This window comes from Salvelinus namaycush, chromosome 12 (assembly GCF_016432855.1).
Source record: "Salvelinus namaycush isolate Seneca chromosome 12, SaNama_1.0, whole genome shotgun sequence".
Lineage (NCBI taxonomy): Eukaryota > Metazoa > Chordata > Actinopteri > Salmoniformes > Salmonidae > Salvelinus > Salvelinus namaycush.
The window spans coordinates 10,233,014-10,494,967 of record NC_052318.1 but is presented as its reverse complement, the minus strand read 5'-3'; the positions used below and the strand labels follow the sequence as shown (position 1 = coordinate 10,494,967).

Here is a 261,954-nt window from a genome sequence, read left to right as displayed (position 1 = left end):
GTCATGTTAATATTCCAGATGCTACTGAATGGTGAATCGCTCAGCGGATATCTATCAGATCAGCAGCATATCTCCAGCTTGCCACCAGATCCCTGTGGTGGGTCAGTCAGCCAGTCTCTCTCTGTTTGTTTAGCCTAGTCCCTGGTGGATAGGCTTTTATATGGAGCACTAGTTCGTAATGCTCCAGTCCAAAAGAGGGTCCATCCCTCCCTACTCCTCAGCAGCACTTGGCCAGTTAGCCTCCCCACTGGCAGTCTGTCTCCAGTCTACTCACTCAGACACACTCCCAGAGTTCACAGGCTCCAGGAGTAAACTTAGGGCAGCATGCCCCACTGAAAGCACTGAGCCCAAGGAAGGGGAGAGGAGAGGAGAGGAGAGGAGAGGAGAGGAGAGGAGAGGAGAGGAGAGGAGAGGAGAGGAGAGGAGAGGAGAGGAGAACACAAATTAGCTCTGACCATGGTTTGGAAATGTCAACGACAAGAAATGTGTAATGACTAGGCTATTGGGCTAGGGGTCTTTCCTGATTACGTGACTGACCGTCACAGGAAAAACTCCAGTGGCCTGGCTTATACCCTATAACTAGGACCCCAGAGTTGTTCCTGGTCAGGTCACACATGGTCAGGAAAAAACTCCTGGCCCTCCAATGACAGCCCAGGATTCGATCACGGATATGAGTCTCAGGTCATCTAAGGTTGTAGAAAAAGCCACACCTTCAGATTTAGTATTTCCCTATGCACCCCTAGTTTGTTCCTTTAGTTAGAATGTCCGACAGCTCATCATTCAATCACCTCTAACTTTTAATCCAATCAGAGACAATCTATTTAGCCTGCTTGTTGTAAGTCCCGCCTCCAGCCTGTGAGTTTCGGTGAAGACAGAGAACAGACAGTTTGTGATTAACCACAGAAGTAACAAGAAGAGAAGTTGCAGCATGTTTAACTGTATTTGTGTGTGCATCTAAAAGTAAGTAAGAATATGTCATGTTTCTCATACTGTATGATTGGGTGGCGCAGTGGTCTAGGGCACTGCATCGCAGTGCTAGCTGCGCCACCAGAGTCTCTGGGTTCGCGCCCAGGCTGGGCTGGGTTCGCGCCCAGGCTCTGTCGCAGCCGGCCGCAACCAGGAGGTCCGTGGGGCGACGCACAATTGGCATAGCGTCGTCCGGGTTAGGGAGGGTTTGGCCGGTAGGGATATCCTTGTCTCAGTATGTAAAATGTAATAAAATGTATGCACAATACTGTAAGTCGCTCTGGATAAGAGCGTCTGCTAAATGACTAAAAAATGTTAAAAAAAAAATGTAAATTGCTGTTAGGGGGTGATGAAGTAATCTGGTTTATTATAAAGTTGTAATTTGTAATTGCTTATGCATCGTCATTGCTAGCAACTACGTTAGCTACGTAGCCAGGCTAACTGTTTTCTATGTGTTTTCTGTCTTCTATTTCTCATCGTGCTCTAGTGAGACCAGGCGCCTGCAAGCTGACTTCGGTCGTCAGTTGGACTGTGTTTCCACCGACACATTGGTGCGGTTGGCTTCCGGGTTAAGAGAGCAGTGTGTCAAGAAGCAGTGGCCTCTCCCGAGTCCATAGGGGAGTTGCAGCGATGAGACAAGACTGTGACAATTGGATACCACAAGAAAAAAAAGAAAAAGAGTACCAGTGTTTGGTTGATGGTGGTGAGGTGACAGGCCAGTTAAGACACCATCCATACTGCTCTAGCCTGCAGCCTTATAGTGATTCAATATCCAACCAAACAACCTAGCTTAGCTATCAGACACAGGTTTAACCCTGCCCTATTTTACAAAGACCATTATCATGAACATACTGTTGAGCTCCCTCTAATGAACCCATCTCTCCTAGTCCCCTTAAAGCTTGATTTTCCACTGCACCGCAGGTGGCGGCCATCATCTGCCACAGTGAGGCAGACAGACGTCTACACAGACTTTAACTACCAGCAGTTGCTTTAAGAGGTTCACCCAGCTTGAACATTAGCAACCTTTCCCACCTCTCCCGTCCCCGTCCTTGCCGCTGGCGGCCTAACCTAGGCAGCAGCGGGTAGCCTAGCTGCCGTGACCCTGGCCTGTTGCCGTGGGATATGAGCTGGAGCCAGCCAGGCTTGTTTATGGCCTCTGAGCGGCAGGAAGTGCCGTGAGGGATTCCAGTTGGACCTGTCTCGTAGTTCATTTTACTGCCACTTTTTTATTTACTTGTCATTCAGAGGAAAACAAGCAAGGGTTGAGCTTGTTACCGTTCTCAAACCCACCACATTTGAACCCCCCTCCTCTTTCCTCCCTCACCCATCCTCTGTGGAGGATGAGAGTGAAAACGCAGGTCGGGTCAAAGGGAGATGCTGATATCATTCCTTTCAATCAGCGGGGCTTGTCCTGGGAGTTATCCCCGGGCATCGGAGCTCTCTGTTTATTCCTCTCATATGTTTAACTCATTGGAGGACATCTTGATTAGACAAGAGGTCTGTTTTTCATTCAAGATGTAAGATGGGAAAGAGAATAGGTTAACCACAGAAATCATGTTGTATACACTTCTGTAATGTCTGTTAAGGCCCGAAAATAAAACTTGACTGATCAAAGTCACATTAAGCTATTGACTAAAGGTTGAATTAGAGCTCACATCTACCTAGTTCGAAGCTGCTGTAACAACAAGAATCATTTAAATCAATGACACAGTGGCTTACTTTATTTCCTCTCAGAATACAGATGTTGATTTGGACATGAACAGCACTGTTTGTGTTTTTGCCCTGGGAAGGACACGTGTATAATGTAAGAGGCAAGCGACACGGTCCAAGAGGCTTTACAGAGAGCATATCTCCAGTGTTCACGTGGCATCCGCCGCTATCCCAGGGTGCTCCACTCTAGGGCAATGTTTATGTGACCGGGCCGCACTCATGTGACAGATAAAGACTGGCAGAGTAAACAGGACTGTGCGATACTGTGCTGATAGAGTGTTCCCATGCTTCCGCTACCTTCTATTTACCATCTGATGGAGTGGCCAATAAGCCATGTCGAGCTGTGTGCTGTGTGGGGGTTGCGTGTGTGCTCGTGTGCACGTGTGCATGTGTGTGTGCGTGCATGCCTTTATATGTGTATACATGTGTGTGTATGTCTGTGTGTGTGTGTCTGTGCGTGGGCCTGTATTTGTGTGCAGTGTTGTGCACACTGGCCAATTGGAGCAAAAAGCCTGCTGCAACTGGGTCCCATTTCCACCTGGAGTGCAGATATTGTCAGATGGACATCAAAGTTAGGGGCAGGGTCAGACGGTGGTGCTCGTAAGGCTTCTCCTCTCCTCTCTTCTCCTCTCCTCTCCTCTCCTCTCCTCTCCTCTCTTCTCTTCTCTTCTCTTCTCTTCTCTTCTCTTCTCTTCTCTTCTCTTCTCTTCTCTTCTCTTCTCTTCTCTTCTCCTCTCCTCTCCTCTCTTCTCTTCTCCTCTCCTCTCTTCTCCTCTCCTCTCTTCTCCTCTCCTCTCCTCTCTTCTCCTCTCCTCTCCTCTCCTCTCTTCTCCTCTCCTCTCTTCTCCCCTCCTCTCTTCTCTTCTCCCCTCCTCTCTTCTCTTCTCCCCTCCTCTCCTTAGGTTGAACACGTGGCCCAGGGAGACAGACGTGGATCCTCGTCCCACAAGGTAATCAGTCGTAATGAAAGCACAACCAAGCTGAGCCCAGAACATCTATTCTCATGTATAAAGAAAATAGCAATTAACATCCCAGAGTTGAACTGTGGGAAAATATCCAGTAGCACCTCTGTCCTCCAACCACACACACTTTAATAATCACCGGAGAGCTGCTGCTGCAGAGGCACGTGGAGGGCAGGAGACAGACAGTAGTCCCAAACACTCAAACTTATTAAAGGCTAATGTTAATTCATCCACAGTGTCTCTGGCTTTGGGCTTGTAGAGGTCTTGACTTGTATGACGCCTGAGGGATCTGAACATAGATAATTCCAGTATGCTCATACTTCAGATTTCTGATATTTCCCCCATTGGCTACAGCAACATTAATGGAGACCGATCTGCATCCAAAATGGCACCCCATTTCCTATATTGTGCACTACTTTTGACCAAGGCCCATAGGATAAGTATTGCACTATATAGAATGTAAGGTGCCATTCGGGATGCACTCTGATAGGAAGAGGACTTGCACCACGATCCCAGCAGCCAGCGTCTCCATCATCGCAGCACTCGGTGTCGCCACATTCCATCCCCAGGCACCGGTGAATAAAGAGCCATGGCGTGAAGGAGAAGGGCTACCAGACAAAAGCTCTCACGCTTCAGTGCCAGGGACACCCTGTCATGCTCTTGACCAAAGAACCATTGTGTTCTATCGGACCATGGGAATAAAGTCGATATGCATAGGGACTTCTATGGGGGTTGTGATAAGCAGAGAACACGTCTTCTACTTGTTTTTGTCAGTTCTGCAGCAGGAACATAGAATAATAGACTGTAGAATTACACATTATAAAAGCTCTATTCAAACAGACAGACAGAGACAGACCGACAGACTACTAGTAGATGGAAGTGTACAGCCTCAGGGGGAAAAGAGAAATTCCTCATGTTGAGGGAGGACTATGGGAGGCCTCACCATGGCCGGCTATATATGAGCATGCAGGGAGGGAGGGAGGCAGGCCCTGAGGCCCTGACCATGGCAGCAGCATCACACAGTGGGGAAAAGTCACAGATCAGTGTAGGAAATTGGGAATGTGAGGCATGCCAGATTAGAGGAAATTTGTGCCCCTGTAGATGAACACAGTCCTCTTCCCTGGGAAAACAACTAGCCCTGCTCCAGGGGAAAGGCTCTCTCCGGCCCCAGGAGACAGCGGAGACTGTGGCCACTTTAGTCGTGTTTGTTTGTTTGTTTGCTTATCCTTTATTTAACTAGGCAAGTCAGTTAAGAACAAATTCTTATTTACAATGACAGCCTAGGAACAGTGGGTTAACTGCCTTGTTCAGGGGCAGAACGACAGATTTTACCTTGTCAGCTCAGGGAATCGATCCAGTGAGTGGGGTCATTACCAACACTCAACTACAGGCAAGTACAAGGACAATAACAAAAAGTATCAATATACTTTAGACTACATTCAGTATCTTGTTTGAAAGTTAAGAGTGTTAAAAGTTTGTTTATAAAAAATTACAATACTTTAGTTAATGCATCTCCATTAAACAAAGCACTTATTTTTTACTTATCTATTTTTTACTTAACACCTATTTTTCTTAAAACTGCATTGTTGGTTAAGGGCTTGTAAGTAAGTATTTCACTGTAAGGTCTACACCTGTTGTATTCGTCGCATGTGACAAATAAAGTTTGCTTTGATTTTGACTTCACAGTCCTCCAAAGCTGAAACTGTTGATAACAACACAGGTTAGAGAGGAGACAGACACACTGTGGCTGAAGTAGGGTTGGTGTGTGGGGTTTAAAGGCCTTGTTCTGTCCTGTCCAAAAAGGAGGGAGAAAACAAGACAGACAAAAGTCTGCCCAACCCAGCCACCTGCCACATTCCCCGACAAGGACAGAGCCAGCGGAAGGACTATTATTCAGGAAGCCCGGGTGGCTCAGCAGAGCCTCTTAAACCCATTACCAGTGAGAGAGCCAGCACGCTTGACTTGAGCGTTTCAAAGCAGGAAGGAGCTAGCCGCCACCGTGCACATTTAGGAGGAAGTGGGGGGGTAGGAGGGGGGGTGGGGGAGGGGCGGGGGGGGACACACGAAAGGATTAAAAACAAGCATTAAACTCGCCGGCAAGCTACCACACCTGCCTCACCTCAGAGGTAGTGGGCGGGCGGTTTGGGTTTGGGCAGATTTCCTATGGCTTACGGAATGGGATATCAGTATTACCATGGATGCAGAGCCCCCTGATTTATTAACAAGGATTTCCACTGCCTATACATTTAGAAAGTTACAAAAATACACAGCCTTTCTCTGTGTAGCATATAGTAATGCCTTTCCTGAAACTAAATGCACAGCTAAACAAAAGCACTATCATTCCACAGGCCAAGGAAGGCAGCAGGAACATGTGAAAACAAGTGTCTGTGTATTTAATAACGCTCTCTTTTGTCCATGTTTTCTCAGTCATCTGTGCTCATTTAAGACCATTAAAGGCCACTCAAAGACTCCAGCTTAACCACTTAAGATTAGGACCTCTCCCATTTCCCATCTTTATCCCCCACATCAAAGATCAGAAGAGGACAGCCGGCACACCACCTCATAACCATCCATGCGAGAGGGGATCCGCAAAAATCGCCCTTTTTTCAAGTGAGGTCACTGCCAATTAGGGCTCAGCCCTGGGCCTCAATACACACAATCAACCCAGGAGGGTCTCAGCAATAAAGAGGAACCACAGCCCAAATTCTCTCACTGACAAAACCTCTCTGCTCTCTCTATACACACCCAGCCTGCATGGAGTGGATCTCCAGCCTCGCCGACAGGTTCTCCCTTTGTCCCTTCACTACACACTGACATGCTCAGCTCCAGCTCAACCTCAGCCCTCGTACCCCGGGTGCACCTACCCGGCATCCAGCACCTGTGCCCCTCCGCAGGGGGAGTTCCGGAGAGGAACCCCTTCAGGCACCTCACAGATGGTTCCCAAATTACACCTTCATTACCCTTCCTGGACCTTAGCCTCACTCTCCTCCTCCGGCCAGCACTTCCTCTCAACGATGCAACACGTCACAATGACTGGCTGTTTCTCCAACACCTCAGCTGCTGACAGCTTCCTGGGAGCCCAGAGTAGGCCTCGGTGAACAGGCTCCCATCCACCACACCACCTCTCTTCCTGCACCAAGCACAGCACATGTCAACTGTCATCTGTCAATCACATTATTTTATAGGCTCACTAGAACTCTACTTCCTTGGGTTTGTTTCCTCATGCCTCTTTAGTGGAGATATCAAGAGGACACAACCTCCCTGAGCATGATGTCATGGGAGTGGAATGTGTGTACAGAGAACTAAAACAACCCCTATGGCTTTTCACTGTGTCCCACTGTAAATGTTGATCTGAGGCCAATGGAAGAATCCCAGCGGAGCCTTGATTGATAATGACCATGAATTAGCTGCTCGTTACAGAGTCTGTGTCTCATTTTCCAACCTTTTAAATGGGCCAAAGTGAAATCATTAGTTCTGATAGGAAGGCAGAAAATAGATGCACCTAACATGCATGAGCAAGGGCCATTTGTATTATGCATTTGTTTTTATGGATCCCCATTGGCTGTTGCCAAGGCAGCAGCTACTCTTCCTGGGGGCCAGAAAAATGAAGTCGGTTATACATTTTTTAAAACATTATAATACATTCACAACAGATTTCACAACACATTAAGTGTGTTCCCTCAGGCCCCTACTCTACTACCACATATCCACAACACAAAATCCATTTGTACGTGTGTGGATAATGCATATGTTATCGTGTGTTTGTATGCATGTGTGTATGCATGTGTCTGTGCCTATGTTTGTGTTGCTTCACAGTTCCCGCTGTTCCATAAGGTGTTTTTTTTAATCTGTTTTTTAAATCTAATTTTACTGCTTGCATGGGTTACTTGATGTGGAATAGAGTTCCATGTAGTCATGGCTCTATGGAGTACTGTGCGCCTCCCATAGTGTGTTCTGGACTTGGGGATTGTGAAGAGACCTCTTGTGACATGTCTTGTGGGGTATGCATGGGTGTCCGAGCTGTGTGCCAGTAGTTCAAACAGACACCTCGGTGCATTCAACATGTCAATACCTTTCACAACAATACCTCTCACAAATACAGGTAGTGATGAAGTCACTCTCTCCTCCAGTGATACAGCTGGACTTTCAGAAGGAGTGTGGGGTGCTAAAAGGTATCTCAAAAACAAACATGTCCATAAGGAGCATTACATTACTTTTTAGGTGTCCACAAGTCTGTGCCTATACTTGCAGTAACTGGGGACGTGGACTGGGAACCCTGTGCGGTGAGATGGAAGGCATGTATGGTGAGACTTTGGAATAGACTGTTGGATATGCCAACTGCCAGAATAGCTAGTAAAGTTTTTCAATGGGATCTATCCATAGGAGAGCCTGGGCAATGGAAATGTCTGACGTTTTTCAACAGTCTGACTATTTTTCAACAGTCTGACTGTGAACATCTGTACGAAAAACCAAATTAAGGGAAACAGATTTTTATATGTATGTATGTATGTATGTATGTATGTATGTATGTATGTATGTATGTTTTTTACTGCTCTAAGGATATAAGTATTGTTTGGATAACCTTATTTACTTTTATGTATTGATTTTGATCTTTAATTTTTTTCACTTTTTATGGGATGCACACTGCAGAGAACACCAGAAGAAGAGTTATAACACTCAAGTATTGTAATTATTCATTCATTCATTGAGCCAGGAGAGATTGACATGCATATTATTAATGTTCATCAAAATGTCATTTCAGTCGCTGTGGTAGCTGACGTGTATAGTGTTGAGTCATCCACATACATAGACACACTGGCTTTACTCAAAGTAAAGTAAAGGGGCCTATACAGCTGCCCTGGGGAATTCCTGATTCTACCTGGATTTTGTTGGAGAGGCTTCCATTAAAGAACACCCTCTGTGTTCTGTTAGGCAGGTAACTTTTAAACACAATATAGCAGGGGGTGTAAAGCCATAACACATACACTACCGTTCAAAAGTTTGGGGTCACTTAGAAATGTCCTTGTTCTTGAAAGAAAAGCACATTTTTTGTCCATTAAAATAACATCAAATTGATCAAAAATACAGTGCTTGGCATCTGCTCGGCATCTGACTGTAAGGCACTACAAAGGGTAGTGCGTACGGCCCAGTACATCACTGGGGCCAAGCTTCCTGACATCCAGGACCTATATACTAGGCCAGAGTGTCAGAGGTTGGCACCAAAATTTGTCAGACTCCAGTCACCCAAGTCATAGACTGTTCTCTGCTACCGCACGGCAAGCGGTACCAGAGTGCCAAGTAAAGGACCAAAAGGCTCCTTAACCTCTTGACGCTAGGGGTCATATATATATATTTTTAAGAACGTTCCCAAGGTAAACAGACGATTTCTCAGGTCCAGATCGTAGAATATGCATATAATTTACAGATTATGATAGAAAACACTCCAAGGTTTCCAAAACTGTCAAAATATTGTCTGTGAGTATGACAAAACTGATTCTGCAGGCAAAAACCTGAGAAAATATAACCCGGAAGTGATGTTTTTTATTTTATTCTGTGTTCCCTGGCCAGTCTTTCTTCCATTTAAAGGGGTATCAACCAGATTCCTTTTCCAATGGTTTCCTCAGGCTGTGACCAGGCTTTAGACATAGTTTCAGGCTTTTATTTTGAAAAATGAACGAGATCTTTCAAAAGTAGTCAGGTGTCCTCTGAATAGTGCCTGCGCGCCAGAGGGGAGCTCCCCATTTTGCTTTTCTCTCTTATTGAATAGGTTATGGTTCGGTTGAAATATTATCGATTATGTTTGTTAAAAACAACCTGAGGATTGATTATAAAAAACATTTGACATGTTTCTACGACCATTACGGATACTTTTTGGAATTTGTCGAACGGAACAAGGCTTTGGTTTTCTGAACATAACGCGCAACCCAAATGGCGTTTTTTTGTGATAAAAGTAATATTTATCGAACAAAAAGAACATTTGTTGTGTAACTGGGAGTCTCGTGAGTGCAAACATCCGAAGATTATCTAAGGTAAGCGATTAATTTTATTGCTTTTCTGACTTTCGTGACCAAGCTAACCAAGCTAATATAAGGCTAACTGTTCTAGCATTGATTGCTACACTCACAAAAGCTTGGATTTCTTTCGCTGTAAAGTATATTTTCAAAATCTGACACGATAGGTGGATTAACAACAAGCTAAGCTGTGTTTTGGTATATTTCACTTGTGATTGCATGATTATAAATATTTTTAGTAATATTTTTTAATCTGATACGTTTGGGAATTTCTTCTTCCTTTCAGGACTGGAACGAGGGTGTAGTTTTCTCAACATAACGCGCAACCCAAATGGCATTTTTTTGTTATGAAAGTAATGTTTATCGAACAAAAATAACATTTATTGTGTAACTGGGAGTCTCGTGAGTGCAAACATCCGAAGATTATCTAAGGTAAGCGATTAATTTGATTGCTTTTCTGACTTTCGTGACCATGCTAATTTGGGGCTAGCTGTTGTAGCATTGATTGCTACACTCACAAAAGCTTGGATTTCTTTCGCTGTAAAGTATATTTTCAAAATCTGACACGATAGGTGGATTAACAACAAGCTAAGCTGTGTTTTGGTATATTTCACTTGTGATTGCATGATTATAAATATTTTTAGTAATATTTTTGCATTTGGCGCCCTGCAATTCTAGCGGTTGTTTAGGAAAATGATCCCGTAAAAGGGATCCGTAGCGCAGAGAAGCTAACAGCTTCTACCCCCAAGCCATAAGACTGCAGAACAATTAATTAAATGGACACCCGGACTATTTACATTGACCCCCCCCCCCCCCCCCCTTTTTATTTTTACACTGCTGCTACTCGCTGTTTGTTATCTACGCAAAGTCACTTTACAAATGACCTGGACTAATCTGTACCCCCGCACATTAACTCGGTACCGGTACCCCTGTAAATAGACTTGTTATTGTTATGTCATTTTCTGGTGTTGCTTTTAGATTCTTAGATTCTTTAGTTTATTTACTAAATATTTTCTTAACTCTATTTATTGAGCTGCATTGTTGGTTAAGGGCTTGTAAGTAAGCATTTCACGGTAAGGTCTACTACACCTGTTGTATTCGGCGCATGTGACAAATAACATTTGATTTGATTTTGAAGTCTAACAAAACAGCCCCCACAATCTTTTTATCATCAATTTCTCTCAACTAATCATCAGTCATTTGTGTAAGTGATGTGCTTGTTGAATGGCCTTCCCTATAAGTGTGCTGAAAGTCTGCTGTCAATTTGTTTACTGAAAAATAACATAGTATCTGGTCAAGCACAATTTTCCCCAAACATTTTCAAAGAGTTGGTAACAGGCTGATTGGTTGGCTATTTGAGCCAGTAAAGGGGAAGAAAGGCAAGCAGTAGGGAGGCAGGCAGCAGGGAAGGATGCTGTAGGGAAGGGCAGGCAGGGAGACAGGCAAGCAGTAGGGGGGCAGCCAGGCAGGCAGTAGGGAGGGAGGCAGGCAGGCAGTAGGGGGGCAGGCAGGATGGCAGTGACTGACTGATGACTGACCACTTCTGCAGTGGGATGACAATGGGAGGAAAATGGGATGACAGTGGGAGTGGATGGATGAGTCATAGCCAAGGCTCTCTTATGGAGAGTGCTTATAAGTGTTTCTCTGTACAGTGTACAAGAGGTGTTAAGGACATCCTGTTGTATCCAAATATAACATTGCCTGTCATTGTTAGCATCTATGAAATCATCCTGAAGTCATTACATTGTGGTTGCTGTATTCCATGGGCAGAGGGAGGGAGGGACATGAAGATCAAAGAGCATTGACACAGGACAATAGAGGCACAGTGATAGGATTGTCATTGCTTGTGACATTCCAAACTACAACTGAGCATGCTCTTAAAACACTCCCACCTACAAGCTCTATATCCACCCCGCCTCCCCTCACACACAAACATACACACTCTCTTCCCAGCCTCCTCCATCTCTCTTTCTCTCTTCTCTTCTTCCTCCAGCTCTCTAAGGAGCAGCATCCAAATCCATTCGGTTAGATCATCGCGAAGCTATAAGCTATGCAGGCAGCTAATTATAGGCCACACTTTGGAGCGGAGGGCCGGATGTGACAGCATGCAGCGTTGGTGTGTGTGTGTGTGTGTTTGGCCAGGCTTCCAGCAGGAGATCGAATCCTAGCCCCTCCCACAGAGGACTGCAGCACTGACTCATACACGATCAAGGCAGAGATGGCCAGGGTCTGCTGACTGACAATGAGCACGTGCAAATACATTCCTCTATTAGCATCACGCGCACACCCATCCACACATACACACACAGTCTACAGAGCCCAGCTGGTTATCCAGGGATACATTAACAGAAGTGTATCCACAATTCATTGACGAAGATGCTACATGCTGGGCTCTTTCCATTCTAGAAATCGAGACTCTTTACCTTGACCCACTTCCTTTCAGTCAATGTGGCACTGGAATGCATGCAGGTTGCTCCGGTATTTGACAAAAGACAATTACAGAAATTCACATACATGATACAAGATGGCAAATATCTACAGGCATTTCAGTATGAATGAATAAAGGACAACACCCATTCACAAATACTGTACACATAGAAACAGCCTACGTAGGTGGCAATGGATGAGATCAGCATATAACTCATTTCAGACATATTCAGCCCAGCTGCTTTGGGAGCTCTGGCTTGCCTTCTTTTTTTAGTTGTGAATGTGTGACACTGCTGCTTGGCTCCGTGTGTCCCCCCTCCCTCATTCCCCTCCTCCACCCAGGGAAAGGAGAGAGGTCCATTCATGCATTCAGTCAGCTGGGAGAGAGAGGAAACGGGGGAGGGCTGTGACGAACATATACAGTATATATATAAACATTATATATATATATATATATATATATATATATATATATATATATATATATATATACACACAGTTGAAGTCGGAAATGTACATACACTTCGGTTAGGGTCATTAAAACTCGTTTTTCAACCACTCCACAAATTTATTGTTAACAAACTATAGTTTTGGCAAGTCGGTTAGGACATCTACTTTGTGCATGACACAAGTCATTTTTCCAACAATTGTTTACAGACAGATTATTTCACTTATAATTCACTGTATCACAATTCCAGTGGGTCAGAGGTTAACATACACTAAATTGACTGTGCCTTTAAACAGCTTGGAAAATTCCAGAAAATGATGTCATGGCTTTAGAAACTTCTGATAGGCTAATTGACATCATTTGAGTCAATTGGAGGTGTACCTGTGGATGTATTTCAAGGCCTACCTTCAAACTCAGTGCCTCTTTGCTTGACATCATGGGCAAATCAAAAGAAATCAGCCAAGACCTCAGAAAAAAAAAATCTTGTTCATCCTTGGGAGCAATTTCCAAACGCCTGAAGGTACCTCGTTCATCTGTGCAAACAATAGTATGCAAGTATAAACACCATGGGACCACGCAGCCGTCATACCGCTCAGGAAGGAGAAGCATTCTGTCTCCTAGAGATGAACGTACTTTGGTGCGAAAAGTGCAAATCAATCCCAGAAGAACAGCAAAGGACATTGTGAAGATGCTAGAGGAAACAGGTACAAAAGTATCTATATCTATAGGGTCATTAAATCTATAAGTATCTATATATTTTTTATGCAATATCTACATAGGCGTACAGAAGCCCATTATCAACAACCATCACTCCTGTGTTCCAATGGCACGTTGTGTTAGCTAATCCAAGTTTATCATATTAAAAAGGCTAATTGATCATTAGAAAACCCTTTTGCAATTGTTAGCACAGCTGAAAACTTTTGTGCTGATTAAAGAAGCAATAAAACTGGCCAACTTTGGACTAGTTGAGTATCTGGAGCATCAGCATTTGTGGGATTGATTACAGGCTCAAAATGGCCAGAAACAAAGTACTTTCTTCTGAAACTCGTCAGTCTATTCTTGTTCTGAGAAATGAGGGCTATTCCATGCGAGGAATTGCCAAGAAACTGAAGATCTCATACAACGCTGTGTACTACTCCCTTCACAGAACAGCACAAACTGTCTCTAACCAGAATAGAAAGAGTGGGAGGCCCCGGTGCACAACTGAGTGTCTAGTTTGAAAAACAGACGCCTCACAAGTCCTGAACTGGCTGCTTCATTGAATAGTACCCACAAAACACCAGTATCAACGTCAACAGTGAAGGGGCGACTCCGGGATGCTGGCCTTCTAGGCAGAGTTGCAAAGGAATAGCCAGATCTCAGACTGGCCAATAAAAATAAAAGATTAAGATGGGCAAAAGAACAGACACTGGGCAGAGGAACTCTGCCTAGAAGGCCAGGCCTTTCTACTGACTCTGAAAAACACTAAAAGAAAGATGCCCAGGGTCCCTGCTCATCTGCGTGAACGTGCCTTAGGCATGCTGCAAGGAGGCATGAGGACTGCAGATGTGGCCAGGGCAATAAATTGCAATGTCCTTACTGTGAGACGCCTAAGATAGCGCTACAGGGAGACAGGACAGACAGCTGATGTTCTTGCAGTGGCAGACCATTTGTAACAACACCTGCACAGGATCGGTACATCCAAACATCACACCTGCGGGACAGGTACAGGATGGCAACAACAACTGCCCGAGTTACACCAGGAACACACAATCCCTCCATCAGTGCTCAGACTGTCTGCAATAGGCTGAGAGGGCTTGTAGGCCTATTGTAAGGCAGGTCCTCACCAGACATCACCGACAACAACGTCGCCTATGGGCACAAACCCACCGTCGCTGGACCAGACAGGAATGGCAAAAAGTGCTCTTCACTGACGAGTCGCGGTTTTGTCTCACCAGGGGTGATGGTCGGATTCACGTTTATCGTCGTAGGGATGAGCATTACACCAAGGCCTGTACTCTGGAGCGGGATCGATTTGGAAGTGGAGGGTCCGTCATGGTCTGGGGCGGTGTGTCACAGCATCATCGGACTGAGCTTGTTGTCATTGCAGGCAATCTCAGTGCTGTGCGTTACAGGGAAGACATCCTCCTCCCTCATGTGGTACCCTTCCTGCAGGCTCATCTTGACATGACCCTCCAGCATGACAATGCCACCAGCCATACTGCTCGTTCTGTGCGTGATTTCCTGCAAGACAGGAATATCAGTGTTCTGCCATGGCCAGCGAAGAGCCCGTATCCCATCGGAGGGTGAGGGCTAGGGCTAGGGCCATTCCCCTCAAATGTCCGGGAACTTGCAGGTGCCTTGGTGGAAGAGTGGGGTAACATCTCACAGCAAGAACTGGCAAATCTGGTGCAGTCCATGAGGATGAGATGCACTTCAGTACTTAATGCAGCTGGTGGCCACACCAGATACTGACTGTTACTTTTGATTTTGACCCCCCCCCCCCCCCCCCCCTTTTGTTCAGGGACACATTATTTAATTTATGTTAGTCACATGTCTGTGGAACTTGTTCAGTTTATGTCTCAGTTGTTGAATCTTGTTATGTTCATACAAATATTTACACATCTTAAGTTTGCTGAAAATAAACGCAGTTGAAAGTGACAGGACGTTTCTTTTTTTGCTGTTTATTTATACACACACACACACACACAGTACCAGTCAAAAGTTTGGACACCTAGGCATTCAAGGGTTTTTCCTTGCCTTAATATGGACTTGGTCTTTTACCAAATAGGTCTATCTTCTGTACACCACCCCTACCTTGTCACAATACAACTGATTGGCTCAAACGCATTAAGAATGAAAGAAATTCCACAAATTAACTTTTAACAAGGCACACCTGTTCATTGAAATGGATTCCAGGTGACTACCTCATGAAGCTGGTTGAGGGAATGCCAAGAGTGTGCAAAGCTGTCATCAAGGCAAAGGGTGGCTACTTTGAAGAATCTCAAATATAAAATATATTTTGATTTGTTTAACACTTTTATGGTTACTACATGATTCCATATGTGTTATTTCATAATTTATGTCTTCACTATTATTCTACAATGTAGAAAATAGTCAAAATCAAGAATAACCCTTGAATGAGTAGGTGTGTCCAAACTTTTGACTGGTACTGTATATGAATAATTCACCTGGATTACATCACTGCTAGAGCAGAGGGGGCAGGGATAGGAGAAAAGAGCAGACCCCCTCCCTCACCCTGCTCCTCTAGTATGAGTCAGACAGGCCAGTTCCCTTGATGCACTGCAGAAGCATAGTGTGACGTCTCCCCCCGTCTCCGCCCCCCCGACTGAACCAGCTTTCTGTCTCACACACACACCAACACCACGGAGCAAACACACAATCATCCTCACCAGCGAAATAACAAATGAGATGCGGAAGACAAGGGATGCGACACTCCAAAATAACTTCATTCATGAGCAACATTCAGATGTTTCCTACCAGGTTTAGCACAGAAACAAAAAGGCATGATTCACTTTAACAATGTAAGCCTGTTTTGAAATGATGCCACTGGGGTAGGCGAGGCTGAGGGGGAGTGAGTCAGAGTGGTGAGGATGAGGAGCAGGTGAGGATGAAGATGAAAGCGAAGCTGAGGGGGTGTGCTGAGCGGAGCGCCAAGTCAGCACGTGGGGTGTAGAGCGTCTCTGGACTACCTGCTGTCTTTCCCCCGTGGCAACGGCAGCTCGACAATGAGTCACCGCTGCTCATCCGTAACCCCCGGCGACCAGCCCTCCCTCCTCCCACCAGCCAGTGCTAGCTAGCATCCTCTCCTCTCCTCCCACCAGCCAGTGCTAGCATCCGCTCCTCTCCACCCACCAGCCAGTGCTAGCTAGCATCCTCTCCTCTCCTCCCACTGTCAGGCTGACCTTATCAGTACAGAGTCAGCCCCTTTCACAGCCCCTGCCACCCATCCCCCAACAAATACTCTTTCACACACACACACACACCACAGTACCCATATGAAGGGAGTGAGGGAATGGGAGATGGGGAGGGCCAGGATGACTCACATGTCAGTGGTGACAGGCGACACACCTTCCTCCACACCAACCTGCTTGCTAAACCCCTTCCCCTGAAATGTGTTTATTTTTTACAATGAGGTCATTTGACTGCCTACAATTTACATGACGCTGATGTGGGTTGTAACCAATACCAAGTACTAAGTGCTTCTCCCCAAGGAAGTCACACAGGACAGGGAATGAGGTGATGGCCACTTAGCACCTGGGAGCCAGTACACATGGGCCATAACACTGAAGCAGGAAGAGTAACCCGGCTCATTTCCATCAAATCGAAATGTCCCTTGATACACTATTTATACAAAAGTATGTGGACACCCCTTCAAATGAGTGTATTTGAACATTTCAGCCACACCCGTTGCTGACAGGTGTATAAAAATCAATCACACAGACATGCAATCTCCATAGACAAACATTGACAGTAGAATGACCTTACTGAAGAGCACAGTGACTTTCAAAGTGGCACCGTCATAGGATGCCACCTTTCCAACAAGTCAGTTCGTCAAATTTCTGTCCCGGTCAACTATAAGTGCTGTTATTGTAAAGTGGAAAAGTCCAGGAGGAACAACGGCTCAGCAGCGAAGTGGTAGGCCACGAAAGCTCACAGAACGGGACCGCCGAGTACTGAAGCGTGTAGTGAGTAAAAATCTGTCCTCAGTTGCAACTCACTACAGAGTTCCAATCTGCCTCTGGAAGCAACGTCAGCACAAGAACTGTTAGTCGGGAGCTTCATGAAATGGGTTTCCATGGCCGAGCAGTGGCACACAAGCCTAAGATCACCATGCGCAATGCCAAGTGTCAGCTGGTGGGGTGTAAAGCCGCCATTGGAAATGCCTTCCCTAGAGTGATGAATCACGCTTCACCATCTGTCAGTTGAACAGACTTATCTGGGTTTGGCAGATGCCAGGAGAACGCTACCTGCCCCAATGCATAGTGCCAACTGTAAAGTTTGGTGGAGGAGGAATAATGATCTGGGGCTGTTTTCCATGGTTCGGGATTGGCCCCATAGTTCCAGTGAAGGGAAATCTTAACACTACAGCATACAATGACATTCTATACGATTCTGTGCCTCCAACTTTGTGGCAACATTTTGGGTTCCTGTTTCAGCATGACAATGGCCCTGTGCACAAACAAGGTCCATACAGAAATAGTTTGTCGAGAACGGTGGAAGAACTTGACTGGTCTGCAGAGCCCTGACCTCAACCCCATCGAACACCTTTGGGATGAATTGGAACGCCGACTGCGAATCAGTTCAAATCGCCCAACATCAGTGCCCAACCTCACTAATGTGCTTGTGTCTGAATGGATGTTCCAACATCTAGTGGAAAGCCTTCCCAGAAGAGTGGAGGCTGTTATAGCAGCAAAGAGTGGACCAAGTCCATATTACTGCCCGTGATTTTGGAATGAGATGTTCGACAAGCAGATGTCCACACACTTTGGTCATGTAGTGTATGTTGAGAACAGCGATAGGATAGTCTTGGTACCAGTCAGTTAGGCTATTATTCCACCCCTTACCATGCTAAACATTTATCTTAGGCATATGACACGAAGTACAAGGAGTGGAATGTTAGCTAAATAGACCTTTTTTTTTTTACCCAGGCTAGGTATAGGATACAAGTTGACAGAAGATACTCTTTTAGATGACAAGTAACAAGGAAGCTCCACCCCCTCACCTCTGTCTACTTTATCGCCGACGTGATGCTATGGGGTGTTAACCCAAAATGCAGAAGAGAAGACATCAATGAAAGTGTTCTTATTCAGTTACTTACAGCCAGTGCATTCAACTACGGTAGGTAAAACCACCACATATCAGTCATAAAACTTTCCTCAATAAAACTACGTTGTCAACATATTTTGACAGTGATTTATTTAATGAAATCTAGTACACACAAATGCTCTGAAAAGTGTACATGCAGGCTCACATTATTTAAAGCGTGGGATTTCAACTTGGTGATGCATTATTTCAGTCCCTCAAATGTTTATAAATAAAGGTGTTGAACAAATTGTAGATGTGTACAACAGTTCAGCCATGGCAGGCTAGCTGTTCTTGAAGATTAGCTATTGCAATCTTCAGACTTGAGCAATTTAGGTAAACATTGCAACATCGGGGAAAAGTGCACTTCAAACCATCAAACATTTATTTGGTGAAGGCTCTTTTACTCTACGTACAGCCAAATTAAGAAATCAGGGCATAAACACACCAGCTTCTCCCTCCCACTGTCCTTTGGGTAGTGAAAACACCAGGTAACTCAATTGATCATATGATACATTAAGGAACCACCCAGCACCTATAACTTCATGTGTATTACACCAGATTCACTGACCAATCCCAAACATGGAGGGAACTATTCACTGCAGATGTGTACTCTACTACCCCAACATCCATCTCAACCTACCTCCCCACCTCCCTCATACCCGCAGTAATACAGAAATACATGAAATACCCCAGAACGATTGTTAAAAAACAAAATGCAGTAGACTGTAGAGATAGGTAATTATGGTGATAACAAACCGAATACTGATTTACAAGGGTTGCGTACAAAAACCTGCGCCAATCAAAATCGTCGATGCAAGTTAAGGATTGATGAGTGTCAAATACGATTGGTACATATACCTGAACAGTTCAACCAATTTTTAGTCGTCGTGCAGGCCTCCCTTAAAAGAAAGAAGAGCTTAGTCTCAAGGGGACTCCCTGCTTAAATAAAAAGGTGAAATCAATTCCTCAGATACTCCTTAAATGTCTGAAATGCACTGACAAACCCGAGCAACAAGGTTCCAACACATACCTCGATCACTGTATTGACTGAAAATGACGCTTGAATACAAAATCATTCAGTTTTCTACACATTGAAGGTAACATCTTAAGACAGACTTTAATTTCATTATCATATACACATCAAGAAAAAAGCACTGCTTTTGATAAATTTGACTCAATGCTCCGATCCACAGACAAAACTCAATGGTACTGTCACAGGTTCAGCATACAGCTGAACAGTCTCCATATCAAACACTTTGAAAGAGGACAGAAAAAGACAAGACTGCCCCCTATTGGCTAAAAGGGGCTCAGTACATAACCATTGCTACAAACTGATAATAATATGTAAGGCATTATTTATACATCACAGACTTGATTGCAAATAGCACTTGACAAACCACTAATGATTGAATAGTTACAGAATTGTCAACATCCACCAGTTTACATCAAGAGACCGAAAGTGTATCGTCCGATTCAACGGCAGCAAAACATTTCTCAGCCTCCCGGGATGGAGTTTAGAAGCCAGAGCAAACTTCTCTATAGAAGTCAGATTTCCACTTTTAGTAGATGAAAAGGACTCTGGTTCGCGGGAGAGTAGAAAACGAGTCAGCCATTTTGCGTATCTTGGCGTAGTTGATGAATCCTCTGAGGAAGAGCAGGAATCCTGGAAGACAGAACACAGGAGTCATTTTTCTACAATGTTTTTTTGGGGCAGCAACTCAACTCCCAGCATCAAACAAGGCATTCTTGTTAGTGTGAGTGTTAAATCTTCATGCATACTGTCCATTCAATCGATACTAGAGTTGAATGGCAGGAACACGGTTACCGAGATTTACCTCCCAAAACGACTATTTTTTCCCGGGAAAAATAACTGCAAAAAAAAACGGTAAATTATAATAAATGATTTATATGAACAGCATGGCGTGAACTGGAACTGTTAAATTATATGTGATGTCTAAATCTGTCTTCTCTACAGCCTCTGCATGATGAATCATCAACACTCAGGATGGGCACAGACCCATCTCAGATTGGAGCGCAGTTCACAAATGCATGCAGATCTTATCTCATCATGGTAACTGTTTTTCTTGTGACAGATAGGCCTACATTTGCAGCAGCATAGTCTATAATATAAAGATTGAATGTGCGTCTAATTTACCCATCTCCACCTGGCTTTCAGGGTCACCTTACTTTTTTTAATGTAAAGATTTTTTTTTTTTATTGCAGCTGCAGAGTTTTAAAAACAGCCTATCACTCAAATATCGTTGCTTTAAATCTCTCTCGCTCTCTCATTGCATCCAAAATATATAATCCAGTTCTAGAGTGATATATAGCCCTATATGTTCTGGCCTACCTCTTTCAGGTAATACATTTAATGCAGTATTAGCCTTATTTTTATCATTAATGATGGCTTATGAATAATACGCTTCTAACTTATAGCCTCTGTCTCTTGTGCAATACACAAGCACCTGTGCTCCACTAGCCTCATTTAAAAAAACACTCCTTAGCTCTTGGAGTCCCATGCAGGAAAAGCTAGACTAGAATAGCTTGCTGGACATTTTTTATACCAATAGACTATTCAAAGAGGTAAGCAAGTTCGTATGCTGAAAGTTAAATACAGCAGCCAATAGAAATCACGGGTAGTTTGAAAGAGCAACTGCACGATGGCAGTAGGCTATAGCAGTTATTTATTCAGACCCAAAACTATTCAATTATCTTCGTCAAGAGAAGTGAAATCCTTCTGCATCCGATTCTAGTCCTATAATAATCAAGGATGTCATTAGAATGACAAAACATATTTAATTTAACTGTTGAAAGCGAGGAAGAAATTAAACAATAGAGAGAAAGAGCCTACTAGGCTAATAACATTAGGGGAAATATTATGATAAATATATACACATTCTTCAAAGTAGCCACTCCTTGCCTTGAGAGAATTGCACACTTGGCATTATCTCAACCAGCTTCACCTGGAATGCTTTTCCAACAGTCTTGGAGTTTCCACATATGCTGAGCACTTGTTGGCTGCATTTCCTTCACTCTGCTGTCCAACTCATCCCAAACGATTTAAATTGCGTTGAAGTCAGGTGATTGTGGAGGCCAAGTCATCTGATGTAGCACTCCATCACTCTCATTCTTTGTCAAAAAAACTTATTTAACTAGGCAAGTCAGTTAAGAACAAATTCTTATTTACAATGACGGCCTACACCAGCCAAACCCGGGCGACGCTGGGCCAATTGTGTTCCGCCCTATGGGACTCCCAATCACGGCCAGTTGTGAAACCCTGGTTCGAATCCAGGCTGTGTCTCTAGTCACGCCTCAAGCACTGAGATGCAGTGCCATAGATTGCTGCGCCACTCGGGAGGTGTGTTGGGTCATTGTCCTGTTGAAAATCAAATGAGTGGGACTAAGTGCAAACCAGATGGGATGGCGTATCTCTGCAGAATGCTGTGGTAGCCATGCTGGTTAAGTGTGCATTGAATTCTAAATAAATCACAAGTGTCAACAGCAATGCACCCCCACCTCCATGGTGGGAACCACACATGCGGAGATCACCCATTCACCTGCTCTGTGTCTCAAAGACACGGCAGTTGGAAACAAAAATCTCAAATTTGGACAAATCAGACCAAAACGACAGATTTCCACCAGTCTAATGTCCATTGATTGTGTTTCTTAGCCCAAGCAAGTCTCTTCTTATTATTGGTGTCTTTTAGTAGTGGTTTATTTGCAGCAATTTGACCATGAAGGCCTGATAAACAGTCTCCTCTAAACAGTTGATGTTGAGATGTGTCTGTTACTTGAACTCTGAAGTATTTATTTGGGCTGCCATTATCTGAGGCTGGTAACTCTAATGAACTGATCCTCTGGGTCTTCATTTCCTGTGGCAGTCCTCATGAGAGCCAGTTTCATCATAGCGCTTGATGGTTTTTGCAACTGCACTTGAAGAAACTTTCAAAGTTCATGACATATTTCGGAATGACTGACCTTCATGTCTTAACTTCTTTGGGATAGGGGGCGGTATTTTGACATCCGGATGAAAAGTGTGCCTAAAGTAAACTGCATGCTACTCAGGCCCAGAAGCTAGGATATGCATATAATTGGTAGATTTGGATACAAAACACTAAAGTTTCTAAAACTCTTAAAATAATGTCTGAGTATAACAGAACTGAAATGGCAGGCGAAACCCCGAGAACAAACCATCCCAAAAAAAAAAAAAAAAAATCATCCTACCACTGATTTCAATGGCTGGCACTTATAATAGGGCGAAATCGTGCCCAATTGCAGTTCCTAGGGCTTCCTAGGATGTCAGTCTTTAGAAAGAGTTTCAGGCTTGTTTTTGGAAAAATGAGCCAGAAATTGTAGTTTTTCCTAGGTGGCTCCCATTTTGGCTGTAGTGTTTCCAAGCTTGAATGAGAGTGCGTTCTTTGGTATTTTTCTCCGGTAAAGACAATAATGATTCTCCGTCTTAAATTGTATCATTTATTTGCGTATTAGGGTACCTAAGGTTTGATTATAAACGTTGATTGACTTGTTTGGATAAGTTTATTGGTAACGTATGGGATTCATTTTGAAGGAGGGAAACCGAGTGGATTATTGACTGAAGCGCGCCAGCTAAACTGAGTTATGGATATAAAGAAGGAATTTATCAAACAAAAGGACCATTTGTAATGTAACTGGGACCTTTTGGAGTGCCAACAGAAGAAGATCTTCAAAAGGTAAGGCATATATTATATCGCTATTTCTGACATTCGTGTCGCAACTCCCTGGTTGAAAATGATTTATGCATGTGTGTGCTGGGCGCTGTCCTCAGATAATCGCATGGTTTGCTTTCGCCGTAAAGCCTTTTTGAAATCTGACACAGCGGCTGGATTAACAACAAGTTAAGCTTTATTTTGATGTATTGCACTTGTGATTTCATGAAAGTTTAATATTTATAGTAATTTAATTTGAAGCTCTAATTTCACCGGACGCTAGCATCCCACTAATCCGCAAGAAGCTAAAGTAATGGACTGTCATTTCACTTTGCTTATTTGAGCTGTTCTTGCCTTAATATGGACTTGGTCTTTTACCAAATAGGGCCATCTTCTGTACACCACCCCTACCTTGTCACAACAGCTGATTGGCTCAAATCCAACCTCTTGACGCTAGGGGTCAGAATTGTTTTATTTTCTTAAAATATCGTTCAAGTTAAACGGACATTTTCTCTGGCCCAGATCATAGAATATGCATATAATTTACAGATTAGGATAGAAAACACTCCAAAGTTTCCAAAACTGTAAAAATATTGTCTGTGAGTATAACAAAATGTATTCTGCAGACAAAAACCTGAGAAATTATAACACGGAAGTGATAATAAAAAAATAAATAAAAGAAATGTGTTTCCTGGACCGTCTATCTTCCATTTAAAGGGGTATCAACCAGATTCCTTTTCCAATGGCTTCCTCAGGCTGTGACCAGGCTTTAGACAGTTTCAGGCTTTTATTTTGAAAAATGAGCGAGATGTTTCAAAAGAGGTCAGGTGTCCTCTGAATAGTTCCTGCGCGCGAGAGAGGCGCTCCCCATTTTCCTTTTCTCTCTTAAAGAATAGGTTATGGTCCGGTTGAAATATTATCGATTATGTTTGTTAAAAACAACCTGAGGATTGATTATAAAAAACATTTGACATGTTTCTACGACCATTACGGATACTTTTTGGAATTTGTCGAACGGAACAAGGCTGTAGTTCTCAGCATAACGCGCAACCCAAATGGCGTTTTTTTGTGATAAAAGTAATATTTATCGAACAAAAATAACATTTGTTGTGTAACTGGGAGTCTCGTGAGTGCAAACATCCGAAGATTATCTAAGGTAAGCGATTAATTTTATTGCTTTTCTGACTTTCGTGACCATGCTAATTTGGGGCTAGCTGTTGTAGCATTGATTGCTACACTCACAAAAGCTTGCATTTCTTTCGCTGTAAAGTATATTTTCAAAATCTGACACGATAGGTGGATTAACAACAAGCTAAGCTGTGTTTTGGTATATTTCACTTACGATTGCATGATTATAAATATTTTTAGTAATATTTATGCATTTGGCGCCCTGCAATTCTAGCGGTTGTTTAGGAAAGTGATCCCGTAAAAGGGATCCGTAGCGCAGAGAAGTTAAGGAAAGAAATTCCACAAATTAACTCTTCAAATCAAATTTTATTTGTCACATACACATGGTTAGCAGATGTTAATGCGAGTGTAGCGAAATGCTTCTAGTTCCGACAATGCAGTAATAACCAACGAGTAATCTAACCTAACAATTTCACAACAACTACCTTATACACACAAGTGTAAAGGGATGAAGAATATGTACATAAAAATATATGAATGAGTGATGGTACAGAACAGCATAGGCAAGGTGCAGTAGATGGTAGAGTACAGTATATACATATGAGATGAGTATGGTAGGGTATGTAAACATTATGTGGCATTGTTTAAAGTGGCTAGTGAAAAAAAAAATTGCATACATTTTTCCATTATTAAAGTGGCTGGAGTTGAGTCAGTATGTTGGCAGCAGCCACTCAATGTTAGTGGTGGCTGTTTAACAGTCTGATGGCCTTGAGATATAAGCTGTTTTTCTGTCTCTCGGTCCCTGCTTTGATGCACCTGTACTGACCTCGCCTTCTGGATGATAGCGGGGTGAACAGGCAGTGGCTCGGGTGGTTGTTGTCCTTGATGATCTTTATGGCCTTCCTGTGACATCGGGTGGTGTAGGTGTCCTGGAGGGCAGGTAGTTTGCCCCCGGTGATGCGTTGTGCAGACCTCACTACCCTCTGGAGAGCCTTACGGTTGTGGGCGGAGCAGTTGATACAGGTGATACAGCCCGACAGGATGCTCTCGATTGTGCATCTGTAAAAGTTTGGGAGTGCTTTTGGTGACAAGACTAATTTCTTCAGTCTCCTGAGGTTGAAGAGGCGCTGCTGCGCCTTCTTCACCACGCTGTCTGTGTGGGTGGACCAATTCAGTTTGTCCGTGATGTGTACGCCGAGGAACTTAAAACTTACTACCCTCTCCACTACTGTCCCGTCGATGTGGATAGGGGGGTGCTCCCTCTGCTGTTTCCTGAAGTCCACGATCATCTCCTTTGTTTTGTTGACGTTGAGTGTGAGGTTATTTTCCTGACACCACACTCCGAGGTCCCTCACATCCTCCCTGTAGGCCGTCTCATCGTTGTTGGTAATCAAGCCTACCACTGTAGTGTCGTCTGCAAACTTGATGATTGAATTGGAAGCGTGCATGGCCACGCAGTCGTGGGTGAACAGGGAGTACAGGAGAGGGCACAAAACGCACCCTTGTGGGGCCCCAGTGTTGAGGATCAGCGGGGTGGAGATGTTGTTACCTACCCTCACCACCTGGGGGCGGCCTGTCAGGAAGTCCAGTACCCAGTAGCACCGGGCGGCGTCGAGACCCTTTGTCTCGAGCTTGATGACTAGTTTGGTAGGGTATTATGGTGTTAAAAGTCTACAGCTCAGCATTTAACAAGGCACACATGTTAATTGAAATTCATTCCAGTTGAGAGAATGCCAAGAGTGTGCAAAGCTGTCATCCCGGAGTCACCTCTTCACGGTTGACGTTGAGACTGGTGTTTTGTGGGTACTATTTAATGAAGCTGCCAGTTGAGGACTTGTGAAGCATCGGTTCTCAAAGTAGACACTAATTTACTTGTCCTCCTGCTCAGTTGTGCACCGGGGCCTCCCACTTTATATTCTGGTTAAAACCAGTTTGCACTGTTCTGTGAAGGGAGTAGTACACAGCGTTGTACGAGATCTTCAGTTTCTTGGAAGTTTCTCGCATGGAAGAGCCTTCATTTCTCAGAACAAGAATAGACTGACGAGTTTCAGGAGAAAGTACTTTGTTTCTGGCCATTTTGAGCCTGTAATCAAACCCACAAATGCTGATGCTCCAGATACAACTAGTCTAAAAGGCGGACAGTTTTATTGCTTCTTTAAATCAGGACAACAGTTTTCAGCTGTGCTAACATAATTGCAAAAGGGTTTTCTAATGACCAATTAGCCTTTTAAAATGACAAACTTGGATTAGCTAACACAACGTGCCATTGGAACACAGGAGTGACGGGTGCTGATAATGGGCCTCGGTACGCCTATGTAGATATTCCGTTAAAAATCAGTTGTTTCCAGCTACAATAGTCATTCAGAACATCAACAATGTCTACACTATTTCTGATCAATGTTATTTTAAAAATGGACAAAAAAAATGATTTTCTTTAAAAAACAAGGACATTTAAGTGACCCCACTTTTGAATGGTAGTGTATGTGTCAGCCTACCAATTATACAAATAGGCCCTACTATATTTCAAAATTAAAATCAAATTCGCTAGCCTATACTTGTAACTTTGTAGGCCGCATGTACTGACCCAGAATCGCATGTTCTCTCCCTGCTTTATCATGGTTTGAACCATGTGTTCCAGTCCATATAATGTCATACAGTTCACACTCAAAAAGATTGGCCTACTGAAGCTAGTTTCAATTATTTACCCAAGAGAACATATAAGCTACATATATGGGCTTTTCTGTTGTGCAGTAGCCTACATCATATATGTATTGGATAACACTACAATCATTTGGGCTTATTAAAATGTATTTCATGTATGGCTCAGGTAGCTACAGGCTTGAATTAATCAAATCCAGGCATATACCTATTTATATGCTTTAATGATTATTTAATGCTTTTGAATGACACTTCCGGTTTTAGCGGGAAATACTGGGTTACCCAGGAGAAAAATGATTTATTCTCGGGATGGAACATTTGTAAAATACCCGGAAAATATTCAACCCTAATAGATACCGCTGGTTATTTCTATAAATAAAAATGGGGCCAATGTGGTTTGAAACAAATAAAATGGACTTTCATGCAATTCCATGTGCACTTAGGAATAAAGTGAATATATGCAAATTGGCCCATAACTTCACCTATACACCAACATAGGTCTAGGACTATACATCCTTTAAGCAGGGTTCATACAGACATTGGCAAGTCATTCAAGGACTTTCAGAGACTTTATCAAGCACTTAAATGTAATTTAAGGCCCTCAACATTATACAATTGTATAATTGATATAATTGTACATATAGGGCCTAATATAGTAGCCTGTGTGGCCAACGCAGGCACACAAAGCCATGAATAGCCGTAGCATTAATCTCAACATCTGAAACTCACTAACGCAGTTTTTACAATGAGAGAGTGACCAAAAACCATGTTTATTTTTTAATGAAAGGATTTGTATGGAAAACCAAGTGGATGCCAACAGATGTGGTCCTCATAATAACCACACATGGTTTTACTGCAAGAGTAGCACAACACCCTCCAATCGACGGGAAACAAACGAAAGTGGCCACATCTCTCACAAAAACAAATAAGTATGAGGGACCAGGAGAACTTAGAAACTGGCTACAATAACTTTTTATGCACCAAATTGAGGAAATGTCATTTAAAAAAAAAGGTAGGCTTATTACAGTACTTGAATTTGAGCTCCAAATAGGCTACTTCAAGCCCCTTGTATGGTTTAAAATTGCAGGTCTAACATGGAAAACAAAATGTTGTTATTTCATTACCAGATCATATCATGAATAAGCCCATTGTCATTATATCCAGAATAATTCATAGGAATAGCGTTTGGGTGCTGCGTACTAGTCTATCCTACACAATTGTGCACAGTAGACTCAGCGTCCAATCCGAGGCATAAAAATATTAACTTGCTGCTTTTCTGTTTAATCTAACGAGACCCTGCTGTAAATCAAGCAGACAACAGAGCAACATCAATTCTCTAGGGATGTTAGATCCAACGTGGATCCAGGCACAACTGTCTTCTCCGGCATAACGAATGAAACACCAAAATATTCTGGACGTTCCTCACAAGCACCTTTTTTCCATCACTTGGGCTGTTGTTGCATCGCATGTGCTTCCACAACAGCTGTTCATCACTTGACTGTCATTCGGAAAATTCCTTCCTGTATCACCACGTAACTAATCAGCTGGACACCAAATGCGCATCCAACAAGTATTATGCATAATTATAGAAAAACCACGTTAATGACAGTATCGATTTAGGTTTTAAGCATCAAAGTAAGGTGACTTTCAGTTAGAAGCATTTGATTTTGTAATGCATACATGATTATGTGCCCATGAAAACTGTTTCACCCCGTAACATAAGGAGACACAAAATGTTACGTAGTTACACTGAATTTCTGAGATCTCTATACAAAAAATAAAATAAATAAAAATAAAACTGTCCGACAGTTAAATCTCATTCAGTTAACTGATTATTGCTTAATATATGACATAACTTACATTGCCATAAACGCACAGTTTATGTAATGTTTTATGTAACAATTTGACAAATCTGTCAACATAGGTTTTAAAATCAACTCGTGAATTTTTGTTGAAAATAGCTCTGATCCCCATTTATTTATTAATGTAAATGGGGAAAAAATGAAAAAACTGGCAGATTATTATCAATGACTGAACAGCTGTAACAAGTTGTCCAGTGTAGGAAGTCCTCACTGGTACCCTAATTTATAAAAAAGACCCCTCTACACCAATGCATTTACCTGTCTAGTACTACAATTGAAAACTACAAACAGAGAAATGGTTGTACCTACCCATTACCAGGAACACCCACCACAGCCAGTACTGCCCATCAAAGTACCCAGGGAAGTAGGTGGAGAACTGGGGATAAAACAACCATTAACAGATAAGTGGACCAGTCAGAGTAAACATGGACGTGATCTTGGGCTCTGGAAGAGGGAAACCTACACCAAACTGAAGTGCTTTGCCATCAGATCACTACACCAAGATGCCAACTTTGATTGTTGGGAAAGAGCTCACAAGTTAAGCATTTCACTGCACTGTTTTACACCCGCTGTATCCTGTGCATGTGACAATAAAACTTGAAACTAAAGCTGAGGGTGTTGGTAGTGATATCTTGAGTAAAATAAATAAATATATAGGCACACACTAAATATTGCCTGGCCACGCCCACAGACGTTAGTTTCTCCTCTGCAATGAGTCTGGATCTGAGTACCTCCCTGACCCTTCACCATGGGTTGGGCCATAGCCACGTGGGTAAAGCGGAGGTTTGAAAATGTGTCATTGGCTTTGATGCTCAGATTAGTTAGAGACGATCCAAATCGTGCCCCTCGTCACCACAAACGACTTCAAATGATTGCAGTCTCAGACTAAAGAATGTAGCAATCTACAGAACAGCGGAATCATTTAGTGTGAGTTGTCAGGCTACTGTAAATATGCTCCCAATAGTTGAATGGGTAAACTGAAATGTTAGTGATATGTTACCCGGACGATGAGGATCCACTTGATGAGTGACAGGCCAAAGCCAGAGATGGCTCCGTAGCGGCCAGCTGCTGAGGTGGTCAGACAGAAGGATAGGAAGAAACCGATCCAGTTGAAGAGGAATGCCACTGAAGAGGAGAGAGAAGGGGCTTTAAAACAGACCTGTGCATATGGTCGACTAGGATGGGCTGTTTCTTAACACAAATACTATTCTTAGATCACATCAATAACTTGATCATCAAATAAATACATAACACACCTCGTCATTTTGCTGGGTGTATTATACTAACCACAGTCTTCACCAAGGTGGAGAAGATTCAACTTCAAGATGTGACTTACTAAAAAAGGTCAACATGAAAATCCCATCGTTGCCTATCTGTAGCTGGTCCGCATCCTCAAAGTCATCCCTGGCTGCAAAGTCATCATCCTGCAGAGATAAAGAAATGGTGGAGAATATCGTCAAGTCATTTTTGATGATGGAAACCTCATTGCACTATATCAACCAAGACAGCAAACATTTATTCTACGCACATGTCCTTCTCTTTACATCGCCCTAATGTAATGGATGTACAAGTTATTCAGATGGAGATGTTTCAATTCAAATGTTGTCATTTTAAATGTACCTTTATTTAAACTAGGCAAGTCAATTAAGAACAAATTCTTATTTACAACGACGGCCTACCCCGGCCAAACCCTAACAACGCTGGGCCAACTGTGCGCCACCCTATGGCACTCCTGATCACGGCCGGTTGTGTTACAGCCCAGGATTAAACCAGGGTCTGTAGTGACGCCTCTAGCACTGCCGTAGACCGCTGTACCACTCGGGATTCAATGTAGTTGAAAGAACAACATTTAATGTCCTATCAGGAAATACAGCACTACCGCTCTACAGGCCGACAGATGGGTCTCTGCAAATGGCTGCCACATCCTTTTCTCACGGTACTATTCTATTCCACACAGTTCCACAGCATTACTGTTGAGTTAGTACATCAAAAGTCTCCAGCCGTTCCATGCTGTACACATAGCACGCAGTGTGTGGCAAAAATACAGACCAGTCATTTAGATGGACGACACGTAAGCTGGTAAGGCAAAAACATTTCCCACTAGAGGGCATAGACGAGCCATCGCTCTCAGGGCGTGTCCGACAGTGATTATTAGGGCGTGCCTGCCCACAATGCGTGACCCACCGTTTCAAAACAGACTCGACCTATACCGAGTACAGTATACAGTGCCTTCGGAAAGTATTCAGACCCCTTGACTTATCACACATTACAGCCTTAATCTAAAATGGATTACATCTATACACAATACCCCAAAATAACAAAGCAAAAACAGTTTGACATTTTTGCTAATTTATTAAAAATACTAACCTTAAAAACCTCACATTGATATAAGTATTCAGACCCTTTACTCAGTACTCTGTTGAAGCATATTTGGCAGCAATTACAGCACTGAGTCTTCTTGGATATGACAATACAATCTTGGCACATCTGTAATTGGGGAGTTTCTCCCATTCTTCTCTGCAGATCCTCTCAAGCTCTGTCAGGTTGGATGGGGAGCGTCGCTGCACAGCTATTTTCAGGTCTCTCCAGAGATGCTCGATCTGGTTCAAGTCCAGGCTCTGGCTGGGCCACTCAAGAACATTCAGAGACTTGTCCCAAAGCCACTCTTGCGTTGTCTTGGCTGTGTGCTTAGGGCCGTTGTCCTGTTGGAAGGTGAACCTTCACCCGTGTCTGAGGTCCTGAGCACTCTTGAGCAGATGTCAGGGAGCTCTCTGTACTTTGCTCTGTTTGTCTTTGCCTCAATCCTGACTAGTCTCCCAGTCCCTGCCGCTGAAAAACATCCCCACAGCATGATGCTGCCACCACCATGCATCACTGTAGGGGTGGTGCCAGGTTTCCTTCATGAGACACTTGGCATTCAGGCCAAAGAGTTCAATCTTGGTTTCATCAGACCAGAGAATCTTGTTTCTCATGGTCTGAGAGTCTTTAGGTGGCTTTTGGCAAAGCTCCAAGGAGGCTCTCATGTGGCTTTTACTGAGGAGTGGCTTCCGTCTTGCCAATCTACCATAAAGGCCAGATTGGTAGATTGCTGTGGAGATGGGAGAACCTTCCATCAGGACAACCATCTCCACAGAGGAACTCTAGAGATCTGTCAGAGAGACCATTGTGTTCTAGGTCACCTCCCTGACCATGGACCTTCTCCCCCGATTGCTCAGTTTGGCCGGGAGGCCAGCTCAAGGAGTCTTGGTGGTTCCAAACTTCTTCCATTTAAGAATGATGGAGGCCACTGTGTTCTTGGGGACTTTCAATGCTGCAGGAATGTTTTGGTACCCTTCCCTAGATCTGTGCCTCGACACAATCCTGTCCCGAAGCTCTACAGAGAGTTCCTTCGACCTCATGGCTTGGTTTTTGCTCTGACATGCACTGTCAACTGTGGGACCTTATATAGACAGGTGTGTGCCTTTCCAAATCATGTCCAATCAGTAGAATTTACCACAGGTGGACTCCAATCAAGTTGTTGAAACATCTGAAGTATGAGCAATTGAAACAGGATGCACCTGACCTGAATTTCGAGTCTCATAGCAAAGGGTCTGAATACTTATGTAAATAAGATGTGTTTTTTATTTTTAATACATTTGTAAACATTTCTAAAAACCTGTTGTTGCATAGTCATTATGGGGTATTATGTTTAGATTGATGAGGGTATATATTTTTCATATCCATTTTAGAATAAGGCTGTAACGTATCAAAATGTGGAAAAAGTCTGAATACTTTCCGAAGGCACTGTATACTTACACACACCCATGGTTAAACAGGCGTACTTTTATATTATATGCAATGGGGTTCATGGAGTCACTTTCAGAAACTAGCCTGCATCCAGCTCAATGTAAATTGTACACAAAACTGATGCAAGTTTGGTTACTTGGAACATCAGCCACGCCGTCAAAAAAAGAATGTAGAAAATGTACTCAGGAAGTATTCTGACCGTCAATAGACAGGGACTGAATTCCTTTCTGCCACACCCACAACACTGAGGAACAACACAGAACCTGGATGAACACAAAATAGTCCAGCAAAACCACAAGGGATGGTTACGTGGAGTTTGTAGTGCTGGAAGACTCACCCTTTCAGCAACCAAGGGAACATGGACTTCAGCCTTGGTTCTCTCTGCCTCGTCATAGGAAGGGAGAGTTGTGGCCACGTTGTATGACGGTGGCTTGGGGAACCCCCCGTCCTCTTTGTAGTCAAAATAAGCTACGGGAGGTAAATAAGTGAAATAAGCTGCTGTGTTACACTTGAGTGCCATATATCCCCTTTTGGTAGGCTAAATGCTGTAACACCATAAGTAAACCTAATGCTAGGCTAGCAGGGAAATCTCCTCTGTCATAAGAAAGATACTCGACTTGTCCTAGTTTAGTTCTAGACTGTAAATATCCAATGCCACTCGGGGCAACGGTAAAGACATTGACCCCCAGGCCAAACCATAACACTCCACTGTGATGTGAGTATTTGTGTATGCATTGAACTATTACCTGCATTATCTGCTGCAATGCTGCTGTAAGGGGGTGGGGCTTCAGCTGCCACCTGGAGAACCTCCTCTGGCTCCTCTTCATTGGGCAGCTGAATAGGGGAAGAGTCAATAAACTGGTTATGCCTAGCTGACAGAGAACATCAACATGACCTAGTGAAGAGATCAGTTCAAGCCCTGGAGATAGTGCTCTTGTTTTATTCAGGCTCTAAGCTAAAAGGTCAGGCAGGTACATATTATAGCAGACTTCTGGACAGAACACAAAATAACGAACGCCGGCCGTTCTCAGTAGATCACCTGCTGGGTGACAAACTGTCGCGATTCACCATGTAGAATCATCAGGAAATTAACAGAAAATGAAGGCCGATGTTCTGTAATCAGAAGAGACGAGGCTGTGCACTGTCGACGTTTGCTGTTTCGTTCCCTCTCGTAGAATAAAAAGAAGAAGAAGTGGTCACACTAGGTTTCAGCTTCACGCTTTGACAGGAACTCACATGACCACCTACTTTGACAAAATGGCAAGCAGACAGTTAGCCATTTTGGTTGTTATTTCTTTCATTTTCATAACAGGTCACTGAACGATCTATGTGAACTCCTTCGCCTTCATGCGATATGATTTAAAAATCATAATATCAAAGAAGTTTAGTCACGCCACGCACTTACAGTACCCAGGTGACAATCGCTATAAAAAGAGGTATGGCGCGACTAACTGTTTTCGTCACCATCCCGGAGTGCAATTTCAACTGCCCCAAACAGAACTTGATCATTCCCAAAATTAAAATACAATTTCTTTTATTTTGATGTTTTGATATGCCAACATGGGGCTAGGACTAGGTCATTTGCAGGGCTTTTAAAGTAATTGGTGTATATTTCATAACCTTAATTTGTTAAAAAAAAAACTTTGAGCATCATGTGGTATATTGTTTAATTTCTTTTGTGACATGAGTCTTTTATATCAAAATATCACAGATGAGACAAATGTTCACCTGCCCCTTTAAGGGCTGGAGGTTACCGTAGTAATGTGACTCCAGTCATGTTTGTGCCTCTTGACTAGTATCCGGGGTGCTTCTCTTCCCTAGCAGTTAAAACTAAACATTGAAAAACAACCTAGCTTGTGAACAAAACAATATAAATAGCCAAGGAACACAAGCACAAAGTCTCACTTCTGTAGACTGTATGCATGTGCGCAGCAATTCTAAAAATGAATCTGTCACTCAGCTCTTCAAGTGTGCACACAGTCCCCAGCCAGGCAGTGTTGCAGCGCGAGGCAGAAATGCTTTGTGCATTCGGTTCAGGAGATACAACCATATTCTCTAGAATACCATAGTAGCTAGCCATACAGACAATGCAAATGGCACAGCAACTCCCTGCACGCGAAATATCCGCTCCGGGCTGGCGGGCCCGCAGACGAGCTGGGAGAGTCAAATGTGCATTCTAATAGGCCTATTTGCCCAACATTGGAATGATATTCTATTATACATTTTCATAACCTAAATAATTACATATGCGATGCCTAGCCAGCCATAGCACTGTTTGAAACCTGGACGTTTTACATGGCATATCTTACCTTGCTCTTAATAGACTACATCCAAAATCCGACCATAGAAAAAAAGCAGACTTCCTGATATGCCATTGAAAGCATTCTTCTAATGTCCAAAGTCAGTAACGCAGAATCCTATTGTTGCATCTTCAGATATTCTCTAAGTTTCTACCATTAGTCTGTATATTCATCTCTGTCGCATTATAAAAACTGCTCGCATCAGGTACGTGTTTGAGAATGGTGTTTAAACATTTTAGGACGCCCTAAATTTCGAGCCCTGAGTAGTTGATTTATGTTTTGTTATTAAAGTTGGATTTATTTTTCCCCACACAAATACAAATAAAACATTGTACTGCATAAAAACATTGAGCATGGACATCCAGACATACCCTCCAACATAGCACACATACACAGTCAAATACTATCTCACAAGCTACAACACAGAACTAAATGGGTTCACAAGCACAAGTCATCACCTCCCAGTTCTAGGAATTGTTGATTTTTATCTAATCTAGTCCCCCTCTGTCATTATTGTGCTGGCCCATTCTAGCTAACTTGTATTGCTTTTTGTCAGGCATTTCCATCCTTGTGTGTTCGCTAGCTAGCTAGTTATCGGGATATACTCGAAGCTACCTCAAAAGTTAGCTCGTAGCTAGCTAAATTAGCCACACATAGGTACCGTAGCTAGGTGGTTTGTTGTACCCGTTGTTGTTGGTGGTTGTTGACCCGCCATGTTGGGCCAGTCCCCGCACACTAGCCCATTGATCTAGCATTACCATTCCCTCACTTGGAGTTCTGCTGTGACCACACTGCTCATGTAACAGTATAAATTTAAACCGTCCCCTCGCCCCGACCCGGGCGCGAACCAGGGACCCTCTGCACACATCAACAACGGTCGCCCACGAAGCATCGTTACCCATCGCTCCACAAAGGCCACGGCCCTTGCAGAGCAAGGGGCAACACTACTTGTAGGTTTCAGAGCAAGTGACGTAACTGATTGAAACGCTAGTAGCGCGTACCCGCTAACTAGCTAGCCATTTCACATCCGTTACACTCAGCGGTGCTGTAGGCTACCAGTCCTCACTTAACCAAGTCCACCAACGCTGAGACTGACAGTCCACTCTTAACTGTGCCAGTCAGATGGCTTCATATAGGCGGGAGTTGAGTCGAGACCTTGATACATATTTAGGCGGGAGTCTCGACTCCGAAGCACGAAGGGTCGGAGCCAACGTAGTATTACTTTCTAAGCATCTAAAGCCACTGCCGAGGCAATCGAAGCATACAGAGACTAAAAGCTACTTTGTTACCTTTTTCTTGGAACACACTTCTCTTATGTGAAATCTGTTCTTTCCACACTGATTCAGTGCTGTACACAGGATGTCATTCCACCCATGTCAACAGTGTGAAAAACAACTCCCAGCCTCAGATGAGCACACACACTTCTTTGCTTGGGAGCTGAACATGCTCAAGCGGACAGGGTAGAAGCTCATGCACTCTGTCAGAAATTCAAACCAAGATCATTGAAATCTCGACTTGCGCACTTTGCATCATGAGTCTACCACACCGATCAAACACTCCAGGTCTAATGACGGGTCTCACTCCCCTCGTCATCCACCGCTCAATAAACACCATAGCTCATCCTTGCCAGGGCACAAATTGACAAACAGATGTGCAATGAGATTAAATTCAACCTTTATTTAACTAGGGAAGTCAGTTAAGAACAACTGCTTATTTACAACGACGGCCTATCCCGGGCCAAACCCGGACGAAGCTGGGCCAATTGTGCGCTGCCCTATGGGACTCCCAATCACGGCCGGATGTGATACAGCCTGGATTCGAACCAGGGACTGTAGTGACGCCTCTTGCACTGAGATGCAGTGCCTTACACCACTGCGCCACTCGGAAGCAGCGGTCTAAGGTCTGTCCTTAAGCACATCCTGGCCAGGCTTTCCCTGCCGGTACCAAACCCCTACATCTGAACAGAGCGTGGTTGCTGAATGGATGACACTGACGTACTGTCCAAAAGAGCCTCCTACTCTTATGACAGACTATGAACACTAATGATGATGATGCTGTCATGTACCACAGCTCTAGTATCATCTAAGCCTGCCGGTCTGGCAGTGACGGTCGACCAGAAAATACATTTGTCTGAAATATTTGAGAGGGCAAGCAGGAACTTCAACGTGGAACATGCACCTACTGCCATGGCATCCACATCCAAGTTTGATCAATTAAGTTTTTTAAAAGACAGACATCATCCCGATTTGGCGTGCTCCATGGCACTTGGTTTTGGCCATTTCCCCCATGTGGATAAATCATTTTCTTCACTTGTCCTGCCTGCTTCGCTCTCTTTTCAGACAAAGAGCTGCCTAACAAACAATGCAGGGCATCTGATTGCATCCTACACAGGACACATGACAGCACTGCTTCAGCCCTTCAGTTCTACCCTTCAGCCTTTCACCAAGTGCATTAGGTGAAGCGCTAGCCCCCCAATCGTCAAGCAGGAGTCAGGGTCCTGAACTACTTAGACGATTGGCTAATATGTGCAGGATCACAAAGCCTTGGCACACACATCCATGGTCCCACATCACCTCTGAGTTGGGACTAACAATGAACTTGGAAAATAGTTCTCTGGTACCCACTCAGTGTGTGCACTTCCTGGGCTTGACATCGGACACTCAAATCATGCGAGCAACACTCTCTCCAGAAAGAGTGGTATCTTTGAAAAACACAAAAAGCTGCCCATTTCAATGAATTGCTGGAGGAGAGAAATACAATGGTTGCACCCAACACTTCAAATTCCCAGCGGAGTTCTTCTAACTGCATTTCACAACCGGGTGACTGACCAGATGCCTTCCAAAAGGGATGGGGAGCAGTCTGGAATTCAGTCATGGGTCCATGGTGTATGGTCAGCACCATGGACAAAGGCTCACATCGATGTGCTGGAGCTCAAAGTGGTTCACTTTGCACTTCCTCCCAGTACTGAGAGGACAGCATGTACGGATACGGGACAGAGAACACAACCGGTGGTTGCACACATCAACTGCACCAGGTAACTACTGCTTTGGGCAAACAGACACCTCACATTCTTCAGAGCAATACACCTGCCAGGGATGGAGAATCGGGCAGCAGGCCCTCTCTCCAGAGGAGGTCCTCTTCCTTCAGACTGGAGGATATATCCCACAGTAGTGGCAATGATCTGGGCACGATTCAGAAGGGCCGTTGCCGATCTGTTAGCATCGCAAGACTCAACCCATTGTCCTATGTTGTTCTCCATAAAGGTTCCAGCAGGTGTGTTCTCTGAAGTGATGAATCACACTTCAACATCTGGCAGTCAGACTGACAAATCTGAGTTTGGCGTACGCCAGGAGAACGCTACCTGCCCTAATGCATAATGCCAAATGTAGTTTGGTGGAGGAGGAATAATGGTCTGGGGCTAGGCCCCTTAGTTCCAGTGAAGGGAAATCTTAACACTACAGCATACAATTACATTCTAGACAATTCTGTGCTTCCAAATTTATGGCAAGTTTTGGGACAGCCCTTTCCTGTTTCAGCATGACAATGCACCTGTGCACAAAGCAAGGTCCATAGAGAAATGGTTTGTCGAGATCAGTGTGGAAGAACTTGACTGGCCTGCACAGAGCCCTGACCTCAACCCCATCTTACACCTTTGGGATGAATTGGAGCACCGACTGCGAAACAGGCCTAATCACCTAACATCAAGGCCTGCAGTAATGTTCCAACATATAGTGGAAAGCCTTCCCAGAAAAGTGGAAGCTGTTATAGTAACAAAGGTGGGACCAACTCCATATTAATGCCCATGACTTTAGAATGAGATGTTCGATGAGCAGTTGTCCACATACTTTTGGTCATGTTGAGCGGGGCAGCGGCCTAAGGCACTGCCTCGCAGTGCTAAAGGCGTCGCTACAGACCTGGGTTCAAACCTAGGCTGTGTTGAAGCCAGCTGTGACCGGGAGACCCATGAGGCGGCGCACAATCGGCCCAGTGTCGTCCGGGTTGGGCCGGCCAGGATGTCCTTGTCCCATCACGCTCTAGCCACTCCTTGTGGCGGGCTGGACGCATGCACGCTGACTTCGGTCGACTGTTGTATGGTGTTTCCTCCGACACATGGGTGTGGCTGGCTTCCGGGTTATGCGAGCAAATGCGAGCAGTGTGTCAAGAAGCAGTGCGGCTTCAAGGACGCAAGGCTCTCCGTACGGGAGTTGCAGCGATGGGACTAGACTAACTACTACCAATTGGATATCACGAAATTGGGGAGAAACGGGAGTAAATGTAAAAAATATCAAATAAAATGTAGTGTAGCTTGTTAGCTAGCATTATTAGCTAACGTTAGTTACACTATCAAAACATTACCATTACGAAAGTTGACCAAGTTAGCAAAAATGCATTGCTAACCAACAAAACAATGACTAACATGTTAATGTAGCTACAAAGCATCACGACGTGTTAATATTAATTTGTTAACTGACGTTTCAATCATGGTGTCATTCAAAACAACGAGGCCTAGCTTGAGCCAACCCATCACCAGTGTTTCTTGCAAACCTCTAACGTTTGCTAGCTGTTAGCGAATGCTTACCAACGTTAACTCAAAGACACGACAAACCTTTTACTCACCTGCTGATATCTAGCGCTTGGCTCAGACATCCTGATATGAACAGAGGCAAATCCTTGTATTTAAACAATAAATCAATTAGATCATCGCCAATGTAACGTTATTCAATACAGAAATTATAGCTATAACCGTAATGTAAACTCTTTCCTCCTGACACTGTCTCTGCTCAGGTCCCTCCCCTCGTTGTTTCTTCTTCTTCGTCTTGTTCTTCTTCTTTGGGGTTGGGCTGGCAGATCGCATCCAACTTTTGAGGTGCATACACCGCCACCTACTGTACTGGAGTGTAAGGCCAATCACGGCCTACCTACATTACCTTATCTTCATTAATCCTGTTCCTATTAGAAAGTGAAACAGAGCCCTAGACACCACTTCCCTCCCCCCATTACACCACCCAAACTCCAACCCTTTCACATAATCTCTCCATATCTACTTCATACAGTTCACAAAATATCAACACGTGTAATATTCATGTGTAAACATACTGAATTATAATTGGATGCATTTTACCGCCGTATCATACTGTGCTATGATTGGTTAAGACCACCCAGATGGTTAGGTCATGGGCAGTTGATCATGGTTGGAGATACGTGAACATGCAAGTTATAGCTAGCTAATAAAGAGCTACGTTAAGAAATATCCTGTAGTACTGCATTTTATTATTTTGTACAAAGCGTGCAAAACAAGACAACATGCTCCACCGTTTCCTCCACTAAACACTCATTACACAGACCTGTTTCATGTCTCCTTATAATCCAGAATGTTGCATTCAAACCTGTGTTCCCAAACTGTAGTCTACTCCACACAACTTCCTCTCTCCTACATCCCATACTCCCCACCTCTTCCTTTACTGACTGGTGCGCACGATAAAATTGTCTCCCCTTACTACTAGCATCCCACTCCCTTTGCCAAAGATTGAGCCCTTTTGCCCGGATAAGGACTTGACATCCCTGCGGTCCAGCGGGACCTGAAAATCTACACCCTCTCCTCACAGCACACGTATGCCAAAGATTTTTATATCTAAACCAAGATACACCTCAACCAGTCGTTTCAAACGGGAACAAATGAGCCATAGTGGGCAACACAAGCAATGGGGTTGGCAGAGCCAAGCAGGAGCTAGCGAGATCCTATTAGCGCATTCTAGCATTCATTTGCAAATTTCCGTTGGGGAACGCCTATTAAACAACGCAAATTTTATTTGAATTAGCAGAATTTCAGCCAATATCCACCTCGTTCCATTTTCTCCCACTGCCGGCCCACGTGTTTGGTAGTGAGTGGAAACGCCAACCGGATGCTCACATTTATACATCCGGTGAAATATCTGTCTCATTGTTCTATCTGTGCTTATGCTGCGTTTACATGGTACGAGGTAGATGATAAGCAGCAAACCGGGTGTCATTGTTTTCAATGAGAGCACAACGGTAAATGCCATTGAAGCTGGCGGTGAATGCTGTCAGCTGCCACTAGACAGGACTTGCCGCCGAAGTTCAAATATTTCAACTTTTGCCGTCTGGTCTGCTGTCGAGTTGTTTTCTTTCAGATGTTGATTTGCACGGATTGTTTACTGAAATCACCATAGCAACACATACCGTCGCGATTGCTTTCTTTTGCTGTCACTCTCTTTCTTGATTTCTCATCCCACTATGCTGACAAGTATGACGTTTTTAGCGTCCCTCGTCTAAACGCAGCATTAGTCACCAAATCGGCCTTCTCATTACCCTCCACACCCACATGGACAGGAACCCAGTACACACTTACCACCACTCCTATCCTCTCCAATCCCATTAACAGACTCTGAGTGGTTTCACCACCAACATCAATACACTGACACATAATCAGTTAACCTGCTTACATACTCTAATATTGAAATCGGGGATATACACCCCTGACCCAAGCCTACCACTGACTGTAGCCTTTGAACCATCTGTATATGTCCTTAAAAACAAATAAAGCCGATTATCTTTCCACACACAGTCTCACGTCCTCACCCCATTCTCTCCTGCCTTCAATCATGTCCACATCTACACTTGGTTTCGGAAACAACCACAGAGGAACCTTCCCCAATGCAATTTACGGCCCTATCTCTCTCTCCCCCAGTCCATATTCTACCACCTTCTGCCTGATTGTCCACCCGTACACCTTCTGCTTACCCACTCCTCGCTCTCAGCATTCCCCAGTTGCCGTGACTGTATGATGTCCTTAACTCCCTTTCAACCTCGCCCAGTACGCTAATCCAAGTTTGTCCCATCTTATCCTCAGTGGCAGTTACCCACTATCCACCTGCAATGCCTCAACAGGTATCATTTTGAAGGCACCCACACATAATCTCAGGGCACTTGACTGTATCCTATCCAGGCACTGTAGTACCGTTTTGGCTGCTGATCCATATACAAAGCACCCATAACACACAAAGATGACCTGATCAATGCCTGGTACATATACAACAATGTTTGTCTATACGACCCCCTATCCTGCCACTGCCCTCATGAGGTTCAGCACCTTCATGCACTTAATTTAAATATGCTCAACATGTCTCTTCCACGTAAGCCTTTCATCAAACCACATACCTAAATACTTAAACTCAGACCCCCTACCTATATCCTGACTGTATATTTACAGCCTAACATATTTAACTTTTCTCCTAGAATACACCATAAAGCAGGACTTGGCCACAGACATCCTAAACCCCATGTTAGATACCAATCTTACACAACTCCCACAGCTTCTTGTATCTTCCCCATCATTGAAAATAAGAATTTGTTCTTAACTAACTTGCCTAGTAAAATAAATACAAGGCCACACTCTCTCACTGTCCCTCTCTTGCGAGCTTGTGACGTCAAGACTCCAAAACATGGTAGCATTTGTTCTTTCAGCAGCCTGGTCTCGCTATTTACTCTACTGCCCCAACACACTGGCAAATATATTTGTACAGTGGAGGCTCCTCAGAGGAGGAAGGGAAGGACCATCCTCAGGGAATTTCATAAAAATAAAAATAGTGAAACATTTAAAGTTATCTTTTTTAGATAAAACTATACAAAATATATTCACGTCACCAAATAATTTATTAAAACACACTGTTTGGCAATGAAGGTCTACAGTAGCCTCAGCAGCACTCTATAGGGTAACACCATGGTGTAGCTTATATCCTCCTCTGGGTACATTGACTTCAAAACAAAACCTAGGAGGCTCATGGTTCTCACCCCCTTCCATAGACTTATACAGTAATTATGACAACTTCCGGAAGACATCCTCCAACCTACCAGAGCTCTTGCAGCATGAACTGACGTTGTCCACCCAGTCAAAGGATCAGAGAATTAATCTAGTACTGAAAGCATAAGTTACAGCTAGCTAGCACTGCATAAAATGTGGTGAGTAGTTGACTCAAAGATAGAGAAAGACAACAGACAATTTCTTAAAAAATTAAGGAGCAGAGAGAGAGAGAGAGAAGAAAAAAAAATCCACTTAGCTAGCGAATGCAGCCAGCTAGTTAGCCTACTCAAACACCCGGCTCAAACAGAGGGATGCTATGTTAGCTAGCTGGCTATGATTATCCAACACTGGAACTCTTCCAAGTCAAGGTAAGCTTTTGGTTTTACAAATGTATTGCCACCGGGGCTCATTAGTGTAACTGCTTACTGACTGTACACTGTACTGCATGATTGTAGCTGGTTTACTAACGCATTAATTCTATTAGCTATGTTGACTATGACGTTACTTTAGCTAATGGTGACAATGATGTAGACCGTGTGTAGCGGTTATGGTATGGTTTGGCTTGGAAAGGGTTTTTCACCTGGTCACAGACAGCTGATGTGTTGTGCATGGACTTCAATGCAGGTGAGAGGAAGAGAGCACGTAGATGTGAGAAGGAATATAATGAGCTGTTTGTGTGGCTATGAAAGTTAACTGTTTGCATGTGATCAGGGGTGTATTCATTCCGCCGATACTGTTGAAAAGTGTTTCTTAAACGGAAGCAAATGGAACGACACGGGGATAAACATACCTGAATTTGCCCAATAGAAACTCTTGTTTGCAACTTTTGGACTAATGATTACACCCTAGATCAGCTAGATGCAGGCAAGAGTGTGCAAGGTTGTATTGAATGTGTCACTGTCTGTCACTTCAAATCTTTCTCTCGACCTGTGTGCACCTACATTGTAAACTTTCATTCATAGGCTAGGTTGTAGCAAGCTAATGGTGGGTATTGGGACAATGTGAGTATCATCGATGTTACATTGAACTGGGTGAATGGAATATGAATGACAGTCATCCAACATGCTGTAATAGAAATAAGGCCATGCTCATAAGAACAATAATCGGCTTCCCTCATCGTAAATGGCACCGACCGCCACTGTATTTGTAACTAACACTTCTGTCTGTGACACTGGCATCTACCACTGACAGTTAAATAATAGCCATCCATATTCCAGTTATTGTACATTTTGGCTTAGAATTGAGTGTATTTCACTATTCAGGAACTTGAATAGTGAAATGATACAGAGGTTACCTCTGAAGATTGCATCCTGTGCTGACAGTTCTTCTTGATAGTGTCTTTCACATTCAATATTCAGCTTTTGTGATAGTGCAGCAATAATGAATAAAGCAACAGCACACTTTTACAGATTTATTGCATCTTTATTTAAATGAAAAATATAAAAACAATACTCGTGACACTTGGATGAGAGTGTATTTGATTAGTGTTTTTTCTTCGTTTTGGTACTTCACAAGAACAGGGTAGGTTGTGCCGATATGCTTCTTGTTATAGTGGTGACAGACGACTTCCACCTCATAGATACCGAAGAACACTGACACGCTCATTGGGTGAGACCAGGAAACACAGGGTATAAAGAGCAAACTCAAATTCAGGACTGACGCCAACGAAGGTGCTGCCTTTGGGTTTCATTCCATTCTTCCAACTGAACTGTAGCGCCAGGATGTGCTTGTTCTTGTCAGGCTGGTTTTGACATAAGAGAGAAGAGAATGAAGACATACATCCACGAGAAAGAGTCATTCGTTATGCTTGACATATACACAGAGTATGCAAAACATTAAGGGCATCTGCTCTTACCATGACAGACTGACCACGTGAATCCAGGTGAGAGCTATGATTCCTTATTGATGTGTCACGGCTTTCATATTCCTCCTCCTCGGACGAGGAGAGGCGAGAAGGATCGGACCAATACGCGGAGTGGTTAGTGTCCATAATTTATTAGCATTGAACTGAACACTATATGAAGCAAGATAACAAAATGAAAATCAAACCGACAAACAGTCCCGTGTGGCACAACGACTACACGGAAGACAAACACCCACAAAACACACGTGAAACCCAGGCTGCCTAAGTATGATTCTCAATCAGGGACAACGATTGACAGCTGTCTCTGATTGAGAATCATACCCAGCCGAACACAAACATCCCAACATAGAAAATCAAACATAGACAAACCCACCCAACTCACGCCCTGACCAACTAAATAAATACAAGAAAAAGGAAAACAGGTCAGGAACGTGACATGATGTCACTTGTTAAATCTCCTTCAATCAGTGTAGATGAAGAAGAGGAGACAGGTTAAAGAAGTATTTTTAAGCCTTGAGACAATTGAGACATGGATTGTGTATGTGTGCCATTCAGAGGGTGAATGGGCAAGACAAACTATTTAAGTGCCTTTGAATAGGGTATGTTAGTTTTTATTTTATTTCACCTTTATTTAACCAGGTAGGCTAGTTGAGAACAAGTTCTCATTTGCAACTGCGACCTGGCCAAGACAAAGCATAGCAATTTGACACATACAACGACACAGAGTTACACATGGAATAAACAAAACATACAGTCAATAATACAGTAGAAAAAATAAGTCTATATACAATGTGAGCAAATGAGGTGAGATAAGGGAGGTAAAGGCAAAAAAAGGCCATGGTGGCGAGGTAAATACAATATAGCCAGTAAAACACTGGAATGGTAGATTTGCAGTGGAAGAATGTGCAAAGTAGAAATAGAAATAATGGGGTGCAAAGGAGCTAAATAAATAAATACAGTAGGGGAAGAGGTAGTTGTTTGGGCTATGTACAGGTGCAGTAATCTGTGAGCTGCTCTGACAGCTGGTGCTTAAAGCTAGTGAGGGAGATAAGTGTTTCCAGCTTCAGAGATTTTTGCAGTTCATTCCAGTCATTGGCAGCAGAGAACTGGAAGGAAAGACGACCAAAGGAGGAATTGGCTTTGGGGGTGACCAGTGAAATATACCTGCTGGAGCGCGTGCTACGAGTGGGTGCTGCTATGGTGACCAGTGAGCTGAGATAAGGCAGGGCTTTACCTAGCAGAGACTTGTAGATAACCTATAGCCAGTGGGTTTGGCGACGAGTATGAAGCGAGGGCCAACCAACGAGAGCGTACAGGTCGCAATGGTGGGTAGTGTATGGGGCTTTGGTGACAAAACGGATGGCACTGTGATAGACTGCATCCAGTTTGTTGAGTAGAGTGTTGGAGGTTATTTTATAGATGACATCACCGAAGTTGAGGATCGGTAGGATGGTCAGTTTTACGAGGGTATGTTTGACAGCATGAGTGAAGGATGCTTTGTTGCGATATAGGAAGCCGATTCTAGATTTAATTTTGGATTGGAGATGCTTAATGTGAGTCTGGAAGGAGAGTTTACAGTCTAACCAGACACCTAGGTATTTGTAGTTGTCCACGTATTCTAAGTCAGAGCCGTCCAGAGTAGTGATGCTGGACGGGCGAGCAGGTGCGGGCAGTGATCGATTGAATAGCATGCATTTAGTTTTACTTGCGTTTAAGAGCAGTTGGAGGCCACGGAAGGAGATTTGTATGGCATTGAAGCTTGTCTGGAGGTTAGTTAACACAGTGTCCAAAGAGGGGCCAGAAGTATACAGAATGGTGTCGTCTGTGTAGAGGTGGACCAGAGAATCACCAGCAGCAAGAGCAACATCATTGATGTATACAGAGAAGAGAGTCGGCCCGAGGATTGAACCCTGTGGCACCCCCATAGAGACTGCCAGAGGTCCGGACAACAGGCCCTCCGATTTGACACATTGAACTCTATCAGTGAAGTAGTTGGTAAACCAGGTGAGGCAATGATTTGAGAAACCAAGGCTGTCGAGTCTGCCAATAGGAATGTGGTGATTGACAGAGTCGAAAGCCTTGGCCAGGTCGATGAATACGGCTGCGCAGTAATGTCTCTTATCGATGGCGGTTATGATGTCATTTAGGACCTTGAGCGTGGCTGAGGTGCACCCATGACCAGCTCTGAAACCAGATTGCATAGCGGAGAAGGTACGGTGGGATTCGAAATTGTCGGTAATCTGTTTGTTAACTTGGCTTTCAAAGACCTTAGAAAGGCAAGGCAGGATAGATATAGGTCTATAACAGTTTGGGTCTAGAGTGTGTCTCCCCCTTTGAAAAGGAGGATGACCGCGGCAGCTTTCCAATCTTTGGGAATCTCAGACGATACGAAAGAGAGGTTGAACAGGCTAGTAATAGGGGATGCAACAAATTCGGCAGATAATTTTAGAAAGAGAGGGTCCAGATTGTCTAGCCCGGCTGATTTGTAGGGGTCCAGATTTTGCAGCTCTTTCAGAACATCAGCTATCTGGATTTGGGTGAAGGAGAAATGGTGGGGGCTTTGGCGGGTTGCTGTGGAGTGTGCCGGGCAGTTGACCGGGGTAGGGGTAGCCAGGTGGAAAGCATGGCCAGCCGTAGAGAAATGCTTATTGAAATTCTCAATTATAGTGGATTTATCGGTGGTAACAGTGTTTCCTAGCCTCAGAGCAGTGGGCAGCTGGGAGGAGGTGCTCTTATTCTCCATGGACTTTACAGTGTCCCAAAACTTTTTTGAGTTAGTACAACAGGATGCAAATTTCTGTTTGAAAAAGCTAGCCTTAGCTTTCCTAACTGCCTGTGTATATTTGTTCCTAACTTCCCTGAAAAGTTGCATATCACGGGGGCTATTCGATGCTAATGCAGAACGCCACAGGATGTTTTTGTGCTGGTCAAGGGCAGACAGGTCTGGAGTGAACCAAGGACTATATCTATTCCTAGTTCTACATTTTTTGAATGGGGCATGCTTATTTAAGATGGTGAGGAAGGCACTTTTAAAGAAAAGCCAGGCATCATCTACTGACGGGATGAGGTCAATGTCATTCCAGGATACCCCGGCCTGGTCGATTAGAAAGGCCTGCTCGCAGAAGTATTTTAGGGAGCGTTTGACAGTGATGAGGGGTGGTCATTTGGTCGCAGACCCATTACGGATTCAGGCAATGAGGCAGTGATCGCTGAGATCTTGATTGAAAACAGCAGAGGTGTATTTGGAGGGCGAGTTAGTTAGGATGACATCTATGAGGGTGCCCGTGTTTATGGATTTGGAGTTGTACCTGGTAGGTTCATTGATAATTTGTTTGAGATTGAGGGCATCAAGCTTAGATTGTAGGATGGCCGGGGTGTTAAGCATGTCCCAGTTTAGGTCACCTAGTAGCACGAGCTCAGAAGATAGATGGGGGCAATCAATTCACATATGGTATCGAGGGCACAGCTGGGGGCAGAGGGAGGTCTATAGCACGCGGCAACAGTGAGAGACTTGTTTCTGGAAAGGTGCATTTTTAGAGGTAGAAGCTCGAATTGTTTGGGTACAGACTTGGATAGTAATACAGAACTCTGCAGGCTATCTTTGCAGTAGATTGCAACACCGCCCCCTTTGGCAGTTCTATCTTGGCGGAAAATGTTATAGTTAGCGATGGAGATCTCAGGGTTTTTGGTGGTTTTCCTAAGCCAGGATTCAGACACGGCTAAGACATCTGAGTTGGCAGAGTGTGCTAAAGCAGTGAGTAAAACAAACTTAGGGAGTAGGCTTCTAATGTTAACATGCATGAAACCAAGGCTTTTACGGTTACAGAAGTCAACAAATGAGAGCACCTGGGGAGTGGGAGTGGGGCTAGGCACTGCAGGACCTGGATTAACCTTTACATCACCAGAGGAACAGAGGAGAAGTAGGATAAGGGTACAGCTAATGGCTATAAGAACTGGCCGTCAAGCACGTTCGGAACAAAGAGTAAAAGGAGCAGGTTTCTGGGCTCGATAGCATAGATTCAAGGCATAGTGTACAGACAAGGGTAAGGTAGGATGTGAGTACATTGGAGGTAAACCTAGGCATTGAGTAAAGTAATGATGAGAGAGATATAGTCTCTACAGACGTTTAAACCAGGTGATGTCATCGCATATGTAGGAGGTGGAACAACATGGTTGGTTAAGGCATATTGAGCAGGGCTAGAGGCTCTACAGTGAAATAAGACAGTAATCACTAACCAGGACAGTAATGGACGAGGCATATTGATATTAGAGAGAGGCATGCGTAGCCAAGTGAACATATGGGTCCAGTGAGTGGTTGGGCTGACTGGGGACACGTAGGTGCCAGGTGCACCGGTTTGTGTCAAGAACAGCAACACTGCTGGGTTTTTCACACTCAACAGTTTCCTGTGTGTATCAATGGTCCACCCACCAAAAGGGCATCCAGCCAACCTAACAACTGTGGGAAGCATTGTAGTCAACATGAGCCAGTATCCCTGTGGAACGCTTGACACCTTGTAGAGTCCATGCCCCAACAAATTGATGCAAACGGGGATGGGGGGAGGTACAACTCAATATTAGGAAGGTGTTCCTAATGTTTGGTATACTCAGTAGATATATATATATATATATCTCTATATCTCACGTCATTTCTAAAGAATACTCTGAAATTGTCAACTCATCAAAGTCGCACATCTGATTCAACATGATAATCAAAACATACATTCATCATGTCAGTATTTAAAAAAAAATCAAACCTGGGGAGAATTTGCATTCACACTATAGTGTAGCCTTTAATCAATGTTTCCCAGCTTCACTTGCAAATACAACTGGATCCAGTTATGAAAGCCGATGACTGTGCGGCCCCTTCTGGTCTCTCTCCGACAAAGACATGCTCAAACCCTGAGGAACCCTGGAGGAACATGGGAGAACATTATGAGGCTGGAACATAGAACACCACTGCTTTTCCACCCTCTTCCTGAAGGGATGATATTGAAGAGTAATGGGAGGTCATCCACCACTTAGATTAGCTTGGTGATGCACACGATGATAGCACAATCTGCGGCTTCACATACTGTACAGCATAAGTGAAAATAGACTACTCTACTCCTAGGAATACACAAAAGCTAAGGCTCCAAGTCAAGTCTCAAGTTATTTTCTTTCCTGCCAAGTCAAGTCTCAATTCATCAAATGTGTGCCTTGAGTCAGTCCAAGTCTCGAGTCGTAAGTCCACACTGTATGCCATTTGAAAAGACAGGCATAAAGACTAAATAAATGAGAGACTGAGGTGACAATACAGCCTTCTTTAATTGTGAATGGATTTCACATTGAACAAACATAACCCTAACCAGTGAAGAGAAAACATTTAGCAGCCTAATGAAGAACTATTTTGACATCTGAAAAGTAACAGTTACATAAGAGGAGAGATTTACCCACTTGCTAGTTCCTCGTCTGGCGTACAGCTCAAACCAGATATGGTAGAGTTGCTCCTTGAATTCCGGTAATCCCTCTGGGGAGAGCGATTTCTCTACTAGGTACTTATGTGCGATCTACAAATGAGAGAAACATATGGAGACAATTTCAATCATGGGGTGTTGATTGACTCACTTTAGCTTGTAAAGGTTCCAACTTGGCCATGGTTCTCCCTGTGAATTGATGTGACATTAAAATGGTTTTAACTTTTTCTGCATGCATCTGTGATTTGACTTATGTTCCTACTCACCAGACTAAATAAAGATACAGTATTCTTGTTACCGACCTATCCACCATATGTTTTAACTGATACCTTCATGGTGGGCATTCGAAGCATGCAGTCCAGAAACTTGTGGTTTTCTGCTTCCTCATCTGGGGTTACAGTTATCCAGTAGAGAGATAAAGGCTGGAAGAGGACATGCAGATCGGTTTCGAGGGTAGTATGTGTTCTGATCTTACAAAAGGAATATTTTGTTTTGTCTATCCACTCCTCCTGGATGTCAGTACACATCCTGTTTGTATCATGTTCAATTATACTTGAACTCCTGCTACTCTCTACGTACGTAATACATTGCAGATATGATAGGATTTCCAAAGGAAAATAATGGTAACACACAGGAAACGGTTGAAATCAAAAGTTCATAAAAATGGAAGCGCTAATGCTCACACCTCAAGCGTTTACCCTAAGAAAGACTCCTTTCTGAAAATGCTTTCATCGACAAACGAGAATAGAGGATATCCAGCTCCATCACTGTCATCATTCATGTCAGCATTCAGTCCCGGCTTTCCCCTGCACAAAGCACGGCAGAGGAAGAGGAAATCAGTTACACATTACAAATATGTAAGCATTCCCACCAATGACCTAGGGATGAAGCTGTCCACTTTTGTTTAGAAACATTGTATCCTCTTGAAATAAATGAAGCATGACCCAGTGCTCTTTGAAGCTGCAACTCCACATTTGCCTATGAGTCAGGAGATTCCAACAGCAGCATGTTTTCACTGGACTTGCACTCTTTATCTATCTGTGGCACAGTGTCTAACATGCTATTGTGTCCTTTAGAACAGGGATCATAAACTAGATTCAGTCGGGGGCCATTTTCTTTCTTGAGCGGATGGTCAGGGGGCCGGAACATAATTACAAAATAATTTGTAGACCAAAAAATGTAACGCAAGAAGCCCAAACAGATATATTTGACTAAAACATAATAATTTGAAACCTTGCTTAAATTTGTGTACGATCACATAGAGTATATCTCGCTATTATGCATGGAAATAATTTGAAACAGATTTCCAAAATTGAAATCACTTGGAGCTGATTTGCTGATGTTTTTACAGTCTTATGTCCAACAATGGGAATAAAAATAAAATAAAATAAATAAAAAGTGATTTCTCAACAACAAAAAATGTCTTGCTCAGAAAACTTGGGGGCCCAAATCAAAAGCGGGCTAAATTCCGGCCTATGGGCCGCCAGTTGGGGAACCCTGCTTTAGAAAGACCACAACAGCAACAATATAGAGCATTTTAGGGGTCTGGATTTGTTCAATGTGCTGTGACCTTACAACAACAATGCCTGTGGCCTTACTATTAGCAAAAACATACATAAGTTATTTTTGAGTAAAATATGTTTGCACAATCTGTCACGGAATGCCGTTTTTTATCCACATACAGTAGTCCCTTTTGGGTAGTTTTTCTACCTGCAGAGAGATCCGGTAGTCTGTCCCTGGTTTCAGTCTGTTGACGTCTTTATCCCATATTTCCTGCAGCATGACTGATAGCTCTCGGTCAGCTTCAATCATGACATGACTGGTTGGTCCCTCTGTACTCTGCAGGCTTGTTGGCTGGGTCAGGTTCCTCTGGTGTGAAGATGTGATGTACAGTGGATCCTATGCTTAATTGCGATACATCAACTCTAAATTGTCTTGTCATTCCTGTATTCCAACAACTGTAAATTATTCATCTTCTCAATGTCTTATTTGCACATATTTAAAAAATGTAATACCCTCCATAAAATACACATATTCATTGGTCACTCAAGTTATCACAGATAAACATTCTTCTGTGTTCATCAAGGTAAACACATAGTTTGTGTACAACAATTAACAGACATGATATCACTGAATCATTCAGTGAACTGATCATCACCACCTCTAACAACATTAAAACAAAATCACATTTCTAGATAAAATCATTACGTTTAACAGTTTGAGTTCATTAACATTCAGGTTTTGATTGATACTACCATCCATCCAGTATCTTGCCATCAATGCAAGCTACTTATCAATCCGTCTCAAATTTCACTGACCTTGTTCGGCTTTGGCCTGCTCACTGGCGTATGAAGAAAAGTGGTCAAGTGTGTTTGGGGAAGCCAAGGGGATTCAGTCCTGTGGGAGGATTTGTGCGGGTGAAACTGGCCTGTTGAAAGGAGGTATCTTTATGTATAAAGACAGGGGGCGCTCCAACATCATGAGGCAGGACAGGGGCCATTTTAAAGGTTTAGCCACTGTCAACAACTCTAGCCGAAGGGATTAAACTGTTGTACTGACTGTTTTTGAATAACTTTCTACAATGTCGGTTCCCTTCGTTTCTTTAGTACTGCATTGTTTTTCTCCCGTCTCTGTCTTGTCTCTCCACCACCGTGTCCTCTTCCCAAGTGGAAATACACCACAAGTGTGTGTAGAAATAAGGTTATTGTGTATAATAAATAGGGCCATATGAAAGGCAGTGAGACCAGTCCAGAGGTGTTTATGATGAAGCACAGATTATAGGGGCCGGTTAAATCAAAGACAACAGTTACATTGTACTGTCTGTTGCATCATGACATCGTGACACAGTAAAAACAATGTTCTCAATTCTCTAACATTTTGTAGATGAGTGACAAATCCTGATCTACTAAATTGTTGTACATAACATGTATCATTCATGACAGGAAACAAAATAAATATTTACATTCTAAAATGGAAGGTTCAGACCTGAACATCGATTAAGGCAGACCCCTGCACCTCTCTGATTCAGAGGGGTTGGGTTAAATGACCCCTGCACCTCTCTGATTCAGAGGGGTTGGGTTAAATGACCCCTGCACCTCTCTGATTCAGAGGGGTTGGGTTAAATGACTCCTGCACCTCTCTGATTCAGAGGGGTTGGGTTAAATTACTCCTGCACCTCTCTGATTCAGAGGGGTTGGGTTAAATGACCCCTGCACCTCTCTGATTCAGAGGGGTTGGTTTAAATGACTCCTGCACCTCTCTGATTCAGAGGGGTTGGGTTAAATTACTCCTGCACCTCTCTGATTCAGAGGGGTTGGCGGGTTAAATGCAGAAGACACATTTCGGGTGAATGCACTTCAGTTGTGCAACTGACTAGGTATCCCCCTTTCACTTAATTCCCAATAAAAGCCTGATCTTAAAGGCCAATTCCGCCACATTTCAACATTCATTATCTCCAGCGCCATACCAGTGTCTACAAAAGTATGTGGACACCTGCTCGTCAAACACCTCATTCCAAATTCATGGACATTAATATGGAGTTGGTCCCCCCCTTTGCTGCTATAACAGCCTCCACTCTTCTGGGAAGGCTTTCCACTAGATGTTGGAACATTGCTGCGGGGACTTGCTTCCATTCAGCCACAAGAGCATTAGTGAGGTTGGGCACTGGTGTTGGGTGATTAGGCCTGGCTCGCAGTCTGCGTTCCAATTCATCACAAAGGTGTTCGATGGGGTTGAGGTCAGTGCTCTGTGCAGGCCAGTCAAGTCCTTCCACACTGATCACGACAAACCATTTTGTGCACAGGGGCATTGTCATGCTGAAACAGGAATGGGCCTTCCCCAAACTGTTGCCACAAAGTTGGAAGCACAGAATTGTCTAGAATGTCATTGTATGCTGTAGCATTAAGATTTCCCTTCACTGAAACTAAGGGGCCTAGCCCGAACCATGAAAAACAGCCCCAGACCGTTATTCCTCCTCAACCAAACTTTACAGTTGGCACTATGCATTGGGGCAGGTAGCGTTCTCCTGGCATCCGCCAAACCCAGATTCTTCCGTCACACTGCCAGATGGTGAAGCGTGATTCATCATTCCAGGAACACGTTTACACCACTCCAGCCGACGCTTTGCATTGCGCATGGTGATCTTAGACTTGTGTGCGGCTGCTCGGCCATGGAAATCCATTTCCTGAAGCTCCCGACAAACAGTTATTGTGCTGGCTGACTTTGCCTCCAAAGGCAGTTTGGAACTCTGTAGTTGCAACTGAGGACAGGCAATTTTTGCGTGCTGCGCCTTCAGCGGTCCCATTCTGTGAGCCTGTGTGGCCTACCACTTCGCAGATGAGCTGTTGTTGCTTCTAGAGCACAGGTGTCAAACTCATTCCACGGGGGGCCGAGTGTCTGCGGGTTTTCGCTCCTCCCTTGTACTTGATTGATGAATTAACATCACTAATTAGTTAGGAACTCCCCACACCTGGTTGTCTAGGGCTTTATTGAAAGGAAAAACCAAAAACCTGCAGACACTAGGCCCTCCATGGAATGAGTTTGACACCCCTGTTCTAGAGGTTTCCACTTCACAATAACAGCACTCACCATTAACAGGGGCAGCTCTAGCAGGGCAGAAATTTGAAGAACTGACTTGTTGGAAAGGTGGCATCCTATGATGGTGACATTTTGAAAGTCAATGAGCTTTTCAGTACGGGCCATTCCACTGCTAATGTTTGTCTATGGAGATTGCATGGTCGTGTGCTCGATTGTATACACCTGTCAGTAAGGGGTGTGGCTGAAATAGCCAAATCCCCTCATTTGAAAGGGGTGTCCAATACTTTTGGCCATGTAGCGTATGTGAAAACAGTGTTTCTATGATCTGTGGTTAGAAAGATAAGAAAAAAGGTAATAAAAAAAATGCTTCTCTGTGACATCACAGGATATGATTCAAAGTAAGAAAAACTGATTTTAAAAACCTGCAACAAGTTTCTAGCCAGAGGGAGTGTATTTTCTTACTCCCCAGGTAACCGAGAATGTCAGTGTTTGAAAATCAGTGTTTTTAAAATGTCTTAGAGAGATGTGTCCAAACTTTTGACTGGTACTATAAATATATATATATATATTACATACACAGTTTAAGTCGGAAGTTTACATATACCTTAGCCAAATACATTTAAACTCCCGTTTTTCACAATTCCTGACATTTAATCCTAGTAAAAATTCAATGTCTTAGGTCAGTTAAGATCACCACTTTATTTAAGAATGTGAAATGTCAGAATAATAGTAGAGAGAATGATTTATTTCAGCTTTTATTTATTTCATCACATTCCCAGTGGGTCAAAAGTTTACATACACTCAATTAGTATTTGGTAGCATTGCCTTTAAATAGTTTTACAAGCTTCCCACAATAAGTTGGGTGAATTTTGGCCCATTCCTCCTGACAGAGCTGGTGTAAGTGAGTCAGGTGTGTAGGCCTCCTTGCTCGCACACGCTTTTTCAGTTCTGCCCTCAAATTTTCTATAGGATTGAGGTCAGGGCTTTGTGATGGCCACTCCAATACCTTGACTTTGTTGTCCTAAAGCCATTTTGCCACAACTTTGGAAGTATGCTTGGGGTCATTGTCCATTTGGAAGACCCATTTGTGACCAAGCTTTAACTTCCTGACTGATGTCTTGAGATGTTGCTTCAATATATCCACACAATTTTCCTCCCTCATGATGCCATCTATTTTGTGAAGTGCACCAGTCCCTCCTGCAGCAAAGCACCCCCACAACATGATGCTGCCACCCCCGTGCTTCACGGTTGGGATGGTGTTCTTCGGCTTGCAAGCCTCCACCTTTTTCCTCCAAACATAAAGATGGTCATTATGGCCAAACAGTTCTATTTTTGTTTCATCAGACCAGAGGACATTTCTCCAAAAAATACAATCTTTGTCCCCATGTGCAGTTGCAAACCGTAGTCTGGCTTTTTTATGGCGGTTTTGGAGCAGTGGCATCTTCCTTGCTGAGCGGCCTTTCAGGTTATGTCGATATAGGACTCGTTTTACTTTGGATATAGATACATTTGTACACGTTTCCTCCAGCATCTTCACAAGGTCCTTTGCTGTTGTTCTGGGATTGATGAGCACTTTTCGCACCAAAGTACGTTCATCTCTAGGAGACAGAATGCTTCTCCTTCCTGAGCAGTATGATGGCTGCGTGGTCCCATGGTGTTTATACTTGCGTACGATTGTTTGTACAGATGAACATGGTACCTTCAGGCATTTGAAAATTGCTCCCAAGGATGAACCAGACTTGTGGAGGTCTCCAATTTTTTTTCTGAGGTCTTAGCTGATTTCTTTGGTTATCCCATGATGTCAAGCAAAGATGCACTGAGTTTGAAGGTAGGCCTTGAAATACATCCACAGGTACACCTCCAATAGGCGAATTGACATCATTTGAGTCAATCAGAAGCTTCTAAAGCCATGACATCATTTTCTGGAATTTTCCAAGCTGTTTAAAGGCACAGTCATCTTAGTGTATGTAAACTTCTGACCCACTGGAATTGTGATACAGTGAATTATGAGTGAAATAATCTGTCTGTAAACAATTGTTGGAAAAATTACTTGTGTCATGCACAAAGTAGATGTCCTAGCAGACTTGCCAAAACTATAGTTTGTTGACAAGAAATTTGTGGAGTGGTTAAAAAACTAGTTATAATGACTCCAACCTAAGTGTATGTAAACTTCCGACTTATATATATATATATATATATAGTTTATGATAAGCTTGAAATAAGCATGGTTTGATTGACCTAACAATCGAAAACACATTTTATTTTAGCTTTCCTAATGAACCAGAAAATCTGTAGCTATTTATGTTTGTTTATCAAAGATAGCCAGCTAATTCATTGGTCCTGCTTTGAAGGCTAGTATACCACTCAGGATTTAATTGAAGTCAGAACCTTCCATGTAAGAATGTAAACATAATCAGCAAAATGTCTAAAAACATATCATGTTAGTTCAGTACTTTTGGTCCAACAATGATTTGTGTTTTTAATTCTTTTTGGATTCCTGTATGACTCAGCACTGCCTTCTGTGTTAAAGACAATGACAGCGCAGCCCTTGCACACTCCTGTGGAAGGAAAAGGCATTGTATGTTCTTGCACACTCCTGTGGAAGGAAAAGGCATTGTATGTTCTTGTGAGAAACGTTGAATGCGTTGGAGTCTCATCTCATCACTAGTTCATCAATGTCAGTTTTTCAGCAAATCCAACAATTAATTTACTAGCGGCAATGAAACTAAAGAGTAAGTACCTTTTTTAAAAACAATGCCAAAAACAAAGGAGAATTTCGACCAGCAGATGAGTGCGACTATGGGACAAGATATGGAAGACTGTAGCTGCATGCAACTGTATCATGGTCCAAAAGCACCTTTACAAGCATAGGAATAGACCTGGCTCAGTTTCCCGATAACGATGGAATTTAGGCCCACGAGTGTTTTAACGATGCATCTTTCTTACAACAGCCGAAGATGTAACATGCATTTTCCAAAACAGCACGTAGAGAACAGTTGCTAGTGAGTCGGAGCATCGATACAGATAGGTTCGAAAGACAGTGTTGCTGATCAGATCTCAAATCAAATATTACCTTAACATTATAACTATTTCACATGACAGATCAGCTCCTATAGAGATGAACATTTACGGCTGCAAATATTGACGCGGTTTATTCTAATGCATACTCATAAAAAAATGCACATTAAATCACCAATGTTAGGATACACGTCATAAAATATATTGAGACATTTCAGACAGTAGCCTAAAAGTAGCAAAATAGAAGTCAGTGTATTGAACATGAAAGGTATTTCAATATGAATGAAATAGGCCTATAGCCTACTGTAGGCTATTTATATTTAATGCAGTCATCTCGGTTTTCATTTGAAGCATTATTTTATACTTCACTTGTTTGGTTTATAGGCCTCCTGGGCCATATACAGCGGTCCTCACTGAGTTCCCTGAATTCCTATTGGACCTTGTAATCATGGCAGATAATATTCACATTTTTGGTGACTTTAATATTCATATGGAAAAGTCCACAGAACCACTCCAAAAGGCTTTTGGAGCCATCATTGACTCAGTAGGTTTTGTCCACAGTCATACTCTGGACCTAGTTTTGTCCAGTGGAATAAATATTGTGAATCTTAATGTTTGTCCTCATAATCCTGGACTATCGGACCACCATTTTATTACGTTTGCTATCGCAACAAATAATCTGCTCAGACCCCAACCAAGGATCATCAAAAGCTGTGCTATAAATTCTCGGACAACCCAAAGATTCCTAGATGCCCTTCCAGACTCCCTCCACCTACCCAAGGACGTCAGAGTACAAAAATCAGTTAATCACCTAACTGAGGAACTAAATTTAACCTTGCGTAATACCCTAGATGCAGTCACACCCCTAAAAGCAAAAAACATTTGTCCAAAAAACTAGCTCCCTGGTATACAGAAAATACCCGAGCTCTGAAGCAAGCTTCTAGAAAATTGTATCAGAAATGGCGCTACACCAAACTGGAAGTCTTCCGACTAGCTTGGAAAGACAGTACCGTGCAGTATTGAAGAGCCCTCACTGCTGCTCGATCATCCTATTTTTCCAATTGAGGAGAATAAGAAAAATCCTAAATGTATTTTTTATACTGTCGCAAAGCTAACTAAAAAGTAGCATTCCCAAGATAGATGGCTTTCACTTCAGCAGTGATAAATTAATTAACTTCTTTGACGAAAAGATCATGATCATTAGAAAGCAAATTACGAACTCCTCTTTAAATCTACACAACACTGCCAGGACCTAGGATCAAGGGAGACACAAGTATTTTAATACAATATCTGACACATTGATGAAAATAGTCTTGGCCTCTAAACCTTCAAGCTGCATACTGGACCCTATTCAAACTAAACTACTGAAAGAGCTGCTTCCTGTGCTTGGCCCTCCTATGTTGAATATAATAAATGGCTCCCCATCCACCGGATGTGTACCAAACTCACTAAAAGTGGCAGTAATAAAGCCTCTCTTGAAATAGCCAAACCTTGACCCAGAAAATATTTAAAAAACTAAAATCGTTCTATATCGAATCTCCCCTTCCTCTCAACATTTTTGGAAAAAGCTGTTGCGCAGCAACTCACTGCCTTGCTGAAGAAAAACAATGTATACAAAACAGTTCAGTCTGGTTTTAGACCCCATCATAGCACTGAGACTGCACTCGTGAAGGTGGTAAATTACCTTTTAATGGTGTCAGACCAAGGCTCTGCATTTGTCCTCGTGCTCCTAGACCTTAGTGCTGCTTTTGATACCATCGATTACCATTCTTTTCGAGAGATTGGAAACCCAAATTGTTCTACACGGACAAGTTCTGGCCTGGTTTAGATCTTATCTGTCGGAAAGGTATCAGTTTGTGGATGATTTGTCTTCTGACAAATCAACTGTACATTTCAGTGTTCCTCAAGGTTCCATTTTAGGACCACTATTGTTTTCACCATATATTTTACCTCTTGGTGATGTCATTCGGAAACATGTTAACTTTCACTGCTATGCGGACAATACACAGCTGTACATTTCAATGAAACATAGTGAAGCTCCAAAATTGACCTCCCTGGAAGACTGTATTTCAGACATAAGGAAGTGGATGGCGGCAAATGTTCTACTTTTAAACTCGGACAAAACTGAGACGCTAGTTCTAGGTCCCAAGAAACAAAGAGATCATCTGTGGGATCTGACAATTAATCTTGATGGTTGTACAGTCATCTCAAATAAAACTGATGGACCTCGGCATTACTCTGGACCCTGATCTCTCTTTTGACGAACATATCAAGAATATTTCAAGGACAGATTTTTTCCATCTTCGTAACATTTTAAAAATCAGAAACTTTCCGTCCAAAAATGATGCAGAAAAATGTATACATGCCTTTGTCACTTCTCGATTAGACTACTGCAATACTCTACTTTCCAGCTACCCGGATAAAGCACTAAATAAACTTCAGTTAGTGCTAAACACGACTGCTAGAATCATGACTAGAACCCCAAAATTTGATCATAATACTCCAATGATAGCCTCTCCACTGGCTTCATGTTAAGGCTAGAGCTGATTTCAAGGTTTTACTGCTAACCTATAAAACATTACATGGGCTTGCTCCTACCTATCTTTCCAATTTGGTCCTGTCGTACATACCTACTCGTACGCTACGGTCACAAGACGCAGGCCCCCTTACTGTCCCTAGAATTTCTAAGCAAACAGCTGGAGGCAGGGCTTTCTCCTATAGAGCTCCATTTTTATGGAATGGTTTGCCTATCGATGTGAGATACGCAGACTCGGTCGCAACCTTTAAGTCTTTACTGAAGACTCATCTCTTCAGTAGGTCATATGAGTGAGTGTAGTCTGGTCCAGCGGTGTGAAGGTGAACGGAAAGGAACTGGAGCAACGAACCGCCCTTGGTGTCTCTGCCTGGCCGGTTCCCCTCTCTCCACTGGGATTCTCTGCCTCTAACCCTATTACGGGAGCTGAGTCACTGGCTTACTGGTGCTCTTCCATTCTGTACCTAGGAGGGGTGCATCACTTGAGTGGGTTGAGTCACTGACATGATCTTCCTGTCCGGTTTGGCACCCCCCTTGGGTTCGTGCCGTGGGGGAGGTCTTCGTGGGCTATACTCAGCCTTGTCTCAGGGTAATAGGTTGGTGATTGAAGATATCGGAGTGGGGGCTGTCCCTTGGCAAAGTGGGTGGGGTTATATCCTGCCTGGTTGGCCCTGTCCTTGGGTATCGTCGGATAGAGCCACAGTGTCTCCCGACCCCTTCTGTCTCAGCCACCAGTATTTATGCTGCAATAGTTTGTGTCAGGCTAGGGTCAGTCTGTTATATCTGGAGTATTTCTCCTGTCTTAACCGGTGTCCGTATGCTCCCTCTAATTCTCTCTCTCTCAGGAACTGATCCCTAGGACTATGCATCAGGACTACCTGGCCTGATGACTCCTTGCTGTCCTCAGTCCACCTGGTCATGCTTCTGCTCCAGTTTCCACTGTTCTGCCTGCAGCTATGAAACCCTGTCCTGTTCACCGGACATGCTACCTTGTCCCGACCTGCTGTTTCCGACTCTCCCTCTACCGCACCTGCTGTCTCTAACTCTGAATGATCGGCTATGAAAAGCCAACTGACATTTACTCCTGAGGTGCTGACCTGTTGCACCCTCTACAACCACTGTGATTATTATTATTATTATTATTATTATTTGACCCTGCTGGTCATCTATGAACATCTGAACATCTTGGCCATGTACTGTTATAATCTCCACCCGGCACAGCCAGAAGAGGACTGGCCACCCCTCAGAGCCTGGGTCCTCTAGGTTTCTTCCTAGGTTCTGGCCTTTCTAGGGAGTGTTTCCTAGCCCCCATGCTTCTACATCGCTTGCTGTTTGGGGTTTTAGGCTGGGTTTCTGTACAGCACTTTGTAACATCGGCTGATGTAAAAAGGGCTTTATAAATACATTTGATTGATTGTATCAATTGCAAAGACATTGGGAACGTTGTATTTGTAGTCAACTTTGTTCTGAAGTTCTCGGCAGACATAGAGAGATGGCCATTGGCTGAATGTCACATTTGGCAACGCTTTATTTACCTTTTTCACATCAAGTTGTTAGCTCATGGTTTGGATGGTATCAGGGTATACACACATTCTTCCACAGATTTTAACTCATGATCAAAATAAATAGTAAAAACATACAACAATGTTGTTCTCTGTTCTTGATTGTAAGATTTCACCTCCAGATCCCAGAATTTTCTTTTTAAATTGAGATTGATAAAACATGGCAACATTATCTGTTCAAATCATCTAAACATACAAACTCAGCATTAGAACGCTCTCTTCACAAGCATGCTTTCAGAAAAATACTGGCCCTGAGTATTTGACTTCTGTATGCAGTAAGGTAATGTGCCTGTATAAGCTTGGAATCGCTCTCTGCTAGCCAGTCAACCATGAGAAATGACTGATATATTTTGGCATAGTAAATGCCTGATCAATGATGGTGAGAAATGGTGGTGTTGGCTAAATCCATATGCAGTTGGTGTAGTAAGGGTGAGATAAATTGCAAACAAATGAAGCACACTGAGGTATTGCACACATCAGTCCTCTTCATCACTCAAGGCATCATCTTCATCAATATCCACACCCTGGAACAGCCTAGAAAACACCAAAAGAAACACATAACCAAAATGTCATTTTTACTAATTATGAAGTCAATAAAAGGTTAGATAAACATTCTATGAGCATAATCCTGATTTATCGTACATCTAAATGGCCACACAGAGCCAAACGTCAATGAAGCCTTCCAAAAAAGGAAGGAGGACAATAACAAAGCTACTGACTGGTTGTAGCAAGGCGGGGAGGGGTTATTGAAGTGGCTGTAGGGGTTGACACGTGTGAGCTGGCCCAGACACAGCCAGCAGAAGTACTGCTTACACGAGGTGCAAGTCATCTTATTGCAGCCATCTACCTTCTACACAGAGAAACCAGAGAAGATGATCAATCAAATTAACCTATAGATAGAATCATGGGGGTTAAAACAACCCAAAAAATCCCATGACTGAAACTTGTCAGATCGATTGTCTAGGGCCAAGTTAGTTTTAAGGAAAGAAGATCATTTTGTATCGATTCGAGTCCCCTTGCTTAAGGGGTCTGTGGTCCTCCTTGGGATAAATGTTTATGTAGAAGCTCAGTTCTGGTGACATTCTACTCCAAAATTAATTCAAATAAAATTATGCTAAAATTTAAATTACACTTCCAGAAATTGGCCCAATAACAATTATTTTACCATATTGGACCATGCATATAGCTTATTCATATTCTATATTATCAAATGTGCTATTAACAATAAGAAGGAATACCTGTAGGCCAAATGATGGTTATATCCACGGGGCAGACGGGTTTAGGACCATGAAATATTGTGTGGATGAAGGGTGGGTGGGTGGCATGCGAGTTTAATAAAGAGAAAAGAATACCTTAAAAAAAAAAATCCATAAGTGTATAATTCTTATCTATATGCTACATAGATTTTTTTCTTACATAATTTTCAGCTGTCTGGCAATAGTGCGTAAGCCTAAACTTTAAGGCCTAACTGTACGCGCGCCAAATAGCCTACACGCCAAATGCTTTTGCAGGCGGGCAGAAAAAGTTATTGTCATCCACGGAGGCAAAAAGGAAAATGTCAGAGTTTGTCCTTTTTATATAATGTCAGAGTTTATATAAAAAGGACAATGTCAGAATTGAAAATAAAGAGGGCCAAAAAAGTTAGGTGAAGTTGTAAAAGAGGATGATATCAGTGCTGGTGAGGTTACAGTACGTGATGGTTGTGAGGCGCTATACAAATTCAAATTAATTACTTAAAAATCATACAATGTGATTTTCTGGATTTTTGTTTTAGATTCCGTCTCTCACAGTTGAAGTGTACCTATGATAAGGCCAGAGGTAGCCTGACTGCCATTAGGTACCGAGATGAGATCCTCAGACCCCTTGTGAGACCATATGCTGACACATGCACATTTGTGGCCTGCTGGAGGTCATTTTGCAGGGCTCTGGCAGTGCTCCTCCTTGCACAAAGGCGGAGGTAGCGGTCCTGCTGCTGGGTTGTTGCCCTCCTACGGCCTCCTCCACGTCACCTGATGTACTGGCCTGTCTCCTGGTAGCGCCTCCATGCTCTGGACACTACGCTGACAGACACAGCAAACCTTCTTGCCACAGCTCGCATTGATGTGCCATCCTGGATGAGCTGCACTACCTGAGCCACTTGTGTGGGTTGTAGACTCCGTCTCATGCTACCACTAGAGTGAAAGCACCGCCAGCATTCAAAAGTGACCAAAACATCAGCCAGGAAGCATAGGAACTGAGAAGTGGTCTGTGGTCACCACCTGCAGAATCACTCCTTTTTTGGGGGTGTCTTGCTAATTGCCTATAATTTCCACCTTTTGTCTATTCCATTTGCACAACAGCATGTGAAATTTATTGTCAATCAGTGTTGCTTCCTAAGTGGACAGTTTGATTTCACAGAAGTGTGATTGACTTGGAGTTACATTGTGTTGTTTAAGTGTTCCCTTTATTTTTTTGAGCAGTGTATATAACATAACATATATACACACACACACCTCATTTTCTCCCAAGTCCCTAAAAGTATTTTTCTAAGCTGCATGTATATAATTATAGACAAATTTACTAAAAACAGCCTAATAAAAAAGTCCGAAATTATAAGAGGAAACATATCTAAAGTTAACAACAAATCCTGCAAGCCCGGTGTAAAAATATCTTCCTGCACTTCCTGACTGTAGCCTACCAGACCCTAACCCTTCACTTTATCACATAGAGGCATAGTCTGCATTTACCCCATTGGACACATCCTGATGTATATATTTATAATAAATGAATAACAATCACCATTATTCACTCAGTTTGTTTTTTATTTTTGTTTGTTTCTATTACAAAGTATGTCATTACCTTTAAGAGCTCTGTTGGGCAGCTGAGCCTAAACCACACTGCTGGAAACTCCTAAACCACGCTGCTGGAAACGCCTAAACCACGCTGCTGGAAACTCCGGTTGTAAAACAATGCCAAACATGCAATTGAAGGAGAAGATAAATAAACATGGTAGCAATGGAAAACTAGGACCGTCTTTTTAAAAAAGGCTAAAACTGCTTTCAAAATACATTTCCCAAAACTGCTTTCAAAATACATTTCCCAAAACTGCTTTCAAAAGTGTTTTCCCGCGATTGCATTAAGAATAGTACATCGACTGCTTGTCAGAATAAATATTCCTCTCGAGGCGCATGTATCTCGCATAAAAAGACAACAAGCCGACTAGGTAAATAAGTAAACTATTCTACTATGGGGTTGTCGGATTTTGTTTTAACATTATATGGCAAAAATAGAAGCACTGGAAAGTTCCAGTGATAAAGTAGAGGTTTTTGAATGACTTAGCCAGCAGCTACAGTAGGCTACACACCACAGTCTGAGATGAGCGCTGTGGTGATGTGTATTACAGACTTTCATCTGAACATAAGAGTGTCATCAACAATCATGCATGTCAGTTCATTGCACACAGCATAACAGAGAAAATAAAATATTTGAGAATACATTTATCTGGGAATATATTTCATAGAACAGACATGCTTCTGTCTGTATTAGACTGTGTCACCTCCAATCGGTCTGTATTAGACTGTGTCACCTCCAATCGGTCTGTATTAGACTGTGTCACCTCCAATCGGTCTGTATTAGACTGTGTCACCTCCAATCGGTCTGTATTAGACTGTGTCACCTCCAATCGGTCTGTATTAGACTGTGTCACCTCCAATCGGTCTGTATTAGACTGTGTCACCTCCAATCGGTCTGTATTAGACTGTGTCACCTCCAATCGGTCTGTATTAGACTGTGTCACCTCCAATCGGTCTGTATTAGACTGTGTCACCTCCAATCGGTCTGTATTAGACTGTGTCACCTCCAATCGGTCTGTATTAGACTGTGTCACCTCCAATCTGTCTGTATTAGACTGTGTCACCTCCAATCTGTCTGTATTAGACTGTGTCACCTCCAATCTGTCTGTATTAGACTGTGTCACCTCCAATCTGTCTGTATTAGACTGTGTCACCTCCAATCTGTCTGTATTAGACTGTGTCACCTCCAATCTGTCTGTATTAGACTGTGTCACCTCCAATCTGTCTGTATTAGACTGTGTCACCTCCAATCTGTCTGTATTAGACTGTGTCACCTCCAATCTGTCTGTATTAGACTGTGTCACCTCCAATCTGTCTGTATTAGACTGTGTCACCTCCAATCTGTCTGTATTAGACTGTGTCACCTCCAATCTGTCTGTATTAGACTGTGTCACCTCCAATCTGTCTGTATTAGACTGTGTCACCTCCAATCTGTCTGTATTAGACTGTGTCACCTCCAATCTGTCTGTATTAGACTGTGTCACCTCCAATCTGTCTGTATTAGACTGTGTCACCTCCAATCTGTCTGTATTAGACTGTGTCACCTCCAATCTGTCTGTATTAGACTGTGTCACCTCCAATCTGTCTGTATTAGACTGTGTCACCTCCAATCTGTCTGTATTAGACTGTGTCACCTCCAATCTGTCTGTATTAGACTGTGTCACCTCCAATCTGTCTGTATTAGACTGTGTCACCTCCAATCTGTCTGTATTAGACTGTGTCACCTCCAATCTGTCTGTATTAGACTGTGTCACCTCCAATCGGTCTGTATTAGACTGTGTCACCTCCAATCGGTCTGTATTAGACTGTGTCACCTCCAATCGGTCTGTATTAGACTGTGTCACCTCCAATCGGTCTGTATTAGACTGTGTCACCTCCAATCTGTCTGTATTAGACTGTGTCACCTCCAATCTGTCTGTATTAGACTGTGTCACCTCCAATCTGTCTGTATTAGACTGTGTCACCTCCAATCTGTCTGTATTAGACTGTGTCACCTCCAAGAGTGCAGAGATTTTTATTGGACATCTACAATGATCTCAAAAACGACCTCTTCAGAATCCATATGATGGAAATCTGTCACAACGACAGAACTTTAACCTTTGGGATCAGGTCAAAAAGAGGGTGTTTATCTGTGCTATTTCACGCATGTACACGTGTGGAACCTGTACAGTGTGCGGTGTGAAACGGAAATGTGTTTTTTGCATATCAAACTTCCCTGGAGACACTCAGATAGGGGTCATGGCATGGGATCAGCCATTATTGACGGCAACCTGGGAGAAATTGGGGTTAAGTGCCTTGCTCAATAGCAAATCAACAAATGTGTTTTACTGGGGATTCAAACTAGTTTTTGGTTACTGGCCGAATGCTCTAACCGCTTGGCTACCTGCAACCCCATGTAGGAGCAGCAAAACATATCCAAACTAAATAATACAGTCCTCTTGTGCAGAGCGCAACATACCTGTATGTTCGTGCCACAGCGCGGGCAGCCTTTACAGTTCTCATAGAGCCAGTCCCTGCTGAAGGACTCCTCCACAGCACGCTGGATAACCCGCTTCCCAAAACGCTGCTCCATGAACTTCTTCCCCTCGGCACTGGCAGAGATATACTCATCCCTTAGGCCTCGCAGCTCATCTACATGGCAGGAGAGAGAGTCCCCTCTTAATACCAAAACCATTATTCTAACCTCCATTTAAATTGATCATCTTTAGTGCATAGACTGTGCACAGCATATAACTCATTAAATTGTCAGGTAATATAATATAGACTATGTAATACAATGAACAAGTATTTCCTTTACCTGCTGTGACCTTGCAGTGGGACAGGCCGTGGTATCCACGTTTGCAGAGGGTGCAGAAGGCGTACTGACAGGAAGGGCAGATGCCCATGGTGGTGTCTTGCTCCACCATCACAGCCTGGCAGCATGACTGGCGAGGGCAGTACACCACATCAGCCATCAGGTCCAGGCTGGACTTAAGCAGGAGACGGTCATAACGAGTAAACAACTCCTCCCCGACAAGGAGCTTGACCTGTACAAGGGGCAGTGTATTAGTCAGTGCTCATAAGAGCACCATAAGAGCTCATTTAAGAGTTGAGTCAAAAGTTACCTGTGAGGGCATAGCCAAGGAGGTGCACTTGGGCTCGGGGCAGTTAAGACACTGAACGTTGCCGTCGCGGATCTGAATCCCGAAGTACTCTGTCATGCAAGCCTTGCAATACACGTGCTGGCATCCCTTGAAGCACAGGCAGCTCGAGCCCAGCTTCTCCATGAAGCAGATGCTACAGCAGAACGCCTTGCCGTCAAACTCCTTCTGCCTGTGAGCTTCGTCAAAGTCCAGTAGCTGAGGTAGGATATCAGTACGGGGGTCCACCACCAGCACAGCACGGGGGTCCAGCTCCAGCAGAGACTCCAGTTTGTCTTCCTCCCCGATTATAGTCCCCGCCCGCTTCACGCCAGCCTTGCTTCTCTTCGCGTCAACCGGAACCATGCCTGCCTTAACAACCTCTAGCGGAGACTTGACATCCAGGAAGGCAAACGCCTCCTCCTTGAGGAACTGGATCCATTTGTAGAGGACAACACAGCCCTGGTTCTCCCCCCACAGCTCATCCAGACGCTTGCAGAGAGAAGTCATCTGAGGGGTAGAAAAAAAGGGTTTGTCAGGAAGACAAGGGGAATGTTGTTGAAAGATGTTATTTGATTTCTTACAATGATGCGTCTGCCTCACCTGGTCCCTTGACAGCCATTTGGAACTTAGTGTATAGACCGGAGATGAGGAGGAAGGGTAGTCGGCAGGAAGTTCAAAGTTAAGCACCAGGGGAGGTAGGAAAGATACGTCATATTCTGTCTGCTTGTCTCCTGACAGAAAGAAACACATTCAATTTCATGTTGATTAAAAAAAATATATATTTTTAAAAAGGAACAAGTAGTATTAATGCAGAGGAAACACAGCCTTACCTTTGACTATCAACTTGAAATTAGGAGGAAGTTCAAGGCATAGTTGTATTTCTCCGCCTGGTGCCGATTCAGCTCCGTGAAACTCCTCTTCGTCGTAAATACTCCCTAGAGCAAGCAGCTCATCCTTCTGCGCTGCCTGGTCCTCCGACATTCACATTCCTGTGAGGCAACAACAGTAAAACTAAACCATAGAAAGAAGAATGAATAGAACGTCGCCATTCATGTCTATGATGGTATAATGGGTGGACTGGCGGCCATTGCGAGTGTACCTATAGGAGCAAAGCAGGAAGTTTACCTATCAATCTGTGCTGTGATTTCTTCAGTCAACCACAGATGATCCGTTATATATACACACCTGATACTGTAGTGGCCACTCTACCAATGAAAAGAAATGTCTTCAAAAATGTAAGGCAGTCAGGAGGCAAGATTAGGTGGGACCATTTTAGCCAATGAGAGGGCAAATACGCCAGCAACTTTAATATTCATGTTGACTAAGAGACTGACTCCAAGACCACTGAATTGATAAATCTTTTGAGCTCTATGGACTTTATCCAACATGTTACTGGGCCCACCCATAACCACAGTCATACTCTGGACCTGGTTATTACCAAGAGGCTTTCTACTGGGCCCACACATAACCGCGGCCATACTCTGGACCTGGTTATTACCAAGAGGCTTTCTACTGGGCCCACCCATAACCGCGGCCATACTCAGGACCAGGTTATTACCAAGAGGCTTTCTACTGGGCCCACACATAACCGCGGCCATACTCTGGACCTGGTTATTACCAAGAGGATTTCTACTGGGCCCACCCATAACCGCAGCCATACTCTGGACCTGGTTATTACCAAGAGGCTTTCTACTGGGCCCACACATAACCGCGGCCATACTCTGGACCTGGTTATTACCAAGAGGCTTTCTACTGGGCCCACCCATAACAGCGGCCATACTCAGGACCTGGTTATTACCAAGAGGCTTTCTACTGGGCCCACCCATAACCGCGGCCATACTCTGGACCTGGTTATTACCAAGAGGCTTTCTACTGGGCCCACCCATAACCACAGCCATACTCTGGACCTGGTTATTACCAAGAGGCTTTCTACTGGGCCCATCCATAACCACAGCCATACTCTGGACCTGGTTATTACCAAGAGGCTTTCTACTGGGCCCACACATAACCGCGGCCATACTCTGGACCTGGTTATTACCAAGAGGCTTTCTACTGGGCCCACCCATAACCGCAGCCATACTCTGGACCTGGTTATTACCAAGAGGCTTTCTACTGGGCCCACCCATAACCGCAGCCATACTCTGGACCTGGTTATTACCAAGAGGCTTTCTACTGGGCCCACCCATAACCGCAGCCATACTCTGGACCTGGTTATTACCAAGAGGCTTTCTACTGGGCCCACCCATAACCGCGGCCATACTCTGGACCTGGTTATTACCAAGAGGCTTTCTACTGGGCCCACCCATAACCGCAGCCATACTCTGGACCTGGTTATTACCAAGAGGCTTTCTACTGGGCCCACCCATAACCGCAGCCATACTCTGGACCTGGTTATTACCAAGAGGCTTTCTACTGGGCCCACCCATAACCGCGGCCATACTCTGGACCTGGTTATTACCAAGAGGCTTTCTACTGGGCCCACCCATAACCGCGGCCATACTCTGGACCTGGTTATTACCAAGAGGCTTTCTACTGGGCCCACCCATAACCGCGGCCATACTCTGGACCTGGTTATTACCAAGAGGCTTTCTACTGGGCCCACCCATAACCACAGCCATACTCTGGAGCTGGTTATTACCAAGAGGCTTTCTACTGGGCCCACACATAACCGCGGCCATACTCTGGACCTGGTTATTACCAAGAGGCTTTCTACTGGGCCCACCCATAACCACGGCCATACTCAGGACCTGGTTATTACCAAGAGGCTTTCTACTGGGCCCACACATAACCGCGGCCATACTCTGGACCTGGTTATTACCAAGAGGCTTTCTACTGGGCCCACCCATAACCGCGGCCATACTCAGGACCAGGTTATTACCAAGAGGCTTTCTACTGGGCCCACACATAACCGCGGCCATACTCTGGACCTGGTTATTACCAAGAGGATTTCTACTGGGCCCACCCATAACCGCAGCCATACTCTGGACCTGGTTATTACCAAGAGGCTTTCTACTGGGCCCACCCATAACCACGGCCATACTCAGGACCTGGTTATTACCAAGGGGCTTTCTACTGGGCCCACCCATAACCACAGCCATACTCTGGACCTGGTTATTACCAAGAGGCTTTCTACTGGGTCCACCCATAACCACAGTCATACTCTGGACCTGGTTATTACCAAGAGGCTTTCTACTGGGCCCACCCATAACCACAGTCATACTCTGGACCTGGTTATTACCAAGAGGCTTTCTACTGGGCCCACCCATAACCGCGGCCATACTCTGGACCTGGTTATTACCAAGAGGCTTTCTACTGGGCCCACCCATAACCACAGCCATACTCTGGACCTGGTTATTACCAAGAGGCTTTCTACTGGGCCCACCCATAACCACAGCCATACTCGGGACCTGGTTATTACCAAGAGGCTTTCTACTGGGCCCACCCATAACCACAGCCATACTCGGGACCTGGTTATTACCAAGAGGCTTTCTACTGGGCCCACCCATAACCACAGTCATACTCTGGACCTGGTTATTACCAAGAGGCTTTCTACTGGGCCCACCCATAACCACAGCCATACTCTGGACCTGGTTATTACCAAGAGGCTTTCTACTGGGCCCATCCATAACCACAGCCATACTCTGGACCTGGTTATTACCAAGAGGCTTTCTACTGGGCCCACCCATAACCGCGGCCATACCCTGGACCTGGTTATTACCAAGAGGCTTTCTACTGGGCCCACCCATAACCACAGCCATACTCTGGACCTGGTTATTACCAAGAGGCTTTCTACTGGGCCCACCCATAACCACGGCCATACTCAGGACCTGGTTATTACCAAGGGGCTTTCTACTGGGCCCAGCCATAACCACAGCCATACTCTGGACCTGGTTATTACCAAGAGGCTTTCTACTGGGCCCACCCATAACCACAGCCATACTCTGGACCTGGTTATTACCAAGAGGCTTTCTACTGGGCCCACCCATAACCGCGGCCATACTCAGGACCTGGTTATTACCAAGAGGCTTTCTACTGGGCCCACCCATAACCGCGGCCATACTCTGGACCTGGTTATTACCAAGAGGCTTTCTACTGGGCCCACCCATAACCGCGGCCATACTCTGGACCTGGTTATTACCAAGAGGCTTTCTACTGGGCCCACCCATAACCACGGCCATACTCAGGACCTGGTTATTACCAAGGGGCTTTCTACTGGGCCCACCCATAACCACAGCCATACTCTGGACCTGGTTATTACCAAGAGGCTTTCTACTGGGTCCACCCATAACCACAGTCATACTCTGGACCTGGTTATTACCAAGAGGCTTTCTACTGGGCCCACCCATAACCACAGTCATACTCTGGACCTGGTTATTACCAAGAGGCTTTCTACTGGGCCCACCCATAACCGCGGCCATACTCTGGACCTGGTTATTACCAAGAGGCTTTCTACTGGGCCCACCCATAACCACAGCCATACTCTGGACCTGGTTATTACCAAGAGGCTTTCTACTGGGCCCATCCATAACCACAGCCATACTCTGGACCTGGTTATTACCAAGAGGCTTTCTACTGGGCCCACACATAACCGCGGCCATACTCTGGACCTGGTTATTACCAAGAGGCTTTCTACTGGGCCCACCCATAACCACAGCCATACTCTGGACCTGGTTATTTACAAGAGGCTTTCTACTGGGCCCACCCATAACCGCGGCCATACTCAGGACCTGGTTATTACCAAGAGGCTTTCTACTGGGCCCACCCATAACCGCGGCCATACTCTGGACCTGGTTATTACCAAGAGGCTTTCTACTGGGCCCACCCATAACCACGGCCATACTCAGGACCTGGTTATTACCAAGGGGCTTTCTACTGGGCCCACCCATAACCACAGCCATACTCTGGACCTGGTTATTACCAAGAGGCTTTCTACTGGGCCCACCCATAACCACAGCCATACTCTGGACCTGGTTATTACCAAGAGGCTTTCTACTGGGCCCACCCATAACCGCGGCCATACTCTGGACCTGGTTATTACCAAGAGGCTTTCTACTGGGCCCACCCATAACCACAGCCATACTCTGGACCTGGTTATTACCAAGAGGCTTTCTACTGGGCCCATCCATAACCACAGCCATACTCTGGACCTGGTTATTACCAAGAGGCTTTCTACTGGGCCCACACATAACCACAGCCATACTCTGGACCTGGTTATAACCAAGAGGCTTTCTACTGGGCCCACCCATAACCGCGGCCATACTCAGGACCTGGTTATTACCAAGAGGCTTTCTACTGGGCCCACCCATAACCGCGGCCATACTCTGGACCTGGTTATTACCAAGAGGCTTTCTACTGGGCCCACCCATAACCACAGCCATACCCTGGATCAGGTTATTACCAAGAGGCTTTCTACTGGGCCCACCCATAACCACGGCCATACTCTGGACCTGGTTATTACCAAGAGGCTTTCTACTGGGCCCACACATAACCGCGGCCATACTCTGGACCTGGTTATTACCAAGAGGCTTTCTACTGGGCCCACCCATAACCGCGGCCATACTCTGGACCTGGTTATTACCAAGAGGCTTTCTACTGGGCCCACCCATAACCACAGCCATACTCTGGACCTGGTTATTACCAAGAGGCTTTCTACTGGGCCCACACATAACCGCGGCCATACTCTGGACCTGGTTATTACCAAGAGGCTTTCTACTGGGCCCACCCATAACCGCAGCCATACTCTGGACCTGGTTATTACCAAGAGGCTTTCTACTGGGCCCACCCATAACCACGGCCATACTCAGGACCTGGTTATTACCAAGGGGCTTTCTACTGAGCCCACCCATAACCACAGCCATACTCTGGACCTGGTTATTACCAAGAGGCTTTCTACTGGGCCCACCCATAACCGCAGCCATACTCTGGACCTGGTTATTACCAAGAGGCTTTCTACTGGGCCCACCCATAACCGCAGCCATACTCTGGACCTGGTTATTACCAAGAGGCTTTCTACTGGGCCCACCCATAACCGCGGCCATACTCTGGACCTGGTTATTACCAAGAGGCTTTCTACTGGGCCCACCCATAACCGCGGCCATACTCTGGACCTGGTTATTACCAAGAGGCTTTCTACTGGGCCCACCCATAACCGCGGCCATACTCTGGACCTGGTTATTACCAAGAGGCTTTCTACTGGGCCCACCCATAACCACAGCCATACTCTGGAGCTGGTTATTACCAAGAGGCTTTCTACTGGGCCCACACATAACCGCGGCCATACTCTGGACCTGGTTATTACCAAGAGGCTTTCTACTGGGCCCACCCATAACCACGGCCATACTCAGGACCTGGTTATTACCAAGAGGCTTTCTACTGGGCCCACACATAACCGCGGCCATACTCTGGACCTGGTTATTACCAAGAGGCTTTCTACTGGGCCCACCCATAACCGCGGCCATACTCTGGACCTGGTTATTACCAAGAGGCTTTCTACTGGGCCCACCCATAACCACAGCCATACTCTGGAGCTGGTTATTACCAAGAGGCTTTCTACTGGGCCCACCCATAACCACAGCCATACTCGGGACCTGGTTATTACCAAGAGGCTTTCTACTGGGCCCACCCATAACCACAGTCATACTCTGGACCTGGTTATTACCAAGAGGCTTTCTACTGGGCCCACCCATAACCACAGGCATACTCTGGACCTGGTTATTACCAAGAGGCTTTCTACTGGGCCCATCCATAACCACAGCCATACTCTGGACCTGGTTATTACCAAGAGGCTTTCTACTGGGCCCACCCATAACCGCGGCCATACCCTGGACCTGGTTATTACCAAGAGGCTTTCTACTGGGCCCACCCATAACCACAGCCATACTCTGGACCTGGTTATTACCAAGAGGCTTTCTACTGGGCCCACCCATAACCACGGCCATACTCAGGACCTGGTTATTACCAAGGGGCTTTCTACTGGGCCCAGCCATAACCACAGCCATACTCTGGACCTGGTTATTACCAAGAGGCTTTCTACTGGGCCCACCCATAACCACGGCCATACTCAGGACCTGGTTATTACCAAGGGGCTTTCTACTGAGCCCACCCATAACCACAGCCATACTCTGGACCTGGTTATTACCAAGAGGCTTTCTACTGGGCCCACCCATAACCGCAGCCATACTCTGGACCTGGTTATTACCAAGAGGCTTTCTACTGGGCCCACCCATAACCGCAGCCATACTCTGGACCTGGTTATTACCAAGAGGCTTTCTACTGGGCCCACCCATAACCGCGGCCATACTCTGGACCTGGTTATTACCAAGAGGCTTTCTACTGGGCCCACCCATAACCGCGGCCATACTCTGGACCTGGTTATTACCAAGAGGCTTTCTACTGGGCCCACCCATAACCGCGGCCATACTCTGGACCTGGTTATTACCAAGAGGCTTTCTACTGGGCCCACCCATAACCACAGCCATACTCTGGAGCTGGTTATTACCAAGAGGCTTTTCTACTGGGCCCACACATAACCGCGGCCATACTCTGGACCTGGTTATTACCAAGAGGCTTTCTACTGGGCCCACATACTCTGGACCTGGTTATTACCAAGAGGCTTTCTACTGGGCCCACCCATAACCACGCCATACTCGGACCTGGTTATTACCAAGGGGCTTTCTACTGGGCCCACCCATAACCACAGCCATACTCTGGACCTGGTTATTACCAAGAGGCTTTCTACTGGGCCCACCCATAACCACAGCATACTCTGGACCTGGTTATTACCAAGAGGCTTTCTACTGGGCCCACCCTAACCACAGCATACTCTGGACCTGGTTATACCAAGAGGCTTTCTACTGCCACCCATAACGCGGCCATACTCTGGACCTGGTTATTACCAAGAGGCTTTCTACTGGGCCCACCCATAACCACAGCCATACTCTGGACTGGTTATTACCAAGAGGCTTTCTACTGGGCCCACCATAACCACGCCATACTCTGGACCTGGTTATTACCAAGAGGCTTTCTACTGGGCCCACACATAACCGCGCCATACTCTGGACCTGGTTATTACCAAGAGGCTTTCTACTGCCCACCCATAACCAGCCATACTCTGGACCTGGTTTCTACAAGAGGCTTTCTACTGGGCCCACCCATAACCGCGGCCATACTCGGACCTGGTTATTACCAAGAGGCTTTCTACTGGCCCACCCATAACCGGGCCATACTCTGGACCTGGTTATTACCAAGAGGCTTTCTACTGGGCCACCCATACCCACGGCCATACTCGGACCTGGTTATTACCAAGAGGCTTTCTACTGGGCCCACCCATAACCACAGCCATACTCTGGACCTGGTTATTACCAAGAGGCTTTCTACTGGCCCACCCATAACCACAGCCATACTCTGGACCTGGTTATTACCAAGAGGCTTTCTACTGGGCCCACCCATAACCGCGGCCATACTCTGTGCCCACCCATAACCGCGGCCATACCCCTGGACCCTGGTATTACCAAGAGGCTTTCTACTGGGCCCACCCATAACCACAGCCATACTCTGGACCCTGGTTATTACCAAGAGGCTTTCTACTGGGCCCACCATAACGCGGCCATATCAGGACCTGGTTATTACCCAAGAGGCTTTCTACTGGGCCCCACCATAACCGCGGCCATACTCTGGACCTGGTTATTACCAAGAGGCTTTCTCCTGGGCCCACCCACCATAACCGCAGCCATACTCTGGACCTGGTTATTACCAAGAGGCTTTCTACTGGGCCCACCCATAACCACGGGCCATACTCAGGACCTGGTTATTACCAAGGGGCTTTCTACTGGGCCCACCCATAACCACAGCCATACTCTGGACCTGGTTATACCAAGAGGCTTTCTACTGGGTCCACCCATAACCACAGTCATACTCTGGACCTGGTTATTACCAAGAGGCTTTCTACTGGGCCCACCCATAACCACAGTCATACTCTGGACCTGGTTATTACCAAGAGGCTTTCTACTGGGCCCACCCATAACCGCGGCCATACTCTGGACCTGGTTATTACCAAGAGGCTTTCTACTGGGCCCACCCATAACCACAGCCATACTCTGGACCTGGTTATTACCAAGAGGCTTTCTACTGGGCCCATCCATAACCACAGCCATACTCTGGACCTGGTTATTACCAAGAGGCTTTCTACTGGGCCCACACATAACCACAGCCATACTCTGGACCTGGTTATTACCAAGAGGCTTTCTACTGGGCCCACCCATAACCACAGCCATACTCTGGACCTGGTTATAACCAAGAGGCTTTCTACTGGGCCCACCCATAACCGCGGCCATACTCAGGACCTGGTTATTACCAAGAGGCTTTCTACTGGGCCCACCCATAACCGCGGCCATACTCTGGACCTGGTTATTACCAAGAGGCTTTCTACTGGGCCCACCCATAACCACAGCCATACCCTGGATCAGGTTATTACCAAGAGGCTTTCTACTGGGCCCACCCATAACCACGGCCATACTCTGGACCTGGTTATTACCAAGAGGCTTTCTACTGGGCCCACACATAACCGCGGCCATACTCTGGACCTGGTTATTACCAAGAGGCTTTCTACTGGGCCCACCCATAACCGCGGCCATACTCTGGACCTGGTTATTACCAAGAGGCTTTCTACTGGGCCCACCCATAACCACGGCCATACTCTGGACCTGGTTATTACCAAGAGGCTTTCTACTGGGCCCACACATAACCGCGGCCATACTCTGGACCTGGTTATTACCAAGAGGCTTTCTACTGGGCCCACACATAACCGCGGCCATACCCTGGACCTGGTTATTACCAAGAGGCTTTCTACTGGGCCCACCCATAACCACAGCCATACTCTGGACCTGGTTATTACCAAGAGGCTTTCTACTGGGCCCACCCATAACCACGGCCATACTCAGGACCTGGTTATTACCAAGGGGCTTTCTACTGGGCCCACCCATAACCACAGCCATACTCTGGACCTGGTTATTACCAAGAGGCTTTCTACTGGGCCCACCCATAACCACAGCCATACTCGGGACCTGGTTATTACCAAGAGGCTTTCTACTGGGCCCACACATAACCACAGTCATACTCTGGACCTGGTTATTACCAAGAGGCTTTCTACTGGGCCCACCCATAACCGCGGCCATACTCTGGACCTGGTTATTACCAAGAGGCTTTCTACTGGGCCCACCCATAACCACAGCCATACTCTGGACCTGGTTATTACCAAGAGGCTTTCTACTGGGCCCATCCATAACCACAGCCATACTCTGGACCTGGTTATTACCAAGAGGCTTTCTACTGGGCCCACCCATAACCGCGGCCATACCCTGGACCTGGTTATTACCAAGAGGCTTTCTACTGGGCCCACCCATAACCACAGCCATACTCTGGACCTGGTTATTACCAAGAGGCTTTCTACTGGGCCCACACATAACCGCGGCCATACTCTGGACCTGGTTATTACCAAGAGGCTTTCTACTGGGCCCACCCATAACCACAGCCATACTCTGGACCTGGTTATTACCAAGAGGCTTTCTACTGGGCCCACCCATAACCACGGCCATACCCTGGACCTGGTTATTACCAAGAGGCTTTCTACTGGGCCCACCCATAACCGCGGCCATACCCTGGACCTGGTTATTACCAAAAGGCTTTCTACTGGGCCCACACATAACCACAGTCATACTCTGGACCTGGTTATTACCAAGAGGCTTTCTACTGGGCCCACCCATAACCGCGGCCATACTCTGGACCTGGTTATTACCAAGAGGCTTTCTACTGGGCCCACCCATAACCACAGCCATACTCTGGACCTGGTTATTACCAAGAGGCTTTCTACTGGGCCCATCCATAACCACAGCCATACTCTGGACCTGGTTATTACCAAGAGGCTTTCTACTGGGCCCACCCATAACCGCGGCCATACCCTGGACCTGGTTATTACCAAGAGGCTTTCTACTGGGCCCACCCATAACCACAGCCATACTCTGGACCTGGTTATTACCAAGAGGCTTTCTACTGGGCCCACACATAACCGCGGCCATACTCTGGACCTGGTTATTACCAAGAGGCTTTCTACTGGGCCCACCCATAACCACAGCCATACTCTGGACCTGGTTATTACCAAGAGGCTTTCTACTGGGCCCACCCATAACCACGGCCATACCCTGGACCTGGTTATTACCAAGAGGCTTTCTACTGGGCCCACCCATAACCGCGGCCATACCCTGGACCTGGTTATTACCAAAAGGCATTCTACTGGGACCACCCATAACCGCGGCCATACCCTGGACCTGGTTATTACCAAGAGGCTTTCTACTGGGCCCACACATAACCGCGGCCATACTCTGGACCTGGTTATTACCAATAGGCTTTCTACTGGGCCCACCCATAACCACAGCCATACTCTGGACCTGGTTATTACCAAGAGGCTTTCTACTGGGCCCATCCATAACCACAGCCATACTCTGGACCTGGTTATTACCAAGAGGCTTTCTACTGGGCCCACCCATAACCGCGGGCATACTCTGGACCTGGTTATTACCAAGAGGCTTTCTACTGGGCCCACACATAACCACGGCCATACTCTGGACCTGGTTATTACCAAGAGGCTTTCTACTGGGCCCACCCATAACCGCGGGCATACTCAGGACCTGGTTATTACCAAGAGGCTTTCTACTGGGCCCAACCATAACCACAGCCATACTCTGGACCTGGTTATTACCAAGAGGCTTTCTACTGGGCCCACACATAACCGCGGCCATACTCAGGACCTGGTTATTACCAAGAGGCTTTCTACTGGGCCCACCCATAACCACAGCCATACTCTGGACCTGGTTATTACCAAGGGGCTTTCTACTGGGCCCACCCATAACCACAGCCATACCCTGGACCTGGTTATTACCAAGAGGCTTTCTACTGGGCCCACCCATAACCACGGCCATACTCTGGACCTGGTTATTACCAAGAGGCTTTCTACTGGGCCCACCCATAACCGCGGCCATACTCAGGACCTGGTTATTACCAAGAGGCTTTCTACTGGGCCCACCCATAACCACAGCCATACTCTGGACCTGGTTATTACCAAGAGGCTTTCTACTGGGCCCACCCATAACCACAGCCATACTCTGGACCTGGTTATTACCAAGAGGCTTTCTACTGGGCCCACCCATAACCACAGCCATACTCTGGACCTGGTTATTACCAAGAGGCTTTCTACTGGAACCACCCATAACCGCGGGCATACTCTGGACCTGGTTATTACCAAGAGGCTTTCTACTGGGCCCACACATAACCACGGCCATACTCTGGACCTGGTTATTACCAAGAGGCTTTCTACTGGGCCCACCCATAACCGCGGGCATACTCAGGACCTGGTTATTACCAAGAGGCTTTCTACTGGGCCCACCCATAACCACAGCCATTCTCTGGACCTGGTTATTACCAACAGGCTTTCTACTGGGCCCACACATAACCGCGGCCATACTCAGGACCTGGTTATTACCAAGAGGCTTTCTACTGGGCCCACCCATAACCACAGCCATACTCTGGACCTGGTTATTACCAAGAGGCTTTCTACTGGGCCCACACATAACCGCGGCCATACTCAGGACCTGGTTATTACCAAGAGGCTTTCTACTGGGCCCACCCATAACCACAGCCATACTCTGGACCTGGTTATTACCAAGAGGCTTTCTACTGGGCCCACCCATAACCACAGCCATACCCTGGACCTGGTTATTACCAAGAGGCTTTCTACTGGGCCCACCCATAACCACGGCCATACTCTGGACCTGGTTATTACCAAGAGGCTTTCTACTGGGCCCACCCATAACCGCGGCCATACTCAGGACCTGGTTATTACCAAGAGGCTTTCTACTGGGCCCACCCATAACCACAGCCATACTCTGGACCTGGTTATTACCAAGAGGCTTTCTACTGGGCCCACCCATAACCACAGCCATACTCTGGACCTGGTTATTACCAAGAGGCTTTCTACTGGGCCCACCCATAACCGCGGCCATACTCTGGACCTGGTTATTACCAAGAGGCTTTCTACTGGGCCCACCCATAACCACAGCCATACTCTGGACCTGGTTATTACCAAGAGGCTTTCTACTGGGCCCACCCATAACCGCGGCCATACTCTGGACCTGGTTATTACCAAGAGGCTTTCTACTGGGCCCACCCATAACCACGGCCATACTCTGGACCTGGTTATTACCAAGAGGCTTTCTACTGGGCCCACCCATAACCACAGCCATACTCTGGACCTGGTTATTACCAAGAGGCTTTCTACTGGGCCCACCCATAACCACAGCCATACTCTGGACCTGGTTATTACCAAGAGGCTTTCTACTGGGCCCACCCATAACCGCGGCCATACTCAGGACCTGGTTATTACCAAGAGGCTTTCTACTGGGCCCACCCATAACCGCGGCCATACTCTGGACCTGGTTATTACCAAGAGGCTTTCTACTGGGCCCACCCATAACCGCGGCCATACTCTGGACCTGGTTATTACCAAGAGGCTTTCTACTGGGCCCACCCATAACCGCGGCCATACCCTGGACCTGGTTATTACCAAGAGGCTTTCTACTGGGCCCACCCATAACCACGGCCATACTCTGGACCTGGTTATTACCAAGAGGCTTTCTATTGACATATCCTCTATTGTTGATGTTGCTTTATCTGATCACCACTGTCTTTTTTACTACCTTGGTGCCCATAGCACAGGGTAATACTGAACGCATTATTAAGAAACACTATCTCATCTCTGAAGTTGCTACAGACATCACCTATTATGCCTTCCTCTCGTGATGATTTAGTTGATAACTTTAATAGCAAATTAAGGGCAACCATTGATGCCATAGCTCCAGTACGGTTGAAAAAGGCCACATCCAATCAGAGAGCGCCTTGGATGAGTGAGGAAACAAATGAATTAAGAGAAATTACACAAAGGCAGAGCAGAAGTGGAGAAAGTCATAGTTGCAGGTCCATATGATATTCTGATAGTGCAACTAGGCAAATATAACAAGGCAATTAGAAAAATGTGCACGTCATTTCTAACTTCATCACTATTATTCAGACTAATTAGAGTGTTCTTCTCGACCATTGATGGCATGATAAATTAGGGCTGGGTCATATATTGAATAAATTTGAATGTGTTTTTGCGCGAAATTCCAAAATGCCTGTATTGCAAGAATCAAGGTTTTGTTATTTTTCATTTTTATATCTGCTTGTTCTCATGTTGTATTTTTGGTCTAAACTCCTTTGCTCCTCTGGGCACCTTGCCATTTACACCAGAGATCTGTATAGAATGACGAGATGCATATCTCCGCCCTAACAATGGGAGTCGTTGTCCCAAATGCGGGAAGGCAAGCAATAAGCTTTGGTCCAAAAAAAGCCCCTAAAAATGCATTGGCCTTATTTTAGACAGATTTTAGCAAGAGTGAAACCTCTCGCTGCGCCTCTTCCTCTTTGGTTTACACGCACCAAGCCCCTCCCCCTGCCTCTCACGCCAACAAAGTTGAGAGATCACATCTTCCTCTCTGACAAGCGCTTTCAACTAGGGCTGGGCAATACGGGCTAAAAATTGAATCCATTTTTTTCAAACTTATGGGCGATTCACTATATATATCTCCCTCTTTAAATAAGTTGTTTTACTATTAAACAAATACACTGCATTTCAACAGTCAGCAATAATCTAATGAATGCAGGGCATGTGAAGTTATACCTAGGCTAAATATATAAGCCTTCCACAACCATAAGGCCCAATAATAATTTAATTATTTTATCGAAATAATTTCTCCTGCTTTTTTTGTTTTTGCAATAGACTTGAAAGCCAGATTAGTGACTGTCTCTGAAAATGTCCTTTTTTGCTACAAATTTAACTAGAACCATGCATAATGCACATTCACTAATAATGACTAACTTCTTGTAGCAGCCATTAGGCTATAGAAAATGAACACAGGTCTCATCAACTATTTCTCAAGCCCAAGTGCTAGCGAATCTTTACATTTCAAGTTTAGCCAACTTGGATCTATTTGCTAGCTAACAAGGTTGAACAGTTGAATTGTTATAAAAACACACCCTTCTGTCCGTCTCCAACTGTTTGAAAAGCTTTGAGTACACGTCCAGGTAATCCATCTGGCCCAGCGGCTTTGTGAATGTTGACCTGTTTAAAGGTTTTGTTCACGTCGGCTACCGATAGCGTTCATGTTACCTGATGAAAATGCTGTACAATATGATCTTGTTGCCATCTGATGCACATTCAGATGTCATAAATCAGCCCTGTAGAGCTCTGCCTGTCCTATGCCGTGCCTTGATTGCATTGTTGATGATATCTGGAAATGTGCATGTACACCCTGGCCCATCTACTGTTGCTAGCCCCAATTCTGACTTGTGCTCTGATTTCTGCTCTTGTAAAAGCCTGGGTTTTCTGCACGTTAACACTAGAAGCTTATTACCTAAAATGGATCAATTGAAAGTGTGGGTTATTCTTTGGAGGGAGTTGGAGGGAGTTGAAAGTCCGTATTGCCCAGCAACAGCCCCAAAACATCACTGCTCTAGAGGAGATCTGCATGGAGGAATGGGCCAAAATACCAGCAACAGTGTGTGAAAACCTTGTGAAGACTTACAGAAAACGTTTGACCTCTGTCATTGCCAACAAAGGGTATATAACAAAGTATTGAGATAAACTTTTGTTATTGACAAAATACTTATTTTTCCACCATAATTTGCAAATAAATTCATTAAAAATCCTACAATGTGATTTTCTGGATTATTTTTTCTCATTTTGTCTGTCATGGTTGAAGTGTACCTATGATGAAAATTACAGGCCTCTCATCTTTTTAAGTGGGAGAACTTGCACAATTGGTGGCTGACTAAATACTTTTTTCCCCCACTGTACTGGCACGGTTTTCCTGCCCTCAACTTAGTCTCGGGCCTAACACCCTTGCCAATATTTCCTCCAAACACCGGCTTCTCTGGCATTATTACTGAAATAACTTTGGCTATAATTTTACATGTAGGCTAATTATTTATGTAATTATGCAAAATATATAAAAATATTATTCCAATGTTGGCTTTTTTAGAAGCAATAAATGAAAATGTGAATTTCTGACTCAGTTGACAGCACCATTTATCTGTCAGTAGTAGGCTACTCTTATTTGCCTTTTAAATCACTATGAATGACCTCGGTCCTATGAGTAGACCCATGTTAGCATATCAAAACATATTTTTTAATTTGGGATGGTTCATCTTCAGTTTGGGACGGATTAAAATTGCACTTTGGGACGGTGCCGAAAAACAAGTTAGTCTCGAGCCCTGTATGTAGCAAGCTAGCTAGCTAACATTGGCCATCAAGTTTAAGTCAGGAGAGAGTGGCGCGCAGAGGTGAGGCCAGAGAGGAACCAATTAACTCTATTACTAACAAATTATTGATTGATTAATAGTAAAATAAAAATTAACTCGATGGATCTCCTCTCTCTCCTTCCCAGTGGGATGGATGGCAGTGGAGGCTGCTGAGGGGAGGACGGCTCATAATAACGGTTGGAATGGAGCAAATGGGTTTGATACCATTCCACCAACGCCACTCCAGCCATTACCACGAGCCCATCCTCCCCAATTACGGTGCCACCAAGCTCCTGTGGATGACTCGGACATCAGGCTGCAGGCCCACATTAATTGACATTTTTTTGAAACTGGTTGTCAGTCACAGAGGCTGCGTTTATATACTAATTTTGGGGACTTTAAACCAATTAATTGTTACAAAAGGTAATGAAAGAAAGTCTCTTTGCAATCAGCAAAAAATATGTTGGCGCTTTAAGGGTTAACCAGTGTATCCAGAATAGCACTGTGGTGAAGCTGTCTGTAGGTCATGGTGGTTGGAACAGAGAAAAAAAGAAACCCAGCTAGTGGGGATGAGGGCTCACCCTCTGCACACACCTGTTGGTTTTATGTACTGAGCTGAGGGGGTGATCCAAAAATAATGCCAATTAAGTGGCCTATTTGTTCCTCAAAACCACCACTGGCCATAGAAGGGATTTGCCAATTTGAGATTTAAAGCAGAACATCTAAACATTGCATTTTGTTTATTCCACCTTTGTGAATTTGACAGTATACTAACAGCAAATCAGAACAATGCATGTCAAGGCACTTAGCCAGCTAAAGTTATATCAAATTTTATTGGTCACATACACATGGTTAGCAGATGTTAATGCGAGTGTAGCGAAATGCTTGTGCTTCTAGTTCCGACAGTGCAGTAAATATCTAACAATTCCCCAACAACTACCTAATACACACACATCTAAAGGGATGGAATAAGAATATGTACATATAAATATATGGATAAGCGATGGCCGAGCGGCATAGGCAAGATGCAATAGATGGTATAAGATAGTGTATATTCACTACTCATCTCATATGTAAGATATGTAAACATTATTAAAGTGGCATTGTTTAACGTGACAAGTGAGTCTATGTAGGCAGCAGCCTCTCTGAGCTAGTGATTGATGTTTAGCAGTCTGATGGCCTTGAGATCGAAAAACAGCTTCTATCTCTCAGTCCCAGCTTTGATGCACCTGCACTGACCTTGCCTTCTGGATGATAGCGGGGTTAACAGGCAGTGGCGGTTGTTTTCCTTGATGATCTTTTTGGCCTTCCTGTTACATAGGGTGCCGTAGGTGTCATGGAGAGCAGGTAATTTGCCCCCGGTGATGCGTTGGGCAGACCGCACCACCCTCTGGAGAGCCCTGAGGTTGTGGGTGGTGCAGTTGACGTACCAGGCAGTGATACAGCCCGATAGGATGCTCTCAATTGTGCATCTGTAAGAGATTGTCAGGGTTTTAGGTGACAAGACAAATTTCTTCAGCCTACTGAGTTGAAGAGGCACTGTTGCGCTTTCTTCACCACGCTGTCTGTGTGAGTGAACCATTACAGATTGTCCGTGGTGTACGCCGAGGAAGCTAAAAAATAAAATTACTTTCCACCTTCACTACTGTCCCGTCGATGTGGATGGGGGGGGGGGTACTCCCTCTGCTGTTTCCTGAAGTCCACGATCGTCTGTTTTGTTGACATTGAGTGAGAGGTTGTTTTCCTAACACCGCACTCAGAGTGCCCTCACCGCCTCCCTTTCGGCTGTCTCGTCGTTGTTGGTAATCAAGCCCACTACTGTTGTGTCGTCTGCAAACTTGATGAATGAGTTGGAGGCGTGGCCACGCAGTCATGGGTAAACAGAGAGTACAGGAGGGGGCTGAGCACGCACCCTTGTGGGGCCCCAGTGTTGAGGGTCAGCAAAGTGAAGGTGGGAAATATCTCCACCACCTGGGGGCAGCCCATCAGAAAGTCCAGGACCCAAATGCACAGGGCGAGGTTGAGACCCAGGGCCTCCAGCTTAATGATGAGCTTGGATGGTACTATGGTTTTGAATACTTATGTAAGAATGCTGTACATACAGCTCAGCATTCCTCTTGTCCAGATGGGATAGGGCAGTGTGCAGTCTGATGGTGATTGCGTCTGTGGACCTGTTGGGGCTAGGGTGGCAGGTAAGGTGGAGGTGATATGATCCTTGACTTGTCTCTCAAAGGACTTCATGATGACAAGTGAGTACTACGGGGCAATAGTCATTTAGTTCAGTTATCTTTGCCTTCTTGGGTACAGGAAAAATGGTGGGCATCTTGAAGCATGTGGGGACAGCAAACTGGGATAGGGAGCGATTGAATATGTCCGTAAACACACCAGCCAGCTGGTCTGCTCATGCTAGAGATGCCGTCTGGGCCAGCAGCCTTGTGAGGGTTAACACGTTTAAAGGTCTTACTCACATTGGCCACGGAGAAGGAGCCCGCAGTCCTTGTTAGCGGGCCGTGTCGGTGGCACTGTATTATCCTCAAAGCAGGCAAAGAAGGTGTTTAGTTTGTCTGGAAGCAAGACGTCAGTATCTGTGACATGGCTGGTTTTCTTTTTGTAGTCCGTAATTGCCTGTAGACCCTGCCACATACGTTGTGTCTGAGCCGTTGAATTGCGACTCCACTTTGTCCTTATACAGACATTTCGCTTGTTTGATTGCCTTGCGGAGGGAATAACTACACCGTTTATATTCAGCAATATTCCCAGTCCTCTTCCCATGGTTAAATGTGATGGTTCGCGCTTTCAGTCCATCCATCTATCCATGGTTTTTGTTAGGGTAGGTTTTAATAGTCACAGTGGGTACAACATCTCCAATGCACTTCCATATAAACTCACTCACAGTCAGCATATATATCAATGTTATTCTCTGAGGCTGCCCGGAACATTTCCCAGTCCGCGTGATCAAAACAATCTTGAAGCGTGGATTCCAATTGGTCAGACCAGTGTTGTATGGTTCTAGTCACGGGTATATTCTGTTTGAGTTTCTGCCTATTGGACAGTAGGAGCAAGATGGAGTCGTGGTCGGATTTGCCAAAGGGAGGGCCTTGCATGCATCACGGAAGTTAGAGTAGCAGTGGCCAGTGTATTGCCCACGCGAGTGCTGCAATCAATATGCTGATAGAATTTAGGTAGCCTTGTTCTCAAATTTGCTTTGTTATAATCCCCAACTACAATAAATGCAGCCTCAGGATATATGGTTTCCAGTTTACATAGAGTCCAGTGAAGTTCCTTGAGGGCCGTCATGGTATCTGCTTGAGGGGGTTTATACACAGCTAGGACGATAACTGCCGAGAATTCTCTTGGGAGATAATATGGTCGGCATTTGATTGTAAGGAATTCTAGGTCAGGTGAACAGAAGGACTTGATATGTTGTTATGGTTACACCATGAGTCGTTAATCATGAAGCATACACCCCCGCTCTTCTTCCCAGAGAGATGTATATTTCTGTCAGCGCGACGCATAAAGAAACCCGGTGGCTGTACCGACTCCGACAACATAGCCCTTGAGATCGTGTTAGGGCCTAGGGTTGTTACAGAGCTACTTATGAGCATAGTTCTAGTTGAAACTGTGTAGCTTCCATACTAGTTAGTCAGGTAACGTTAACATTTCTGTTAGATTATAACATTTGAACAGCTTTTCCCCAAACTTGGTCCTGGGGACCCCAAGGTGTGCACGTGTTGGTTTTTTCCCCTAGCACTACACAGCCAATTGAAATTATCAAAGCTTGATGATTAGTTGTTTCTATGAATCAGCTGTGTAGTGTTAGGTGGAAAAACAAAACGTGCACCCCTTGGGGTCCCCGGGACCGCATTTGGGAAACCCTGTGTTAGTTGATTCTCTTTAACAAGGGTGTCAAACTCATTCCATGGGGGGCCATGTCTGCTGTGATAGTTAGGCAGCCCAATTAGGATTTTTTTTTTCATGAATTGATCTTTTTACCAATCAGATCAAAAAAGATCTGATGTGAAAAGATCTGATGTAATGTGTCAAAATATCAATTAGTGGGAGAAAAGAAAAATCAGAATTGGGCTGCCAGTCTAAACCTAACTATCACAGCCAGTGTAACTTTATAGAAAACAAAAACCAGCAGACATGTCCCTCCATGGAATGAGTTTGACACCCTTGTTAAAGAGAATCAACTAACACAGGGTTTCCCAAATGCGGTCCCGGGGACCCCAAGGGGTGCACGTTTTGGTTTTTGCCCTACTGCACAGCTGATTCAAAGGAACAACTAATCATCAAGCTTTGATTATTTGAATCCGATGTCCAGGACTGAGTTTGGGTAGAAACTTATCTAACGTTAACTGACTAACAAGTATGGAAGCTAGCAACCGACACGGCTTCAACTAGAACTATGCTCTAGGGTGGCTCTGTAACAACCCTAGGCCCTAACACGATCGCAAGGGCTAACTGCCTTGACAGCCGTATTGATAGTAGCTAAATTAGCTAACTAATGTTAACAGCATACTAGTAGGTAACTAACTAGCTACCGTTTGTTAGGCTAGAAACGTTGGCCTACACACCTTCATTTGTTAGCTATAGTAGCCATCATAAGTAATCAGTCACTGGTTAAAATATGTAGATTACAAGCATTTTCTTAGATCGTGGTAATGTAACTGTGTTATTTACCTTATATTCCAGCCCCACTAAAGACTTTTGGATGATGACATACTTCTGTTGTGTTACAGACAACGCGGAAACTCCCGACTGGAAACTCGTTGGAAGATGATGCCGCGTTCAAGACAAATCGGACATTTCCGAACTGGAAACAAACTCGTTGGTACGCATATTGGAGCGTCCTTAGATCTGCCAGATAATGGGTGGAGTGAATGGTATCAAACACATGTTCACCATGTATGTGTTAGATACCATTCCATTTATGCCATTACTGTGAGCCGTCTTCCCCGATTAAGGTGCCACCGGTTGCCTGACCCGCAGGATGCCGGTGCGGAGTTACCATGTTGTGAAGTGCAGCCTTTACTCAAGGGTCAATTATGACCCCAAGTGGCCAAACGTCATCATTTCGAACCCCTTTTTTTGATCCTGCAATTCAAGGCCTTTGTCAAAAAACTAGTTACTGACAAAAAAAACATTATTTACAATGATTTCCGTAGTAATATGGCGGAATTAAAATGAATCTATTTTGTATATTAGTGGTGCCACTAAACTGAAAATGTGGACTCAATAGTTAACTGTGTGATAAAAGCACCACATTTCGCACAGATGTAGAAAGAGAGATGGGGGCAGCCACTATAACTAAAAAATAACTCAAAGATGTAAATATATATTTAGCTTCCAGTCAAGGTCTCTATACCGAGTCGAGTCTCATCTTTCAGATGCAATTGGAACTGAGTTGATAGCCCATATCATTCCAAAGTTAGAGCTAAAAGTCATATCGTTGGCCATCTTAGGTCATACCGGTTACATTAGTACATTAGCTCAATAGCCAATTTCTCAGCCTGTTATTCATTCAAAGTGTTGCATTTGTGTGACAGACAAATGTTCATAAGTGGCTAGGGGGAAATTTATCAAAATATCTGTTAAAAACATGAAAAATATACAAAAACATCAAATTTCACTATAAATGTGAACATTTTAAAATATGTGCTAATTTTGGGGACTTTAAACCAATTCATTTTGAAAGTCTTTTTGCAATCAGCAAAAAAATATGTTGGCGCTTTAAGGGTTAACCAGTGTATCCAGAATAGCACTGTGGTGAAGCTGTCTGTAGGTCATGGTGGTTGGAACAGAGAAAAAAAGAAACCCAGCTAGTGGGAATGAGGGCTCACCCTCTGCACACACCTGTTGGTTTTATGTACTGAGCTGAGGGGGTGATCCAAAAATAATGCCAATTAAGTGGCCTATTTGTTCCTCAAAACCACCACTGGCCATAGAAGGGATTTGCCAATTTGAGATTTAAAGCAGAACATCTAAACATTGCATTTTGTTTATTCCACCTTTGTGAATTTGACAGTATACTAACAGCAAATCAGAACTTTGTATAATCCCTTTCTTTTCACGGAATTCAATGTGTTCCACTCCAGGTCCCTTGGAGTATTCTCTCACCCGAATCAACATGTTCCTCATTGCATTTTCAAATAATCTTTCAGGCACTTGAACATAATTCTCATACACCAAAATGTATTTATTTAGCTTTTGGTGAGTGGTAACAGCACCAAATTGGTATTCACCATTCATTCACACCATTCATTGTACAGAGTAGAAAAACAAAACAAGGCTATACCAGAGAGAACAACCCAGACCATTGCCTTTAAATGTGACAGCCTTATATTGAAATATTGCATGACAGTAACTCAAATTTAATTAAACATATAGTAGACAGATAATTGATGCCTCTATCATATCTCTGAATACACTAACCTTTATTCCATCCAATCTCTCCCCCATCAGGGTGTCCTCTACATTTATCCAACAGGGAATAATCATACATTTCAAGCTTGAACCCCCTTCCCCATTCAAACATAAGTTAACATTTCACTAAACTTCTGTACTCGTTTTTTCGCTGCTTACGACCTCTTAATATTTCAATCTCAGTGGAAATAGGCTAAAGAGATGCTGAGAACATTCCTTACTAAATGGCCATTGAAGCAATACACAGAAAGCAAGTTTCCATCCTGCGGCACTCACAATATTTGATGTCAAACAGCTTGAGCAATATGCATTCATTGTATTCAGCAAAAAATAGTGGAACATTCCAAGAAGGCTGATTGACAGTATTTATAGGAATAGTTTGACTGTGTCATCAAAAGAGAGGCTATAATCAATAAGATCTCAGAGAGGTGTGAGGCGGGTGGGGAGAGAAGGCTGGGGCAGCTGTAGCAGTTAGTCAATGTCCATCTCAGGCAGCTTGTTGCCCTCTGCAGATTCAGGCGCCACCGTGCTCTCTGCTGCACCCTTCTCTGGGCTGCCTGGCTGGGCATCTGTGTCCTCCTGTCCATTAATAGGTCCATTCTGCTCTTCCTTCTCATCCTTGGGGATCTCCACTTTGGGTTTGGGTTTTGAGACGATAGGGTTGCAAGCTGAGTAAAGCTCCTAAACAGATGGAAAGAGGATGTTAAATTAACTTTATGAAATATTACCTATAATTAATTACAATATTAGTGAAATGGTCTTCCTTCCAAAACATGGTAATTGTGACAAAACATGCAATGTCTAGTGCAGAGAATCATTGTACCATCTAAACCGCTGTGAAAAATATTTTCAATATCTCCAACTATTGTATTTTCAGCTGTTTGAAGCTGGTGTATAAAACCGAAAGATGCAAATATGAACATGTGGGAACAAAAAGCATAGAAATAGCGCACATAGAAGAGATCTACAACTTCTTAGACTTGCTTTCAATAAGAATGACAGATCTACAACTAACATTTGTGTGTGAACTTGGTCAGGTTCGCCCCCAAAAATGTCGATATTACAGCATTAAGTATATTAAAAAGCAGCTTTGTGTTGGAATGGTGTGGGCATACCCCAACAACAGAAGGATGCCGGTCAAAAATATTCACGAGTAAACCACTGATGGCCAGCTCATCTTCCTCAGGATGACATCATCCTCAATGAGGAAATAGTAAACCTTTTTGAAACTGTCTGTTTGAGGTGGGGTTTTTGAAGTGGTTTTTTTCTTCTCCAATTTATGCTTTGGCCACAAATAGGAGTATACGGTGAGTCCACAACATTATTTGGGTACGAGTTGACAGAATATGAACTTTAAAAAGTGAGCTTTGGGACATTCTGAACTTTGGATGACCATATGCCATATTAGGACCAGGAGTCCCCGACCATGTGACCTGACCAGGCAGAACTGAGTCCTTGACAGACTATACAAACCTATTGTCTGCACTAACCTTTGTTTTTGCCTGAATCTCCTGGACTTTGACGGCAGGCTCCTGGGTAAGATTCTGTTTGCTCTGCGCATTCATTTTGCTGTTCATCCAAATCATGGCGTCGTTCACCTGCTTATCCACCTTCAACATCTCCAACTCGTCCAAATGCTCATACTGCTCCTCCTGGGTGTCAAGACAGACATAAGGAACATTTCAATGCTGGGAGGCATTGAGAGATATCATTACATGTCCAGTGACTCAAGGTTGATGAAACTACATGTGCACAACTATGCAATAACAATATCTTAGAAGTTACCTTTGTTTTGTAAGCTTCTACAATCTTCATGTACTGTTGGATATGCCTTCCAAGTTCATCGAATGCTTTTGGTCTCTCCTCAGCCTCGATGTATCTTTCCTGGATGGGCTGCCCAAATTTCTGTAGAAGGGACATTTGGTTCAGTCACATAACAAAATACATCCTAGAATCAGAGACAGGAATTGACTGACAATGTTACCTTTAATTCAGCCAGTTTGTCGATGTACACTTGTTTCTGTTGGTCCTCGCCATCATCATACAACCAGTTCTCTGTGTCCTCAAGTCTTAATGCAAAGGTGTCTCGGTCCTGCATTTAGTAAAAACAAACTTGTAGTAACTCCACATCATTTGTTTTTAATACATGTAAAGGTTATATATTACACTGGGAATAATACAAATAAAATGTGGCTTAGCCTTGCTGTTAGCTAGTGCTTTTCTACTCAGCCAGCTTAAGGGAATATACTCACAGATTCACTGACAAACTTCTCCAACACTCCGTGCAGTTTGTCCCTCATCTCATAGACGTACTCCTCTACATTGTTCTTGGCATCGTTTCTCTCCTTCTCCAGCTTGTCCTGCATCATCATCTTACCCTGAGGTGGACACAAATATAAATTTGTATGCACTCACTCTGGACAAGAGCACCTGCTAAATTGTAACATTTAATGTAACACTTCCTACCACAACTCTGACACAGATGAACATGCTTAAGCAACCCATTAAACCTAATTTTACAGACAAAAAGGTTGAAAAATTCTTTATACTGTACAATAGTGGTATGATATACAGTGTTGCATGTTAAAATTATGCTTGTAAAACAATAACAGACAATAATACATGGTTTATATAAATACAGGACAGGTTTTCAACTAATGAGGACAAAAGTCAGAAAAATATCCTGTCTCAGTGATGCTAAGCCAATCAGATAATACTGGAAAAAATGAATTAGTGTTGATACTAGTTATGGTGTCCTACAACATTACCTCATTCTCCATGAACAGATTGACCAGGTCATTGGTTAGTTGCCAGTGCAGGCTGTTTTCGATTGGGAGTTCAACAGTCTTCGTTTTCACTTTGGGTTTCTTTGCCGATGGAGCGTGATTCTTCTCCTGTTTTCCATCCTCCGATGTCTGAGATTTTAAAAAACAAACAAAAAAACATATATATATATACTACGTTTTAGGTAAATGTGCATTGGTCCCATACCTTTATCATGAATACGTACACACAAAACACATCCCCTCAGAATGTTGAAAATATGTAGTCAGTCAGTCACCTCCATTTCCTCAGTCTCTGACTTCTTGTCAGCATCGTCTTTCTGTCCATCACCTTTGGCTTTTTGGTCATCTTGTTCGGTCTGCATCTTACTCTGATGAGACAATAAACATTTTATTAGCTCTCCATTCATGTGGCGTTAACACCACAATGCAGAGATGGTCAGATAACACAAGAAAAACAAGCAGGCAAAGAAAAATACAATAATATATTTTCTGAAGCAGGTTTAACTTGTTGAGACATGACAGATGAATTAGTTGCCATTTTACTGAATATGTCTGGGTTGATTAATTGTCCATTAAATTGGGTGTGGGTAGTGTATAGGCATTATTGCCGATGTAGCCTTGGCTTCCAGGCCTCCCTCAAGTTGTTCTCCAGAGCCTGGGGAAGTTCATATCGGAAAAGTGGGTATGAGTGGAGCGCTGATTGCCAGCGGCTGCTGACTGATTGGCTGTGAGTAGATGATTATTCAAAAACAACCACCCCTTCCATTCCTCATGAAAAGTGCTAATTATCCAGATAAGCTAATTAATGGTGCAAGCATACTACATTTTTCCCCATGGATATTTATAATTTGGTTGAAATGACACAACCCCACATGGGCAACAAAGAAAATGATTGGCTTTCGGTTTCCAATCGCTGCCTGTTTGAAAGTGCCTATTCTAATTGTTGGGAGGGGCAAACAACTTGGATACCCTCCACCTTCTTTTGGCCTCTTTCTGACAGGAACTTCCACAGGCTTTTAAACTGAAGGTGAGGTGAAACCCTGGTAGAGGTGAAAGCCTGGTAGAGACCATAGCCTATGTAAGCGCTGTGCGAAAACAGTGCACACAAACCTCCTCTTCCTTCCCGGCTGGGTCTGTCTCCATTGGCTCCTCTCCCTCATTAGGTTTCAGGAGCTCTACTAGAGAGGCACTGGACACGCTGAAGACCCCATGGACATTCACCCTGACCTTCACCTTGACCTTTGAACTCTCACCATTTGCCTGGGGAACCACTTTCTGGACAATGAACTGACCTGATGAGTTCACAAGTGGAGTATTAGAAGACACCCAGTAACCTGGCCTCAGAGACAACCATTAAAAGTACAAAATTAATTGAACAGGTGCAAGCTTATAGCTTATTAGAGGCATTTAAAGTTTCAGGACGGTTTGTTCTGGTACCTATTGTGGGGTCCGGGTACGGCAGCTCTTTGGGGTTGTTGTAGTACGCCTCCAAGGAGAAGGGCTCTCTCCGGTAGAATGTCAACACTTTGGAGAAGGGTGCTGCATGGTTCCTTGGGAATACCTCGCAATCACTGACGGAGGAGAGTAGACCAGAAGATAACGTGAGTCACTGCCAATCAGAGTTCAGTGCAATCGGTGTTAAATAAGCCAATGTCAAATGTGAAGAAGATATCATTACCTTAACCCCTCCTCTGCAGCAGAGTTCCACTTCAAGGATATGGGATAGTGGACGACATCCGTGATGGAAAACTCTCTGACTTTGAAGGCAGGGGACAGGATTGCACACTAAGGAGATAAACCACCTGCATTATAATATGTTTGCTAAGTGTTTAACAACTGTATACAGTACTCAATGTTATGTCAACAGGAAAAGTTATTACCTGCTAATTGTTTGTGCTATTAAGTAAACATCAGGTCAAACAACTACAGCGATACCGACCAGTTCCATGAGTGAGAGACATGGGCGTGCCATTTTTAGCCATTTGCTTAAGACACCATTGGGGACAGTGAGTCATGACATGATACCTGCAGTGCACATCCTCTTGCGACAGCCTCGTCTGCATTTAATGTTGTGCTCAGCTCTTTTCCAAAGAATTTGCTGACTCTTTCTTTGACGGCAGGGATCCTGGAGGCACCGCCCACGATTTCCACAGCATAGATGTCTTCCTTCTTCAGCTCTGGACAATGCATGAAACATATTAGTAGTCAGATTTAAACAGCCAATCCAGGTCTTAGCAAGAACATGAACAGGCTGCGCTTGTGCACGTGGCTCAGGGATATTCCAGCTACTATTACAACAGCTACTCACTGGCTTGTTCCATGACGCTGTGCAGGGGAGATTCCACTTTGGCCAGAAGCCCTGCACACATCTCCTCAAAGTGGCCTCTGGAACAACAGTGGTCATGGGATATTAATAGATACCGTACACACATGCAGCTGCTTGCATCATGATGATACACATGCACCGAATGAAAACACTTCCTGACACATGGCTTTCCCACTGCGGATGGCCAAATGTGTAATGTAGACGTACCGAAATAAATGAGAGGACTTGTTTTATGCTCCACTAACCTGTTGAGTTTCCCAGTCACATCGATGTCATTCATGAAGCACTCAATGTTGAGTGGCAAATCAGAGGAGTTGGCGCTCATCAGCTTCTTGAGCTTCTCACACTCCTGGTAGAGACGAACCAGGGCTCTGGGCTTGGTCTTCACATCCAGCTTGTACTTCTTGCCAAACTCCTCACAGAAATGGTTCACCAACACCTCGTCAAAGTCTTTGCCACCCAATTCTGCATCAAACGCAGAAGCTAGCATCTGAAAGAGAACAAAACAATGTACCTAATGCCTTGTTCTATCTTAATTTTTTTTGTGTTACGTTGTCTTTGAACATATCAAAAACGTACCTTGAGCTTTCCTTTGTTGAATGCACAGACAGAGACCTGATAACCAGAGTGGCCCAAATCTACAAATACCACATTTCTTGGCTTTTCCTCAGGGGCAGGGAGATCCTGTTTATAGATCCCATATGCCAGTGTAACTGGAATAGACAGAGAAATTGGTTCAGACCAAGATTTACATGGGATAACATTGTTCAGTGTTGGCATGGTAATGGAATTACCTGCAGTGGTCTCATTCATGAGTCGTAGGCAGTTGAGCCCTGCAATCTGAGCTGCATCTATAACAGACCTCCTCTCTGCATCAGTGTAGAAGCTGGGGACCTGGAGGACATTAGGAGAAATTATGAGTTGACAAAAACACAGTCCTTGACTGCCTAAACTGTGTGCGCGCACACGTGTAACTGCATATTTTCTATAGGGCATAGGCATCGCTGTAGTCATGAGAGTTTGTTAACCAAAAAAAGAATACTCCATCTTCATGCCTGTCTAAGTAGATGTAAAACTGCTTACAGAGATGACACAGTCAGCCACAGGTTTCTTCATTGCCGTCTCAGCAGTCTCCTTCAGTTTGTTCAGCAGCATGGCAGTGACTTGTTCAATGCTGAAGACTTTCTCCTCCTCCATGTACATCACCTAGTAAAAAATTGAGTAAGGGAGTAAAAATGAATATCTCAAACCAGCTCCCCGTTCAGCCGCATCTTCACTTCTGATCATTTACCTTGATGCCGGTCATCCCAGAAGGCATCTGGGCCAGGTCGTAAACCAAGCTAGATTTTGCTGACTGGACGTAGGGGTCTAAGAACGCCCTGCCATGGAATCGCTTGAACCCTTGAACAGTGTTCTTACAATTTGTTACAACCTTTCAAAAAGAAAAAATAACAAATGCCATGGTCAAATAACATGCTACTTTATTTTCACAAATGACTTATATTAGCGATACGTCTTAAAGCAAGGCTTACCTGGCCTTTCGCTGCCGCTCCTATTGAACGATTCCGTGGTCCAAAGGACACACATGCTCTGAAAAAGGTGAACAAGATAATTGATAAGATCCTTCCTTGTGTGCATGGTGCTTTAGATTCTATGGCATTCCATATCTTAGTGTGAATTAGCCTATGTAAAATTCAGAGACTGAGATGAGATAAGTAAAGTAATCTATAACTTAGCAAGTCATCACATGAAATTGTTTAGCCTACATTATGCTTGGGCGGTTTACCGTATATCGGGGTATTATGAAATACAGACAGTATGACTTTCAACACTGTCAACAAAAAAAGGTGCGTGCTATGCCACTGCTTATAAGTTATGACAAGATTTCTATCGAAGATGTGCCAAATAGATTATCTTCAGCTCAGGGCTCCAACTATGCATTTGGTTTTCTAGCATTACAGCAGACAATCAATCCCCTCCTGGATCAAGATCCCTGCTGCATAAATTTATTTTGCACGTTAAAAAACTTGAACCCAATCGAACATCTCTAGATAAACCTGAAAATAGGTGTGCAGCGACGCTCCCTATCCAACTTGACAGAGCTTGAGAGGATCTGCAGAGAAGAATGGGAGAAACTCCCCAAATACAGGTGTGCCAAGCTTGTAGCATCATACCGAAGAAGACTCAAGGCTGTAATCGCTGCCAAAGATTCTTCAACAAAGTACAGAGTAAAGAATCTGAATACTTACGTAAATGTGATATTTCCCTTTTAAACCCGTTTTTGCTTTCTCATTATGGGGTATTGTGTGTAGATTGATGAGGGGGAAAAAACGATTTAAATAATTTTGTAAGGCTGTAACGTAAAATGTTCTGAAAAAAGTCAAGGGGTCTGAATACTTTACGCATGCACTGTACGTGCTAACAAAGTGATGGAAACACTAAAGTAACTCAGATATTACACATCCAACAAGTACTTGTAAATATAAATTTCAAACTGGGACAGAATCTTGAGCATTTGTTTTTCCAATGTTGGACTTTGGTAAAATATTGGGTAGCGACATCCATCTGCAAGCTTGTGATGTTCTTTTTGTTTTAGATAGTCCAAGATCCTCCACCAACGAAAAGTATGTGATGAATTCAATTATGATTCTTGCTAAATATTAAATCCATAAAATGAATAAAAAATTAAAAACAACCTATTCAATATATTTTAACTTATTACTTTGCCATAATACTATGCTCTGTAAGAATAAGGTAATGAAATCAATTGATACTCTTGTCTTTGAATGTAAAAACCCGGTGTTTCTATTTTTGTGTTACAAAAATCTATACATCCTTGAAAATTGTAAGACATTTAAATTTGTATCTTTCAATATATAGAATTTCTCAAATATATAGCTAAATGCCAACTGCTTGAAAAAAATAATGTAACTAGAAAAATTATGTTATTTGCTGGACAAGGATTGTCCCGACTTTCAAAAGTGCCTGAATTGCTTCGACTTTTATTTCTGATTGACTGGATGCAAGTTTAAACATCCAATTATGTAATATCTATAGGAATGCAAGTTTCACCGGTGTTATGCAATCAATTCTTTCATTCTATCCATGCTGCATGAAGAAGACTCTAGAAGTCGACAAGGTGTGACGTCATGACGTTCAGCTGTTTCTTTTGTTTTTTTCCCCCAATGGCAACGTACCTTACCCCTGGTTTTATGCTGCGTTCACAATCTAGTCGGATCTAGGAAACTCAGAAATGTGCGATTTGCTAATTAATATAACGCGGCACGTGTATAACTACAACCATTTGGCAAGTCAGACATTTCTGAGTTTTTCTAGTTCCAATTGGCGACATATTTTCATTAGAATATTCTAAAATCCGCATAACAACAATTTGCGCATTTTTCCATCAGAGATGTTTCCATCAAATTGACTTCTTGAAAATAAAAATAAAGGTTGTGCGTGTTGACGTGGTGCACATAAAAATACCCTTTGCGGTTCAATTCCCATGTACCAAATAAAAAATACAAGTTACATTTTCAACTCTGATGGTTCTCTCACAAAATATGTTGCATTATATATCCAGTGTGCACTCTGGTATTGGCGCGTGCACTCTAGCTACCTGCGGATGTATCGCCTACATTATGAGATTATCATTATAGACAAAAGAGCGTTATTATTTTTATTTATCAAACGGCAACCAATCACCGATTATCATGTCACCAGAATAAGACCCTCGATATTTATTGGAAAGGCGCATTAAGACATTTTAGTCATTTAGCAGACACTCTTATCCAGAGCGATTTACAGCAGTGAGTGCATACGTTTTTCATACTTTTTTGTACTGGTCCCAAGTGGGAATCGAATATTGCACTTTCACCACCCTGTGAAATTCAGATAAAACCAGTTTTGATTTAGCCTAATAAACTGCATGTTTTCCCCGCGTAGTAGTGGTAGGACCACAAACGTCATCGCGTGACTCCAAGTGTACTTCGATATGATGGCTATGTTAATATTTGCGCATAAAAGCAATTCCACCGTCATTTCTCGCATAATTTTATCGACACTAAAAGATACCAAGTTGTCTAGCGTGTTTTGTTTTGTCGACGTCCGGAAGTTTAACGAACAATTTTCTGTTTCCATCAGGCCGGTCATTACATGTTTTATCCGACATGTACTTTACTTGCATAGGTTTGATGGAACCTGGTTTATGACCGTTTTAAGCAGTTATCGCATGTATTTTCTGTCAACTTTCTTAAATGCTGAAAAAAAATGCCACAAAAAAATAAAAATCCCTGAACTAGTTAATGTTAATATTGACTTAAATCTGACAGTACTGTAAATTAAGTGGCCAGTGGTGCCATAAACTAATAATATGGTATATATTTTTTTATAAATAAAGGTTAAAAAAAAAATCTCATTGCATGGTGTACTTTACCACACAGTTATACGCACTGCAAAATTGCTAGAATATTCCTACCGGCGATTGACGGATGTCGTCATAGCAAGTGAGCCAGTACAGTAAACGGTGAGCTAGCTAACTGGCTAACTATGATAGCAGGCGGACTCATACTCATAAGTAACTGCTAGTTTAATAGCAACCATTAACTAGTTCAATACACATGTGAAATAAATCCATCTGATAAAAGCGGGATGGTGAAATTAGATGGATTAGATGGGCTGCATTACGTTAGCTAGCTCGCTAACGTAATGCAGCTGAATTCACGTGCAGTACCCTGTACACACAACTGTTAACTAACTAGCTACCTAGCAGCTAGTTGTCCAGGCCGCAAAAACAGAAACTGACCACTCTCACTAACCAATTGTATTTGTCTCAAGTGTATGGCTAGTCTAGACTAGAGAAACGAGTTTTAAAATATTTTACTTACGGTGTACTTCGGTCGCTGTATTCGTTAGCCACGGTCTCAATTCCTCCGGCTCGAGCTACAGCAACATAGCAGCTTTGAAAGCCCACATCAATTCCCACCACTGACATCTTCCACGCTAACGTTACCTTGCCTGTATTCTACTATTGTATGAAATGTTGACGTCAATAACTCCTTAAAATAACAGAAACGTGTTTGAATTATTTTTGGAAAGACGTACAAAAGTCAATAGATATTGTTAAATCAGAAGTGTACTTCAATTCATAATCCGCGGCACTGTACTGAATAATCTGATAGCTGTGCACACCGGGCGGTAGATAGCAAGATCTGCTACAACTACAAGGTGGTTTTGTGAGTTCACGCGGAATCTCAATGCAATATCGCGAGAATTGAATAGTTCTCGATGGCTCTGGACCTTTCTATCAGAAAGATGTCGTTCTAAACCATGTGGAATTTTTTAGATTTTCTCCAACTAATGATATGTAGTACTCACATATGTCAGTATCTCAATTGCTGCTAACTCAAAGTTGGCATGTAAAATGCGTATATATATTATATATATTTATACATATATATTATATATATATTGTAGCGACCCGCACAGACAGCTGTGTGTTATGTGTTAGGCTAGTAGGTGGTTGTGTTGTACTTACTAGTACCCAGTGTTCGCGGGGTCCGACATGCCAATCAACCTACTATCTGCCTATCACGGGAATGCCTGGAATGTTCTGATGCCGGGCATCCTGGCGGTTGGCGGAGTGGTGTGGAAGGGGGGTTGGGTAGGGGGATGGAGCATTGGAAGTTAAGACCAGGTTTAGCCTTTGTTCTCTCTCTTATGTCTTGCCTTCACAAGAGAAGGTCATGGTTGGCTTGTGTTTATCTTTCACTTATTTGGCGTGGGTTACGGCCAAACAGTAGCCTGTGTAAAGTTGGTTTAATAAACCGTCAATTCGTAAACTCAAACCTCTGTCTGGACAATTGTTCCTTTATGATCTAGTCAGGTCATTACAATATAACAGAAACGTGGAAACATGGAAACCATGTGTTTGATGTATTTGATACCGTTCCAGCCTTTACCACGAGCCCATCCTCCCCAATTAAGGTGCCACCAACCGCCTGTGAGTCTCTTACCTCTTGCTTACCTTAACTCTTACCTAACTCTAACCTTTACCCTTACCTTAAACATTTTAAATGTCAACTTCAATGGGGTAACGTCAGAGCTGGGCCGTCCCACGGATCCCCAATATCAAGGATCAATTATGGACAGTCATTTTCAGCTACCTACAGTATATAACCTGTGTTTAGTTTTCTGCTCATATTGGAATTCCCTGCTGTTTTGCTCTGGTTGTCTGCGTCTAATAACATCTGTAAATATTTTAAATCGACGCTCAAAAACCTACAGCTTGATATTTATAGTCAGTTTACTCCAATATTTTTCTGTTGTTCAAGGCTCAAACTCCCATGATTCCATTCGGCAAAACCACTCCCACCATTACCAACCGAAATTGCACTCAGGTTTGCGCTTTCCAAATAGCCTATGGTCTTGTTCAACATTGCAGGCGACTGAGAAACCTGCATCATAAATAACTATTCATTATTATTCTAGATCAGTCAGCCATTCACAATTTGCCCATGATGCATTATGTTTTTGATCCTCTCGAACACTGTAAACGTTTTATTAGTTCCAATAGGCCTCCAGTGTTGTTGGTTGTACAGTCACTGAAGGTGTGTTTGTCTGTTATCGTTGAAAACACTATTTTAGATGCCGCAGGTTTAGCTACTTAGTTAGTACCAAAGATACAGGCTAAAGGACTAGGATTCCGTAATGATTTGCCTGTACATTTCATAATAAATGTTGTGTTCTAGCAGGCCTACATGTTTTTTGGACTGTTATTTAAGACAAGATGTTATTGTTGCCCAGGGACATGTCCCCCCCACATTCTGAAACTGCATCATGACCTCCTGATTCCGGCTTACAAGTAAAAACTAAAGCAGGAAGTTGCAGTGACTCGCTCAATACGGAAGTGGTCAGATGATGCTGATGCTAAGCTACAGGACTGTTTTGCTAGCAAAGACTGGAATATGTTCCAGGATTCTTCCGATGGCATTAAGGAGTACACCACATCAGTCACTGGATTCATCAATAAGTGCATTGATGACGTCGCCCCCAAAGTAACGTACGTACATACCCCAACCAGAAGCCATGGATTACAGGCAACATCTGCTTTCAAGGAGCAGGACACTAACCCGAATGCTGATAAGAAATCGTGCTATGCCCTCCGATGAACCATCAAACATGCAAAGCGTCTATACAGACTAAGATTGACACCTACTACACCGGCTCCGACGCTCATTGGATGTGGCAGGGCATGCAAACTATTACGGACTACAAAAGGAAGCACAGATGCGAGCTTCCCAGTGACACCAGCCTACCAGGTGAGCTAAATAACTTCTAAGCACGCTTCGAGGCAAGCAACACTGAAGCATGCATGAAGCATGCTGTTCCTGTAACGATTCTCGTCTGGTGAAGGAGAAGAGGACCAAAATGCAGCGTGGTAAGTGTTCGTCATAATTTAATTGAAAAACTGAACACTAAACAAAATAACAACGAGGAGAAAACGAAACAGTTCTGCAAGGTGAACAGACACTACACAGAAAATAAACACCCACAACCAAAATGGGGAAAACAGACTACCTAAGTATGATTCTCAATCAGAGACAACGATCGACAGCTGCCTCTGATTGAGAACCATACCAGGCCAAACACAGAAATATAACAACATAGAAAAAAGAACATAGACTACCCACCCCAACTCACGCCCTGACCAACCTAACACAAAGACATAAAAAAGGAACTAAGGTCAGAACGTGACAGTACCCCTCCCCCCAAAGGTGCGGACTCCGGCCGCAAAACCTGAACCTATAGGGGAGGGTCTGGGTGGGCGTCTGTCCGCGGTGGCGGCTCTGGCGCGGGACGTGGACCCCACTCCACCATAGTCTTTGCCCGCTTAAGTGGCGCCTTTGGAGCGGCAATCCTCGCCACCGACCTCGGACTGGGAAACCTTGCAGCGGGCCCCGAATAGATGGGAGACTCCGGCAGCACCGTAGTGAAGGGCGACTCCGGCAGCGCCGTAGTGAAGGGCGACTCTGGCAGCTCCTGACTGACGGGCGGCTCCGGCAGCTCCTGACTGACGGGCGGCTCCGGCAGCTCCTGACTGACGGGCGGCTCCGGCAGCTCCTGACTGACGGGCGGCTCCGGCAGCTCCTGACTGACGGGCGGCTCCGGCAGCTCAGGACAGACGGGCGGCTCCGGCAGCTCAGGACAGACGGGCGGCTCCGGCAGCTCAGGACAGACGGGCGGCTCCGGCAGCTCAGGACAGACGGGCGGCTCCGGCAGCTCAGGACAGACGGGCGGCTCTGGCTGCTCCGGACAGACGGGCGGCTCTGGCTGCTCCGGACAGGAGGGAGACTCTGGCTGCTCCGGACCGGAGGGAGTTGCTGGAGGCTCCGGACCGGAGGGAGTCGCTGGAGGCTCCGGACCGGAGGGCGTCGCTGGAGGCTCCGGACTAGAGGGAGACTCTGGCTGCTCCGGACAGGAGGGTTAGTGCTTAGCACAGGCACAGAACTCACCAGGCTGGGGAGACATGCAGGAGGCCTTGTCCTTGGCCGAGGCACCGGATGCACTGGACCGTGGAGGCGCACTGGCGGTCTCGAGTGCAGAACTAGCACCACTCGTCCTGGCTGGATCCCCCCTGTAGCCCGGCAAGTGCGGGGAGTTGGAACAGGCCGCACTGGGCTGTGCTGGCGAACTGGAGACACCGTGCGTAGGGCTGGTGCAGTATACCCCGGGCCGAGGAGACGCACTGGAGACCAGATGCGCTGAGCCGGCATCATCCCTCCTGGCTCGATGCTCATTCTAGCCCGGCCGATTCGAGGAGCTGCGATGTAGCGCACCGGGCTATGCGTGCGCACTGGGGACACCTTGCGCTTCTCCGCATAACACGGTGCCTGCCCAGTCACTCTCTCGCCACGGTAAGCACAGGGAGTTGGCTCAGGTCTCCTACCTGAGTCCGCCAATCTACCCGTGTGCTCCCCCCCCAAAAAATTCTGGGGGCTGCCTCTCGTGCACTTTCCTCGCGCCAATTCCTCATAGCGTCGCCGCTCCGTTTTAGCTGCCTCCAGCTCCTCTTTCGGACAGCGATACTCTCCCGGCTGTGCCCATGGTCCTTTTCCGTCCAAGATTTCCTCCCATGTCCAGGAGTCCATTCCACCACGCTGCTTGGTCCTTTGGTGGTGGGTGTTTCTGTAACGATTCTCGTCTGGTGAAGGAGAAGAGGACCAAAATGCAGCGTGGTAAGTGTTCGTCATAATTTAATTGAAAAACTGAACACTATACAAAATAACAACGAGGAGAAAACGAAACAGTTCTGCAAGGTGAACAGACACTACACAGAAAATAAACACCTACAACCAAAATGGGGGAAACAGGCTACCTAAGTATGATTCTCAATCAGAGACAACGATCGGCAGCTGCCTCTGATTGAGAACCATACCAGGCCAAACACAGAAATATAACAACATAGAAAAAAGAACATAGACTACCCACCCCAACTCACGCCCTGACCAACCTAACACAAAGACATGAAAAAGGAACTAAGGTCAGAACGTGACAGTTCCAGACGACTGTGTGATCACACTCCGTAGCCGATGTGAGGAAGACCTTTAAACAGTTAAACATTCAACAGGCCGCAGGGTCAGACGGATTACCAGGATGTGTACTCTGAGCATGCGTTGACCAAATGTCAGTGAAGTTTCTTCACTGACATTTTCAACCTCTCCTTAACCGAATATGTAATACCAACATGTTTCAAGCAGACCACCAGGGTTCCTGTGCCCAAGAACACCAAGGTTACCAAGCTAACCTGCCTAAATGACTACTGACCCGTAGCACTCTGTAGCCACGTCTTTAGCCATGAAGTGCTTTGAAAGGCTGATCATGGCTCACAACACCATTATCCCAGAAACCCTAGACCCACTCCAATTTGCCTACCGCCTCAACAGATCCACAGATAAGGCAATCTCTATTGCACTCCACACTGCCGTTTCCTACCTGGACAAAAGGAACACCTACGTGAGAATGCTATTAATTGACCACAGCTCAGCGTTCAACACCATAGTACCCTCAAAGCTCATCACTAAGCTAAGGACCCTGGGACTAAACAACTCCCTCTGCAACTGAATCCTGGACTTCCTGAGGGGCCGCCCCCAGGTGTTACGGGTAGGTAACAACACATCTGCCACGCTGATCCTCAACACGGGGGCCCCTCAGGGGTAAGTGCTCAGTCCCCTACTGTACTCCCTGTTCACCCATGACTGCATGGCCAGGCACGACTCCAGCACCATCATTACGTTTGCAGATGACACAACAGTGGTAGGCCTGATCACCGACAACGATGAGACAGCCTATCGGGAGCAGGTGAGACAGCCTATAGGGAGGAGGTCGGAGACCTGGCAGTGTGGTGCCAGGATAACAACCTCTCCCTCAACGTGATCAAGACAAAAGAGATGATCGTGGACTACAGGAAAAGAAGGGCCGAGCATGCCCCCATTCTCACCGACGGGGCTGTAGGGGAGCAGGTTGAGAGCTTCAAGTTCCTTGGTGTCACCAACGAACTATCATGGTCCAAACACACCAAGACAGTCATGAAGAGGGCACGACAATGCCTATTCCCCTTCAGGAGACTGAAAAGATTTGGCATGGGTCCTCAGATCCTCCAAAAGTTCTACAGCTGCACCATCGAGATCATCCTGACTGGTTGCATCACCACCTGGTATGGCAACTTCTCGGCATCTGACCGCAAGGCGCTACAGAGGGTAGTGCGTACGGCCCAGTACATCACTGGGGCCAAGCTTCCTGCCATCCAGGATCTATACCAGACCGTGACAGAGGAAGGCCCTAAAAATTGCCAAAGACTTCAGCCACCCTAGTCATAGATAGTTCTCTCTGTTACCACACAGCAAGCAGTACCGGAGCACCAAGTCTAGGTTGAAAAGGCAGCTTCTACCCCCAAGCCATAAGACTGCTGATCAGCTAGTCAACTGGCTACCCGGACTATTTGCATTGCCTCTGAAGCTTAGCAGCGATGGTCCTGGATGGGAGACCAAATGCTGCTGGAAGTGGTGATGTAAGGCCAGTAGGAGGCACTCTTTCCTCTGGTTTAAGAATAACAATATTCCAGGGCAGTGATCAAGGACATTGCCCTGTGTAGGGTACTATCTTTTGGGTGGGATGTTAACTGGGTGTCCTGACTCTGTGGTCAATAAAGATCCCATGGCACTTATTGTAAGAGTTGGGGTGTTAACATGGCCACATAATCATCCCCAGCTTCCAATTTGCTCAATCATCCCCTCTCCTCTCACCTGTAACTATTGCTCAGGTTGTTGCTATAAAATGAGAATGTGTTCATAGTCAACTTACCTGGTAAAATCTTACCTGGTAAAATAATTATAATAAACCCTGAATTGCTAATGCTGTCTATTGGCCATTGAGTGGCTTTGAAGCCACCGGTCGGGCCATATTGGCACTCCCTAGTAGGAGCAGTTCTCCATAGGAATGAATGGAATTCTACAGTAATTCACTTAAATGTTTCAAGGACAAAGTACATATATTTAAGTATTTTTTTCTGTTGTAGTGGGGACAGTAACAAAGGGTACTCTCTAATAGTTATATATATGTGTGTGTAGCTCACATAATTTAAAGTAAAAGTATGCATTGAGGTGTCTGTAATAGAATAAATAAATGTGTCAAAAATGAATGTAGACATTATTTAATATATTTCTATAGCTTCCAAACTATAGATTCCAAAATATTTTTTACAAATGTGGATTACCAAGATGGTTGCGTGGTGGCTTCAATACAGCTCCCCTGGCAGTCACCCAGGGTTTCTACACATCACTGGCATCAACCATAGGCTTTTGATTGGTTGGCGGTGTCCTCATGTCGCCCAATCGGCATCTTTTTGTTTCGCCATCCCGGAAGTAGCTACATTTCAACCAAATTGCAACATGGCGACACCCATGCACAGAATTATTGCCCGTCGGCAAGCGTAAGTTTGTTTATGACTAAAATTCTTAAGAATTTTGGTGTACTTACTCGATTCAGCGTATATAGTGATCACCGTGTTTACTTAGAGCAATAAGTAATGTGGAGTTGCGAATATTTGGCTAACTAGCTAACAATAGTATTCTTACTAAAGGCTAGTTAGCTAGCTACTGTAACGTTACCTACAACGTTGTTTGAGATGTGGACAATAATGATGTACAAAGTTAACAAATTAAATGGTTATATTTAATAAATAGTATATGTTTATTTGGCTAACAAGCATAGATATCATACTGTCTGCACGTTGGATAGCCGAAACATAAGTTAGCTAGCGCTAACGTTAGCTGGGTAAAAGCGTCCGTATGTTTACCATCCGAAAGGTTCGTGTATTTATGACTAAATTGTGACGTTTTGGTCTTCGGCAAGGTTTTTTTTCTGGCTGTTCGTGGAAGGGTGCAATTGCGGCCTGCAATTTGGGGCGTTCGGAACCCCTACTATATATCTGGGTAAATGTTTAAGCTAGGACAGGTGTGGGTGCTCCAGTACAGTAGGTGGCGTTAATGCACAATAATGTTAGGCAGGACCCATGAAATGTTTAACAATGCTTTTTCTGATTAAAAACTAGTTAATTGCATCTGCTGTGGAGCCCAGTTTCATAATAGTACCATATGGCCCAGCTGCTTGCTGTAGTTTTGAAGTAATCATGAGAAAACAGGCCACATTTTCCACCCTGCCATCTCCTATTAGTTTTATTGAGCACCAACTCGCCTTCCAAACGTTCTATTCCCAGGCTACTGTTCCACGTCACAATGCCTGCTTTGCTATGGTTGGTAGACAGTGTCCTTTGCCCCCCCCCACCTGTTGGGCACAGTTTTCCTGCACTGTGTGTGTGTGTGTGGGGGGGGGGGGTCCATGCAGGAACCAATGGGATGCTCGAGGGGGAGTGTTCATGTGGGAACTAATGGGATGCTTTAGGGGATTTTCACGAAGGAACCATGGGACGCTCGAGGTGGGTGTTCATGAATGCCAGTATGCAGGAATGCCCCAAATTGCGGGCTACAGTTGCACACTATTGGCTGTTTGTGTCAATAATGTCTATCTGCAGACTGCGGCTATTACATATCACGTCCACTACATATCACGCCCACTACCATTGAGGCTGCTAGCGCTGTCTCTGGCCCACACTCCAGCACGGTAGGTGGCGGTAAATGCACCATTGCTGGATGCCAACTGCCCAAAACCCCACCGAAGGAGGCTGCTAGTTAGTTAGTTTAGGTGACACCGGTATACAGTGTCCTTCGACTCCACCTGCCGTGAACTGCTTTCCCGCGGTTCTGTTAGCAACTTCCCTCGCAGTAAGTTTGGTTAGAGCGTTGGGCCGGTAACCGAAATGTTGCTGGATCGAATCCCCGAGCTGACAAGGTAAAAATCTGTCATTCTGCCCCTGAACAAGGCACTGTTCCCCGGTAGACATCATTGTAAATAAGAATGTGTTCTTAACTGACTTGCTTAGTTAAAGGTTAAATACAAAAAATAGAACACTGGTACACAGCAGTGAGGACGACATGTAGTAAGTTATGCGTAGTGGGCGCGGAATGTAATACTTGGTCAGTAGATGGACCCTACTGGTTTGTGCTTTAGGCAAGCCGAAATTTGGTAGCCAAAACCTACGCCCCTTTGTCAGTAATTGGTCAATATTAGGGATTTTTATGCAACTTTTTTTAGCTTGAGAAATACTGCACCAAACAAACATCTTAGATGTAAAATTGTGTGACTAAGAACTGCTCGGCAAAACCATAACTAAAGAAATCTGTAATTTTTTTAATCTTAGATTAATTCATACTATTTAGAGGAAGTGTATACTGGCTACTGCGTCTCAAGAGTGACACAGTAATATTGAAGCTTTTTTCTCGTTTTTCAAGCGAAGGTCTTTAGGGAGTATGCGAGTCAGACGTTCACTTTGCCTAGCCAAGTTCTGCTAGGAGCAAACCGAACGTAGCTAACGTTAGTATGCGGATGCCTTAACTATCTAGCTAACTTGCTTGCTAGGTAATTAAAAGTTTGAGACAAAATATCCACAGGAAAGTATTGTTCACCTGACTATTTTCTCTGATGGAGAACAATCAATTTGAAATCTGAATAAATAAAACAATTCACACAAAGATGTCTATTCTCCATCCTCCCCTGATTTAGGATATAAAATTGTTATGGCATGTTTTGTTCAATAGCAGTTGGCAAGAGAACTGAATATTCAATGTAAAACTAACTTTACTTCAGTACCAAACCATATACGGTGCACCAAACCATATACAGTGCATTCAGAAAGTATTCAGACCCTTTGACTTTTTCCACATGTTGTTACGTTACAGCCGTATTCGAAAATGCATTAAAAATAACATTTTCCTCTGCAATCTACACACAATACATACCCCATAATGACAAAGCGAAAACAGGTTTTTAGAAATTTCTGCAAATGTATTAAAAATAAAACAGAAACCTTATTTACATAGGTATTCAGACTCTGCTATGTGCCTCGAAGTTGAGCTCAGTTGTTCATTTGTTTATTACAGCCTGATTAATCAGACTAGCTAGCTAACAAACTATTCGGGAGAGACTACAAGGACACTGCTGACTTGCAAAACAACTAACCAAAATCTAAAACAGAACCTGACCTTGACTAAACATCAGACTGTTTCCATGGTTACCCCATGGATATTCAGTTTGAAAGAAGTCTACCTTAGAAAGACGTAAGTCTCTACAAACCATTATGTTGAATACAATATTTACATGCTGATTGCTTGGGACAACATTTGGTCTGTAGTTAGGTTAGGCTCGGCCATATTGTTTGTTGCGTGTGAGGAAAAATACAGACCGGCATACTGAAGGTCGGGTCAATAACGCTTCCCTGTGAAAAATAAGTTGAGATCTAGTTAGTTCAACATTGACTTGTAATGGGACTGTTCGTTAAAAATGCTGCGCCTACATGTTAGAGACAAGAGCGTAAGTATTTCACTTTCAAATCCTGAGGCTAACCCTGGTTTGCACGTCAGGAGTGCCCGTATAGCCTTTTCCTAAAAACTAAAGTACAACACTAGCGACTGGGGAACAGGCATAGTGCTTGAGCCAGCAACTACCTGTGCTACATTGGTCTCAAGATCTCTTAACAAAGGCTTTAGATACTCAGATACGGTCAGGGAAGCTACTCAATTCTTCTGAAAAAGTGTCCTGACTCCACTTATCCTGATTTGGCCCAAGAAACAGCAGGGATTATCCAACTATTGCTACCATTGTAGTGAGGGGCTAGGTTCCATTAACATAGGGGGGGGGTACACGATGTTAAAGTCTACCTACAGTTATAAATAACTCTTACTCATGTCTCTCTTTTTCAAACAGGGAGGCAAATAAACAACATGTTCGGTGTCAGAAGTGTTTGGAGTTTGGACACTGGACATATGAGTGTACTGGCAAACGAAAATACCTTCACAGGCCATCAAGGACAACAGAAATGAAAAATAAACTGAAAGAAAATCAAAATAAACAGCTCAATGCCACAGGGTAAGTCAGCCACAAGTATGTATTTGTATTGGGTGACTGCTGTCTTACTATTAAGTCAGCTTGATAGAAGATCACTTTTGAGTTCTGAAGATGTTAACACTGGAAAGTCACCTTGGTCGTGTCTATTAGGGAGACATTTTTTGGAAACGGAGAGGTAGGCCTACTACTTGAGCATTTCCAAAAAGAAACACTGATTTTCAATTTCTATTGCAAAACATTTACCCTAATGAACGTGACCTTGGTGTCTACCATTTGATGTCACTTTTGAATAGGCTGCATAGTCATGATTTTGAACACTTCAAATCAGTATTTTGTGGCTACAGTGTACTGCAATAGCCTGAGTTTACAGAAATGGTTTGCTGTATGGTTACAGCAGTAATTAGTCTGACAGTATTTACAAGGCTAGTACTGTAACCCAACCTCATAACTGTCTAGTACTGCCATCGAGAGGAGATACAGTATAACTATTCATTGGGAGTTAATTTCCTCTGTACAATGATTCATAAGTGTTGCCAAGTTTCTTTTCACTTTTATTTTCCCCTGGTTGGTTTAGAATAATCTTTGGAATTTTTTCAGCCATGGAATGTTGTAACTAACTCAATCTCTATTCACTATTCAGACCAGGAAAGGAAAGCTCCAATGAGAAAAAAACGAAGAAGAAAAGGTAACTGTCACAGCGTCACTTTTTAGCTCTAAACCCCATAAAATTGTTCCAACATTATGACTGTTGCAGATAAACTTAGCAAAAAAAGAAAACGTCCCTTTTTCAGGACCCTGTCTTTCAAAGATAATTTGTAAAAATACAAGTAACTTCACAGCTCTTCATTGTAAAGGGTTTAAACACTGTTTCCCATGCTTGTTCAATGAACCAAACAATTAATGAACATGCACCTGTGGAACGGTCGTTAAGACACTAACAGCTTACAGACGGTAGGCAATTAAGGTCACAGTTGTGAAAATTAGGACATTAAAGAGGCCTTTCTACTGACTCTGAAAAACACCAAAAGAAAGATGCCCAGGGTCCCTGCTCATCTGTGTGAACGTGCCTTAGGCAGGCTGCAAGAAGGCATGAGGACTGCAGATGTGGCCAGGGCAATAAATGTCTATGTCCGTACTGTGAGACACCTATGACAGCGCTACAGGGAGACAGGACGGACAGCTGATCGTCCTCGCAGTGGCAGACCATGTGCAACAACACCTGCACAGGATCGGTACATCTGAACATCATACTTGCGGGTCAGGGACAGGATGGCAACAACAACTGCCCGAGTTACACCAGGGACGCACAATCCTTCCATCAGTGCTCAGACTGTCTGCAATAGGATGAGAGAGGGCTTGTAGGCCTGTTGTAAGGAAGGTCCTCACCAGACATCACCGGCAACAACGTCGCCTATGGGCACAAACCCACTGTCGCTGGACCAGACAGGACTGGCAAAAAGTGCTCTTCACTGACGAGTCGTGGTTTTGTCTCACCAGGGATGATGGTCGGATTTGCGTTTATCATCGAAGGAATGAGCGTTACACCAAGTCCTGTACTCTGGACCGGGATCAATTTGGAGGTGGAGGGTCCGTCATGGTCTGGGGAGGTGTGTCACTGCATCATCGCACTGAGCTTGTTGTCATTGCAGGCAATCGCAACGCTGTGCGGTACAGGGAAGACATCCTCCTCCCTCATGTGGTACCCTTCCTGCAGGCTCATCTTGACATGACCCTCCAGCATGACAATGCCACCAGCCATACTGCTCGTTCTGTGCGTGATTTCCTGCAAGACAGGAATGTCAGTGTTCTGCCATGGCCAGCGAAGAGCCCGGATCTCAATCCCATTGAGCACGTCTGGGACCTGTTGGATCGGAGGGTGAGGGCTAGGACCATTCCCCCCTCCAGAAATGTCCGGGAACTTGCAGGTGCCTTGGTGGAAGAGTGGGGTAACATCTCACAGCAAGAACTGGCAAATCTGGTGCAGTCCATGAGGAGGAGATTCACTGCGGGGTGTCAGGTAGCCTAGTGGTTAGAGCGATGGACTTGTAACCGAAAGGTTGCAAGATCGAATCCCTGAGCTGACAAGGTAAAAATCTGTCGTTCTGCCCCTGAACAAGGCAGTTAACCCACTGTTCCTAGGCCGTCATTGAAAATAAGTATTTGTTCTTAACTGACTTGCCTAGTTAAATAAAGGTTAAAAAAAAAAATGCAGTACTTAATGTAGCTGGTGGCCACACCAGATTCTGACTGTTAATTTTGACCCCCCCCTTGTTCAGGGACACATTATTCCATTTCCGTTAGTCACATGTCTGTGGAACTTGTTCAGTTTGTCTCAGTTGTTGAATCTTGTTATGTTCATACAAATATTTACACATGTTAATTTTGCTGAAAATAAACGCAGTTGACAGTGAGAGGACGTTTCTTTTTTTGCTGAGTTTAGATCTCAAATGGGTAGAGCATAGTCCACTCGACACACTTTTCTGTTATATGCCGTAGAGATCTAGGCTATGCCTGCAATATGCCTTCTGTAATGTACTCACTATTCTGCTTATGTAATAATGGTTTTGTAAATGTGCCACTTGCTTTCAGGTCAAAGGATGCAAGTGGTGGTGGTAGTAGTAGCAGCAGCAGTGACTCTGACAGCTCTTCCAGTGACTCATCGTCTGACAGTAGTGACTCCTCAAGCTCTTCGTCGGACGACAGTGACAGCAGTAGTGACAGTTCTGACAGCTCTAGCTCCTCTTCCTCTAGCAGTTCAAGCAGCTCGGCCTCTGATTCATCAGAAGGAAGTGATTCAGATCAAGGTCCTCCCAAGAAGAAAAAGAAGAAATGAAAAAGATTTATATGTATTGTGTTCCACCATGACATTAACCTGAGCTCCACTCTGACCCTCTAGCTGTTCAGGAGTTGTCTTACGAAGTATACGGTGTAAATTGTAATGAACAAGCAGCAGGTTTGGGTAGGTTATTTTCTAAATGTAATCCGTTAGTTACTAGTTAGTTACCTGTCCAATTGTAATCAGTAATGTGATCTGATTAGTTTTTGTTACTTTTGGATTACTTTCCCCTTAAGAGGCATTTAAAAAAAAAATAATAATAAAAGGATCCATGAAATGCATTTCGTGTGTCATGGTAGTGATCTCTGACTTGTGAACAGACTCGCTCAGGTGGAACAAACTCTAACTTGCGCATTTTTTTCAATGCTAAATTGAATGTCATTAGTTAGGTTTCCATCCAATTGGTGACAGATTTTGATGCCAATATTAAAAAAGGTGCATAAATAAAATCTCTGCATTTTCTCAGCAGAAATGTTTCCATCAAATTGACTTGTTGTGGATAAAAGCCTGTGTGTGATGACGTAGTGCACATACATTTCTTTTGCAGTTAAATTCCCTTGTACCGAATAGAAAAATAGATGGGTTTCTGTTGAATTTTCAACTCGTCTGATAGTTTTGTCAGAAACAATATTGAGTTATATAGCGAACTAAGAGAGGAAATAATAAATAATACTAACAGAATAATGGTATCAAAACCACTATGGCCCATAGCCAAGAGCTCGCCGATAGAGTACAGGTGTAGCCTATATGACGAGACTATTATGGACAAAAGAGCGAGATTATTTTAATTTGTCAAATGGTAACCAAACATCGGTCATCATGTCACAAATAACACCCTCGAAATTTATTGAAAGGAGCATCAAGCTCATCACCTTGCACTTTCACCACCCTGTGAAATTCATCACACATTTAAAAAAAAAAAATCTATCCTAGTAAACTGCATGTTTTCCTATGTCGTAATGGGAGGACCACACAAAATATCATTGCGTGACTCCAAGTTTACTTAGATATAATGCTTATTAAATCAATAGTTGCACATAAAAGCGCCATTTCTCACACAATGAATTTTACAGACCCAAAAAGACCCCCCCCCCCCCCCCTTGTCTTACTCCCCAACCCTGACAAACAGTGAGGAATTTTGTATTTACCAGAATGTGTTCTCTCTCCTGCATTTCTCCCTTGTACAGTCAGTGAACAAGTGTGGTCATATCTCAACTTAGTTTCAAATCACAAGTTTGATAATTCGTATAGATTTAAAATGAGAAATGTATGTGCTTTTTACATACCTGCTGTACTTCCTTACTTCTATTGCTTTTGAGTGACACTTCAAATGTGCAGTTATGTAGCTACTGAAAGATATGTAATGCATAATTTGGAGGGCCTGCAGCATTAGATGCATTGACCCTTTTCACACTATCATGCTAACCTGAACTGTACTGTACTGTGCTGGCTCAGACGTTTTCTTTTCATGTTGTTTTTCCCCAGTACGATTCCCGAAACAACCAGCCCAGTACAACTTGGATCTGGTTCTAGTGTGAACCGAGTTATTGATTATTTTTATTATTAAAACATGTTTTACCCCCAGATGAGTATAAACAGAAAAATGTTATTGACTGTGTTGATAAACTGCCATTTTAGGAAATTAGCATGGACTCTGTTTGGCACAGCCAAACTGTGATCATGCCAATGAATCCCCCTGTTAGTTGTGCTTTTGATTTGTTTGTTACCTAGTGCCACATCCTTTAATCATTTTTGAATAAAAGGACAGTTGCAAGTGTCTTCACTTGTTGGTGTTTTTCATGTTTTTTCTCTCAATCAGATGGAACAAAGTCAACCATTTATAGCACTAGAGTACCTTGGAAAGTGTAGTAAATTGTATGTACTGGTGTTACCCTTACAAAAAAAAAAGTTTGCCATTTTGAAGCTGCAGTAAAAGTGCAGTAACTGCAGTCAACTGGTATTTTTGGATATGGTAATTGCAGGATAACTGCAGTTATACTGCACTGTAACTACAGTTACACTGCAAAACCACTAGTAAAAAAATATTTTGGGATGCAGTATTTGCAGCATACTGCAGTTATACTGCACTCTGACTGCAATGTTTTTTTTCGTCAAGGATGGCAGTACTGTAGGGCAATCGAAGGTGTGCCCGGGCGTGGGGCTAATGATAGAGAAGTCTGGGGGTGTGTTTTCCCATAGGAAGGGCCAGGTAATGTAGAGGGTAGTGAATGGATCTCTTGGTGTAACGGCTAAGGTGTTGGGATGATAGTCCCTGGGCCCAAGTTAAAGTCTTAGTTTGTTACCCCCAAATTTGCTGCAATATCATGTTGTAGCAATCTTAGCTAAATAAAATAGCTACAGTGCCATAAGTCAGTGTTTCCCAACTCCGGTCCTCGAGTACCCCCAACAGCACAACTGATTCAACTCATTTAGGGCTTGATGATTTGTTGACATGTTGAACGAGGTGTGCTTGTTTTGGGCTACAACACAAATATGTGCTGTTGGGGGTATTTGAGTACTGAAGTTGGGAAACTGCAGTAATGTGTTGGACTTAGTCCTGATCGGGCCACCCCTGGGTCAATGTACTTTTAATCTGTGATCTGAGTTTGAGTCCTGATCGGTGGGATGGCACTCCAATGGGCAAAAAGGTCAGAAAACATAACACAAATTGCAAAACATAATGAAGCCTATGACCTGTTTGAGGTCACATGGTTTTCTCTTATTGAAGCATGGTGGAGGTGTGTGGGACCTACGACTAGAATGTTTGCAGGGTTTTTGAGGCGACACGACAAGGAGGAAAGTGTAAGAAAATAACAATTTGAACAGTTTACTACTACAGCGGATGAGCTGAAAAAGTGTGGAGATGTGGAAATGGACAGCGAGTAAGAAGGAAAGGAACATCGGACCCAATAAAAACCCTATAATAACCCAATCACAAATCATTAATGGCTTGATCACAAGACAACACTGTTGAAGGTAATATATTTCTTAAGCGTTGTTGAATATGCCAATAATGCAAGAGGGAAGCGCTGTTGCGAAGAAGATTGTAGTGGCAGGTGCACTGAAGATGTCCGAGGTCGAACCTCGTCCCGATGATGATAAAGATGATTCTGGCCCAGTGGAAGTGAGATTTATGGGGAGAATGGATTCTTGCCATCTTGCTGATCCATATGTGGTGTCAGGTTGGTTGACAACACATAATGTGTAGTATCGGTGGAAACATTTGTGTGTGCGGCAGGTAACCTAGCGGTTAAGAGTGTTTGGGCGAGTAGCTGAGAGGTCGCTTGGTCGAATCCCCGAGCCGACTAGGTGAAGAATCTGTCTGTATCCTTGAGCAAGTCACTTAACCCTAATTGCCCCCCGTAAGTCACTCTGATAAGAGCATCTGCTAAATTACTCAAATGAAAATGTAGAATGTGTTAACTGTAGGGATACCCATGGTCAGAATTGTCTGGTGGGAGAAACACAGGTTGAGTTTGCCAGGATCAGAGTAGTACAGGTGTTATATGCTGAGGCAGTGAAAATGAGAGGAAGACGGATACAGGGCATGAGGCCAAAAGAGAGTGATGGGAATAACATGGTGCTTCAGGAAGGTTTGTTTCTGAATTTTCATAGCCATGGTTATCAGCTGTACCGCAGAAATGGAACGTCAATCACCGAAAATAGATGTGGTGGCAGCTGCAGAGAAGTACTTGGGTGTACGAGATTTTACTGCAGGTGTTTTGAACGATTTTGTCCCGTCAGATAGGGCCAAGTAGTGGAATAGTGGTGAGTTTTTTTAATGAGTGTAGGGTTAGTTGGTAGGGCAACTAACCAATCATACTCCAGTACAGTAGGAAGCAGTGTATGCAACACCTTTCAGTTGGTTGCGACCCGACCATAGACATTTGAAGAAGAAGAAGACGCCTGGGTCAAATGATTAAATTCGTTGAACGCATTCAGAATAACTTCCTTTTAGCAATTTTATTGTCTGATACATTCATTCATTGATGTATCTATTAAAAACACAATAACAAAATATGACTTTCTAAAATAGTAGTCATGATCCGAATCCTGAGAATACGCCATGATCACGTGATCAAGTTTAGGGAACCGAATTCATCCCAGCTGCTGGCTTCATGCATCCACTCATCGCTGCCTAGTTAGGCACCTTGCTAGCTTTTGTTATAAAAATGGATAGAGAAAATAATGACGACTAATTTTTTGCTGTTATCACAGCTATACTTGATAGAGGATGTAACCTGTTCACACGTTTTGAGTATTTTTACTATTATTGTTACATTTTTGTCGGGTCCATTTCGTTAACTGGAAAGTGGAAAAGACAAAGAGAAAGGGCTTTCCAATAGCTATAATGGTTTGGGCCTAAAAAGAAGACAAGAGGTAATAAACAACTAACATTAGTTAAAATGTTTACTGTTATATACTAGTTAGCTGTTATGGTAACAATTTATTTGCATTGCAATTTAGCTATTGTGTGTATATGAAAGGTGGCTAGGTTGCCAGTAATATCGAGCAAGTGGTAGTTACTATTAGCGAGCAACAGGATATCTCTAGTTTACGTTGTACGTCTTTAGCCAATGCTAGCAAGCTAATTACCAATCCATGGTGACGTCCCATTGTAAGTTTCCGTACCGTCGACAATGTTATTCAAATGTTGACAGAATCAAGTATTTTTCTGACTTGAAGGGGAAAATATTTAGTTTACACTCGTGGTTACTGTAGTTAACTAGTTGATATGTAAGTTTGCATGGAAGCTTGCGACGGCTAGCAAGTTGGCTAGCGGTTTCGTAAGTGAGTATTTTGTCAACTGTCTGAAGCCGCGAGTCAGACATTCAGCGATAATCTCTGGTCATTTTTGTTTGGAAGTCGTTGAATATGTGATTTAATAAATTCATTTGTTTTATTACAGCAAACAAGTTAGACAGGAATGTGTCCGAAGTAAATTTGTATTTTTTTGGTAATGTTTACAGCTAATAAAGTCAATACTTTGATTCTGTCATTGTAAAAAAAAAAAAAAGTTTGAGAACCCTCTGACTAAATGACCCACTGGGTGTTGATACACAAACGAATACATTTTTCTTTGAAGTTATTTTTCTCTGATTTTTATATCAAACCAGACCAATGCATGATGGCATTGCATGCATCCCTGGCTTAGTGGTCATGTTGTACTATACTCTTTAAAACATTTTTTTGGGGGGGGGTTCCCTTTACATGAGCACTGCTGTAACAACAATCATGTGTTTAGTTATACTTTCTTCAATGTGAACCCCAGTGTCTTCACTTACGTCCCATTTAATTAAAAATGCAAAACGGAGCTAAATATCTTCATTTTTCTCCAACGACTTGACTTTCTGGGTCTAGGAAGCCATTTTAAGTGTTACGGTGGGGGAAGGGCAACCTCACAAGTTTTAATAGTTGCTACATAATTACACATTTCACTGAGACATGCCCTCTGGTGGCAAGCATAATTCTTGGTACAGTAAGTTTTAATCGTTTTTCTTGTTTCAATGTAAATAAGTGGTGCAATTTTCTGTTTATGAACAGTTCATGTTAATTAGCAAACACCTGTAGACTGTCAGTAATTTTAGACGGGGTGTTGGGAAAGTGTGGTTGTATTTAGATGAAGTAATTGTTGACATTAACACTTTGTTGTTTCTCTTAGGCTAGCTACTTAATTTCTGTCCCATCATTATTCTGTAAGTATAGGGTTGTCTATGTGCTCATAGCTATGCTTCTGTGTGAATTCATCTCAACTTCCTGTTTAATCAGATTTGATTGGTCACATACACATGGTTAGCAGATGTTATTGCAAGATTAGCGAAATGCTTATGCTTCTACATCCGACAGTGCAGCAGTATCTAACAGGTAATATCTAACAATAACACAACAAAATCTAATACACACAATCTAGTAAAGGAATGGGATAAGAATATATAAAATATATGGATGAGCAGTGACAGAGTGGCTAAGATGCAATAGATAGTATAGAATAGATGGTGTATAATACAGTATATACATATGAGAAGTGATGCGAGATATGTAAACATTCTTTAAGTGGCATTATTAAAGTGTCTAGTGTTCCATTTATTAAAGTGGCCAATGATTTCAAGTCTGTAGGTAGGCAGCTGCCTTTCTGTGCTTGTGATGGCTGTTTAACAATCTGATGGCCTTGAGATAGAAGCTGTTTTTAAATCTCTGTCCCAGCTTTGATGCACCTGTACTGACATCGCCTTCTGAATGGAAGATGGGTGAACAGGCTGTGGCTCGGGTGGTTATTGTCCATGATGATCTTTTTTACCTTCCTGTGACATTGGGTGTTGTAGGTGTCCTGGAGGGCAGGTAGTTTGCCCCCGGGGATGCGTTGTGCAGACCGCACCACCCTCTGGAGAGCCCTGCGGTTGTGGGTGGTGCAGTTGCTGTACCAGGTGGTGATATAACCTGACAGAATGCTCTGAGGTTGCTATTTCTAGTGCGTGGACCATTTCAGTTTGTTAGTGATATGTACACCGTTTAAGTTTGCTCAGTGGTGTCAGCTAGCCTAACTGTTTTGAGGCCAAGTGTGAGCTTCTCAAGTGTGCCTTTACAGCTGAGTTATGACATACATTTTTAGGGTATTTTATCTGGTGGTGAGTCAAGGATTTTTCAAGCCTTGTAGAGTTTGTTTTAACCAATGTCATACCAGCAGATGGTCTGTCAGTGAGTGAATGTAGCCTAAAGTGTTGTTTTTTTTTTGTATCTTGCAAGAATGCACAGGGCAAGTCATCCATCCAAGATAGCCTAAACTTAGGCTTGTCTAAGTTTTTGCTGTATTTAAAACAATTTTTTTTTTTTTTTTTTACATCTGTAAGCTTAACTGGCGGGTTTCAGGTTGGAAATAATCTATTGTTCTTTTTCTCTCTGCGTTGTTGGGAAGGGCCCGTAAGTAAGTATTTCACTGTTGCATGCTGAACACACCGGCTGTGTTGCAAAAGAATTGTACACATACATGTTATTCAATCAAGTCATCCAAACTGCTCGTGCGCGTCAACAAGCGTCTTGGTAACCAGGCGCTAAAATAGAACTTGGTTCTATTTTAGATGCTTGACGCGCTGCTAGTCCTGCCTGTCCCATCTCCTCATTGGTTTTTAGGAGCATATACCCACGTGGGTGATTGAAAGATGAACAAGGTCCACACTTCAGTCCAGTTGGTTGCAATAATGCACTTTAAAGTTGGTTGCCAACCACCATATACAATCCACAGAAGACTGAATTAGGAGAGATTACTAGAAACTAACTAGGTTTCCCCTTTTCTGTGGATTAATGGTCGAAGTAGAGAACACATGACTTTGTGTGACTCAATGGGTCGATATTTGTCAAAGGTCCAAAAAAAAAGGACCTTGTACATTTCAGGTAAAATAACAACTCAGTGTTTCTTAGGACAAATAAGATAGCAACAGCTAGCTAAATGTCCATGAATGTTTCATGTGTTACGGCCTGTCCCCAAATTAATATAGTTGGTTCAGAGTTTGTTTTGATATTTCAACCAGCGTGTCCTGATCGCGTCTGGTGCGTATAGACAAATTCCACATGCAGAGCTGGCTTGGTCATCATGTTAGTCTACACCTGTCAGATTCGATTTGATTGCAGTCAAGGGTTGATGAAACTGCAGATTTGGCCTACCGGCTGACAGCAAAAAAACAGCTTCAAACCCCCGTCCCAGACTAGACTATTAGTCAGACTTAAAAATATATATATATATATATATATATTCCTGCCAAAACCAGCACCTCAACCTAGATGCACTGCTGTGCATAGGGCTTCTTTATTTTTAGTCAGACTAGTTTATATTCGTATATACGCTTAGTGTACAAAGCATTAGGAACACCTGCTCTTTCCATTACAGCATTCACCTGGTTAGTCTATGGTTCCTTATTGATGTCACTGAATGGGAGAAAAGCGGTTAAAGAAGGAGTTTTAAGCCTTGAGACATGGATTGTGTGTTTATGCCATTCAGAGGGTGAATGGGCAAGACAAAATATTTAAGTGCCTTTTGAACGGGTTATGGTAGTAGGTGCCAGGTGTCAAGATCTGCAAAGCTGTTGGGTTTTTCATGCTCAACAGTTTCTCATGTGCATCAGAAATGGTCCACCACCCAAAGGACATCCAGCTAACTTGACACAGCTGTGGGAAGCATTGTCGTCAACATGTGCCAGCATCCCTGTGGAACGCTTTAGACACCTTGTGGAGTCCATACCTAGAGTAGTTGAGGCTGTTCTGAGGGCAAAAGGGTGGGATGCAACTCAATATTAAGAAGTTGTTTCTAATGTTTTCTACACTGTGCATTTTACTAACAATCTAGCCTTGTCAATTGGTTTTATGCTGCATACTGTAGGCTAGTCATAGGATAGTAGTTTGAGGCCCTTACATCACCAATGGCAAGCTCTTGGTTAAACTAATAAGCCATCAGCTGCTTCATAAGGGCTTTTCCGGTCACAGCAAAACATATGCTGCTCATTGCTTCATGAGCTCACCAGCCCATGTTGCAGCATTTGTTCCTTTGGACTCTGGATACAATAAAGTTGTATGACAGCATATCATGCAAGCTATTTTATTGAACACACAGCCTACAACAACGTAAGCCTGCATCATAAAGCCTAGGATTATGTTCAAATGTGACATGTCTCTGGCTAGATAAGGCTTCTTTGAACTGTCTGTTTAGTGAAATAACAAGAACATTCAGAGGTGGGTTTTGTTAAAGGGCAACTCTGCCACTTAACATTTGGGTTGTTATTATGAAGTATTTGATGTCCTACACAGTTTTAGTGTAATTGTGATTTCATGTCTATTGACTGATGAGCGATTAGCAAAACTGGAAATGGCTTATCTGTGATTGTTTTCAAGTAGGATCCCTGCGATGTCTAATAAAATGAATTATGGCCAGTCATTTTTAGCTATCTATATAACTTGTCTAGTTTTCTGCTCATATTGGAACTCCCTGCTGTATGTTTCTCTGGTTGTCTTTGTCTAATAACATGTGCTAATATTTTAAATAGATATTCAAAAACATACATTCAGCTTGCATCTGTAAAAGTTTGTGAGGGTCATCTAAAACAAATTGCCATTAACTCTCAGCTAAATTTAAGAAGGCATTACTTACATAATCGACTTAACTAGGCTAGCTTTTATCAATATGTTAGTAAGAAACAGCTTGGCATTATTTGAAGGGTTAAGAATGATCTTACTTCCCCTTTAACCATTTTGAAATGGGCCAATCTTAATTTTTTATCCATTGAATGTATAGGCATATTTTTATTTAACCTTATTTAACCAGGAAGGGCTTTTTCAAGAGCGTCCTGGACAAGATAGGCAGCACCAAGTCATTACACAATTACAGACAAACAACATGAAAAACTACAGGTAATCGAGTAAAAAAGCATACAATTCACAAGAGCATAACAAAATCATTAAAACAGCAAATTAAAAACAGTCAGGTCAGGGAATCAGCCTCAAAATCCTTAATCAATGATTTAAAAAACAATCGGGACAAGTTCTTCCAGTTAAAGTATTTGGTAAGGTGTTTCAAGCCGATGGCGCAGAGCACATAAAAGCCCTTTTACCAAATTCAGTTCGGGCATTTGGAACAGTTAGCAGAATAAAGTCCTGCGAACAATTGACTCGCCCAAACTGCTTCTGACTGTCCACCTTAATTTGTATATTTAAAGCATCGGAAATAGTATTTCCCAAGCTGTGTTAATGGATTTGCTCAAGTCATCAATGTCCACTTAGGCCTAGTGTTTCCATTCGGAGAGTGGCACACATCCTGCTGCGCGCAGTTGAGTGGTATCCTCAGACTTCAGCCGTTGTCGTCTCGAACGGTTTTCCAGGAATTTCATCTTCAGGGTGCCTTGGCTTGACAATAAGCAATGGAGTAGGCAAAAACACAAACAGAACTAAGATCAGGCTAAAGTTGACTAGGTGTCGGCTATAGACCCTTTTCCCGTACACAACGCACAGATGCACATGACTCTTGGCGGCAGTAAGAAGGCGACAGGTAGCCTAGCGGTTAAGAGCGTTGGGCCAGTAACCCAAACGTTGCTGGTTTGAATCCCCGAACTGACTAGGAGAAAAATCTGATGTGCTCTTGAGCAAGGCACTCAACCCTAATTGCTCCTGTAAGTCGTCGCTCTAGATAGTAGAGTCTGCTAAATGACTAAAATATAAAGCCATCGCCAATTGTGCCCATTCAACAGGCTAGATTTACATTTTTGTTACTTCTAAACAAAATAACTTTTTGGGGTTCTCATACGCTTACAATTATGTTTTGATTCTTGCTTGAACAGTCGCTAAGATTATATTTGGTTGTGATCTTTGCAAAAGAACTATTTTGGATGCAGCAGCAGTTAGCTAGTATGCTAATGCTCACTGATATAGGCTGTAGCAAAAGCTAGCCAAAGAGCCACTTTACTGGTTGAAGTGTTTTTTTAAAGTATAATGCGGTTGATTTGCAGTGTTGACACACATGATCGTCCTGCTTAATATAAGAGCCTTAAAATTCAATTATAATCCAAAATTAGTTTGAAATGCACTCATAAGCAGAAGCTTTTTATATATAACAACTCCCCCTTGTTCTGCCACCAATATGCGTGCATCGCCCTTTGTGCTGCAATGTTTCTAAGCACAGAAAGTGGTCTATTGGTCTAAAACTCTCATTGCATTCAATTAGCCTGCTGGTCATAGACAATTCTTCAAAAAAATCTGATTTGGTAGGGCTACTTATTGGTTAGGGCCTTTGAATTAGGCTAGTTTTTGGTTTCTTCCACTTCCATTCAAGTAGGTCTAGTTATTACACTTCTGGATATTAGGCCTATGTTGTCATATTGCTGATAAAAATGTCTGTCTTGGAAATGCCTGAAGTGTGTTTTGAGCAGGGCTGACCCATCTACGAGTAGAAAATGGGCTCTACTTTAAAGAAATTGCTGCTAGTTTACCCAGTGCTCCAGGGCATAGTGGGGGAGGGAGTTTGTTGATGGGAAGACAGACTTTGGTTGGCTTTGGCATCCTCAGTCATGACATCACAAAGAGGTGAGGCTCAATGGCATAACATATCCTTTTATGGAACTAAATGGACTGTTCCATTTTCCAGGAAGAGGTTGCTATTATCTTAACTGTTGACACTCCTTATTTTTCCTCCTAAAGTGTAGGCTAAGACATTCACCAACGTGATTGTTCCACTATTTTAGACCCATGCGTATGCTTTTCTCCCATCTATTCATCTTCCTTTGATTGTCTGTTTACTCTATTGATTTTGTTTAGATTAGATGAATTAGTTTAGAAGGGCTGTGGTGTTTTTTTCTTCTGGTCTACTGCTGGGCTTGTGATGTAAAGGCACACTTGAGGATCTTGCCCTAGCACAGTGATAGGCATTCCATCTTGTTAGAATTATTTTATTTTAAAATTATTTCCTTAATTAACACTTACAAAGACCCGTAACCTCTTGTCAGTACTATTTTGCATTACAACTCGTTTGTCCCAATTATATATATCAAACGCCTACAAGAGTGTATGACACATTGTGCACTCATGCAGGCAACCCCCCCATCTCTCTCACACACAGAGAGCCTCCTTTCAACTTCACCTATTGTCCCCTGCCTTTGGCACACCCGCTGTTGGGCAGGGTGGTATCTCCCGTGAACTAGCAGTAACCTCCCTCTCCCTGAGTCAGATTTATCTCTACTCCAAGGAATTACTGTAATGTCCGCTGTAGATCAGGAAACCCAGTTTTGAGAACGTCTCATTTAAAGGAATACTACCAGAGAGCAGACTGGCAGAGCATGACAACACTTCTGAATCCCCTGGAGTTTCACTGAATCCCCTTTCTAATGTTTCTGTGGTTTGCGCCATGTCGCCTCTGTCAGGGTAAGCAACACAACTAGTTGGTTTCTCTTGTTGGTTTTCCGTCTACATTTCCTGTGAAGAGCGTTAGTCTAGCTGTTGTGCTAGTCAGACTGTCACCAAACTTCATTATCATATTGTGATAGTTGGCGATATGAAGGGTGGAATTGTCAGTTTCTCAAAGAAGCATGGCCCTAAACTCATGGTCTTCAGACACCTGTTAGTGTATTGGTTTGTCATATAGAAGTGAGTTCAGGAAGCCTTATTACCAGTACAGTAGGTCTTTTCCCCTTCCCCAGTTAATATTTCAATTCAACTAGACTTGCATTTTGCATGCTCAAGTAATGTATATAGTTAGCTACTGAGGTTGGTATGAAAGCGCTTTGCTTGGCCTCTTCAAATTCCTATCTAAATTGGGGGACACATGGTTGTGTATTTGGCCATATATTTTAGAATTTTGTGAAAAATGTATTTTTACCATTGTTGTTTTTATGGGTAGCCTAATTGTGGCGCTGGTTTTGGTAGCATTGCCATCAATCCATTCCTTTCTACTAATTTGTTTGGTAGCACAGCTTTCGTCTTTTATCAGTGCTAAAATATGAGTAAAAGGAACCTTTTCAAGGTAACATTCGGGCAGGTATAGTCTTTCATGTTTGGTAGCAGTGTCTTCAGTATTAGTAATATATACTGAACAAAAATATAAACGCAACATACAACAATTTCAAAGATTTTGCTGTGTTACAGTTCATATAAGGAAATCAGTCAATTGAAATGAATTCATTAGGCCCTAATCTATGGATTTCACATGACTAGGAACACAGATACCTTAATTTAAAAAAAGTAGGTATTAGAGGTCGACCGATTTTATAATTTTTCAACGCCGATACCGATTATTGGAGGACCAAACAAGCCGATACCGATTAATCGGCCGATTTCATTTATATATAATAAAAAAAATGTAATAATGACAATTACAACAATACTGAATGAACACTTATTTTAACTTAATATAATACATCAATAAAATACATTTAGCCTCAAATAAATAATGAAACATGTTCAATTTGGTTTAAATAATGCAAAAACAAAGTGTTGGAGAAGAAAGTACAAGTGCAATATGTGCCATGTAAGAAAGCTGAAGTTTCAGTTCCTTGCTCAGAACATAAAAACATATGAAAGCTGGTGGTTCCTTTTAACATGAGTCTTCAATATTCCCAGGTAAGAAGTTTTAGGTTGTAGTTATTTTAGGACTATTTCTCTCTCTACCATTTGTATTTCATATACCTTTGACTATTGGATGTTCTTATAGGCACTTTAGTATTGCATGTGTAACAGTATAGCTTCCATCCCTCTCCTCGCCGCTACCTGGGCTCGAACCAGGAACACATCGACAACAGCCACCCTCGAAGCAGCGTTACCCATGCAGAGCACGGGGAACAACTACTCCAAGTCTCAGAGCGAGTGACGTTTGAAACGCTATTAGCGCGCACCCCGCTAACTAGCTAGCCATTTCACATCGGTTACACCAGCCTAATCTCGGGAGTTGATAGGCTTGAATTCATAAACAGCAGAGCTGCTGGCAAAACACACGAAAGTGCTGTTTGAATGAATGCTTACAAGCCTGCTGGTGCCCACCATCGCTCAGTCAGACTGCTCTATCAAATCATAGACTTAATTATATCATAATAACACACAGAAATACGAGCCTTAGGTCATTAATATGGTCGAATCCGGAAACTATCATCTCAAACAAAACATTTATTCTTTCAGTGGAATACGGAACCGTTCCGTATTTTATCTAACGGGTGGCATCCATCAGTCTAAATATTCCTGTTACATTGCACAACCTTCAATGTTATGTCATAATTACGTAAAATTCTGGCAAATTAGTTCGCAATGAGACAGGCGGCCCAAACTGTTGCATATACCCTGACTCTGCGTGCAATGAACGCAAGAGAATTGACACAATTTCACCTGGTTAATATTGCCTGCTAACCTGGATTTCTTTTAGCTAAATATGCAGGTTTAAAAATATATACTTTTGTGTATTGATTTTAAGAAAGGCATTGATGTTTATGGTTAGGTACACGTTGGAGCAACGACAGTCCTTTTTCGCGAATGCGCACTGCATCGATTATATGCAACGCAGGACACGCTAGATAAACTAGTAATATCATCAACCATGTGTAGTTATATCAAGTGATTATGATTGATTGATTGATTGATTGTTTTTTATAAGATAAGTTTAATGCTAGCTAGAAACTTACCTTGGCTTCTTACTGCATTCGCGTAACAGGCGGGATCCTCGTGAGGCAGATGGTTAGAGCGTTGGACAAGTTAACCGTAAGGTTGCAAGATTGAATCACTGAGCTGACAAGGTAAAAATCTGTCATTCTGCCCCTGAACAAGGCAGTTAACCCACCGTTCCTAGGCCATCATTGAAAATAAGAATGTGTTCTTAACTGACTTGCCTAGTTAAATCAACTCAACTCTTTCGCATAGAGTTGATCAGGCTTTTGATTGTGGCCTGTGGAATGTTGTCCAACTCCTCTTCAATGGCTGTGCGAAGTTGCTGGATATTGGCAGGAACTGGAACACGCTGTTGTACATGTTGATCTTGAGCATCCCAAACATGCTCAATGGGTGTAATGTCTGAGTATGCAGGCCATGGAAGAAATGGGACATTTTCAGCTTCCAGGAATTGTGTACAGAACCAGAATTGTGACATGGGCCCGTGCGTTATCGTGCTGAAACATGAGGTGATGGCGGCAAATGAAGTGCACGACAATGGGCCTCAGCATCTTGCTACGGTATCTCTGTGCATTCAAATTGCCATTGATAAAATACAATAGTGTTCGTTGTCCCTAGCTTTTGCCTGCCCATACCATAACCCCACCGCCACCATGGGGCACTCTGTTCACAACGTTGACATCAGAAAACTGCTTACCCACACGATGCCATACATGTGGTCTGCGGTTGTGAGGCCGGTTGGATGTACTGCCAAATCATCTAAAACCACATTGGAGGCGGCTTATGGTAATTTAATGTTAATTTCTATATCTGGCAACAGCTCTGGTGGACATTCCTGCAGTCAGCATCCCAATTGCACACTCCCTCAACTTGAGACATGTGGCGTGACAAAACGGCACATTTTAAAGTAGCCTTTTATTGTCCCCAGCACAAGGTGCACCTGTAATGATCATGCTGTTTAATCAGCTACTTGATATGCCATACCTGTCAGGTGGATGGAATATCTTGGCAAAGGAGAAATGCTCACTAACAGGGATGTAAACAAATGTGTGCCTGTAATTTGAGAAAAATAAGCTTTTTGTGCTTATTGAAAATTTCTGGGATGTTTTATTTCAGCTCATGAGACATGGGACCAACACTTTACATGTTGCATTTTATATTTTTGTTCAGTATACATCAGATTAAGCTGGTCCACGTATTGCTACAGTGTGTTGTTCAGTGGAGGTGGCTGAGGGGAGGACGGCTCATAATAGTGGCTGGAATGGAGTCACGGAGTGGTATCAACCACATGGAAACCATGTTTTTGATGTGTTTTATACCATTCCATTGACTCCATTCCAGCCATTAATTGCTATGAGCTGTCCTCCCCTCAGCAGCCTCTACTGGCCCAGTTTCAAATTAAAGAAAAAATCCACTCAAACTATATTTTTGTTTTTGTTTCATTAGTTCACTGTTGATACATTCCCAAAATGTTCAGCATGTCAGCTGTCAAGTTTCAAGATATTAGACTTTCAAGAAGCGAAGTGTCACTTGCCACATCATCATGAGGCGGCAAGTAACACTTCGCTTCTTGAAAGTCCAATATCTTGAAACTTGACAGCTGACATGCTGAACATAAGTCAAAGTGCAAGGCCTCATTCTAGTGTCATGTATTTTAATGGCTTGTTTACACTTGATTACTGGTATTTAATTATTTTTATTTTTTATCTTTAACTAGTTAAGTCAGTTAAGAAAAAATTACGGCCTACCAAAAGGTGTCCTGCGGGGATGGGGGCTGGGATTAAACGCATCACAACAAGAGAGCCATCACAACACTACGTAGAGACCTAAGACAACAGCATGGCAGCACAAAACATGGTTAAAACATGAAGTAGCACAAAACATGGTACACACATTATTGGGCACAGACAAAGGCAAGAAGCTAGAAACAACAATACATCACGTTACTTAGCCACCACTATCATTAAGTATCCATGATTGAGTCTTTGAATGAAGACATTGAGATAAAACTGTCCAGTTTGAGTGTTTGGTTGCAGCTCGTTCCAGTCGCTAGCTGCAGTGAACTGAAAAGAGGAGCGACGCAGGGATGTGTGTGCTTTGGGGACCTTTAACAGAATGTGACTGACAGAACGGGTGTTGTATGTGGAGGATGAGGGCTGCAGTAGATATCTCAGATACGGAGGAGTGAGGCCAAAGAGGGTTTTATAAATAAGCATCAACCACTGGGTCTTGCGACGGGTATACAGAGATGACCAGTTTACAGAGGAGTATAGAGTGCAGTGATGTGTCCTATAAGGAGCGTTGGTGGCAAATCTGATGGCCAAATGGTAAAGAACATCTAGCCGCTCGAGAGCACCCTGACCTGCCCATCTATAAATTACATATCCGTAATCTAGCATGGGTAGGGTGGTCATCTGAATCAGGGTTAGTTTGGCAGCTGGGGTGAATGAGGAGTGATCACGATAGAGGAAACCAAGTCTAGATTTAACCTTAGCCTGCAGCTTTGATATGTGCTGAGAGAAGGACAGTGTACCATCTAGCCATACTCCCAAGTACTTGTATGAGGTGACTACCTCAGGCGCTAAACCCTCAGAGGAAGTAATCACAACAGTGGGGAGAGAGGCATTCTTCTTACCAAACCACATGACCATTGTTTTGGAGGTGTTCAGAACAAGGTTAAGGCCAGAGAAAGCTTGTTGGACACGTTTAACACAAAATCCGTGGAGGGGCCAGCTGAGTATAAGACTATCTGCATATAAATGAATGAGAGCTTCCTACTGCCTGAGCTATGTTGATGTAAATTGAGAAGAGCGTGGGGCATAGGATTGAGTTTTGGGATACTTAGCTGGCACACAGGACTGCACAGGTGCCATTGAAACCCGTAATAGAGTTGTTGATGCTCTCCAGATAATTTTCTTTACGCCCCCACTTGCCTCATAATATACAGCAGGTTTTTTAAATGGGATGAATATTGAGGGGAGCTTTTACTGAGGGCCAGGACGTTTGTATATCTGATCAGTCGGCTTTGTCCCACTGATATAAATACTAATGACAGCATTCCCTAATTTTTTTGAATACTTTTAGTTAGGTAACACCTACTCCTTATCTGAAGGTCTTTGGGAAAACTTTGGTAGGTAAATAAAAACCCTATCTCCTGTTCCTCATTTATTCGGACCATACGCTAAAAGGCCACATGATGGGGTCGAATGTGTTGATGAGACTGAATGGTATAAATTTAGTTAATGGTGGCCATTGTAAAGAAGCAGTTTAATGACTGTATCGTACCAGTTATGACTTTTGTCACTTCCCGTTCCTGACATGTATGGTTAAATGAAGGTATAAAACCATCTGCTTTCAGTGATGACTCAACCCTGTAGCATATTGAGCAGTCAGGGAATTGCCATAGGCCTTATGTAGCCTAGTCTAACCAGGAAACAGTTAAACAGCACACGTTTTGAGGGTAGGTGTGGGACAGGGTAATCTTACTGTCATCACTCCTTAAATCATTGCAACAGAGAGGCCAGGGTACATTGTACATAAAAAAAAATTCATTTAGCAGACGCTCTTATCCAAAGCGATTAGGGTTAAGTGCCTTGCTCAAGGGCACATCAACAGATTTTTCACCTAGTCGGCTCAGGGATTTGAACGAGAGACCTTTCGGTTACTGGCCCAACGCTCTTAACCGCTAGGCTACCTGCCGCATATAGTGCCCAAAAGCTTGTTTTCACATGCCATCAGAAATATTAGCTATTATATTGCTATAGATGAAGAAAAACGCCAACCAACATGAAATTATGATTTGTTGTATATTTTTATTGGCTTGATATATTGGAGGGTGGGTTATGTACTGTAGAAAATATAAGTGGGTCGTTAAGAAGCAGTATACGCAGATAGCCTAGCTGTTCAAATGCTAATTTCATTAATTCTATTGACTTAACTGTGTTATCTCTGTCCCACAGTTGTTCCAACATATACCATAACAAATGGTATAGTTTTGATCACCATGAATCATTGTAATAACTCTATAGACTTGTTTAGATGTTCTAGTCCCCTTTTAAGCCATTTGGAACATGCCCTTCCCCTAAGTTGTTGTATCAGTATTTCTTTATACTCTGCAGTGTCACTTGGTGTTTTTTCATGTAGATAGAAGTATTTGGAAGTTGCCATTTTCTCTTCTCCACGCTTAGTGACTGTGTCTCTTGTTAGCAACATGAACCGTGAAGACCGGAATGTGCTCCGTATGAAAGAAAGAGAAAGGCGAAATCAAGAAATCCAGCAGGGAGGAGAGGCCTTTCCAGCTCACTCCCCTCTCTTTCCTGAACCTTATAAAGTTGTAAGTTTATTTTGTTATTCATTTTGTTTTGCTTCTGTCATTTAGTTAACTATTGGAGTTCAGACTTTGGTTTCTTCTAGAGTCTAAGTATTCCCTTTATTCTATGATTGATTTGCAGGATTCATTGATTGGTAACTCTTTTTAAAACAGAGAAGACCCTACTTGTTTTTATATCTGAACAGTGGCAGGGAGAGAGTGAGGTAAGTGCATTGTTTGGGGGAACTGCATCAGCTGCAGGTAATGTGTGCCCAGGGCTGTTGCTTGCTGCTCAGGGGGAATGTAAGGCCCAGGCCTCGCTGGCTGAGGTGTCCTGCCCTCGCTGGCTGAGGTGTCCTGCCCTCGCTGGCTGAGGTGTCCTGCCCTCGCTGGCTGAGGTGTCCTGCCCTCGCTGGCTGAGGTGTCCTGCCCTCGCTGGCTGAGGTGTCCTGCCCTCGCTGGCTGAGGTGTCCTGCCCTCGCTGGCTGAGGTGTCCTGCCCTCGCTGGCTGAGGTGTCCTGCCCTCGCTGGCTGAGGTGTCCTGCCCTCGCTGGCTGAGGTGTCCTGCCCTCGCTTGTCTTTCCTTCCTTACTCCTCCTCACAGAAGAGCCTGAGGTAAGTGCATAACCCCCTAGCCCCTTTTGTCCCATCGAATTGCTAGGTCATTGTGGGCAATAAACAGTCCACATGTAAAGGGGACCTGCATACTGATATCTGTAGGATGCGTGTATAGCACAGTGCCCCATCATATCGCGGTTCAGTAGTAGACCAAACACTTATTGATGTTGATGCTTACCAGGCCTCTGTAGTCAACTAAACCACTGGTTCCCAACCTTTTTCGGTTACTGTAACACCAACTGAATTTTGCTCTGTCCATAGTACCCCTGAAGAACCCCCCCCCATGTGCATTTTGACCAGTAAGACTATGGTATCATGATTCTTAAGTACCCCCTGTGGATAGGCCAAGTATCCAAGGTCCTAGTACCCCTGGTTGGGAACCACTGAACTAAACAACAGTAAACAGTTGGTTTAGGGATGCACGTTCACCATGAGCACTGATGTGGGCCAGAGCTCTCAACCCGCCAACTCAATTATTTCAGCCCCTGGCTGAGTCTAATCTTTGCCACTAACCAGATATAAACGGAGATAAGTGGCTCCTCTCTTAGCTAGAGGACCCATGAAGGACGGCTTGGAATGCATCCTGACAGGTAGCAAATGGAAAGGTGAGTCCTACCTGGAAAGCCAAGTCTTTTGCCCCCACATAGTGAAAGGTAAGCAGCTGATTTGCCGATTTAAGAATAGGACCCAGGGAAGTGGCTCACCCACCGTCATCCGTAGACAACCATGGCAGCCGTGTTGTGTTCAGCAGTTTTTAGAGCCCTGGGTTCACTGTTTACCCATGCCGTTACAAAATGAGGCATGTAATGTAGAAATGGGAAACATCAACTGGTTAACTTAAACTCCCATCTTCTCATCTGGGCAGTAGAATGCCGCTTTGTGATATTTTCTAGAGAGTTAAGTGACATCAGTCGTGACCAGTAGTATTCATGGTCAAGTAAAATTAGTTTACTTTGTCCTCCTGTAAATTCCATGGCTGTTACTTTAAAGATCCGTTTAACAAAGCTGCCACTGAAGTTTTACAGCTATAGAAGCAGTTTAATGTTTTTACACTGCTAGAACAGATGTAGCTCAGCTTTCCCCAGTCAGAAGAAAAATGCTGATCTTAGATGTCATTGTAGAATGACTTTAGGCCTGTTGCTTTTCTCTTTGAAGTATATTGGTCTCTGATATCATTTTTGAAGTGATCTCCTGAGAACTTTGTAAATGTAGTTTCAAAACTGGTGCATGAATTGTAAAAGATAAGGTTAGATGTGACCTTTTTTTGCTTGTTTGCTACCAAAAGCCCTTCTATCAAAGTGTAGGCCTTGCATGGTGGCACACTTAAGCATTGTACACAAACAACATATTGCAAGGCAACCCCCAATCACTAGTGTGAATGGGCAATGATGGATTTTCTCTCCTTTCCTCACAAGTGCTGTCTTTCCATCCATGTCAGACAAGCTCTGTGTAGCACGTGTTCTTACATTTCCTGTTACAGATATTGGCTTGTGTTTCTCACCCTACAGCTTGTATGTGTCATAAAGAATTGGTTTGGGGCCCCCATGTGAAATTGGATATGCTCCACACTCTGTGGTTTACCTCTTGTCATCTGTAGCGGGAGTGATTGATTAACCTCTAGTGGAGCCATGGAAGGGCCTTATCTCTCTATGCAGATGGGCCCCAATGGTCGTGAGGCGACTGAATAAGCCAATCATCTCTTGTTTGATTAGTTGATAGGGCTCTCTTAAACAATATTGAAGCTTTGAGGGCTAATAGTATACATTTTTTCGTAATGTTTTTTTTTTATGTTATAAGAAACATTGAAGGATCTCTTGCCTCAAAAGAAAAAAAGGGTTATTCGTAATTTGTTTCGCCACAATAAATACTTTTGGGTAGCATATTTCATTCATGTGCAGTGCCTTCGGAAAGTATTCGGACCCCTTGACTTTTCCCACATTTTGTTAAAGCCTTATTCTAAAATGGATTAAATAAATCCTCAGCAATCTACACACAATCCCTCATGACAAAGCAAAAACAGTTTTAGACATTTTTGCAAATGTATTAAAAATAAAAAACATGCTTTATTTACATAAGTATTCAGACCCTTTGCTATGAGACTCAAAATTGAGCTCCGGTGCACCCTGTTTCCATTGATCATCTTTGAGATGTTTCTACAACTTGATTGGAGTCGACCTGTGGTAAATTCAATTATTTGGAAAGGCACACACATGTCTATAAGGTCACACAGTTGACAGTGCATGTCAGCAAAATCCAAGCCATGAGGTCGACGGAAGTGTCCCTAGAGCTCAGAGACAGGACTGTGTCGAGGCACAGATCTGGGGAAGGGTACCAAAATATGTCTGCAGCATTGAAGGTCCCCAAGAACACAGTGGCCTCCTCCATTCTTAAATGGAAGAAGTTTGGAACCACCAAGACTCTTCCTAGAGCTGAGCAGTCTGGGGAGAAGGGCCTTTGTGAGAGGTGACCAAGAACCTGATGGTCACTCTGACAGAGCTCTAGAGCTCCTCTGCAGAGATTGGAGGACCTTCCAGAAAGACAACCATCTCTCCAGCACTCCACCAATCAGGCCTTTATGGTAGTAGCCAGACGAAAGCCACTATTCAGTAAAAGGCACCTGACAGCCCACTTGGAGTTTGCCAAAAGGCACCTAAAGACTTGCAGACCATGAGAAACAAGATTCTCTGGTCTGATGAAACCAAGATTGAACTCTTTGGCCTGAATGCCAAGCGTCATGTTTGGAGGAAACCTGACACCATCCCTACGGTGGAGCATGTTGGTGGCAGCATCATGCTGTGGGGATGTTTTTCAGCAGCAGGGAGGCAAAGATGAACGAAGCAAAGTACAGAGATCCTTGGTGATAACCTGCTCCAGAGCGCACAAGATCTGACTGGGGCGAAGGTTCACCTTTCAACAGAACAACGACCCTAAGCACACAGCCAAGGCAACTCAGGAGTGGCTTCGGGACATGTCTCAATGTCCTTGAGTGGCCCAGCCAGAGCCCGAACTTGAACCCGATCGAACGTCTCTGAAGAGACCTGAAAATAGCTGTGGAGCTACACTCCCCATCCAACTTGACAGAGCTTGAGAGGATCTGCCGAGAAGAATGGGAGAAACTTGCCAAATACAGGGGTGCCAAGCTTGTAGCGTCATACCCAAGAAGCCTTGAGGCTATAATCGCTGCCAAAGGTGCTTCAACAAAGTACTGAGTAAAGGGTCTGACTACCTAGGTAAATGTGATATTTTTATATAAATTAGCAAAAATATGTCTAAACCTGTTTTGCTTTGTCATTATTGGGTGTTGTGTGTGTAGCTTGATGAGGAGAAATAACAATTTAATACATTTTAGAATAAGGCTGTAATCTAACAAAATGTGGAAAAGTCAAGGGGTCTGAATACTTTCCAAAGGCACTGTATTTGACTACGTAAATTAATTCAAGGCCTTAACTGCTGTCCTGAAGGTGACCCTCTATCTTTCTCTCTGTTTTTGTCTGTGCAGTCCAGCAAAGAAGATAAGCTGTCCAGTCGTATCCAGAGTATGCTTGGAAACTACGACGAGATGAAGGAACCTATCGGAGACACAATTCCAAAACTCGGTGGCAAACCCTCAGGCTCATCCTCCGAGGAGAAGTCGGGCCAGTCTCTATTTGGGGAGCAGCGAGGCAGTGGCCAGAACAGTAAATGGACTCCAGTAGGCCCAGCGGCCAGCACCTCGTCCTCCCAGTCCTCCAAGAGATCCAGCCTCCAGGGCAGCCACAGCGGTAGCAGGAGTAGCCAAAGACACGAGCGGGAACACAAGAAGTCTAGTAAGCATGGCTCAGAACACTCCAAGTCCCACACGTCCAGCCCAGCCAAGGGCTCCCTGAGCTCCAGTCACTCCCGTTCACTGGGCGCTGAGCACCACGGCAAAGAGCGCTACCGCTCCAAGTCCCCGCGCGAGCGCGAGGCCAACTGGGACTCCCCGTCGCGTGTGCACACATCCTTCCCCAGCGGCCCGCACTCCAGCCAGGCCTTCCCCCCTTCGCTTATGTCCAAGCCCAGCTCCATGCTACAGAAGCCCACAGCCTACGTGCGCCCCATGGATGGCCAGGAGACGGTGGAGCCCAAGACCTCGTCAGAGATGTACAGCGGCCAGTCCCACAGCAGCACCATGGGGGAGATGAAGTCTAACGGCAAGGCCTCGCTCTCCAAGCTCAAGATCCCCTCGCAGCCTGTTGAGGTAAAACCACAGAACTAGAATGAGTAGAAAATTCTAGAGAATAAAACTTTTTTCGTTACAATGTCATTATGTTAGCATGCCACGTAATCAGTTGTTTTACAAGCCATTTTTGAAAACTTTTCTTACAGTGGTATGATCTTTGTTATTTCTAGGGTCCCATGACTGGGGATGCTAATTGTGTTGATGAGATTTTAAAGGTAAGGTTGTTTTTCAGATGATAACATGTATTGTAAGAAATGCAAGTTTTTTCCCCCCCAAGTCATTAAGGTCTTCACTTTACATTTTCTATTTTTACCTCCAGGAAATGACTCAGTCCTGGCCCCCTCCGTTGACAGCCATCCACACCCCCTGTAAAACGGAGCCTTCAAAGTTTTCATTCCCTTCCAAGGTCAGACTGCAGAGCAGGCCTTAGTGACGTACAGAGGTTGAGGATTATTCAAATATGAGAATTTCCAACTCTTGCAAAGATCTGAATTCAGACGGCACTATTTTGCCCTAGTCATTGGTACAATAAGTAAAATCAATTTTTTCATGGATATCTTTTGGGCGGGGGGGTGTATATTGGAATGCTCTATATATAAATGGTAAATAGTTAAACACTATAGCATAATCAATAAACAGCTGTTTTGTAATATAATTGAGCAGTGATGTTTATTTGACTTTAAGGGCATGTAATGTCTCTGTATAATCTAAACATTTCTTGACCATGTCTCACATTTAGGACACTCAGCATGCAAGTTTTCCAGGTGCACACAGTAAGTATTGCCCAGGACTTTACATACAAGATAAGTCTCTCGCATCTTGAACCTCTGGATACAGGTTGATTTCACCATTGTCGTAATGCTCAAGAGTTCTCGTCTCACCCTTCCTCACCTTCAGAGAGACAAACCAAAACGTCGAGCAGCCACCAGTCCAAGGCAGCACCATGCGACGGAGATCAGGCCAAGTGAGTGTCCCTCCCCTTCTCCCTGAACATTATGGCTAGCTGCCAGCTGCTTAATGATCCAGACAGGTGACACAGTTTCTCCCTCCAAGCACTTTGTCTTTTCATGCCTTTGACATAAAGACTCGCAAGCATTGAGGGACACAGAATAGGAGCCTTATTGCTTAGTTCTCCCAATAGTTGTTTGTGTGATAAAGAAGCCATACTTGGTGTTAATGTGTAACATACACGGCCTTGTAATGTTCCAGTAATGTTCTGCTGGAGGATGACCTGAAGCTCAGCAGTGATGAGGACAGTGATGGAGAACAGGACTCGGCCAAAAATGCTTCCAGAAACGCATCGGCAAGGTAGTGGCTTACTGGTCTCTGACAGACCCATTTTAGCGCACGTTGTTGATATGATTCTCCCCACTCAGAACTGAAAATAAATGCTAGAAGAATAGATAGCTATTTTAATGTGTAACTACTAACGGATGATGCCTTCACAAGAACAGCCCCAGCTTGCTGTTCGCTAACTAACTGCGTGTCTCTGTCCCACAGTAACAACAGTAATAACAGCGAAGGAGCAGAGCACTCGCGGGACGACTCCAGCAGTCACAGTGGCTCAGAGAGCAGCTCTGGGTCAGACAGTGAGAGCGAGAGCAGTTCCACGGACAGCGAGGCCAATGAGCCACCACGCCCTGCATCACCAGAGGTAGGCCTACTCAGACCTTTGACTACTCTCTTCCCTTTGACCTATCATTAGTAATAATAATAACCAATGACAATTGTTCCTGGTCAGTACAATTACCTTCTTGCAGCTGACCTTTTGAGGTGTGCAGAATATGCTTTTGTAGATCCCAGTCTTATCTCCACACTTTTCCTCACAGCCTGAACCAGCCACAGCCAATAAATGGCAGTTGGACAACTGGTTCAAGAAAGCTAAGCAGTTCTCTCCGGCCTCCCCAGTGGACAATAATGTACCCACCAAGTACAAGAAGGAGGGGCGGGACCAGAGCTCAGGCCGGGGATACAGCGGGCAGGGAGGGTCTAAGGACTCAGGGGTGCCCACACCTAGCAGAGACCTAAGAGCAGCACAGAAGGGCTCCGAGAGCGGCCGTGGCCGGCAGAAATCCCCGGCTCAGAGCGAGGGTGGCGCAGGCCAGCGCAGGACGGTGGGTAAAAAACAGCCCAAAAAGTCTGAGAAGCCCCCTGTGGTGGAGGAGCCTAAGGGGGGGCTAAGGGTGGAGAGTGAACCTGCTCCAGAGATCCCTCCCCATCGACCAAAGGCCGCCACCAAAGGCTCCCGCAAACCCAACATCAAGAAGGAGCCCAAGTCCTCGCCCAGACTGGCTGTTGACAAGCGCAAGAGCAAGGCGCCCATCAAGAAGTCCAGGAAGTTTGTGGACACGGACTCTTCCTCCTCAGAATCAGAGGAGAACGACAGCATTCCCTCGTCGTCGCAGACCCCCAAGTACACAGAGAGCATCAGGACTCCAGTGTGTGTGTTCTCGCCTATGGAAGAGAAAGAGCTGCTCTCTCCTCTCAGCGACCCAGACGACCGCTTCCCCGTCAGGCAGCAGCAGGGGCTCATGGTGAAGATTGACCTGACCCTGCTCTCCCGTGTCCCCGGACGGCCTTACAAAGACCTAGTAGAGCCCAAAGTAGAGAGGGACTGCTCCATGGACAGAGACAGCAAGGACTTCCAGAAGCAGCCCTCTGAGAGGATCTCCAGTAAGGGCAAGAGAAAACACAAGGTATGTCCTGCCACAGCACACTGCTATTCATGTCATGTTAGGACTTGACTTTGGTTTACTATGCAAATTGGTGAAAAAGATTGCTTTGACAGGGTACGTTAAGCTTGAATGTCAATTACTTTTGGCCGTCTTGCTGCAGTTTGAAGAGTGTTGTGATATTTCATGTTCAGCTGATACCCAGTCTAGTACCATATCTATCTATTTTACACCCTTTCAAATGCACCCACAATAAATCATCCTTTCCTCTCCTCTGTTAATCAACTTAGAATGACGACGAGAACACCAAGCCTGATGGCAAGAAGTCCAGACTTGAAGACAAATCCTCATCTCACCACAAGACCAGCAGCAAAGAGTGAGTATTTTCATCCAAACAAAACCATCACATTAACTTTTATACTCCAACATTGTGAACATTGAATGGTATCATTGAATGGTATCATTGATAAACACCCACACCAGGTCTAAGAGGGTCATGGAGGCCAAGGTGAAGGAGGAGCCGGTGCCCTCTCCCTCCATATCAGGGTCAGGAGGGCTGCAGAGGACGCCCAAGGCAGAGCATCAGAGCCGCAAGCGGACGGTCAGCCAGTCATCCACCTCCCTGTCCAGCGGAGCCAGCAGCGGCAAGGAGGGAGGCCACAGCACCAAGAGCAGCTCCACTTCCAAATACACGAAAGGCGGGGACAAGCAGGCCAGGAGCACCCGGGAGGGCAAGGTCTGTGTGTGTCAGTCTAGTCTAGCTGTCTGTCCATCTATGTGGGCTGCACCATGTCAACCTACTGTCTTGCGCTACCATGTCAGCCCACTGTCTTGCTCTACTAGACACCATTTTATACAAACGTGTGTACACGTCACTGGAGTCCCCGTTACCAGCTGAACTGAGTATTAAGACGGCTCAAATCTTGCACAAAATGTCCACTCACTGCCATGCCCTCCAAATACATTTGGGAAGGACACAAATATGAGATTTGTAGCTCACCACTGCATGATTTGTTATACGGTCACATAAAATATCCCACATAGGATTATAAACTTTTTTGTTGTCTCTGCAGGAGAAATCCTCAAAGGGCTCTGATAACCAGCTTGCTGTGCCACCGGTCTCCTCGGACGGCTCAAAGTCCCTGAGGTCAAAATTGGTGTTTGAGGACAGGTAAGAAGAGCCGCCTCCTCTCCACTGTGGATAACCTGCTGTTAGCCAGCGTGTAGAGCTGTAGTTATAGGGTTGCCTTTAATGTGAAGCCCCTGGGATGTGAAAGCCCCTGGGATGTGCCTGTGTAAATAAAACAGGCCGCTTAACATGGCCTAGTATCTTCACCCCCCTGCCTATATATTGCTGTGTAGTTCGGAGAGTCTATTGGAATTAGGAAAGGGGGGAAAGTACTTCATTTTTATGTAATTTTTCAAAGTACAGGAAATAATTGCAAAAACTCACGGGCGAACCTGTTTTGTTTCAGGATTCACTCTGCCGATCACTACTTACAAGAGGCCAAGAAACTGAAACACAACGCAGATGCTCTGGTAAGAAATGATTGCATACATATACAGTATGTTAGCTGTTATGTGAAACCAAGAGTATGCTTACTGTTTTTGCACGAAAAGCTTGGGAATTTAGTCATTATTTTGCACACGCTCTGAAATCGGAACAGTTACAATGGTTTTACTGTGTAGTGCTTTTACATCATCTTATTGGCTCCTCTGGCTACTGAAAGTGGAGCAGCTAGAGTAGTTATAATTGTCCACACTTGGTATCAATAGTGCACCCTGGGGATTATCATCAGATGCCTAAGTGCATCTCACTGCCCTTATTGGGGGACTGGATGCTGTCTAGTCCTATTCTACACTATCCAGGGAACCCATCAACATTTTATTAGAAATCTACATAATGATATTTCATGACTACCAACATTGTAATTTCACCACAAGCACTGGTCATGAAGCATTCCCCTTGCTACTAACTGTCCCAAATTCGAGTGAGAGGGAATCAGTTGCTTAAGAGCCAGTTTTAATAATGTGGTGTTCCTGTGTGCAGATGGACCGGTTTGAGAAGGCTGTGTACTACCTGGATGCTGTGGTGTCCTTTATCGAGTGTGGAAATGCACTGGAGAAGAGTGCCCAGGAGGCTAAGTCCCCCTTCCCCATGTATGCCGAGACCGTGGAGCTCATCAAGTAAGAACAAATGGCTGTATTTCTCTACAACTTCTCTACAACATGTTTTAATGACATCATTTCAGTATCAAATAGCAAATATCTTCATGGTAGCAATTACATTTCATAGACACCATAGACTCAGCATTGCATAAATGGACAAATTATTCACGGAATTTACAGTATTAACATTATTATTATTATGAAACCTTAGAATGCTGGGAACCGGTCTTTAAGGTCTCTCGTTGTGTGTGTTTTCAGGTACACTATGAAGTTAAAGAGCTACATGGCCCCAGACGCTACGTCAGCAGACAAACGGCTAGCTGTGTTGTGGTAGGTGTCCTGACTCATAGCTCATAGCTTAGATTCCATTTAGAGTGTCTGGACTGGAGCGTCGATGTTCCCCTGCTCATTGAGTCACTGCTAACGCTCATCCATCCCTCCCTGCCGCTCCAGCCTGCGTTGCCAGTCCCTCCTCTACCTGCGACTGTTCAAGCTGAGAAAAGAGAGTGCACTGAAATATTCTAAAACACTCACAGAGCATCTGAAGGTAATTTATTTTCCTTGGTGCAAGTTCATAGGAGTTGTGATATTGTCACTTCAAATGTGTGTTCTTTGAATGTAGTGTTGTATGGATGAGGAGAATGATAGTCAATTTGCATTGCTTATATTTGTTTATAACAAATGGCAAACGTTTGTTCTGCATTTCAATTTGTTTTTCAGAATTCCTTGAGCAACACCCAAGCTCCCTCTCCTGGAATGGGAAGGTAAGACATTTTATTAGTTGTATGCTGTCTTGAGACTAACAGTCTTCTTAAATGTATTTCACTTGTCAATTAATGGTCTAGACGTTATGCTGAATCATCTCGTTTTGAGCGGTTGCGATTCCCCCGCTTACCAGCCATCTGTATCTCTCTGTCTTCCAGTAAAGCGGCAGGCATGCCCTCGCCAGTCTCTCCCAAGCTGTCCCCAGGTAGTGCTGGTAGCTACTCGTCAGGCACATCCAGCGGCAGCTCCTCTGTAACAATCCCCCAGCGCATCCACCAGATGGCTGCCAGCTACGTCCAGGTCACCTCCAACTTCCTGTTCGCCACTGAGGTGTGGGACCAAGCAGAGCAGCTGTCTAAAGAGCAGAAAGGTACCTGACTCGTTTGCTCTCCTGGGGGGGGGGGGCTCATCCTCTCCTATGGAATATATGTGGGGGTGTTAGTCCAACTTTCAAGGTATGAATATCCTATCTACTGCTTGTTTAAGACGTTATATTAGGCTCCAGAATGAATCCATAATCTAAGTGAAACTAGCTCTGGACGTGTTGACCTGGCAAGCCATTCCTGGGCTAGAGGTCTCTTAAGTGTTTACCTTGCTCACTCTGATCGTGTTATGTCTCCTGTCTGTTTTGTAGAGTTCTTTGCGGAGTTGGACAAGGTGATGGGCCCTTTGATCTTCAACACCAGCAGCATGACTGAACTGGTGCGCTTCACGCGGCAGGGCCTACACTGGCTACGGCTGGACGCTAAGCTCATTCCCTGAAGGACTCTATATACACCACACACACACCGTCCACCACAACGCACCGCTGCCCCTCCATGCACATGTGAACTTATCTGCCTCAGACATATCTATAACACTGTGTCCATTTTCTACACCAGCTTGCCAAAAACACTGAGCGTTATGGAGCATCTTGCACCTACGACTGTCCGACACGGAGGAGGAGGATTCCAACTGCACAGATCTATTGGTACATTCTAGCTATATCCACTATCAGCGTTTTCCTCTGTCATATCTTTGGATTGTGCAAAGGAAAGCCATTTTTCTATTTGGCACAATGCCTTTGCTGAATTATTATAGATGAAATACACTAAATACATTTTATTCTATAGGCTAAAAGCACATTATTCACATTTGGCTTTTAATGTGTTATTTTTACCGAAGTACCTCCCTCAAACCAAAGGTGCTTTAAAACTAAGGTCTGTCTTATCTTTTTTGTGCCTTGTATCAGATATACAGGGAACTAGAATATACCATACGTTGAAATGCAGATCCAGCCAGACATTTTAAAGAATAATTTTAAGCTTCCAAACATGATTTTGGAATAGTACTGGACTCAAGCTGTGATCAGTGGGTTGAAGGCTGTACTGATGGTGTGTGAAGTGACGAGAGCTTGGTTTGCCTGACAGATATCCCTGACACATACACACATTACTCTAACAGTTGCCATTGAAGGGGAGGTAGCTTGCGGCTGACCATATTGGTGTTAGCCTGTGATACACCATTCAATTGATTTTGTTGAAGTTACTTTCATCGTTCTGAAGCACCACAATATATTTCTTATCTGTCAATGAGTTCTTCCTATGAATTGCCCTGCGAGATGTTCATTTCTAAACAAGGTGTTATTGTTCCATTTATTCCTTATAGATCTGTACTGGAAAGGGTTGCTGTTAGTGTATTTTTTTAAGGCACAGCAGGGTGTGGTTGGTATGGCAAATGTTATCCTTGAAACACAATGTAATTATTTGTATAGTTTCTGCAAAAGTTGCCCAGTGAAAGCAGAAAGTTAGTGCAAGGAATGACATAAATGCATTCGCATTTTAAGACCACAATTAACAATTCTTCTAATAATTGATGTAGCATACACGTTGGTGGTGCTCATTAGCCATACGTAGATTACATGAGTGTTATATTTCAGTCGAAAAATACATGGCCAATATAGATTTTATTTATGTACCAAGCAGTTGCTCTGTTCAAAGTTCTGTTCAAACTTTCAGATTTAAAATGATTGAAAACGGGGTTGAAAGAGCTATGAAATGCAAAGTATTTCTATTGTATATGAAAATGTCATATTTAAATGTTTAAAAGTGGTTACTGGGTTCTCTACATAGTATAATAGTAATTTGTGTACTACAAAACTTAAGTAATCTATTATCTATATATTTATGGTACAGGTTATATAATATAACAAATTGCGCTAATGTAGTGGTAAACTGGCCTAATATTTACGTGTTCTTCTGTTATTTTGTATTGTCAGCAAGGCAAATGTGGACATAAGTGATTTTGAACAGGAAAATGTACTTGATGAATAAGTGGTATTGTATTGTGAAGGACTTTTCTTATCAGCCCACTTACAGAATACACATGCTGGAAACACTAGTACCTTTTTTCTCCCTCATTGGCTCCCTTGTCTTTCATTTGGGGAAAACTGTTATTTCTTCTTACACTCAAAGAGTAGAGGAAGATGGTTTTTATCTATGCAGGATTTTTTTTAAACTAAAATCTTTAAATCGTTTTTGGGCTTATAGTTTGAAATCAGGAATTTCCGCTCTTTTTAACTGTCGGTCAAAACCCGTTTGGTTTGACAGAAATGTCCAATGTTTTTAGCTTGTGCATCATGCTTGTCCACTGATTTACTGGTATATGTGTATATGTGTATATATATAGCTCTGTTTTAGTAACCAAACATGGATGGCTTTATGAAGCCATTTTATACCTTAAGCTGGAGGCCACTTTTCTCATAGATATTCCTCTGGGTGTGCGTGCTCGTGTAGCCACTCCTATGTTTTCATACACTGGTACACTTTTGTACAGCTTCAAGGCTTGTTCAATATATTTAGATGTACAAAAGATGATTGGGATAATTGTAACACTTCTCGTGAGTCTTTCACTCATATTTATTCGTTTTTCTGCCCCTTTTGCTTTGTCAGCCATTATTTTTTATTTTATTTTAAAAATATTTTACTGAAAATAATTTTATGAGTTTAGAAGATATCGTAGTATGAGTTGTTTTGATACATTGAAATATGGTCAGTATAATTAGTTATAACTTGAAGACATCCAGGGTAAAATAAAATGTTATGAAATTAAATAGAAAGACGTAACACTTGCATGTTTCTATTTAAATACAAATTTGTACAAATTGTATATAAAACAATTCATTTAGGGTGAATTTTTACTACAGTTAAACATTTGTATTGATGCATCTGTGTCATTAAGATATATATGCACATTTGTGAGCTTTCTTTCTTCCAAAATGTAAGAGATGACAAGTCTCTGAACCATATCAATCATTTTTGTTTCTGTATTGTATGCCTTGTCTCCTGCTCACCACTGTCATTGTCATCATCAATGTCTTTAGAATCAAGTGCTAATGTATGTTCTGTATTTGATATGGAGACATGTAAATCCATTAAATGTATATTGTTGATCACATTGAATGGATGTTGGAGTGAGACGTTTTTTTTATTTTTGATCAACTGTACATCTCTGCTGCATGTGAGAAAGCTGTATCCCTTTTGAAATTGATCTGAGATGTCTTTTGAATGAGGTGTATTTCTCTGTTAAGCAGTTGTAGAAGTTAATACAGTATGTTGCGCTTCATTTTTCTCAAAGACCATCAGCATACAAAGTACGGTAGTCTAAATTGGGTTAGTTTCAAAATATTGAGAACTGAGATATATATTATGGATGCAATATATTAAGTAAAGGTACTATTTTGAGGTTGTTATTCAAACTTGGAATAACATGTCATTTAAAATTATTGTGAAGTATTACTTGTTACTAATGGGATATTTGAGTCTGTCCTGAATATTCTTTGTATTTTGCCTTATTGAGAATAAAATATATATGGTCTTTCAATTTACCTGTCGTTTCCAATACATAATGTCAGTATACAGTACTTGTAATGTATTTAAGAACGTGATTTTGATTGCATGTAGAAACCTTACATTCATTGATCACAACCAATTTTAGTGACACAGGGCCCTTTCTGGTCTCTGGCTTCTTAATTCCGCAAAATGGTACGAAGCATCATCTGGATATGTGTGCAACAAAAGTTAAACATTCACCTGCTACCATTTCTGTTAAGCCCTGTACCCATACAGACTTTCACTTTTCTCATTGTCTTCTCAAACCTCGGCCTTGTAGCAAGCTTTCCCTTAAGTCTCGCGATGTTGCACCTCTGTTTAGAAACGGATTATATTGCAATTTCTTGACCCCATAATGTACTACCTTTTGATTCTAGCATTAAATTCATGAAACCGGTCAGATATATAAAATTGTATTCGTGTATTGATTTGCTCATACTCGATTCCTGTTCTCAAAATAGTTGACGGTCAAGAAGTTAAACACATCGCCGAAATGTTGAACTAGCTAACGTTACAACTCCTACAGTTTAGTTAGCCTGCTCAAGTTGACTCGGACTCACCCGACGGTTGTGTTTTATTTATTTTTTAACAGACAGTACTTTCTCAAAATGCAAAATATATATATATATTTTTTGTAGACTCGACAGGCTGTGACGTTTACAGATGGTGAGAGTTGTGGTTCATGTTTGTAGTTCTGTCGTTAGTAATGAAACGGTTGTAACTTTTCGCCTTCGCACTTGGTAAGTAAATTCACTCAAACACGTACAATTTAATGAGCGGGTTTTCATGACTGACGAAGAAAATGTAAGGTTCATTCTTTGCCAACAAAAACTAGGAACAAAGAAGCGTCACTTTCATACCGTAGCCACACCGTGGACATTAATTGTCATGTCACTACATTGACTGTCTGTCTTGGCTTGGAGACAGTCTTAGATTTTTTTTTTTAAATGTGGTGCTTTCTGATCTGCCAGACAAAGTCCACTGGTCATCTGAGTGGAAGAATCCCAAAACATATCCACAGCCAAAGAGCTGCATCTGCACGGTTACTTTCTCTAAGTTATTTAACAATATTGTTGGGTCCTCAGCATTACAGCGTGTGTTTAACTATGCTAGGCCGTGCATAACTGAACGTATTCGTATAGCTCTAGTGTACAAAAGCTCTTAAAATAATTAGCTTTCAACCCACATTTCTCTGGTTGGAGAACAGTAACCCTTTTGTGCCAAGGGAATAGACGCTGATGTTCAGATGCTATGTTCACATTTCCCTATCATATAAAAGCCCAGTACATCAATGGGGCTGTGCTCCCTGCCATCCAGGACCTATATATCAGGTTGTGTGAAAGGAAGGCCCGGAAAATCGTTAGACTCCAGCCACCCAAGCCATAGACTGTTCTCTCTGCTGCCGCACAGCAAGTGGTACCGGTGCCTCAAGTCGGACACCAACAGGTTCCTGAACAGCTTCTATCCCCAAGCAATAAGACTGCTGAATAGCTAACAAAATGTCTACACAGACAATCTGAGTTGACCCTTGTATTGTATTTTTTGCACTGTCTTTATGCACATTCCCAGGACTCTACACACTCAAGCACACTGACACACACATAACATACACACACATTTATACTGAATACACACACACATACAATCATCCTATATTCTGCTGCTACTCTGTTTATCATATATCCTGATGCCTAGTCACCTTACCTTACGTCATTGTAAATAACAATGTTCTTAACTGACTTGCCTAGTTAAATAAAGGTTCAATGAAATGACCCCTATACATTTCTACAGTGCCTTCAGACTTTTTTCACATTTTGTTGTGTTACAGCCTGAATTTAAAATAGTTTAAATTGAGAATTTGTGTCACCGGTCTACACAAAATAACCCATAATGTCATGGAATTATGTTTTCGGAAATGTTTACAAATGAATGAAAACGGATAAACTGAAATGTCTTGAATAAATAAGTATTCAACCCCTTATGGCAAACCTAAATAAGTTCAGGAGTAAAATATTTCTTAAGCCATATAAGTTGCATGGACTCACTCTGTGTGCAATAATAGTGATTTCTGAATGACTACCTCAGGAAACTGCTCAGCGATTTCACCATGAAGCCAATGGTGACTTTAAAACAGTTACAGAGTTTAATGGCTGTGATAGTAGAAAACTGAGGATGGATCAACAGCATTGTAGTTACTCCACAATATTAACCTAAATGACAGTGAAAAGAAGGAAGCCTGTACGGAATAAAAAATATTCCAAAACGTACATCCTGTTTGCAATAAGGCACTAAAGTAAAACTGTAAAACATGTGGCAAGGAAATTAACTTTATGTCCTGAATACAAAGCGTAGTGTTTGGAGCAAATCCAACAGCAGAACAATAACCTAAAACACAAGGCCAAATATACTCTGGAGTTGCTTACCAAGATGACATTAAATGTTCCTGAGTGGCCTGGTACAGTTCTGACTCAAATATGCTTGAAAGTCTATGGCAAGACTTGAAAATGGCTGTCGAGCAATGATCAACAACTAACTTGACAGAGCTTGAATAATTGTAAAAATAATAATAAGGAAATATTGTACAATCTTGGTGTGCGAAGCTCTTAGAGACTTACCCATAAAGACTATTTGCCAAAGGTGATTGTAACGTGTATTGAGTCTGGTGGGAATACTTATGTGAGTGAGATATTATTGTATTTAACTTTCAATAAATGGTTTCACTTCGTCATTATGGAGTATTGTGTGCAGATAGATGAGTTGAAAGAAAAACATCTATTTAATCAAATTTGAATTCAGACTGTAACACAACAAAATGTGGAATAAGTCATGGGGTATGTATGAATACTTTCTGAAGGCACTGTACCTCTACCACTCTAGTATCTCTGCACATTGTAAATATTGTATTGGAACTGACCCTGTAAATATCTTACTTCTCATGTTCTTATTTTTCGTGTGTTTTTGTTCTACCTTATGTTATTTTTAGTAATACATTGATATTGATTACTACATTGTTGGGTTTAGAGCTAGCAAGAAAGGCATTTGACTGTACTTGTGCACGCAACATTAAAACTGGAAACCTTGACTACAGTTGGTCTTTTGTTATGGTGTGTAAGAAACCTGCAGTCATTGCTTATTATACAAACATCCCATAGGCATTTCATAAAACCATTAGCTTGTATAACCTATTTATATGGGTTGGAGATAAAGAACATCTAAACTAACACCCCTTTATGTTTGAATAAGTTATTTGAAATAAGATAGTTCAATTCTAAGTCATACTTCATGACTTGCAATCAATTTGTAAAGGGAAGATTTAATAAAAGGACTAATATTCAGAAAGCTCCGCCCACTCATCTGCTCATTGGTTGGGCTGGAATTCTATTACCTTTCAGACTTTCCTGTGTGGCTGTTAAATGTAGCCAGTAGCTATACGGGAACCGTATTAGCTGTGGTTTTTTCCTCAAAAACCGTTTGTCGATTTATTTCATATTTGAAATGAGGGGAAACGGTTTTGTTTTTATTCAGTTTGAGTCAAAAAATAAAAAGGTGAATCTTACCTGAGCGACGCAAGGATTCGCAGATGCCTTCAACGTCGTTCACCCAGGTATGTGTGATATTATGAAGTTTAGCAGGTGTGCCGGTTTCGCTGTACTCTCTACCAACCTGTTACAGTTTCGGTCCTGGTCAGGAAATTCTTTGCAGGTTAGCGGTTTTCGTCATGAATCTTGTTCTGGAGGCAGCTCTGCAGAGTGGTCACTAGTTGGCACAGCCACAAATTCATAGAATCTGATATTTAACCTAACCATACAGTTTGACTATAGCTCCCAAAAATGACACTTGTTGTATCATCAGTTGTGAAATGCTTTCGGGAATGTTTCCCAAACTGTATATACATAAATATAATGTAGCGTTTTAGTTATAGTGATGTTTATTAAATCGTGAAATTACAGAACTACATTGTGTAATTGTAACCATCCAAGTAAAACTTTTCGTTTTATAGCTAGGCAGATGTCTTACAGTATTTTCAGATCTGCTAATGTGGCTTTTTAATAAGACCGAGATCATAGCCTGATTGATAGCACTAAGACATTTGAGATCGATGATTCATTGTGCAAAGGAAGCATATTTGTAATAGTCTGGTTGACACCAGCTCTCGAGTAGTCACGTGGTTCGCGTCAGCCAGGCTATTTGTAAATCATCCCAAAACAATATATTGATCACCTTCACTATACCATTTACTTATTTGGGGTTCACAGCGAAGCTGTTATTGTTAGACTTTTTTTCCCTTGACATGGTCAAATAACTGAAGCAAAGATTGGTAACTTTTTTTTCTAATTTGCCACACAAAAACCATGAGTCCATGAGTAAATTCCAGACACGAAACTACCTTGAACTTTCTTCATACTGGACACAGACATAAAATGGTATCCACAATTACAGAGTAAGCCTGTCCGGTGGCTTACACAGCCTACCCACCCGTGAGTAAGTGTGGTCTCTGACAGGGGTAGGATTAGGGCCATGATCTGGAGAGCTTGGTGGGGTAGAAGCCTCACCTTCAGTTAGCTCATTTTTAAATTCTGCGCCCCTTGCCCGTAGGCTTGGACTATGATCCAGCTCATCTAGGTGAGTGTATGGCGTGTTCTGGTTTGTTGTCTGCTCTGCTATGTGCAGATCCACCTGACTACGATGATAGAGGGAGCCACCGACATCTACCAGGTAAGAACATGGTGCAACTCTCTGTAGGCATGTGCCCAGCCTCCAAAGTCCTGTGTGGTCTCCCGGCAGAGGTTTCATCCATATCGTTTCACCCACTGTCACGGCCCCTCTGCATTGCAGGGGCGGTTCCTCCTGCAGGCAGAGGAGGGTCGTTAGTGATTGGAGCCACCTGGGCTCAGGGTATAAAAAACTGTTTCACTAATCACCTCTCTCTGCTCCTCCAGTTATGATCCTGTTTTGTTTGTTCCTTTGTAGTTTTGCATAGTTTTCACTCAGTCATGTTCACACACACAGATTCACGCATCCATGCACTTTACATACACCTTACATTATGATACTTCCACACCTCATTCATTTCTTTGTTTAAAGTTAATAGTTTTGTTTAGAATAAAGAACCTTTTTAATTGGCCTATACCTGTTGTTTGTGTCCCCTCATTTTTGTCACAGGCCGGTTCATAGCCTGTGACAAAAATGAGGGGACACAAACAACAGGTATAGGCCAATTAGAGGTTCTTTATTCTAAACAAAACTATTAACTTTAAACAAAGACAAATGAATGAGGTGTGGAAGTATCATAATGTAAGGTGTATGTAAAGTGCATGGATGCGTGAATCTGTGTGTGAACATGACTGAGTGAAAACTATGCAAAACTACAAAGGAACAAACAAAACAGGATCATACCTGGAGGAGCAGAGGGAGAGAGAGAGAGGTGATTAGTGAAGCAGTTTTTTATACCCTGAGCCCAGGTGGCTCCAATCACTAACGACCCTCCTCTGCCTGCAGGAGGAACCGCCCCTGCAATGCAGAGGGGCCGTGACACCCACCTCCAGCTCTGGTAGGTCTCGAGCAGTCCGGTCGTAGAAGCACTTAGAGAGTTGCTTTCTGTGGCGCCAACCATGACGCAGGGCTCAAGTAGCTTGTTAGCTATGGGGATTGTAGTCTTCAGACGTTTGGACAGAAGGTGTTGCGCTAGGCTGCTGTTACAGTGTTCCTCCACTGTAAGATGGCTTTCCAGGGGTCGTTGCTGTCACACAAGGCCTTGGGTAACAGGTTTTTATCAGGGGTTGTTGCTGCCACGCAAGGCCTTGGGTAACAGGTTTTTATCAGGGGTCGTTGCTGTCATGCAAGGCTTTGCGTAAGAGGTTTTTTGTAATCTTGACAGCTGACTCTGCCTTGCCATTTGCTTTTGGGTTCCTTGGAGGGGAGGTCACGTGGTCAAACTCCCATTCTGAGGCAAAACGCTTGAACTGTGCAGTGAATTGTGGGCCATTGTCCATGATGACCTTGTCAGGCTGACCTTGCCTTGCAAACTGCACCTTTCAGTGCTTTATGACTGTCTCTGCAGACAAGTCAGGGAGCAGTTCAATTTCCCAAAAGTCAGAGTAGTGATCAATGAGAAGATATTCAGTCACAGACAAAAGGACTAAGTCCATGCTGATGATTTGCCAGGCTCTTGTGGGCAGTTCATATGACATCATGGTTTCCTTTTGCTGTTCATGAGCGTACTTGTTGAATGTGGTACAGCTGCTGACAACGTCTTTAGTTTCTGCATGCATGTTTGGCCAGTATAATGTTTCATGTGCCTGGCGATAACATGTGTCACCTCAAACGTGACTGGAGTGTATTCGAGCCTGGTTCCTCTAGGTTTCTTCCTAGGTTCCAGCCTTTCTAGGGAGTTCTTTCAAGCCACTGTGCTTCTGCATTGCTTGCTGTTTGGGATTTTAGGCTGGGTTTCTGTACAGCACTTTGCGACATCGGCTGATGTAAAAAGGGCTTCATAAATAAATTTGATTGATCTCTGGACGTAGTGATTTGGGGATAATGACCATTTTGTTCCTGCTGTAGCAAACAGATAAGTGGCCTGTACGTTGTGCTTTTGCCCTGCTCAGTGTGTCGCTGATGTACATCTCTGGTCCTGACGACCTTCAGGCTGTAGTTTTGCAGAGTCAGGAGTATGCTTTGAAGCCTCTTGAACGCCTTGAGGAGAGGTTTAGTGAATATGGCAATGAGTGGTTTGTGGACAGTTTCAGCGTTGATCAGCTCTCGACCATATCAGTAGTGATGTAAGCGATGGCAGGAGAAGACAATGCTGAGGCACTCTTTCTCATCGGGCTAGCTTTCCTGCATAAGACAGCATCCAAGTCCACTTTGGCTGGAGTCATTCTGGATTGTGACAGGCGTCGTAATGTAGTAGCGCAACACTACCATGGATGAAGTCAGAGATTTCATTTCCTGCACCGTGGCCTCTTGTTTGGGTAGCCAGTGCCATGGTGTGTCTTTGTCCAGCAACCGGCGCAGAAGCTCATGGACTGCCGATAGGTGTGGCATGAACTTTGCAAGATAATTTGCGAAGCCGATGAGACGCTGCACTCCTTTTGCATCAGACGAGTTTGGCATGTTGACGATTGCTCTGACTTTGTTTGGGTCCGGGCTTCAGGCCTTTGGCCGAGAGAATGTGGGCATGGAATCATGCCCACATTCCCTGAGGATTCTGATGCAATCTGCTGCTACTGGTAATTGTGTGGCGAGTCAGACTGGCATGAGTTGAGGCACACCTTCCCCATCGGATTCCATTACAACCACAATCGTTGTGGGAAGCTCGATGGTGATAGATTTTGGCCTGCCTGTTGTCCAACCAAGGTCCACTGTCGCCCAGGCGCCCGTGTCCAATACATCAACTCCCTCCTGCCCACCGTTCAAGCCAACTACTCTAACATTGGCAACATTGTCACTCGCATAGGATTTAACAGCATTCGCTTTCGGCGAACTGAAGGACGACTACAACATTTCTTTGAACACCCTTGTTTGCACAGGGAAGAGAACAGTCATCTCTGGCCGCCTGCCGTGCTATAGAAACGGTTCGGAACGTTACAGCTACTGCGCTGCCAAACCCAGACCGTCAGAAACTCTATAAAAACAGGAAGGTCTTCTTTTGTGACAATTTTGACTTGCTGTGGGAGAACTCTTTAAAAGAGATGGGATTCACCCTAACTGCAGGGCTCTAGGATTATCTCCATCAACATGGTGAACTGTTTAAGAGACTTGATGGTCTGGGATTGGTAACACTCCTGTCTTCCCAGTCACTATAACAAACAAAGGACATGGAAATCGTATTATATACCAGAGAAATAGAAGTGCAGTAAATTAAAGTAACCCAATCTATGTTCCTTTTAACTGTACGCTCCGAGGGCATTGTCTGCTGTCTGTCAAGGAAGAAGCCCACTGTGGGCAGCCCACTCGGTACCATTGACTCAAAAGGAAATGTCACTGACATGTCTACCTCAGAATAGCACTAAAAACCAATCAGCCTGTTACAAGTGCTTAGCAAACTTTTGGGAAAAATTGTTTGATCAAATACAAAGTTATTTTACAGAACTTATTGACAAGACTTTCAGCATGCTTATAGGGAAGGACACTCAACCTGCTCGGCACTGGGTTATGGATTTGCATCCTCTGCCTTATTATGGATTGAGAGTTGCATATCTAATAGAACACAGAGGGTTTTTGTTAATGGAAGCCTCTGAGACACTTAACATAGAGCAAGAGGACAAGTACGCCTCACAAGTCCTCAACTGGCAGCTTCATTAAATAGTACCCGCAAAACACCAGTCTCAATGTCAACAGTGAAGAGGCGACTCCGGGATGCTGGCATTCTAGGCAGAGTTCCTCTTTCCAGTGTCTGTTCTTTTGACTATCTTAAGATTTAATTTTTATTGGCCAGTCTGAGATTTGCAAAAAAAAAGCCATATCTCAGACTGGCCAATAAAAATAAAATCTTAAGATGGGCAAAAGAAAAATGACACTGGAAAGAGGATGAAGCTGCCAGTTGAGGACTTGTGAGGCGTCTGTTTCTCAAACTAGACACTCTAATGTACTTGTCCTCTTACTCAGTTGTGCGCCGGGGCCTCCCACTCCTCTTTCTATTCTGGTTAGAGCCAGTTGTTCTGTGAAGGGAGTAGTACACAGCGTTGTACGAGATCTTCAGTTTCTTGGCAATTTCTCACATGGAATAGCCTTAATTTCTCAGAACAAGAATAGACTGAAGAGTTTCAGAAGAAAGGTCTTTGTTTCTGGCCATTTTGAGCCTGTAATCGAACCCAAAAATGCCGAGGCTCCAGATACTCAACCAGTCTAAAGAAGGCCAGTTTTTAAAAAGTTTATTTATTCTTTGATCAGGACAACAGTTTTCAGCTGTGCTACGATAATTGCAAAAGGGTTTTCTAATGATCAATTAGCCTTTTTAAAATTATGAACTTGGATTAGCTAACACAACGTACCATTGGAACACAGGAGTGATGGTTGCTGATCGTGGACCTCTGTACGCCTACAGTTGAAGTCGGAAGTTTACATACAGTTAGGTTGGATTCATTAAAACTCGTTTTTCAACCACTCCACAAATTTCTTGTCAACAAACTATAGTTTTGGCAAGTTGGTTAGAACATCAAGTTGGTCATAATTTTTCCAACAAATGTTTACAGACAGATTATTTCACTTATAATTCACTTTCACAATTCCAGTGGGTCAGAAGTTTACATACACTAAGTTGACTGTGCCTTTATAAACAGCTTGGAAATTCCAGAAAATTATGTCATGGCTTTAGAAGCTTCTGATAGGCTAATTGACATAATTTGAGTCAATTGGAGGTGTACCTGTGGATGTATTTCAAGGCTTACCTTCAAACTCAATGCCTCTTTGCTTGACATCATGGGAAAATCAAAAGAAATCAGCCAAGAAATTGTAGAGCACGTCTGGGACCTGTTGGATTGGAGGGTGAGGGCTGGCCCCCCCACCAGAAATGTCCAGGAACTTGCAGGTGCCTTGGTGGAAGAGTGGGGTAACATCTCACAGCAAGAACTGGCAAATCTGGTGCAGTCCATGAGGAGGAGATGCACTGCAGTACTTAATGCAGCTGGTGGCCACACCAGATTCTGACTGTTACAGGCCCCCCCCCCCCCCCCCCCCTTTGTGCAGGGACACATTATTCCATTTCTGTTAGTCACATGTCTGTGGAACTTATTAAGTTCGTCTGTTGAATCTTGTTATATTCATACAAATATTTACACATGTTAAGTTTGCTGAAAATAAACGCAGTTGACAGTGAGAGGACGTTTCTTTTTTTGCGGAGTTTATTTACAGTCACTGTGGGGACGATGTCGTCAATGCACTTATTAATGAAGCTGACTACTGATGTGGTAAACTCCTTAATATTATCGGGTGAATCTCTGAACATATTCCAGTCTATGCTAGCAAAACAGTCCTGTAGCTTCGCATCCGCTTCATCGGACCACTTCCCTATTGATCACGTCACTAGTACTTCCTGTTTAAGGTTTTGCTTGTAAGCGGGAGATATGATTTGCCAAATGGAGGGCAAAGAGAGCCTTGTTTGGGTTTGTAAAGTGATCTAGACTTTTGTCACCTCTAGTTGCACAGGTGACATACCGGTAAAAAAAAAAACGGATTTCTGTTTCCATGCATTAAAATCACAGGCCATGAGAAACGCTACCACTGGATATGTATTTTCTTGTTTGCTTATGGCCCTATACAGCGCAAGTGAGAGAGAATAGGAGGAAGAAAGACCACTGATTTGAAAGTTAGATGTCAGTGGAAATGGAGGGCTGCAAAGCAGTGACATGAGAAATGGAACTTCACTGTGGACATGTGACACGAGGCTTGACCCTGCAGATCACATGGAGGGTCCTTTGGGTACAAAGGTGGCTCCATGTGTGTGGCTCTCATGATAAGCTAAAGAAACACAGGTCTCGCACTGATGACTAATAATCTGACCTGGCAGGGTCTTTGTTTTCTCCATGTACATTTGTTCCACGAGACATAAGAACCCTTTTTTTTTTTTTATCACAAAGGGGATTTGACAACAAGCCAGCCTTAATCTAGATGAGAGCCGGAGTCCTACGGCAAAGGGGAACTATGATTTTAAAGATGAGGAAGGGCTGCAGGGATCTTCAATGAGACACAGACTCTTTTGAGAAGCACAGTGCTCCCTGAGATAACTGTAGGTTGTGGTAGACTTTCTCCTGTCTCCCAAGCGTGTATGGCATGTCAGACATCCTGGTCTCCTCCAGCGTGCCTCTGTCAGTCCCAATCTCTCTCGGGGAGGTACACTTAACACTGCACTCTGGAGAAATTCCCCCATATTGCACCATGTCAGAACCAAGCAAGAATCAGCAAGAGCTGCCGTTAGGGTCTGTCATATTCCTGCAGTGAGGTGTCATGGAAGTGAGATGACTCGATATCATCCTCAACACACAAGACCATTTTGGACAGTTACATTGATCCCCTATCATCATTTGAGTGAGTTTATTACAAATCTAGTGGCTGCTAGTAGAGCACTCTTAACAACTGTCGTAATCAATCTTATCTTGGTTTTCCTCCTTATGCCAGTCAAGTAATGTGCAATGGCAGATGCCGTGAGTACATCAATATTGTGTCAACCATGTCATCAAAGACCCGGTCCATTATACATGTTTCACAAACAAGCAGCCTTCTACATTCCACTCTGTTTCCAATAGCTAATCTTCGCTTCTTCTAACTCTAAAGGAGAACAATCACCAAAACGATTGTCGGTCTGCACAGTACAGGGCCGTTTGTTTGCTTGCTGTCGGCGCGGTGTGTTACAGGGATCACCCACCATTAGTGACCGATAGACGTCATTTTCGCCCTTTTCTAAATATAGAATCTGTTTGAACTCGGTTTGCTTTTAAAAGGTAGGAAGCATGAGTTTTTACTCACCAATGGAACAACAGTGTGGTCAAATACTTAGTAACTTTAGTTGTATTCATGATCTGGTTACCTATACTTACAAACAGTTATGTTTTTGGGTTATTACATATTTATTAACCTACGAATATCTTCTAAACTACCCACAATGCACTATTTCTTGGATGGGCCCCAGCCATCAATTTATTAGTCTCTGCTCTCTCTTTGCTTTGATCCGTGGTTGTGTTTTTAGTAGATTTGTGTTAGTTGTGTTCAAGCTGGTCTCCAGTAGTTGGGCTCTAGCTTGCCGACCATATCCGTGGTGGTTGGCTAGGCTAATAGCTACGCCACATGACCAAAAGTATGTGGACACCTGCTCCTCAAACATCTCATACACGCTGACATGGTCGCCAGGTGTACAGTGTTTCCTCTGACACATTGGTGTGGCTGGCTTCCGGGTTAAGCGGGCATTGTGTCAAGAAGCAGTGCGGCTTGGTTGGGTCGTGTTTTCGGAGGCTCGTGGGTCGTGTTTCATGGCTCTTGACCTTCGCCTCTCCAGAGTCCGTACGGGAGTTGCAGCGATGAGACAAGACTGTAACTACCAATTGGATACCACGAAATTGGGGTGTTAAATATATAAGTAAAATATAACGCTGCTGGGTTTTCTCATGCTCAACAGTTTTCCGTGTCTATCAAGAATGGTCCACCACCCGAAGGACATCCAGCCAACTTGACACAACTGTGGGAAGCATTGGAGTCAACATGGGCCATCGTCCCTGTGGAACGCTTTCGACAGCTTGTAGAGTCCATGCCCCGATGAATTTAGACTGTTTTGAGGGCAAAAGGGGGGGATGCAACTCAATATTAGGAAGGTGTTCTTAATGTTTTCTACACTAAGTGTATTATGCACATAGCTACCTCAATGACCTCACACCTGCACATTGACTCCGTACTGGTACTTCGAGTATGTAGCCATGTTATTTTCTACTTCCTGTATATAGCCATGTTTTCTACTTCCTGTACATAGCTATGTTATTTTTACTCTTTATTGTTATTCCTCGTCGCTATTTATATTTTTCTAAATGTTTTATCTTTTAACTCTGTTGGTAAAGTACCAGTTAAGTATTTAACTGTTAGTCTACACCTGTTTACCAACAACGTGACAAACTCAATTTAGATTTTATTTCCCCCCTATTTTTCTAACCTCTTCTCATCTGTTGTCTCATTTTCACTTCAGGTTACACAGTTCAGGCGGTGTTGCATTGTGTTAATGCTGTGGGGTGAAGTTTAATCTCTTTATGGGTTCTGTTTCACAGCCTTCTCTCTCTCTTTGCCTGGGCTCTGTATGAAGGAACCCAGTCAAAATTAGCCACGGTGGCAGACTGCACACAATGGAGATTACAAATCACTTGACTCTTCAGAACGATGGTTAAGATTTTTTATTAAAGAAGCCATTATGTGGCTTGAAGGAGTCTAATTTCATCATATGATGGTTTTACAGTGGAGTTGGCGGCATACAATGGGAATAAATTGAGAATCAGGACTGTGGCTGGAGGTGGAGCTGTAATTAAAAGGACACCATTGTCATTTTTTCTGGAGTCTGATTGTGATGGGGGTGTGATTAAGCACAGCTTTATCGCTAATGAATAAGTACTATTGAACAGTGGCCAACTGAGCACAAGAATCCCTGCTTATATCCTCGTGACGAGTGGCCAACAATCGCAGGAATTCTGCTTCTCATCAGGAAGCAGACTGACGATGTAAAAACAGCATGTCAATATGTTGAGACAATACATTGAAGTCCATCCCATTATGTCATCCGTTGTCAGAGGAAAGAGGTCTGTTTCAGCCATCGAAAGGAGGGTCCGTTTGAGTTGTAGCTGGAGGATGTGACCTGGATGGACACCTGTTGATGGGTAACCTGAGCGACTGGACTTTTTATTTTATTTGTTTTGGATGAAGGCTAGGTAGGGTTACCCTGGCCATTTTACCATTAGGGCTGTTGTGATTTACACTAGTATTTGTAGTCCCATCTCCCAGTGAAGATGTTAAATGGAGATATATGACATAATACAACCTGTACCAGTAGAGTCTATTTGCTGTACCTGTCAGCTTTATCAAGCACATTTCTTTCCATGTGTCCTTTTTCATCGTTGAACTTATATGGTGATCACATCTAAACTTTATTTGTATTACCACGACTACAGGCAAAACAGTTTCGTCTTTCTATCACCCACGTGGGTATAACCAATGAGGATATGGCACGTGGGTACCTGCTTCTATAAAACAATGAGGAGATGGCACGTGGGTACCTGCTTCTATAAACCAATGAGGAGATGGGAGAGGCAGGACTTGCAGCGCGATCTGCGTCAGAAATAGGAATGAGTTCTATTTTAGCCCTTGGCGTCGCAGACGCTCGTTGGCGCAATAATTGAATAACATGGATTTCTAAATTTATTTTGCGACGCTCGCGCACACGACGTGTCCGGTCTGGTCAGCATGTAAAGGCTCCCACCTCTGACAAAGGAAAATGTGAAAGCCCAAATGTGATGTACTATTGTGAAAGTGATTATGGTGAATGTGCCAGATTTGATAATATTTGGGAGCTCTCTCCTCTTGTCAGAAATCTAGGCTACTCCTATTTTAGCTTTCCTACTTTACTTTTGGTATTTTATTACTTTGTCGTGAAGGGAGACCTGCAATTACTAAATGCCTTCTGCCTTAAATCTTGGCTCACTTCGATTGCAGTCTCTCTATGTTAAAAGGCCTGCACATTGAATATGCTTCCAATTACCACCTGTATTGACTAATGTTTCGATCCACAAGGATCTTCGTGAGGTCAAACTGTTGTTTTAAAATGTGCAGTATACTTCATTATCCCCGTTTTTTAAGGGTGTGCGTATGACCATCTGTATTACATGTAATCATTAAAACTAGGCCTGTAAGGGCTTTTGTCAATCCCATAACTGTATCGAACCTCTTGTCTTTTCAGTTTGCTGCATCTAGCGACTGGAATGAGCTGCAACTAACACTCAAACTGGACAGTTTTATCTCAATCTCTTCATTCAAAGACTCAATCATGGACACTCTTAATGACAGTTGAGGCTGCTTTGCGTGATGTATTGTAGTTTCTACCTTGCCCTTGGTGCTGTTGTCTGTGCCCAATAATGTTTACACCATGTTTTGTGCTGCTACCATGTTGTGTTGCTACCATGCTGTGTTGTTGCCTTAGGTCTCTACGTAGTGTTGTGGTGTCTCTCTTGTCGTGATGTGTGTTTTGTCCTATATTATGTCATTTATTTTTAATCCCAGCCCCCGTCCCTGCAGGAGGTCTTTTGCCTTTTTGTAGGCCGTCATTTTAAATAACAATTTGTTCTTAACTGACTTGCCTAGTTAAATAAATGTAGTGTCATAGCTTTCACAGTCCTGCATTGGCTTAATTCATTTGCCCTCCCACTTTGGCTTAATCGTGGAACGTATCATGCATATTCGTCCAACTGAAAGAACATTGCTTCTAATGGACGATAAGTATACCATTTAATGAGGAAAATATTGTGTTTTGTGAGAGCTAGTTACATATTTTACATAGGACATATTTCTTCCACAGTCTATATACAATCTCTAATGTGATTATTTGATGAGCTCTGATAGGGGCTTCTGTCTCTCTAATGGGTTTGGGTGGTGAGGTAAGATGTTCTATCTAGGAGTATCCTATTCACTGACTAGCCTGCCATAAATTCTCTGGGAAGTCGGGCATACTACGGCAGGCACAATGGCAGGGTCTGGGCCATCGGGGGGGGGGGGGGAGTTGTGTAAATGCTCAGAGACCGCTATAGAGAGGACTCTCCCATACTTTCTGAATTGGACTGGTTCTGTAGAGGCTATGGCACAACATTGTCGTAGGAAAGAGTTTGGGAAGGACGGGACTGCTGTGAGGTCTTGAGAAAAAGACAAGCCAGCAGAGCAACTTTTTTCAGCCTCCTGTCAGGAAGTGGTTCCATTGTTTGCTGTTCCACAGCCTGACGTTATTTCTCTCCCCTCACACATTCCGTAGCCCGCTTCTGTCACTGCTGTTGTGTCACCTCTAGTTCATAAGTAACGTGCTTCTACACCTGCATTGCTTGCTGTTTGGGGTTTTAGGCTGGGTTTCTGTACAGCACTTTGAGATATCAGCTGATGTAAAAAGGGCTATATAAATAAATTTGATTTGATAAGGTTATGTGTAATGTTGACGCTGTCATTATTTATTTAATCCAGTGTATGAAATGGTGAATAATCTGCCCAGGGTTGTGTGTTTTTCAGAGTTTCACCGAACCAAGTGAAGACACCATTGTACTTTCTATGTTTCCCTCAAGATGGCCTAATTCTGTGTGGCTGGTTGACACAAGTCCTATAGGGCTAGTTGAAGATTAGCTAGGTTGTTACCCTAAATAAACACACTGAACATGGCCTGCCCCGCAGCTTCACATTGTTTGTACTGAGTACAATGTCTAGGTTTACCCCCTTTGTAGTGTCATATTGCTAGTTTTCTGCCTCGGGCTCTTAATACAAATTTAACTCTATATTTTTCTGTACATGAAAGTAACAAGATGTAATAACTGACATGCCTAGTTAAATAAAAAAGGGTTAAGAACAAATTCTTATTTACAATGACGGCCTAGGAACAGTGGGTTAAATGCCTTGTTCAGGGGCAGAAAGACAGATTTTTACCTTTTCAGCTTGGGGATTTGATCTAGCAACCTTCCGGTTACTGACCCAACGCTCCAACCACTAAGCTACAGCCCTGCTCTTGTTTCATCCATAAGCTCTGGGGGAGGAGGCTTTACAAGTTAATGTTTGACCAGCTTTGGGATGAGTCAGAATGCTTAACTGTGGTATTTTTGTAGTGCAGAATGTTCTAACTTGCTCTCTGTGCTAAAAAGGTAAAATATCAACTGGTACTGGGCACTCATACCAGTGTGGACAGGGATTGTCCCACAGCGTCAAGCTGTCCCCCGCCATGCTTGGTGGGCACATTCCAATATTAATTTGTGAGAATGTGGTGCTTATTAGAGCCTGTTAGCCTGTCACTATCACCCAGGGTCTGGTGACGTTTTGTGGACGGTCTAGTGACATTTCCCACTGACTGCTCTGCAGTAACTGAATATCTCCACCTTTTCACAAAGTTCTTCCTCTCAACGTTTGTTTGATTTGTCTTAACGGTGACATTCTCTCTCACCTTGGGACCTTGAGGAAAGTCCTGGAACTATGGATGAGGAAATCTGCATCTCTAATTTCTTTGTGTCTCAATGTGTGTCAGGGTTTTTCCCTTGTTGACACCCATTTTTGTGAGGCCACAGTTGTTGGGCCCATTCTCGACCTCGGCACTAAAATGGAGGTCATGCTGAAAAGAATACGTATCTGAAATGCACATACACAGGCTTGCAGTCATATGTTCTTACTGAGGTTTTTAACCCCTCCCTAATAAGCAACCTCCCTCTCTCGCTCTGTCTTTCCATAATTAAAAGCCTGTCTATGATTGGGTGCAATGGAGATTAGTTGCCAGGTATAAAATGGTTTGTTACCATGTGAAGTAGACTAAGTCTGTCCTGAATGGTGCCACATACAGTATAGCTGCCATACAGTTCATTGGGAAAGTATTCAGACCCTTTTCCACATTTAGTTACGTTACATCCTTCTAAAATAGATATTTTTTAAACAGCCAATTGTTGACATATTTGCAAATGTATTACAAATAAAGAACAGAAATATCTTATTTATGCATCGCAGTGCTTGAGGCGTCACTAGAGACCCGGGTTCGATCCCGGGCTATGTTGCAGCCGACCGGGAAACGCATGAGGCGGCACACAATTGGCCCAGTGTCTTCCGGGTTAGGGGAGGGTTTGACCGGCCGGGATGTCCTTGTCCCATCGCGTTCTAGCGACTCCTGTGGCGGGCCGGGCGCATGCACTCTGGCACGGTCGCCAGTTGTACGGTTTTTCCTCCAACACATTGGTGCCGCTGGCTTCCAGGTTAAGCCAGCAGTGTGTCAAGAAGCAGTGCGGCTTGGCAGGGTCGTGTTTTGGAGGGTGCATGGCTCTCGACCTTTGCCTCTCCCGAGTCTGTACAGGAGTTGCAGTCTTGTCCCATTGCTCGAAATTGAGCCCAGGTGCATCCTGTTTCCATTGATCATCCTTGAGATGTTTCTACAACTTGATTGGAGTCCACCTGTGATTAAATTGATTGGACATTATTTGAAAAGGCACACACATGTCTATATAAGGTCTCACAGTTGACAATGCATGTCAGAGCTAAAACCAAGCCATGAGATTGAAGGAATTGTCCGTAGAGCTCCGAGACAGGATTGTGTCGAGGCACAGATCTGGGGAAAGGTACCAAAACATTTCTACAGCATTGAAGGTTCCCAAGAACACAGTGGCCTCCATCATTCTTAAATGGAAGAAGTTTGGAACCAGCAAGACTCTTCCTAGAGTTGGTCTCCCGCCTAAACTGAGCATTCTGGGGAGAAGGGCCTTGGTCAGGTAGGTGACCAAGAACCCGATGGTCACTCTGACAGAGCTCCAGAGTTCCTCTGTGGAGATGGGTGATCCTTCCAGAAGGACAACTATCCCTGCAGTACTCCACCAATCAGGCCTTTATGGCGGAGGGGCCAGACGGAAGCCAATCCTCAGTAAAAGGCACATGACAGGCCGCTTGGAGTTTGCCAAAAGGCACCTAAAGGATGCTATGGGGATGTTTTTCAGCGGAAGGGACTATGAGATTAGTCAGGATCGCGGGATAAATAAAAGGCTAAATAATTTAACAAGGCAAGTCCGTTAAGAACAAATTCTTATTTACAATGACAGCCAAACCCTGACGCTGCTGGGCCAATTGTGCGCCACCCTATGGGACTCAGCCTGGATACAGCTTGTGATACAGCCTGGAATCGAACCAGGGTCTGTAGTGACACCTCCAGCATTGAGATGCAGTGTCTTAGACCGCTGCAAAGATGAATGGAGCAAAGTAGAGAGAGATCCTTGATGAAAACCTGCACCAGAGTGCTCAGACTGGGGCGAAGGTTCACATTCCAACAGGACAACGACCCTAAGCACACAGCCAAGACAACACAGGAGTGGCTTCGGGACAAGTCTCTGAATGTCCTTGAGTGGCCCAGCTAGAGCCCGGACTTGAACCCGAATGAATATCTCTGGAGAGAACTGAAAATATATGTGCAGCTCCCCATCCAACCTGACAAAGCTTGAGAGGATCTGCAGATAAGAATGGGAGAAACTACCCAAATACAGGTGTGCCAAGCTTGTAGCATCATACCCAAGAAGACTCGATGTTGTAATCGCTGCCAAAGGTGCTCCAACAAAGTACAGAGTAAAGGGTTTGAATTAGAGGTCGACCGATTATGATTTGTTTTCAACGCCGATAGCGATTTATTGGAGGACCAAAAATAGCCGATACCAATTAATCGGCCATTTAAAAATGTATATATAAAATTTATTTTTTAAATGTATCCTTTATTTCTATTTCTAATAATGACAATTACAACAATACTGAATGAACACTTATTTTTACTTAAAATAATAGAAATCTATTTAGTCTCAAATAAATAATGAAACATGCTCAATTTGGTTTAAATAATGCTAAAACACAGTCTTGGAGAAGAAAGTAAAAGTGCAATATGTGCCATGTAAGAAAACTAACGTTTAAGTTTCTTGCTCAGAACATGAGAACATATGAAAGCTGGTGGTTCAATATTCCCAGTTAAGACGTTGTAGTTATTATAGGAATTATGACGCGTTGACTTACTCTATACCATCTGTATTTCATATACATTTTTGACTATTGGATGTTCTAATAGACACTTTAGTATTGCCAGCCTAATCTCAGGAGTTGATAGGCTTGAAGTCATAAACAGCGCTGTGTATCAAGCATTGCTAAGAGCTGCTGGCAAACACAGTAAAGTTTGAATGAATGCTTACGAGCCTGCTGCTGCCTACCACCGCTCAATCTAATATCAAATCATAGACTTAATTATGATATAATAAACACAGAAATACAAGCCTTTGGTCATTAATATGGTCAAATCCGGAAACTATAATTTCGAAAACAAAACGTTTATTCTTTCAGTGAAATACGGAACTGTTCCGTATTTTATTGAACAGGTGGCAACCCTAAATATTGCTGTCATAATTATGTAAAATTCTGGCAAATTAGTTCGCAACGACCCAGGTGGCCCAAACTGTTGCATATACCCTGACTCTGCATGCAATGAACGCAAGAGAAGTAACACAATTTCCCTAGTTAATATTGCCTGCTAACATGAATTTCTTAACTAAATATGCAGGTTTAAAAAAAATAATACTTCTGTGTATTGATTTTAAGAAAGGTATTGATGTTTATGGTTAGGTACATTCTTGCAACGATTGTGCTTTTTTCGCGAATGCACTTTTGTTAAAACATCACCCGTTTGGCAAAGTAGGCTTTGATTCGATGATAAATTAACAGGCACCGCATTGATTATATGCAACGCAGGACAAGCTAGTTAACCTAGTAATATCATCAACCATGTGTAGTTAACTAGTGATTATGTTAAGATTGTTTTTTATAAGATAAGTTTAATGCTGGCTAGCAACTTACCTTGGCTCCTTGCTGCACTCGCGTAACAGGTGGTCAGCCTGCCACGCAGTTTCCTCGTGGAATGCAATGTAATTGGCGTCCAAAAATGCCAATTACCAATTGTTATGAACATGAAATCGGCCAGGCCAACTTCTAGTCTGAATACTTATGTAAATGTGATATTTCATTACATTTTTTTTTATACATTTGCAAACATTTCTAAAAACCTGTTTTTGCTTTGGCATTATGGGGCATTGTGTGTAAATTGAGGGGGGGAAACATTTTTAATACCTTATTCAACCTTATTCTAAAATGTAACAATGTGGAAAAAAGTAAAGGTGTCTGAATACCTTCCGAATGCACTGCATCAGTCCCACATCAAGTCACTGCAGGGTCTTAAACTGCATCACTTAGAATGTTGATTTGAACTTGCCTTTCAGTGTGTGTGTGTGTGTCAATATTCAATACAATAGTCATGTGCATACTTGCACAAAAACATGTAGATGTGCTGGGTCTGTCAGAGTGGTGGATGTTAAGAATAGCCCTGCTCTCCTGTGTTGTTTGGCCTTTGACTGATTCAGTTGGTTGACAGGTGGGAATGGCAGCAGGTCACAGAGGTGACCATAACAACAGAGCACCTAACACCACCCCTCAGACCAGACGCTTCCAGCATGAACCAAAATATTAACAACCAAGTTATCATCAGATAAATACACACAGGCCACTATCATACAGTAAAAAAGCCTACATCTCTAGACTAGTTGTGAGTTTGCACTGTTGACCATGATGAAAGCTGGTGAAATGGGTCTAGATGCTTAGCAGTCAGGCAATGAACATAATGTCATAACATCTGCATGACCTTGCACTGACACAAGTTAGCCACAACTAACTTCTAGGCCCAATGTATTTGGAAATGAAAACAAATGTTTGGGGCCTGCAATAGAGGGGAGAGGATGGAAAATGGTGTTGGGGTCCTCCTGGTTGTCGGTCTTTGAGTGTTTGGGCGAGAGCAGCACCCACCCCTGCTGCTTGGCTGCTGTCCATGTGCCGAGGACCCTGGGAATGAATCGTGCCCGGGCCCTGTCTTTCTTTGAAGCCAGCGAGGAATGCATGGCCTTTTTTCCCAGACAGCACTAGCTATCTGCGGTGAAATGTTCCCTCTGCCACAGAGCTCATTGTGCATCAGCAAGGCGGACAGACGTCACAGGCATGCGATCGCCGCCTCTCTGCTTGGTCTTGGGGGGAGAAGGACTCTTTTCTCTGGAACTCTTCTTTACATCTCCTCCTGGTAACTTGTTTTTTTGTTTTGGTCCTTCATTTTCCTCATTAGATATTTTCTAATCCTAATAGTTTTATCTAAAAGTCAAATGTTTAACTTGGACTTTTTTTTTTTTTTCTCATACGGAATCAAAAACGTGAACAACAAATTGGTCAGTGGATTTGGTAAGTTGTTTCCGTCTGGTGCTCTTCAAAGAGAATTCTGTTTTAGATCTGGTATGAGTTAAGGTGACTCTAATTGAAGTCACTGTGATGGTTTATCCAACAAATCAGTTCAGTTTGCTGGTGTGTGTGTTAGTGTATTTGTCTGGGACATTCAACCTCTGTCCTCTCTGTACATTTTGTCACCGGCTGTCCTTCCCATCACTTCCACATGAGCGCTGGCCTGTTTGGTCCCGTTAATATGTTCTAGCTAGCAGTTCAGGACTGCGGAGAAGCCTGGCAGGCCCAGGCAGCCGCTGCACATGGAGAAACAGGTGTCCCTCCACAACACACACAAACAAACCCCTTTTAACATCACTAACTAGACCTGGGAGGTCCGTATACGTGTGCATGTATGCCTGGTAGCTGGAGATTTTCATACAGTCAGCTGCAAACCAGGGGACTAGGGTGAGATCTATCACACTTTGGGGTGTGGTGGGACGTAGAACAAAGCTACCTCAGCCATTTTGAATGGTGGTTATTTGACCAATTTGTTTGTTTATCTGTGTTGGCCTATGAGGGAGTGAACCCTGGTCGGCATGGAGGACTGTGGTGCTCATTGGCTTGTCTTTGTGTTGGCCACACTGATCTGTTTGTATGTGTGACTGTAATCACCAAGAGGCCTGCATTCTTCTTAGTCTACCATCACCCCACATTAAGGCCGCCTGTTGGTGGACTTTATATCATTATTTTGATGTTGGGTAATATCTGTATTGTAAACACCATTTTGGGCAGAAAGACAAGTTTCACTGTTACTGAAAGCTTAGTGAATCTCTTCCGTTGCAGGAACATAAACAAGGCCAACATGAAACTAAAAATATTTAAGTTATTGGAGAAAGTTATTTTGGAACTTGTTATTGCTTCCTGCTACAGAATGAGGAAAATGTCCTTGATTTTTATCACTGAGAAAATGGATCTTGGATGGTTGAGGGGAACTTGGGGGTCTTGGATGGTTGTGGCAGCTCTCGAGGGGAACTTGGGGGTCTTGGATGGTTGAGGGGCAGCTCACGAGGGGAACTGGGGGGGAAGGATCTTGGATGCTTGAGGGGCAGCTCTCGAGGGGAACTGGGGGGGAAGGATCTTGGATGGTTGAGGGGCAGCTCACAAGGGGAACTGGGGGGGGGGGGGGTATTGGATGGTTGAGGGGCAGCTCTCGAGGGGAACTGGGGGGGAGGATATTGGATGGTTGAGAGGCAGCTCTCGAAGGGGATTGGGGGGGTGTCTTGGATGGTTGTGGCAGCTCTCGAGGGGGACTGGGGGTGGGGTGATCTTGGATGGCTGAGGGGCAGCTCTCGAGGGGAACTGGGGGGGTTCTTGAATGGTTGAGAGGCAGCTCTCGAAGGGGGTTGGGGGGGTCTTGGAGTGTTGAGGCAGCTCTCGAGCTGTGGTGGGGGGGATCTTGGATGGTTGAGGGGCAGCTCTCGAGGAGAACTGGGGGGGGGGGGGTCTTCGATGGTTATGGGGCAGCTCTCGAGGGGAACTGGGGGGGAAGATATTGGATGGTTGAGGGGCAGCTCTCGAGGGGGGGGGGGGGTCTTGGATGGTTGAGGGGCAGCTCTCAAGGGGAACTTGTATGTTTTATAGAATTCTATTAAAACAATCAAATAAACCACAGATTACCACAGGGGCTCCTAAGTGGTGCAGTGGTCTCTGTGCAAGAGGCATCACTACAGTCCCTGATTCGAATCCAGGCTGTATCACATCCGGCCGTGATTGGGAGTCCCATAGGGTGGCGCAATTGGCCCAGCGTCGTCCGGGGTAGGCCGTCATTGTAAATATGAATTTGTTCTTAACTGATTTACCTTGTTAAACAAATACGTGTTTTTAATCCTTTCTGTATCTAACACCAAACACTCAACATATTATATAATTTCAGTTTTTAAAACCTTTTAATGTGGTCAGTATGTTTTTCATTAGGTCTAGTCATTCAAACACATAAATTGAGTACGGTGTTTGTGCTTGGTTGGTTTCCAGATAAGTTAAACCAACACACAGTGATACATGCAGTGCTCCAGTTGTGGATAACCATAAAATAGTTATCACACACATGACTAATCCCCAAATACAGTATGTTTGCCAAGTAGATATGGAATTCCAGGCATTTTCTGTGTGCTGTGATGTACACCTCAAAGTTGTAATTAGGGTCTGGTTTCACAGGCACCTCTAACAGGTGTTCCATGCTGTACAGTGCATTCGGAAAATATTCAGACACCTTGATTTTACACATTTTGTACATTACAGCCTTATTCTAAAATTGATTCAACTGTTTTCCCCCCTGAATCTACACACAATACCCTAAATAACAAAGCAAAAACAGGTTTAGACAATTTTGCTAATTTATTACAAATAAAAAAAATATTACATTTACACAAGTATTCAGACTCTCTACTCAGTACTTTGTTGAAGAACTTTTGGCAGTGATTACAGCGTTGTCTTTGGTATGACGCTACAAGCTTGGTACACCTGTATTTTGGGAGTTTCTCCCATTCTTCTCTGCAGGTTTCCTCCAGACGTGGTGCTTGGCATTCAGGCCAAATAGTTCAATCTTGGTTTCATCAGACCAGTGAATCTTGTTTCTCATGGTCTGAGAGTCTTTAGGTGCCTTTTGGCAAACTCCAAGCGGGCTGTCATGTGCCTTTTACTGAGGAGTGGCTTCCGTCTGGCCTCTACCATAAAGGCCTGATTGGTGGAGTGACGCAGAGATGGTTGTCCTTCTGGAAGGTTGCTCACCTCCCTGACCAAGGCCCTTCTCCCCCGATTGCTCAGTTTGGCCGGGCGGTGGTTCCAAACTTCTTCCATTTAAGAATGATGGAGGCCACTGTGTTCTTGGGGACCTTCAATGTTGCAGAAATGTTTCGGTACCCTTCCCCAGATCTGTGCCTCGACACAATCCTGTCTCTGAGCTCTACGGACAATTCCTTCGACCTCATGGCTTGGTTTTTGCTCTGACATGCACTGTCAACTGTGGAACCTTAAAAGGTGTGTGTGTGTACGCCTTTCCAAATCATGTCCAATCAATTGAATTTACCACAGGTGGACTCCAAGTTGTAGAAACATCTCCAGGATGATCAATGGGAACAGGATGCGCCTGAGCTCGTTTTCGAGTCTCACAGCAAAGGGTCTGAATACTTATGTAAATAAGGTATTTCTGTTTTTCTATATTAAATACATTTGCAAATTAAATAGTACCCGCAAAACACCAGTCTCAACGTCAACAATGAAGAGATGACTCCGGGATGCTGGCCGTCTAGGCAGAGTTGCAAAGAAAAAGCCGGATCTCAGACTGGCCAATAAAAATAAAATCTAAAGATGGGCAAAAGAACACAGACACTGGACAGAGGAACTCTGGCTAGAAGGCCAGCCTCCCGGAGTCGCCTCTTCACTGTTGACATTGAGACTGGTGTTTTGCGGATACTATTTAATGAAGCTGCCAGTTGAGGACTTGTGAGGCGTCTGTTTCTCAAACTAGACACACTAATGTACTTGTCCTCTTACTCAGTTGTGCACCGGGGCCTCCCACTCCTCTTTCTATTCTGGTTAGAGCCAGTTCACACTGTTCTGTGAAGGGAGTAGTACACAGTGTTGTACCAGATCTTCAGTTTCTTGGCAATTTCTCGCATGGAATAGCCTTCTTCTCAGAACAAGAATAGACTGACGAGTTTCCGAAGAAAGGTCTTTGTTTCTGGGCATTTTGAGCCTGTAATCGAACCCAAAAATGCTGAGGCTCCAGATACTCAACCAGTCTAAAGAAGGCCAGTTTTTATTCTTCTTTTATTCTTTGATCAGGACAACAGTTTTCAGCTGTGCTACGATAATTGCAAAAGGGTTTTCTAATGATCAATTAGCCTTTTTAAAATTATAAACTTGGATTAGCTAACACAACGTGCCATTGGAACACAGGAGTGATGGTTGCTGATAATGGGCCTCTGTATGCCTATGTAGATATTCCATTTTAAAAATCAGCCGTTTCCAGCTACAATAGTCATTTACGACATTAACAATATCTACACTGTATTTCTGATCAATTTGATGTTATTTTAATGGACAAAAAATGTGCTATTCTTTAAAAAATAAAAAAAAGGACATTTCTAAGTGACCCCAAACTTTTGAACGGGTATGTATGGTATGTATAAATATTTTTTGGAGTACTGTTAAATGAATATAGGGAATAGGGAAACACTGCACCCCTGATAGAAATGTGTCCTATCCAAGTGTTACACCGTAAAAAAAAAAATATATATATATATATGAAATTGTATGCAGAAAAACCCTGCAATCCTCTGAGAACTTCTTTAATTGCGTGTAGATTAAAGGCTCTGTGGTTGTACCTTTTGATCTAGCGGTGTTTTTGCCCTAGTTGACATGCCATGTTGAGAATCTAACACAAACATAGTATTAGTAGTCAACACAGTCCGCTACGCTGAGAAAGCAGCTCATTTCCTATGAGTTTTCTGTTGGCAAGAAAAAACTATATTTGGGTTGGGTTTTTAACACCTCCCAGCTGTAGGAGGAGGAAAAGGAGCATGTTAAATAACATTTAATTTCTGTTAAGATAACCCTTCTGTTTTTGCTCTTCTTTGTTTTCCAAGAGTTATTCAAGAAGCACACTACTGAAGAATCTTAGAAGGCAGAAAATGACCCTGAGTTCTCAAGTGAAAGACTGAAGGTGAATGTGTCAGTGTCACCTCCATTTCACCTGTGTCCACGCTTCAGTTTCCAAAGCCAGATGGATTCCTATAATTTAAACTTGGAGAAAATGAGCAACCTGGACCTGCACCCTCTGAGCCTACCATTGAGTCGGCTCTCCCCAGCCAAGTCCACCAGCAGCATCGACCAGTTCACATACCACCACGGCAAGGGCGACTCGGCCTACAGCTCCTTCTCTGGGGGCTCCAACGCCCCAGACTTCCTTCCAGATGACCTCCAGCACCACAGCCTGCACTATGCCGACCTGAAGTATGTGAAGGCCATCTACCACCCCAACGTCCTCGACTCTGACGCCAAGAGCATGGATCAGCTCTACCGCTCCATGGAGGCCATCTCAAACCAGTATCGAAACAACAATGGCTGCCTGAGTGCAACACAGTACTGTGATCAGAATCAAGAAAAGCTGCCACTCCCTCCTCAGCTGCCTCAGCCCCCCGACCGCCTGGACAGCTTCATAGCCACAAGGAACCTGGAGAACTGCAGGGCGCAGCACAGTCCCGAGGGCCAGCTGGCAGACAGGTCTCCTCCACGACTCCGGACAGCTAATCCTGATGCTGCCTGTCTCAGGCCTGACCTAGTCTATGGTCGTCAGGCCTCACAGCCCTTTCACAGGGACCCAGTCAACTCTGACCACACGGATATGAACCCTGAGCAGCAAACGTCAGCAAACGTCTTAAGCCGATCACCCCCTCGCACGAGTCAGCCTGAGCAGCACCCTAATCAGCAGGCTGGTAGTGCCGGTGGCGGCCATTCGGAGGGTCACCGTAAGAGAGTGCAAGAGCCCCGCGGGTCCCTCCTGCCGGAGCCACCACAATCTGCCATCCCCTTGCATGTGACACAGAACATGGTCAACAGCAGCATCCAACACAAGGGCCAGTTCTACTTCGTTACAGGTGTTTGTAAGTCGTCAGAGTCCAGTCTGAAGCATGGCTCTCTGTGTGTGTCAGAGGAAGGCAGTGAGAGCCCTGTGTCCGAGCCTGTGGACAGGGAGAGGTTGCACAGCACCATGGACCACATGTTCAGGAACACCCAACAGAGGCACTCTATCACCCATGACACCACAACAACCGATGTCAGGGAGTTTTACACCAAGAGTCAAGATATAAACTCCAGAAGCCAAGATGAGGCGAAACAGACTCAGAGTAGGATTTCATATGGCCCCTCTCACATTTTAAACCAGCGCTCCCGCAGTTCTGATGCTTTACAACAAAGTCTCAAGGTCCAGAACAGAGAGATCGGTAGGCATCACAGCCCCAACCACCACATCTTCTCCTGCGGCCCAGAGGAGAGCTGTCCGCTGTTATCAAATTCCCACAACCAGGAAGTCCCTCCACCATTCAGCATGGGGCATGCCACCCATCACAAGAGAGACGAACAAGTCAATGCAGGGAGGAGGCGGCCATTAGGAGGCGTTGCCAGCCAGAAGATCAACAAGGAAAACACCCCGCTGCTGTACCACCTCACTGGAGCCAACAGGGCGGCCCTAAATTTGAATTTGAAGCCCAAAAATGACATTGAGGTCGGTATGCAAGGTGAAGATGCAGGCCTCAATGCTGCTCATCAGGAAAGGCAAGCTCCCGTTAGCTGTAGTGACAGGACATCACAGGGTGAAACATCCAAGGAGGAGAGCGCGAAGGCTATCGCCCACCCCTGCAACACGCTGGACGACTCCTTTAAGAAGTACTACAAGGAGAAACTGAAGGGCGCCCAGGATAAGGTCCTCAGGGAGACCTCCTTTAAGAGGAGTGACCTGCAGCTGTCCTGGCCCCACAGAGGGAGGCAGAGGCCTGAGCTCAGACCCACGGTACTTCACACAGTCTCCTCTTCACAGGACTCTGAGACCTCAGCAGACACACTCACCCCCTCCCCAACACACTCCGAGGGGACAGATAAGGAGGACATAAAGGAAATGCTGAAGGAGGTTGAGAAAGAGAGTGTGGTGGAGGACTGTGAAAAGGAGAACGGGAAGCCAGCGAACGTTGCCCAGCCTCAGTTGGCTCGTATCGGGAGCAGGAGGCGTCTGACTCCAGAGCAGAAGAAGCTGTGCTACTCCGAGCCGGAGAAGCTGAACCAGCTGGGTGACTCGGGTGAAGTAGGATTGCTGGTACTCTCAGGCGATGAGGAGGAGCTGGGAGAACAGGGCCTGGTGGCAGCTAGGAGGAAGATGTTTGAGACCAAAGGCAGGGCCCTGTCCACCTCCAGCCTCTCCAAGACCTCCCTGCAGCACCTCCATCACAAGGCCCTGGTGGCCTACATGGAGCGCAAGACGGGCCTCAAGGTGGCTGAGCCCCAGCAGCCTGCCCCTCAAGCCTCTCAATCCCCCAAACAGAGGCACTCCATGGCTGGGAAGCCATCTGACTGGGGTCCCAAGCCTCAGTCTGGGAATAAAGGAGGCCCCAAGAAGAAGCTGTACAGGCCCCATTCCGCTGGATGCGTCCTGGACTCGACCTCCAGCTCCATGAAGTATGCCCAGTTCAGCTCCTCTCAGTCCGGAGGTCATTCCCACCAGGCTAGCTGGAGAGAGTCACCCAGCCCCTCTCAGGGGAAGTCTGCCTCTAAGGAGAGTCTTCTGGACCAACCAGAACCACCTGAGTTGTTCAGAAACCACTTCACCTCAACACCCCATGCATTTCAGGTAAGCCTCATCAGTACTCTTGATATTATTGCATTTAAAATAATTTAATAGGATTTGTAGGATTGTATTGAGTTTTTTATAGAGGACCATGTCACTTTACTGAATAACACAGATGTTCAAAGGGTGTTATGAATGGGGATTCTTGGTATGTTTGGCTACAGGGTCACAACTACATGAATGATCCATCACCAGTCAATACTATGGACACGTCCAGGTATGTTGCCCTCGATTGTTTGAAAGTGGGAGTATCTGCGCCTGTAAGATTTACTGTATGCCATGCTGTTGAACATGGATGTTTTCTCAGATGTGATTTATTGCAGCACTGAACGTGAACACCCATATACCAACATTCCATTCTATGAAGTATGTAGACAAAACATCAAACTTCATTTCAGCTATGTTCAGGGAGTCTTTTTTTCATCAGCTATGGTTAGGGTAAGATAAAGGCATAGAATATCTGAGTGGAACCAGGAAGGTAAATCTCCAAAGCATCTCTAGCTCATCACAATCTCTGTATAACTTTTCAGTGCTCAGACTCAGAGGCCAGTGGATGAGGAGAGTGTGGTGATAAGGAGAGACCAAGCGATGTTAGTCCCTGAGGGTCAGCGGATCCGGGTGATGGGTCGGCGGGTCCGGATGGTGGTCAAGCGGGGAAAGTCCCTGGAGGAGTTGGGTGTGTCCCAGGTCAGCAGCTCCTCAGTACTCAGTAAGAGCTCGGAGCAGCTCCACCGCAGGCAGGGGGCCCCAGGACCAGGCCAGGAAAAAAGCAGCGTATCGTCCTTCAGCGAGAGCCAGGAGAGAGCCCAGGGGCAGACCCAGAGGAAGCCCCTCTTCAAGCAGGACTCTGCACCACAGCTGGGCAGTAGGGAGAAAAGTAGGGAGATGACAAAAAGCACCAGGGAGTCCACTACGTCTAACTCCCCAGTATCAAACAATTCGTCTCAGGTCAGGGCTCGTTCAGATGGGTCCCCTGGATCATACAACTTTGTCCCTTTGGTTAAAGAGATGGTGGAGACCACTGGGCTCTCCTGCGATGTCCCACTCCCACCGTCCCCTAATGGTCAGCAGTCCAGTGAGAGATTGGTCAAGTCCACCTCAACTTTTCCCTCCATACATACCCATCCCAGGGGCACTGGCGAGAGCAAGACTGGCTCCAAGTATGTGACTATATTATGATAGTGACCCTCGCTCTCCAAACAAAATTCTCATAAAAATTCTCATTAAGTCAATGTTAATGTACAGTGCCCTCTACTTATATTGGCACCATTGGTAAATATGAGCATAACGGGCTGTAAAAAAAAAAATATTCGCTGTTTATCCTCTTGGTCTTCATTCAAAAAATCAAACCTTTTTAATTGAAGTAAAATGATTGAAAAAAAGAAATGTGAAATAAATATTTTTCTCCAAAACATGTGTGCCACAATTATTGGCACCCATAAAAATTCTTATGAGTAAAATCTAACTAAAGTATATTCCCATTCTTATTTTATGTTTTTAAGTTCACTTGAGTGATTAGGAATACTTAAGTGGTATGCTAAGACTTCCTGTTTCACTGGGGTATAAATATGAGGTGACATACAGGTCAAGTTCCCATAGTCATCCATCACTATGGGAAAGACCCGAGAATACGGTAATGATGTGCGACAAAAGGTTGTTGAGCTGCACAGATCAGGAAATGGCTATGAGAAAATTGCTCAGCGGTTGAAAACACACATTTCCACTATCAGGGCAATAATTTAAGAAGTTTAAAGCAACTGGATTTGTTAACAATCGGCCTGGAGAATTGCAGACGTTAGTTGGGTCTTGGGGTCAGAAAGTCTCAAACTACAATCAGACGCCACCTACGTAACCACAAGATGTTTGGGAGGGTTGCCATAAAAACAAAATCAAGCGCCTACAGTTTGCCAAACGTTACTGGAACTTTCAATGGGACCAGGTTCTATGGTCAGATGAGACCAAAATTGAGCTTTTTGGAAACAAACACCAGAGGTGAGTTTGGAGTAGACTGAAAGATATCCATGCAGAAAAGTACCTCATCCCTACTGTGAAGTATGGTGGTTTATCTTTGTTGTGGGCATGTTTTTCTTCCAAAGGACCTGGACAACTTGTTAGGAAACATAATATCATGGACTCCAAGTACCAGCAGATATTAAATCAAAACCTGACTGCCTCTGCTAGGAAGGTTTAACTGGGCCTTGGTTGGATCTTCCAGCAGGACAATGAACCAAAGCACACCTCCACATCAACACAAAAATGGTTCACTGACCACAGAATCAAGGTTTTGCCATCCCAGTCCCCTGACCTAAACCCCATAGAGAACCTATGGGATGAGCTGAGAAGAGTCCACAAGCGTGGACCTCGGAGTCTGAAGGATCTGGAGATGCTGTATGAAGGAATGGTCTCAGATCCATTTACATTTACATTACATTTAAGTCATTTAGCAGACGCTCTTATCCAGAGCGACTTACAAATTGGTGCATTCACCTTATGATATCCAGTGGAACAACCACTTTACAATAGTGCATCTAAATCTTTTAAGGGGGGGGGGGGGGTTAGAAGGATTACTTTATCCTATCCTAGGTATTCCTTAGAGGTGGGGTTTCAGGTGTCTCCGGAAGGTGGTGATTGACTCCGCTGACCTGGCGTTGTGAGGGAGTTTGTTCCACCATTGGGGTGCCAGAGCAGCGAACAGTTTTGACTGGGCTGAGCGGGAACTGTACTTCCTCAGAGGTAGGGAGGCGAGCAGGCCAGAGGTGGATGAACGCAGTGCCCTTGTTTGGGTGTAGGGCCTGATCAGAGCCTGAAGGTACGGAGGTGCCGTTCCCCTCACAGCTCCGTAGGCAAGCACCATGGTCTTGTAGCGGATGCGAGCTTCAACTGGAAGCCAGTGGAGAGAGCGGAGGAGCGGGGTGACGTGAGAGAACTTGGGAAGGTTGAACACCAGACGGGCTGCGGCGTTCTGGATGAGTTGTAGGGGTTTAATGGCACAGGCAGGGAGCCCAGCCAACAGCGAGTTGCAGTAATCCAGACGGGAGATGACAAGTGCCTGGATTAGGACCTGCGCCGCTTCCTGTGTGAGGCAGGGTCGTACTCTGCGAATGTTGTAGAGCATGAACCTACAGGAACGGGTCACCGCCTTGATGTTAGTTGAGAACGACAGGGTGTTGTCCAGGATCACGCCAAGGTTCTTAGCACTCTGGGAGGAGGACACAATGGAGTTGTCAACCGTGATGGCGAGATCATGGAACGGGCAGTCCTTCCCCGGGAGGAAGAGCAGCTCCGTCTTGCCGAGGTTCAGCTTGAGGTGGTGATCCGTCATCCACACTGATATGTCTGCCAGACATGCAGAGATGCGATTCGCCACCTGGTTATCAGAAGGGGGAAAGGAGAAGATTAATTGTGTGTCGTCTGCATAGCAATGATAGGAGAGACCATGTGAGGATATGACAGAGCCAAGTGACTTGGTGTATAGCGAGAATAGGAGAGGGCCTAGAACAAAGCCCTGGGGGACACCAGTGGTGAGAGCACGTGGTGCGGAGACAGATTCTCGCCACGCCACCTGGTAGGAGCGACCTGTCAGGTAGGACGCAATCCAAGCGTGGGCCGCGCCGGAGATGCCCAACTCGGAGAGGGTGGAGAGGAGGATCTGATGGTTCACAGTATCAAAGGCAGCCGATAGGTCTAGAAGGATGAGAGCAGAGGAGAGAGAGTTAGCTTTAGCAGTGCGGAGCGCCTCCGTGACACAGAGAAGAGCAGTCTCAGTTGAATGACTAGTCTTGAAACCTGACTGATTTGGATCAAGAAGGTCATTCTGAGAGAGATAGCAGGAGAGCTGGCCAAGGACGGCACGTTCAAGAGTTTTGGAGAGAAAAGAAAGAAGGGATACTGGTCTGTAGTTGTTGACATCGGAGGGATCGAGTGTAGGTTTTTTCAGAAGGGGTGCAACTCTCGCTCTCTTGAAGACGGAAGGGACGTAGCCAGCGGTCAAGGATGAGTTGATGAGCGAGGTGAGGTAAGGGAGAAGGTCTCCGGAATTGGTCTGGAGAAGAGAGGAGGGGATAGGGTCAAGCGGGCAGGTTGTTGGGCGGCCGGCCGTCACAAGACGCGAGATTTCATCTGGAGAGAGAGGGTAGAAAGAGGTCAAAGCACAGGGTAGGGCAGTGTGAGCAGAACCAGCGGTGTCGTTTGACTTAGCAAACGAGGATCGGATGTCGTCGACCTTCTTTTCAAAATGGTTGACGAAGTCATCCGCAGAGAGGGAGGAGGGGGGGGGGGGAGGGGGAGGAGGATTCAGGAGGGAGGAGAAGGTGGCAAAGAGCTTCCTAGGGTTAGAGGCAGATGCTTGGAATTTAGAGTGGTAGAAAGTGGCTTTAGCAGCAGAGACAGAAGAGGAAAATGTAGAGAGGAGGGAGTGAAAGGATGCCAGGTCCGCAGGGAGGCGAGTTTTCCTCCATTTCCGCTCGGCTGCCCGGAGCCCTGTTCTGTGAGCTCGCAATGAGTCGTCGAGCCACGGAGCAGGAGGGGAGGACCGAGCCGGCCTCGAGGATAGGGGACATAGAGAGTCAAAGGATGCAGAAAGGGAGGAGAGGAGGGTTGAGGAGGCAGAATCAGGAGATAGGTTGGAGAAGGTTTGAGCAGAGGGAAGAGATGATAGGATGGAAGAGGAGAGAGTAGCCGGGGAGAGAGAGCGAAGGTTGGGACGGCGCGATACCATCCGAGTAGGGGCAGAGTGGGAAGTGTTGAATGAGAGCGAGAGGGAAAAGGATACAAGGTAGTGGTCGGAGACTTGGAGGGGAGTTGCAATGAGATTAGTGGAAGAACAGCATCTAGTAAAGATGAGGTCAAGCGTATTGCCTGCCTTGTGAGTAGGGGGGGAAGGTGAGAGGGTGAGGTCAAAAGAGGAGAGGAGTGGAAAGAAGGAGGCAGAGAGGAATGAGTCAAAGGTAGACGTGGGGAGGTTAAAGTCACCCAGAACTGTGAGAGGTGAGCCATCCTCAGGAAAGGAACTTATCAAGGCGTCAAGCTCATTGATGAACTCTCCAAGGGAACCTGGAGGGCGATAAATGATAAGGATGTTAAGCTTGAAAGGGCTGGTAACTGTGACAGCATGGAATTCAAAGGAGGCGATAGACAGATGGGTCAGGGGAGAAAGAGAGAATGTCCACTTGGGAGAGATGAGGATCCCAGTGCCACCACCCCGCTGACCAGAAGCTCTCGGGGTGTGTGAGAACACGTGGGCAGACGAGGAGAGGGCAGCAAGATCCCTTGCCATGTGTTCTCCAACCTCATTACCCATTACAGGAGAAAATAATTGTGGCACACATATATTTTAGAAAAATATTTGTTTTATGTTAAGAATTTATTTTTAAAAGTTAGACTTTTGTGAAGATTTTGAATGGAAAGACCAAGAAGATAAACAAACAGATTTTTTTTACAGCCTGTTTTGCTCATATTTACCAAGGGTGCCAATATTAGTGGAGGGCACTGTATAAAGTAACAATGGCTAATGATCACTGTTGATATTCCATTTTCTAATATCTCTCTTATTCCAGCAGTGTGAAAACTGCCCCTCCTATACAACACACTGTGGAGAGAGAGCAGTCAGTGGACGAGCCCATTGAGACTCCTCAGCCCGAGGCGTCTCAAGAAGTCTCCCTGAGCTGTGGAGTCACCACAGACCCGACTCTGTGCGTCATACCACCTGAACCAGGGAGCCAAGTGGAGGACGAGGGCCCAGCCCTTTCTGATAATCTGACCGCGGGAGAGACTCCAACTCTAGCCCGTGCTCCAGCAGCTAGTGAGCCCCTTACAACTTCCTCCACCACACCAGTCCCTGACACCTGCCAGAGTGGAGAGGGCCAACACCCAGGAGAAGACATGGAAACCAAGAAGGAGGAGGAGGAGACTCCAGCAGGAGAGACGGCGAGCCCAGAAAAGACACCCACCACCGAGGAGACAAAGTGGAAAGAGCTGGTGGAGGTGGTGGTCACAGCGGACCAATCGCTGGCACGGGTGCTGTACCCGTTGACCAATCGTAAGACGGCGCTGATGCTGATGGAGCGTCTACTGTCAGAAGACACTCTGCTGATGGAGGAGCACTATAAGAAGAAGCAGAGAGACAGCATGACACTGCATGCTGCTGACGGGTGAGTATCTCAGTGTTACCTTGTACTGTTCAGGTGTCTGATGGCCACGTCCTGGATCAGCAGGTGTTACGTTGTACTGTTCAGGTGTCTGATGGCCACGTCCTGGATCAGCAGGTGTTACGTTGTACTGTTCAGGTGTCTGATGGCCACATCCTGGATCAGCAGGTGTTACCATGTACTGTTCAGGTGTCTGATGGCCACATCCTGGATCAGCAGGTGTTACGTTGTACTGTTCAGGTGTCTGATGGCCACGTCCTGGATCAGCAGGTGTTACCATGTACTGTTCAGGTGTCTGATGGCCACGTCCTGGATCAGCAGGTGTTACCATGTACTGTTCAGGTGTCTGATGGCCACGTCCTGGATCAGCAGGTGTTACCATGTACTGTTCAGGTGTCTGATGGCCACGTCCTGGATCAGCAGGTGTTACCATGTACTGTTCAGGTGTCTGATGGCCACATCCTGGATCAGCAGGTGTTACGTTGTACTGTTCAGGTGTCTGATTGCCACATCCTGGATCAGCAGGTGTTACGTTGTACTGTTCAGGTGTCTGATGGCCACGTCCTGGATCAGCAGGTGTTACCATGTACTGTTCAGGTGTCTGATGGCCACGTCCTGGATCAGCAGGTGTTACGTTGTACTGTTCAGGTGTCTGATGGCCACGTCCTGGATCAGCAGGTGTTACGTTGTACTGTTCAGGTGTCTGATGGCCACGTCCTGGATCAGCAGGTGTTACCATGTACTGTTCAGGTGTCTGATGGCCACGTCCTGGATCAGCAGGTGTTACCATGTACTGTTCAGGTGTCTGATGGCCACGTCCTGGATCAGCAGGTGTTACGTTGTACTGTTCAGGTGTCTGATGGCCACATCCTGGATCAGCAGGTGTTACGTTGTACTGTTCAGGTGTCTGATGGCCACGTCCTGGATCAGCAGGTGTTACCATGTACTGTTCAGGTGTCTGATGGCCACATCCTGGATCAGCAGGTGTTACCATGTACTGTTCAGGTGTCTGATGGCCACGTCCTGGATCAGCAGGTGTTACCATGTACTGTTCAGGTGTCTGATGGCCACGTCCTGGATCAGCAGGTGTTACCATGTACTGTTCAGGTGTCTGATGGCCACGTCCTGGATCAGCAGGTGTTACGTTGTACTGTTCAGGTGTCTGATGGCCACATCCTGGATCAGCAGGTGTTACGTTGTACTGTTCAGGTGTCTGATGGCCACGTCCTGGATCAGCAGGTGTTACGTCACTGCACCTGGATAGATTAAAAGACACGTGTCCATGTAAAGACAAATGCATGGCTAAAGACGCATGGACATTATTCCAAGGTTGATCTCATCCATATACATCAATATCACTGTGTGTGTCTTCCTAAAGCTCTAAAACAGTGGATGATCCTGAAGCACCTCCCACATCTCCTGTTGATGAGAAAGTCCAACCCCAACCAGAGCCACTAAGCAAGATGGATGTCACAGAGAAGAAGGTAATTTAGCTCTGCATTTTTTTGTTGTTGTTGTAATAGAAGTGTATTTACTTGATCTCTTCCAGTTGATGATGTCATCTGAATCAGTGGAGTCTGCCGAGGGGAGAATGGATCATAATAATGTCTGGAACGGAGCCAATGGAATGGCAGCAAACACCTGGAAACCATGGAAACCATGTGTTTGATAACATTCCACTTTTTCTGCTCCAGATACCAACCTCATGTGATCTGAATATCATCAGGGCCCAGTTTTTCAAAAGTTTTCCAATCGGATAGGATTAAAGGTTAGAATTGGGTTTTTCAAAACTGAAAAGTTATATTCTGATCCTCTGGATAGGATAACGATTTGGTAATCCAATCTGAGCTTCAATCAGGATTGTATGTTTTTTTTAAATATATTTTTTTATCAACCTTTATTCATGTAGTTGAATCAGCTTTGTTTTCTGTTGAGTTAGGAAGTAGTACCACAACCTGCCCAGTAGATGGCGAGGTGGAGGCCTGTTCAAAACTGAAAATGTGGATTGTGTGATATTGTGGTGTCTGGGTCAGAAAGGATCCTATCGGGTTATTTCTCAAACTGGCTCAAAATGCCAGATGGAGCTGATCCTGGATAGCAAAAAATAGGATTACAGAATCTGTATCATTCTGGATAAAACATTTTGAAAACTGTGCCCTGGATGCAGTTTAACTATGTTTGGCATCAGCTTAACGTCTGACCAGATTATTGAGATGCCAGAAACTGTCAGACTCCTACCTTTATATCCTGTTTGTTTTGAGTTGACCGTGACAAGCCTTATGTCTCCTCTCTTTCTCTTGCACAAATCACACACCCACAAGCAGACTGTATTGTAATGTATAGTGTTCTCTCTCAAACTCCCCAATTCCCTCCCCTTCCTACAGAGGCTGCTAGTGGCATGTATTGAGGAGCGCCTGCTGGCCTTGGGGGAGCCCCGTGGTGCCCTGCAGGTGGAGGTGGAGGAGAACGGGATGCGTGGCAAGGCCGTGGAGGCCCTGGTTCGGGAGCACTGTACAGCGGTGGAGGTGGAGCGCTACGGCCTGTTCGTAGGAGACTTGGAGCGCGTGGTTAGCCTGCTGCTGTGTCTGTCCGCCCGGCTAGCCCGCGTGCAGAACGCCTTGAGTACCGTGGACCAGCACACAGACGCAGAGGAGAAAGTGAGAGAGACTGTAGTCATGCTTTGAACAGATGTGCATTCAATAGGCTCATAGTTGAATTATTTTCTGTGAATTTCACATTGACTGTCCTGTGTATTGAGTGTGTTTTAGTGCATTGTATTTTCTGCTGCTATCAGCAGTGCTGGTATTTACATTGAGTCACTGAAACTCAACCAGTTTCCGTGCACATTTCTATCTGCCCTGCCCTCTGTTGACCTAAAGAAATACTGCACCATGAGCAGCAAAACACCTTTCCATTTACACTACTAGTACACATTGGATAATGATTAAACATTTTAATCATTTTTTTTATCCCTTGGCAGGATTCTCTGGACAACCGTCACCGTCTACTGTGTAAGCAGCGGGAGGATGCCAAAGACCTGAAGGACAACCTGGACAGACGGGAGCAGATGGTGTGTAACTTCCTGTCTCGCTGCCTGACAGCCGAGCAGCTCCAGGACTACCGGCGCTTCATCCAGACCAAGGCCTCGCTCCTCATCAGGATGAAGGACCTAGATGAGACGCAGCGTCTGGGGGAAGAGCAGCTGGAGTCCCTGCTCAACACCCTCCCTCCATGAGGACCACCACTAGGTCCCCACTCTACTCATCTCCCCCAGCCATCCATCACCTCTCTGGGCTTATAGAGCCCTGAATCCCCTCTGCTTCCTCCATCCTGGGTTGTTACCAGCCAGCACAATCACATGGGTGTCCATATGTATAGTATGTATAAGGAATATATGTGTCTTAGAAGGGTGTTGAAGTTAGGACTACAATGTGGAATGTCCTGTACCTCACCTTTTATCACTTTTCATTTCATGTCCTTTTCACCTCTGCCTGCAATTTAAAAAAACATATATATATATAAAATAAGCTTTAGGATTGTATTCTGGCCTTGTGGTCTTGTTCATCATTCATACTAGACTGTATGTGTCTGTCAGAGCCTGAAAGAGGGTGATAAATGCTGTATATCTGTCAAAATAAGCGGTAGATTTAATCTCCATATATTTGTAGTTTTTTTTTATGCATTTACAATGAAGGCACTATAGATAAAAACCAAAAAGGTGAATGAAAAAAAAGCACTTTGATATGTGACTGCACATTTCTGTTTTCTTTTGAAAAGACTTATTTCAAACGCTAAGCTTACTCCAGCCAATGTTATTTTTTTCAACTGATTTGTAGAGGAATTTTCCGCCTTATGGGGTTTTATATGGTACATAAGCACATTCAACGAGGCCGATTATGTACAGTATTACCATTGCTATTTAGGCTACAGTCATGTATTGTGGTCTCATGATGACAAAGTTCCACTAAAGAGGTAAACCTCTTTTAAAATGAAGCATTTCCAATCCAGATTATTTGCTTGAAATATCCTTTGTGTCTCACAAACTATGCTGACTTTAAATGATTAAAAATGAAATGCCCAAGAACCCTGTCGGTCCTCTACCTCCTTCCACCAGATGTTTTTATTTTTTAGGCTGTCTCACTGCACTCAAGAAGCAGTGGATCTGTTCTCGCTCTAATAATATGGAATCCCTATGGTGGTCTTCAATGTCAGCCTTACCCAGAAAAAGCCCTCATGAGGGAGCGTATTTATTTGTTTTGACTTGTGTGGCATTGCACTACAATAAATCTTCATTTTAGACATTATTTCCATAATAATTAATGTCTTGTGTGATGTCGTTCTGTTTCAATATGATCAATGTTGTAGTTTTGTTAATTTCTATTGAATATTTGACCAAGTGAACGCACAGAGAGCTGTTATTATTCTGTGTTTAATGATGATCCAGCAAGGCTTACTTGCAGCACTCTGATATGTGTTCATTGTGAGGGGATTAGGATGAGAGAAGCCTTTTCCTGTTGCGTAACAGTACCATGGGTTTTCTTTGTGTTTGGTCCTTGTTTGTTTTCCCAATCCTATTAATTTACAGATAAATATTGTATTGCTCTCCTCATAATCTACATACAGCTAGTTGAGAGAATGCCAAGAGTGTGCAAAGCTGTCATCAAGGCGAAGGGTAACTATTTGAAGAATCTCAAATGTAAAATATATTTTGCTTTGTTAAACACTTTTTTTGGTTACTACCTGATTCCGTATGTGTGATTTCATAGCTTTGATGTCTTAACTATTATTCTAGTTGTAATAATAAAGGAAAAACCCTTGGAAAACCTACTCATTCTTCTAATTAGTGGATTTGGCTAAATCAAGCACACAGCCATGCAATCTCCATAGAAGAAAATTGACAGTAGAATGGCCTTACTGAAGAGCTCAGTGACTTTCAATGTGGCACCGTCATAGGATGCCACCTTTCCAACATGTCAGTTTGTCAAATTTATGCCTTGCTAGAGCTGGAAGTACTGATAATGTGAAGTGGAAATGTGTAGGAGCAACAACGGCTCAGCCACGAAGTGGTAGGTCACAGAACAGCCTAGTGCTATAGTGCGTAAAAATGGTCTGTCCTTGGTTGCACACTCCACTACCGAGTTCCACACTGTCTCTGGAAGCAACGTCAGCACAAGAACTGTTTGTCTGGAGCTTCATGAAATGGGTTTCCATGCCTGAGCAGCTGCACACAAGCCTAAAATCACCATGGTATAACGCTCGCAGCCATTGAACTATGGAGCAGTGGAAACGCGTTCTCTGAAATTATGAATCACTCTTCTGACATTGTGATGGACGAATCTGGATTTGGCAGATGCCAGGAGAATACTATCTGCCCCAATGCGTAGTGCCAACTGTAAAGTTTGGTGGAGGAGGAATAATGGTCTGGGGCTGTTTTCCATTGTTTGGGCTAGGCCCCTTAATTCCAGTAAAGGGAAATCTTGGGGAAGGCCCTTTCCTGTTTCAGTATGACAATGCCATTGTGCACAAAGTGAGGTGCATACAAAAATGGTTTGTTGAGATCGGTGTGGAAGAACTTGACTGGCCTGCTCAGAGCCCTGACCTCAACCCCAGCGAACACCTTTGTGATGAATTGGAACGCCGACTGCGAGACAGGCCTAATCGCCCTACCTCACTAATGCCCTTGTGGCTGAAGGGAAGCAAGTCTCCGCAGCAATGTTCCAACATCTAGTGGAAAGCCTTCCCATAAGAGTGGAGGCTGTTATAGCAGCAAAGGGGGACCAACTCCATATTAATGCCCATGATTTTGGAATGAGATGTTCACTTTTGGTCATGTAGTATACATGTGCTCATGTACTATATCAAATAAAATTGTATTAATCACATGCGCGAAATACAACCTTACAGTGAAATGCTTACTTACGAGCCCCTAACCAACAATGCAGTTTAAAAAAAAATACGGATAAGAATAAGAAACAAGTAACAAGTAATTAAAGAGCAGCAGTGAAATAACAATGTGAGACTATATATCACGTTCACCCATGTGTGGATCTTCTGTTTGAGGACTCCCTCAGGCAGTGATGGTAGCAGAACTGAAAATCCAGTTTTGAGCAACAACAAAAAAGACATTCAATGTACTGTTTATCAACAGAATGGTGTGAATTGTTTTGTGAAATGTCAAATGATTGGAGAGAAGAGAACGCAAACATACATTTCCACTAAATATTAAGATTTATACGGCTCAACTCTCACCCTAAACATTTCTTTGGAGATTTACGGCGATGTCCATTTCGGTTTGGTAAACAAACTTTGTACAGAGGACGGCCTCAACGGTTAAGTGAGTGGGACTCTGCCTCAGACGTCTTGTTTCTATGGCCTGAAGGAATTCCTGAGGCATGCGAAAGACCAATGGTAGGGAACAGAGAGACAGCATAGGACCAACAGAAGTGCACATTCTTACGTTTAACAGACCCATGCTATTTCCTGTTATGTATGTAAACATGCGTTATTGTTTAACTTATCACTTTTATCCATTTGTCAAAACGTTTTTTCAAAATCCCACAAAAGGGCTGTTTTTGAAAGAGGTATTGTTTGTTTAGTAGGGGTAGGGTTTTGTAACTGAAACAGAGACCCTATTAAAGAGAGAGATGATCACAATGAATGACACGTTCATTGGTTTTCAATCAATCCCAGTCTTGTGATGACAATGAGCCTTTGTACTTGCATTTCCTCTGGCTGTCTTCATTGTGTCTGACTGACTGTCCTCTCTGTTTTGTGTTTTCTTTGCCTTGTGGAGAGTGCTTCATTTGTTGCTTGGAATTTTGAATTCCGTGACGTTTGTTATATTGTGAATACATTAAACTTTCTCCTTCCACCAAACCGTGAGTTTGCTATCTCTAAATAAAAATGTCCTGAAGTACATTTGACTAGTTTAGACATTTTGAAACAACTCGAACAGATTCACACTGTTAATAGAAGTTAATAACAGTTATTGCTGTATCTCTTCCGTAATATGTTACATGTTATATAGAGAGAGGATGTGTTGCTCTAATTCAGTGGGATTGGATCGGCGTGTTGAAGAGAGGCATCGCCCCATGTTCTCTGGCCTCGTTAGCATCTCTGCTGGAATGCTACCAAGTTTGTTATTGAACAACAACAAATGCCTATTATGAGGTGCTGAATGTCAGAAAAAAAATCTGGATTTTTTTGGGGCACGTCACTCTAGAAACCAAGGGGAAGGAGAGACACCAGAATACACCAACCACTATCTCACTTCCCATCACAAAGTACCTTTCATCTGACTCCCACGGTTACCAGAGGAGATCACACTAAGCGTAGACCTACGGTAGCAAACAGGACATACAACTAACTGGGATTCTGCACTGACAAACACAATGCATACAAGGATGGCAACACCTGTGTTATACAGTACATTTCAGAGACTGAGATCTCATATTCAAGCTACTGGGGGTGACGGTTGGACTGTGGGTAGAGGTCCAGTGAATGTTGTGTATTAAACAGCAACCAGTACTGTGTCCTTCTTGCCCCTGGCCTTGCTGCAGTGGAAACATTTGCTCTGACCACAGGGTGAGAACTGGCTTGGCACAGAGGGAGGTGACATCATGAAAATGCCAGGAACATAGCTTGTGTAAGCCTGTTCACTTCTCATCTCTTCAGCCTCAGGGTCCACGCTCAGTTAGCTGAATCACAATCTCGTGCTGCCTGTATGAAGCCACGAAACCAACAGGGAGACATTTCACATGCTGATATTTGGGATTCCTGAGTTCAGTAGATGGTTGTATCTACAGTGCCTTCAGAAAGTATTCATACCCCTTAACTTATTCCACATTTAGTTGTTACAGCCCAAATTCTAAATAAATGTAATATATTTGTTTCTCACCCATCTACACACAATCCCCCATAATGACAAAGTGAAAACATGTTTTTAGAAATATTAGCAAATTTATTGGAGAAAAAAGACAGAAAAGGATGGATACATTTACATAATGTGTACCTGGAAGAAAATGGGGGAGGGTCATGTTTTTTAATTTCAGTCAAGTGGAGGGTTTAGTATTTTTTTAAATCTAGTCCAGGAGAGGGTCATGTAATTTGTAATTGATGAAATGTCAGTATTCCTCAGTGTTTTAGAATTAGTTGCTTATTAGGCTATATATCGATGCCGCCCCTAATCTCTGATTCTCCACTGGGCACACAATATCAAGTGCACCTATAAGCTATTTAGTGTGGTCTCAAATGATCCATAGCCTATAGGCTAAGAAGTGCATGCTCGAAGAAACACAGAGCAAAGTTATATTTCTAAGATAGCTGCTGGGATGGTGTAAATAAAACTAGGCTGCATTACACACTGCAAGGGATATTCCAAACCTGAGCCCCGGCCTGCTCTGCTCTTCTGATCAAAAACTTTTTTGTGTGCTGCCTAACCAATGGCTTTGCTGTGTAGGACTATGGTGGCAGTTCAGGAGGAGAGTCAAAGGCTTGTTGATTAGGCTTAGTCTTGCGTGGGGACTAGCCTATAGCCTATGTTTTGTTCAGTTTGATAAGGAGAGCCAAAGATTAGAAGAGGACCGGAGGTCAACTTTGATAGCTTGCTACTTCTATAATTTTTAAAAACAAGATGTTTATTTCTCATGATGTAGGCCTATTTATCAGAGTTATTGACCTCAAAATAAACCCATTTGAGTAAATTACATTGTGGTGCTGAAACTTGAAGCAGCAGCCGTGGCACAATCAATCAGAAATGGACAGCTCATGGTGTTGAAAGTAGGAAAATTCGAGTAGGCATAATTAATTTCAACCATCTTCATTTTAATTAGACTTTACTAACAACAAGAGGGCTTTGTGTTGGAGCCTATTTATTCCTATTTAAGAAATAAGAGCGAGGCCTAACGTTACCTGTTCGACAGACGGCAGTGAAGGGCAGTTAAGTTAAAACCAAGACTCGAATTAAGGGGGTATGAGAGGATGCCATAGGCCTACTTTTTATTGTAGAAAATTGCAAAAAGCACAGGCCTACCCCTAGTTAGCTGAAGACTTTGATTAACATAAAACGGATCCGATTATATAATGTGATCTATAACAGCGCTTTGGTCCGCGATGCTTTATGCTAGAAACAAGTAATAAAATACTTGGGAAAGACGTGATTCCGATGCATATGGGATATAATTGTTTCACTTATTTGACATTCAGAGGCTGAGACAAACAATTGACTTTGCTTGGGAAGTAATCGAATTCTGTCACTATCATTTGATTAAGTTAGGCTATTCGATTTCTGTACAATAGAAGATGTTTAAACCCAGACCGATTTTAAAGAAACACTTGTGACCTTCTCTCGTTGGGTTCAGCCACGAAAGAAGAGTAGCCAGCAGTTAAAGCTTCCATTTTTCTGCTTCGGTAGGTCCTACTCTGTCTGGAGTGGAAAGGTAGGCCTACTCTGTCTGGGTTGGAAAGGTAGGCCTACTCTGTCTGGGGTGGAAAGGTAGGCCTACTCTGTCTGGGTTGGAAAGGTAGGCCTACTCTGTCTGGGGTGGAAAGGTAGGTCTACTCTGTCTGGAGTGGAAAGGTAGGCCTACTCTGTCTGGGTTGGAAAGGTAGGTCTACTCTGTCTGGGTTGGAAAGGTAGGCCTACTCTGTCTGGGGTGGAAAGGTAGGCCTACTCTGTCTGGAGTGGAAAGGTAGGCCTACTCTGTCTGGGTTGGAAAGGTAGGCCTACTCTGTCTGGAGTGGAAAGGTAGGCCTACTCTGTCTGGGGTGGAAAGGTAGGCCTACTCTGTCTGGAGTGGAAAGGTAGGCCTACTCTGTCTGGGTGGAAAGGTAGGCCTACTCTGTCTGGGGTGGAAAGGTAGGTCTACTCTGTCTGGAGTGGAAAGGTAGGCCTACTCTGTCTGGGTTGGAAAGGTAGGTCTACTCTGTCTGGGTTGGAAAGGTAGGCCTACTCTGTCTGGGGTGGAAAGGTAGGCCTACTCTGTCTGGAGTGGAAAGGTAGGCCTACTCTGTCTGGGTTGGAAAGGTAGGCCTACTCTGTCTGGAGTGGAAAGGTAGGCCTACTCTGTCTGGGGTGGAAAGGTAGGCCTACTCTGTCTGGAGTGGAAAGGTAGGCCTACTCTGTCTGGGTGGAAAGGTAGGCCTACTCTGTCTGGAGTGAAACGGTAGGCCTACTCTGTCTGGAGTGGAAAGGTAGGCCTACTCTGTCTGGAGTGGAAAGGTAGGCCTACTCTGTCTGGGTGGAAAGGTGGGCCTAACTTTTGAAAGTACCAAGCTCAGAATCCTAATGATGTCTCAGATTGAATTATTTGCTAACAGAGACAGTTTTGATGCAAACAAGACACTGATTTAGCATTGGAGAAATATGATAAGATGAACACGTAGGCCTATCTCTTTATCCATTCTTAGTAATTTCAGGAATTTGTGTGGTATTAAAAAAGATTCTGCTAATATGTAAAATGACGTAGAATTGCATGAAATGTTTAGAAAAGGCCTTGCCATTTAATGTTTGCCATGTAATGCTTATACGATGAAGAACAGTTTCTAACTACATATCTAAGGCTCTGGTCTGTCCAAGAAATGAGGGTAAACGGTAGGTATGTTCTCTGCTATCCACTTTGTTTTAATTATTATTTTGGGTATAGGGGAGGGTCACTTTTTTTCAAGTGTTCAGGAAGGGTTTAGATAAAATATATTTTGCTGAAGGGAAGGCCATCCATTTTCATTTCAGACAGGTCCGATTTTCTCCATGTAATCCTTATTATAAATAATGTTCACTCCATTAGAAATCACATTTGTCAGTGATTACAGCTGTGAGTCTTTTTGGGTAAGTCTCTAAGAGCTTTGCATACCTGGAATCTACAATATTTGCACATTCTTCAAAAAATTCTTCAAGCTCTGTTAAATTGGTTGTTGATCATTGCTAGACAGCCATTTGCAAGCCGATTTAAGAATAAAATGTAACTAGGCCACTCAGTGCCGTCTTGGTAAGCAACTCCAGTGTATATTTGGCCTTGTGTTTTAGGTTATTGTCCTGCTGAAAGGTGAAATTGTCTACCAAAATCTGTTGGAAAGCAGACTGAACCAGGTTTTCGCCTGTGCTTAGCTCTATTCTGTTCAACCACCACCATGCTTGAATATATGAAGAGTGGTGCTCAGTGATTTGTTAGATTTGCCCCACATAACACATTGTATTCTGTACAGCCTTCCTTTTTTCACTCTGTCATTTAGGTAAGTATTGTTTAGGGGATACCTAGTCAGTTGTACAACTGAATGCTTTACACATTTAACCCAACCCCTCTGAATCAGAGACGTGCGGGGGTTGCCATAATCGACATCCACGGCGCCCGGGGAACAGTGGGTTCACTGCCTTGCTCAGGGACACAACGACAGATTTTTACATTGTCAGCTCAGGGATTCGATCCAGTGACCTTTCGGTTACTGGCCCAACGGTCTAACCACTTGGCTACCTGCCGCCCCAGGAATAACTACAATGTTGTTGATCCGACCTCAGTTTTCTCCTATCACAGCCATTAAACTCTGTAACTATTTTTAAGTCACCAGTTGCCTCATGGTCAAATCCCTTACCGGTTTCCTTATTTTCTGGCAACTGAGTTAGGAAGGACGCCTGCATCTTTGTAGTGACTGGGTGTATTGAACCACCAGCCATGGAGTAATGAATAACTTCACCATGCTCAAGAGGCTCCCGAGTGGCACAGTGGAGCTAGAGCTGTCACTTCAGACCCTGGTTTGCTTCCAGGCTGTATCACAACTGGCCGTGATTGGGAATCCCATAGGGTGTCGCACAACTGGCCCAGTGTTGTCGGGGTTAGGGTTTGGCTGGGGTAGGCTGTCATTGTAAATAAGAATTTGTTCTTAACTGACTTTCCTTGTTAAGTAAAGGTTAATTCAAAAATGAAATATATTCAATGTCTGCTTTTTATCTATACCATTAGGTGCCCTTCTTTGCGAGGAATTGGAAAACTTCCCTGGTGTTTTTGGTTGAATCTGTGTTTGAAATTCACTGCTCGACTGAGGGACCTTACAGATAATTATATGTGTTGGGTACAGAGATGAGGTAGTCATTCAAAAATCATGTTATACACTATTATTGCACACAGAGTGAGTTTGTGCAACTTAAGTGACTTGTTAAGCACATTTGTAGTACTGAATTTATTTAGGCTTATAACCAAAGGGGTTGAATACTTATAGACTCAAGACATTTCAGCTTTACATTTATATTAATTTGTAAACATTTCTAAAAACATAATTCCACATTGGGTATTGTGTGTAGGCCAGTGGCACAAAATCTCAATTTAATCAATTCTAATTCAGGCTGTAAAATAACAAAATGTGGAAAAAGTCAAGGGGTGTGAATACTTTCTGAAGGCACTGTACATCAAACAATGTTTTTTTACTAACACTAACAAACTACATTATTACTAAAGTATGTATTGTATAAGACATGGAAGAAAGACAAGATGCATGTGACTTGAAAATCACAGATAAATATTTCATAGTATATCTTTGCATTTCACCAAATCAATCCTTTAAACAATGTATCAATATTCACTCATCATAACACATTCATACTACAGGAATCTTAAACAGCAAGGCCACATAGTATTGTTCACTTTCATAATTATTCAGTACTGCGGCAACCTCTTCAAACAAATGTGTTTCTTAGACAGAAAATCTATCTAAAAAGATGACACAAATGACAACCCCTAAGAGTGAAGGCAGTGTTAATGTCCAGACATGAAGCCATATTCATCTCTTATGAAAAGGTTTAGTACAGGGACACATACTTTAATGTGTTAATGGAATTTTTTTAATCTGCTGAAATTGATGTTAAATCCCATCGAGCAAAAAATGCATTACCTCGTATATGAAGTCATGCATTAACTTATTCAATATTAACACGATTAGATACATTATAAATGATATTGATTACATGACACAGAGAGAGTAGCACATTTGATACTATACCTTCCATACTAGTAATATGTGTTTGTTTGATTAAAAAAGGAGTAATGAAATTATGATGGTTGCACTTGTTGATTTATAAAAAACTAAGTTCAACACAACTGAATGTTCCTCTCATAACCCCATATATTTGTATCATATCAGAGTAAAAACCCTGAAAAGCTAAATAGATTTTATGCAAAATATCAAAATGTATTATTGTATTTCACATCAGACTCATGTTACTTAAATGCATCTGAGGTCTCTCTGTGATTGGATGAACTCTCATCTCTCTCATCCCTCGGGTCGACACCCAGCGAATAGACAGAGGGTCTTTGCTTGTGCTTTTTCTTTTTCTCCACATGGGGATTGAAGAGGCGACTTATCGTATGCAAGCCTTTGGAGAGTTCTGGGAAGATATCTAGCTCCTCCCTTTCCGGTTGGAGAACTTCCTGGGGCTGGACCTTAGGTTCACCAAGCAGCTCCCTCACCTCAGAAGAAATCCCTTTGTGCAGGTAGTGATATGGCTTCTTTCCACAATTGTCCCTTATATTCACATCCGCTCCGTATTCATGAACCAGCATGGCCAACACAAACTCCTGGTCATGCAAAGCAGCAATGTGCAGTGGCGTGTACCCTCCATATGTTCTGGCATTGACGTCGAGGTCCATTCCACCTTGCCTGGATATGTTGATGATACTACCCACCATCTCACTGTTACCACACTTGGCCGCCCAGTGAAGGGCTGTGAAGCCGGACATGAAGTCCTTCTTCTCTGCCAGCTGTGTGTCTCTGAGGAGCAGGCCGTACACCCGTCTCCAGTGTCCAGCAGCAGAACTCACCAGCCACTCGTGCTCTGCCTCTTCCAGGGGGACTGTGGATGTGTACTTGGGCTCTTCAGAAGGTTTGGTGATCTTGACAGCCCTCCTTGGTAGCGGAGAGCTTAAACCCACACTCCTAGTGGATGGGCTTCTCTTGGTTCTAGAGGAGCAGTGTGCATCTTGGTCAGTGGATCCAGCTCTCCTTGGAGGGCCATCATCATCCTCAGATTTGAGTTTATGGATCTCTATTCTGGTCACGTTTGGAGGCATTCGTAAAGGCAGTGCAAATGGCTTCTGCACACTAGGGTTCTTTGTCTTCCCAGGATACACAGCACCCCCAGAGGGGATATATTCTCTCTGCGCATCAGAAGTATGGTCTATGTTGAAATTAAGTGACCTTTTTGGTTTGAAATCCACTTTTTCTTTAAATGCCAGCTCTATAAATGAATGCATGTCACTGTCATTTGAGACGCATTCACCGACACTTGTAATAACAGGTTCTTGGACCTTTTCAGAACTTATCTCACTTCTTCCATTTTGAGAATGTGCATTGTTCTCGCTGTTCCATACAGGTGAGGGTTCACCTGGCTCGGGGACCTCTTCACTTTCAGACTTTTGAACATCCTCTGTTTCTTGTAACAAATGCTGATATGCTTTCTTTAGTACAATATACCTGACATCTTCAATTTCTTTCACGACAGCAACAGTGTTCACAAACCTTTTGAATAGATCCCTGTTCTGTTTCTTCTCTGCGGGATCAGTGCAGTTCAGGGAATCTTTGAATTTAGTCAGCAACTCGGAATTCTTCAACTTCCCCCCTTCTTCTATCAACAGCGAGATAATAGCTTCTTGAGTCAAATCCATTTTGAGCACCCTACAACCAAAAATGTCAATTCAGAAGGAACAACCGAAAGTGAAAAGACTTATCATACATATAATCCGCGATACCTGTCAGAAACTATACCTTCGCCCTACCTGCAGTTTCCGGGGACACGTGGAATTAATTTGAATAATGTATGCAGACTTCTGTCTTGGGGCGGTGCTCAGAGGTGTCCTGGGGAGTAGACTGTAGTCGTCTAACATTAACTGTTACTCATTATTCATTAACTATTACTGTAGCTAACAAAAAGTTACCCCGGAGTAGCTGACCATTCTCATATTTATTTCACATATCATATGCATAGAATAATAAACATTGATACAATTATGCGTTACAATATTTAAGGAAAAGGCGATACAATGTTTCAAAAAGAAATGCCAGGTTACACTGTTTCGAGACCTCAGACCTGGCTCACATCACTTTTTCTGAAGTGGTGTAGAATGCGAGGAATCGTTTTTAGGCAATATTTTTTAGGGTTCATGTCTCGATATTCACATTTTGTAACTCAAGATAGGTTAATCGTTTTTAAAGTAGCCAAAACAAAACGTTGACTTTAAAAAGGCAGCTAAGGCTCCGCAAACTACAAATCCCATGAGTGACCTGCGAGGCAATATAGTTCATCGATGGCTTTTCATATCATCAGCGCGTAAACGTCAATGATACAGTATTGCAAATTGTCAAAGATGATTTAATTACAACCGTCAGAACGTTCCATATTTTCAACGCGCAGTCCTGTCCTTCTGGATTGTGTAGCTCCGAAGGCAAATGGGAGTTTCCAGGAAGTAGCCATATTGGAAGCGCAATCAAGCTTGTTCCACTGTGTCAGCTAGCTTACAGAGAGAGTGAGACGAGGGCAGTTTCCTTTCGCCTAGCTCGGCATTAAAACACATACATTTCGCACCATGGCTGCTACGGACGTAGACATATTTTCTGTAAGTACACACTGATATAATGTTCCGCCTATGAGTAATATACAGCTATATAAAGTACATTATAATTATTCCTGGAAGTGTGGACTATCAATAGGTATTCACGTTGGTTGGTCCTGATGGGGTTCTGCTCAGGATATGGATTATTAATTATTTGCGAGCTTCTGAATGAATAGGCCTACATATAGAGGCATCGATAGTTAATACCGGCAGTATAAAATGTGCATTAGTATCATTCCTCATTGAGTTGCACCAACTGTTTATTGGTGCTCATATAGTCTACCACCGTATGGTACAGACAATTGTAGTTTTCCCATTTCTCCTATGTCAAGCATTTAGCCTACCCCACACCGGCTACAATGTAGTAACATTGTTTTACTAATCATTAGTTAGTTTTTTGTTTTACATGGTTCCTTTGAAAAACAAAGGTGTTGACATGTGGTTACATTTTAACTTCCTGTTTAAGCAGTCTAAAATTATGCTTATAGGCTAACCAACGTACTAACTATGTCAACGTTGTGATGGAGATTTAGCTGCTATTTACTCACAGCAAGTCAGTCTAATAATTTGAAGAAGAAAACAAGGTTGGCATCTTTCTGTTCAGTAATTCAAAATACTCAGAACATAGCCATTTTGATGAGTTTTTTTCCACTTTATTTTTGTTCATCGTTTAATTTAATATTTTATTTAACTAGGCAGGTCTTTTAAGAATTAATTATTATTTACAATGACGGCCTACCCCAGCCAAACCCTAACCCGGACGACGCTGTGCCAATTGTGCGCCACCCTATGGGACTCCCAATCACGGCCAGTTGTGATACAGCCTGGAATCGACCCGGGGTCTGTAGTGATGCCTCTAGCACTGAGAGTGCCTTAGACCGCTGCGCAACTCGGGAGCCTTTATTCTGAATACAACACTAAACCTAAACCATGCTTATGATTGCATGTATGATAGTCAAAAAATGATGCCACAAAGACTACACAAGATGGTGTGATAAGCATTTTCTTGCTTATAAAAACAAATGAGATCCACAGTGTTAATTCACTTTTAGAGAATCCATATGGAGATTCCTTGAGTTGTTGACTTGGACAGTAAGCACTATGATTCTGGGATAAATAGATGAGCCACTCCTTCAAATTGTCACAACATTTGTTTTAGTGAAGGGAGATAATTCACCATCAAGAGAGATAACACCCCCCAAATTACAGATTGCATGCTGACACTGTACTCCCCAAAGGCTCTATTGTATTGCCCAGTAGACAGTGATTACAGAATTAAATGATTGGCTAGATTTTAGTAGGGGATGCACTGAAATTAGTGTGAGGGAACACAGTAGCATTCCCATTGACTATCCAAGTTTTAGAAGATGAAAAACAATTGAGGCAATGTTGTAGGCTTTTTTTTGTACGCAGGACTTTGTTTAAAGGGCACTCTGTTCTTTGTGACTGGTTTTTGATAGTGAGGATGTCTAGTTGAACACAGCAGGGTGCACATAGCTATGGGAAACAATCAATGTGTCCAAACAATAAAAGGAGTAGTAGGGGTGCATCGATTGTATTCTACTATAGAGATCTATTTTGGCCTTAGCCGCTGTAGCATGTTTGATTCTTACTGACCCCTAAGAACATCAGCTGTATCATGAGGCCTACATGATATTCATGCAACTAGACCCAAACACATTGCCTTGAGGTGGAAGGTATGCTTATGAGTTTTATTGCCACAATATTCCTTGGAACTTAGTTCATTTTGCCTTAAATTTGTATAATAATGGCTTTATTGATATATATGATACTAGATTCAATGATATGTGAAGTACCACAAGTTAGTGTGAGATTCTTTTGACATGAGACAATCTCTAAAGAAAATCATCTGCTTGGAAAACCAGTACCATTTATTGTCTTGGAAATGTACTATTTCTTCGACACTCTTATATCCCCATTTCAAACAGTCTCTGGGTAAAGATTGTGAGGACAGCTTCTTCTTGTTGCGTCATCAGTCTTATATTTACCACAGGACAGTCTGGAGGCAGGGCTGTCACATCCAATGTCGGAAAACATGGATTAGCTCAGGCCGTGTGTATTGGGAGTCAGTGATCTATGTTGTCTTGTGGAGGCTATCACTCCCCCTCCGATGTTATAGCTCCACATGTGCTCCAATGAAAATGTGCTTTGTGACCCGTGTTATAATTCTCTCCATTTGTATTTTGTGACACCTACAGATTGGCGTGCTTCTGTCTCGTAAAATGGCCTCTGCTGGCTCTTGTCTTGTTTCTGTTTTTCCTGTTGGGCAGAGGCGTGTGACGGGAGACAGACGGAGAAGTTGCTGTCAGACAGACGGCTCTGAGTGTAACTGATGTGAAACGGCTAGCTAGTTAGCGGGTACGCGCTAATAAGCGTTTCAATCGGTTACGTCACTTGCTCTGAGACTTGAAGTAGGGTTTCCCCTTGCAGTGCAAGGGCCGCGGCTTTTGTGGAGCGATGGGTAACGACGCTTCGTGGGTGACCGTTGTTGATGTGTGCAGAGGGTCCCTGGTTCGCGCCCGTGTTGGGGCGAGGGGACGGTCTAAAGTTATACTGTTACATGTGCGCGAGTGTGTTTGATCAAAAGAAAAGATGGACTTCTCTTCTGTCTCTTTCCTTGGATGCCTGGTGCCATGCGATGACCACAATCTTAACCATCTACATATGTACTGGCAAAAAAAAATCAAAAATAAACGTGTTAAGATTTCTCCATTAGACTCAGTGCCAGTAGCAGTAGCAACAGCAGTAGTAGTAGTAGCCTTGTGGTTAGAGTGTTGGGCCAGTAACCGAAAGGTTGCTGGACTGAATCCCCGAGCTGACAAGGTAAACATCTGTCATTCTGCCCCTGAGCAAGGCAGTTAACCTACTGTTCTCTGGACACCGAAGACGGTGATGTCGACTATGGCAGCCCACCGCCCCTCTATGATTCAGAGGGGTTGGGTTAGTCAGTTGTACAGCTGACTAGGTATCCCCTTTCCCCTAGTAGTAGCAGCGCTAGTAGTAGCAGTAGCAGCGCTAGTAGTAGCAGTAGTAGCAGCGCTAGTAGTAGCAGTAGCAGCAGCGCTAGTAGCAGCAGCGCTAGTAGCAGCAGCGCTAGTAGCAGCAGCGCTAGTAGTAGCAGCGCTAGTAGTAGCAGCGCTAGTAGTAGCAGTAGCAGCGCTAGTAGTAGCAGTAGCAGCACTAGTAGTAGTAGCGCTAGTAGTAGCAGTAGCAGCGCTAGTAGTAGAAGTAGTAGCACTGGTAGTAGTAGTTACAGCAATTTCAGCACTAGTAGCACTAGTAGTAGCAGCACTAGTAGTAGCAGCACTAGTAGTAGCAGCACTAGTAGCAGCACTAGTAGTAGCAGCACTAGTAGTAGCAGCACTAGTAGTAGCAGCACTAGTAGTAGCAGCACTAGTAGTAGCAGCACTAGTAGCAGCACTAGTAGTAGCAGCACTAGTAGTAGCAGCACTAGTAGTAGCAGGACTAGCAACAGCAATTTTAGCAGCAGCGGCACGAGCAGCAGCGGCACGAGCAGCAGCGGCACGAGCAGCAGCAGAACTAGCAGTAGCAGAACTAGCAGTAGCAGCAGCAGTAGTAGTAGCAGTACTAGTAGCAGCACTAGCAGCAGCAACACTAGCACTAGCACTACTAGCAGTAGTAGTAGCAGCAGCACTAGTAGTAGCAGTAGTGGTACTAGTCGCACTAGCAGCACTAGCAGTAGTAGTAGCAGCAGTAGTAGTAGTAGCAGCAGCACTAGCAGTAGTAGCAGCAGCACTAGCAGTAGTAGCAGCAGCACTAGCAGTAGTAGCAGCAGCACTAGCAGTAGTAGCAGCAGCACTAGCAGTAGTAGTAGCAGCAGCACTAGCAGTAGTAGTAGCAGCAGCACTAGCAGTAGTAGTAGCAGCAGCACTAGCAGTAGTAGTAGTAGTAGTAGCAGCAGCACTAGCAGTAGTAGTAGCAGCAGCACTAGCAGTAGTAGTAGCAGCAGCACTAGCAGTAGTAGTAGCAGCAGCACTAGCAGTAGTAGTAGCAGCAGCACTAGCAGTAGTAGTAGCAGCAGCACTAGCAGTAGTAGTAGCAGCAGCACTAGCAGTAGTAGCAGCAGCACTAGCAGTAGTAGCAGCAGCACTAGCAGTAGTAGCAGCAGCACTAGCAGTAGTAGCAGCAGCACTAGCAGTAGCAGCAGCACTAGCAGTAGCAGCAGCACTAGCAGTAGTAGCAGCACTAGCAGTAGTAGTAGCAGCAGTAGTAGTAGTAGTAGTAGTAGCAGCAGCACTAGCAGTAGTAGTAGCAGCAGCACTAGCAGTAGTAGTAGCAGCAGCACTAGCAGTAGTAGTAGTAGCAGCAGCACTAGTAGTAGTAGCAGCAGCACTAGCACTAGCAGTAGTAGCAGCACTAGCAGTAGTAGCAGCAGTAGCAGCAGCACTAGCAGTAGTAGCAGCATGAGCAGTAGCAGCAGCACTAGCAGTAGTAGTAGTAGCAGCAGCACTAGCAGTAGTAGTAGCAGCACTAGCAGCAGTAGTAGCAGCAGCACTAGCAGTAGTAGTAGCAGCAGCACTAGCAGTAGTAGTAGCAGCAGCACTAGCAGTAGTAGTAGCAGCAGCACTAGCAGTAGTAGTAGCAGCAGCACTAGCAGTAGTAGTAGCAGCAGCACTAGCAGTAGTAGTAGCAGCAGCACTAGCAGTAGTAGTAGCAGCAGCACTAGCAGTAGTAGTAGCAGCAGCACTAGCAGTAGTAGTAGCAGCAGCACTAGCAGTAGTAGTAGTAGCAGCAGCACTAGCAGTAGTAGCAGCAGCACTAGCAGTAGTAGTAGCAGCAGCACTAGCAGTAGTAGTAGCAGCAGCACTAGCAGTAGTAGTAGCAGCAGCAGTAGTAGTAGCAGCAGCACTAGCAGCACTAGTAGTAGTAGTAGCAGCAGTAGTAGTAGTAGCAGCAGCACTAGCAGTAGTAGTAGCAGCAGCACTAGCAGTAGCAGCAGCACTAGCAGCACTAGCAGCACTAGTAGTAGCAGCAGCACTAGCAGTAGTAGTAGCAGCAGCAGTAGTAGTAGCAGCAGCACCAGCAGTAGTAGAAGTAGCACTAGCAGTAGTAGCAGCAGTAGTAGTAGCAGCAGCACTAGCAGTAGTAGTAGCAGCAGCACTAGCAGTAGTAGTAGTAGCAGCAGCACTAGCGGTAGTAGCAGCAGTAGTAGCAGTAGTTGTAGCAGCAATTTCAGCACTAGCAGTAGCAGCACTCGCGGTAGTAGCAGCAGCACGAGCAGCACTAGCAGTAGTTGTAGCAGCAATTTCAGCACTAGCAGTAGCAGCACTAGCAGCAGCAGTAGCAGCAGTAGTAGCAGCACTAGCAGTAGTAGTAGTAGCAGCAGTAGTACTACTAGCAGTAGCAGCACTAGCAGCAGTAGCAGCAGCACTAGCAGTAGTAGTAGTAGTAGTAGCAGCAGCAGTAGTACTACTAGCACTAGCAGTAGCATAGCAGTAGTGGGTGTAGCAGCAGTAGTAGTAGTAGCAGCAGTAGCAGCACTAGTAGTAGTTGCAGCAGCACTAGTAGCAGCAGCACTAGTAGTAGCAGAAGCACTAGTAGTGGTAGCACTAGCAGCAGCACTAGTAGTGACAGTAGTAGTGACAGTAGCTGGAGTGGTAGCTGGAGTGGTAATAGTAGTAGTAGTGACAGGAGCAGTAGTAGTAGTGACGGTAGTAGTGACAGTAGTAGTAATAGTATTATTGACAACAGTAGTAGTAGTAGTAGTAGTATTGACAGCAGTAGTAGTAGTATTGACAGCAGTAGTAGTAGTATTGGCAGTAGTAGTAGTGACAGCGGTAGTAGTAGTAGTGACAGCGGTAGTAGTAGTAGTGACAGCGGTAGTATTAGTAGTGACCGCGGTAGTATTGACAGCAGTAGTAGTATTGACAGCAGTAGTAGTATTGACAGCAGTAGTAGTATTGACAGTAGTAGTAGTTTCAGCAGTAGTAGCAGTTTCAGCAGTAGTAGCAGTTTCAGCAGTAGTAGCAGTTTCAGTAGTAGTAGCAGTTTCAGCAGCAGTAGTAGTAGTATTTGTAGTAGTGGCAGCAGCAGTAGTAGTATTTGTAGTAGTGGCGGCAGCAGCAGTAGTAGTAAATGTATGTTGATGCTAATATGATGTACAATATTCCATATGATAACAGCGTAATAATTAATATGCCTTATACAAAAAAAAATAACAGTTTCACTAATTAATGTTCATTAAGTTAATAATTATGACACACCCCTCACTATTGTCATTAGTTGCACTGTTTGTCTACATAACCTGGTTCTGGTATTCATGACATTACCCTGAGGAAGGCACAGTGATGCCGAAACGTTGGTAAATATCCATTAAATTGCTGGGAGTTTATACGGAGTGTGCGACTTTCTTTATTTTGATAGTTTATTCGCCGTTAGTCAGCACCTCCACACAAACTATTTTTTCTGGGTGTGCACCAGCTCATGTTTTTTTTTAAACTACTACTACTGCCGCTACTACTACTAGTGCTACTACCGTCACTACTGCTGTCACTACTACTACTGTTGTCACTACCACCACTACTACTACTACTGTCACTCCAGCTGTTGTCACTCCAGCTACAACTACTTCTACTACCACTGTCAATACTACAACTACTACTACTGTCACAACTACTACTACTGTCACAACTACCAGTGCTGCTACTACTAGTGATGCTACCGTCACTACTACCGTCACTACTACCGTCACTACTACCGTCACTACTACTACTGCTGCTGCCACTACTACTACTACTACTGCCAGTACTACTACTACTGCCACTACTACTACTACTACTGCTAGTAGTAGTGACAGTAGTAGTAGTAGTGACAGCAGTAGTAGTGGCAGAAAGTAGTAGTGACAGCAGCAGCAGTAGTAGTGACAGCAGCAGCAGTAGTAGTAGTGACAGCAGCAGTAGTAGTAAAGACAGTAGTAGCAGTAGCAACACTAGTAGTATTAGTAGTGACAGTTTGTATGATGGCAATTTGCATATACTCCAGAATGTTATGAAGAGTGATCAGATGAATTGCAAAGTCCCTCTTTGCCATGCAAATGAACTGAATCCCCCAAAAACATTTCCACTGCATTTCAGCCCTGCCACAAAAGGACCAGCTGACATCATGTCAGTGATTCTCTCGTTAACACAGGTGTGAGTGGTGACGAGAACAAGGCTGTTCACTCTGTCATGCTGATTGAGTTCGTATAACAGACTGGAAGCTTCAAAAGGAGGGTGGTGTTTGGAATCATTGTTCTTCCTCTGTGTACCATGGTTACCTGCAAGGAAACACGTGCTGCCATCATTGCTTTGCACAAAAAGGGCTTCACAGGCAAGGATATTGCTGCCAGTAAGATTGCACCTAAATCAACCATTTATCGGATCATCAAGAACTTCAAGGAGAGCGGTTCAAATGTTGTGAAGAAGGCTTCAGGGTGCCCAAGAAAGTCCAGCAAGCGCCAGGACCGTCTCCTAAAGTTGATTCAGCTGCGGGATCGGGGCACAACCAGTACAGAGCTTGCTCAGGAATGGCAGCAGGCAGGTGTGAGTGCATCTGCACGCACAGGGAGGTGAAGACTTTTGGAGGATGGTCTGGCGTCAAGAAGGGCAGCAAAGAAGCCACTTCTCTCCAGGAAAAACATCAGGGACAGACTGATATTCTGCAAAAGGTACAGGGATTGGACTGCTGAGGACTGGGGTAAAGCCATTTTCTCTGATGAATCCCTTTTCCGATTGTTTGGGACATCCAGAAAAAAGCTTGTCCGGAGAAGACAAGGTGAGCGCTACCATCAGTCCTGTGTCATGCCAACAGTAAAGCATCCTGAGACCATTCATGTGTGGGGTTGCTTCTCAGCCAAGGGAGTGGGCTCACTCACAATTCTGCCTAAGAACACAGTCATGAATAAAGAATGGTACCAACACATCCTCCGAGAGCAACATCTCCCAACCATCCAGGAACATTTTGGTGACGAACAATGCCTTTTCCAGCATGATGGAGCACCTTGCATAGTAACATCTGTAACATCTGACAAAAATATCTAAAGACACTGAAGCAGCAAACTTTGTGATAATTAATATTAGTGTCATTCTCAAAACTTTTGGCCACGACTATAGAATTAGTAGTAGTAGTGACAGTGGCTGGAGTGACAGTAGTTAGTAGTGGTATTGATAGTAGTAGAATTAGTAGTAGTAGTGACAGTGGCTGGAGTGACAGTAGTTAGTAGTAGTAGTGACCGTAGTAGTGACAGTAAATGTCGTGGTAGGAGCTGCAATAGTATTGGTCGTAGTAGTAGTGACTGTAGTAGTAGTGACTGTAGATGTAGTGGTAGTAGCATTGGTGGTGGTAGTGACAGTAGTAGTGATATTGATAGTAGTAGTGACAGTAGTAGTGACAGTGGCTGTAGCATTAGTAGCTGCAAAAGTATTAGTGATGGTTGTTGTAGCAGTGGTGGTGGTAGTAGTAGAGGTGATGGTAGCAGTAGTAGTAGTAGCGGCAATAGTAGTAGTAGTGATGGTGGTAGTAGTAGCAGCAGCAATAGTAGTGATGGTGGTAGTAGTAGTGATGGTGTTGCTGATGGGGTATGTCGTTTCAGTTCACTGAAGCAGAGAGACTTCAGCTGGGGATGGAAATGAGTTTTTCAGGCCTACTCTACTGGAGGTCTCTGTCAGTCTGTCTGGTTCAAAGATCCAGGTTTTGCCCTTTTTTCAGTTCTTTGTAATTTGTGTAATATATTCTCACAGATGAAGCAAGGGACTGTACAAAGTTTCCCATAAAGGAACATTTACATTTTTTGGCACTGTTTACGCTCAGCTATTTCTCTGTGATCCAGTGATTTACATGGGAAGTGTTGTTTTCTTACCTACAGACTTTTTTTTAAACAGAGGCTCATTCCTCTTATACTTTGTACTCCTATACTGACCTCTGTCCTTTACTATGTAGCAAGGATGGATGCCTCTGTCTCAGCTTTTCTGACGTAATTCAATCAGAGTTCATATCTGGGGAGTTTGTGTCCACGTCCTCAGTTTTGCACGATCCTTGATATGACACACTGGGGCAGGTTTTGTGTGTGCATTTCTTTTGTGGTCCTCAGTCGATTCTAGTTACACGTTGGCCTGCCTGCCTGCACCGCTCAGCTCTCAGGCTGTGTCCGGTGACATCAGCTCCCAAATATGCAGCCTTAGTGGGAAAGGCTAAGCCAGACATGCTGGGATGGACCCATTGATCTCAAGGTGCTATCCATCTGAGATGAGCAAGATGAGGGACTACATTATTGCTTCCCCACAAATCACCCATAATTAGAGATGTGCTGTTCACATGAGAGTAGCAGGCTAACTTCCTTTGCGGGGGACAGATTTCTTTGGTATGACCTCAATTAATCCGAAGTCATTTGACTGTTGGAATCTCTGGTGCCTGTTATCAGTGCAGAGATGTCAGCTCCTGTTTTGAAGGATTTTTCCACCAACCTCAGCTCCTCGGCCAGAGGGCTCATCTCGTAATTGAAGGCACATTATGACGAGCTACATGTCTGTAGAATTAATTATAAGAACATTTCATATGCACAGGGAAACAGTTTAGCGTTGCAGTAGTATTCCATAATCCTTAAGTCCTCGATTCAGTACAACCGTCCATTTACTCTGTGTTTTCCCCTCGCGTATCTCCAGCTTTGCCGTCATTTTTGATTTGTTTAATCGTGTATTTTTTTCAGAATGAAGAAAAGCGTAATCTCAGTTTGGGTGGCCATGTTGGTTTTGACAGCCTTCCCGATCAGTTGGTCAGTAAATCAGTGACACAGGGTTTCTGCTTCAATATCCTCTGTGTAGGTGAGTATCGAACCACATGGTAGTACACTAACAGTAACACTGTGTGTCTCACGGGCTGTATCCCAAATGGCACCGTATTTCCTACTATATGTAGTGCACTACCTATAGGGCTTTGGTCAAAGGTAATTCACTATGTAGGGGATAGGGTGCCATTTGGTATGCTGCCAGGGTTGTTTCTGCCCTTGACTCAAAAGAGAACAAATGACTGTGCTGCTGTGAAGAGGCTGTAATCAGAATGTCCCTCCTGAGAGTTACTGAGACCTAACAACGCTTTTCTCTTTTCTCTCATGCTTTCTAGGGGAAACGGGTATTGGCAAGTCGACGTTAATGAATACGCTTTTTAACACAATGTTTGAGAATGAGGAGGCCAGCCACTACCAGAATGGCGTGTGTATGCGGCCCAGAACATATGACCTTCAGGAGAGCAACGTCCACCTCAAGCTGACTATTGTGGACACTGTGGGGTTTGGGGACCAGATCAACAAAGAGGAGAGGTAAGCAACTGATGCTGAGAATCAGATATTCAGCTGATAAATAGTTGGAAGTATTGAGTCTCTTTTATCATGTGCATACTCTCCCAGTGCATGATAATATGCCATCTTTTGGAGTAAATTGCTTACATTGCCTGGAATGTAGACAAGACGAGCACAGTTAAACTGTAATTTTGAGGACTTGATCTCCCCCCTGAATGGAGGGGGGTGTAGAACGATGATGAGGAGGACATTCTTGGTTTGAACAACAGCTGTCCCCACTGAGTGTTTGTGTAACCTCCGCAGCAAGAGGGCTCACACACCTCCTGAATGATACAGTGGGAGGAACACGCCGTAACTCATCGTGTTTGGGAAAATACTGCTGCAGCGATGCATCCCAAACAGCCTTTTTAAAGGTCATCAATGATGCATTCTGGGAAAATAGCTCAGAGATGTAAAGAGGGGAAGGTTAAACATTGTACATATGTTCTTGGAAAGCCTCCATATTACTTACCTTCTCTCCAAGCTACAGTATAATGATGGACACAGGGATGGCTAATACTTTAGGTTTTTGATTTCATCTGATTTCCAGGGTTGATCAGTGACTTTCTATGTTATTTGTCTCACTTCATCTGTAGAATGCTAGACTAAACACACTGGCATATTAAATGTTCACCTCTGTGACCTCTTAAGTATTTACAATTTGTGATACTTGATAGTGTAAGGTCAGATTAACCTGAGTAGATGCAGGTTATTTCTGTACACACACAGGCATCTGATATCCCCACTGGCAACTTTGAAAGAAACAATGAATGAACATGAGATACTGGGACCAAAATGTCAACCCAATAACCACTTAGTAAAACATTTATTTTATTTTTTCAGTTATAAACCGATAGTGGACTATATCGACACACAGTTTGAAAACTACCTCCAGGAAGAGCTGAAAATCAAGCGCTCCCTCTTCAACTACCACGACGGGAGGGTCCACATCTGTCTGTACTTCATTGCTCCCACAGGGCATTCGCTGAAGTCTTTGGATTTAGTTACCATGAAGAAACTGGACAGCAAGGTAAAGGATCACTACCACCAATGCCTTGTGGGCAAAAAACAGACACCATCCTATTGTTTGACTTGTATAGATGCTGAAATCCTTTGACTGGTGTGGATTTCTCACAGTGGAATAGCTAGCTCTTCATGTTGGGGTGGGGACCAGCTGACAGACATTCAAGATCACATGTTATTGGATGGTTCAGGTTCATATCGTTCCCTATTATATTTGCCAGACTGCTTAAGCAAGTATGTTTGTTGTAACTTACGCCTATGAAGATCATTGTATTTCATGTGAATAACTGAGTATTGGGCAGCAGATCCATAGTTTAGGATAATTTTGATTTAATTTAGCTTTTACGTTGTTAAAATAGGCCTACCATTTATTTTTTTCCAAAAATATACACTCACTCAAGTAATCTAATACTAACCTCCGTTTGGATATTTGATTAATCGATTAACCGTACCCATCCCTAAAATTGACTGTGGTCTATTGGAAACACATGAATGATCATTGCCTCAATTAGTGATCTGGTGCAATGAATCTTGTCACTTTTGCAGTTTAAGCATGAACGAGGGTGAGGGAAAGAGAATGTCACTAGTAGTGCAGTCAAGTTTTATTGACCCCAAAGAGGGCGGGTGAAATCTGTGAAATACTCCGGCTGACACTTGACAAACCTGACAATACATCCAGTACTCCAACTCCTATTACGACCCTACCAAGCTCATATATCAGGCCAGTTGTATGGCCTATAAAGCTGTTCTAGGAATGGTGGAGAGGAAATGCCAGGCTTGTTTGTGTCTAGAAATGCGATGACTCATATCAAACAGATGGTATGGTTATGATAGGGTTGGGCGTTATCCAGATTTTCATACCGTCATACTGAGTGTACAAAACATTAGGGACACATTGTAGTTGTCATACTTCCAAAATCACATTGTTGTCACGTCTTCCTTGGAGGTCTGGAGAATTTAGCAACACCATTTTGAATAGTCCGCTTGGAGCAGATGTTACATTTTAAGAACCCTCCCCCCATACGCCCGTTGAATGGTTATTTTTTATTTTATTATTTATTTGTATTATGAACAAAGCAAATACAACAATATACAAACATGTACATAAACCTAACAGACGGGTATTGCATATCAAATACATTTTCATTTTGTCAAAGTTTTATGGTACGTATTGCTTTTTTGTTTTTACACTTACTGATAGAAATGATCTTAAATAATGTGAAGAGAGGTTTGTTCTCTGCCCACTTCATTTTATGGATAACTAATCTGCCAGGAAAAATAAACAAATGAACAATGAAAGTTAAATAATTTGGATCAAAATAAACATAATATCAGAGTCTCTCAAATTAACATTAATAGTCGTTTCTTTTAATATATAATCTTCTAACTCACGCCAATCATCTGACATAAGAACAGTCCCAAAATAAATGGTCAAGAGTTTCTGGGTCACAAGCACAAAATACAAATTTGTTATCAATAGCTATTTAGAATCTGTGTATAATAAAGGTCTTTACAGGGTAGATTCTATGAATGAGTTTGTATGATACTTCTTTCACCTTATTAGATATACAATATTTACCAGATAACAACAAGGCTGCATTCCAGTTCACTTGTCCTAGGGCTGCATTCCAGTTCACTTGTCCTAGGGCTGCATTCCAGTTCACTTGTCCTAGGGCTGCATTCCAGTTCACTTGTCCTAGGGCTGCATTCCAGTTCACTTGTCCTAGGGCTGCATTCCAGTTCACTTGTCCTAGGGCTGCATTCCAGTTCACTTGTCCTAGGGCTGCATTCCAGTACATTTTAGCAGAGGGAATAGCAACATTTTGACAGTTTCTTATATACGTGTTATTACATTTATAGGTCAAAATGTAAATTCCTTCTAGCTGTATTGAGGCTACAAAATCCTCAACAGTTGCGCTTTGAGTACCGTTATATTCTCCTAAAAGAAGAATAGCACCTTTTAGGGACAGCTCTAACAACAATTTGATACTCCTCAGGAGTGAATGTAACGTTGTGTGTTCTCATGAGTTCTGGATAATCATATAGTTGTCCATCATTATTCAATAATTGTTTATCCCAGATAATGCTGTTGTCAAACCAGTTCTGGAAAAATATAGACTTGTTTTTGTATTTTATGTCTTTATTATTCCAGATTGTTTATCTATGTGGGGAAAAATTATGTTTGTACTTGAGGTTCCAAGTTAGAAATCAAATGTTATTGGTCACATACATACATGTGTTTAGCAGATGTTAATGCTTGTGAAGAACTTGTTTATGAAAGTTAGCAAGCTTAATAGGGATCTTACCCACATCAAAGTTGCATTTGAGTAAGAATTCTAGACCACCAATCTGTTGGAATGTTCATTTAGGGATTATATTCCAAATGCAATCCTTATTTCTTAAATAGTTTTGTATCCACTTGATCTTAAAGATTATATTAGAGGTTTTAAAATCCAGAGCATTCAACCCTCCCTCACTTTGGTTGCTACATATTACCGCTTTTCTTAAATAGTGAGGTTTATTCCTCCATATGAAGTTAAATAATTTGGTATCAACCATTTTAGTTACATCCAAGGGAGGTATACATTTATCTGGACAGACCTTCAGATTTTGACAAAAGTACATGTCCAGATAAAGAAAGATCTCTTAATAACCAGGAGTAAAATCTCTTTCCAATTTTCTCTACAATAGGAGAGACATTTAAGTTGGCCCCTTTCTGATCTTTGCTAACTTTAATACCAAAATATGTGATCACATCTTTTATAGGGATATTACATACTGAGTTTAAGTCACATCTTTTCAACGCAAATTATTCACATTTCCTAATATTCAGAGATAAACCAGATTTGAAAATATTGACCAAAACCAAAAAATCAAAGAGTCTCAAAAATAAAATAATGTTCAACTGTATCAAAAGCCTTGTAAACTTTTACACATAAAATAAAGCTATCTTCCATTGTGTTCTCATTGTAGTCTATCAAGTCCAATACTAGTAGAATATTATTACCTATATGTCTGCCCTTCATAAAACCAGACTGGGTATCATCAATGATTTGGTCAAGACCTTTTTTAAGTCTTATTGCAAAGATGGATGCAAGTAGCTTTCCATCATTGTTCATTAATGTGATTGGTCTCCAATTTTCTAACATCATAGGATCTTTGTTTGGTGTGGGTATTACAGAAATGAGGCCTTGTGTCATAGAAACAGGCAGCAACCCTAAATCAATTGCCTCCTTAAAAATATTAAATATAAATTCAACAATGTCCTCCTGAAAATATTTATAGATTTCACTAAATGCCATCATTCCCTGGAGATTTGCTCGCTTAACTTGCTGATACATTTTTTTATTTCATGAATAGAAATAAATTCATCACAAGACTTTTGGAAGTCTTCATCTATTAATTTTAAATAGTCTTTGACATAGTCTAGAAAGGCAGATATGTCACTAGTAGGACAGGCGAAAAGATGACCATAGAATTTTGAAACATATTTTGAAATATATCTTTGGGGTTTTCATTTTCTTTGCCATCTATATTGAGCTGATGAATAGAGGTAAATTCAGATTATTTTTTTTCTCTCTCTAAATTGCTAAAGTATTTAGTTTTTTTTCACCTTCCTCCAACCATCTCCTTGATCTTACAAATGGCCCTTTTACGCTCTCTTCAAACATTCGGTCCATTTCTAGTTGTAAAGAAAATAACTGACCCTTTCCTTCTTCACCAAGGTCCTCCATAAAGATTAGAGAAAATATTTCAAACATCATAAGTTTCTTCCCTCAATCTTTTAAGTTCAGCAATTTCTTTACCTCTCTTCATGGCTGTTTGTCTTATTTCATACTTCATTAACTCCCAGTATTTCCCATGAGACTTAAATAGTTGGGCTTTCCTCCAATTGTCTTGTATAATATCTTTGGCATCCATCTTGAAATGATCATCTTCCAACAGTCTACTATTGAGTTTCCTATAACTCTGATTCAGTTTAACTTCAGATCCATTCATATTTAAAGATAACAATATAACTTTATGATCAGTAACAATTGATGGTTCAATTGATACCTTGACTACAGAATTATCTAATGAATTATAAATCAACCAGAAGTCAATTCTTGACTGTCTGGACATGTCCTTGTTACTCCAAGTGAAGTCCTTTTATCAGGATATTTAGAGGGTGGTATGTGTTCGTCACTGTTTTCCAACCGGGTAGGACACATTTTGTATAAAGTTGTTTTGTATGCTAGCTAGTTTTCACATTGGAGGAAAAATTGTATTCTGTTTTGCCAGAAGTGTGCTTTATACACAACATCGAATCAATGAAGGCATTATAACTCCTCTGCTTGAACACTCTATTAAAGAAAATATACATTTTGTTGTGTCTAGCTACAGGCTATGGTACAAGTTTAGTGTATTAAGTGTGGCCGACAGTCTGCGATTTATTGAAAGTGGAGAAATCAATGGTAATAGTAGTTCTCTGAAGTCAATAATCGAGGATCAGGTTCGTGTTCTGAACTCTCAAGGAATTGCCGCCGTTTTCACTGATCAAAGTGAGATGGACGAGAAAATTGCAAAGGGTGAATACACGATTGTCTTCCGGACTCCTGAAACTTTTGATGGCTCAGAGAAATGGTGAGGCCTACTTCAAGCGTCATTGATCCGCGGGCGTCTCATTGGAATGTGTGTCGATGTGGTTCAATGGTGAGTTATTTGTGTGGAACTATAATGTGTTGAGCATCTTTTTTGGCTAAGTTGCCTAAAACTGTCTTATCGGGAGAGAGAGGAGGGGTGATGGAGGTGCAGCTATGTGGGGAGAGCAGGAGAAGGGGATGTGGGTTGGGGTGGGAGACATGCCATGTGTTTTTATTACCATGTGGTGTATGTGTGTTAGAGGTCGACCAATAATGTTTTTTCAACGCCGATACCGATTTATTGGAGGACCCCAAAAAAAGCCGATACCGATTAATCGGCTTTTTTATATTTTTTATTTATTTTAAATTTGATTTATTTGTAATAATGACAATTACAACAATACTGAATGAACACTTATTTTAACTTAATATAATACATCAATGTAGCCTCAAATAAATAATGAAACATGTTCAATTTGGTTTAAATAATGCAAAAACAAAGTTTTGGAGAAGAAAGTAAAAGTGCAATATGTGCCATGTAAGAAAGCTAACGTTTCAGTTCCTTGCTCAGAACATGAGAACATATGAAAGCTGGTGGTTCCTTTTAACATGAGTCTTCAATATTCCCAGGTAAGAAGTTTTAGGTTGTAGTTATTATAGGAATTATAGGACTATTTCTCTCTATACGATTTGTATATCATATACCTTTGACTATTGGATGTTCTTATAGGCACTTTAGTATTGCCAGTGTAACAGTATAGCTTCCCTCCTCTCCGCTACCTGGGCTCGAACCAGGAACACATCGACAACAGCCATCCTCGAAGCAGCGTTACCCACACAGAGCAAGGGGAATAACTACTCCAAGTCTCAGAGCGAGTGACGTTTGAAACGCTATTAGCGCACACCCCGCTAACTAGCTAGCCATTTCACATCGGTTACACCAGCCTAATCTCGGGAGTTGATAGGCTTGAAGTCATAAACAGCGCAATGCTTGAATCATTGCGAAGAGCTGCTGGCAAAACGCACGAAAGTGCTGGTGAATGAATGCTTACGAGCCTGCTGGTGCCTACTATCGCTCAGTCAGACTGCTCTATCAAATCATAGACTTAATTATAACATAATAGCACACAGAAATAAGAGCCTTAGGTCATTAATATGGTCGAATCCGGAAACTATCATCTCGAAAACAAAAACGTTTATTCTTTCAGTGAAATACGGAACCGTTACGTATTTTATCTAACGGGTGGCATCCATAAGTCTAAATATTCCTGTTACATTGCACAACCTTCAATGTTATGTCATAATTACGTAAAATTCTGGCAAATTAGTTCGCAGCCAGGCGGCCCAAACTGTTGCATATACCCTGACTCTGCGTGCAATGAACGCAAGAGAATTGACACAATTTCACCTGGTTAATATTGCCTGCTAACCTGGATTTCTTTTAGCTGAATATGCAGGTTTAAAAATATATACTTTTGTGTATTGATTTTAAGAAAGGCATTGATGTTTATGGTTAGGTACAGTCGTGCAACGATTGTGCTTTTTTCGCAAATGCGCTTTTGTTAAATCATCCCCCGTTTGGCGTAGTTGGCTGTCTTTGTTAGGAAGAAATAGTCTTCACACAGTTCGCAACCAGCCAGACGGCCCAAACTCCTGCATATACCTTGACTCTGTTGCAAGAGAAGTGACACAATTTTCCTAGTTAAAAGAAATTCATGTTAGCAGGCAATATTAACTAAATTTGCAGGTTTAAAAATATATACTTGTGTATTGATTTTAAGAAAGGCATTGATGTTTATGGTTAGGTACACGTTGGAGCAACGACAGTCCTGTTTCGCGGATGCGCACCGCATCGATTATATGCAACGCAGGACACGCTAGATAAACTAGTAATATCATCAACCATGTGTAGTTAACTAGTGATTATGATTGATTGTTTTTTTTATAAGATAAGTTTAATGCTAGCTAGCAACTTACCTTGGCTTCTTACTGCATTCGCGTAACAGGCAGGCTCCTCGTGGAGTGCAATGTAAGGCAGGTGGTTAATGCGTTGGACTAGTTAACTGTAAGGTTGCAAGATTGAATCCCCGAGCTGACAAGGTAAAAATCTGTCGTTCTGCCCCTGAACAAGGCAGTTAACCCACCGTTCCTAGGCCGTCATTGAAAATAAGAATGTGTTCTTAACTGACTCGCCTAGTTAAATAAAGGTGTAAAGAAAAATTGGTGGCCAAAAATACCGATTTCCGATTGTTATGAACACTTGAAATCGGCCCTAATTAATCGGCCATTCCGATTAATCGGTCGACCTCTAATGTGTGTACATGTTAATTGCCCTTATATGATCTGAAATGCCCTGGGTTATTTGACTTGTAAAACGACTGTCTCATGTGTGAAACCTGCTAATTCTTTGATCAGTTGTGTTTCTGTGCATTTTAGTATGGATCAATAATGTTGGACCTTCTCTTAAAATAGCCCTCCTTTAAATGAACACACAGGCCATACTCTACCTTCAACATGACAATGTTGTCATTGAACAAGTATTATTTAGTCCTTTTGACAACTAATGGATATTGTCTTGTTTTTATCCCATTTCCTATAAGAGGGTAAGGCACAGGGGAAGGAGCTTGCTTTTCGGAACTGGTGGAGAATGGTTGGCGAGCTGCGGTCACTCCTACCAATTCCTGCATTGTGTTTCCAAGGCTACAATGAATAGCATAATGAAGCAGCTGGGCATGCAGCAATGTGTTGAGGTGGTGAACACTGGGCATGCAGCAATGTGTTGAGGTGGTGAACACTGGGCATGCAGCAATGTGTTGAGGTGGTGAACACTGGGCATGCAGCAATGTGTTGAGGTGGTGAACACTGGGCATGCAGCAATGTGTTGAGGTGGTGAACACTGGGCATGCAGCAATGTGTTGAGGGTGGTGAACAGTTGTTAGTGGAATTAAATAATTCCTCTAATGTACTCATTAATTAAATTCAATCTGTCTATTTATAAGAATTTGTAAGATACTTATTAACATAAAATAGACAGGATACAGTCTAATCAAAATTAGATAATAGTGTTTATTCTCGGAGCACGCTGCCATTTGATCATAAACACAGGTTTATATACAAGATATGACGTCATAGGTTACAGAATAGTCTCATTGTCCTGACAAATAGAAAACAGGTTCAAAAGTTCATTCCAACTTCACAGGGCACTCACATGACACATATATAATCATTTATCCTGAAGGCTCACTATAATTTATTACCACTTTAGCAGACAACTCAAGATAATGGAAGACCTAAAAAGTTTATCTAAACACCTCAGGGCTAAGTTGGGTCAGTTCAACCATAGTTTAACGACCCTTTCTGCTTATTTTATGACCCACAACACAAATCTCTTTTCACCAGGCATGCAGAGTTCAATTAGTTATAGTTTTATCTAAAGCTAGAATTTGTTTTAACTATTTATTAACAAAATTCCTAACAACAGTCCTGACAGGGACAACATCAGACAGGCAGTGATGAAAGAAGGTGTCATCTGACCCTGTAGAGATGTTTTCATGGTTGCTCACAAGAGTTGGAGTCAAAGGGGCCTGGAACCCCAAGGACTGTCTCATACTGTCCTGTTTTTCAGCATTTCCTTGGAAAACTCCAGTGCATCCAGCAGGAGTAGAGGGCAGGCTGGAAAACAGGCTTTTCAACATGTACCACTCGGAGATACCCGAGCACATAAAACTGTGCATCATCGCTGCCTTGGAAGATGAGTCATTTAATCTCAGAGTTGTGATGGCTACTTCTGCACTGGGAATGGGGCTAGACTTTAAGGGTGTCCATCATGTAGTCAACTATGGACCACCTCAAGATCTTGAGTCCTACATGCAGGCGTATGGCAGAGCGGGGAGGGACGACACAACATAACATTCACTTATGTTGTACCATGGAAGACCGCTTGTTGGCGTTTCAGATAAGATGAGACTGTATGTGTAAAACAGTACCAGCTGCTTGCGGATGAAACTGTTTCAGCTCTTTGAGGTCACGCAACCAATATCACCCAAACATGACTGCTGTAACAATTGTGCTAACTGCAAGGACGGACAGCATGTGAGGGCAATTCAAGTCCTTTGGAGAGGCATACAGGACAACAATTCCAACCAAGACATAGGCTGGTCAGTGGAGCATAGGCAATAGCTGAGAGAGAAATGACATGACCTTGCACTTGAGATGGCACACACAGGTGTTCATGGGAGTGTCTCTGTTTATTGCACATCAGCCAATGAGGGTAACCCTGACAAAATCATTGACAACAGTCTGAGCACAATTCCCTTACTTTTCTGAATTGAAGGGGGGGGGGGGGGGGATCCGCTCTGTCTATCATCACTGATGTTTTTGGGGATGATGAACACCTTGAGTGATGATTATTATAATGACGATTCAGTGTTGGGACAGCTTGGGGCTTTTGCAAACATGACTGAGTATACATGAGTCCTTTTAGATGCTATGTTGAAAAACACTGTAGGTATTGTCTCATCTGCTTAAAAGACTTACGGGATGTAGTCTAGGATATTATTGTTGTGGAAACAGGCCCTTTTGCCATTGAGCTGTATGGAATAGTAGAATGTATGCCGTACACACACACACACACACACACACACACAGTACATTTTATAATTTAGCTTAAAGATTTGTTCTAATACAAATTTTCAGTTGGGCCCTATCTAAAGTATAGAGTGGTTACCATAGTTACTTGTTTATAAACTGCATTTTGTAACCTTCACTTTTCTCCTTCACTTGACTTCAATAAATAATCCAGATTTGGAAACATCAATGCTCAGATGATTGTATGACTTTATTGTAAATTAGCTTGTAGTTGCCTTTTTTGGATGAAATAAGTAACAACTTTCAAAGTAGTACAGGTGTGGGCTTTCCAGTGTTGGCCCAGAGAATTTGGAAAAGGCTAGGCTATAGCAGTTGTTACTGCTCTGACACGCTTTACACATCACAGCCCATAAAACGTATTCCTATATACAGTTATTCAGACAGGAACAGCAGGAAGAAAGTTAACTGTACATAACATTGTAATAAAAGTAATTACACATAATAAAAAAAAAAGGTACATAGAATATTTTCAGTTAAAGTAATTACACAAATAAATGCAACAAAGAATGTAACGTTATAAAAGTAAATACAAGTTTTGTGCATCTACATTGTCATTGGTGACAGTACTACGTGTTTCCTCTCTTGTATTACTTCTCTGACTGTGGCATATAACATAATGTCCATTCTAGGGTCTCAGCACTACAGCTGAAATCAACTGTCACTGTTTGTGCCTCTGTCTGCGATCCAAACGAGCACATGGTTTATTCTTCTCTCGGTTTAAGTTGGGTTTGTGGTAGCTGATCCAAAACACTATATGGTTGATATCCTCAGATCTACTTGAGATTGAGTGCTTTCCAGACTCTGGCTTCAGCTCACAGTCTTTATCAAATCGCTGCATTAGGTCTGTCTGCTCTCTGACGGTCCTGCTGACTTTTATGTCAAACTGGACATGGGATAATGTTGGATGAGGTCTTTTGTGAGGCACACATGGTTTTAGCAGTTCTTGCATCAAATACTTTGTTATTGCGCTAGGCTGATTTACTTGTATTTGTGGTGTGGTTTTCATATCAGCCCCTTTGGTCTTCCAACCTCACCTGCACTGTTTTTACCTGCACTGTTTTTACCTGCACTGTTTTTACCAGTTTTTATCTGCACTGTTTTGTCTAACTTTTTCTGTGGTAAAAAAATACAGAAGTACTGTAGTTGTAACCGTGACCTTACATAAAGGGAAAATAAGGTTTTAATATCTGAAATGGTCGTCATGCATTATGCAACACAGTTTCAATAATTAACTTTGTGCAACATAAAATGGGCTTTATCAGTGACTTCATTGTCAAGGAAAAAAACAAACTGCATAATTTATCTAGGCTACAATTGGTACTATTATCAACTGAAGATATTAAATGTTAAATAGATATTAGATATTAAATACAGACGTGAGCCTGTATGACTTATGCAACACTGTTTTCGACCTTTACACTTCATAGACTTATCATAATGATTAATACTGGGACAACAAACAAACAATAAAACATAATGGACCTGTAGCTGCATGGCCTGTTGCATTGACAAAAGTGAGTTTTAGATAGACAGACATGTTCCAAGGTAGAGCATTTACTTGACCTATCCGCTGATCACTTTAGTTGTCACCTACAACCCATGATGCACCAAAAACCGCTGCTTGTAGTGATTCAATTCCTATATCTGGCGGCTGGTCCCTGAATAGGACTCGTCTCGCCGGACTCTTGGTGCTTTCCTGAACAGACACTCTTGGCTCTGGATGTTAAGACATCTTTTCGTTCTAACTCTAGAATTTGCTCTTTCCCTCACAAAAATAGCCGATTCTTTCCATGTCATTGGCACTTTTTACATTTGAGTAGAAGATTGACAGGAGCCACATACTGCTTTTGAAAACCCATCACTCAGCGTGATTGTTATTTCTTCTAAAGCCAGTGTGTAGTCCAGTCGCAATAAAGGAAATTTCCCTTGCAAAAGGCTGTTTGTTCCTGTTACAATTGTACGTTTCACCACAAACACGGCATACATCAACATATTTTGATGTGGTTTTAATTGTCGATTTCATGGCCGTCCTCACGCACTGTTGAACCTACGACACTAATCTAGTGAGCACCTCCGTCCAAACAAAGAATTTGATTGGTTTGACATGTTGCGAGGCTTCACTGATTCACACTGGGTTCCATCAGTTTTTTTTAGCTGATTTTGTACCATGGACTTCACCAGGCTTTGCGGGGGTACTCCACAAAAGTATTGGGACAGTGACACATTTTTTGTTGTTTTGGCTCTACTCCAGCACTTAGTCATTGTATCATTTCAAATCCAATGACTGTCAGCTTTAATTTGCGGGTATTTTCATCCATATAGGGTGAACCACTAAAAAAAGTACAGCAGCTTTATGTACGTAGTCCCCCCATTTTAGGAGACCAAAAGTATTGGGACAAATTCACTTATGTGTATTAAAGTCCCATATTCCTAGCACGCAATTACTACATCAAGCTTGTGACTATAAACTTGTTGGATGCATTTGCTGTTTGTTTTGGTTGTGTTTCATATTATTTTGTGCCCAATAGAAATTAATGGTAAATAATGTATTGTGTCATTTTGGAGTCACTTCTATTGTAAATAAGAATAGAATATATTTCTAAACACTTCTACATTCATGTGGATGCTACCATTATTCCAGATAATCCTCAATGAATTGTGAATAATGATGAGTGAGAAAGCTACAGACGCACAAATATCATACCTCCAAGACATGCTAACCTCTCACCATTACAATTACAGGGGAGGTTAGCATTTTTTATTTTTTATTTTTTATTTTTATTTTTATTTAACCTTTATTTAACCAGGAAGGGCTCATTGAGATTTAAAATCTCTTTTTCAAGAGCGTCCTGGCCAAGATAGGCAGCACCAAGTCATTACAAAAATTAGACAGACAACATGAAAAACTACAAGTAATCTAGTAAAAACCATTGAATTCACAAGAGTATAACAAAATAAAAAACAGCAAATTAAAAACCTTGACAGGTCAGGGAATCAGCCTCAAAATCCTTCATCAGTGATTTAAAAACACCAATCGGGACAAGTTCTTCCAGTTTAAAATTATTTTGTAAGGTGTTCCAAGACGATGGCGCAGAGTACATAAAATACCTTTTACCAAATTCAGTTCGGACATTTGGATAAGTTGGCAGGATAAAGTCTAGCGAACGAAGAGAGTACCCACCACATTTCTGAACAATAAAAATGCCCAAATAAAAAGGTAGTAAACCCAAAATGGCTTTGTAAATAAAAGTATACCAGTGACTGAGCCTACGAGTGACTAAAGAAGGCCAGCCAACCCTGGTATACAAAGTGCAGTGGTGCGTAAGGGTTTTGCAGTTTAAAATAAATCTCAAAGTGCCATGGTAAAGAGTGTCAATTGATCTCAAACACTGAGCGGAAGCATTCATATATAAAATATCCCCATAGTCTAGTAAAGGCATAAATGTAGCTGATACTAGCCTCCTTCTGGCTTCAAAAGAAAAACAGGCCTTATTCCTAAAATAAAAACCCAATTTCAGCTTCAATTTTTTTGTAAGTTGTTGAATATGCAATTTAAAAGAGAGGCCGTCATCAATTAGAATTCCAAGATATTTATATGAAGTTACAACCTCAATCTCCTTGCCCTGACAGGTAGTAATAGGTGAAAGGTTCAGAGGTCTATTTCTTGCATTAGAAAACACCATTAGTTTAGTTTTGTCAGTATTGAGGATAAGCTTCAATTGACACAAGGTATGTTGAACAGTATAAAAAGCAGTTTGCAAGTTCTGGAAAGCTTTTGTAAGAGATGAGGCACAACAGTAAATAACAGTATCATCAGCATAAAAATGAAGTTGTGCATTTTGGACATTTTTGTCTAAATCATTTATATAAATAGTGAATAAGAGAGGACCAAGTACAGAGCCTTGGGGCACACCATTCAGGACAGACAATTTAACAGACATAAGCCCATCAAATTGAGTGCACTGAGTTCTATCAGACAGATAGTTAGCAAACCATGCAACTGCATGCTCCGAAAGACCTACACTCAACAATCTCTGCCTTAGTATAGCATGATCAACTGTATCAAAAGCCTTAGAGAGATCAATTAAAAAGTGAGACACAGTGCTGTTTTTTGTCAAGGGCTTCAGTGATATCATTTAAAACCTTCATGGCTGCTGTAATTGTGCTATGCTTCTTCCTGAAGCCCGATTGGTACATTGATAAAATAGAGTTAGTAAATAAAAACTCTTTTAGCTGTTCACTTACAAGGGTTTCAAGTATTTTCACCAGGGGTGACAGCTTTGAGATTGGCCTATAATTATTTAAAGAGTTGGATCACCCCCTTTTAAAAGTGGTAGGACAAATGCTGATTTCCAGATCTTTGGAATTTCATTACATTCCAGGGTTAGATTGAACAGATATGTAAGTGGTTCAGCTATGAAATCAGCTGCCAGATTTAAAAAGCAGGGATCCAAAAGATCAGGACCTGCAGGCTTTCTTTGATCTAAGGATTTCAGGGCTTTATGTACCACCTGCACTGAGAATGGCAAAAAGCTAAAAGTTTGACCAGCTCTCACTGGTTCATCCACACATTTTTTGAGGGGATATGTTTATGAAGAGTCTTGGTGGTTCCAAACTTCTTCCATTTAAGAATGATGGAGGCCACTGTGTTCTTGGGGACCTTCAATGTTGTAGAAATGTCTGGGTACCCTTCCCCAGAGCTGTGCCTCGACCTATCCTGCCTCTGAGCTCTACGGACAATTCCTTCGACCTCATGGCTTGGTTTTTGCTCTGACATGCACTGTCAACTGTGGGACCGTATATTGACAGGTGTGTGCCTTTTCAAATCATGTCCAATCAATTGAATTTACCACAGGTGGACTCCAATCAAGTTGTAGAAACATCTCAAGGATGATCAATGGAAACAGGATGCACCTGAGCTCAATTTCGAGTCTCATAGCAAAGGGTCTGAATACTTATGTAAATAAGGTATCTGTTTTTTATTTTTAATGCATTTGCTAACATTTCTAAAAACCTGTTCTCGCTTTGTCAATATAGAGTATTGTGTGTAGATTGAGGAAAAACATTTTATTTAAGACATTTCAGAATGAGGCTGTAGAAAAAGGCTGTAACTTAACAAAATTTAGAAAAAGTCAAGGGGTCTGAATACTTTCCAAATGCACTGTATAGAAGTTTGGAACCACCAAGACTCAGAGCTGGCCAAACTGAGAAATCGGGGGAGAAGCGCCTTGATCGGGGAGGTGACCAAGAACCCGATGTGGAGATGGGAGAACCTTCCAGAAGGACAACCATCTCTGCAGCACTCCACCAATCAGGCCTTTATGGTAGAGTGGCCGGATGGAAGCCACTCCTCAGTAAAAGGCACATGACAGCCCACATGGCGGTTGCCAACAGGCACCAAAAGGACTCTCAGACCATGAGATACAAGATTCTCTGGTCTGATGAAACCAAGATTGAACTCCTTTGCATCAAGCGTCACGTCTGGAGGAAACCTGGCACCATCCCTACGGAGAAGCGTGGGTGGCAGCATCATGCTGTGGGGATATTTTTCAGCGGCAGGGACTGGGAGACTAGTCAGGATCGAGGGAAAGATGAACGGAGCAAAGTACAGATGAAAACCTGCTCCAGAGCGCTCAGGATCTCAGACTGTGGCGAAGGTTCACCTTCCAACAGGACAACGACCCTAAGCACACAGCCAAGACAATGCAGGAGTGGCTTCGGGACAAGTCTCAATGTCCTTGAGTGGCCCAGCCAGAGCCTGAACTTGAACCCGATCTAACATCTCTGGAGAGACCTGAAAATAGCTGTGCTGTGACACGCCCCATCCAGCCTGACAGAGCTTGAGAGGATCTGCAGAGAAGAATGGGAGAAACTCCCCAAATACAGGTGTGCCAAGCTTGTAGCGTCATACCCAAGAAGACTCGGCTGTAATTGCTGCCAAAGATGCTTCAACAAAGTACTGAGTAAAGGGTCATAATACTTATGTAAATGTGATATTTATTTATTTTTATTTTTAATACGTTTGCTAAAATGTCTAAACCTGTTTTTGCTTTATCATTATGGGGTATTGTGTGTAGATTGTATATTTTTTGTCCATTTTAGAATAAGGCTGTAACCTAACAAAATGTGTAAAATGTTCAGGGGGTCTGAATACTTTCCAATGCACTGTATACTGTGTATATAACATTTAGTTTTTTTGAACAGTATTGAAAATCATACGGTCTGTATTTTTAAATACCCCTGTATAAATCTGGATATCGCCCAAGTCTAGGCCAATAACTCAGCCAACAGCATGGTAGCTTACCTCAGCCAACAGCATGGCAGCTTACCTCAGCCAACAGCATGGCAGCATCGCTCTCTGAGCTGTCACTAATGAGCCTTTTCACAGGGGACACAGGGCAGACTGAAAATCAGCCTATATGTCTATGATGTAAAGCAGACAGGCAATGGGGTTTAATTTATACTTCCATAAAGACTATTGAGGCGGAACGTTGACAGTTTCACAGCACTGAGCGACCTATACCTAAAATAGAGTGTTGTAAGGTGCTCTTGTTTAGGGATGAGATGAGCCTCTGCTGTTTTACCTCAATAGACTTTGTGTAAAGGACGGAGGCATCTATGCAAAACAACCATGACATCTGCTTTGTAGCAAAATTCTGCTGAATGGTTACATCGAATAAGGCCTCCTTTTTGACCCTAACAAATTGTCTCTCATCACCTCCTGGCTGTAGGACGTCAGTGACTTTAATCTATGATAATTATCTACGTCGTCCCAGTACTCTGAGGAGCCAAAGCAATACTGTCACATGAATGTGTTTATTTACCATCTGTTTTAGTGCTGAGATGGGACCCCGTTCAGTTTGTTTTCTTAATTGCTGTTTGTTTTATTGCTCTGTGTGGGTTCGACTGAGATCAACCCGTCGTGGTTGCATATGGCGACATTCAGTACTTCAAGTATTTGTTGATGATACTCTGACAAATTCAGATTCTCTGATATGCATTGATCTTTAACTTTAAGATACAACTGCCATGAAACCTTTTCTAAATCATAGCAGAATTTCTAAAGATGTACAATTTGTAGAAAAACCTAAAAAGCAAACCAGATGGAGTTTATCCTAATGGCCAGAATGATCTCCTTTCTCTCCTTTTTAGGTGAATATAATCCCCATCATCGCTAAAGCCGATACAATCTCCAAGAGCGAGCTCCATAAATTCAAGATTAAAATCATGAGTGAGCTGGTGAGCAACGGAGTGCAGATCTATCAGTTCCCCACAGATGACCACGCAGTCACAGAGATCAACTCCTCCATGAATGTGAGTCACTCACTCACTCACTCACTCACTCACTCACTCACTCACTCACTCACTGTTTTTCCCTCACTATAGGAATATATGGTTTTAATAGCTGCACATAGTTTCCTCCCTTTGAAACTTCCTCTGTGTACCGCATTGATGGAGAATTGGTAGAGCAGCAAATCAGTTGATCTGACAGAGAACCGGGCTGGTCTGTCTGGCCTGTCTAGTGTCTACGGGACCCACCCTATAGCTCTGTGTTCAGGCTAGATGACCTCATTACCTGGGCTCTAGACAGTTCTGGCTTACCACTTCATTCTTGAGGTTGCTTTGGTGAACGTGTTTTTCTCATGATGTAGGATCTCACTGGCCAAAGTAATTCTGGGAGAAATACAGAACCATATTATTAATCAGGCCAACAAGACATGCCTCTAAATACAGCTGGCCAGATGTTAAACACAGCCCCTGAAGTAACTTGTGTCAACACTGTTTTGGCCTAGAGTTACTCTTGTGTTGTCTATGGCAACGTTGTTACAACCAAAGTTTTATTCTAAATTAAACATTCATATTTTCTCTCCTGTTGTCATTTTCCTCTCTTCCATGGCTGTCTGTCTAAGCAGTTACACCTGCCTAGTAAACATGGCCATCTTGCCTCCCGAGTGGCGCAGTGGTCAAAGGCACTGCATCGCAGTGCTAGCTGTGCCACTAGAGATCCTGGTTCGAGTCCAGGCTCTGTCACAACCGGCCGCGACCGGGAGACCCATGGGGCGGTGCACAATTTGGCCCAGCATCGTCCTGGTTAGGGGAGGGTTTGGCCCGCAGGGATGTTCCTGTCCCATCGCACACTAGCGACTCCTGTGGTGCACCGAGCACAATGCACGCTGACACGTTCGCCAGGTGTACGGTGTTTCCTCCCACACATTGGTGCAGCAGGCTTTCGGGTTAAGCAGGCGTTGTGTCAAGAAGCAGTGCGGCGTGGCTGGGTTGTGTTTCGAAGGACGCACGGCTCTCGACCTTCGCCTCTCCCGAGTCCACAGGGCAGTTGCAGCGATGGGACAGGACTGTAATTACCAATTGGATACTACAAAATTGGGGAGAAAAAGGGGTAAAAAAATTCAAACATGGCCATCTGTCTAAGCAGTTAGACCTGCCTAATATGTTGACTATGCTGTAAGGAAGGAGTGTAACCTGTGTGAGAGACAGATTGTTGTTTGAAAGCAGCTTCTGGTCAGAGCTGTTGACCTTTTGAACTCTTTCAGGCTCACCTCCCCTTCGCTGTGGTGGGGAGCGTCGAGGAGGTTAAAGTAGGAAACAAAACGGTGAGGGCCAGGCAGTACCCCTGGGGAGTAGTACAAGGTGAGTATCTCTCCTCTTTGTACCTCTTGGCTCCTCTTTCCATTTCAGGAGAGAACTGCTGCTCAGACAGAGTCCCTAGTGTGTTGGGGAAATGGCATAGGCCGATGAATGCACTATTGGTAGTATTACTACAGGGACACTGCTACAGTACTTTGTTTGCTTTGTTTATAGACGTTCAGCTGTGGTTGACAGGGACTCTAAACATTATAATTAGATTATGTCACAGGGCACTGCTGGTAGAATATTTTAACCCAGCTGGGAGTTTTCAGATTCAGAACGGTCTCTCCATTATCCTGTGCCCGTTGTTTCCATTCCCCAATCCTCCCAGGACAGTGGTCTAGTTTTATTTATAAACCCGGTCTCGTAGGAGAGCATTCCAATAAGTCGTTCCATGTCATTTCAGCAAACTATGATGCCCACCAACTGATTGTTCAAAAATGGTTTCTGTAGTTAGAAACAAGTAAGATTGGCATTCCTAGAAACATTATTTTATTGAAATGTAGTTTTATATCAGAGAAATTAGGCTAATTGAATGCACCCATATAATATTCAATAAATATAGTACACAACATCTGATTTGGACTCAACTGTTTCCTACCAATGAATAAGACATTAGGAATCCATTTTTTGTCAAAAGCCACCCACGTACCACCCACACTCCATGCCAATCCCACCTCAACAACCAGTACACAGTATCAGCTCTCTGAATACATTACATAGTATGGAGATGCAATACTCCAAGCCACAGCTTCATTATATTTGTCAAACATGGAGAACTGATACTGTATACTGGTTGTTGGTGTGGGATTGGTTGTGGAGGGTCTGGTCCGTGGGTGGCTTATGCCCCCCCCCCCCCCCCCCCCCAATTTGGATGTTGGTACTATATTTAGTGAATATTATCTGAATCCTATAAATTCAAATGGCCAATTCAGGAGCAATCAATTAACTTAAATTATCAAATAATATTTGAACAAAATAATGTTTCATGAATGCTAATTGTATATGAGATGGTGGGTGTCGAAATCATGTTATGTTGTGTTTACTTGATTGAATCTGCATCGCTAAGATAAAGTCAGTTTTAGTCCGAACCCCCTACCCCATAGGAAAACAATCAAAACAGTTTTCCTAAGTCATTTGTGGGTTATTATAACCCAGAAACAGAGAAAAGTCTTTACAAAAACAAAAAGGACTTTTGAGGGCTTTTACTAATCTCACTGCTGTTTTTTGTGACGCCCAGACGACTATGACAGATAGCAGACCGCTGGTATTTCTTCCCTCCCAGCTATTTCTGTACAGTGGGTGTAATGTGTGAATCCCCTGCCCTGGCGGCTAAGGGTTTCTGGGGGCTTTGGGCAGGGGTCATCACCTCAGATCTCAGCGGGGAGAGTTTACCAGATGTCATCAACCATTTTTCCTCCTCAAATTCTTCAAAGTGGAGGTCATTTGTTTGTGTGTCATTTCTCCCTCACGGTGTAGTGGCTATCATGTGGAATGTAAACATGTTCTGTGCGAAATGCCTCTCTAATTGGCACTATTTTTAACAGCATCCTTACATTCAGCACAGCGCTCACAGCTGGGGTTGATATTTAGTTCCACTATATCCTACAGTATACCACTGTAGCCCATGTGCTCCATCTGGTCTTCTCCAGGGCAAATTCTTCCCCACTCATGTCAGTCAGAAAGCAGGAAATGCTTCCTGTTCCAGTCCACACGATGAGATGCATGAGAGAGCTTTTTCTCAGAGTTAGTGGAACATAAACGTCCAGAAGTGTAATAATTAATGTACACTACCCTCTAGCCCAAGGGGGGGGGGGGGGATTATGGCCCACCGGGCACTTCAGTCCGGCCTGCGAGACATTAATAAAAACAAATACATATTTGTCTCCCTTTTTTTCTCTCCCCAATTTCGTTGTATCTAATTGGTAGTTAGTCTTGTCTTATCGCTGCAACTCCCGTACAGATTCGGGAAAGGTGAAGGTCAAGAGCCATGCGTCCCCCGAAAGATATTAGTAAAATAGGCTCATTGACATTGTATTGTCTCTGTGCTGTCCCGTTCAGTGGAGAACGAGAGCCACTGTGACTTTGTGAAGCTGCGTGAGATGCTGATCAGGGTGAACATGGAAGATCTGAGAGAGCAGACTCACGCCAGACACTACGAGCTCTACCGCCGCTGCAAACTGGAGGAGATGGGATTCACAGATACAGACCCCGACTGTCAGCCATTCAGGTGAGGCAGCAAGGCTGAGAACAGAACACAAAAACAAAAATCAAATCAAATGTTATTGGTCACATACACATGGTTAGAAGATGTTAATGCGAGTGTAGCGAAATGCGTGTGTTTCTAGTTCCGACAGTGCAGTAATATCTAACAATTCACCAACAACTACCTAATACACACAAATCTAAAGGGGTAAATGAGAATATGTACATATAAGTATATGGATGAGCGATGTCTGAGCGGCATAGGCAAGGTGCAATAGATGGTATAAAATACAGTATATACATGTGATATGAGTAATGTAAGATGTGTAAACATTATTAAAGTGGCATTGTTTAAAGTGACTAGTGATCCATTTATTAAAGTGTCCAGTGATTGGGTCTCAATGTAGGCAGCAGCCTCTCTGTGATAGTGATTAATGTTTAGCAGTCTGATGGCCTTGAAATTGAAAAACAGCTTCTATCTCTGTCCCAGCTTTGATGCACCTGTACTGACCTTGCCTTCTGGATGGTAACAGTGTGAACAGGCAGTGGCTCAGGTGGTTGTTGTCGATTATCTTTTTGGCCTTCCTGTGGCATCAGGTGCTGTAGGTGTCATGGAGGGCAGGTAGTTTGCCCCCGGTGATGCATTGTGTAGACCTGTTGCGACCTGTAGACCTGTTGCGGAGAAAGCGCTGTTGCGCTTTCTCCATCCCACTGTTTGTGTGGGTGGACCATTTCAGTTTTTCTGTGAAATTAACAATTAAGCTAGTCATATGTTACTGGGGAAGCGGACCAATTAATCTCAGAGTTCAGCATGTAAAGATGCTCTTTCTGTGAGTGATTTAAACCCTGTGTTAGTCAGAGGTGTACTGTAGTTAGGCTCAGATGTAGTAATCCATTTCTCTTTCTCTCTCTGCCCTGTCCACAGTCTCCAGGAGACCTATGAGGCCAAGAGGAAAGAGTTCATGGGAGACCTGCAGAAGAAAGAGGAGGAGATGCGACAGATGTTTGTCAACAAAGTGAAGGAGACTGAGGCAGAGCTGAAAGAGAAGGAGAGAGAGGTGAGGGTGTGGCTGCTGGCTGGGAATGGGGGATTGTGGGGGGTGAAGTATTTCAGTAAATGGGTTTGCTGCCTTATTGAGGATTCAGTTCCATATACTGTAAATATGTCAGTGGTGTGCATACAGGTAACTGCCAAAATAATGGGAACATTATTTTGGCAGTAAATGAGGGATACAAAGTATATTGAAAGCAGGTGCGGTTCCTGAGTTAAGTAATTAACATACCATCATGCTTAGGGTCATGTATAAAAATGCTGGGCAGGCCATTATTTTGGCCATCATGGCTATGCCCTCATCCACAGGGCACAAGTGGTCACGATGAGCATGAAAACGATGTAAACCATATGCCATGGACATCTCAGTCACCAGATCTCAAACCAATTGAACACTTATGGGAGATACTGGAGGGGCGCCTGAGACAGCGGCAGCTGAGACCACCATCAACAAAAACACAAAATTATGGAATTTCTTGTGTAAGAATCCCTCCAATAGAGTTCCAGACACTTGTAGAATGTATGGTAAGATACATTGAAGCTGTTCTGACTTGTGGTGGCCCAATGCCCTCTTAAGACGCTTTATGTTGGTGTTTCCTTTATTTTGTCAGTTACATGTAGATAAGGTGAGCTTGACATTGAAACATACACTGCCTTCAGAAAGTATTTTACACCTCTTGACTTTTTCCACATTTTGTTGTGCTACAGCCCGAATTTGAAGTTTATTATATTGAGATTTGGTGTCACTGATCTACACACAATACCCTATAACGTCAAAGTGGAGTTGTGTTTTTAGAAATGTTTATAAATTAATGCTGAAATGTCTTGGGTCAATAAGTATTCAACCCTTTTGTTTTGGCAAGGCCTAAATAAGTTCAGGAGTAAAAATGTGCTTAACAAGTCACATAAGTTGCATGGACTCACTATTAGCGGCGGCAGGTAGCCTAGTGGTTAGAGCATTGGGCCAGTAACCGAAAGGTTGCTGGATCAAATCCCCGAGATGACAAGGTAAAATTCTGTCGCTCTGCCCCTGAACAAGGGGAGGGCTGTCATTGTAAATCGAAATTTGTTCTTAAAACTGACTTTCCTAGTTAAATAAAGAGTACATTTAAAAAATATATATAATAATAAAAAAATTCATTTTGAATGACTACCTCATCTCTGTACCCCACACATATGTAAGGTAAGGTCACGTAGTGAGTGGTTCGCAATGAAGGTCACCAATTGGTAGAAGGGTCAAAAATAAAATAACAGACATTGACTATCCTTCTGTGCATGGTGAAGTTGTCAATTACACTTTGGATGGTGTATAAATACACCCGGTCACTACAAAGATTCAGGCATCCTTCCTAACTCAGTTTCCAGAGTGGAAGGAAACGTTCAGGGATTTCACCATGAAGCCAATGGTGACTTTAAAACAGTTAGAGTTTAATGGCTGTGATAGGAGAGAACTGAGGATGGATCAACAGCATTGAAGGAAGCCTGTACAGAACACACATATTCAAAAACATGTATCCTGTTTGCAATAAGGCACTAAAGTAATACTGCAAAAAAATGTGGCAAAATAAATGAACTTTTTGTCCTGAATAAAAAGCGTTATGTTTGTGGGGTCCCGAGTGGTGCAGCGGTCTAAGGCACTGCATCTCAGTGATTCCTGGTTTTATTCCAGAACCGGCTGTGATTGGGAGTCCCATGATGCGGTGGACAATTGGCCCAGTGTTGTCCAGGTTAGGGTTTGGCTGGGGTAGGTCATCATTGTAAATAAGAATCTGTTCTTGACTGAATTGCCTAGTTAAATAAAGGTGAAAAAAAAAAGGACAAGGGAGTTTTTTTTAAGGATTAAAATAAACGGAAAAGGGCTAATCACAGGCAAAATCCTAAAGGAAAACCTGGTTCAGTCTGCTTTCCAACAGACACTGGGAGACAAATTCACATTTCAGCAGGACAATAACCTAAAACACAAGGCCAAATATACAGTAGAGTTGCTTACCAAGATGACATTGAATGTTCCTGATTGGCCTAGTTAGTTTTGACTTAAATCGTCTTAAATCTATGGCAAGACTTGAAAATGGTTTTCTAGCAATGATCAACAACCAACTTGACAGAGCATGAATAATTTTTTAAAGAATAATGGGCAAATATTGTACAATCCAGTGGTGCAAAGCTCTTAAAGACGTACAGCTGTAATTGCAGCCAAATGTGATTCTAACATGTCTTGACTCAGGAGGTTGAACATTTATCTAATCAAGATATGAGTTTTATTTTCTGTCAATAAAAAATAAAGTAAATTTTTCTGCCACTTTGACATGAGTATTTTGTGTAGATCGTTGATTAAAAAAAGTCAATTAAATCCATTTTAATCACACTTTGTAACACAGGAAAATGTGGAAAAAGTCAAGGAGTGTGAATACTTTCTGAAGGCACTGTACATACAGTCAAATGTAACAGTGCATGTTCATACCTGTGCAGAACTTTCAATATGTGATTGGATTGTGGATTAGGTTTTAGCTCTTGGCCTGATAGCATCTCTTTCTGCCGCTATCAGTTACACAACAAGTTTGAGCAGCTGAAGCACATGCACCAGGAGGAGAAGAGGAAGGTGGAGGAGAAGAGGCGAGACCTGGAGGAGGAAATGAATGCCTTCAACCGCAGGAAGGTGGCAGCTGAGACATTGTCCTTAGCCCAGCCACTCAAGAAGGACAAGGACAAAAAAAAGTAAGTGCTTTCCATTCATCTCTTTTCATCTCCCTCCCTCTATTCCTCCCAAACCTCAACCTCTCTTACGTTAGTTTAGCTTTCACATCCTTTTTCCCCAAGAGGCGTGAATTGAGATCGCAGGGAGTAGTGGATTGACTTAAACTATGTGAGAAGCAGAAGCTGTAAAGAGCTGGCTGAGTCCATGTCCGGATTATATGTAGTATTCTTCTCTGCTCCCCCTGAGTTCCATACCAGGATGCAGTGTTTGTTGTATACTGAAATAGAGTTATGTGAATATGAGCAGATGTGGAAAATACCTCGACTTTGCAGCTCCTGGTTGGGAGAGGCAGGTTCTCTGTGAGGCAGTCACATAAATGTTTTAGCTTCAACAGGCAACATCTAGTAGTGGATAATACAATGTGGTGTACCTAATAAACTGGCCACAGTGTTTTATGTACACTATATTTACAAGTATGTGGACTTCCTTTCAAATTAATGGATTCGGCTATGTCAGCCACACCAGTTGCTGACAGGTGTATAAAATCTAGCACAAAGCCATGCAATCTCCATAGCTAAACATTGGCAGTAGAATGGCCCGTACTGAAGAGCTCAGTGACTTTCAACTTGGCACTGTCATAAGATGCCACCTTTCCAACAAGTCAGTTTGTCACATTTCTGGCCTGCTCGAGACGCACCGGTCATTTGTAAGGGCTGTTATTGTGAAGTGGAAACTTCTAGGAGGAACAGCGGCTCAGCCGTGAAGTGATAGGCCACACAACAGGACCGCTGTTCTCGGTTGCAACACTGACTACCGAGTTCCAAACTGCCGCTGGAAGCAACATCAGCACAAGAAATGTTTGTTGGGAGCTTTGTGAGCAGCCGCTCACAATGCGCAATGTCAAACGTTGGCTGGAGTGGCGTAAAGCTCACCGCAATTGGACTCTAGAGCAGTGGAAACGTGTTCTCTGGAGTGATGAATCACGCTACCTGCCCCAATGCATAGTGCCAACTGTACCGTTTGGTGGAGGGGGAATAATGGTCTGGGGCTGTTGGTCATGGTTCGGGCTAGGCCCCCTTAGTTCCAGTAAAGGGAAATCTTTACCCTTCAGCATACAATGACATTCTAGATGATTCTGTTTGGGGAAGGCCTTTTCCTGTTTCAGCATCACAATGCCCCAGTGCACGAAGCGAGGTCCATACAGAAGTGGTTTGTCGAGATTGGTGTAGAAGAACTTGGCTGGCCTGCACAGAGCCCTGACCTCAACCCCATCGAACACCTTTGGGATGAATTGGAACGCCGACTGTGAGCCAGGACTAATCGCCCAACATCAGTGCCCGACCTCACTAATGCTCTTGTGGCTGAATGGAAGCATATTCCCACATCTAGGGGAAAACCTTCCCAGAACAGTGGAGGCTGTGATAGCAGCAAATGGCAGACCAACTCCATATTAATGCCAAAGATTTTGGAATGAGATGTTCGACGAGCAGGTGTCTGCATACTTTGGGCCATGTAGTGTATGTGCATGGGCAGTTAGTGTATGTGTGTATGTAGTGTATGTGCATTGGGGTGAGTCTGACAGATTCTGTAGTTCCAGAGGTAGTGCTTGGATTTTTTAAACTACATTATTGTAGGCCAAAGGAATGTTTAGTTGAGAAACCCCATTTTCATGTTAGAACTTTACATTTACAGTGCTATAAAAAGTGTTTTTCTTCACAATGGGTTTGAAGGGCTCTCTCCCTTGACAGCTCTGAGAATTGCCACTCTTTCATTTATTCTGCTGTCTTGAAGTTATGATCCTCTGAGGGACAATCCACTTATTTTCTCTATTCTTTCATTATACTTTACCTTCATGAAGTCAGACATTTTGCTGAAAGAATGTGAATGTGGTATGCATTTTCACTGCAGTGTTTTCGTTCACTTTATTTTGTCATTGTTTGTCATTTCCTTTGTCATTTTCTTTCAGTTAATATATGGGCCCAAGCCAACCATGGATTTGTCTTCCATCATCATAGCGACGTCAACGTTTTTTTATTTTTTTTATACATTCCTTCATGACATTGTGCACATGGACCAAAGATGCTGATGGGACAGGATATGAAGAGATTGAGCGAGAGAGAGCTGACTCGCTGAGTGGCCATTCCCTTCTAGGATCATTCATGTTATGATTTGTCTTTTTTTTTAATACATTTTGTTCGTTTTTTTACGCTATCTGACGTTAGACAGTGGCCATACACCAGTGTTCCGCTATCTGACGTTAGACAGTGGCCGTACACCAGTGTTCCGCTATCTGACGTTAGACAGTGGCCGTACACCAGTGTTCCGCTATCTGACGTTAGACAGTGGCCGTACACCAGTGTTCCGCTATCTGACGTTAGACAGTGGCCGTACACCAGTGTTCCGCTATCTGACGTTAGACAGTGGCCGTACACCAGTGTTCCGCTATCTGACGTTAGACAGTGGCCGTACACCAGTGTTCCGCTATCTGACGTTAGACAGTGGCCGTACACCAGTGTTCCGCTATCTGACGTTAGACAGTGGCCGTACACCAGTGTTCCGCTATCTGACGTTAGACAGTGGCCATACACCAGTGTTCCGCTATCTGACGTTAGACAGTGGCCATACACCAGTGTTCTGCTATCTGACGTTAGACAGTGGGCTTACACCAGTGTTCCGCTATCTGACGTTAGACAGTGGCCGTACACCAGTGTTCTGCTATCTGACGTTAGACAGTGGGCTTACACCAGTGTTCCGCTATCTGACGTTAGACAGTGGGCATACACCAGTGTTCCGCTATCTGACGTTAGACAGTGGCCGTACACCAGTGTTCCGCTATCTGACGTTAGACAGTGGCCATACACCAGTGTTCTGCTATCTGACGTTAGACAGTGGCCGTACACCAGTGTTCCGCTATCTGACGTTAGACAGTGGCCATACACCAGTGTTCCGCTATCTGACGTTAGACAGTGGCCATACACCAGTGTTCTGCTATCTGACGTTAGACAGTGGGCTTACACCTTATAGAGTGGGGTCTGAATTCTGCGCCAAACTAGGCCAGACCTTAGTCATGAATAGTAATAACAAAACTGATATAAGTACAATACCTGTATATTTATATTTTTGCAAACACGTAAATGTAGGTACCATCGAGTAAACTAGTCCTATAAAATATACAATAAATACTGGTGCTGTTTTATATTCATCCAGAAACATGTATGTGAATATTTTGAGCTTACTTGGCTTTATTAAAATGTATATGATAAAGCACATAATGCTGTATGTTTGTGATGTACCATAAGCCATTGACGTGAGTAGTCAGTTTACACTACCCATATGCAATGCAGCGTCTAATAGAGGCCACGACTTACAGTAGAAATGTTTACATCGAAAGACTAGAAGAAAGATGTACTCACTTTTTATTGGAAATGAATGCAAGCCCTCGCCTTGGATGTGTCCCTATCCCATGATTTATTTGATTGTTAAGAGAACTAGTGTGTAGTTCGAGAGAGACGCCAGCTGTTGTTTTTGCACACCTGCTCAATACCCCCTTTGAGAAGTTGTTCATTAGGTAAGTTTAGGCCAATAGAAATGGAGAGCTCATGGTATCCATGCAGTAAGGATTAGCCCTCTGGTTTTAACCTTGACCTTTTGGGAAATGGGCCCTGACCAATGGTTGAAAGAGGATGTTACTCTGTGCTCTACCCCACCACATGCTGACCTCTGCAGTGGGTTAGCCTTCAGCTGCTGGGTGAGGTTCGTGCTGTGCCATCCAGACAGTTACAGCTACCTGATGACCCTGTCATACTTTCTTTTAACCACTTCATTTGAAAATTATAATCTGTTAGGCCTTTATGAGCAAATGTCAATTTAATCCGAAGGCTTTTGTTGGCATAACTCCATGTAATTTGCTTTAAGCTGCTGCCTTTTCAAATCACAAGTTGCATTATGATGGGATGAAAGCTGTGCTTTGTACATGTCTAATTGGATTGGGAGGGCGAACATTTATTTACTGGATTGGGAGGGGGAACATTGGGGGTGGGGGACTTCAGTATTGTTGTCCCCGCTGACCTCCAGAGCCAACACTTCATTGTATAGGCACCTAAAACATCGTAGAACTTGTCTCCCGGTCTGCCTGAGTCCCAGTCTCCCTGCAGGCCCCCTCATCATCCTGGTGCTGCTTGGTCATATTAAAATATGTACACTGCTTTGGCTGGCAGGGAGAACTCCAGGCTGGTGAGGTACTGTATTATTTGTCAACCATCTCCTTGCAGTGGATGCTCTGAATCTGGCGCAGAAAAACAAACATCACAAGTGATTTTGTCAAATGAAAACACATTATGACAGATGTAGTCAATTGTGTGTGGGTTCCATGTTTTAAACTCAACTGTAAAAAATAATAAAATAAATTGATAGACATACAGTATGTTATGAACCAACCAGGAACATAGACAGACCTGTCTTATTGATAAAGTGAGAACAAAGGTGTTATTGTGAACTGAATATATATATACACACAGTACCAGTCAAAAGTTTGGACACAGCTACTCATTCAAGGGCTTTTCTTTATTTTTACTATTTTCTACATTGTAGAATAATAGTGAAGACATCAAAACAACACATATGGAATAATGTAGTAACCAAGAAAGTGTTAAACAAATAAAAGAAACAAGCATTTATTTGGGCTGCAATCTGAGGCTGGTAACTCTAATGAACTGATCCTCTGCAGCAGAGGTAACTCTGGGTCTTCATTTCCTGTGGCGGTCCTCATGAGAGCCAGTTTCATCACAGCGCTTGATGGTTTTTGCGACTGCACTCGAAGAAACTTTCAAAGTTCTTGACATGATTGACTGACCTTCATGTCTTAAAGTAATGATGGACTGTCATTTCTCTTTGCTTATTTGAGCTGTTCTTGACATAATGTGGAGTTGGTCTTTTACCAAATATGGCTATCTTCTGTATACCACCCCTACCTTGTCACAACAACTGATTGACTCAAACGCATTAAGAAGGAAATAAATTCCAGACATTAACTTTTAATAAGGAACACCTGTTAACTGAAATGCCTTCCCGGTGACTACCTCATGAAGCTGCTTGAGAGAATGCCAAGAGTGTGCAAAGCTGTCATCAAGGCAAAGGGTGGGTACTTTGAAGAATCTCAAATATATTTTGATTTGTTTAACACTTTCTTGGTTACTGTGTTATTTCATAGTATTGATGTCTTCACTATTATTCTACAATGTAGAAAATAGTAAAAATAAAGAAAAACACTGGAATGAGTAAGTTTGGACAAACTGGTACTGTATAAATACTTTACCTCTAACATACTTTCCTAATATTTACTTACATGAGCACCAACTTGGTCAAATAATTACACAGCAAACACTAAAGCACAACACCAAACAGTCTCAAGCGTTTTGAACAGTGTGAGGGGTGGCGATAGCGGCAAAGAGAGGCGTTGTGTGTCTTACCTGTGTTTTCGTCAGCAGATCGGTGAAGACGGAGAACCAGTCTGGGGTGAGTCTCTCCAAATCCAAGGTAATGATGGCCAAGGCCAGTGTGGAGCCTTTGAAATGCGACAGCTGGTGGCAGGCCATACAGTGCTGCACCTGCCTGGTCCACAATGCCACCTGGAAGCAAGGCCTCTTCTGAGTCTCAGCACCCATGGTGGGGATGACTAGAGATCAACAGGGCATGGTACTGCAATCATACAGAAAAATGGAGACCAAAATTATTACATATCCACCCACCGTTTAATTCATTCAATCATCACCAATTCATATCGATCATGGACAATTTTCCACTTCTTCCCTTTACCAGCCATTCCCATATTACATTGCAATCTTAGTACCCCCCCCCCCCCCAATGTGTTACGGTGGAAAGTATGTGCCAACATCCCTATAGATAGTACCCATTGTGGTTTGAAAGACAATGGAGACATGACTACATCAAATCAAATTTTATTGGTTGCATACACTTTATTTAAGTTCAATTTAAGGTACATTTTCAGGGGAATGTAATTGTGAAATACTTATTGTTGGAAAGTATTTATTTGAAAAGTATTAAGAGGACATTTATTTGTATTTTACTAGAATTTTTTTTATGTATCATGTTTCTTTTTTTAAATTCTACAATACTTTTTGTATTTTGTAATAATATGACCTATTGTGAGCTAGGACAATATGGGATAGTTCTTATGGATTACACTATAATCTACACACAACTAACTGGTGTTCATCAACCTCTGAAATATTTTAGTATTCAGCGCAATGTTATGTTGTTATAATTTGAGTACATTTTTCCTTTGGCCCTGGTTTGAAACAACACTAAACACTAATTCACACAGACAGAATTATTCTCCAGAGTGTTTTTGCCAATGGTTGTGGTTTGTGAAGATAACATTGCAGAGACGTCTTACATTAAAACAAAGAAAGATTTAAGATGGATAACTATTACTAAAGGATGAAATATGTCTGGTAGTGCAATTAGTATTTAACGCTTATTTGACTTCCAGTTTGTAGTGTGTAGTATAAAGTATGGATCTTTCCAAGAAGTCAAACTCCAGTGTGCCAAATCTGCAAATATGCAGCATGGAATTTAACTACACTAAATGTGCATACCTGAAGGCATGGTAATATTCCAGTTCATCTAGGCCAGTGGTATTTTAAGTCTGGGTCGTGACCGCAGGGGGAACTGCAGTGGGGTTGCCAAAATGATGATATATATTTTTTTTTGATCAAAAAACTAAGAGTACAGATTATTGTATGGGACAATATACAAATGTTTTAGAGAAAGATAATTAGAAAAATGCTATTTTATTTAGTAAATATATTCATTGATTTCTTTTCATTTTGATAAGAGATGAAAATGTAATGCATTATTGGTTGATTTGGTTGATATTGGTTGATATAAAAATCGGAATATACCGATTTTAAGGTCGTGTCATTAGATATGGGGTGGGTTTGCAAGTCATTCTTAGAGAAAAAAAAATGGGGTCCCTAGAAATTCTGGCTGAAAAAAATGGGGTTCTCACTGAAAAAGTTTGAATACCACTGATCTAGGTTTTGCGTTTTGTTAAGATTGTACTTGGGAGTGGGTTAGACAAATTCTATATCAAATGGCTCTCCCTTTGTTAGCAACCAGGGTTCTACTTTACAGTCAGATAAGTGCCTTGGCCTAATCTATGATCTACAGAGCACTTAATCCCCATGTTTTAGATGACAGCTTTCCAATGGTGTCAAGTGTGGACAGAGACATATCACAGGGGGGCACAAGTCAAATCAATGCACAATTTATAGGACCAATACTCCAAGGGGGGGAGAAGTTAACAATGGACATCTTTGACGAGATGAAGTGTGTGTGTCCCTTGTGCTTTTCTACTGCTGTGTGAGCCCGTCAAAGCAGCGAGGACGTTTTAACGGCTACTTACCATGCAAAGGAAGTCGATTGGTGTCGTGTCGTACAGGTCCCAGTTCAGCTCATCTAGTATAAAACTCTCCATGCAAAGAATCTCAGCTATTGAAAAGTTGCATCCGCTCTGCACAACAAGGTCCTTGACTGACCCAATCACCTGCTTCAACAGACAGCAACAAGGAAGCCAATAAATGTATTGTATTAAACAAACATTGTGTTGTTTTTTGATCGATTATAAGAAAGAATACACGTTCTGTGTTCACTATGTTAAATTATGTTTTGATGTTAAATTTACAAGAGATAAAAAAAAATCCCACCTCATCCTCCTTGTAGATTCTAATCTTAAAGACTGGCACTTTACAGCTGCGCCTAACCCTGACCAGTGCACCCTCCAATAAAGCCATCAAAACGTTGCTTCTCTGAAGCTCCTGGGTTCTTCAACGTGACGTTGGTGCTGGCCAGGCTTCTCCACCACCTGAGGGACACAGTTTAGTGTTACAGGCCATGACATTTACAATGAGATTATGATATGCGTCACAGAGTAGCTAAACACGATTGAAGATTTCAAAAAATCATAGGCTACATTGAAAATCCACGTCATTGATACTTTGTAACAAAACAAAACCCTGTATGAAATGTATTAGGTTACAGTGTCCAATCAAAAATACCACTAGTATTTGTTTTCTTCCTCGCAAAAGGTTAATCTTGTCACTTGTCCCACGCTGGAAATTTCAAATTTGGATAGAGTGAATACACAATTCTAAACACCTGATTTCTGAACAGAACATACCCACTGAATGGATTGTGGATAAGGGCCGAAGTGTTTTGTCAACAGTGTAGCTACAAGCTCATAAAGCGCTCCATTGATGGATTGAATACAGGAAATCAAGAAATACGCGTTATATTTTTGTAAACAATGCACGCCATTTTCTGCTTTTTTTGCGCGCGGTGTACAAAAACATTGCACATTTTTACAATTTTAAAGTAATTTACTCTAAGTTCTGCGCAAAGCTACTTTGGCTTGTTATGCACAAAACAGAACACACAATATGGGTGGGATAGTGAGCAGCTGGTCGCAGCTACAGCCAATTATTGCATGCTGAGCTCTTTCTACCTATTTCTTCAATCAATCAGTCTTCCTACCTCTTCCTTTTAAAATGCAGGTATGTTATTCTTTGACAACAGGCGTATTTATGTTCAGGTTTGAATCTTCCATGTTTACCATAGCACAATTATTAAATCAAACAAGATGGAATGTTGTCAGTAAAATATTGCAGGATAGCTCATACTTAATTCCATGCAGTCTTATACGGACAATTAAACACAAAAAAACGGTATAAACACGGGAAAAATACATAAAGCCACCACAATAAGAGATAACCTAAATCCAGCCCCTGACTCTGCCTACCTTTTCGTCATGTCGGGGTCAAAGATACGAGATCCGTTATATAAAACGGTCGAGCCTCCACCGAAAATTGACCTACAAAATGTACTGTAATAATAAGTATCAAATAGAATATTATTTGAACTACTTTTTGTATGTGCAGGAAATCAAGTTATTATTCTGAACATTGTTTTCAAACAATGAAACCTAAAGCAGGTTGTTTTCCTTCAGCACTCTTGAGAGTACAGAAAATGGGGACATTACATTATAAAGGGGCCTACAGTGGGCAGTAGGCTATGCTTACCTGCTTTGGTTGTTCTCCCTCAACCACTATTCTGAAATTACAACCATTTTGTATTATTTAGATTCACAGGAATACAACACAAAACAACTGCTTAGGCTTAGATGCAAGCATATAAATGTTGAGTGTTCGGCTACTGCATAGGATGGAAATAATTTGACCATCTACAGACATGGCATAGATCAGTGATACCACAAAACAAGTAGGCCTAATAGCACTTTTGCAGAAATGCTGACAATGCATATTTCCCATCGATAACATGGCTTTACATGACAGTCAGTACTTTCGGTGAATAGGTCTTCTTCCCACGCTCATCTCTGGATATCCTCACAAAACACCCACTGACACTGATAAGTTGCGGTAGTTGAGGTCAGCCTTGAATATGATAAGACAATATATACACTTCCGCTCAAATGTTTGGGGTCACTTAGAAATGTCCTTGTTATCCATGAAAACATACATGAAATGAATTGCAAAATGAATAGGAAATATAGTCAAGATGTTGACAAGGTTATAAGTAATGATTTTTAATTGAAATAGTAATGGGGTCTTTTAAACTTTGCTTTCGTCAAAGAATCCTCCATTTGCAGCAATTGCAGCCTTGCAGACCTTTGGCATTCTAGTTGTCAATTTGTTGAAGTAATCTGAAGAGATTTAACCCCATGCTTCCTGAAGCATCTCCCACAAGTTGGATTGGCTTGACGGGCACTTCTTACATACCATATGGTCATGCTGCTCCCACAACATCTCAATAGGGTTGAGATCCGGTGACTGTGCTGGCCACGCCATTATAGACAGAATACCAGCTGACTGCTTCTTCCCTAAATAGTTATTGCATATTTTGGAGCTGTGCTTTGGGTCAATGTCCTGTTGTAGGAGGAAATTGGCTCCAATTAAGCACCGTCCACAGGGTATGGCATGGTGTTGCTAAATGGAGTGATAGCCTTCCTCCTTCAATATCCTTTTTACCCTGTACAAATCTACCACTTTACCACCACCAAAGCACCCCAAGACCATCACATTGCCTCCACCATGCTTGACAGATGGCGTCAAGCACTCCTCCAGCATCTTTTAATTTTTTCTGCGTCTCACGAATGTTCTTCTTTGTGATCCGAACACCTCAAACTTAGATTCGTCTGTCAATAACACTTTCATCCAATCTTCCTCTGTCCAGTGTCTGTGTTCTTTTGCCCATCTTAATATTTTATTTTTATTGGCCAGTCTGAGATATGGCTTTTTCTTTGCAACTCTGCCTAGAAGGCCAGCCTCCCGGAGTCGCCTCTTCACTGTTGACGTTGAGACCGGTGTTTTGCTGGTACTATTTAATAAAGCTGCCAGATGAAGACTTGTGAGGCTTCTGTTTCTCAAACTAGACACTAATGTACTTGTCCTCTTGCTCAGTTGTGCACCGGGGCCTCCCACTCCTCTTTCTATTCTGGTTAGGGCCAGTTTGCACTGTTCTGTGAAGGGAGTAGCACACAACGTTGTACGAGATCTTCAGTTTTTTGGCAACGTCTCACATGGTATAGCCTTCATTTCTCAGAACAAGAATAGACTGACGAGTTTCAGAAGAAAGTCCTTTGTTTCTGGCCATTTTGAGCCTGTAATCAAACCCACAAATGCTGATGCTCCAGATACTCAAGTAGTCTGAAAAAAGAAGGCCAGTTTTATTGCTTCTTTAATTAGCACAACAGTTTTCAGCTGTGCTAACATAATTGAAAGAGTGTTTTCTAATGATCAATTAACCTTTTAAAATGATAAACTTGGATTAGCTAACACAATGTGCCATTGGAACACAGGAGTGATGGTTGCTGATAATGGGCCTCTGTACGTCTATGTAGATATTCCATTAAACAAATCAGCCGTTTCCAGCTACAATAGTCATTTACAACATTAATAATGTCTACACTGTATTTCTGATCAATTTTATGTTATTTTAATGGACCAAAAATGTGCTTTTTTTTTCAAAAACAAGGACATTTCTAAGTGACCCCAAACTTTTGAGTGGTAGTGGACATATCCATCGATCCATCGATCTATCGTTCTGCCTTTTCACACAGTGTACCAACACAACAGACAGAATAGCTGATAATGTATATTTTCCAGCAACACACTGTATTTGGCATAATTGTAAACTTGGAACGTGAAATCTGAATCTGGTCCTTCTCACAGCAAAACGTCTCAATTTATTTTCTGTTGATAAACAATTATTTTATTAGATAGACAAGATTGTCTCAGTCACATTCACACTGTTTATGTTCCTTTTACTCCTTCGCTCTGATAAAAACAGTAAAATATTAAGTGTTTGTGTTGAGAGCATCACATGACTGTAATCAAAGAAATGTAAGCCTAGCTACTATGATCTCAGAAAGGTTACCCATTTGTCAGGTCAGAGCTTCTATGTTGGTAACAGGTCTGACTGATGGCTCCAAAATAATTTACTCACAGGCTGGTAAGTATTTACAATGCCTCCCCCAGGGCCCATACACCTCATACATCACTCTTAACCATGAAACTGAAACAAGTTTATACCTCGAACCACAGTTGGTGGCACAGTTCTCTCTGGTGGTATTTGTTCTCTTTGGTTAACTCCCCAAATAAAATGTGCTTTACGATATGAGGGATATCAATGAATCAATGGCCCTCAATGAAGGATATCAATAGACACAATTTTGTTACATTTTAGACATTATTTTGTAAAAGAAAGGTGCATTGACGTTAATACTATATGTTACAACAAATACATGATTTAGTTGCGTGTAAAGACTGTTTCACATGCGTTGGAGAACATACTACTCGTGGATACTGAATAATAACGTTTTCATTGTCTGTATTTAGTGTACAAAACATATGTTCTTTCTTTTTAGTTTCAAGCTATTGTTGGGTTTGATCTCTGATGTCAGTGAGGTTTAGTATCCGGCTGCTTTTGTTCTGTTTTCATCACCCCACCACACCTTAGTATACTAGGTAACAGCAATGCATTTGCTGTTGTGCTACCTACTGTATCAATCCATCAAGATAACCTTAGGAAGAAACAAAGAAGGAAAAAGAAGTTAGCGCAAATAGATGAATGATTTATATTTACCATTTGTCTTGTGTAATTTTCACTGTTAATTATATTAATCGGACGATAATAAAGGTTATGGACAATATTAAATGGATAGTTCACCCAAATTACAAAATTTCATTTTTGTTGCCTTGTAAGGAGTCCATGGACAAAGACAGTGTAGTCCACACTTTCGGTTGGTATATGTAGCCATTGCCACTATTGGCTAACATTTTCCAACCAACCAATGTAGTCAATGTACCCTTGGGCCTGGCTCCACTAGCGGGCAAAAGGTGGCTTAGCCCCCTCAGCTGAAACTTATGCCCCTTCACTTTTAGTTTTATGTCCCTATATAAAGATAGAAAAAAAGTTTAAATGATTGAATGACAGGTTGGCACAAAATCTGTATCTCCGCTGCGCTGTGTCAGCACATGCCGTGTGTCAGCACAATTGATAGAGCTCACCACGGTGTGTGTAGGAGGGCTATGGAAAGCCACTGGGGCGGTTAGGTATGACTCCTTGGGTTTCCATAAAAAGCGGGGAAAAAACGCTTCTCGTCTGTGGTAAGTGAATTACGTGATACGATTCCGTCTGTAATAGTTGATTTTGATTTATAAGGCCGGGGTCAAGTTTACCATTGAAGTTGCTTCACTCAACTCTGCCTCACGCCACACCACTACAGAGCTTAGTTAGCTTCTTAGCTAGCTGTAAAAGTGTTAGTGTTATTAGCCTTAGCCTATTTAGATAGCTTTGACCATCTAATCTGCTGCTGCCACGATGGATATCAGAAATTTGCTTAGTCAAAGTATTCAAACAAAGCCAAATGAGAAGGGGACACCTGGCTACTGTGTCAGTGGTTGTTAAAAGTTGTGACAGCATTGTAAAGTTCCTCTGTAACATCAAATGCATGCGCAACATCTAACAACACAAGCAAGACTCGAGGATACAGGGCTGCTGAAGGCGGTGATGGGGAAAGTTGTACAACTGAATGCATTCAACTGAAATGTGTCTTCCGCATTTTTTAATTTTTTTAATATTTTTTATTTTACCTTTATTTAACTAGGCAAGTCAGTTAAGAATAAATTATAATTTTCAATGACGACCTAGGAACAGTGGGTTAACTGCCTTGTTCAGGGGCAGAACAACAGATTTTTACCTTGTCAGCTCGGGGATTCGATTTTGCAACCTTTCGGTTACTAGTCCAACGCTTTAAACACTAGGCTCCCTGCCGCCCCATTTAACCCAACCCTCTGAATCAGAGAGGTTTGGGGGGCTGCCATAATCAGGGGCGCTGCCAGGGATTTTAGGCCCCATGAAAATATATAACATTGTGCCCCACCACCACAGGCCACACCAATCCTGCGTACCGTAACTGCTGTAACCACACACCTCCAGAACCCAATCGAGCCATTCAAAGCTTTAAATAACTCTACCTTTGCAGGCTTGCAACTCTCTTGTCGTCCAATATTTACCGTAGGATATTTACTGACAGTGAGCTGTGAAAATATAACACTGTGCAGACATGCATGCAACATTCTGCACACAGCGGAATTCACTATTTGATGCAAGACTGATACCCTCAATAAGAAATGTGCTAAAGGACATCTTTTACAGTCTAAATGTAATTTTAATGGTAAAATTCTCTAATGGAAAATTCTCTTAACATGAATAACTTAAAATAAATATAACTTAAATATACATTAACCTCTTCAATTAAAATAAATTAACATTATCATCTATAGAATGATATAACAAACTAAATAATAAAATCAGCAGCAGATTTAACTAAGTATACATACCAACTAGAAAATAAGCAGCTGTAAAAGTGGAAATGGAAAACAAAATGGAAATGAAAATGCCTGATGGTGGCTCTAGAGCAGGGGTGGGCAAACTTTTTGACTCGCGGGCCACAATGGGTTCTAAAATTTGACAGAGGGGCCGGGCCAGGAGCATTTGGAGGGAGTGTTTGGGCCGGATATACTAAAGCATTAAATGTAGTGTGTGCAAACCTCATAGCACAGTAAGAACACTACAACCCAATTTATTAACTGTCTTTCAAATGTGAAAAATAGCCCTTATCAGTTAATAAATTTGTCTCAAGGAATATGCAAGATATGGCATTTACATACTATTTCGCAGATACCGGGATGAGGAAATGTAAATAGATTAAAATAACATACGCACTGTGATTTATCAAGATTGCGTCTGTTTTTAATAAGTTTCTATCGAAGGTGCAAAGTTAAAGAAATCAACATTTATTGAAAAATGGAATCACTTTCAACATTCAAAACATATTATTACACAACGAAATACTCAAGCTCAATAATATCTACTTGTGTTAAACTCCGCAAAATCATGGATGGATTGTCCTGACCGCGCGCTCTACAAACTCGCCACGGACGCCCTCGCCTTCACGCGCAAACAGTACACGTGTATCGTTGCCAAGCACACAGACATAGGCTGTATTAAATATCCTACCTGCAGCTGAAAATTTAAATTTAAATTAAGAGCGATGTGCGGCGTGTTAATAAAGCTACTGTACCGCTGCTGTGCGTAAATGCGCATTGCTCTTAATTAAAAGACGCACTTCCAAACTTTTCATATGCATTTTTTCATAACACAGCAGAAAAACTCACCATTTCAGTGGGAACAGTGTTGTTGGTCTCCCTTTTTTGCCAGTGCATCAAAGTCTGGAGTTAGTTTTGTTGTGGCAATTCTCAGGACAGATCTGAGGTGTTGGTCAGTTAACTTGGATCTGTGATGGGCTTTGTTGATTTTCATGACGCTAAACGTCTGCTCACACACGTAGGTCGAGCCAAACAACACCAGCATCTTCTGCGCCGTCCTCCGGAGGTTTGGAAACGCGGTCTCGTTAAGTGAAGCGTAAAAGTCATTCAGTTTAAGAGACTTGAACTTCTCCTTTGAGACGGAGTCAGACTGAAGATCGATCAGTTCCAATTGCAGCTCCTGCGGTGCTGATTCGGGGTCTTGTGACAGGGGACAGGACACCAGTTGAAGTGACTTGTCAATTTTTTCAAAATCACAGAACCGACGGCAAAATTCTCTGTGCAGATCGTCCAGTGATTTGCAGTATTTCTTCGCATTTCGCTGACTATATCTTCGTCAATCAGTTCCACGCGGCGAGTCACTGTCCTGCGTGCTAAACTGATTTTTTCAAACTTGGCTTTGCTCTCCGGACACAAGAGACCTGCTGTCTCTACCATGCACTCTTTCAAAAACTCGCCTTCGGAGAAAGGCTTGCTAGCCTTTGCTAATTTGAATGCCAGCAAATAACTTGCCTTGGTACTTGACTCTTGAATTGCAGTTTGTCGGTGAAAAAAGTTCTGTTGACTCTGTAAATTAGCTGCCAACCTCTGAGCAGTAGCCGCCCGTTCTTGTGTTGACTGCTTGCTAGCATAGTTTGCATGCTTCGTGGCAAAGTGACGGCTGATATTGTACTCTTTGAAAACCGCAACAGCTTCTTGGCATATCAGACATACAGCCGTTGATCGGACTTCAGTGAAGAAGTATTTTGTTGTCCACTCCTTATTAAACACTCGGCATTCGCTGTCCACTTTCCTTCTCTTTGGTCCGCTCATTTTCACAGAAGGGCTTAATGGTGACGTGAAACGAAGTGAAAATTAAAGTGAAATAAAGAGAAATACGCGCCACTCCAACAACGGTCAATGTGTTTTGAGTGCGCCATCTATTGGGATAACGTGGGCATTGCAGGGAAAGGGGAAAAAAAGGAGGTTTTTACTATAATTTGGACAAGTTCGGCGGGCCGGATTAAAAAGCCTAACGGGCCGTATGTGGCCCGCGGGCCGTAGTTTGCCCATGTCTGCTCTAGAGGAAAGGTCAAGAGGTCACCAAATCAATAGGTTTCTTCCACTTGGGGTCTTGATTGTGCACAACAAATTTTATGGCAATCCAGGCATTACTTTGAGATATATCTTGTTCTCAGTCTGTTCTCTGTCTTGTTCTCAGCCTGTGGGCATCATGTGTGTAGTGATCCAGTATCCATAGCTATGCCATTTGACAGTTATCACTGGCCCTTGCTCAGCCTTACTCACAAAGAGCCCAGTGCCGAGCCTTCTTGCTAGCAAAGTCACTGATCAGCTTGTTTTTCTACTTCCCCACTTTGTCTGTCTCTTTCTGTGCACCTTCTCTCATTTGCTCCATCCTCATCGTCTGCATTGGTACTGCCGGCACTGTCTTTCACCTCTTCCTCCCCTTCCACACTCCTCCCTGACGGAACTGTATCAGGGTCCTGGCTCTGTAGACTGTACATGACACATATGATAATATATCCTATAATATAATAACATTTGTAATAACATCATAAACAAAATTTCAGTTACTACATTGTGTTGACTTAAATGAACTGCATGCACCACGGAAAAAATTTAACAGCACTGAATCCTGCAGAATATTGACCTAAATTACCTGCAGTTGCGTATCACCACCACTAGATGTCAATAAATGACCGTATTTCAGTCTGCATCAAAGCCATGGAGACATACCTTGGCCATATGACTTTAATTAAAGTATTATTTTAACATTGGCTGTCACAGTTGAAGTTGGAAGTTTACATACACTTAGGTTGGAGTCATTAAAACTAGTTTTTCAACCACTCCACAAATTTCTTGTTAATAAACTATAGTTTTGGCAAGTCGGTTAGGACATCTACTTTGTGCATGACACAAGTCATTTTTCCAACAATTATTTCGATACAGATTATTTCACTTATAATTCACTGTATCACAATTCCAGTGGGTCAGAAGTTTACATACACTAAGTTGACTGTGACTTTAAACAGCTTGGAAAATTCCAGAAAATGATATCATACCTTTAGAAGCTTCTGATAGGCTAATTGACATAATTTGAGTCAATTGGAGGTGTACCTGTGGATGTATTTCAAGGCCTACCTTCAAACTCAGTGCCTCTTTGCTTGACATCATGAGGGAAAATCAAAAGAAATCAGCCGACCTCAGAAAAAAAATTGGAGACCTCCAAAAGTCCGGTTCAACCTTGGGAGCAATTTCCAAACGCCTGAAGGTACCACGTTCATCTGTACAAACAATAGTACGCAAGTATAAACACCATAGGACCACTCAGCCGTCATACCGCTCAGGAAGGAGACGTGTTCTGTCTCCTAGAGATGAACGTACTTTGTGCGAAAAGTGCAAATCAATCCCAGAACAACAGCAAAGGACCTTGTGAAGATGCTGGAGGAAACAGGTACAAAGGTATGTATATCCACAGTAAAACAAGTTCTATATCGACATAACCTGAAAGGCCAGTCAGCAAGGAAGAAGCCACTGCTCCAAAATCACCATAAAAAAGCCAGACTACGGTTTGCAACTGCACATGGAGACAAAGATTGTACTTTTTGGAGAAATGTCCTCTGGTCTGATGAAACAAAAATAGAACTGTTTGGCCATAATGACCATTGTTTTGTTTGGAGGAAAAAGGGGGAGGCTTGCAAGCCGAAGAACACCATCTCAACCGTGAAGCACAGGAGTGGCAGCATCATGTTTTGAGGGTGCTTTGCTGCAGGAGGGACTGGTGCACTTCACAAACTAGATGGCATCATGAGGAAGGACAATTATGTGGATATATTGAAGCAACATCTCAAGACGTCATTCAGGGAAGTTAAAGCTTGGTCGCAAATGGGTCTTCCAAATGGACAATGACCCCAAGCATACTTCCAAAGTTGTGGCAAAATGGCTTAAGGACAACAAAGTCAAGGTATTGGAGTGGCCATCACAAAGCCCTGACCTCAAGCCTATAGAAAATTTGTGGTCAGAACTGAAAAAGCGTGTGCGAGCAAGGAGGCTTACAAACCTGACTCAGTTACACCAGCTCTGTCAGGAGGAATGGGCCAAAATTCACCCAACTTATTGTGGGAAGCTTGTGGAAGGCTACCCAAACCGTTTGACCCAAGTTAAGCAATTTAAAGGCAATTCTACCAAGTACTAATTGAGTGTATGTAAACTTCTGATCCACTGGGAATGTGATGAAAGAAAGAAATGTGGAAATAAATCATTTTCTCTACTATTATTCTGACATTTCACATTCTTAAAATAAAGTGGTGATCCTAACTGGCCTAAGCCAGGGAATTTTTACTAGGATTAAATGTCAGGAATTGTGAAAAACTGAGTTTACATGTATTTGGCTAAGACGTATGTAAACTTCTGACTTCAACTGTATACAGACTGAGTCACTCAATGCTTCAAACTGTCCAGGATCCAATGCAGTCTATAGGCTGTTTTTGTTTCCTATAATGATCATTCCAGAGGGCAATACAGAGGCTCTATAGGCTGTTTTTGTTTCCTATAATGATCATTCCAGAGGGCAATACAGAGGCTCTATAGGCTGTTTTTGTTTCTTATAATGATCATTACATAGGGCAATACAGAGCCTCTATAGGCTGTTTTTGTTTCCTATAATGATCATTACAGAGGGCAATACAGAGGCTCTATAGGCTGTTTTTGTTTCCTATAATGATCATTACAGAGGGCAATACAGAGGCTCTATAGGCTGTTTTTGTTTCCTATAATGATCATTACAAAGGGCAATACAGAGGCCTATTTTGGTAGCCTATTGATTTTCGTGGTTGTAAATGGAACTGTACGTATTGGAAACGTGTTTATGGTAGGCTGACATTGCTTAATTTATTACGTGGGTGGAATTTGATCCACAGAAGTGTATTGTGCCATATAACGTGTTGCTGAACTCATGAGCGCCATGATTTTCCATGTTTGAAGCGGGTCTATAGGCCTATTTATTTGTCAAGACAGCTGTGTGTGGCTGCATCTCATTGTAGGCTGTTTTGGTTATTTGGGTCTCCATTCACTTTTTGTTTACTGTGCTTGTTAACTGTTAATGTCATTTGCCATAATATATATTTTGCCATGCCTTTATCGATCTGATATTTTGTTTACTAGGCCTATTAGTATCGATCTGCTATTTTGTTCTGTTCTCATTCATTCGTTCGCATTAGCAGTTGTGTCAGTATTCTAAGCCAAACTGCTATTCAGTATTTTTGTTAGCATGCATGAATCACTAGGCTATTACTTTCAGCATTTAGTTTGCATTATTTTGGTAAGGCAGCTGTGTGTACGGCTGCATTCACAAAGGCTGTTTGTACTATGTGAATTACCCTATCTATTTTGTAGCATATATTAGTTACCAAAACGGCCTCGCTTTAGTGTGTGGTGCGCTGTCCATTGTGCTGATACAGTGCAGCAGAGATAGGCTGCATATTTCGCGCTTGCATGTGGATTCATGCTTGGTCGCTTTTTGATGAAACCTATGTACTTTCAGTTTGCTAGATCTCCTCAGGAATAACCACAGTCAGGAAAGTATTATCACATTGTTAAGGGGGAGGGTCAACTGTGTGTAATACTTTGGATTAGTAGAATTCCCGCTGTTCTGTAAGCGTCTGGTAGACAGATAAGATCATTCCAGGATGCTGTTTATTCTATCGGTTCTTGGTGATTGGCAGGCAGTCTATAAAGCAACCTGTCCCCTGAGGTTGGAAACATTAGAAGGAGCTGTTTTCACCTCGGCAGTTTGTAAGAGCTGTTCACTCTACCGCACGTTCACGCTGGCTGTTGCCCTTGAAGTAACTCTGTAAAGGCTCATTGCAACGTCAGATAGGGCGCTGAGCGTGAAATGTCACGTATGAATAATGTAATATTAGTCTTGTGTGTACAGAGATGGACGACATAGGTGGCATGCTGTCCTGCATTTAATAGGAATGCTTTAGATCCAGCTGGCATGTCAGACGTTGGTTCTTAGAGGTCCACCATGATGAAGAAAGTCAAGCAAAATAGTTTTTTTGCTCATTGTCAAGCTTCTTTGATTTAGGACTTTCTGTCATGTAGATTTAATGATTTATTTGATGAAGAATGTATTATTTCTGGCAGCGTTTAGGAATACTACATCCAACCAACCACTTGAGGGAGACATCATCCAGACAATAAATACAAGGCCGTCATTTTTCAACACTATCCATAAATCTTAACTTGGTTTGCCAAAAATGTTATCAATCACACATTTGACTCTCTAGTGGCCTTCTCATTGAACTTAGTGCTGCTCCATTAGCCATGTGAGCCAGGGGCCACGCTCCGTTTAGGGGCTGATGGAGATCATGACTGGTGACACATTCAGCCTATTTTCCCTCAGTGAAGCAGATGTACATGTTGCCTGGGGCGAGGCTGAGACATTTGCTTAACTCACTAACTCTGGAAAATCTCTCATCAAAATGGTTTGTCATTGTGTCATTAATTCGTTTTTTTTCAATGACTGGCTCTTCCTTTCCTGGGGAGGGAATACAGTGAATTGGGAAAGTACTCAGACCTCTTGACTTTTTCCTAATTCTTGTTACGTTACAGCCTTAAAAAATGTATTTAATCCATTTTAGAATAAGGCTGTAATGTAACTGTGGAAAAAGTAAAGGGGTCTGATTACTTTCTGAATGAACTGTATAATAATCATCATCTCTCACTGCTGCAAACTGTCCCTAAAAGACAAGCTGTCCAACTTGGATTATAGAAGCCTTGTAGCATCATCAACACTGTCCTGTTCCCTATAGCATCCAGCTGGCAGTGTACAGTACAGTCTGGAGGACGGCTATGAATAGGTTGTGGTTGAATGTGCGTAGCTCTGCTTTGGGACAATGGAGATAAGATGGTTGTTCTGTACACAGATACATGATTTACTCCATGTTATAGTAGAAAAGGACATGTACAGAATGTTTCTCTGATATTGTTATTTTCCGCTTCAAAATGCTGATTACTTCCAGGGAGTGTTTATATTTCCCTCTAGCCATGAGTCTATGTATATTATTAAAGTTGCAATCAGACTCAATTCTACCAATGACCTCAATCATTTATTGTGAAGATCAACATAGCCCCTGTTTGTTATCTACCCGCAGATTACATTTCAGTATTTTTTGTTGTTTATTTTTCACGTAATTTTACATTATCCACTCTAGAGTTGATTTCTTAGCCTTCACTGCCACACCATGGCTGTAAAATAGATGCAGATGGGAAGGAGTTCTTCTGCGGAGGAGTGTGTGGGAGAGAGTGCAGTACATTACTCCTCTAATGGATGGCAGTGTTGGTGTACAGAAACCTTGTCCTATGGTATTCATCATTATTATCACCACTGAGGACATCTCTAAGCAAACAGCATATTATATAACGATATCATGACTGATGCAGAGGTGCATCAGTGAGGAACTTCTGAAATGCCAAACCATCCTTTTAGTCGCTGCCCAGCTCTGCCAGTGTGAGTATACAGTAACTCACACTGAAAGTATTTTGGAGGCTTTTAAGTGCTACCTTTTTACTCCAAGCTTATTGAATTAGTCCACTACCCCTTTTCGGTTATGTCATGGTAATTGGAGTCAATAGAGCTTGGACATTTAGATGTTTAGGTAGTAAATCACTTGCTACAGTGACTCAGTGGTGCTATGGGTGGATCCATTTTCAGAGCAATCACATGATTTGGTTTAAACAAAGGTATGTGTCCCACTTCAAAATCAGCTGGCTCTGTCCTTACAAGCCTTTCTCAGTACTTCTTTGTGCAATCTTCATCTCTGTAATATAAACATGTCAAGGAGATTTAAGGATGATGAAAAACGTAACGTTATAACTACTGTTCCCTGAAGGAGGGAAACGAGGTAGAACATGCTATGGGGATTTCTCTCACGACTTAGGTTGAAGTATTTTAATTCACACCTGACAAGGCCAATGAAATCCCTTAAATGCCGCTTTTCTCCAAGCCCAGGTGAAGGGGGTAAACTAGTGTTTACCCTTCAGAGTACAGTAGTTATAGTCTTGACGCTACGTTCCATTTCAGTAAATCAACTGCGGCAAAACATACTATGGGGAAATAAAGTCACGCCCCAAGCTGACCCCAAAGGTTACTCAATGAAAGGGCCCATGACAGACCACCCAGACCTGACCCACAAGAAGCAGCAATCTGGGTATTGTGCACACCACTGTGCGCTGCCTTGTGACTCTCCCATATCCCAGCTGTAAGCACACTAGAAGCAGTAACATCCAAGCATAAATCCTCACAAAAGTGTGTGGTGATGCCCAACTTTAAATAACGCCCAAGGCGCTGCCAGACCCATGGTGGAGTGGGAGAGTACACAGCTAGGTAACCTTTGACCCTGCGATATGCCAGGGAGATTACTTAGAGCGCCCTGTCTCGAGCTGGATTAGCAAAACATATGAAAAGATTGTCACATAAACGGATATTCCGAGACCGCTCAATGAATGTGCGTAAAGCGTGTACCAAACACAAGGCATCTAAATTCTGTTGCTCTTCAGACGCAAAAGAAGGAGGGAAATATCTCAAAAGACAAGATCCTTCAGGAAATAAGCAACGTCACCTTAGAGTCGCCCGGGCGAACTGAGTACAGGGAGGGTGTATGGATAATGCGTGGAGGTCCCCCAACACACATATCCAATGCCAAAGCCACGAGCAGGGAGGTCTTGTAGGAGAGGATACTCAGATCCACAGACCCCAGTGGTTCAAAGGGGGCCTCACACAGAGCACCCTAAATCCCTAGTGGGCTCAATAGAGTTAGAGACCGGTCTGAGCCCCCACAAACCCTTTTAGGAACCCCACACACCCTTTTAGGAACCGCACCACAAGGGGATGAGTCCCTGGAGTTGCGCCATCAATTCCCACGTGACAAGCTGAAATAGCTGCCATGTACACTTTTAAAGTGGAGCATGCCTGCCCCTGCTCAAAAAGCTCCTGTAGGAACACAAGGATGTCCCTCAGAGAGCACTGAAAATGAACTAGCTCTGTATCTTGGCACCAGAGCTCAAACACCTTTCACTTGATACGCATACCCCCCCCATCCTTAAAGACTGAATAGTAGAAGTAACATTTGGAAATAGCCCCCTAGCCATCAGATTGGCCCTCTCAGGTGCCAGGCCCATATGAACTAAATCCCTGGCCAAACCTGCCCATGCCAAACCTGCCCGTGCTCCTGTGCAATGGGAGTTGCCATGGATTCCCACAAACTTCTTAAGAACAACTTCCAGACAACTTCCGGTGAAACTGGAGGGTGCACAATTCAAATAAATAATAATCACAATTATGGATATTAAACATGTAGGTACATACAAGTGTCTTATATCGGTTGAAAGCTTAAATTCTTGTTAATCTAACTGCATTGTCCGATTTACAGTAGCCATTACAGCGAAAGCATGCCATGCGATTTTGTTTAGGACGGCGCCCCACATCAAAATATTTGTCCACCGGCACAGGTTTCATAAATTCAAAAATAGCAATTAAAAATGCACTTACTTTTTGAAAATCTTCCTCTGATTTGTCATCCAAAGGGTACCAGTTATAACATGTAGTGTCGTTTTGTTAGATAAAATCCTTCTTTATATCCCAAAAAGTCTGTTTAGGAATCCAAAAAAAGGAATCCAAAAATCTACCACTAAACTTTGTTAAAACAAGTCAAAATATGTTTCTATTGACTCCTCAGATACTCTAAAATGTAATCAAACTATAATATTTCTTACGGAAAGAAGTATGTTCAATAGGAAAATGATATTAGCAGGTGCATCTTGTCTTCATCGCCCGCACATACACAAATTTCCAATAGTGTGTCCCAGTACTAAAACTCATTATTCTTACTCGTTTTGGAAGAAACAAGCCTGAAACCTTGAACATGGAGTGCTGAAACCCTGTGGAAGCCATAGGGATTGCATACTGGAGATTTAATTATTTCCCTATACTTTCCATTGTAAGAGCATGGGCTCTCAGAAAAAAAAATTGGGTTGGTTTTTCTTTGGATTTCCTCCTACCATATCTATTGTGTTATCTTCTACATTATTTTAACATTTCTACAAACTTCAAAGTGTCTTCTTTCCAATGGTACCAATTATATGCATATCCTGGCGTCAGGGCCTGAGCAACAGGCAGTTTACTTTGGGCACTTCAGTCAGGCGGAAATTTAGAAAAAAGGACCCTAGCCCTAAGAAGTTTTAAAAAGGAGAATGATCTCTGTGAACTGAGGTTTCTTAGGCCAACGAGGAGCCACAAGAATCAACAACAAGCCCTCTAGGTGCACCCTCTCCAGGTGGGCTGAACCAGGTCCATGGTGCTCTAGTGGGTCCGTTGCCAATGAAGCGCTTGAGTCCCTCATCGAGAGAAACGGACAACAAAGCGCACTTCCCTGTGATGCATAAAGATCTATTTTGTCCCTGCCGAACATTTCCCATATTTGGGAGACGACCCAGGGTTGTACCCACCACTCCTAACAGAGAGGGCCCCACCTGGATAGAAGACCCCTGGGCCAGGACCCGTAGGCTCGACAGGGACATCCAAAACGATCGGCTGTGAGACGCTTCTAGCGCTGGAAAGGCTGCAACAACAATAGCCCCAAGGGAAATGGCTTCTATCACAGAAGTCATCTTCCCCAGTAGGTGTAGGCACTGGTGAAAACACATTGCGTGACCCTGCCGAAATTGCTCTAATCAGAGCCAGAACCTGGACACCCCTATGGGGATAAACTCACTCGGAAATCACTCTTTTCTAACTCGAGACCCAGAAACAAAATGCGCTGAGATGGAGTCAGACAGCTCTATTTCTGGTTTCCTATGAAGCCTAAAGACTGAGTATGGGACACCAACATGTATGTGTGTAGCACTGCTTGCCCCCAACCCGACCGTCGACTGTAATATCCGGCTACTCGTGAGCATTCTGAATTCATTTAAGCCTTGAACTTGGCGTAAAGTCCCGACCCCTTTTCAGAACCAGGAAATACCGGCTGTACCAGGCGTCCTGGATCCAACATAGAAACCACTCAGATTGCCCACGTCTGGAGACGGGAGGGTATTCCCTCCCTCAAATAGGACACTGTGCGGGTATATCAATCCCCCAGTTAGCCATGATGAGGCTTCTAGTTTAAGCTGTTAGCTAGCCTCTTTGACCACAGCACGGTCCGTTTAGAATAACCAAACTAGCTACATATACTAAACAAACTACCAAAGCAATTCCACTGTTAGGTAGCCAGAATAGCTAGCGGTAGCTAGCTCACCTCCGCGAGATAGCTAACCTGGCTAGCACAATATGCAGAGCTTGTTAGCTAGCTAGCCTGGTCTCAAAAGTCCCCCCAAGGGCATGTGGAGAAATGTGTGGGAATTGTGGGAAGGTGAGCAGCGAAAACCCTGCTAGCGGAGCGGTAGAAAAAGTTGAGCTCTGCTCTAATTTATGCAAATTTCGAGCAAATTGTTGGAGCGAAGCGTTGTCAAGAGGAGGTGCCACCTCTGGTCAAAACCCACCGTCACGCTTATCATCTTTGGAAGGCGTGGCTTCCAGCGAGGTGCGGATTTCATTGGCCTTGTCAGGCGTGATTTTAGATCCTACAACCAGTCCAGCAAGAGTGCGACTCCCCATACATAGTATGTTGTACCGAAGTTGACTGACTGGTAGGAAACACAATGATTATGGTACCCTGTAAATGAAGGGAGTGGCGCAGGGGGTCTAAGGCACTGTATCTCAGTGTAAGAGGCGTCACTACAGACCCTGGTTCAAATCCAGGCTGTATCACATCTGACCGTGATTGGGAGTCCCATAGGGCGGCGCACAATTGGCCCAGCATTGTCCGTGTTTGGCCTGGGTAGGCCGTCATTGTAAATAGGAATTTGTTCTTAACTGACTTGCCTAGTTAAATAAAATAAAAAAAGATTAATTCTGATAGTTTGTGCTGGAAAAGGTGACAGGAAGACAAAACATGAAGCTAACAATATTACTCCAATGAATATGCTAATCTTTCACATCTATGCTCTTGAAAAGCTACCACGAATCACGTAACTGTTATTTTCTCTCTGACTCAAAATGTATTACAACATGCCTGAACAGTATGTACAGTTCATGTTCTAAATTACATATACATATATATAATACATAACAATTGAACAGACATGGTTGCTTAGTTCCAATAACCTTGAAAACAGATCCTTTGTGTAGATGATGTCATCAGCTTTCTGAGACAAAGCTGAGGTCACAATAAACCACGCAGCTATGTGGGAGGAGACCAAGGTGTCAGAACTGAACCCAAAACATTTTTATAACATGAATAGCTAGTCTCCATATGAAGCAGTCTCTGAAATATGAATGCCTCCCTTGTTACTCCCACCTTATAATTAGGCTACAGCTGTCATCATAATTTCTCATCTCTGTGGATGGAGTAGAGCAACACAGTCCTCATCATTGCAGTACCTGCCTGCAAGGTGCTCATTAATGATCCGATGGACTCTGATGTTGTAAAGGGTTTAGATAACCCTGTTTACTCTGCTTGCTCAAATAGTTGTTTTTCATCATTTCCTGAAATGAGGAAAAGTTTTTGTAGGGGTGGGCTGAAATGCTGCTGGTTGCGGCTCTTGAACAGTGACTTGTCACAGACAGCCAGACACAGGGATCATGTTGAATAGAGAGCTTGATGTTTAAATTGCCATGCAGAATTTATTTTGGGAAGTTGGATAAACAAATTCAAATGTCATTGTCACAATGGACGTATTGACAGAGTTTCAGCAGTGTCATCTGCAAGGTTGACTGTGGGGGATGAGAGGGTTCATTTGGAATCCTGGTGATGGATCCCTACAAAGGCTGATTAGGAACTGATGGAAACTATCCAGGACAGATCATACACAGGCACTAATCTCCAGCCATGCACCGCCAATGCGATTTAGTCGTGTTTGTCTTGGCTGTGGAGAACCTCCACACAGAGCCAGTTTCAGGGTTAAGGCTGGCCAGCAGTGTGCTAGGTAGCAGCCGGTTAACAGAGATCAAATCATACATGTGTTTGAGGAATGCAAATGTGCATGCACATTACAGAGCACTGTCCATATGGAGGAGTTAGCTATTGTGAGGTCAGAATGATTTGACGCATACCGTAAAACAGGGCAGTTTTACGGTGGTTTCAGATGCCAAGTGCTTTTTATTTGGAAAAATCCCTGTTCCATTGCCTGCCCCTCCTCCATTTAAAGGGGTATCAACCAGATTCCTTTTCCAATGGCTTCCTCAGGCTGTGACCAAGCTTTAGACATAGTTTCAAGCTTTTATTTAGAAAAATTAGAGAGATTTATCAAAACGCGTCAGGTGTCCTTTGATTAGTGCCTGCGCGCAAGAGTTGTAGCTCGACATTTCTTTCTCTGTAGTATTGAATAGTTTACCGTTCGGTTGAAATATTATTGATTATGTATGTTAAAAACAACCTGAGGATTGATTATAAAAAACGTTTGACATGTTTCTACGAACATTACGGATACTTTTTGGAATTTTCGTCTGCCCTTCAGGACCGGAACGAGCCTGTGGTTTTCTGAACATAACGCGCAAACCAAATGGCGGTTTTTGGTTATAAAACTAATCTTTATCGAACAAAAATAACATTTATTGTGTAACTGGGAGTCTCATGAATGCAAACATCCAAAGATCATCAAAGGTAAGCAATTCATTTTATTGCTTTTCTGACTTTCGTGACCAAGCTAATTTGCGGCTAGCTGTTCTTACTGTTTTGTCTAGTGATTTATAAACTCACAAACGCTTGCTTTCGCTGTAAAGCATATTTTCAAAATCTGACACGATAGGTGGATTAACAACAAACTAAGCTGTGTTTTGGTATATTTCACTTGTGATTTCATGATTATAAATATTTTTTGTATTTTATTTGAATTTGGCGCTCTGCAATTCAGCGGTTGTTTACGAAAATGATCCCGCTAAAGGGATCCGTGCGTCAAGAAGTTAACAAACCTCCAAACAAGCTTAAATGCCATACGAGCTTAAACGAGCTTAAATGCCAATAACAACACTCCTTCCGTGGCCTCCAACTGGTTTTAAATGCTAGTAAAACTAAATGCATGCTCTTCAATCGATTGCTGCCCGCACCCCCCAGCCCGACTAGCATCACTACTCTGGACGGTTCTGAGTTAGAATATGTGGACAACTACAAATACCTAGGTGTCTGGTTAGACTGTATACTCTCCTTCCAGACTCACATCAAACATCTCCAATCCAAAATTAAATCTAGAATCAGCTTCCTATTTCTCAACAAAGCCTCCTTCACTCATGCTGCCAAACATACCCTCGTAAAACTGACGATCCTACCTATCCTTGACTTCGGCGATATCATTTACAAAATAGCATCCAGCACTCTATCCACCACTGCAACCTGTATGCTCTCGTTGGCTGGCCCTCGCTACATATTCGTCGCCAAACCCACTCGCTCCAGGTCATCTATAAGTCTTTGCTAGGCAAAGCCTGACCTTAATACAGCTCACTGGTCACCATAGCAACACCCTCCCGTAGCACGTGCTCCAGTAGGTATATTTCACTGGTCATCCCCAATGCCAACACTTCCTTTGGCCGCCTTTCCTTCCAGTTTTCTACTGCCAATCACTGGAACGAATTGCAAAAATCACTGAAGCTGGAGACTTATATCTCCCTCTCTAACTTTAAGCATCAGCTGTCAGAGCAGCTTACCGATCACTTTACCTGTACACTGCCAATCTGTAAATAGCACACCCAACTACCTCATCCCCATATTGTTATTTATCTTCTTGCTCTTTTGCACCCCAGTATCTCTACTTGCACATCATCATCTGCACATCTTTCACTCCAGTGTTAATGCTAAATTGTAATTATTTCACCTCACACACTGTATACAGATTTTTCTATTGTGTTATTGACTGTACGTTTATTCCATGTGTAACTATGTGTTGTTGTTTGTGTCACACTGCTTCACTTTATCTTGGCCAGGTCGCAGTTGTAAATGAGAACTTGTTCTCAACTGGCCTACCTGCCACCATGGGTCAGTCTGTTAATGACGTTGACATCAGCAAACCGCTCGCCCACACGGCGCCATACTATCCGTGAAGTCTGTTACGACGCCGAACTGCAGTGAGGTCAAGATCCCGGTGTGCACACAGATGAGCTTCCCTGATACGGTTTCTGACAGTTTGTTCAGAAATTCTTCTGTTGTGCAAAACCCACAGTTTCATCAGCTGCCCGGTTGGCTGGTCTCAGACCATCCCACAGTTTCATCAGCTGCCCGGGTGGCTGGTCTCAGACCATCCCACAGTTTCATCAGCTGCCCGGGTGGCTGGTCTCAGACGATCCCGCAGGTGAAGAAGCCGGATGTGGAGGTCCTGAGCCTCAAACCTTGAGACATCTGTGACTTTGTGTTGTGTGACAAAACTGCACATTTTAGAGTAGCCTTTTATTGTCCCCAGCACAAGGTCCACCTGTGTAATGATCATGATGTTTAATAATCTTCTAGATATGTCATACCTGTCAGGGGGATGGATTAGCATGGCAAAAGAGAAATGCTCACTAACAGGGATGTAAACATATTTGTTCACAACATTTGAGAGAAATAAGCTTTTTGTGCATATGGACATTTTCTGGGATCTTTTATTTCAGCTCATGAAACATGGGACCAAC

At 43.3% G+C, this 261,954-nt stretch overlaps 8 protein-coding genes and 3 long non-coding RNA genes across 18 annotated transcripts; 4 read left to right on the top strand and 7 right to left on the bottom strand.

Annotated features, from left to right (window-relative positions):
* Positions 1 to 18,433: 18,433 nt before the first annotated feature.
* Positions 18,434 to 39,562, bottom strand: LOC120056888 (NEDD4 family-interacting protein 1-like). The gene is made up of 7 exons (XM_039005149.1): positions 39,369 to 39,562; positions 33,198 to 33,285; positions 32,789 to 32,919; positions 30,002 to 30,089; positions 29,666 to 29,790; positions 28,975 to 29,041; positions 18,434 to 19,995 (listed from the first exon to the last, which is right to left on the bottom strand). The coding sequence occupies exons 1-7, from the start codon at positions 39,396 to 39,398 to the stop codon at positions 19,892 to 19,894; spliced, it is 633 nt and encodes a 210-aa protein (XP_038861077.1). The 5' UTR covers positions 39,399 to 39,562; the 3' UTR covers positions 18,434 to 19,891.
* Positions 39,563 to 43,979: 4,417 nt separating this feature from the next.
* On the bottom strand, positions 43,980 to 44,477 carry LOC120056887. The gene is made up of 2 exons (XR_005477851.1): positions 44,429 to 44,477; positions 43,980 to 44,314 (listed from the first exon to the last, which is right to left on the bottom strand). It is a non-coding gene; the product is annotated as an uncharacterized LOC120056887 (long non-coding RNA).
* Positions 44,478 to 61,487: 17,010 nt separating this feature from the next.
* Positions 61,488 to 88,832, bottom strand: LOC120056885 (E3 ubiquitin-protein ligase RNF14-like). Of its 3 annotated transcripts, XM_039005148.1 has the most exons (9): positions 88,559 to 88,832; positions 85,115 to 85,347; positions 68,323 to 68,481; positions 68,093 to 68,223; positions 67,475 to 67,999; positions 67,168 to 67,396; positions 66,829 to 67,001; positions 62,259 to 62,389; positions 62,016 to 62,073 (listed from the first exon to the last, which is right to left on the bottom strand). In XM_039005148.1, the coding sequence occupies exons 3-9, from the start codon at positions 68,471 to 68,473 to the stop codon at positions 62,016 to 62,018; spliced, it is 1,398 nt and encodes a 465-aa protein (XP_038861076.1). In that variant the 5' UTR covers positions 68,474 to 68,481; positions 85,115 to 85,347; positions 88,559 to 88,832. The 3 variants fall into 3 exon arrangements, with proteins under 3 accessions (XP_038861075.1, XP_038861076.1, XP_038861074.1); XM_039005147.1 differs by lacking the exon at positions 62,259 to 62,389 and having other exon boundaries at positions 61,488 to 62,073; positions 88,559 to 88,827; XM_039005146.1 differs by lacking the exons at positions 62,016 to 62,073; positions 62,259 to 62,389 and adding an exon at positions 64,026 to 64,471 and having other exon boundaries at positions 88,559 to 88,830.
* Positions 88,833 to 90,050: 1,218 nt separating this feature from the next.
* LOC120056884 (heat shock 70 kDa protein 4-like) lies at positions 90,051 to 100,624 on the bottom strand. Its single transcript, XM_039005145.1, has 19 exons — positions 100,300 to 100,624; positions 96,946 to 97,003; positions 96,705 to 96,845; positions 96,497 to 96,619; positions 96,208 to 96,307; positions 95,993 to 96,126; positions 95,659 to 95,903; positions 95,396 to 95,472; positions 95,113 to 95,264; positions 94,766 to 94,872; positions 94,525 to 94,658; positions 94,198 to 94,379; positions 93,363 to 93,455; positions 93,070 to 93,216; positions 92,554 to 92,679; positions 92,286 to 92,393; positions 92,087 to 92,206; positions 91,792 to 91,953; positions 90,051 to 90,982 (listed from the first exon to the last, which is right to left on the bottom strand). Exons 1-19 carry the CDS (start codon positions 100,404 to 100,406, stop codon positions 90,773 to 90,775), a joined length of 2,526 nt encoding a protein of 841 aa, XP_038861073.1. The 5' UTR covers positions 100,407 to 100,624; the 3' UTR covers positions 90,051 to 90,772.
* A 6,709-nt stretch (positions 100,625 to 107,333) lies between these two features.
* LOC120056883 (zinc finger CCHC domain-containing protein 10-like) lies at positions 107,334 to 115,547 on the top strand. Of its 3 annotated transcripts, none has more exons than XM_039005142.1 (4): positions 107,334 to 107,402; positions 110,792 to 110,953; positions 111,573 to 111,617; positions 113,522 to 115,547. In XM_039005142.1, exons 1-4 carry the CDS (start codon positions 107,362 to 107,364, stop codon positions 113,763 to 113,765), a joined length of 492 nt encoding a protein of 163 aa, XP_038861070.1. In that variant the 5' UTR covers positions 107,334 to 107,361; the 3' UTR covers positions 113,766 to 115,547. The 3 variants fall into 3 exon arrangements, with proteins under 3 accessions (XP_038861070.1, XP_038861071.1, XP_038861072.1); XM_039005143.1 differs by lacking the exon at positions 107,334 to 107,402 and adding an exon at positions 108,662 to 108,820; XM_039005144.1 differs by lacking the exon at positions 107,334 to 107,402 and adding an exon at positions 110,298 to 110,398.
* A 2,349-nt stretch (positions 115,548 to 117,896) lies between these two features.
* On the top strand, positions 117,897 to 146,484 carry LOC120056881 (AF4/FMR2 family member 4-like). The gene is made up of 20 exons (XM_039005141.1): positions 117,897 to 118,148; positions 132,096 to 132,222; positions 136,316 to 137,035; positions 137,188 to 137,232; positions 137,337 to 137,423; positions 137,757 to 137,790; positions 137,915 to 137,981; positions 138,227 to 138,325; positions 138,518 to 138,671; positions 138,847 to 139,713; positions 139,980 to 140,065; positions 140,173 to 140,425; positions 140,763 to 140,860; positions 141,165 to 141,228; positions 141,740 to 141,876; positions 142,117 to 142,188; positions 142,312 to 142,405; positions 142,579 to 142,622; positions 142,782 to 142,993; positions 143,258 to 146,484. The coding sequence occupies exons 2-20, from the start codon at positions 132,100 to 132,102 to the stop codon at positions 143,383 to 143,385; spliced, it is 3,384 nt and encodes a 1,127-aa protein (XP_038861069.1). The 5' UTR covers positions 117,897 to 118,148; positions 132,096 to 132,099; the 3' UTR covers positions 143,386 to 146,484.
* Positions 141,972 to 150,588, bottom strand: LOC120056882. The gene is made up of 3 exons (XR_005477850.1): positions 150,050 to 150,588; positions 142,754 to 142,978; positions 141,972 to 142,609 (listed from the first exon to the last, which is right to left on the bottom strand). It is a non-coding gene; the product is annotated as an uncharacterized LOC120056882 (long non-coding RNA).
* Positions 149,914 to 186,320, top strand: LOC120056880 (protein Shroom3-like). Of its 2 annotated transcripts, none has more exons than XM_039005140.1 (8): positions 149,914 to 150,096; positions 172,598 to 175,350; positions 175,512 to 175,564; positions 175,878 to 176,507; positions 180,906 to 181,496; positions 182,872 to 182,977; positions 183,878 to 184,150; positions 184,474 to 186,320. In XM_039005140.1, the coding sequence occupies exons 2-8, from the start codon at positions 172,735 to 172,737 to the stop codon at positions 184,726 to 184,728; spliced, it is 4,524 nt and encodes a 1,507-aa protein (XP_038861068.1). In that variant the 5' UTR covers positions 149,914 to 150,096; positions 172,598 to 172,734; the 3' UTR covers positions 184,729 to 186,320. The 2 variants fall into 2 exon arrangements, with proteins under 2 accessions (XP_038861068.1, XP_038861067.1); XM_039005139.1 differs by having other exon boundaries at positions 180,903 to 181,496.
* A 7,510-nt stretch (positions 186,321 to 193,830) lies between these two features.
* Positions 193,831 to 196,260, bottom strand: sowahab (sosondowah ankyrin repeat domain family member Ab). Its single transcript, XM_039004619.1, has one exon. It carries the CDS (start codon positions 196,139 to 196,141, stop codon positions 194,699 to 194,701), a length of 1,443 nt encoding a protein of 480 aa, XP_038860547.1. The 5' UTR covers positions 196,142 to 196,260; the 3' UTR covers positions 193,831 to 194,698.
* Positions 196,261 to 196,955: 695 nt separating this feature from the next.
* LOC120056878 (septin-8-A) lies at positions 196,956 to 239,919 on the top strand. Of its 3 annotated transcripts, none has more exons than XM_039005135.1 (10): positions 196,956 to 197,089; positions 206,811 to 206,925; positions 207,224 to 207,419; positions 208,281 to 208,467; positions 224,882 to 225,043; positions 226,282 to 226,378; positions 228,437 to 228,605; positions 229,506 to 229,638; positions 232,177 to 232,346; positions 237,813 to 239,919. In XM_039005135.1, the coding sequence occupies exons 1-10, from the start codon at positions 197,060 to 197,062 to the stop codon at positions 237,973 to 237,975; spliced, it is 1,422 nt and encodes a 473-aa protein (XP_038861063.1). In that variant the 5' UTR covers positions 196,956 to 197,059; the 3' UTR covers positions 237,976 to 239,919. The 3 variants fall into 3 exon arrangements, with proteins under 3 accessions (XP_038861063.1, XP_038861065.1, XP_038861064.1); XM_039005137.1 differs by lacking the exon at positions 237,813 to 239,919 and adding an exon at positions 234,293 to 235,593 and having other exon boundaries at positions 196,959 to 197,089; positions 232,177 to 232,350; XM_039005136.1 differs by lacking the exon at positions 237,813 to 239,919 and adding an exon at positions 234,293 to 235,593 and having other exon boundaries at positions 196,960 to 197,089.
* LOC120056879 lies at positions 239,604 to 248,090 on the bottom strand. Its single transcript, XR_005477849.1, has 3 exons — positions 247,104 to 248,090; positions 240,054 to 240,211; positions 239,604 to 239,893 (listed from the first exon to the last, which is right to left on the bottom strand). It is a non-coding gene; the product is annotated as an uncharacterized LOC120056879 (long non-coding RNA).
* Between the last annotated feature and the right edge of the window lie 13,864 nt (positions 248,091 to 261,954).

Coding starts and splice junctions, on each gene's coding strand:
- LOC120056881 (XM_039005141.1), top strand. CDS start 132,100: ATGAACCGTGAAGACCGGAATGTGCTCCGTATGAAAGAAAGAGAAAGG. Junction 142,189..142,311: donor AAACGGCTAGCTGTGTTGTG/GTAGGTGTCCTG, acceptor CTGCCGCTCCAG/CCTGCGTTGCCAGTCCCTCC. Junction 142,406..142,578: donor CACTCACAGAGCATCTGAAG/GTAATTTATTTT, acceptor TTTGTTTTTCAG/AATTCCTTGAGCAACACCCA.
- sowahab (XM_039004619.1), bottom strand. CDS start 196,141: ATGGATTTGACTCAAGAAGCTATTATCTCGCTGTTGATAGAAGAAGGG.
- LOC120056884 (XM_039005145.1), bottom strand. CDS start 100,406: ATGTCAGTGGTGGGAATTGATGTGGGCTTTCAAAGCTGCTATGTTGCT. Junction 93,217..93,362: donor CAGAGACTGAGGAAATGGAG/GTGACTGACTGA, acceptor TTAAAATCTCAG/ACATCGGAGGATGGAAAACA. Junction 92,680..93,069: donor ATCTGTTCATGGAGAATGAG/GTAATGTTGTAG, acceptor TGTCCACCTCAG/GGTAAGATGATGATGCAGGA.
- LOC120056880 (XM_039005139.1), top strand. CDS start 172,735: ATGGATTCCTATAATTTAAACTTGGAGAAAATGAGCAACCTGGACCTG. Junction 175,565..175,877: donor AATACTATGGACACGTCCAG/GTATGTTGCCCT, acceptor ATAACTTTTCAG/TGCTCAGACTCAGAGGCCAG. Junction 182,978..183,877: donor TGGATGTCACAGAGAAGAAG/GTAATTTAGCTC, acceptor CCCTTCCTACAG/AGGCTGCTAGTGGCATGTAT.
- LOC120056888 (XM_039005149.1), bottom strand. CDS start 39,398: ATGTCTGAGCCAAGCGCTAGATATCAGCAG. Junction 32,920..33,197: donor CATTGCAGCAGATAATGCAG/GTAATAGTTCAA, acceptor TACCTCCCGTAG/CTTATTTTGACTACAAAGAG. Junction 29,791..30,001: donor TTTCATGTTGACCTTTTTTA/GTAAGTCACATC, acceptor TCTCCTCTTCAG/TGGCATTCCTCTTCAACTGG.
- LOC120056878 (XM_039005135.1), top strand. CDS start 197,060: ATGGCTGCTACGGACGTAGACATATTTTCT. Junction 207,420..208,280: donor CAGATCAACAAAGAGGAGAG/GTAAGCAACTGA, acceptor TTATTTTTTCAG/TTATAAACCGATAGTGGACT. Junction 225,044..226,281: donor AGATCAACTCCTCCATGAAT/GTGAGTCACTCA, acceptor GAACTCTTTCAG/GCTCACCTCCCCTTCGCTGT.
- LOC120056883 (XM_039005142.1), top strand. CDS start 107,362: ATGGCGACACCCATGCACAGAATTATTGCCCGTCGGCAAGC. Junction 107,403..110,791: donor ATTATTGCCCGTCGGCAAGC/GTAAGTTTGTTT, acceptor TTTTTCAAACAG/GGAGGCAAATAAACAACATG. Junction 111,618..113,521: donor AAAAAAACGAAGAAGAAAAG/GTAACTGTCACA, acceptor ACTTGCTTTCAG/GTCAAAGGATGCAAGTGGTG.
- LOC120056885 (XM_039005148.1), bottom strand. CDS start 68,473: ATGTCGGAGGACCAGGCAGCGCAGAAGGATGAGCTGCTTGCTCTAGGG. Junction 67,397..67,474: donor CCTTGGCTATGCCCTCACAG/GTAACTTTTGAC, acceptor CCCCTTGTACAG/GTCAAGCTCCTTGTCGGGGA. Junction 62,074..62,258: donor TCCCCGCCTTGCTACAACCA/GTCAGTAGCTTT, acceptor GGTGTTTTCTAG/GCTGTTCCAGGGTGTGGATA.